The 247,469-nt window shown below is 38.1% G+C and overlaps 4 protein-coding genes, 1 long non-coding RNA gene and 1 pseudogene across 13 annotated transcripts; 3 read left to right on the forward strand and 3 right to left on the reverse strand.

Moving 5' to 3' along the window:
* Positions 1-31,092: 31,092 nt before the first annotated feature.
* TAF4B (TATA-box binding protein associated factor 4b) lies at positions 31,093-163,294 on the reverse strand. 7 transcript variants are annotated; one of them, XR_010407276.1, is made up of 17 exons: positions 162,481-163,292; positions 147,912-148,057; positions 146,395-146,502; positions 142,960-143,121; positions 142,739-142,861; positions 139,002-139,091; positions 135,397-136,011; positions 123,112-123,247; positions 121,917-122,022; positions 93,830-93,999; positions 89,348-89,478; positions 83,677-83,802; positions 78,124-78,180; positions 63,412-63,522; positions 35,402-35,567; positions 35,010-35,276; positions 34,803-34,921 (listed from the first exon to the last, which is right to left on the reverse strand). XR_010407276.1 is itself a non-coding variant. In XM_045886890.3 (15 exons), exons 1-15 carry the CDS (start codon positions 162,821-162,823, stop codon positions 34,754-34,756), a joined length of 2,592 nt encoding a protein of 863 aa, XP_045742846.1. In that variant the 5' UTR covers positions 162,824-163,291; the 3' UTR covers positions 31,093-34,753. The 7 variants fall into 7 exon arrangements, 4 of the variants coding, with proteins under 4 accessions (XP_045742846.1, XP_064433860.1, XP_064433862.1 ...); XR_010407275.1 differs by lacking the exon at positions 35,402-35,567 and having other exon boundaries at positions 34,785-34,921; positions 35,147-35,276; positions 162,481-163,293; XR_010407274.1 differs by lacking the exon at positions 35,402-35,567 and having other exon boundaries at positions 162,481-163,293.
* Positions 36,378-36,871, forward strand: LOC123852681 (small ribosomal subunit protein uS10-like). The gene has a single exon (XM_045886891.3). The coding sequence runs from the start codon at positions 36,492-36,494 to the stop codon at positions 36,849-36,851; it is 360 nt and encodes a 119-aa protein (XP_045742847.1). The 5' UTR covers positions 36,378-36,491; the 3' UTR covers positions 36,852-36,871.
* On the reverse strand, positions 128,528-132,289 carry LOC135362503 (sentrin-specific protease 1-like). Its single transcript, XM_064577788.1, has one exon. The coding sequence runs from the start codon at positions 132,211-132,213 to the stop codon at positions 130,234-130,236; it is 1,980 nt and encodes a 659-aa protein (XP_064433858.1). The 5' UTR covers positions 132,214-132,289; the 3' UTR covers positions 128,528-130,233.
* A 103-nt stretch (positions 163,295-163,397) lies between the features above and the next one.
* LOC123852684 (uncharacterized) lies at positions 163,398-203,241 on the forward strand. The gene is made up of 3 exons (XR_006792976.2): positions 163,398-163,535; positions 166,425-166,562; positions 202,959-203,241. It is a non-coding gene; the product is annotated as an uncharacterized LOC123852684 (long non-coding RNA).
* Positions 189,353-233,402, reverse strand: PSMA8 (proteasome 20S subunit alpha 8). Of its 3 annotated transcripts, none has more exons than XM_045886895.1 (7): positions 233,301-233,402; positions 220,154-220,166; positions 205,558-205,682; positions 201,674-201,796; positions 193,081-193,200; positions 192,896-192,958; positions 189,353-189,445 (listed from the first exon to the last, which is right to left on the reverse strand). In XM_045886895.1, the coding sequence occupies exons 1-7, from the start codon at positions 233,400-233,402 to the stop codon at positions 189,353-189,355; spliced, it is 639 nt and encodes a 212-aa protein (XP_045742851.1). The 3 variants fall into 3 exon arrangements, with proteins under 3 accessions (XP_045742851.1, XP_045742849.1, XP_045742848.1); XM_045886893.1 differs by having other exon boundaries at positions 220,040-220,166; XM_045886892.1 differs by having other exon boundaries at positions 205,558-205,718; positions 220,040-220,166.
* On the forward strand, positions 211,815-218,007 carry LOC123853203 (protein FAM178B-like; annotated as a pseudogene).
* Positions 233,403-247,469: the final 14,067 nt, after the last annotated feature.

Raw genomic sequence — 247,469 nt, forward strand, 5'->3', positions numbered from 1 at the left:
TTTCAAAACAGGGGCGAGAGAGCATTAAACCAAGGGCAGGTCCTGGGGAGGTGCGGGGGGAGTTGCTGTGTAACCTCCCAGGCCACACACCTGGGAACCTAGACCCTGGGTGTGGTTTGGGGGAGGAATCCCGCCCCAGGAGATTTCCAGTCTCTGCCAGGAAAGGCTTTATACTTGTATTGTCTTTGTATGATTGCTATTGTACTTTTCCTTCAAATACAGGATTTAAAAACGTATTCTTTTAATTTTTTATGGGATATGACAATGTATTTTTAAATACTATATACCATCAATATATAAATTATTCTAGTCATAGAAACTTATTTCAGAGACGATTTTTCCAGAATGTCTCTTCTCCAATGGTAAGGCCTTACTGTGGAAGCCCAAGTAAATTATTGAGCGTCCCCACCCCCCCCAACCCCTACCCCTAGGGCTGGCCTGCACCTAAGTCCCTGCAAGGGTCAGAAGCCACTGCTGCCTGATTACCTGTATGGACAACTGAGGCTTAACTGCTGGCCGCAGCAGAATTTTGAAACTCACCCTCTACGTATTTTACAGATAAGCCAGCCAAATTCATCCTGAAACTCCCTAAGAATTTCCCGCACTACATCCCTAGGAGAAGGCAGACTTGGAGAGAAAGAAAGGAAGTGCCTTTTAAAAGAGTAGCTGAAGCCCCTCCTCTTGGGAGCACTCACACCTCCCCTTCGCCCTTGAGCCCTGGGCCCGTCTAGCTGTGTGTGGCCCCACGGGATCTGCAGAATTCCATTAGGATTCAAGGTCAGACTCCACGGCCACGGGACAGCCAAGGCCATGACAGTCTCCCCTTCTCCACCCAGACAACCCTGCAGAGAGAAGGCTCTGCTCAATGCGCCACCAAGAGAAGTGAGCCCGGCTCCCTCCAGATGGGCAGCACGCGAGGCGGCAACCTGCAGCGTTTCGTAGATGCCATTTCTTTCTTTCTTTCTTTCTTTCTCTTTTTAAGATTGTATTTATTTATTTGAGAGAGAGAGAGAGTGAGAAACAGCATGAGAAGGGAGAGTGTCAGAGGGAGAAGCAGAGTACCCACCGCCACCCCCCCGCTGCCGAACTGGGAGCCCGATGCAGGACTCCATCCTGGATTCCAGGATCATGACCAGAGCCAAAGGCAGGCAGTCGCTTAACCAGCTGAGCCACCCAGGTGCCCTTAGATGCAACTTCTTAAGCTCTTATCTCTCTGGGGCTTAAATTCCTTCCTGGAATGTGAGGAAGTGTCCAGTAGACTCCAAACTTTATCCGGAAGCAAAAACATGCAGCGGGTGGGAGCCTGGGCTTCCCACCTAGCTTCACAGAGGGTCAGTTAGCCCCTCTACACCTAACGTCCCTCATCTATAAAATAATATAAAATATAATAATAATCTGTTGCCATGAATCACAGCAATGCCATAAGTATGAAATGGGAAGATGGACATGAAACAGTTTTGAACCCTGTGTCTGGCACACAATGAGAGTCTAATAAATGTTGTTTAAGGGTTATGATTTCTGCCCAGTTCCCTAAAGCAACTATTCTCAATCTGGAAGGTTCATAGCAGTCAAATGGTTAGAAATAGTCTGGGTGGAAGGCAGATTTTTCATAAAATTACCGTCTTTACGCAACCCCCCATCATCCCTGTGGGATGCCTGCCCCGTAGCACCCATTTTCCCTTGTGAGTCCACTGCCTTAGATTTTATCGGTGGTCTTCGACCTCTAGTAATGGCCGTGCACAGGACTCCTGGTAATTCTCCTGAGTTTAATCTACCGTCCCCCACGACTCCAAGCCGGCTGCACACCAGCAAATGGCTTTAGTTGCCCTAACAATGCAAGCTGCTCTCAGAAACCCTGCTTCGAGTTTTCACATCCCTAAACCGTACTTTATATGCTTAAACTAGCAACAGAATACCCATCAGCACATAAAAGTGGATGTCCCCCCTTTCTACTGGAGAGAGGAATGAATGGGGAAGAAAATTATTTAAAAGTATTTAACTTATTATTTAAGGACCTCGTGGTCCTGCGCAGGCTAGAAGGTGAGCCTCCGTTCCCCCCCTTCCACAGTGTGTTCTGACCAGCTGGCTAGTGAACCACTGCCAAAAAATAATGGAAACGGTGGAACTCTCTGGAGGTATGAGAGCTTCTGTAACACCTTAAGCTTCATTCTTACAGGGCATGACTTGGGCCCTGGGAACAACGTAAGACCTCTAACCCTGGCTCTGAGGGCCATTAGCTAAAAAACAGAGTCTTTTTTTTTTTTTTTTAAAGATTTTATTTATTTATTTTAGAGACAGAGCACAAGAGGGGGGAGCGGGAGAGGGAGAAGCAGACTCCCTGCTGAGCAGGGAGCCCGATGCGGGACTCGATCCCGGGACTCCAGGATCATGACCTGAGCCGAAGGCAGTTGCTTAACCAACTGAGCCACCCAGATGCCCCTAAAAAACAGAGTCTTAATTACTACTGTTGATGTTCACTGTGGCTCTCCAGAAGGGGAAAATAACATGCAGCATTTCCCAAACAGAATTCACCACAAAACGCTTTTATTTCAGGAGTTCTGAATGAGTAGTTCCCTCAAGCCACTGACCTAGGGGCATGAAGCAAAGGGAGAAGACACAGCATCCGGGCACAGGGAGAGGGCAAGCAAGTCAAGGCCATGCTCCTGCCATATTGAAGAAGCAAGATGCACAACCCAAAGTAGCCAAGCAAAGGGTGGCTTTCCATGGACTGAGGTGCTTTGCCCTTACTTTTTCCTCTCCCTCCTTTTGTTCCTCCACCGCAGCACGATCAGAAAAGCTCCCACGGGGGAGGCTCCGGGCCCTCACATGGCGCCAGATGCCTGACCCCAGCCCACAACCAGGACTGAGGCAGAAGTGAAGTTCTGCGTCTTGCTTTGGTGTTTTCTATGACTGTACTTCCCATCATCAAATGACATTTTCAAAGCAGTCATTTTCATTGTTTTAAAGGATGAAATTTATGGTTTGAAAGTAATGGCCACCAGCCTCATAAAATGAGCTTTACTATTACCACAGGCATTCTCACAATTGGCCAAATCCCCAAGACCCCTATGAAGAGTGAAGTGCCCTAGGCAGAAAAGGATTGAATTTACTCAACATCATAAAAATACACAATGACCTTTCTCATTTTCCAGCAACAGTCATGCTGAGCAGGGCTTCTTTGGACATGACCTTCTCTCACCTCACCATGTCTACTTCCCAGCATCCACATGCATTGGCCTCCACACTAACCCCACTTGGCCTTGTCTTCCATCCCTGGCCTCAACCTCTGATGTCAACCTGGACCTGCTCCAGCCCTGTCAAAGCCAGTGTCTTCTCTTGGATTCTGAAGAACCAGGTGAACCCAGAATTTGTTTACAGATATTAGGAATATGGACTCATTGACTAATATAGGCCGATTAAAAGCTTATATTCACCTTGACCTGTGAGATGTGTGAAAAATCTCTTTATAGACTGTGCTCTGCTTCATAGACTATGACCTTGGGAAAAGTACTTAACTGCTCTCAAACTGTTTATTTCTCTGTTAAAAATTTTTTTAAATATGGGGGTGCCTGAAAAAAAAAATAAATAAATATGGGGGTGCCTGGGTGGCTCAGTTGGTTGAGCGACTGCCTTCGGCTCAGGTCATGATCCTGGAGTCCCTGGATCGAGTCCCGCATTGGGCTCCCTGCTCAGCGGGGAGTCTGCTTCTCCCTCTGACCCTCTCCTCTCTCATGTGCTCTCTCTCATTCTCTCTCTCTCAAATAAATAAATAAAATCTTTAAAAAAAAAATTTTTTTTAATATGGAAATGTAACTTTATTCTATCATCTCACTCAATACTCACTAAAATCCTGTGCGAAGAGTGATATTACCCTCACAGGAATTGAGGAACTGACACTCCCCAGCCAGGAAATAGTGGACTTGGGATTCCAATTCTGAGTTTGTCTGATTCTAAAGCCTATCCTATTCTTTTTTGGGGTACCTGGCTGGCTCAGTCAGTGGAGTATGTGACTCTCGATCTCAGGGTTGTGAGTTCAAGCCCCATGTTGGCTATAGAGATTACTTAAAAATAAAATCTTAAAAAAAAAAAGCATACTACTTAACGCATACTACTCTTTTTCTATAGACCTCCATCATAACCTGGGGGGAATATTTATTTATTTATTTATTTATTTATTTATTTATTAAGATTTTATTTATTTATTTGAGAGAGAGAGAATGAGAGAGAGCGAGTACATGAGAGGGGGGAGGGTCAGAGGGAGAAGCAGACTCCCTGCCGAGCAGGGAGCCTGATATGGGACTCGATCCTGTGACTCCAGGATCATGACCTGAGCCGAAGGCAATCGCTTAACCAACTGAGCCACCCAGGCGCCCAAGGGGGGGAACTTTTAGAATACTAGGCAATGATGTGCACGATGGCTGAGAAAGGAAAGAGATTGACAGCAGAGGTATCAGTGAAGGCTGAACCAACTTCATAGGCGGTGAGAGACAGAGGAATAAGAAAGTGGGAGGGACCAAACTAAAGAGATTTTAGAGCCTACATGATCCAAGAGGTGATGGAAGAGGTGAGTGCAAAATAATTTAGGAAAGAGAGCCACTTTGAGCATAGGGACACTAAATGAAAATGTCTGGGAGGAATTCAGGGACGTGGGATTTTAGATTGAAAAGAGATGAAGAACAGAGAATCAAGATGTGACAAGCAGCCACATTAATAAACCTGAAGTCATCAAGGCAGTGGGCTTCCCCCATACAGAGAGGAAAGCTGTGACATGAGGACAGGCTTGGATGGAGGGGTGGGCAGGAAAGACGAGCAGTCAGAGGGCATGGGGAAGAGGCACCACAGGGTAACCCTGGGCAGAGAACACTGTCCCAGCAGGAGTGCTCAGATTCCTGTACAGAAAGCAGAGGAGAGGTCACGGTAATAGCAGGAAAGCTTTCATTTTTAAGAGTGTAATCTCAACAGAGTGGTGAGGGTGGAGGTCACACTACAGATGGCTAAAGAAAGACTCCGGGCAAAGAGAGAAGACAGAAGTCATAGACCATATGTTTAAGATATTTAGAAGGGAAAAGATAAAAAAGGGAACAGCAAGGACCAAGTAAAGATATTTTTCTTTCCCTTCAATGTCAAATACTCGAGTGTGTCTGACCAAAGAAGGGAAAGATCTAGTGAAGATGGAGACTGAGGATGGAAAAAGATCACTGAAAAAACGGATTTCTAGAGCAGGTAAGAAGTGATTCAGTTGTTAATTCAACAGCATTTACAGTGAGCCACTATATGCAAAAGAGCGTGCTCAGCACAGTAAGAAATAGGAGAATTAAACAAAAACCAGTGCCTTCTCCAAGTAGCTTTCACCTTTGTAGGAGAATCGAGTTATGCAAATAGTAACGTTGCACAGCACTGTAAGCCCTGTGTTCATGTGAACAATAAAGCGCTATTGGAGTTAGAGAGGAATTTGGGGGTTAAGGGGGAAGGAACATCTAAAAAAAAATCACAGGGCGCCTGGGTGGCTCAGTCGTTAAACGTCTGCCTTCGGCTCAGGTCATGATCCTGGAGTCCCAGGATCGAGCCCCGCATCAGGCTCCCTGCTCAGCGGGGAGTCTGCTTCTCCCTCTACCCTTCCCCCTTGCTTGTGATCTCTCTCTCTCTCTCTCTCAAATAAATAAATAAAATCTTTAAAAAATATATCACAGGAGAGAAAGTACTAAACTCAGCCAAGATTAGCAACCCTATGATTGGCAAAAATGCAGTGGAGAGTGTGGAAAAGTAGGAATTCCAGCTGCAAGGATAGAGGAGTTGGCCTTCAAAGGAAGGGACGGTTCTGCAAGTGGTACTTAGGGGAAGAATAAATAGGATAAAGAGGTATTGTACAGCAGAGAGAAGAGAGTATGAGAGAACTCCTACCTGATGGTCTCACTGTACTATGTAATACAGACAAGCAAAGGAGCCTCTGAAAGCAGAGGGTCACTGTTCAAGGTCAAGAGGAAAATGTGAATCTGAAAGAAATGGAGACAGAAACTGCAAAGCAGCCAGATGGGCTTGCTCTACTGATGTTAGAATCTTTCAAAATTTTGTGTAACAAAAATTAGCACTCTGGAAATAGGGATTGGAATAGTAACTGTTGGGAGGACTTTTCTATCTGGAAGCATGATAAAAAAAATACCCTGGCCTGTCCTCCTATGGGAGGGGGAAAAAATTAAAAATTGTATTTAATTCTGTTATAATTTATTATAATGCATATAATATTTTTTAAAAATTATATATACACATATACACACATATGTATATATATACATGCACACACGTACATAAAAAGCGTTGCTGAATTTTTTTTTCAAGTGTTTAAAACGTGTTTATTCCTGGGCTATTATATTTCAATGACTTGTTTAATTATAGTTACATGAGTACAATAATTGTATTGACAAGAGTTTCATTCAATACCAGGCAGAGAAAGTTCCACAACATTGTTTTTCAAAGATGTTTTAAATTATTCCTGGGCCTTTATTATTCCTATATAAATTTTATTTTTACTTATGTATGTATTTACTTAATTTCCATATAAATTTTAGAATCAGCTTGCCAAGTTTTACAAAAACAAACAAATCAAATGAGATCACTTGGTATTATACTGCATCTTTACATATATTAAGAGTATTATTAAGAGTTTTAAAATTGTTTACCCAATCTGTGAACACGGAATTATCTCTCTAATTAAAGTCTATTCAATATCTCTCATAGTTTTTCAAGTTTCTGTCCACCTGTCTTACATATATTTCTAAATGTTTACCCTACTGTATTGTTAGGTATGTCTGCATAGTTACTTCTTAGAAAGGACCGAGAAACACCTTTTGGCTAGTTATTATTTACACCTCTGTAGTTTTCCAACTCACTGGTTTCTATTTTTATCTTCATTAAACTATTTTTTCTGCTTTGCTTAGTCTTTTTCTCTTTTTTAAGATTTTATTTGAGAGAGAGGGAGCACAAGTGGGGGAAGCGGCAGGCAGAGGGAGAAGCAGACTCCCCACTGACCAGGGAGCCCCATGCGGGACTCATCCCAGGACCCTGAGATCATGACCTGAGCCGAAGGCAGACGCTTAACCAACTGAGCCACCCAGGCACCCTGCTTAGTCTTTTTTATTTATTTGTTTGTTTGTTTGTTTATTTATTATTTAAAAGATTTTATTTATTTATTTGACAGAGAAAGAGCACAAGTAGGCAGAGTGGCAGGCAGAGGGAGAGGGAGAATCAGGCTCTCTGCTGAGCAGGGAGCCTGATGTGGGGCTAGATCCCAGGACCCCAGGATCATGACCTGAGCCGAAGGCAGCCGCTTAACTGACTGAGCCACCCAGGCGCCCCTGCTTAGTCTTTTTTAAACTTTGTTTTTAAAATAAGTATGTCAGAATAGAAATTTCCCTGTAAGCAGTGCTCTACCTGAAGCCCGGAGGTTCTGATACCAAGCTTTCCATTGTTACAGTTTTCTGGATATACTGCAATTTCAGATCTCATGCCAACAGGTTCTTAACTCCCAGAAGGAGGTTTCAATTTCCCTATACTGTTTGCAATTTCTAGTTTTGTTGAACTTTGGTTTTTCTATTGTTTTGAAATTTAATGATGTTTCCTTTTTACCTAAAGTTCTTTCATATTTTGTGACTCTTCCACTGGCAATTAAAGGGCTTATTCTTTGCTTTTAGAGTCTGAAAAACGTTTATAATTATATCTTAGTTTCTTGTAAAATGTATTATTTCTATGTTCCACAGCCCCAGCTGTTTTCCAGTGGATCTGAGGATCTCCTGGTTAGAAATTCTTTCTCTAACAAGCATGGATCTTCTGCTTCTCCAACCTTAAGATCACTTCTGGTTTTGTATAGCAATACCCTGTAAATGGGAAATAATTTAAGACTTGGGCCCATGGAGACGAAGTGGCTGTAGATCTCCAGCATCACATCTCTGTACAGAGTCCGCTGAGTGGGGCCTATTTTCTGCCATTCTTCCTGGGTGAACTCCACAGTCACATCCTTGAATGACACGGATGCCTGAGATGTGTTCATTTTCTGCACCTCTTGGGAGATTGTAAGGCTCAGCTGGTCTTTGCGGCTCCTCCACTCGGGCTCCACCGCAGACCCGCTTCTCTCGCTTTCCAGCACATTAGCTGTCAACGTTAGGAACGCATTCCCCTCCCGCTGCGGGGAAGGGTTTTCCCAGGTTGAGCTGCCAGCAGGGTCGGGCTCACGGTCCCCGCACAGCCTGCCCAGCAAAGAACACCTGCTTCTGACCAGGCTCAGCCCCACCTGCCCACGCTGATCGCAGGGCCTGGCGCGCGTGCCAGGCTCGGGAAGTACCCCCAGCTGCTCCCAGGTATTACTCAGCACCCCTGCACAAACCCAGCCCTCCACGCTGGCTCCCCACACGTGTTGAGCCCCGCCACTCAGCGCTCTCACCCCACGTGTGCACCTCCTCCTGGGACAGAGATCAGAGAGGAAGAGAGCAAAGCATTGCTGAATTTGACCAGAAAAATGGCAAGAGATTGAAAACTAAGTGAAAGTAAAAAACCAGAGATAAGCAAAAAATCAGAGGAAAGTAAAAAATCAGAGAAAAGACAGTTTACACATTGATAACATTCAACAGTGAATTTGGATTTTATCTTCACAGCCTTGTTGGGTGAAGGAAACAGAGCCCAATCAAGGTGGGGAGTCTAACAGAAGAGTCCTCTACCTAAAGCTAGAACCCCAATGGGTTATACCTTCCATGTAAGAGTGAACTGAGAAATAGACCTGCCTACTCCCTCCTCCAAGGGGGGTGGGGGGTAGGGTGCAAAGAATTTGCCTCCTTGAGCCTTGTACTGAGGAGAAAGGAAAGTTCAAACTGTCTAGTTAAATGTCCAGAACTGAAGGTACCCCCAGATGCCTGGAAGAGGCAAATATAAATCTTCCCAAGAGAAACTCAACAACCAAGCCTCAAATAATTTCCACAGATATAAGCTCACAGTGAAGAAATCATAAACAAAATCACAAGGAAATGATGCACGAGTAAGTAAAAGCAGGAGCAAAAAAAACACAGAAGAATTAGACTCATAGAATTATCAGATACAAAATATAAAATAAATGCTTAATATATTTTAAAAGATAATATAAGGAATTTTAAATAGGAGTAAGAGAACATACATGACCATATTTTTTAGAAGAACCAAATAAAACTTCATGAAATTAAATGATAAGATGTGAAACTCAGTAGTTGAGTTTAATAGCAGATTAAAGATACAATTGAAGAGAGAATTAGTGAACTAGAAGATAGTTCTTTAAAAAAATTTTTTTTTTTCTTACTTACTTATTTGAGAGAGAGAAGGAGAATCTGAAGCAGACTCCATGCTGAGTGCAGAGCACGACTCGGGGCTTGATCCCATGACTGGGGGATCATGACCTGAGCCGAAACCAAGAGTCAGATGCTCAACCTATTGAGCCATCCAGGCCCCCTAGAAGATGGTTCTGAAGAAATTAGATATAATGTATCACAGAGAGTCGAAGAGATAGGAAATATGGAGGAATGTTTAAATGATATGAAAGAGAGCATGAGAAAGTTTAATATATTTCTAGTTGGCATTCCAGAAAGAGAAGAAAAAAAAAAATCGTATTTCAAGAGATGAAAAATTCCCAGAACTGATAGAAGACACCAATTCATAGATTCAGGAAGCCAAAATAATCCCAACCAGTATAAATAAAAAATAAAAGCATCAACATCATCATCATCATTGTTGTCATCATCACCCAGATACATCACAATGAAACTTTATATCCCCCCCAAAAAAGCTGGGGGGATGATCTTAAAAGCAGCAAAAGAAAAAAGACAAATTCCCTAAAGGAACAATATTTAGACTAGTTAGACTGGTAGCTGACAGCAACCCAGGAGACTGGAATGATATCTTTAACATCCTGAGAGAAAATAATCATCTACCTAATAATGTATATCCACTGAAAAATGTTTCCAGGTTGAGAGTAAACGGAGACATTTTCAGATAAAGAAAAACTAAGTGACTTTCCCTCAAAAGACTCACATGCACAGACACAATTCTAAAGATAATACTTTAGGTTGAAGGAAAGTGATTTCATATGGACGATCTAAGTTGCAACAAGGAATGGTGAGCAAAAAGAATGATAATTATGTGAGTAAATCTAAACAAATATTGATGGCAGGAGATAATAATAATGCCTTATAGGGTTAAAAATTAGAACCAAAATACAAGACACCAGTAGTCTATAATCTGAGATAAGAGGAGGTTCGTTGGTAGGAATTAAAGTGTCCCAAAGGTCATATGTTGTTCAAAAAGAGGGGGGAAAAATGCTGATTAACTTCAGACTTGATGAGTTAGAATTTCTAGAATAGTAATAAAAATGGGAAAGAAGTGCTTAATTTCCAAGCTAGTAAAGGACAAATGAGATAAGAAAATAGTGTTTATTCTAAAATAAGAAAGAAATGGGTGAACCTCTTTGGATATAATTCAAACAAACCAACAGTAAAAATGAATTTTTTGCATGTAAGACAATTAGGAAAATTTGAACGCTCACTGGATATTTAATGATATGAAACATTTACTATTTTTTTTTTAAGATTTTATTTATTTGACAGAGAGAGACACAGCGAGAGAGGGAACACAAGCAGGGGGAGTGGGAGAGGAAGAAGCAGGCTTCCCACCAAGCAGGGAGCCCAATGCGGGGCTCGATCCCAGGACCCTGGGATCATGACCTGAGCCAAAGGCAGACGTTTAACCGACTGAGCCACCCAGGCACCCCAACATTTACTATTTTTTAAAGATGTAATCATGGTAATGTGGATTTGTTTTGTAAAAGACCTCTTAAATATTATAGATACACATTGAAGAATTTGTGAGTGAAATTATATGATGGCCTCGTTTTGCATAAAAACAATCCAGTGTTGGGTTGTGGGAGGGTACAGAGGGCAGATAAATTTTTTTGATCTTTGGTGAAGCTGAGAGATGATTTCTTTACTCTTATATGTGTTTAAAATTTTCTGTGATGAAAAGTTAAAATAAGAAAATAAAAAAATAAAAGGCAAGAAAGGAAAGAAAAAGAAACAGAGAAGCTAAGACAAATGGAAAGCTTTGAATAAAATATATCAGTAATTACAACCAATATAAATTGAGAATGTTTCAGTTTAAAAAGTCCATCTAGGGGCACCTGGGTGGCTCAGTCAGTTAAGCATCTGCCTTCGGCTGAGGTCATGATCCCAGGGTCCCTAGTCTGGCTCCTGGCTCAGCGGGGAGTCAGCTACTCCCTCTCCTTCTGCCTCTCTCCCCTGCTGGTGCTCTCTTTCTCTCTGTCTCAAATGAATAAATAAAAAATCTTTAAAAAAATAAGTAAAAAATCCATCTATATGCTACTTATAGGTAACAAGTTTAAAACATAGGAACATAAAAGGTTGAAAGTAAAAAGAATTGAAAATGATATTCCAGGCAGATGCTAGTTAAAGAAGCTGATGTCCCTAAATTAAGAGCAGACAAAATAGACTGTAAGGCAAGAAGCACTACTAGAAATAAACACAACTATTATACAATAGTTAAAGTTTGAGTTCACTGGGAAAATATATTAGTTTTAACATGTGTAACAACAATAATAGCTTCTAAATATATAGAGCAAAAATATACACAATCACAAAGGTAAATAAATAAATATACTCTTATGGTGGGAGAATTTATCCTATCTGTCCCAGTAAATGAAATATCAAGAAGACCAAAATACAAAAAAGTATGAATATAGATTTAACAGCATAAGATTAATCTAATATATATTTACAGAAAACTGTACCCAACAACTATAGAACATAAATTGTTTTTAGCAACAACACACTGAGCCAAAAAAAGTCCCAACCGATTTTGAAGTATCAGTATCTGACAGATTATATTATCTGACTACATTACAGTTAAATAAGAAATCAATTAACAAAAGGATAATTTCCCAATGATTGGAAGTTTTAAAATATGCTAATAACCATAAGGGCCAAGAAGCTAACGCATATAACTTATAATAGAAATAATGAGCTTAGCATACAACACAAGGTAGAAAAGAACAGAATAAGCCCAAAGAAAGATAAAAGAAAGAGAAGATATTAATGAAATAGAGGACAAAAATAAAATAGAACCAACACAGCCAAAAGTTACTTCTTTGGCAAAATCAATAAAATTGATAAATTTCTGGCAAGATCAATTAAGAAAAAGAGAACACACAAATAACAATATCTGAAATGAAAAATGAGACATAATTACAGATGCTATTGACATTACAAAGATGTAAGGGCTTATTATAAGCAAACTTTTGCCAATAAATTTGAAAATTGAGATGAAATGTAGATAAATATAATTTTCCATTATTGTCTCAAGAAAAATAGAAAATTAAAATAGTCCTTACCATTAAATAAACTGAAACAATAGTTTAAAATCATTCTACCATGGAAATACAAGGCTCAGTGATTTTACCAGCAAGTTCTACCAACATTCAAGAAGTAAAACTAGACAGGGCGCCTGGGTGGCTCAGTCGTTAAGCGTCTGCCTTTGGCTCAGGTCATGATCCCAGGGTCCTGGGATCGAGCCCCCCATTGGGCTCCCTGCTCCTCGGGAAGCCTGTGTCTCCCTCTCCCACTCCCCCTGCTTGTGTTCCCTCTCTCGCTGTGTCTCTCTCTGTCAAGTAAATAAATAAAAAATCCTTAAAAAAAAAAAAAAGAAATAAAACTAGACTTAAATTATTTTAAAATGGAGAAAAGTAGGTAAGACACAGCAACTTCTTTTAATGAGGCTAGCATATCTTTGGTGTCAAAACCAGATAAGGACAGAAAGGAAAATTTCAATCTCACTTAGGAAATATAGATATAAAAATCATAAACTAGTAGCTAACAGATGGCAGATGAAAACTGATGGCACATTCTTTGCTACTCCTCCCACTGAGAGGTAGAGTCTAATTGCTTCCCCCTTGAATCTAGGTTGGCTCTAGAAAAGTGCTTCTTAGAATAGAATAGATTGTGGTGAAAGGGTCATTGCATGACTCCCTAGGGTAATGAGAAAAGCTTGTAGTTTCCTCCATAAACTCTGAGAGTACTCTACCAGACCTGAGCTGCTCAGAACTAAGACTACCCTGAGAATACTAGCTGGGGAGGCAACAAGAAGGCACTGCACTAGACAATCTTAGGAGAATCCAGTTTTTCAGCCATCTCTACCAAGGTGCCAGACATATGTATGAGGCTGTCTTGGATCCTCAAGACCAGCTCATCGGCCAGCTTAATTCCACCAAATGACCTCAAGGAGTCCCTATAGAGCAGGAAAAGCCCTGAGCTGAGTTCTGTCCAGATTTCTGATTTGCAGAATTATAGATAAATAAAATAGATGTTGTTTTAATCAAGTTGGGAGGTAGTTGGTTATACAATAAGAGATAGGGGGCATCTGGCTGACACAGTAGGTCGAGTGTCAGACTCTTGGCTTCGGCTCAGGTCATCTCAAGGTGGTGAGATCAAACCCCCCATCAGGCTTTGCGCTGAGTGTAGAGTCGGCTTGAGACTCTCCCTCCCTTTCCTTCTGCCCACCCCCCTCCCCTGCCAGGGGTGCCCAGGTGCTCTCTCTCCTCTTCTCTCTCAAATAAATAAATAAATAAATAATTTTAAAAAGAGAGATAACCAGAACACTAACAAACTTGAGCATTGTTTAAAATCATTATGACCTACTTGGTCATAAACATTAGAAAATCAATTCATGCAATTTACTCCATTAACAGATTAATGGAGAAAAGTTATGTTATCCTCTCAATTAAAGCAGAAAAAAGTAGCTGTTAAAATACCACATCCATTCATGATTTAAAAACAAAACAAAACAGGGGTGCCTGGGTGGCTCAGTGGTTGGTCTGACTTCAGCTCAGGTCATGGTCTCGGGATCCTGGGATTAAGCCCGAAGTCTGGCTCCCCACTCAGTGGGGAGTCTGCTTCTCCCTCTCCCTTGGCCCGCCCCCCTCCCCCGCTCATGCTCTCTCTGTCTCTCTCTCAAATAAATAAATAAGTAAATTCTTTTAAAAAGAAATAAATAGGGGCAACTGGGTAGCACAGTCAGTTAAGCATCTGACTCTTGGTTTCGGCTCAGGTCGCAATCTCAGGGTCATGAGATCAAGCCCCACATCAGCCTCCCAGGTCAGCACAGAGTCTGCTTAGGTTTCTCTCTCCCCCTTCCCCTCCCCACTGCTCACTCTCTCTCTCTAAAATCAATAAAATAAAATTTTAAAAAATGAGTAAATAAATAAAAAAAAACAACTCATAACAACCTAAGCATATAAAGGAATTTCTTCAGCCTACACACCATTCTAAAGACATCATCATTAATGGTGAAACATATATGTATTCCCTTTAATATCAGGTGTAAGGTGAATGCATCCACTTTCACTATTCCAATCCATTTTGGACTTGAGATTCAAGCCAACAGTGGAGGGAAAACAAAAAAAAAAGAAGAAAAAGTGCAAAGATTGCAAAGGAAAAAATAAAGCTGCTGCTATTTGCAGATGATACAACGGTTTTCAAAAAACCTATAGAAAGTAGTATTAGTATTGATGGGATTTTAGTAAGGTGCTGGATATAAAATAAAGCTCAGTCGCATTTTCATCTGTCCAAAACAAATGCTGGAAAATTTGTTTCAAAAATACAATTAAAAATATAATTTAAAGTAGTGTCAAAAATTTTTAATCAGTAAAGATACCAATTTTTCCCCAAATTCATCTACAGATTCCATTCAATTCCAGTAAAAATGCTGACAGAGTTTTTGTGGAACTTAACAAGCTGGTTCTAAAATTTATATGGAAGTGCAAAGGGACAAGAGCCGCTTAGTAGCCAAGACACTTTTTTTTTTTTTTACTTAACCGACTGAGCCACCCAGGCGCCCCACAATCACACAATTTCTAAAGGGAAAGATTTAAGAATTGAATTCTAAAAATTAACAACTTCTGTTCATCAAAACACACCATAGAGTGAAATAATAAGCCAAAAATGGGAGTATATATTTATAACATACATAATTGCTTAAAGATTGGTATCCAAAATATATAAAGAACACCTATAAATCCATTAAGAAAAATAGGCAAAATATTTGCAGATGTGTGGCACAATGGCTAATTTGCATATTAAAAGATACCCATCTTCATTAGCCAACAGGAGAATTCAAAATCAAAACCACAGTTAGCAATCACGTCCTGCCCACCAGACTGGCAAACATTAAAAACAGTATCAAGTGTTGGTAAGGAAACAAACAGTACTCTACTCCATACACTCCGGGGCAGATTGGAAACTGACCTAGCCACTTTAGAAAATTGAAGATGTACATACCCTGGAACTCAGTAGTTTCACTTCTAGAGAAAGTCTTGAATAGGGAGACATTTCTAGGATGTACATAGTAGAGCAGAGAAATCTGTAACAGTAGACACCTGAAAACCAGGTAAATGTCCGTCAGAATCAAGAGCTCCACACAACGGGACTCAATGCGTGAGAGAAACTCAATGAATCAGAGCTGTAGCCACAACAATGCTTGCTGCTCAGGAACCTGATGTTGGCAGAAAGAAGCGAGTTGTAGAAGAACATTATTCCATCACATAAAGTCCCGAAACATACAAACTGCGTCTTCTCGTTAGAAATACCGGTATAGTGAAAATATACAGAAAAGCAAGGAAATGGTGAACACACAACCTGGGATGATTAATCACGTCTGAGAGGAGAGAGGAGGTGGGACACGAAGGGCACACAGGGGACCCCAGAGGTAAGAGCAATGATCTTGTATTTAAAGTAGGTGCTGGGCACGTATGTGTTTCCTGAATTATTAGTTTTTTTAGTCTACTCAATTTCGTTAAAAACAGTCAGTAAGGGTCACCCAGGATGGGTGATGGTTGTGGCCAGAAGAGCCTCTACAGGACAGCAATTCCTGCTTAGCCCAAGCCTTGAGTCTGATGGGCCTTGGGAAGAATGTGTAGCAATAATCTTTGTTCACCCCCTCAGGAATAAGAAAATGTGTTTTTTTGTTTTTTCTTTGTAAAACAGGTTTTCCAGCTGAGCTAGAGGCAGGCTCTGACCCTGGTGGACTGAGGATTATGATTGTGTGAAGGTGTGTGTGCCAGGGGAGGGGTTGGAGAAGGATGAGGGGAGGTGAGAAAAGGGAACAGGGTATGGTGGGAGGGTTTAGGGCCCCAAAGACAAGGAAGGCACCAAGTGAGAGAGGTTAATGGGAACGCTCATCATAGCACCCAAAGAAAACGAGGATTAACACTGAAAACACCAATTCATACATATTGCGTCTACTCTCGGGGCTTGATGAAACCAGTTTGATTCTGGCCAATAGCCAAGGGGGAAAAAACCAGGGCCCGATTTCACAGTGCCCTTGAGGATGTGCCTTGTAAATGGGCACCTCGTAAGGAGTTATGTCAGCTCCTGCCAACTTCTTATCCTTGCACGGTTCTCGCATCAATTAAAAATGCCTCCGTCCTGTTTGGCCTGTCTTCCAGGGGACAGGGTGGAATCTGTTGGCCTCACCTAATACCGGTATTGCTCTGCCTTAGTTTTTCCTGAAGTAAAACTTGGCACTGACCTCCCAGCATGGCAGAAAGACAAGCCCATCCCTCCCAGGCCATTCATTCTTCGCCTCGGCTTGGGGCGGGAAGGTAGGTGATGCGTGAAGTGCCGCTGGGAAGGGGCCCCGTGGAGCTGGTCTGGCTTCTCCAGGCTCAGGGTTTGAATCAAAGGGCAGAGGCGGGGAGCCTCCGTGGCTCCAGTTGGGCTGTCTTCAGATCTCCAGCTGTTGGGTCTTTTTGGTTTTTATTACATTAGCCTTAAAAAAAAGTTTTTAATCAGCAAGAATCAGTGAAGCAGGCTTTATGGTGCAATAATTCTACATGTTTTGTTATAAATATCCCCAGGCAAAGTTAAGGTTATTTCATACCACTATCAAAGTAACACGCCCGCTTCGGTTGCAACAAGGAATCTGTGAGGGCTAGCAAGCAGGAAGCATACCATCTGCATTTTAAGAGGCTTTTGTTTTAATAAAATGGGCATATATTTACCCATAAAAGAGATTGACCAGCTTGGCAAATTCAGAACCCATGAGAAGTCAAGATACAGAGACAAGCCACATTATTTGCTGAATTAAAAAAAAAAAAAAAAATCACCCATCCACCCACTTCCCAATAACAGAACTCAGTTGTGGGTTTTGGCGATACTGATGTTTACAATAAACTCAGCGCTCAAAGGCTCCAGGTCCAGCACCAGAGGCCTCGGCTCTACAGAAGACGCCGAGGTCTGTTTTTTTATTAAGAGTTAAGATTTTTCCCCCTTCGACTCCCCTGAAAAAAAACATCAGATGAAAATTTGAAATTGTTAAAGCCAGGATGAAAAGACACTCCCCTGGTTCTGTTTCATAGATTGCATTCGGTCTTGTTTATTTCAACCCTGAAGAGGTTTGGCAATGGACACCAGTGAGCTTGCAGAGGGGCCACACAGAGACAGCGAACGAACCCCCGCATTCTGTTCTCTCCTGCGCAGATTTACCGACTGGCCTCAGACAGATTTCCAAACTCCATACTCCCTGCCAGGGAAGATTTCACAATTCTCTTCCATCAAACTTCCCTAAAGCTGCAAGTCTTTTTTTTTAAGTTTTTATTTTAACTTCAGTTAGTTAACATACAGTGTTATATTCGTTTTAGGGGGACACTAGACTGATTCAACACTTCCATACAATACCTGGTGCTCCTCACAAGTGCCCTCCTTCATCACCATCACCGATTTAATCCATTCCTCCACCCACCTCCTTTCTGGAAGCCATCAGTTTGTTCTCTATAGTTAAGAGTCTTTTTGGGGTGCCTGGGTGGCTCAGTGTGTTGGGCATCTGACTCTTGGTTTCAGCTCAGGTCATGATCTCAGGGTCATGAGATCGAGCCCCGTGTTGGGCTCTGTGCTCAGCATGCATGTTTGCTTGAGATTCTTTAAAGAAAAAAAAAAAAGAAAGAAAAGAAAAAGAGCCTGTTTCCCTCTCTTTTTTTCCTTTTCCTCGTTTGTTTTGTTTCTTAAATTCCACATATGAGTGAAATCATATGGTATCTGTCCTTCTCTGACTGACTTATTTCCTTTAGCATTAATATTCTTTAGCTTCATCCATGTCATTGTAAATGGTAAGATTTCATTCTTTTTTATGACTCAGTAATATTCCATTCCACACACACACACACACACACACACTCACCACTCTTCTTTATCCACTCATCGATCGATGGACACTTGGGCTGTTATCCATAATTTAGCTATTGTGGATAATGTTGCTGTAAACATCAGGTTGCATGTATCCCTTTGAATTAGTGTATTTGTATTATTTGAATAAATACCTAGTAGTACAATTGCTGGATTGTAGAGTAGTTTTATTTTTAACTTGTTGAGCAACCTCCATACAGTTTTCCAGAGTGGCTGCACCAGTCTGCATTCCCACCAACAGGGCGAGAGTTTTCCTCTCTCTCCACATCCTTGCCAACACCTGTTGTTTCTTGTGTTATTGATTTTAGCCATCTGACAGGTGTGAGGTGATAATCTCATTGTAGTTTTGATTTGCATTTCCCTGATGATAAGCATCTTTTCATGTGTCTGTTAGTCAACTATAGGTCTTCTTTGGAAAAATGTCTATTCATGTCTTCTGCCCATTTTTAAATTGGATTATTCATTTTTTGGGTGTTGAGTTTGATAAGTTCTTTATAGATTTTGGATACTAACTCTTTATTAGATACATCATTTGCAAATATCTTCTCCCGTTCCGAAGGTTGCCTTTTAGTTTTGTGGATTGTTTCCTTCACTGTGCAGAAGCTTTTTGATATAGTCCCCATAGTTTTTTTTGTTGTTATTTTTTAAAATATTTTATTTGTGTATTTGACAGAGAAAGACATAGCAAGAGTGGAACACAAGAGGGGGAGTGGGAGAGGGAGAGCAGACTCCCTGCCGAGCAGGGAGCCTCCTGATGCGGGGCTCGATCCCAGGACTCTGGGATCATGACCTGAGCCGAAGGCAGACGCTTAACGCCTGAGCCGCCCAGGCACCCCTTGTTATTAATTTTTTAAAGTAGGCTCCATACCCTGCCTGGGGCTTGAACTCAGGACCCTGAGATCAAGAGTTGTATGCTCTACTGACTGAGCCAGGAGGCGCCTCCCATAGTTTATTTTTGCTTTTGTTTCCCTTGCCTCAGGAGACATATCTAGAAAGAAATTGCTATGGCCAATATCAAAGAAGTTATTGCCTGTGTTCTCTAGGATTTTCATGGTTTCAGGTCTCACATTTAGATCTTTCATCCATCTTGAATTTATTTTTGTGCATGGTGTAAGAAAGTGGCCCATTTTCATTCTTTTGCATGTTGCTGTCCAATTTTCCCAACCCCATTTGTTGAAGAGACAGTCTGTTTCCTATTGGATATTCTTTACTCCTTCATCAAGAGTAATTGATCATATAGTTGTAGGTTCATTTCTGGGTTTTCTATTCTGTTCCATTGATCTATGTGTCTGTTTCTGTGCCAGTACCATACTGTTTTTTGGGGGTTTTGGGTTTTTTTTTTTTTACTGTTTTGAGAACTACAGCTTTGTAATATAACTTGAAGTCCAGAATTGTGATGCCTCCAGCTTTGCTTTTCAAGTTTGCTTTGGCTATTCGGGGTCTTTTGTGGTTCCATCCAAATTTTAGGATTGTTTGTTCTGGCTCTGTGAAAAATGCTGGTGGTATTTTGATAGGGATTGCATTAAATGCGAAGATTGCTTTGGGTAGTATAGACATTTAATAACATTTGTTCTTCTAATCCATGAGCATGGACTGTCCTTCCATTTCTTTGTGTCATCTTCAATTTCTTTCATCACTGTTTTATAATTTTCAGAATACGGGTCTTTCACTTCTTTGGTTAGGTTTATTCCTAGGTGTCTTACTGGTTTTGGCGCAATTATAAATGGATTAATTCGTGAATTTCTCTTTTCTACCACTTCATTATTGGTGTACAGAAATGCAACAGATTTCTGTACATTGATTTTATATCCTGTGACTTTACTGAATTTATCAGTTCTAGCAGTTATTTGGTGGAGTCTTATGACATAATACATCATCTGCAAATAGTGAAACTTTCACTTTTTCCTTGCTGACTTGGATGTCTTTATTTCTTTTTTGTTGTCTGATTGCTGAGGCTGGGACTTCCAGGACTATGTTGAATGAAAGTGATGAGAGTGCACATCCCTGTCTTGTTCCTGACTGTAGAGGAAAAGCTCTGTTTTTCCCCACTGAGGATGTTAGCTGTGGGTTTTTCATATATGACCTTTATTATGTTGAGGTGTGTTCCCTCTCAACCTACTTTGTTGAGGGTTTTTATTATGAATGGATATTATACTTTGTCAAATCAAAGCTGCAATTCTTGAAGCAAAGGTTGTCCTGGGTTGGAAGGAAATATCTAAGGGGTGTCAGATTTAGTAGGAAGGGTGTTTGTTCGCTTACCTTTTCGTTTGCTAAGCAACTCACCCGTCCCAGCCAGGGCCCTGGGCATTTGTATATTGAGTCATCCAAGGATCCCACAAGGCAGGCTTCCCTCCCCTGGCACAGATGACGCGCAGAAGCGGGAGAGGAGAGGAAGGTGTACAGGAGCATGGGCTGCTTGGTTACTGAGCGTTTGGGGGGCAGGGCTGCCTGCTGTGCCCTCCTCACTCCTTCCCACCATTGCCCTTTCTGCTCCCCTCCCTCAAGTTCCCTCCGCCATCGGGGTGAGTAGTGAGAAACATGGGCACCCATGAAATGCCCCATGAACCTGGCCTGGGGGCAGACTGTATGACAAGAGCTGTAGTATGGAGACTGCAGCTGCGGGTCCTCGATGTCAAAGCACTCGTCTGGATTTGGAGCTGGAAGTTTGGGCCCTGACTATAGATAGGGCCACAGTGACCCTCCTCTGTCCTTGGCCGTACCCTCTCCTTGAGGTCCTTCCCGGGGGTGCATCCCAGGGGCACTGTTGGCCTCCTGTCCCACACTGAGGTGCAGAACAAACGTCTTGATCGTCCTGAACCTCAGCCCCACATTTCTGGGCTGTGCAGTGACGCGGCCTCTGACAATGTGGTTTGTGAGCTGGGGGGTGGGGAGCCCCCACCCAAATCTCCTCAAGTAACATACCCTGGCCCTGTTGTAACCTGGGGCTTCCCTTTGAGCCTGGGAGGTGACAGCCACATGCCCGCCTAATCTCCCTCGCACCCATAAATCCAGGCACAACCCCTTGGGGCTCACCTATGGTGTTAGTGCTTGGAAGGGCTTTCTTCTCTTGAGCCCCTTTCCATGATGGAAAGGTAGGCTACTAGTCAGTAAACGAGTTCCCCCAGCCAAATGACTAGGAAGCCAGTTATTGGTTAAGAGGTCTTTAGCCAGTGCCCCCAGAGTGGAAGAGGTGGGGCTTCAGTTAGGGGTAGAAGGGTCTGGAAGTAAAACAGGTCTCTCTCTGATTGTGGGGCCCAAGGCTTCACTCCCAGGACAACAGGGTGGTGGGAAGGCAGTCACCAAGCTTCTCCCTTCAGCTTTCTGGCTGATGTGGAGAGACAACATCCAGTCCCGTGGAGGAGAAGTGATTGGGATTCCCACCGGAGCCCACGGTTGGAAGGAGAGGGGGCTATGGTGAGGCTCCTGGACCCATGCATGGGTGCCTAGGAAGCCAGGGGAGTCTTTCTATTATAGAACACATTTGAAAAGGTGTAGCCAGCGTCATGGTTTCCATGGCACAAGCAAACCTTCTGGCTCCAGCTCCTTCAAAGGGTTCTGCACTTGGAGGATCCACCTAAGTAAGCCCTCTGGGAAGAGCCCAGGACCGTCCCTGAGACTCGAGTCGGTCTGTGCCGCCACCAACAGTCGGGAGAACCACCACCAGGCCCTGCCCAGCCGGTCTGGCTCCTGCTGACTTCCAGAATTTCCATTCCAGAGGAGCTTAAAAAAGATGATAAAATCCCTAATTATGGCTTCTGTAGGCATTTCCTCCCCCAGGCTCAAGCTACCTGGAAGGCAGCTGAGAAGTTTTCCAGGTGCCAAGTGCCTGGGGAGGGGAACCCTGCTGGCACTGAGCTCCCCCCTCACCCCCAGTCCCACCGGGACCCACAAACACCCCCTCAACCTTCAGACTTCTAACCTAATGTGGGCTTTATCTGAAGCAAGGTTGCAATGAATGGAGTTCTTCTCTTGTTACCACAAGTCAAGTGGGCCCTCAGTGGACCAACCTCAACCTGGAGCTGTGTCCTTTGCCTTAACGGACCCCCATCAATCCCACCAAGGAGGAGGAGTCCCAGAAAGAAGTCTCAGGGTCCTGCAAAGCAGGGGCTCAGCAGGGGTCCCCTTCAAATGCTGGCTCAGGCAGCAGGGCAGTGACCCACCCACTGGCTGTTTTCTTATTGATGGTGCCTGGCAGGCAGCTAGGGCCACCGTGAGATGTCCTATCATTAGTCCTGCCACATGGGAAAGATCAAAGCCAACAAATGGAGGTGGGCTGGTGTGTGTGAACTGCAGGCAAAAGTGGAGACTGTGAAAGCTGAGGACCTCTAGCACCTAAATTCAGGGTCTTACCTCTCGTGTGCCTGTGTGTACCATCAGCATATTGTAATTAAAGGGCTTTGAGTTTGGATACAGGCCCTCTGCCACCACCAGTGGAATCTGACAAGGGAGTCTGGTGAACTCCTGGACCCTGTGAACTTGGCTTACGAAAGCGGTCATTCTGTCCTTTGCACTTGACATGCTCCAGCCTTGGTAAACGAAGTAGTCCCCAAATAAGACACATCACAATGCCTTTGCCTTCTGCTTGCACAACCTTCTTCCTTGAAGCAGAAAGGGTCCCAAGTCTCCATCTCCTCTAGAGCAGGCCCTCCTCAGTGTACCCCACAGGGCCTCGAATGTCCTCTGTCCCAGCACTCAGCCTGTCACAGTATTTGGAGTACAATGGACATGTGATAAAATAAAACAAAGTTCCATCCTTAAACTATCTGATATTTATTTTTTCAAAAAGAAAAACTGAAAGAAAAGGCAGAAAGTGAAAGAAAGAGAGGCTGATGCAAACAACTGAAACCCTCCCATAGCACTCAGTTCATCCTTCACCCCTGGTACACTGTGTTCCAGTCACCTGCTTCCGGTATGTCTCATCTGCTACGCAGGGAGCTCCTAGAGGCAGGGCCTATGTGTTCTTCATCCTGGAACACCCCTTTATGAGATGCACTGCTTGGTATACAGCAGGCACCAAATAGATGTCTGTTGGATGCATGGCGAACCAATGAACACAAGAAATCTAGAGACAAGAGCAGCACTGCTGCACGAGGGAAAATGGCAGAGTGAATCGAAGTGCAGCCAACTTACAAAGCAGAAACCTGTCTATTGCGAAAGAAGAGCCAAAGGTAAGTAACACCTGTCACTAGTGAACGGGTGTAAATGTTTTGTTGCCAGGGTGCCTAAGCAAATGCCCAGATGTCAGGCTGTCAGGCAACTCCCAACCCCAGGCTCACAGCTGCAGGGGACACTCGACTGGCCTTTTGACTGTCCCCCTGGGCTCCAGTTTCTGCTTTGCCATTGAACTTCTATGGGCATTATTTTTCTCATCTGAGTATTCATGTGTGTAATTCCACCACATCAAAACTCTGTAAAGTGGATATTCTATAGGTAAGTCTCGAATGAACAACAGCCCTTACAGAGCCTAAGAAAAATGTTTTAAAATATAGGATCGATTTATGAATCAAATGGGAAATTCATCGGGGTCAACTGCCAAGATTGTAATGGCACATTCTTTTTTAAAAGATTTTATTTAGGGGCGCCTGGGTGGCTCAGTTGGTTAAGCGACTGCCTTCGGCTCAGGTCATGATCCTGGAGTCCCGGGATCAAGTCCCGCATCGGGCTCCCTGCTCAGCGGGGGGTCTGCTTCTCCCTCTGACCCTCCCCCATCTCATGCTCTCTCTCTCTCATTCTCTCTATCAAATAAATAAATAAATAAAATCTTTAAAAAAAAATAAAAGATTTTATTTATTTATTTGACAGAGAGAGAAAGAGAGAAAGAGAGAGAGAGAGCACAAGCAGAGGGAGTAGTGCAGAGGGAGAGAAGCAGGCCCCCTGCAGAGCAGGGAGCCCAACGCGGGACTCAATCCCAGGACATCATGACCTGAGCCAAAGGCAGACGCTTAACCAACTGAGTCACCCAGGCGGCCCTGTAATGGTACATTTTTTTCAGGATCATAATATCGATGTAGTCGGCCTCAAGTGCTGTAGTTACTATTACTGCTGTCAGTGCTACTAATACAATTACTTTTATCGTCGTAGATTAAAAACTTGTGAGGGCCAAGGCATTCTGATATGAGTCAAAATGGAAATCTGAAATGTAAAAGATGTGGGAGAATTTTCTTAGAAATGGGACAGGCTTTACTACCCTCTCCTAAGAGAGGAAGGCCGGATAGAGAAAACTGCCAAGAGTGGGCCCCTCTCAGTGGAAGAATGGTGGTGTTTCTCTGGCGGACAATCCTTGTAACTTTTCTCCAACCCTCAATTCCACTGACCCCCCTTTAAATACAGTTAATATATGTAGCTAGCTAAGTCGCCCATTACTTTAACTTTAGACCCGGTTCTTAAGTGTATTTGGCTCAGAAACTGACACAGCATTGCCAGGTTGCATAAGAAAACACATTTTTATATTACCAGTGTCCCTAGAAAATTGTGCATAATTAAATGCATTCAAGTGTCATGGCTTCCAGGCAAATCACCTCATCTCTCTGGGCTCCCACATCTCATTCTGAAATCTGACTATATGGCTAAGGTTCAGTACAGCTTTAAAATTCCTAAGCCTGGATGTGATCTGACCCACAGGGGTATGCAGTTTTAAGCAAACCTAATATACAGAAAAGACTAGATTTACTAAAAAAATCAATGAGAGGGTTGGGAGCATCATGCTTCTTAAACGTATCATGCGCACGCAAATCCCCTGGGCATCTTGGTAAAGTGCAGATTCTGACTGAGCCGCTCTGGGGGAGGGGCCAAGGTTCTGCATCCAAGTCCCTGGTGATGCCCCGGCTGCTGCTGGTTCATGGACCACACCTTGAGTGGCAAGGGCGTAGCATACCTGCAGTGCTGAAGCCTCCCTCTAAACACCACTGCCGAGGGCACTTCCTTGCGTGAGATCTGTCTTGCTTTCTACCTGTGACACCGGCCACGCTGGCCACAGCCGTCTGCACTGGGGACTAGCAGCTGACATTACAGCAGCCAGGCTGGCCAGCACTTATGAGGTAGTTCAGCACAAAATCACGTCCAAGAAGGATGACTATCCAAGAGGAGGCACATTTAAAAGACCCAACCGCTTCCTCTCTCAGGTTTGAACGTGACGCAGAGAACTGTGCCCAGATGGAAAAATGTCCAAGGAAGGGTTCTAGAGGGCAGGGGGGTGGGAGGATGGGTTAGCCTGGTGATGGGTATTGAGGAGGGCACGTTCTGCATGGAGCACTGGGGGTTACGCACAAACAATGAATCATGGATCACTACATCTAAAACTAATGATGTAATGTATGGTGATTAACATAACAATAAAAATTAAAAAAAATAAAGGGAACAATTCAGTGACAATTTAGTGCTGTAAAAAAAAAGAAAAATGTCCAAGAAGGCACTATAAAGAGAGAAGAAAAGCAGTAGCAGAAACATTAGTAGGAGAAGCAGGGGCAGCGTGGCTGGGGCACTGCCCCGTCAGAAGCATTGGAATTGAGAGAAAGGGATTCTGACATCGAGCAGACAAGATGACAGGGCTGCTAGAGTTCGTGCTGAATGGTGAATCATTTTTTTGGTTCTCCTAGCAGTTTGGTTCAGGGGTGCTGTATATGGACTTTTCCTGTAAGTTTTGATTAAATTTCATGAATGCAGACACCTTGAACATTCCTCTGTACCTTGTGACCCTCGTGGTGATTCTTTTTTTTTTCAAAGATTTTTATTTATTTATTTGACAGAGAGAGAGAATACAAGCAGGGGGAGTGGCAGGCAGAGGGAGAAGCAGGCTCCCCACGGAGCAGAGAGCCCGATGCGGGACTCGATCCCAGGACTCTGGGATCATGACTTGAGCCGAAGGCAGAAGCTTAATTGACTGAGCCACCCAGGCGACTGATTCTTCCATTTAAAACCATCCTTTACTTCACCTAGGACTTTACTGTAGCACACACCCCTGAGGCATTGTAAATGTATCCCTTATGCCCACATTTCTCACACAGACTTGTTAAAGTACACCTCAGCTCATCCTAATAGAGCGAGATGACCAATTCTGCCAAAAACTAATGGCAGAAGAGGGGTGGGAAGGGTGTACTAGTTAGCCTGACTGCCATAACAAAGTACCACAAAATGGGGGGCTGACACAACAGAAATCTATTTTCTCATGATCCTGGAGCCCAGGAGTCCAAGATCAAGATGGCGACAGGGCTGGGTTCTTCTGAAGCCCCTCTCCTTAGCTTGTAGATGGCGCCTTCTTGCTGTGTCCTCACATGGTTCTTTCTGTACTTGTCTGGGTCCTACTCTCCTCCCCTGAAGACACCAGTCATATTGGACTAGGGCCACTCTAAAGACCTCTTTTTAATTTAACTATGTCTTTAAAGACCCTATATTCAAATACAGCCACATTCTGAAGTACTTGAGTGGGGGACACCCCCAAAATAGATTTCTGTTGTTTCAGCCTCCCATTTTGTGGATCTCCTAAACCATTATCATGCTCTTCTTTGAGATGGCTGCTGGGCTGGCTAAGCACAGGCTAGGTGGTGCATCCTCTGGAGTTGCTCATGGAAACGTCAGGAACTCTGCGATGGCACTATCAATTTGAAACAGTCACAGCTGGCCGTGGAGTGCGATCAGTGCCAGTTAATAGGCTGATGGTGGAGGCAACATGCTTCACAGTTTTATAGCTGGCCCTGTCCTGGTCAACACATTTGTGGACAACTGGAATGAATGCAGAAGGCATGCTTAGGAAACGCGTGGGTGACACAGGCTGAGAGGGATGATGATACAGTTATTAGCCTGAATGCAAATGTCCTCCATACATCACAGAATCAAAACTTAAATGACTGTGACTGGCTAGAACCAACAGGCCAAAACAAAAAGGAAGCACGGCAGAACATATGTGAGGTTTTCTCTTCAGGTTGATAAAGGCAATCAATCAGAGCAGTGCTTCTACAGCTTTAGGGAGCCCAGGAATCATCTGGGGATCTTGCTAAAATGCAGGTTCTGATTCAATAGGTCAGGAGTGGGCCTTGACATCCTGTGTTTCTAACTAATTCCTAGGTAAGGAGAAGCTGCTGGCCCACTGGCTCCTCTCGGAAGCATGAGCACGAAAAAGCCCTGGGGTGAGTCATTAGCCACAAGCTTCATATTTCCACAAACTGACTTTGCACCAACAGCACTATGGACTTCTGCCCTAAATACTAAATGCACTCGCCACCCTCCCGACCCTCCAAGCTCTATGGGCTGTGTTGTATTTAGCGTGGGAACCACATTTAGTGTGAAGAAATACAGTCAAGGGAACAATTAAAATACTGAGAAATCTAGATGACCATTGTGCGAATTGATGAACTGGGTCCCCTCAGTTGCAGAAGGGACATGAAATGTAGGAAAGGAAATGGAGTTACCCTCACATAGTTAAAGTGCTATGACATGGGACAGAGATTAGCTCTGAAGCATTAACAAACAAATAAAACAACCCCCCCTCCCACCCCGTGTGGGAATCAAGAGGGCAGGTTCTGGGGTTGGACAGACCTAGGTTCAAATCCCGACTCAACTACTTTCTCTGTGACTTCCGCTAAATCGTTGAGTCTCTTGCCACACCAGTGTCCTTATCTGTAAAATATAAATACTGCTAGCAGCAGCTATCTGCAGTGTTAATTCAGCTATATGAACTGCGGGAACAGATACATTGTTAGTTGTTTACACGTTAGATGTTTATTTCCCGCTTGTACGTAGGCCAAAATGCTGTTCTTGGTCAACAGGCAGTTTGGCTCCAAGCCACAATTCAGTGACCCAAGGCTCCTTGCATCTGGTGGCTCTGCCATCTTCAGGATTTATAGTCTTGAGCCAGATCGGAAATGTCGCACATCACTTCTCCCTACATGTCTTTGGTCAGACCTCAGACACATGGCCACATTTACCTAAAGGAGACTCATGGTCTAGCTGTGTGTGCAAGAAGAAATGAGTCCCTGCCATTCTCTCATGAGGCCGTGTGAAGGGGTTTACAAAGCGCAGGTGGAATGCTTAGCATGGCCCCATACCTGATCGCGCTCGAAAAATTGCTACTGTTATTATGTAACTTAACAGAACAAAAGTAGGTCCCAAATGCTAAATTACAGGAAGGCAGATTTCAAATTAAACCAAGGCAGAATTTGGAAATAACAGGACAATTCAAGTATGATTTCAAATTAAATCCAGGCAGAATATAGAAATAACAGGACAATTCAAGTATGGCTCGTATAAAATACTGAGGTCACCACCACGCGCACTACTTTAGTAGAGGACCTGTGTTTCAGGGATGCTGAAGGGAGTTCTTTTATTAGAAGGGATTAGATAACCTTTAGACAGCCTCAGAAGTATCTAGAACTTTGGGCTGCAAATAAATGGCTTGATTCTAAGTGGATTTATACTTAAATGTGGTAGACGAGACCACATAAACATCTTGTTCAACAGACAAGTTCATTCTGGTAACCAGTCTGTACCTTAGCAATTGATGTCACTCAGTAACCTTGAAACAGACTTAACTGGAGGGTGCAACATCTTATCGTCTTGCTTGATTTGGTATCTTTTTCCCCTAATCCCCATGCCTGCCTCTGCATCTTTCAAAAAGATGGATTAAAACTTAATCTTGGAAACCTGAGATTTCAGTCTTCCCTTGAGATAACCGAAGACACTGTGCCATGAAAACAAGTTTTGAGAATCTGCTCCATGACTGTTCCTATGCTAGTATTTTAGGCAAAGGCTGCTGTTCACCGACCTCTACGAACTGCATGCAACAGACTTTCCTGTGGGGTTCTCCCTAGAGTATATGCAGCCTTCTAAAGGCCCTTCCCCAAACCACTGCCAAACGTTTGCCTAGTGATTTAGTAAGTCCCTAAGAAAAAAGGCAGAGAATGGCTTTTTAAAGCTATAGTAGGGCAAGATATACATTGTCTTAAAATTAGTTAGGATCTTTTTAATATTCTATCTCATAAGAAATCTGATAAAAACCTAAGCTGCCTGTAGTGACCCAAGATTTAGAACTCGGTACCAGCTCCCAGTTCCAGAGGCGAATGCCCTGTCTGGGATCAGTCCATGAAGCTATTCTTGACGTTTCTCCAATTTCCAAGTCTCTCCTTAGTGATGCGTCTCTCCCCAGGAATTCTGAACTTTGCTCCTTCCTTTCCTTCCCCAATAATATAGGAGACAGATTCACTTGAATACACTACTCTAAACACTAGGACAGCATAGTCTTAACCACATCAAAGATAGATTTCTCAGAACAAAGCCACCAAAAGTCTTGCCTGAAGGGGAAGGAAAGGGGGGAGAAGGATAGACATCTTGACAGAACTCAAGATTCTAAGTCTTCACTGTAAAGAGTTAACAAAATCAGCCCTTTCCATTTTAACAACCATTAAGTTTTTCACTATTATTGAAGTCAAAGGCAGAAAATAGAAGTATCAGGAATATTTAATCACATACAGGATCCTCCTGCAGTGGGCTGAATAGTGTCATTCTCCCCCACCCCACCCCAAATTCATGTCCATTTGGAACCTTACAATGGACCCTATTTGGAAACAGAGTCTTTGCAGATGTTGGTTAAGGGCCAAGATGAGATCATACTGAATTGGGAGTAGGCCTTAAATCCAATGACTAGGTGTCTTTATAAGAAAAGGACACAGAAGACACAGAAGCCATGTGAGGATGGAAGCAGGGCATTCTGCTGCCACAGCCAAGGCACATCAAAAGCCACCAGTAGTTGGAACAAAGGCAGGAAAGTTCTCTCCTAGAGCCTGTGGAGGGAAACTGGCCCTTCCAACACCTTGATTTCAAACTTCTGGCCTCCAGAACTGTGAGAAAATGTTTGTGGAAATCTGTTATGTCAGCCATAAGAAACCTTTACAGCTCAATACAGATCAGTAATGATGCTTGAATTGTTCTTTGATTGGCATCTAGCCCAGCACCACCCACTTTGTAATAATGGCAGAAGCCCTGGAAATGACACAATGTACCATTTATTCAACTGTCTTGCTCTCCTCCGTGTTAGAGGTGACACTGTCTACTTCTATAGGAATTAACATTGCTGAGGAGTACCCAGTGAGGTATTCATCATATTGCCATCTGCAGGTTTCAAGGATCTTTGGAGACCACTCAGTACAATGACTTCATACTTCTATTCAGGGAAGTGAAGGCCTAAGATAGAAGATTTCATTAAGAAGCCAACCTTCCCCTCATCTTCAGACAAAAGCCTCCATTAAAATTACAAACAGAAGTTATCAGTCCGATAGCCTAAACCTCACCGGTAGTATTTCTATACTAGCTTTCAATGTGCTAATAAACAACTTACGTAGAATTATGGCAGTTCTCCTTCCTCGTTACCTTATCATGTAGAGGGCCACTGCAAGCAATGGTGAGATTAAAAGGTACTTCACTTCACCCCTAAGGACAATAAATTGAAATCATTTTAAACAAATCCAAATGCTCTATGAGGAAATGAGAAACATGGCCTTGATATTGCTTTGAAGGACAGATTTCGAAAGCAATGTTTTATTCTCCTAGTTGTGTTTTTCCAGTATCTCCATTTTCTTCCAGTATCTCCAATGGTATGTAGGAAAGGACACCAAGCTGAATCAATAGTATGACCTAAAACATCTACAGATTTAACATAGGGGAAAAAAAAAAAAAAAAGCACACTGTAGAAAAAAATAGGAAGGGGGAGCACTTGGGTAGCTCAGTCAGTCAGGCAGTTGGCTCTTGGTTTCAGCTCAGGTCATGATCTTGAGGTCCTGGGATCGAGCCCTGTGAGGTCTAGGGTTCCATGCTCAGTGGGGAGTCTGCTTAGGGATTCTCTCCCTCTGCCCCTCCTCCCGCTTGTGTGTGCTCTCTCTCTCTCTCTAGAATACATAATTTTTTTTTTAATAGGAAGAAATGCACCCAAAATATTACGAGTGTTTTCATTTTCCTTACAGTCTTTTATTTTCCAGATGAGGAAACGAAGGCACAGAAAAGTTAAATAATTTGCCCAAGGTCACAAAACTGGTAAGAGGCAAGACTGAGATAGGCAGCTAAGGCAATGTTGCCTCAATACCACCTACACTAAAACTTAGAAAGGTGTCAACCTGGCATTATTAAAGGAGAAAAGTTGCCATTAAAACTGCTCTCATGGTTTACTCACGAAGTCAAAAGTCTTAAAGTGAGTTCCTAGAGAGTATTTTCTTCCCACAAATATTCAATGTGCTAGGTCTACATAAACTCTGAACCTCTTACTGTTACAGGTCGGTTCCTCTCACCTACCAGTCAGTGTTCAAGTATATGGTGGCAAACCGTAGGCTGCACGGCACTTTCTCATTGTTTCCCAAAAGAAAAATATGGCAAAGAAATTCTACTGAGGACCAATTTTCAACTTGTGAAACAACTTCAGTAAAAAAGCAAATGCACCAATGCAATACAATTGAAATGCATATGAAAATACTCAGAAATGGTTAAAAAGTCAGAGAAAAAGATACTGATACCAGATGTAAATCATGCCCACGTGGAAAAAAAAGAAAATCCCTTCAGTTCAGGGAAGAGTATGAAAGTATCTGAAAAGATAACAGTGCCAACAACAATAAAATAAAAACTAGCTACCAGGTTATGTATAAACATATGACATATTATACTTTTATTTCATGCAGAATCACTGAGTCTTATTGAGGTCAGACTTTGAAAAACACAAGTTGGTTCCTTATACAACTAAGGATAGAGATAAAATCTAACTTAATCAGCCTGAGATCTTGGTTCCGTATTTTTCTAAATATGCCCTAACATTACTTGTATTCTTTGCCGCAACTATGACATAATTAGTATAAATGGCCTTAATTCTAAATAAAGTTTTGCCAAAATTCTAACGAAACAAAATTTACCTCAAATGCAGGTTTTAAGAAATATAGGCTTTAAAAGAATGTTAAAATGTTAAATGTTGCTCTTTTTTTAGGAGAAGGATCTTGGATCTTAAAGATACTCAAGAGGAAACAATTTAAAAGATCAGTCACATTAAAAGTAAATGGATGAAATATGGGTGAATTTTATATATAAAATATATATATTTTTGCTAAAAAAAAAAGGGTAAGAGAATTTCCAGTACTTTACTCTTACTGATCATCACGCAAGATAAATATTGAAGGCAGAGGGTCACCAACTTCAATACTTAAAGGGTTCAGACAAGGGAAGGTAAACTTACGCCATATCTAAAGTGAATAGGCACTGGGTAGTTCCAGTGGATTACCACACACAAGGATATACGTAATGATTCCAAATCTTCTGATTTTTCAGAAGAAGTGGAAATATAGATTTTTGTAAATTAAAACATGAGCAACACTGTATGAGTCACAGAGAATGCATTTATAGATCAAATCTACCCCAAGGCCACCATTTTGCAAATTGAGCGGAAGAATACTTTGGATACACTGTATTTGTTCTTTCCTGGGTAAGATATACTTCATGACACAAAGTTTAAAAATACATATTAAAAATAAATTTTGAAAAAGAATACTTGAATAAGAAAACCCTAGTGGGCCAAGAAAAGCTTTTGTAATGAATATGCTTAGCTTTCTTTGTGAGTCAAATAGCATGCAAATTCACGATTCCAAAGAAAGTGATATAGTAACTTGGATTTGAAGTTAGGTTCTGGAACCCAAACGCTAATACTCCAAAGTAAGTAACAATCAGAGCCAAGAAAGATCCATTGCCCGGGCCCAGCTGCGGGGGCTTACTACTAAAGATACTGGTTTTACAAGTCAGGGACTGAGCAAAGTTATTCTTATAATAAAATAATTATTTTAATGAAGTATTTGAAATAATTTTAAACATCTGATCAATAAGATTATACACAAATATGGGAATATGCTGCACTTTACAAAAAAATAAAGCTAAGCATTTAAATATACAAAAACAACTTTAGGTATAGATCTTTTCTGAAAGTATTCTTTTAACATATACATAATTTATAGCATTTTACATAATAACTTGCCTGAAACAAAAAGATGTGGCCAATTTAACATTTACTACCGTACAGAACATGGCCGTAACAGTCCCGATGGGAAGAACAGGATGAGGAGTAACATACTGGAGGTGTGTTTTTTCCCCTGAATTCTTTTCCTAAAAAGCAGCTTTCTTTTTTGTTTTGTTTTGTTTTTTTTAAAACCTTCCTGGAGGATTTACTGGTTCTTTCTGTATGCAATTCTAAATACAGCTATTACTTTTCACAGCTACATGCCACAAAGGTGGAATTAAAAAAAAAAAAAAAAAAAAGAGGGTTTGCTTTACAAAACATCGGCTTCCTCCTCAGATGAATATATATATATATATTTCACATATATATATAACATGCTTCTCATAATACATTTAGAGACAAGATCTCTGACAATGAGATGCTGACATTATCTTTTGAGTACTGAATCCAAAATGGAGTCCTACTGTTAAAAATTTCTAATCATCAATTAGGATTTTTTAAATGCAGTAAGATGCTTAAAACTTGCAGTAACGAAAAAAATTTTACAAAACCATCCTTAAGATTTAAAACAATACACAAAATAAAAAAAAATAACTTCTTCCTTTTGAAATACTGCAAATTTGAAAATGTTTGATACATTTTCCCTTTTGGCTGGACTGTGGTTTTGTCCTGTCAACAAAACCCTGTACCAGCCGTGCTGGAGTTCCAATCTCACCCCTGGAACGGAGGGTGCGCGTGCATGCAGCACACTTCCTGCTCTGGGATTCATTCCATTTTCACTCCCCCTTCTCAGGTGGAACGCAATGCCCCTTCCTTCCTTCCAGTAGTTCCCACCTTCTCCAGTTTTCAGTGAGGTATATCAGCAGGTCCCGTGTTACAGTTTCCCTGACAAGGATGTCCCCTCACTCGGTATCAGAAGCAACATACGGTGATGAACCACAGAACAGCAACCTTAGGCACAAACTATCCCCATCTGCCTCAGTTTTGACAACATCAGGATGCAGATGACCAAAGTCACCACAGACCCTACTCTGTGGCTCACCACCTGCAACTACAGAAGGTGACTGTCACAATTAGCTAGGCAACTTCTGATCCCAGCCCAGAAAACCTAACACCTTGAGACAGGTTCAGTAGAGGATGAAATACAGTTTGCTTGGTAAATAGTGACTCTTCCTTTCTTTCCCCTGCATCTTAATGCTGGCTGTATTAGGGAGATCACCTCACTTGTTAACAGTTTGGCAAATGAAGCAGGTGGTACCAAACAGGGCCTTAACCTGTTGTAATTCAATGCACAGGTAGGCAGAAGCCTACGTCTGTATGAACTGTATTTCATTAACCAATTTCCAGAAGACAAAGTTGAATTCTAGTCCTTAAGAACCCCATAAGATTTAATAAAAGTTTATAACTGTAAACAATGGCCTTCCCCATTGGTGATTATTTTCCAGAAACTGAAATTTCAGGAGAGTGCAACAATGCTCTTTATGTCTTCTTTGGCAGTAAACAGCAAGGATCTGGATGGAGAGTGCAGTGGTCACTTCAGAAGGGCAAGGTACAGAGCTCGAGAATACTTCATCTCTCTTTCCTGTTCCATACAGAATATCAAGTCCCTGAGACAGATTCTTGTGATTCTTGGACGAAGCAACTGTTTGGTGGCTGTCAGACCGGATGTCCCAGAAGCAAGAAGATTGTCTTTTAAGCCCTGAACAGAATAAACAGAGAAAACAGTTTGAAGTAAGCAATCTTTCATAAAGAGAAAAACTGTCTTCAGAATGGAAGAGCTCACTAACCTCTGGCCACTGAGTTGGTGCTGGAGAGAATATAATGATGCAGCAGGCTCAACCCTGTCCCCCAGCAGCCCCATCTCCTGGGGGAGGCCAACTGCCACCACACTAGTTCATGACCTCAATCATTCTCTCTCTCTCACCTGGACCATGGCGACAGCCTCTTAACTGATTTCTCCACTTCCAGGCTTGACTTCACTCCATTCTCTGCTGTGCATTGAAGGCCGGACTTTCCTCTTTAAAGTTCTCAGACAAAACTTTTGGGAGTGATGGCTGTGGACATTATTTCAATTATGGTGATGATTTCATAGGTCTTCGTAAAAACCTATCAGACTGTATACTTTACAGGTGTACAGTCTTTTGTATATCAATTATAAAAATAAAAGAAAAAGCCTTACATGGTTCATATCCCATCATTCTGTGGTTCAAAAATCTTCGATGGCTCACTGCTATCCACAGTAGCTACGTGAGCACTTGTTATATTGACGACAGCTATGTGATTCACCTCCCACACACGATCCCTTTTCTTTCATTTAACATTGCAGCAAGTTACATGGGTGCTGTCTGCATTTATCAAATGAGAAAACTGTGCTTTAGACAGGTTATGCAATCTGTTCAAAGTCACACAGCAAAACTGAACTGTGACTCAATTTCTAATTGGATCTGAAGTGAGTGCTCTTAGTCACTGCACTCTATTATCTACCAAATCAGGTACAAACTCATCACCTGGCTTCCCTACAGGCTCACTTCCCACTGTTCCTTTACAAAGCATCTTAACTCTGGCCAATAGATAAAGATCAGCAAAAGGCCATTCCAGACCAATCTACTCATCTTTTAAGACCCACTTCAAATGGGTCTACTTGCCGCCCCCACCAAAGGAATTCTCACTGTAGCAATTACCTCATATAGTATTACAGTAATTTGTATATGCTACCACCACTACCACATACCCACTAGACCATAAGCTTTTTGATATCAACCAATGTGGGCTCTAAATGCCATTCAAAAATGAATGAAACCCAATATGCCTATACTAAGACAGTTTTCTAAATATCAGTGTCTACATAATAGTATTAAAACAAAAAAGACTGGAAGGAGAAATGAAAAATACAGAATTTTCAAAGGATAATTTTTAAAGATTTTATTTATTTATTTGGCAGAGAGTGAGAGAGAGTGAGTGAGTGCGCGCACAAGCGGGGGGAAGAGCAGGCAGAGGGAGAGGGAGAAGCAGATTCCCCGCCGAGCAGGGAGCCCGATGCGGGGCTCAATCCCTGGACCCCGGGATCACGACCTGAGCCGAAGGCAGCCGTTTAACCGACTGAGCCACCCAGGCACCCCTTCTCATTCTTTTTTAAAACCATACTTTGGCTCTTTGAGGAAGACGCGGTTGCAGCTACAGCGGAGGTTTGGACGCCCCGCTCCTGCTCCTGACTCACCGCTGTTCGCTCTCACTGAGGAACAAGTCAGTCAGGAAGCCCCGCCGCAGCCATGGCTTTTCAAGACACCGGGAAGACACCCGTGGAACCGGAGGTGGCGATTCACCGAATCAGAATTACTCTCACCAGCCGCAAGGTAAAATCTTTGGAAAAGGTATGTGCTGACTTGATCAGAGGCGCAAAGGAAAAGAATCTCAAAGTGAAAGGGCCAGTTCGGATGCCTACCAAGACTCTGAGAATCACTACAAGAAAAACTCTTTGTGGTGACGGTTCTAAAACCTGGGATTGTTTTCAGATGAGGATCCACAAGCGACTCATTGATTTGCACAGTCCTTCTGAGATTGTTAAGCAGATTACTTCCATCAGTATTGAGCCAGGAGTTGAGGGTGAAATCACCATTGCAGATGCTTAAATCAACCTTTTTAATAAATTGATTATTAGTTGTTAAAAAATAAATAAATAAATAAAACCATACTTTGTTTCCGAAAACATCTTGAGAGGGTTGGTAACCCTCCTTCCACCCTCCAAAAGACTTATATAAGAAAAAAATTTACCTAACATAGGAAGCAAATCTTCTGGTTCTATAAATATCCTTTTATAACTATCAAATTTTAATTATGCCCTCTACATTTGTTTTGCTTTGTTTTGATGGAGAAAACAATCCTTTTTTTTTTTTTTTTTTAAGATTTAATTTATTTATTTGACAGAGAGAGACACAGCGAGAGAGGGAACACAAGCAGGGGGAGTGGGAGAGGGAGAAGCAGGCTTCCCGCTGAGCAGGGAGCCCAATGTGGGGCTCGATCCCAGGACCCTGGGATCATGACCTGAGCCAAAGGCAGAAGCTTAATGACTGAGCCACCCAGGCACCCCGAAAGTAATCCTTTTTAAGGTCTCCAATAACACTATGGTCAAAACAAGTCAACTTAATTCCATGCATGTTCTCAAAATGACTGAGGGGCACTTTATCTGATGGTCAAATAAAATTTCCTTGAAAGATGTTTTGCAGTTTTGGGGGAATATGATATCACAATCACACTTCTATGCTCATTATGGTAAACTTGGCTCAAAAGGGTCCATGGAACAAATTCTGGAACATTTTTAGAAAGGACAAAAACGTTACTCTCGGCTGCACAATTGCCTGGCTACTTCTCCGGGGAGCCCATCTATGGTATAGAGCCAGTCTCTCACCACTTCTGCAAGGTTCTTAGTAATGAATGCAGTTTGTACAAATACAAGTGTCAGCCTCTGTGACTTCAGCTAAGCACGTCAGTCATGCACTAGCACATTCCTCTTCCCTGTTAAAGTTACCACTCAGAGGTGGTATAATGTAGATATAATCTTAACTGCTGTAAATTATCACCATCACAATATTTTCGTAAGATTTTTGCAGAATGGGGATGCCTGGGTGGCTCAGTCGGTTAAGCATCTACCTTCAGGTCAGGTCATGATCCTGGGGTCCTGGGATCAAGCCCCACACTGGGGCCTTGCTCAGCAGGAAGCCTGCTTCTCCCTCTGCCTGCCGGTCCCCCTGCTTGTGAGTGGTCTCTCTCTTTTTCTCACAAATAAATAAAAATCTTTAATAAAAAAGATTTTTGCAGAATGGACCGGACAACTCAGCTTTGGAAAACTGGATAAAAAACAAACATTAGGAAGAGAGTTAATAAAACACATCATGGGCAGTGAGTGGAAATTTTGTTGTATATAGGAATTACCTGTTTAAAACTATAGTACATTTTTTTTATTTCTAAACTATAATACACTTAAATAGAGGCACTTCTCTTAGCCAAAAATTAGATATAATATGCTAAAGCTGAATCGATAGTTGTTTGTAACTATTTAAGTACTAAGAGTTTGCCTAAAATCAGTCATTTAGTGTTTTATACGAATTTTGAAATTAAATGGCTAGCTGGATACACTATGTCTTGGCAATTCCACTTCTATGTAAATACCCAGAACTATATCATACGTTCACCGAAAGACATGTATGAGAATGTTTAGCACTCTTATTCATAATGGCCCTAAACAAGAAACAATCCAAATGCCCATTTAGAATAGATAAGCTGTAGAATATTTATACAAATGGAATACTACACAGCAGTAACAAACTGAGTAACATGGATGAATATAACAAAAATGTTAAATGGAAGGATCCAGATGTAAAGGAATACATACAGTTTGATTCCACTTCTATAAAGTTCAGAGCTACAGAAGTCAGGACAACGATTCCCCGGGGGTGAGAGAAGTAGTGCCCAGAAGGAGATAGGAGAGGGTTATCTGGGGTTCTGGTGATGTTCTCTGTCTTGACTGGAGTATTATCTACATGAGTGTGCTTGTACTGTGAAAATTCAGGGAGCTTTGATTTGTGTGCTTTTCTGCATCAGTATTATACTTTAATAAAAAAACTAAAATGCTCCCAAAACCCCACAACAACCCTTGTCTAGGTAGGAAATTAAAAAGGGAGCAAAGAGGGAAAAAGAGGAAAGGAAGTAAGAAAAAAATGTTAAACAAAAAAATTAAAGAAACAGAATCATCTGGGTAAAGAACAAAGGGGTCACAGTTCATGTTTGTCATGTGACAAGCCTGAAGGATTCAGGAGAAAGAGCTGTATTACAGCTGCCAGCACAGGGTTGAAAAGGTCATTCCAACAGGATGTAGCAGAAGGCCTGAGGCAATGTTATAAATGAAACAAACCCCAAGGGACAGTCAGTAACCCAACAGAAATGTCTTTCATAATTCACAACTTTACAAAGGTGATAGCATCCTCTTCGCCCAAATAGTGACACACTTAAGAAAGTCAATCTTTCTTGAACATGGATACAAACATATAGCATTTTTATTCCTATGCTTATGTTTTGGGGATGCCTACAGTCTGACTTGTCAGTTTCACAATGACCTGGCCAGAATAATCAGCTACCTCTCAATTATCCATGGTTAAGAAAGTGGATAATGTATGGCTAACTTAAAGCCATAAAAACTCAAACCTGCCTTTTCACCATCAGCTTTAATTTTCTCCCACTTCACCAAGTCCCTTTTCCAAAGTTTTCTAGGGCTGGTTTCTGGTCACATTACACTATCAGTGCCAAGAACCACTAATGTGGTTAAGAGACCAAAATTTGTATAAAGGAAAAAAAAAAAAGACCCTGTGACAACATACTATTTATTTCTGAAATAGGATGTTTCCCCAATCATCTTTCTACATGAGGATATTCTTTAACTTGGATTCTTCACCTGGATGAAGCAGGTAAAATGGAAGAGAAAGGTCAAAGAAGATGAAAAAAATAATTCACTTACCAAGTGCACAACGAATGTTCTTAAAATCATGATCAGACCTAATGTTCACATACTCTGCTAGGTCGATTAAGTTAGCCTTCACTACTTTGTTCAACTGCATCACTAAACAAAGTTTCTTACTTTTATTTTGAGGAATTCCCCTCTAATAAGAAAAAATTGAACACCATAAGTTACCGATTTCAGAGAAATAACGTTTTAAGAATAACACTAATTAAAAATAACCAGTTATCCAAACTTTTATTCCCTCAAGTTAATGGAATGGGTGCTGCGAAGTAAAACCTTTAAAAGTCTATCTACTTCTTTTTCCACATTTCCTTAAATTCTATTACTGCTATACTAACTGAAAAGCAAAAATAACGTCTTTATGAGCCCAGGGGCTTCATGAATCCTGCTAAAGTTCTCAGTGACTTCGTATGGGCTTCTGTTTCTAAAAGCTGCCATCCATGGCAACTTAGCTTCATGCTAGCTCACATGCTGATATGGTTTAAAAGTTACGTGGGTTACTGGGCATCTACTATGGGCAAGGAACTGTGCTAGGCAGCGTAAGATATATAGGAGGGTTGAACATCAGTGAGCACCAGTTGTCTCCTCCATAAGCAACCACAGACAAATTACTTAAGTTCTCTGTGCCTCAGTTTCCTAATCTGCAAAATAGTAACAGTAATTATCTCATAGGGTTGTTTGAGGATTAAATGAGAACATTACCTGGCACACAATATACATTCTATAAGTGTTAGCCCTTCTTATAATAAATTAATTAGTCAGTTGGGAGGCTTGAAGGTTTATAGACAGGAAATAGTGTAATTCTACTTCCAGATCTTTTCTGACATCCCCTAGTTAAAACTAATTATAATAAACTTCCTGCCCATGTCCTATTCTGTTAAGTCCTAACTAACTTAATTTCTCCTGCCACATTTACTTTGTTCCTTCCAGTGAAATCTTTGAGTTTTAGTGGAGCTCTGAATGCCTAAAGCTAAAAAGTAGACTAATGGGCATTTCAGACATGTGGCAGGTGGACAAAGGATATATCCCAGGACAGGAAGTTTTTCTTCAGCTCCTCCAATCAAATACTGGAGGAGCTTGATGCTTTACAGACCCAACCAAGCTTATCAATACTGTTTCTAGAAGCTAACATCAACTTCTTGCATTCTATTCCCTGGATCAGAAGACTAACAGAACACAAACATGTCCCTGAATTTTAATAATTAACTAGAAAGAAAAATTGGGCAAAGATTCATTACATTTTCAGGCTCTGCACCTGATTTTATCCTAACCCCATGTACCATAGCAGCTCTTAATGTGAGGACTCAATTCTTAAACTTTAGGGAGGAAACAAGAAATAGACATGGGAACAGGGGGTACAATGAAGACTGGCTCCAGGAAAAAAAAAAAAAAAATCAAATATCTTCTAAGTCCTGGTAGCAAGGGTAAATAAAAGGATCCTGGATGCCTGGCCTTGTGTAAGAAGAACACTAAAAATCTATATTCGAAAGACCTGAGCTTCTAGGCCTTAAGGGCAGCACAGAGAAAAAAATACCGAGCTTCAGGATTGAGCGCCCTCTGCTGGTCAACAAGAAGAACTTTTGAAGCAACAGAGTTGCTTTTATCACTGTTCTATTCCCTTTGAGTTACTTCAGAATATTGACAACCCTACATGTTATCTTCTGCCCTAGAATTTTGTTACTTCTACATATCCATGTTTCAACAGTCTTTTATAGAATATGTTTAAACAGACTGATGTGACATGTAATCATGGGCTTTGAGTTCTATTTCTAGTTGTGTCATTAGGAGAGATATATAGATAGTCTGGTTCTTCTGTGCTAATGACAATCCCCCTCCTTTATCTCCAAAAGAATGCTTTCTTAAAATCCAGACCTCACTGTTTAATTTCCTAATGAAGTCTCCAACTTAATGTATCCAAAATTCCTCATGTTTCAAACCATTATTCCTCTTTTCTCCTCTTCTTTCTTATTTAAAGGAACAGTAATACCATTCACCTCCAATGCCCAAGCCCGAAAATTGGGTGTCATCCTCAACCCTTTCTTCCTCTATATTCCATCTGTCACTTATCAGTTCTACCTCTTACCGATTTCCAAATCATCTGCTTCTTTCTATATTTTTTCACTGTCATTATCTTTTGCCTAGGTTACCTCAACAACCTTCTTAAGCAACTTCCTTAGTTCCTGGTATTAATATTGCTCACACTGGAGTGGGAATGATCTTTCTAAAATAATAATCAGATAACACTGTTTTCCTGCTCAAAATGCTCCAATAGCTAAAAATCTATAGGACCCAGTCCAAGCATCCAAGCATGACATATGCAGTCACATGAGCATACCAAAGCCTCTCTCCAGTCTCATCTCTCATTTCTCTCTTCCTGTCCCAAACTACCAAGCATGCCAGAGTACTTTTTCCCTCTTTGCTCCAAGACAGGTAGTTCTCTCCTCCTGAACTCAATCTCTCTGTCCCATCCTTGTATCACATCACCTTACTAAAAGTTCTTTAAAACTCAGTACCTGTTTCCCCAGTGCTACAGATCCAAACTTACCCCAGGTCTGGACCAGGTGCAAGTCCTGTGTACTTCAGTAGTACTCTGAATTTCATTCTACTGTCACACGCATTCAGCACAATGTAGCTACCTCTTTAATTTTCTCACTAGCTAGAAGGGAAGGATTTTGGAGCTGTGAATATTTTATACAGCGTTTTAGCACTTAGCTGGTATCCATTCAACGTTGTAGTATGATTATGTGTCTAGTATCACCCAATAACATCGCTTATGTGAATTAACAATGAAAATGAGCCATATTATGGCTTTATAATCAAGATCCTGCTGTCATTCTTAGCTTTAAGCCAAATAAATCTGGGAGAAAATGTGAAGTCCTTTGATGGCTTGTTCCAGCCTTCTAACAACTATCTCACCCACTCATCCCCACCAAGCTGCTACCAGATGAACTTGCTCAAAAGGCTGTTTTTTGGTCACTCTTTCCAAAAAGAAAATGCTTCCACCAAATAATACAATACACAAGAACAGTAGATTACCAAATAAACAGTCAAACTCTGAAATGTAGTAACTTTCCTTTTAACACTAGTTATTTTCTTTAACCTTTAATTAAGACACTTACAAAGTCCTCTGAAAACTTAAACCATGTCCAAAGATAAATTTTACCTATTGCTTTACGAAAACTTCAAAGGACTGCCAGTTCACTTTTTTTTTCTTTCAGCTTTGATTTTATCCTTGGAAGACCTTAATGTTAAGAAAAGCTACTATAATATCAGTAAAGGTTATTGTGCCTCACAACTAAAGGTAAATTTACCAATATATTTCAGTACTAATAGTAGCTTTATTTAAAACTCTGGTAATTCTAGAGTTGGTAAGTTGCACAGGACTGATGGAAAATGATGTAACAAAGAAATATGAATTTATAGGAAAAATAAAAAAGCACTACAAGTGGTAGTAAATAAAAACTATTTTTATTTTCATAAATTCTTAAAAGATTATGACTGAGTAACGACAACGTACTAGAGTTAAAAACACGTAGAAGTAAAAAGGTGATAACAATAGCACAAAGGATGAGAGGGACTTGTGTAATGGAATTATACAGTTAAAAGGTTTTCACATCTTATGTGACATGGTATTAATTCAAGGTTGAGTGTGGTCAGTTAAGAATACCTACTATGCCTGTTAACAGATACATACAGCAACCATTAAAAAAATAAAAGAGGAATATAGTTAAAAGTTAACAGAGGATATAGAACATCACATTAAATACTACATAATTAACTCAAAAGATGACTGGAAAGGAGAAACAAAATAACAGAGGGGACAAACAGAAAACAAATGGCCAGATGATAGATCCAAATTCAATCACAGTGAAATTATATTAAATGTAAATGGACTAAACGCTCCAAATACATTTTCAGACTGGACACAAATCGCAAACTCAATTAATTATATGCTATTCATAAGAGACGAGCTTTAAATAAAGACACAGATAGGCTGGAAGTAAAAGGACAGAACAAGATAAACCATCCAAATACTAAGGATAATAGTATTTGGTGTGGCTATAACAATATTAAACAAAGTAAGACTTTAAGACAAGGAATATTACTAGAAATGAGAATAATTTCACAATGACAAAAGGGGGAAATTCATCTGAAAGACATGTGTTTATGCCTAATAATAGACCATCAAATAAAAGAAGCAAAGATTGATAAACAGAAACAGACAAATGTATAACATAGTTAAAAAAAGAAAACAACTTACAAACCCCTCTCAGTAACCCATGGAACAAGCAGCCAAAGAAAAATTGGTAAGGATATAGAAGACTTATAGACACTTCACTCAATACTAAAGAACACACATCCTTCTCAAGTGCACAGAGAATATTCCCTAAGATATACCATATGCTAAGACAGGTCTCAATTAATTTAAAAGGACTGAAATCACAGAATATGTTCTCTAACCATAATGAAAACACCAGGGCGCCTGGGTGGCTCAGTTGGTTAAGCGACTGCCTTCGGCTCAGGTCATGATCCTGGAGTCCCGGGATCGAGTCCCGCATCGGGCTCCCTGCTCAGCGAGGAGCCTGCTTCTCCCTCTGACCCTCTCCCCTCTCATGTACTCTCTCTCATTCTCGCTCTCTCAAATAAAAAAAAAAAAAAAGTCAAATATTTGAAATTAAACAACACACTTCTAAACGGTCTGTATTTCAAAGAAATACAGCAAAAAAGCAAATTAGGAAATATTTTTGAACTTAACAATAATAAGAACACAACATATCCAACATATCAGAGCTTTTCTGCTTTGGCCTCACTCCCACAAACTAACAGAAATTTATAACATTAAATGTTTGTATTAGAATAAAAAAGTATACCCAACCTTCACCTCAACTGAAAAGCTGGAAAAAGAAAATATTAAACTCAATGGAAGTAGAAGAAAGGAAATAAATAGGAGTGGAAATCAATGACATAGGAAATAAACATTTTTTAAAAAAGAAATAAAGCCAAATTAGTTTTTGGAAAAGATTAATAAAATGTATGAACCCTTATCTAGACTGATCAGGAAGAAAGAAAACACACAAATGATCAGTATCAGGAATGAAAGATAACATGACCACAGACATTAAAAGATAACAGTGAGATACAAAGAATAATTTTACGTGAATGTCTTCAACTACCTAGATGAATGCAAAAATTCTTTAAGAAACACAAGTTTCAAATACACACACAAAAAGAGAAACTCTAGTATTGAGTTTTCCTCACATTGAGAACTCCTGGCTTGGGTGGCTTCATTGGTAAATTCTATCAAACATTTAAGGAGGAAATAAGACCTATCTTAGACACTTAAACATTTAAAAACACTTTAAAAAAAAGGAGGAAGAAAGAACACTGGCATAACTCAAACCAAAACTAACAAGGACAATACAACAAACTAAAATTAGAGACCAATATCATTCATGAACACAGATGCAAAAATACTAAAACAAAATGAATGAAATCAAACAGAATCCAGCAGCATGTATAATCAATTTTATATTGTGACCAACTGGGATTTATCCCAGGATTAAAAAGCTGGCTAAAATTTAAAAACAAATACAAATTACCAAATTAAGAGAATAAAGGAGAAAACTCTCATGATAATCAGATAAATTCAGATAAGCTTTGGCCAAATTCCACACCCACCATCTCAGTCAACGAGGAAGAGAAGAATTTCCTCTATGAAAAACCTACAGCCAAAATCATATTTAAAGGTTAAATACCGAGTGCTTTTTCACTAAGATCAGAAACAGGCAAGGATGTCCACTCTCACCACTTCTATTCAACACAGTACTGGGGATGTTAGCTAGTGTTCTAAGGCAAGAAAAAACAAATGAAAAGCACAAAGACCAGAAAGAAAGAAGTACTCTATTTTGATTTGTAAACATGATTGTTTAGCAAATCTTTAGGAATTTGCACCAAAAACCACCAGAACAATTAAGTAAATTTAGCACGTTGGAGGATACAAGATTTGCTATATTAGCAACAAACTGGAAAGTATATAATTTTAAAAATACCATTTCAATTGCATCAAGAAAATAGTATCTATGTATAAACGTAATTAAAGACATGGAAGACTTCTAAATAGAAAGCTAAAACACTGCACAGAGAAATTAAAGATGACGGAAAGAAATGTAAGGATATACAAAACTCATATTGCTTCAATACTGTTAAGATGTCAGTTCTTGGGGCGACTGGGTGGCTCAGTTGGTTAAGCGACTGCCTTCGGCTCAGGTCATGATCCTGGAGTCCCAGGATCAAGTCCCGCATCAGGCTCCCTGCTCAGCAGGGAGTCTGCTTCTCCCTCTGACCATCCCCCCTCTCATGTGCTCTCTCTTTCATGCTCTCTCTCTCAAATAAATAAATAAAATCTTAAAAAAAAAAAAAGATGTCAGTTCTTTGCAAACTGATCTATGCATTCATGCTATTTTGGAAGAATGACAAGATGATTCTGAAATTCATATGAAAACGCAAAGGACCTAGAATTATCAAAAACACTCTTGAAAAAGGACAAAGTTGGAGGATTTCAACTATCGGATTTCAAAATTATTACAGTAAGCAAGAGACTATGGTATTGGCATAAGTACAGAAAAACAGATCAATGAATAAAGTATGAATATGTACTTCTACACACACAGTTAATTGATTTTAAATATAAGTCATGATAAACGGAGTAAGTCTTTTCAATAAATGGGATGGAGTAACGAGATATCTGTATATAAAAAAAATTAGCCTCAACCCCTAATTTCAGATCAGACATAAAAATTAAATTAGGAAGATCAAACACTTAAAAATATAAGAAGATCAAACACTTAAAATGTAAAATATAAGGCTTCTAAGAAAAAAAATCTTCAAAATTATGGGTACACAAAATTTTTTTAGAATATAGAAAGCAGTAACTATAAAAGAAAAAAATGATAAATTACACTTCAAAGTTAAAACCTTCTGTTCTACCAAAAGACACCATCATGAAAATAAAAGTACACTGCTAAAGGGAGTGTGAAATGGCACAACCACTTGAAAAACAGTTTAAAGTTCCTTATAAAATTAAACATACATCTATCTTATGATTCAACAGTTGCACTCCTAAGTATTTATCTAAGAGAAATGAAAACATATGTCCACAAAATGACTTTTACAGGGATGTTGATAGCAGCTTTATTTGTACTTGCCAAAAATTAGAAAGAGCCCAAGTGTCCAATGAATAAACGAATTATGGAGCATTTATAAAATGGAATACTACTCAGCACTAAAAAGGAATGTACTCCTAACATTGGTGCAATGTAAATAAATCTCAAAAACATATATGCAGAGTGAAATTTTAAAAACAAAAAAGTACAATGCCATTTGATTCCCAATTACACAAAATTCTAAAACAGGCCAAGACTAAGCTATGGTGACAGAAATTAGATCAGTAACTGTGGAGTAAAAGGTTGCATGGCAGTGGTAATGACTGAAAAAGCATGACAGATTTCTGGGGTCACAGAAATGTTTTGTATCTTGATTTGGGATGGTGGTTATAATTAAAACCAGCACATCTTATTGTTACAACTTGATCTTAAAACCAAGTGCAAAGTTCCTTTGAAGTTTTAAAAGTCATTCCCTCCTGGAGACCTCCTAGAGGAACATGGTTACTTTTCTATACTGTCTGGTGTACTTCAGTATAAAAGTTTAAGTGGCACTGTGATGTCAGAATTCTACACTCACAAATATTATGACAGGTACAGAGAATGCAGACAAAGAAATATTTATTCCAACATTATGTGGAAAGTTGTTTTTAAATAAAAAAGTTACCTAGAAGATATTGTAAGACTCTAGAATATATTCAACTCAAGAGATTACAAGTATTATTGAAGTGCTTGAAAAATTTAAGTGTCAGCATTTCTCAATGGGGGTGTTATTAGAATTCTGAGTAAGCTTGATTGGGTGGATCTGCCTCTCATATTGCATAATGTTGAGTATCACTGACACCGTGCCACCAAATGCTAGTAGCACATTCCCAACTCTTGAGTCACTCTGCCAGAACAATACTCCACAAATTTCCAAGCACTCCACAGGAGTAGGTACTGCCCCCCATTGAGAATCACTAGTCTACAAGCTAATGGCCAAAAGCATGTGTAAGCAGCATGAAAAATAATCCAGTTAATAGACTTAATCTACCATAACATTTTAATTCAAAAGCTGATAGTTTAACTAATGACTACCTTTACTTAATCTTCAAAAGAAAAAAGTCCATGCTTTTATGTGCTATATATAAGTCCAACTTGGGAGGATAAAGAACAACTGATTTTGTTGAAATCTCTAATTAGGGAAACCAAATACAACCACTGACAACACTGTCAATAGCAACAAACTGTAAGACAAGAAATAACATCAGAAACCAAACCACTAAATGGAGTGATAAATCCAGAAGATGATTTATCATGGTCAGAATCCTACAAATGGCCCATGAAATGCAACAACAGGCTTAGAAAAAAAAAAATCAGGATACTTCCATGGTGTTCTTTGTGGCAGAAAATTAGCAAACATTCTAAGCTAAGTCAGGCAGATATTACTAATTTGCTTTATGGTTTCAATATTCAAACTTGCCTTTCATGTTGCAATCAAAACACAACATAATCATTTAATGACAAGAAAGGTTTGTTAGGCTACTAGCATTTTACTGACATATGCAAATTCAAGAATGGACACTGAGAACAAGACTAAAGAATGGAAAAGGATATAAGGCCACCTACATGCCCGGTACTAAGAAGAAAAAGATGAATTAAATGGCACATGGTCCTATAACAAGAGACTGAATTACTGATTAAAAAACTTCTCCTGGGGACCTTGGGTGGCTCAGTCGGTTGGTTAAGTGTCTAACTCTTGATTTCAGCTCAGGTCATGATCTCAGGGTTGTGAGATCAAGGCCCTTGATGGGCTCTGTACTGGACGTGGAGCCTGCTTAAGATTCTCTCTCTCCTTCTCTCTCTGCCCCTCCTCTCCCCCCCCATGGAAGTACTACTCAAATTGATCTATAAATTCAATGTAATCTGTATCAAAATTCTAGCTACCTTTTTTTGCATTGACAAAACGATCCTAAAATACACATGTAAATATAAGGGACCCAGAATAGCCAAAACATCTTGAAAACAAAGAATCAAGTTGGAAAAATCACTTTCTGATTTCAGAACTTACCGCAAAGCTATAGTAATGAAGACACTATGTTATTTGTATAAGGATAGAAAAGACACATAGATCAACAGAATAGACAGTCCAGAAATAAACCCATACATCTACGATTAATTTATTTTCAACAAGGGTGTGAAGACTGTTCAATGGGAAAGGATAGTCTTTTCAAAAAATTGTGCCAGGACAACTGGGTATCTACATGCAAAAGAATAAATTTGAACCCATCTCACCCATATATAAAAATGAACTCAGAAAGGATCAAGGATGTAAATAAATACAAGAGCTAAAACTCTAACACTCTTAGATACAAATCCTGTAACACTGGGTTAGGCGATGCTTTCTTGGGTATGACACCTAAAGCAAAGAAAAAGATAGATCGACTGGACTTCATTTCTAGAAAGTAAACATACAAATGACCAATAGGGACATGAAAAGATGTCCAACATTATTAGTCATTAGAGAAATACAAAATAAAACCATAATGAGATACCACTTCACACCGACCAAAACCAAAAACAGACAATAACACTGTTGACCATTATGTGGAGAAACTGGAACCCTCTGGTGATGCAAGTAAAATGGTACAGCTGCTACACAAGGTGGTTTGACTGTTCCTCAAAATGTCAAACACAAAGTTACCATATGACCCAGCAATTCCACTCCTAGGAATGAATATACCCAAAAGAAATAAAACTTGAATATGAATGTTCATAACAGCATTATTTGTAATAGCCAAGTATATAAACAATCAATCAGCTGATGAATGGATAAACAAGATGTGGCATATCCATACAATTTATGGATAATGGAATATTATTCAGTCATAACTAGGAATGAACTACTGATACATGCTACAACATGGATGGACCTTGAAAACATCATGTGAAGTCAAAGAAGTTAGATGCAAAAGGCCACATATTATATAATTCCATTTATATGAATGCCCAGAATAGGCAAATCCATAAAGACAGAAAGCAGATCAGTGGTTGCTAGGGGCTGGGAGGGAGTGCCTGCTAATGGCTGTGGAGATTCTTTTTGGAGTGACGAAAATGTTCTGGGATTAAATAATGGAGATAGTTGCACAGCCATGGGAATATACTAAAAACTACTGAACTGTATACTTTAAAATGCTGAATTTTATGGTATGTTAATTATATCTGAAAGATTGGCACAGTCTGGTAAGTCAAACAAACAAGTTCAAATAAACATTTTGAAAGCAACTTATACTTACTGTTTTCAATACTCTATGGAATTCTTGGGGAAAATGCATAAACAGGAATTCAACAATATATTCTAAATGTTATCAGAACGTACTGTTGCAATATCTAAGGCAGATATATTGCTTTCCAAGTAAACCTGGGTTTTCACTGGTAACATTTATTGACAATCTGAACATCTACTTTGGGAAAATTTCACAGAGAAATTAACTGTCATTTAAACTATGGAAAGATATGCTTAGCAAAGGAATTACCAACCACTTTTCCCATAAACATTAGTTTGTTGTTAATTAGCACTCATCTATCACTTTGGAAAACCCTCTAAGGCCTGATATTTATTATAGGCAGCCCTACATCACACAGGCAATTCTTGCTTTTCATAGTCACTAAAGTTGGAACCAAGTAACTGCATACAAGGCTGAAACAAAGAGCTACCAATACATTAGGGAATAAGCATAACGGTATAACTGGTCATGTGAGAATACCACAATTTAAGAAATCTGAGGACAGTAATACTAGTCTAAATGACAGAAGCAGTATGCATATAGACACACTTTCAAAAACTGCTTCTTGGGAGCCTGACAACTTACAGGAATCATCTTAAGGTTTGATAAGTTAAAAAAATAATCTCTCTTAGCATAAGCCCATTATTATGCTAACTATAATTAAAGTGCTTAGAAGGGAAAAAAAAAACACTCATAAAGCCTCAAATATTACATATAAAACACCATGAACACACTATTTTTGCCCTGGGAGGAATGGTGACCAAAATACTTAATGGAGCAGAGGAATGTAACAATAAAAATACTTGAGGAAAAGACATGAGAATCTTAAAGATTCCCCAACAACTCTTCACAGAGTTATAATACTAATTTCCAGTTTATATTATACTAATTTCCAGTTTAACCACAAGTATCCATGGCCAACTGCTAAAAGGTCCACCATGCTAACACGGTTTATCATTGGTGTCCTGTCATGCTCAGTTATAAGGCAGAACAGGCCAGACCAGTGTATATCCAGCACAGCTGCCATAAAGAAAACTAACTTTTTTAGACTATAAATTCCAAGCAAGATGAGACCTAGTTCTATTCTTCTCACCACTGTACCTAGCACAGTTGGGTGACTGAATAAATGAGTAAGTGAATACAAATGCCATTTCTTCCAAATAGAGAATAGAAAGGAGATTAACCAAAAGCTAAGAGATAACAAATGGCATTACGCTTTGAAAATAACAGGGGCGCCTAGGTGGCTCAGTTGGTTAACTGGCTGCATTCGACTCAGGTTGTGATCCCAGAGTGCTGGGATCAAGCCCCATGTTAGGTTCCCTGCTCAGTGGGGAGTCGGCTTCACCCTCTCCCTCTGCCCATCCCTGCTCCTTCTCTCTCCTGCTCAGTCTCTCTCTCAAATAAATAAAATCTTAAAAAAAAAAAAGGTTTTAAAATAACAATATCCAGTATCGATTGAGATGCTAATAAATACACACTTTCATATACTGCTGGTAGAAATATAAACTAGTTCAATTTTGGTGGACAGCAATTAGCAATAAATATTTAAAAGGAACTTTAATAATAAATATCTCATTTGACCTTGCAACTCTACTTCGGGAAAAAACAAAACAAAATAAAACAAAACCCATGGGGGTTCAGTTGGTTAAGCATCTGCCTTAGGCTCAGGTCATCATCCCAGGGTCCTGGGATTGAGTCCTGCACCAGGCTGCTTCTCCCTCTCCCTCTTCCTGCCACTCCCCTGGCTTGTGCTCGCTCGCTCTCTCTGTCATAAATAAAATTTTAAAAACAAAACAAAACCCATGGTGAAAGATTTAATTATAAACAGGCTCATACAACATTACATTAGAAACTAAAATATGTCCAATGAGAGATGGATAAATCATAGTATGCCAATGAAATGTGTAGAAAAACATTTAAATGACATGGATAAGAGATACATATGACACCATTAAGTAAAAAAGTAGGTTGCCAATATTCCCATTCTGTGAATTTTGTAAAAATGTGATAGGATGTGGATAACTTTATTTCCTTCTCTATATTTTCTACAATAAACATATATCTTGATGAAAATAACAGTTTCAAATATAAAAATTGGTGATTTCTTTAAAAGTTCCTCTGTAAAGTGAACTTTTATCACCAATCTGAGAAATCAAAAGGTGTAAGTGATGGGGACAAGAAAGGGACCCAGGAGGAGTTCACAGAAAAGGATCCACTGGAAATAAAACAGAGAAAGCAGACAGAATAGATTCCAGACACTAAGTGAAAGAGGTAGGCTTTGGAGCTCCTGGTGAGGTCAACAGAGCAGAGAAAGGTTTGTGGAAGGGGGGACAGTCCTCATTTCAGGTCAAATGAGGTATATATTCCCTCTAAAATCCAAATGTGCCCCTTTCTTTGTGTGGGAGAAGTCAGCTAGATACAGCAGGTTTGTTGTTGTTTTACCTTGGAAAAGGCACCTCAACATAATCCAAACCACTGGACTCCTAGAAGGTTCACCAAGATAAAAGGCACCTGAATTTTTGTGGGAATTATCCTCACCCTCTGGCATGCATGTACCTTACCAAAATGTCAACAGGAATTGTTACATCCAGCTCACCAGATCAAACCAGCATGGTATCAATATAATGGATCAGCATAATGTCCTGTGGGAGAGGATTTCCAGGTCCTTGCAGACTACCTTACAACAGAAAGCTTGATATAGCCCTGAGTTAAGTTAGTGGAGGTATATTGCTGACCCCACCAGTTGAAAGCAAACTAATTCTGATGGTTTTTACTAATAAGTACATAGGGAAAAAAGCATATGCCAGATCAAGATCTGCATACTAAATGCTAGCAGTTGCACTGATTTGTTCCAGCAACGAAACCCCACCTGGAACAAATGCAACTGAAGCTACCACCTGATTAAGTTTATGATAATGCACCATCGTTCTCCAAGATCCATCTGTCTTCTTCAATGCCAAATAGTTGAGTTGAATAGGGATGTGATAGGAATGAACACTTCTGCAACTTTCAAATTCTTAAGGGTAGTTCTGTAATCCCTCTAGGTAAGAGCTGACTACTTTGGTAGGCAGATAAAACTCTAGTGGCTTCCACCTGACTTTCCCTCACTTCCACAGGTCCACAAACCAATGTGGGATCTCAGTTAGTTGTTGAATATGTCCACTCTAATTATGCATTCCAGGAATATGGAAATAACCACATTGGCCCCACTGTTATTTGGCTCTAAGCCAAAACTCCACTGACTGATGGAAAACAGTGGCATTTGGGTGTTCTAGAACTCATTACATTCTGAGTCAATATTCAGCAATCCCCAAAAAGTCTAAATATTTCTTATTACCCAAAGTCCATTACTCTAGTAAATGGCCACAGGTTTTTTGTGGGGAAGCCTAGAAGGAGATCAACAGCATAAATTCTGGTTGTATGGCAGGACCTGGCTTTCCCTTCATTTAAAGGTTGTTAGATCTGTGAACTGGCTTAAGTCCAGGGACAGGCTGAGGGGCCATAATCTCTTTACAGAGGTCATCCAAGTCACACTTCTGTTCCCCACGTCTAGAGCTCTTCTGTTTCTAGAAATCAATAAATAATTCACAAGGTTTTCCATCTATTTCAGTTGGATACTATGATCAATTACCCCATGCCAAAGATCTCTGCAACTCAGACTTCTCTGATTTCTGCTTTGGCTTCACTGACCATTACAGTAACCACTGACCATTACAGTAACCACACCCTCACCCTTTGTTTTTTTGCAATTAAGTGCCAGTATTTATCTCTGTCACCTGGGATTCCACTACTCTTGATGAATTCAAGGATCCTAATTTGATGGCAATAGTTATCCTTTCATTAATGGCTTAACAAAAACAGCCAACAGAGCTCTTCAAGGATGTTGTAGCTCTCCTCATGAATGTATTTCTCAGAGCCCTGAGAAAAGGAGTGTTCTCTAGGCCCACCCAGGGGACATGTATGGTCAAGTTTTTGTTTTTTAACAAAAAATCCACTCAGGGCACCTGGGTGGCTCAGGAGGTTAAGCTTTTGCCTTCAGCTCAGGTCATAATCCCAAGGTCCTGGGACTGAGCCCCACATTGGGCTCCCCGTTTAGCAGGGAGTCTGCTTCTCCCTCTCCCTTTGCTCCTTCTCACTGCTTGTACTTTCTCTCAAATGAATGAAATCTTTAAAAAAAAAAAAAAAAAAAATCCACTCTAGCATTCTAATCTCCTTTGGATAACTTCCTCTACAGTATATAAACTAGGATCTATCTTAACTTTACTTAGTTTAGGCCACCTTTCAGTGTAGTTTTCAATCAACCAACCAAGCAAACTGTTAGAGCCACTCATAGCTCTCTGACTTAATACCTTCAATCTGGAATCTTTGCTTAGTGAGCCCTAATAAATAAATTCAGCCTGATCCAATCTTATATTCCTTCTGCTCTATTCCATTCCCACACCATTCTCTAGGTAATTGCAGGTGAAATCATTCACACTTCCTCATGGGTAACACCTAGTAGGTAGGTACCTCACATTCTGGGGGCTGTTGGAATTTAAGTGAGGCTACAGAGGTATAAAAGCAATTAGAAGTGGTGAGAGTAGGTCCTGAAGAAGATCAGCAGTCCCTTAACAGGCAACAACCTCAAGGGAAGCCATTATAGATTCCTCAGGAGACTAACCTCCCTCAGACAGGGATAGGACTGGTAAAGGTGGGTGGGCAGAATTAAGGAGTCCAAGTACCCAGCTTCACTGGAATCTGCCCATATTCCCCACCCCATTTTTCAGTTTTTCATTCTTTCCCAATGTAGCCTTAACACAAGAGACCACAAAACTGGAAATTCAATTTGTATCATAACTCAGCCACCTGCAGGATTAGACTTTGGGTTTAGTTTTCAGAAATCTCTGCCTTTGGCTACAAGAGATAAGGGTTTCCTTTTAGAGCAATCACAGAGGCTTTCACTCCCTTATGTGGATTTTGAGCTCAGAATCTAAAGCCTTTTCCTTCTTTAAGTTCCCCAGTGTACTTTGAAGGGACCATTATTCTTATTTTCATGTTAAAATGTTCTGTGGCAGTAAATACTTGGTCTCCCAAAGCCTTATCTTCTATGGGCACTTGTTTACTAGTGTCTACAGCAGATAAAGTAACTGTTTTGCTACAGGGTGCCATGATCACTGGTGTCTCCTTTGCCACTTGAAACAGGGCCATTAATGCTTTTAAACCTAATTAGACCTGAGAACCCATTCTGGAAAACCTAGAACTAATTTAGGAACCCATCATTACATTACTGTTCCTCTACAACTACTTAGGATACAGATGTCTGTATCAGTTAGCATTTGAACAGGGAACACTAGGAATGATTCTGAATATGGCATTTATAACAGAGACTTGGCCCTAAGTAATTATGAACCTGGCCAGTTTATGTCCAGCTGTTGACTCTGGTGCTGGGCCTAGCCTAGGATTTGGAGAAGCCAACAGGGAGAATATGGGGGAAGCTGAGGGGCCCTTAGGCTCTCCCATGCCAAGAACGTTTGTGAGCTGCAGTAGCTCCCCGTGTCCCCACAAGGGCCTTCTGAGAATAAGAATATGGCTGCAGTTTCACTTCCACCTTGCAAAATCAAAACACCTCCTTGCTCACGGTAACTGGGAGTTATGCAAAAAAAGGAATTCTGGGAAATGTAGCTCTAGCTTAGCAAATGTGACAGAATACAAATCCACCATACCATCTTTGTCTTTTTTTTTTTTTAAATACTTGTTTGGATCTGTCCCAAGTTTTAACTTCTAACCCTTCTATTATTATTTCTGCTCTCATACTTTCCATTTCCAAGGGGTCTTTCATTTTTTCTAGTCATTGTTAAAAACAGCTTTCCCTTCTTGTTTCATGGTTGTAATACATTCTGGTGCTTTTTAAATTTTTTTCCAGTTTCCCACTGCTTCGTGCCTTTTCTTCCATATTCTCCTTTTAATCTTTTATGTAAGAGGTTTCCCTTACACATCTGGTTATCCTTGCCGATATGTTCATATTTAAAAGGCACTTAACTATTAATATTTAAGGCCTCTTCTCTTGGTTAGTTACTTTTTTCAGAAAGAATGCCTCTAGTCTGTAATCAATTTCTACTCAAATACTACTAAATACTCTTACTGCTGTTTTCTCCTCTCTTCTATAGTCTTGTGTATTTATGATGTTTTCACTCCTTTATTAACATTTAAGGGGAATTTCGGAAGAAGGAAAGATAAAACCATAATGTGCAATTCAACATATTTCACAGGAAGTCCCCGAACACAGCTTATAAAGAGTCAACCTTTAAATCTCTGGAAAATTTAAAAGATTTGACTACAATTTAGATTTATGTTTAAGTTATTTAAGAAAAAAAAAGTTATCTGTTAATCAATGTTATCTGTAAATAACATTAAAAAAAATATCTCAAAATATAAGGAGCTGCTTCTTTATCTAAAGTAATAACATACTCTAAATTCCAGTGAATCTATGTGATATTTATAGAAAATATTAGATGACAATAAAGTATGTTTAAATCTCTACTAAGTCAGCTACAATAAGTAACAATGTACACTTCAGAAAGTTATGGTTCCCCTATAGCCTGGCAAAAAGGAAAGGAGGTAAAGAATGGCACTACCTGTGCCCCTCAAGAACATAATGACTAAAACTGTTTCCTTTCACGTCAATAACCTTAATTTTGATTTCAATCAAATTTTCTAATTTATTGCTAAGCAAAGTTTCATGAAAGTCCTTTCTTCTCTTACCTCAAGAGTTAAAATCTTACAGGGTAGGACTCCAGCCTGCTTCTAGACAGAGCATATACTATCCACTTGATCATTTTTTTGTTCTGGTTAGCAAATTAACACTATTTTAAGCAACATATACCACACACATCAATACTATAAGCACCATGTAGCTGATTTGGTACTGTAACCACTTAATTTTAAAAGAATATCAGCATGGGGTAACTGGGTGATGGACATTAAGGAGGGCACGTGATGTAATGAGCACTGAGTGTCACAGAAGAATGATGAATCACTGACCTCTACCTCTGAAACTAGTAATACACTGTATGTTACGTGAATTTAAATAAAAATTTAAAAAAAAGAAATATTAGCATTTCAAGCCAAATGAATAATTATTCTCATTTATTTATGTTTGTAAAAAAGCACTGAAAGTAAAACTGCATGCTCACATTCCAAAATTTGTACTTTCATAGTTCCAAAATTGCTTTTTATGTATAATGGTGTGATTTTTTTAGATATGTTATGAAGTTAAAATAAAACCTAAACAAAAATTAAGAAATATCATTATGAATGTTAGATCATTAATAAGCTACATGAACTATCTGAAAATACTGTTAATAGGGAAAAAAGATCCTTTCCAATCCAAGGATCTAAAAGTAACACAGGAAATAAAGTTATTAATGTTTTGATATTCCCAAGAACCACAAACACATCACCTAAACAATATAAACAATACAAACAGGCAAACACTCTAAATCTTAAAGTAGGTCCTAATTTACTGTATACGTATCTGTACAGCCTGTTATTAATTTAAAAGCTAATTTCATATATATGCACATATACAGGAAATATATGCATATATATATACATATACTATACATCTATAAATAAATATATATAAAACATCAAACCACAGCAGTAAATTAAGGACAAATTCAACTACTCCCAAGTACTAAATTTTAACTATTTGCTTTTCTTTTTAAATGTCAACAGGTTTATGGTACAAATATTTGAACCAAAATGGTAATCGGTACTTGTTGCTTTTTGCTAGGGTAATACAAGGAGACAGCAGCTGATGCTATTCAACTTTTTCAAGACTTCTGAGAATATCAAATATAAATCTATCAGAGGCCAGTTTAATATATAAGTTGCACAAATAGATCTTTTTAAGGGTAAGAGGCATTTTTCCTTTATTTTACGTAACAGAAAAAATACTAAAGGACAAAAGTCTAAAACTAATTTCTCCAAATTTATTATTATTGTTGATTTATTATCAACAAAAATGGTAACCTGTAAGTGCAAAAGTACTAAGCTTAATTTTCTGAATTTTTAGTAGACAAAAAAACTGCATTTGAACTAATGAGTTATTCTTCAAAGAACCAGACTTTACTTCACTACCCTCTGGGATTATATGATTATTCTAACAAATTTAAATCCAACAGGTAAGATTTCAGGTTCCTATCTATAAAGAAAGAAGCAGACAAAAAGTAAAGCCTCAGTTTCCAAGGAATAGAATATTAAAAATATAAATGTTTCATACACCATTTTTGTGTTATTTGTGAGGGAGTACAACAAATGAATAAAGGGTTTTAAACAATCCTGATTGGGGTACCTGGGTGGCTCAGTTGTTAAGTGTCTGCCTTCAGCTCACATCATGAACCGAAGGTCCTGGGATTGAGCCCTGCATCCGACTGTCTGCTCAGCAGGGAGTCTGCTTCTCCCTCTCCCTCCGCCCCTCTCCCCACCCCTTGGGCGCTCTCTCGCGCTCTCTCTCTCGCCTGCGCTCTCTCTCAAATAAAAAAAATCTTCAAAAAAATAAAATAAAATAAACAATCCTGATTAATGCATTTAAGTTATTGGAAGGGCAAATATATCAGCAATAAACTTAAATATCAAAAGAACATATAACAGGGCTTTCTCCAGTTTCGCATTTTTAAAAGAAAATTGCCTTTAAAGTTAAAACACTACAAATAAAAATCAACAAAAAAGAAAGTAGTCTTTAGCTAATTTCAAAATAAGGATCATAATAAAACATCACCAGCTCATTAAAATGGATATTTTCAATTTAGGTTACCATTACTTGAAGTACTGGCTGTTATATAATACAGTAAAATGTGACAACTACCTAAGTCTGAAGTCCAAGAAATACAGGGGAAAATATACATACTCAAATTCTCAAAACTAAAGAAGCACCAAGCAAACAGACTATTCAATATATTTATATCTAAGTGAGGATGCATCTGTATTGAAATTTAAAAATTAATAAATTTTTATTTTAATGCCAATAGATAAATCATAAACTGATTTTATCTGTTTGAATACCGAAAGTACATTTCCCCCTGACCCTTAAACTATGACCTTTCTCAGATTCAAAAATACAATAAAAGAAAAAGACACTTAAAAATCTCTGATTATTGAGGCGCCTGGGTGGCTCAGTTGGTTAACTGTCTGACTCTTGGTTTTGGCTCAGGTCATGATCTCAGGGTCGTGAGATCAAGCCCCATGTTGGGCTCCTCAATTGGTGTGGAGTCTGCTTATCTCTCTCCCTCTGCTTTCTCTCTCTCTCTCTCTCAATAAATAAATAAGTAAAATCTGTTTTAAAAAAATGTTCTTTAAAAAAAATATATCTCCAATTATTACACACCAGGGAATGTTTGTTTCCAAAATTTAACTCAAATGAGAGAGAGAAGCAAAGTTTTGAAGAGATTAGTGGTCAGCATTTCAAATTCACTATGAATCATTAAGACTACTTATAAAATACTATTAAAACCTAAAATAACAATAGTGTTACTATGATGACACAATGACAATTTATTAAGTCCGTTCTTGAGGCTAGAAACTAGCTAAGCACTTCGCATAATCCAATCCTTAAGACATTACAGGTGGGTATTATACCCATTTTCCAAATGGGGACAATTGAGGTACTGTGTTAAAGAACTGGTCAAATATTATAAAACTTAAACAGAGTAAAGAACCAAACCCAGATTTGTCTGAGTCCAAAGCATATGAACTCACCCCAGGCACTGTAATATAGAATTTTTTGTATAATACTAGCATAATAGAAAAGGACAGGAACTTAGATATTCCCATAGCTCTTTCTCAAAGAAGTTATAATATTAAAAATAATAACTATGTGGATGGAAAAAATTATAAATAACTATTCTTGCAACAAAAAAAAGTATGCTAAGTCATATTTATAGGAATACGCTTCACAATGAAATAGCATGACCCAGTGTTAATAAAATATTCACACACATTTATATACAAAGAGACCAAAAGTTAAGGGCAGTGGGCTGTCCCGTGGTAGGGAAGTAAAAACATAAAAAGCTCTCTACTAAACTAGTTTTACCATATTTTTAAATATATTAAGATTTGGAACCTTGAGGACATTATGCTAAGTGAACTAAACCAGTAACAAAAAGACAAATACTGTATGATTCCACTTACATGAGGTATTGAAGTAGTGAAATTTACAGAATCAAAATGGAGTTATTAGGGGCTGTGGGAGGGGGAAGTAAGAAATTGCTAATGGGTATAAAGTTTCAGTTTTACAAAATGAAAAGAGCTCTGTAGATATGTTGTACAACAAAGTAAATATGCTTAAGACTACTGAACTGTATAATTTTCAAATGGCTAAGAATGGGGGAAAAAAAGATTTTATAGTAATACATACACAGCCATACACAGATACATATCAATAGAACAGTCCTGCACTAATACAGTAGCTTTTAGCTACATATAACTATTAAAATTTACATTAATTTTAAAAACTTAAAACTTTTATTTCCTCAATCAGTAGCCATAGTTTAATTGCTCAACAGCTGTATGTAGCCATTGAAGACACCACAGATAGAACATTTTCAACACAGAAAGTTCTATTAGATAGCACTGGATCAGAGTATAAACAAACAGACTCAAATACATATGGGAATTTGTATTCAATACAAAATTTGTGTGATAAAGGTAATATTTCAAATCAATGGGGAAGAAATATTGAGTAAATAGTGTTGGGATAATTTGTGAGCCTGGATGAGAACAAAGGAAGACTAAGGGAATTAAGCTAAAGCTGTATCTCAACTCCTATTCAAAAGAAATTCTGGATGAATCAAAGATTTATACTTAAAAGGTAAAATGATAAATGTATTAACACATAATTCTAATTAAGAAAAGCCTTCCCAAACAGAATGCAAGTCCAGAAGCCAGAAAGATTTTTTAGGAAAATAAAAACTTTTAGAAGAAAGAATATAGCCCAGACAAACTGGGGCGGGGGGGCGGGGGGCGGTGGGAGGGTGGGATTGTGGTGTGTTCCATTTTCTTAATCAATTGAAAAATATAACTCAGCGGAAAAAAGTAAATTGAAAGTGCCAATATACATAGAAAAGTCTGCTCAATTTTACCTGTAATTTAAATATTCTACTAAAAATTGCATTTTCTTTCTTTTTTTTTTTTTTTTAAAGAATTTATTTATGTCATAGAGAGAGACACAGTGAGAAAGGAAACACAAGCAGTGGGAGTGAGAGAGGGAGAAGCAGGCTTCCTGCAGGACCCTGGGATCATGACCTGAGCCGAAGGCAGGCGCTTAACGACTGAGCCACCCAGGCACCCCTAAAAATTCCATTTTCAACCATCTAAGGGCAAAGATAATCCCCAGTGTTAATCACAGTGTGGGAAAGTAGACACTAATGGATGTAAAAACTGATACAACTTATTCAGACGGTCATTTAAAAATATTTAACAAAAACCAAAAGCAACAAATAATATTTATGATAAAATGATGCTGAGTCTAGAACTGAATTTAAAACAACCTGAGAGGGGCATGTGGGTGGCTCAGTCAGTTAAGTGTCTGCCTTCGGCTCAGGTCATGATCCTGGAGGTCCCAGGATCAAGTCCCACATCAGGCTCCCTGCTCAGCAGGGTGTCTGCTTCTCTCTCTGCCCTTCACCCTGCTTGTGCTCTCTCTCGTTTGCTCTCTCAAATAAATAAATAAATAAATAAAATCTTAAAAAAAAAATAACCTGGGAGATAAAAAACTTAGCTGAGAAAAGTTGGTATAGATATAAATAAAGACTGGGAATAAATTTATAGTAGGTGTAACAGGGGGTGGGTATATGGGGATTTATTATACTATTCTATCATTGTATGTTTGAATTTTTCCAAAAAGTTATTCCTACTATGCACAGCCTTTAAACCAGGAATTCCATTTTTAGGAATTTAGCCTATAGTTACATTGTACAAACATAACAATGTCAGTACAAGAACGTTCTGTAAAAAAGCCTAAATTTCCACTAAAGGACAGGTTGATAAATTACATTTATCTAAACATAGTAATATCCTATATCTTTAAAACGTATGGAGGTCAATTATATGAGGGAGATTATGGAAAAAAGATTATGGAAAAAGATCCTGGAAAAAAGAAAAACATCAAGGGCAGAACAATAACTCTAGTTTGAACACATTTAAGTAAAAACAAAATCAAACATGTGGATTTGTGAACACCCATGATATACATGTCCATATTCATAACATTTCTAGGAAGCTATTTCAAAATCTTAATAATGGCTACGTCTGGTTGGGAAGGAGATGGGGGACTAGAAATCTGTGAGAAGGAAACATTTATTTTTCAAACATTTTTTTATACTGTGATTTTTTGGGGGGCATGTGAACACGTTGCATTCACTACATTTATAAGGAAAAACAACTAATTTTTTAAATCCTTCTACTGAGATGATTGTCATTCATTTAGGAACTGTCAGTGTTCAGGGTCAATGCCAGGGAGGAGCTTGTCTCAAGCACATTTAAATTTTACAGAGCAAAACAGATGAGCCGTGACTCTTATTGCTGACCCTATCTAGGGGCTCTTACCATACCTCTATCTCACTCCGATGATCAATCCGTTAATGTACCATTACAACAAATATTTGCTCTAAAGATGTAAGTTAGAGCTTTCCTTGGTGCTAGTCAAACAATTAACAATTTTTAATGAGTATATAAGTGCCTGGTTCTGGGGGGAAATACAAATGAATAGGATTATAGTCTTGCTCAAAAAGTTTAAAATCTTGGAAAAAATATGCATCCTATGCGGAACACAGACTAATTTGCCATGCAAACACACTATGTACTGAGACAAGAAGTCAATGAGGAAATGAATAGTGGTTCATGCAAGAAATAAAGAGGGCAGATTTATCTTAAGAGATGAGCTAGATTTAGATACACAGCAGGAAGAGGATTACATAAGACCACTGAAAAGAATGTACAGAAATAAAAAAATTGAGATAGTGAGACTCAGTAGGACTAGAAATGAGGGGTTGGAGGAAGTATAAAATAAATAATCAGTAGGAGTTAAGTTCAAGGTGATATATATCCTAAAAACCAGGAAAAATTAAGATTCTGTAAAACAGGCAAAGGAGAGTTTTAACAGGCATTTGGCAGCACCAGCATGCTAGGTAGGGTAAACTATCTACACGTCTTTGCTTCTTTTTGGCTTGCTTTCTTGACATGAAAAATAAAATAACAAACATTACTTCAATACCTCACTTCCAGACCCAGATTCTAGTGGTCTCTTCTTTCTTGGTCCAATAGCCGCAAGAGCTGTGAGGTTAGCATCTCTATGCTGTATCTGCGCAAGCTCCAACTGTTGTAACTAGAAGATGGAATAAAAAAAAAAAAATGCATATTTACATAGAGTCATGCTCAGAGGGAGTAAGAAATTGATCACTAAGCCTACTTCTGTGTTCTTCACCAAACAAGTTAAAGTAAGAAATAAATATAAATTCCCCTAATAGCCAAGAGCACATCATTTCCTGATGCCTTTACCCCAACAAACTCTTTAGTCCTCAATCTAAAAACAGAAGAGGCAGAATTTAGGTAAGGAAGAAGTATAGAATAGAAGAAAAACAAGAAAAGAAAGGCATCTAGAGCTTAATCTCTTCTTACTTTAATCACAGGTAAGAAATGCCTGACGAATAAATTGAACAGTAAACTGGACAGAAATTGGCCAAACTATAGTCAACCTTTTCAGATTAAAAGAAAACTACTCGAAAATAAAGAGTTATTGTGTGTCATAGGAAACAGTTCTGTGCTGTGTGATTTACAAACTGCCTCCTTAAAAATTAACTCATTTAACTCTCACAACACTGAAAAGTTTATATTAATTACTATAACAGGATATGAAAATTATACATGTACTCATCTTTTTTTTTTTTTAACTAAGGAAGACATGCTCTAAGAGCTTAGGAAAACTTCATAAAGGTCACATAAATGATAAGTGGTAGAAACAGAACTCAGAGCCAAGTGTTCTTGTTACAAACCCTCTCTATATGTCACATGGATTCACTCTATATTTATCTTCATGCCAAAAATTGAAAGTACTCAGCAAAGCAGGGATAGAGGGAACATACCTCAATATCATAAAGGCCATATACGAAAGACCCACAGCTAATATCATCCTCAATGGGGAAAAACTGAGAGCTTTTCCTCCAGAGTCAGGAACAAGACAGGGATGTCCACTCTGACCATTGTTATTTAATATCGTACTGGAAATCCTAGCCTCAGCATCAAAATCTTATTACTATGGAGGGAAAGAAAGAACGAACCTGGCACTGGTTGCTAGACAAATATTCAAACAAGATCAGGCTCCAAGATAGCCAACTGAAAGTAACCTGTTGAGGGACCACACACACACACACACACACACACAGAATATTCTTTTAAAAAGAGCACTGACCAAATTTTGAACATATTAATACAAGAGCAGGATGAAAACAGGAAATAGTTTGTGGTGAAATAGGCAGTCTCAAGGAGATAAAAAGTAAAGATCACTTCAGATTATTTTATAATATTAGAGGAAAGACCAAAAATAAGCCATAGGTAACTAAGTCTTTATTAAAGAAGAAAACACAACTTAAAAAAAGAAAAAAGAAAAAAGAACAATTCTTCATTTGCTTCACAAATTATCAGGCAGAAATTCCTTTTTTTTTTTAAAAGATTTTATTTATTTAGGGGCGCCTGGGTGACTCAGTCGTTAAGCGTCTGCCTTCGGCTCAGGTCATGGTCCCAGGGTCCTGGGATCGAGCCCCGCATCGGGCTCCCTGCTCGGCGGGAAGGCTGCTTCTCCCTCTCCCACTCCCGCTGCTTGTGTTCCCTCTCTCGCTGTATCTCTCTCTGTCAAATAAATAAAATCTTAAAAAAAAAGATTTTATTTATTTATTTGACACAGAGAGAGACAGCGTGAGAGGGAACACAAGCAGGGAGAGTGGGAGAGGGAGAAGCAGGCTTCCTGCCGAGCAAAGATCCAGATGTGGGACTCAATCCCAGAACCCTGGGATCACGACCTGAGCCAAAGGCAGACACTAAACCATCTGAGCAACCCAGGCGCCCCCAGAAACTCCGCTTTTAAATTGTGGATTCATTTTTATATAAACTGCTGGAAAACTGTTTTCAGGAGTTAGAAACTATCTTTTGTTGATGCTGGCCTTTTAAATAAAATATATAGTGTTAGAATCTGATGCTGTCACACTCTGGAACTTCTAGATGACAAAATACGATTTTAGTTAATCTACGCTGCAGCACAAATCAAACAACGAGCTATATTTTAAAATGCTTCCCTAGAGAAAAATGGCATCTGCAAGATAGTTACAACACATAAAAAGTTTTTAAATTGACCTCTGTCATCAAATTTCCATACCTTTGTAGTAAAACACTCTCTCCCATTCTGCAAATTACACTTCGGTTTTTTGAAATCTCACATACAATGTTTTAAAATTTTGCAAAACTATAACAAAAATTAAAACTTAACATAGTTTTGGTTTGCCCTATGTTACAACAAACTTACTTAAAAACAATGTATCTTTTCCAGCACAATACAGAAAAACCAGGCATTTTTAACCAGAACAGAAGAACATTCTGGGCATTAAGGCAGATTTGGCATACACAAGTGGGGAAAGATGATATGTAAGCCGAGTTCAGTGAAAACAGTCAGGCACTGCGTTAGAGGCTTGCGGGTAGAAACAGGATTGAAAGTGACATGATTATCTACACAGAAAACCTCAAGTCAGCTACAAAAAACAAAAACAAAAACAAAAACAAAAATCCTCCTAGGACTAATAAATGAATTTAGCAAGGTTGCAAGATGCAAGGTGAACGTACACAATAATCATTTCTAAATACCATTAAGGTACAATTGGAAATTTAGGTATAAACCTAAAGCCTATGGATATTTGCATGCAATAAATCACAAAATGCAAATGAAAGAAATAAAACACAGACAAGTGGAAAGACATGCTGTGTTCATGGACTGCAAGACTCAACATTGTGAACATTTCAATTCTCTCAAAATTTTTATAGATTTAACACAATTCCAGTACTTTTTTTTTTTTTTTTTTACAGATATGGATAAGTTGATTCTAAAATATATATGGAGGGGCACTTGTGTGGCTCAGTTGGTTAAGCAACTGTTTTTTCTTTGTTTGTTTGTTTGTTTTAAGATTTTATTTATTTAGGGATGCCCGGGTGGCTCAGTCGGTTAAGTGTCTGCCTTGGGCTCAGGTCATGATCCCAGGGTCCTGGGATCGAGTCCCGTGTTGGACTCCTTGCTCAGCAGTCTCTCTGCCTGCTGCTCCCCCTGCTTGTATTCTCTCTGACAAATAAATAATATCTTTAAAAAAAAAAAAGATTTTATTTATTTATTTGTCAGAGAGAGAGGGAAAGAGAAAGCACAACCTGGGCTCTTGGGATCAAGCCCTGCATCAGGCTCCCTGTTCCCTGCTCAGTGGGGAGCCTGCTTCTCCCTCTCCCTGTACCCCTCCACCCTGCTTGTGCTCTCTCTTACTCTCACTCTTTCTAATAAATAAATAAATAAATCTTAATGAGTGAATGAATGAATAAAGTAAAATTTATATGGAAAGGCAAAGGAACTAGAAAAGCTAAATCAATTTTGAAAAACAAAAAAAAGGGAACAAAATTTAAAGAATTTACACCATGTGATTTTAGGAAGTACTTATAGAGGGCTACAGTAATCAAAATAATGTGATACTGATAAAGGAACAGACACACAGAATAATAAGACAGAATAAAGAATCAAGAAACATATCCACATAAATATGGCTAATTGATTTTTGACCAGGGTGGAAAACAACTCAATTGAGAAAGCATAGTGTTTTCAACAAATGTTGGAGCAACTGGACATCACATGTGAAAAAATAAATCTTGACATTAAACCTCACACCTTATACAAGAATTAACTCAAAATGTAAACTATAAGCTTCTAGCAAAAAGTGTAAGAGAGAAAAAAAAAAGTGTAAGAGAAAATCTTTGTGACTTAGGGCCTAGCAAAGAGTTCTTAAGACATGGCACCCAAAGCAGGTCTATTAAAAAAACAAACAAACCATGACAGATTAGACTTCATATAAATTAGAAAAGTTTGCACTATAAAAGACACAGTTAAGAGAACAAAAACCCCACACTATTTAATTTCTCTGTCTCCAATCTCTATATGCCTTTTCTTTTTCTTGTTTTATTGTACTGGCAATATAACACTGAGTAATAGTGATGAAAGCAGACATCTTTGTCTTTTTTCCAATCTTTGAAAGAAAGCATTTGGTCATTTCGCCATTAGGAATAACATTAATAGCAGGGTTTTAATAGCTGCCCTTTATCAGATTGAGGAAGTCCCTTCTATTCCTTGATTCTTGAGAGTTATTAATACATGTTGAAATCTATCTAATGTATTTCTGCATCAATTGACATGATCTTTCTTAGACTGTTAATATGGTAAATGATATTCACTGATTTGTGAATTTTAATCCAGCTTTGCATTCCTGGGGTAAACTCCACTTGGTCATGATGTATTATTTTATATGTTACTAGATTTCATTTGCTAATATTTTTTGAACATGTTTACACTATGTTCACAAAGGAGACAGAAATGTAGTTTTCTTATTTTGTAATGTTTATCTGGTTTATTAGGGTAATGATGGTCTCATAAAATGAACTGGAAGAGTTTTTAACTCTTCCATGTTCTGAAAGAAATTGTGTAGATGTAGTGTTAATTCTTCTGTAAATGTTTGGGAGAATTTACTAAGTAAAAATCATCTGTGCCTGGAGATTTCTTTATTGAAAAGTTTTAACTATAAATTCAATTTATTTAATAATTATAGAACTACTGTGGTTAACTACTTCACTTGGCTAAATTTTGATAGCTTGTGCTTCTTAAGAACTTGGTATTTCACCTAAGTTGCATGGAGTTGTTCATCTGTATTCCCTTATCCTTTTGACATCTGCAGCATCTGTAGTGATTTTCCATCTCTTTTTTCCTGATATTGGTGATTTATATCTTCTTTTTTCTTTGTCAGTCTTACTAGAGATTTACCAATTCTGTTGATCAAAGAACCAGCTTTCGGTTCTACTGATTTTCTCTATTTTTTCTTCAGTTAGTGGAAGTCATTGATTTCTGCTTTTACCTTTATTTCTCTTCTTCTGCTTACTTGGTTGTATATTGCTCTTCTTTTACCAGTTTAAGGTAAAAGCTTAGATTATTGATTTGAGATCTTTCTTCTCTAATATAAGCATTTTTTCTATCCTTTTACTTTAACCTATCTACATCATTACATTTGAAGTGAGTTTCTTGTAAACAGATACAGATTAGTCATAGTTTTTAAATCTATCCTGACAATCTCTCTTTTAATTAGTATATTTAGACCATTTACACTTAATATAATGACTTAGCCATATACATATACATATACACACATATATATATATAGAAAATCCCTGACAATGTTGTAATTTTTGCTTTCAATATTTTAAAAAGCTCAAAAGCAGACTAGTCTATTATACCATTTCTGTTGTTCTTTCTTCATTCCTGATGTTTAAAGGTTCCCTTTGGTATCATTTCATTTCATTCTGAAGAACTTCAACTTCCTTAAACAATTCTTTCAGAGCAGGTCTGCTGGCAACAGATTCTATTCTTGTTCCTTCATCTGACAATGTCTTTATTTCACTTTTATTCCTACAGGGTATTTTCACAGGATATAACATTCTGGGTTGATTGACAGTTCTTTACTTACTGCACTTTAAAAATATGTTGCTACTTTCTTTTTGGTCTCCATGGTTTCTGATAAGAAATCTATAATCATTTGAATTGCTGGTCCCTTATTGGAAAAGTGTACATTTCTCTAGCTATTCAAGAATTTTTTCTATGTCTTTAGTTTTCTAAGACTAGATGTGACCAAACCTGAGTTTCTCTGTGATTATCCTGTTTGGGGAGTTTACTGAGCCTCCAGAATCTTTAGGTTTGTCTTTCTCTAAATTTGGGGGGTTGTTAGCCATTATTTTTTCAAACATATTTTTAGCATCTTACTCTTTCTCTTCTGAGACTTCAGTAACATTAATGCCAGACCGTTGGTCATTGTCCCACAGGTCTCTGAGGCTCTGTTTTTGATCCATTTTCCCCTCTGTTGTTTAGATTAGATAAATTCTATTTGTCCATCTTCAAGTTCACTGACTCTTTCCTCTTTCCTCTCTTTTCTGCTATCTAGCCCATCCAACAAGTGTTTTATTTTGATTACTGTCATCTTCAGTTCTAAAATTTCCATTTTAGAACTTTATTCCTGGGTCTTCAAGCCAAATAATTTTAAATGGTATCCTGAATATTTTAAGTATTATAAGACTCTGGGTCTTCTTTAAATCCTTTGGAGTATGATATTTTTGTTTTAGCATGCAAAACAGGCCAGCTAGATTTAGGCCACAAATTCCGACGTGTATTCTGTGGGCTTAAGCTCCAACATTAGTTCAGTTTTCAAAGCCTTTGTTGTGCTCTTTGGATCTGTCCCAAATATGTACTACTCAGTTGTCAGTCTGGGACCTAGCAGTGCTCTGCTAGTTCCATTCTTATAGTTTATGTATGCTCATCAGAATCATTCACATATGACAAATGTGTAGCTCAAGAGTGGGCCTAGAAGTTTAAAATAGTAATAGGATTGCTTTCCTGAGCTCTCCCTATTCCACAATGTTCCCAGTAATTTTTTATTCCCTAGGCTCCTCTTTTTGTCCTCTGGCCAGAAAGCTGGGGCTTTAGTTACTCTGCTTTGCCATACATTTCTGTGACTGTATCCATGTCTACAGTAAGCAGCAAGAATAGGAGTGGGGAGGTGAAAGAGGGATGGCAACCACACCGCTGATTTAGTGGTATTTTGGATTCTCATCTTCTTCCCCAATTTATCTACTACTTACTTTTCAAAACCTTCAAATAGCTTCTCTGTGCATTCTGTTCAGATTTTATACTGTATTCAGTGGGAGAGACAGTGTGGAGTGTTTTTACTCCATCAACTGGAACTTTAAAAGCTGGTTTAACCAGAATTCTGACAACAGGTTTCTGTTAAGTTATATTCCTCCTAGGCTTTGTTTCATAAAACTTAAGCCTGCTTGCTCACTTACATCAGTAACACACACTTTGGTCCAAAAAGATCTAACAGGCTTGGTAGGTTCTCTTTTAGAGTATCCTTACTCCTTCCTTGTGGCTAATGAAAAAGGCAGAAGCCTTCATTTCCCTTATCACAGTCTCTCTGATATCAAATAGAGGTTCCCTAAAATTCAAGTCAGTGCCCTAGAGAGCAATAGAGCAATAGTAGTTGAAGGTTATTTTATTCCTGATGTTTAGTACTTGTCTCTGTTCATTTTTAAGTATAACTATGGTAATATTCACTTTAATCAAGTCCAAAACACATTAACAGATTACCTTAAAGATCACACAAGCTCTCAGAGTAAAGTTCAATAGAGGTACTTCTTGATGCTAAGTACTATAATTGTGAAGGACAAAAGATAAGGAAAAATAAAAATTAATGAAAATAGAATCCAAAACCTTAGGCAGAATTAGAGGAGCTGAATGAAGAATGAATAAATCAAGTATTATATAGCCAAGTCCCTCCACAAATACAGTGAGACATACTAATAGGAAGGGCTAAATTATTTAGATAGTTGTGACACTGACACTATGGGAAATTCAAAAATGTGTTTCTTTTTTGTGCTTCAGGAAGCCAAGGAATTAAAAAAAAAATTCAGGAGCTGAAAGTACAAAAGACAACAGCAGAGCTGTCCTTTTTAACAAATGATCCAAAAATATGAAGTGCTGTCATCTTCAGTCTGATTTTACTATGAATTTTTGGAAAGTGATACTAAGGTATAATGCAAAGGGGGGAGTTGAGAGGTAAGTTAATGTCTCCCCCAAAGCTTATGTGTGCTATCCAAGAACACCTACATTAGTAGCAATGAAAATAGTTAATGCCGCCAAATAGGAATATTTGAAAGAATCTAAAAAAATAAGAGAACTAAAGCACACTACCTGGTTTTGAGTTCAGCAAAGAATTAAGAATAATGTCCTGTTTAGATTTCACAATTAATGTTAAGTGTACATAGAAATAACAATAAAACCCTATCACCAAACAATAGATTTTTTTTTAAAGATTTTATTTATTTATTTGAGAGAGAATGAGATAGAGAGAGCATGAGAGGGGGGAGGGGCAGAGGGAGAAGCAGACTCCCCGCTGAGCAGGGAGCCTGATGCGGGACTCGATTCCAGGACTCTGGGATCATGACCTGAGCCGAAGGCAGTTGCTTAACTAACTGAGCCACCCAGGCGCCCACAATAGATGTTTTTAAATAGCAAAAAATTAAATAGAATTTTAGATATGCTTTGTAAAGATTAACTGACCAAACTCTAAAATTCTCAACAATGCTAATAATCACTTCTAAATTACTGCAACTTACTGGGGAAAATAAGGTTAAATCCTAAAATATTATACTACAAAAGAAGCAAACAATACCATACTAAACAGTATTAACGGGTGAATCCTAGACTAAAGGAACCAATGAAGCAAGTTACAAAAAAATAACTACCCCCACCTCCCCTAAAATTCAGGGGCATCACAATAAAAACACAGGATCCCTTTCAACCCCTCAAAGAAAATTATTAGGCAGGCATTCCACCAAACCTAACAATACATGGTCTGATTATTTCTTTATTCTCCTAACCACTAACACTAGTTCTTATGATGTCAAGACACTGTCCAGAACACCTGAAATACTTGGAATCTGGAATGTAGAGTCCAATGCCTTGCTAGTCAGCCCTTTTAATCCATCCCTACCTTTCAGGAAAATAGCACATTCCACACAATCTCAATTAGACACTTTCTTCTTTAGACTTAAACATAATACTTGATTTATGTATTGTTGAATACAAATGTAATCTGTATTAGATTACAGAACTTCCTTCCCTCTCCATCTTCCCCTTACATTTTTTTCAACCTTCTTTCCAGTCTTCTTGAAAGAAAACACACACACACACACACACCCCTAACATATCCATGGGTCAATCTCAAGCTTACTTATTTAAGAGCTTGATGGCATCTATCTTAAATGTTTCTATAGCTAATGTTCTTAAGCTACTATTTTTCCTTTTATACCTGACCTTCCCCTAAATTATGATAGCTATGTAACATAAGTAGAGCATGTACTGTTACATTCATTTTAAATACAGTTGATCCTTGAACAACATGGATTTGAACTGTGTGGGTCCACTTATAGGTGACTTTTTTTGATATACTGTAGTACTGTAAGTGTATTTTTTCTTATGATTTTCTTAACATTTTCTTTTCTCTAGCTTACTTTAGTGTAAAAATATAGTATATTATATAGAGAATATACAACTATGTTTTAATCAACTATTTATGTTACCAGTAAGGTTTCCCATCAACAGAGGATTGTTAGTAGATACATTTGGGGAGAGTTAAAAGTTATATGTGGGACGCCTGCGTGGCTCAGTCGGTGAAGCGTCTGACTTTGCTCACATCATGATTTCAGGATTCTGGGATTGAACCCCATGTCGGGCTCCTGCTCAGAGTGGACTCTGCTTGTCCCTCTGCCCCTCCTCCCGCTCATGTGCATGCTCTCTCAAATAAATAAAATCTTAAAAAAAAAAAGTTATATGTGGATTTTTGACTGTACAGGGGGGATGTTACCCTAACTCATGAGTTGTTCAAGGATTGACTATAGAAGGAAATGGGAGTAAGTTCAAAAGAGTAACTTCCCCAAAGTGAGATGCAGACAGTGGCAGGTGAATCTAGAATTGAAGACTCCTGACTTCTAGTTCAATGCTATTTCATTTATAATATGTACCTCTTCTACCAAAAGGGTAGAATGTCTCTCAAGCCATACAAATCCCACACTTCAAAATTAATGCATACAGCCTTCTGTTGAAGCTTTAAACAAAATATTATCTTTCCTATGTAAGGCATACCAATCAAGAGATACAACCAATAAGTGTCTCTTGTGAAAAGTATCCATCAAAAAAACGAGTATAGGGACGCCTGGGTGGGTCAGTCGGTTGAGCATCTGCCTTCGGCTCAGGGGTCATGATCTCAGGGTCCTGGGATCGAGTCCCGCGTCCAGCTCCCTGCTCAGCAGGGGGGTCTGCTTCTCCCTCTCCCTTCCTCCCTGCTTGTGCTCTTTCTCTCTCTAATAGATAAATAAAAGTGATGGATTTTAAAAGTTCTCTTTCTTCCTTCCCCTCCTAGACCAATGGTTCTAACTATGACCTCCAGAGCAGCAGCAATAGCAAATCACCTGGAAATCTGTTAGAAATGCAAACTCTCGGGCCTCACCGAGACCTACTGTACCATAAACTCTAGGTATGGAGCCAGCAATCTGGGTTTTAACAAACCCTCCAGAGGATTCTCATGTACACCAGAGTTTGAGAACCATGGTCCTGGACTGTCAATGCTTTGAAATATTTGCATCTGTTTCTCTATGTACACAAGCTTTCCACAACTTGTCATTTTAAGAATGCCTTCTCCAGGGCGCCTGGGTGGCTCAGTCGTTAAGCGTCTGCCTTCGGCTCAGGTCATGATCCCAGGGTCCTGGGATCGAGTCCCACATCGGGCTCCCTGCTCGGCGGGAAGCCTGCTTCTCCCTCTCCCACTCCCCCTGCTTGTGTTCCTGCTCTCGCTATCTCTCTCTCTGTCAAATAAATAAATAAAATCTTAGAAAAAAAAAAAAAGAATGCCTTCTCCATACTAAATTAATTGGACTGCTAGAATATATTTTTAATGACAAGTTTCACTTAGTCCTGTCCAGTGTTCCAAGAGTTTTGGCTCATGCAGAACAAGCATAAAACTTTAGATACAAATTGCTATTAATTTAATAGCCTTAATTATCACATTTCACTGACTCCGTATCTATAAAAATTGCATTTAAAAAAAACTTCTGTCTTTCTCATAATGAAATAACATTTTCTGATCATTAACAAGCCTTATGATACAGTATTTTATTTCTTTTTATTTATTTATTTATTTTTTTAAAAGATTTTATTTATTTATTCATGAGAGACAGAGAGAGAGACAGAGGCAGAGGGAGAAGCAGGCTCCCCGTGGAACAGGGAGCCCAATGCGGGACTCGATCCCAGGACTCTGGGATCATGACCTGAGCCGAAGGCAGACGCTTAACTGTCTGAGCCACCCAGGCACCCTGTCCTATGTTTTCTATAAACAAAAATCCTAAATACTTGAGGGTACAAGTTTTCTAATTTGTCATGCATTTTAATCATTTAATACTTATTCTTTTGCCCAGTTTCTACAGGTTGCACTGTGGAGCTAATATGCCAGCAGGTACAGGTCTTGCATTTCTTTTTCTTTCTTCTTTTGTCTGATAACAAATGTAAGTGGGAATGCTAGCAACTGTTAAAAGGAAGTAAATGAATTCTTTGTCTCACTCTGCACAGATGTGCTGAATTCACACTTCCCAAAGGAGAAAGAAGATATTCAAAAGGAAATAAGGGTCACAGTATATATAACAAATGTTTAAGGAATCAGGATATATGAACTACAAGGTCAGGTGGCTTGCTCCTCAGAATACTGAATGATGTGGTAAGAAAGGAAAACATCGAAGGCTAGATGGTAATCTAGGACACACGGTACATATTTCGACAAGTCTACAGCTGCATTAAACATAGATGTGCCTACTTGTTTGAAGTTAGAATCTGGCAATTAGTAATCTATTTAAAACCTTTCACAAATAGATGGTAAAAATGGAAGTATGTCAGTACTTAACATTTTAGGAAAAGTATCTAGGAAAATTTTTAAAATCGGAATTTAAAAGCATCAATATTTAAAATATAAAGTTAACAACAGAGAGAGAGAGAGAGAACGCTTATAATATTGTTGTGGGTTGATTTTTTTTTCAGGCAAAAACAGAAAAAGGAGGGGGAGGAAACATCCCCAAAGTTGAAACTAAAATGTCTGAATTACAGAGATACCCATAGACATTTTAGCCAAACAACAATAAGGTTTTCGAACAGACAGATAACCTGTCAGGTCAATAAGAACCGTATGCAGCAGGAGCCACTTCAATGGACTGAGACTGGACTGGAGGCAAATCCCACAGGCAGCCTATTTTTCTAAGTGCCAAATAAGAATGACAAAATTGTAAGAAGTCTATAGGAAGGATGAAAAGAAATTATTAAACACCTTTATAAAAACCTACTTGATTTAACAGTTTGTCATTATACCCAGAATGCAAAGAAGAAATGAACAGACTCTAAAACAGTATTAGAGAAGAAAACGCACAGGAGAAACGATCAGGATCAAAACTCTAGTCCTTAACAGTTGGAACCACCCCAGATTATAAAATTATGAAGGGGATTCAAGTCATGATTTAATATTTATATGACAAACATCATTGTTAAAACATATCCCAGGATCAATAAAGCCTACGACTTCTCTAGACAGTTCCTCAGAGTTCTGCACTTATAAGGTACTGTCTTTAATATATTTCCTATGACCAGCTTGGTAGGTAGGTAGTCACCTGGAAAAAGAAAGCAAACCAATTTCAAATCAAGCAACTGAAAGGAATCCGTGCTGATTTTCACAAATGAGCAAAGAAAACTTCCCAGAGAGCCAAATACCAAAAAATCATAAACAAAAGCTTTAGAGTTTATACCAGTGTGATAACAATTGGCATATCCCAAATGATAACCTTACAAATTACCATACTAGAGAACAGTCAACTCTATATTAAGATAAGGTCAAGTGACTTTTGCAACCAGACAAAAGATCGCATCCCTGTGTGTTTGATTCTAAATTGGAGCCCCTTAGAATATTAAAGTTATTAAAAGCTCTAGGGGAGAGGAATGATACAAATGACAATATTGTATTTTTATCAAACATTTGCAACTAATACACAGTGGCTCTGTTCTTGGAATGAGGCCAGCGTATTTTTTTTTTTAACAGAAAGATTTAGGATAGTAAGCAACTAGAAAACTTTTAAAATATTTTAGAAAGAAATTATACAGTCCTTTAAATCTTGCTAGGAAAAAGAAATGGAGGTGCAAAAAGAGGGGGAAAACCAAGTTTGCTACCACCTGCTCTTATTAAAAGGTATTTTTTTTCATATTTACTTTTACAGTTTTCTTTGAAAAATACTGTCCATCTATTCATCCCTTAGAGAATAATTAAGCACAATATTAAAAGAAAAACCAACCAAACAAAACAATCCTATACAAACCTGAAGGAAAAATTAATCGATCCAGATGTTTATGAAGGTTTATGAAAGCGGAATAGATGGGATAAAATTTTTAAAGATAAAAGAGCAAGCTTTCTGATATTTTCCCAAAAGTGGATGGAATTATAAGATAAGCATCTAATCAGTTCTTAATTAAAACAAAGAGGAATGCCCGTGATTCAGAGCAACAATAGGTTGCCCATTCCCAAATAACCTATGAAGCCAGGCTTGCTTAAAGAGGGTAATTGGTAAGGTTCTCATGCTAATTTTTTGGATAATATCTTTAGATACATTTTCCACTGAAAAAGAAATGAGTATGAGAAGTGTTCTGTTGTTGAAATGAAATGTTTCTGGCTTCGATCCTTTCTAATGTTCTCCCTTTCCAGTTCTCCTCATCTCAATCCAGAAACCTCTCCATGCAGAGTTCATGCATTTTCCTTCTCTATTTTAGTGAAAACACACCACATTGATTGTAAGAATCTTACTAGATTTCCATTTGCTTTGCCTCAGTTCCTACATTAATCCAAACAATAAGGCCCTTTAAAACATTCATAAATAACCTGCTGCTGCTGGCACCTAGGAGCTGAGTGCTGCAATGTTAAGCAACAACAAATTTCATAGTTCAAGAGGCACAGTTAAGGAAAAAGGTTGCTCAGGAAATCACTCTTATTTAGCACAAAGATCCTTAAAAATTGCATGAAATCAGTCAAGTAACTATAGAAACCAATTTCTTCAGCTCCATATCACACGTCTCACACCTCAATTGTCTTTATTATCGTCTGCTGTCAGATCCTTAATCAGAAATGTGAACAGGCTTGATGATTTATTCAGCAGGGAAAAGGATCTGTAGGTCAAGTGAAAAATTTCACACACACACCCAAACACACACCACATCTTCAACCTTAGGTACTTTCATTTCCTTCTGTTCTCAGCAGCTCTGGGGGCAACTCCAGTGAGATCCAATATTAAGGCTCAATTAAAATAAGCTCCAATTAGTGGAGCTTTTTTCTCTGGGGCTAGAAAAGTCAGGAAATGGATATTGGGAAATGTAAAAAGTCAGCTACTGAGAGGAGGCTGCAGACATAAATGAACTTATTTGTTGATTTCTACAGTTGCTATGCAGAGGCCTCTGGGAGTAAAAGCTTAACCAGTCTAAGCTATAAACTAAAACCCCTGCAGCTAAACATGAACTGTGTGAAACAAGGGCTCCATTCCAGAACAGAAAACTGCTGGGCCCAGAAAATTAAAAGCCAGAGGCGTTTTCCATTTAAAACTAAATCCCAGTACCACCTCCCAGCCAAAGAATTATAAGCAGTATCAGATTTACAAAACGAACAATTACCCTGGAAAAATGTAGCCTATTGTACAGTCCCAGATGCTAAATCTCAGAAGTTTCTTTTTCTTTTTCTTCTTCTTTTTTTTTAATCCCACGTTATATTCCTCCAAGTACACTGCTGTAGTTTACAAAGAGCCATTTCTAGACAGGCCTAAGCCTTGAAAATAAATTTTAAAAAGAGAGCACATAACTCATTGACCTCATTTGAAGTACTGCCCTTGCCTTCAGCAGTTCCTGTCCTTCCCCAAGGCTTCTGCAAATGGTATGCAGCAGCAAAATAAACCCTGACCTAATTGCCAGGAGAGAGCTGCCAACCTTCCCTCCAACACAAAGACAAGCATGGTAACTTGAAAGTCCTACCTCTTTGGCTTTCTGCTTTAATCTCAGCTGTTCTGGATCTTCTTTATTGGAACGACTCTATCAAAAGAAAAGAAAATTTTAATAGAAATTACTAGCATCTAAACACCATAGTTGCCATTAAATATTTAATAAATGACAATTTTCTCTTGTGATTGAAAACCTTAGCTCCAGGGGAAAATGCCTCAATCCAGTCTGCTGCACTCCCTCCTTTACGCCCCCTCCCTCTCATCATCTGGGCTGGCTGCTGCAGTTCTAGCCCCGAGGAAGCTTATACTGAAAATGATGCTAACAATGTCAGTCAGGTCCAGTTGAGGCATGACGTTGTTCTTGTTAGAACACTAAAAACTAAAAAACGGATGGTACAGATGAAGGAAAAGAAAAGAAGGATAATTGCTGGCTCAAAGAAGGAAAGCAATCAGCATTGGCTAATCTTCAGATAAAGCCATTTTGGGAAAACATGTTATTTCAAGGACTGTTAAAATCAAGAACCTCATAGGGTGATGTATGAAATTGTTGAATCACTATATTGTATACCTGAAACTACTATAACACTGTATGTTAACTGGAATTAAAATAAAAACTTAAAAATAAATAAATTAAAATAAAATCAGGAGTCTGAACCAAATCAATCTCTTTAGAAGTACAATTCTCAAAAACTAAGTAGGAAATACATCCCAGTGTTTTCATTAGAGTATCTTGTCATCTTTGGGTCCTCCACAGCATTTAATTGAATGCTATGCACAAGTAAATGTCCAATAAATGAATGTTATTCAATACTGTTTTCCATACTGATTCAGTTCAACATTCAAAATTGAACAATCTAACAGGACTGCTATTAAGGAGAGAGCTATCTTCTATATGTAATGCTATGATGAAAGCGGTAAAGAACTTCATTTCTGACACTATGAACATCTGTCCACTGAAAAATATGCTCAGGAGTATTCTTTTTTTTTCATTCTAACAAAGTTATCTAAGTCCTTATAAATCTGAATATTTGTTCTATAAAATGCAACATCCGCTAACTAAGTATAGCTAGCAAAATAAAAGCTAAAAGTATTTTCTTATTTACTAAGTTTACTTGATACATTTTACTGATGTATCAGTACTTTTGTTAAAGGGAAGTACAAGAAAGAAACCGTTTAGATTTAAGAGTGCCTTGTAATTTTTTTTTTAAGATTTTATTTATTTATTTGAGAGAGAGAGAAAGCACAAGTGGGGGTCGGGGGGGCGGAGAGGGAGAGGGACAAGCAGACTCCCCACTGCACAGGGCTTGATCTCAGAACCCTGGGATCATGACCTGAGCCGAAGGAAGCTGCTTAACTGACTGAGCCACCCAGGCGCCCCAAGAGTGCCTTTTAATTTTAAACACATGAAGTGTTTAAATTAAATTTAAATAAGGCTACCAAAAGCTAGTAACTTTTTTCTTCTTTTTGTCCTCTGTCTACTAAAACAACTTAACCCAAACTAAGATAAACTCCTTTATTATTCCACCTATGATATGAGACAATAAGCATGTATATAGACGTATTTATCTTAAAAATGTGTGTGTATGTATGTATATACATATACATTGTGAGTGTATGATTTTTGCCCCAGTATGTAATGGGCACATTTGAATATCAAGTCTTTATCACTTAACCAATATTTATTGATTATTCATAGATAAATTCTACTCTGTGTTCCTCTATTCTGAGTCTGGAGATACAGAAATGAAATAGTAAGACAAAGTCTCTGCTTTCAAGTGACTTATATTTTAAGAAGAGAAAAATAGTAAAAAAAATTTTATAAAAATTAAATACAGTTATGATATGTAAAACATTTATGATGGGGAAAAATTTTAAAAAACAATTACTGATAGTTGCTAAGTGCTATAAAGAAAATTGGACAATGTGATAGAAGAAGGAGTGTGTGTGGTGGGGGGTACTTCTTTAGCAAGGACAGGAGAGAAGACACCTGAAAAGTGACATTTGAGTAGAGCTCTGAATGACAAGGAGGCAGCCACACAAAATTCTGGGGGAAGAATACTCCAAGCAAAAGGCAGAGTCATTGGGGCGCCTGGGTGGCTCAGATGGTTAAGCGTCTGCCTTCAGCTCAGGTCATGATCCCAGGGTCCTGGGATCGAGCCCCACATCGGGCTCCTGGCTCGGCCGGGAGTCTGCTTCTCCCTCTCCCTCGGCCTCTCCCACTGCTCATGCTCTCTCTCTCTCTGTATCTCTGTGTCTCAAATGAATAAATAAAATCTTAAAAAAAAAAAAAAGGCAGAGTCATTGCAAAAGCCTTAAAATGGGAACAAGCTTGGTAAAACTGAGGAAAGAAGGAAGACCCGTGTGGCTGGACCATGAGAAAAGTTGAAAGAGATAAGGTTGGAGACCATGTAGGCCAAGATACAGAGTTGAGGTTTAATTCTAGTCATAAAAAAAAGCCACAAAAGGGCTTGGAACACAGGAGTGAGATGCCACTGCTCTGACACTTTAGAAAGATCACTCTGGTTGCTCTGCAGTGAATGCAGCACTGTAGGGATGCGAGATCAGAGGCACAGGCTTACAGAACAACTCAGGAGACTGCTCTAAAATAACTGTGGTTTTAGAAAAAGATAAGGGAAACTTGGACTAATGTCATAGCAGATAAGATTAGGTTGAAATATATTTTGGAGGCAGAGCCAACTAGATTTATTGATGGACTGGATATAGGGTATGAAGTAAAGAGGAGAATCGAAGATGATTTCCTAGGATTCTAGCCTAAGCAATTGGAAAGATGAGAATACCAACTTTCTAAGATGGTAAAGACCAAAGCAGATGTTAAGACATGGGACCTCAACTTTCAGGTTGAGTCGCCTAATTAGCAGTCTATGATGCACAGTTGGCACCCTCAAAGGTCAGTATGTCTGGAGCAGAGCGAGTAAAGAAGGGAGGGATATGAGTGGTGGGTGGGTACTTTTTTAAATCTGGTAAGCAGTTTGGATTTTAAATGCAAGAGGAAGTCACTAAAGGCTTTCAAGTAACGGAGACATGCATGATTTGTTATGAAAACATTATTCTGACAACAGTATGAAAAACGGATTGTAGAAGGAAAAGGAGATCAGTTAGGGGACATTATAAAAGTCCAATCTGGGCCTGGAATAAATTGGAATAAATTGTGCCAGAAAGTAAGGATAAGGGCACCTGGGTGGCCCAGTCAGTTAAGTATCTGCCTTCTGCGCAGGTCATGATCCCAGAGTCCTGGGATCAAGCCCCACATCGGGCTCCCTGCTCAGCAGGGAGTCTGCTTCTCCTTCTCCCTCTCTCCCCAGCTTGTACTCTCTCAAATAAATAAATAAATAAGAAAGAAAAAAAGGATAAGCTCAGTGAATGATGGAAACATGAGTAACAGACAGATGTACCAGTTGGAAGGGTCTCCTACTCAGGAGGAATTTGAGCATCAAAATAAATAATGATAGTAATGGATTAATAACCTACTGAATCAAATAGAAATCCAAAGCCCATTTTGATACCAATGAATACATGAATAAATGAATAAAAGAGAAAGGAAAGCTCTTCCACATACAATGCTAATAAATGTAGAAGATGATGAGAATTAAAAAATTACCATTTTATATTTATGAGTAGTGTTCATCATAGAGGTGGCTGACTTAGGTAGATATCATCTATGGGCACTGAAGTTGATACATGGAGGTTTGGTGAGGAAGGGAATATTGGTATTATCTTGAAATACCTTCCTATGAAAAACTAACTGATTACAAAAGGGAAAATGGCAAATTTGAAATGGAGAGAACTGGAAGGCACCTACACAGCTGGGTGATCAAGGTTGCCTTTTGATAGGATCAGCTGAGAAGAATGTATTATTCCTGCCACAAATTCATTACCTAAGTCATGAGGAAATATCAGATGAACCCAGGAATTATCAGTCACCCTATAGATAGTAAGGCCTGTACTCTTAAAACCTGTCAAAGACATGAAAGAGAAAGTAAAAAATCTGACTAAAGGAATCTGAAAAGAGATGACAGTTGAATGAAACACACATTGTTGAATGGGACAATAGACCAAGAAGGAAAAAGAGACTGGGCTGAGACAGTTGGTGAAATCTGAATGGGGTCTGTGGATTACATGGCAGTGTTATATTATTCACACCCTGACTTGGTAGGGTTATACAGCAGAATGTCCTGTTTTGAAAGTAAGCTTCAGAGAAAGGCTAATTAGAGATGATAGTTGCACAACTGTAAATATTGTAAATATACAAAAAACCCTCTGAATTGAAAGAAACAAAGGAGAACAAAGGGATGAAAGAGAATAATAATAATGATGATAAGGGGGTGTGTGTGTGTGTAAATGCAGAAATGGAGAAAATGTTAAAAATGGGGGCATCTGAGAAAAGGAGATGAGGATTCTTTATATAGTTCTGACAACTTTCCTGTAAGTATGAAGTACTTCAAATTAAATTAATTTTTTTAAAAAGTGATTAGTATACAAAATACTCTAAAAGGGGAGGCTGCCAATAACACTACAAATTTTTTTTTTTTTTTAAAGATTTTATTCATTTATTTGAAAGAGAGAGAGACAGCGAGAGCAGGAACACAGCAGGGGGAGCGCGAGAGGGAGAAGCAGGGCTTCCTGCCGAGCAGGGAGCCCGACCCGAGGCTCGATTCCAGGACCCCGGGGTCATGACCTGAGCTGAAGGCAGACGCTCAACGACTGAGCCACCAGGCGCCCCAATAACACTACAAATTAAAACTAAGGTGTTTAAAACAAAAAAATCGGTCTAGTGCCCAACATTTATGACTACTCGCAAAGGACATATGCCTATGGAGAAATGTGAAGCAACAAAAGGCAAACCACAGTGCAACTAGCTTTCACCCCTTCTGACACTATAGTTCAGGAAAATGTTTCAGTAAAGAAGAAAGAAAATATATTTATATATAAGATAAATATCTTCTTACCTGTTCTTTTATTCTCTAACCCATTTCTGCCCATCCTATATTTTGTTCCATATAATCCTAATTAATCCTAATTTTACCCATAAATTTCCAAACTTTTCTCTAATTTAACTTGGCACATATCAAATTATATCCCTAAAAAGACGTTGAATATTTTTAAAAACATTTTTACTTGGGGCATGCCCAGTCAGTTAAGTGCCCAGACTCTTGATTTCAGCTCAGATCATGATCTCAGGGTCTTGGGATCAAGCCCCGCCTGGCGGTCTGCACTCAGCGGGGAGTCTGCTTGAGATTCTCTCTCCCTCTCTCTCTGCTCCCTCACCGCCCCCACCTCAAATAAATAAATCTTTAAACAAACAGTTTTTACTTGGGGGTGGTAGGTATGATCCTAGGCACATAGGAACTGAGAATGAGGAGACAAAAGATTGTATCTGATTAAAATAATTAACTGAAAGTCACTGTACCACACCATTCTGCTTATGAGAGATTTTATTAGTAATTTCATTTAAAGAAATCCTTCAGAGAAATCTGAAAGCCTAGCAAAAACAAGACAGTTGGCTAACAATAAAGCCAATTCTAACCTTGCCAGGTCATGTTCAATCATAAATCACGTAGGCTCTTACCTTGGCTACCCTAAGTAACATTTCTCTTTCTTCTAAATCCTTTCTCTGCTTCTCCAATTGATCTAGCTTTTCGAGAAATTTGAGCTGTGATCTGGTATCACTAGACAGGATGTAATTTTCACTTGCCTGGAAAAAAAGAAAAAAGAAAGTCTTACGATGGTCCTAGGCAAAACATTCTACATTAGGTCTTATAAATCAGCTAACGACAATACTAACATACATAGGGAGCTAAATTTTCAGGATGTAATATTTATATTTCTGATAATACAAACAACAAAAAAGAAACTTAGTCATCCTTAAAAGTTGAGAGGTAATTAAGCATTTAAATTTCAGAGCTTTCCTAGTAGGCCTCATTCAGAGGGGATAAAGAGAAGCCAAGCAAATCCTAAGAATAGGAAGTAGAAAGCAAAAGAGTATAACATGTACCTATAATCTAAATCTTTTTAGCTAAATTATTGTCCATCTCTGCAGACCTTAGTATAATTAATTAAATCTTAGGCTTGTGAAAGACAAAACAAAAAACCAATCACTTCACTAAAAAATACACCAAAGATGAAAGTTATCACCCTTGTTTCCACTGCTGGATTGGTCTAACCTTGGCAAGTGAGTACATTTTCAATCAAAATGCAACATGAGATAAAATGGCAAACATTTAAAATCCTAAAACTTGTTTTGAGGATTCCTTTAAGCTATGAACTTGGGCAGAAACTATAGTCAAAGAAATTAAGTATACAATTTATAAATGAGAGCTGTAACAGAGAAGTATAATTATGTCTTAATTTGCTCCATAAAATGATAAAATTTAGTTTCATTTACTCTGATATTCTAGAGTGTAAGACAGTGCTTTCCAATCTAAATATTTTGTAATTTTCTTCATCTGATATGATCACCTATCTCTCCTAATACACATAAGACGGTGGGGGGTGGGGGGTGGGGGGTGGTTTGCAGTGGTGGGCAATCTTCCCAATCAGCATTTAAGACATCCTGCCATCTATAGTCATCTCAGTAATTCAGACATTTAAGCTATGGGATGAAGATTGGGGGAGACTGTATAATAGGAAAACTGAATGTTTTTAAACATTTAGTCCAACAGTCAGGTCCTGGCTTAGAAATCATAGGTATAGCACCAATCCCATCTTTGTTTTATCCCATGCTTATGGTTGATTCAATTAACTGGGACCAAGAGATTTCATATGCCCAAGATTCCTTCTAAATTAAATTTTTATTGTTGGTATTTAACTAGATCAAAAGAGTATTACATAGTATAACGAACAAGGATGTATTAGTGCTACTTATTTTAATTCATGTTTAATACAAAACGAATTCTCAAATGCTTTTAAAGTTAAATAATACAAGATAGAATATGGAATACATTATAGGCCAACCATGAGGCATAAACATAATAACCAGTGGTTTCTTAAATACTTCATCTTTACCATGTTTGTGCTCAGATACTCTGGAGATAGTTTACTGACAGAATTTAATTTTAAAAGGACAACAAACACTAAATTAAAAAGGGGCACAGACTTTCTAAAATTTAACCCAATACCATCCCTGTGCTAAGATCCCTTCTCCTTCTCCCAACTTGTAGAATACAACTGCCTCTGGCTTAATGCATCCTTCCTTTATTCTTACAGATGCTAAACAAATGAGTGCCTCCCCTATTCCTACTAATTCCCCAACCTTATTTAAACAAGAGTAACCCCAATCTTAAAACATTGCTTCCTGTCTACCAAGCTGGCCTAACTGAAGTCTTTATGAACACTAAATAGGGTGGGTTTTTTGGTTTTTTTTTTAAGATTTTATTTATTTATTTGAGAGAGAGCAAGCTAGAGAGAGAGAGAGCAAACAAGCAGGGGAAGGGGCAGAGGGAGCAGCAGACGGCCCGCTGAACAGGGAGCCTGATGTGGGGCTTGATCCCAGGACCCTGGGATCATGACCTGAGCGAAGGTAGACGCTCAACCGACTAAGCCACCCAGGTGCCCCTAAATAGGGTGGTTTAACAATAAAAATATAAGGACTCAGACCAAATGATAACAGAGCAAATCAAGCAAATCCCACCTAAAGAAAGCACTACAGCCCCTTTCAACTAGAAAACACTGAAGGGCACCTGGGTGGCTCAGTCGGTTGAGCATCCAACTCTCGATTTCGGCTCAGGTCATGATCTCAGGGCCCTGGGATCAAGCCCCACAAAAGGCTCCTTGCTCAGTGGGGAGTCTGCTTGAGTCTGCTTCTCTCTCTCTCTTTATCCCTGCCCCCCAACAGCTTGCGCATGCGTACTCTCTCTCTCTCTCTCAAAAATAAATAAATTTAAAGAAAAGAAACACTGAAGCTTCTCCACAGTCACTGGTGTGCAGAAGACTATAATATACCTTCAGTGGGAAAACACCTGGCAAAAAGATCAAAAGCTTTGTATTGCATGTGTCACTTTCTACTTCTTTACTTAAATCTGTTTATGGACTATGATTAATTAGATAATTATATATAAACATGTGAAAGATTATCAAAAGCAGATGGATGTCAAATGCAAAGAGATGGTGGAATTTTGCTTTTAATAAAAATAAGCTCACTTTTTTGAAATTCGTGGGACAAAATTTCCCACACTGTACAGATAAAAAAAAGTCCTATCAGGGATGAACTGAAATATAAGGACAGGGCTAAATCTGTGACACAATGATTACTAAAATATCAAAGTCTACAAAATAAGTATAATTTTGAACTAGATCCAAATATAACTAAATGATTATTACTTCTGTTTAAAGAAGAATAATAATGTAACTACAAATTCAGACAGTGGCATTAACTGTATTAAGGAATGAGTGTGGGGAAAGGCAGGCTGGGGAAAATCAATCAGGATAGGCAGTGTATACAACAAAAGGTTAAGGAAGTGTTAGCTTTAAGCTAAGTTACTGAGGTTCCACGTGGGGTAGATATTATCCATTTTGCCTATGGCAACTAAATCCTTAGAACATATGCTATTGATATACAACAGAAGAACTCCATCTGAAAGCTGGAACACACAAGAGAGATTTGGAGGACACTCAGAACAGTAAACACTACTTGGAAAAATTCTATTCCACACTAAACTGTACAGTTACATTATATACAGAAACTGCCTATTGTAAATAAAAGTGCACTCATGTATCTCTGAAAATATATAATTGAGGTGGGAATAGGAGAGAATCCAGGTTTGAAAAATTTGCTAAGATGTTACAGTAAAAAGCCAAAAAGGAAGAAAATTTTCCCCACATCCCAATATTGAAGGAAAACTGATTATCAAGTCAAACTAGATTATTACAAATTTAGGATGTTAATTGTAATCCCCAAGATAACCACCAATAAAATATCTAAAAAAGTATACACAAAAGGAAATGAGAAGGGGATCAAAATAGTATATAACAACAACAAAAATCAATCCAAAAAGGCAGTAATAACGGAAACAAGGGACAAAAAAAAAAAGCTACAAAGCATACAGAAAATAGTGAAGTAGCACAAGTTCTTCCTTATCAGTAATCACTTTACATGTAAATGGAATAAACTACCCAATCAAAAGGTAGAGACTAAAAGAATGCATAAAGAACATGATAGACTACAAGCTGTCTATAAGAGATTGAGTTTGGATGAAAGGACATGCATGAATAGACTCGAAGTGAAAGGATGGAAAAAAAATTTCATGCAAGTAATAACCAAAAAAAGCAGAGATGGCTACACTAGTATCAGGTTAAATAAACTTTAAGTCAAAAATTGTTAAAAGAGATAAAGATAAACAAGGGGGCCTGGGTGGCTCAGTCAGTTGAGTGTCTGACCTTTGATTTCCGCTCAGGTCATTATCTCGGTTGTGGGATAGAGCCCTGTGGTGGGCTCTGCATTAAGTGGGGAGTCTGCTTGAGATTGTTTCTCTCCCTCTCCCCTTCCTCTGTCTTGCCCCACTCCACTGTCACCCTCTCTCTCTCTCTCTCAGACAAATAAATCTTTTAAAAAAAGAGATAAACAGGACATGATATATTGACAAAAGAGTCAATTCATCAAGAAGATATACATAACAGACAACAGAGCCCCCAAATGTATGAAGCGAACATTGACAGAACTAAAAAGAAAAATATGGTTCTACAGTAACAGTTGAAGTCTTCAATACCTCCCTTTCAATAAGAAGAATACCTAGACAGAAGATCAAGAAGGAAATAGAAGACTTAACTTTAAAACCCAAATAGATCCACCAGACTTTTATGAACATTCCACCCAACATAGGAGAATACATGTTCTGCTCAAGTGCACATCGAACGTTCTCTAAGAGTGATCATATATTAGGCCACAAAACAAGTCTACATAAATTTAAATTGATTGAATCACATAAAGAATCTCCTTTGCCCATATGGAATGAAGCTAGAAATCAACAATAAAAGAGAAACTGGAAATTTCACAAATATGTGGAAACTAAACATACTTTCAAATAACCAATGGGTCAAAGAAATCTCAAAGGAAATTAGAAACTACTTAGAAGTAAATGAAAACAAAAACACAATGTACCTAAACTTACAGAATGCAGCGAAAGCAGTGCTCAGAGGGAAATTTATAGCAGTAAATGTCTACATTAAAAAAGGAAGATCTCAAATCAGTAACCTGCTTTATACTTAAATGAACTAAAATAAAAAATGAAAGTGGGGTCATTACTGCTGAACTTACAGAAATAAAAAGGTTTGTAAGACAACACTATAAACAATTGTATGCTAACAAAATAGGACCTAGAAGAAATGGACTAATTCTGAAAACACACAAAAAGAAATAACTGATACTGCTTTTTTTTCCCCACAGCCTTTTCTCCTGATGATCACTTATTTTTAAGTCGGTCTTGCAAATTCTCACAAAAATTTATACAAGTGAGGACCTCAGCAATTATAAATAGTTCTTCCAAAGTTCTAAATAAAGCAGAAAGTACAGAAAATAGAATGATTCCTTCAGGGAACTTACCAGTGATGTGGTAGCTGCTATTTCTCTGAGATCCTTTTAACTTATGGCTAGGACATTGTGACACTGACCATTCTCACAAACTCAAAACCTCATAAGGTTACCCACATACCACGTTGCACAAAATCTAGCTATCAACACTTCTTGGTATGGAGGAAAAGGTTATCTTTTTTATTTTTCATCTCTCATCCCAATAAATTCGCTCTCCACCAAAACCATAATACAAATAAATCAAGTGCTTTCATCTTGATGATGGCAAGTAATTTGGTTCCTACCAGTAGAGACAAGACAGGCTATCGTTCCATTTAATTTGTTTAAAAAGCAGTGGCACCAGCATTCGCACTCAATACAATTATTTAACTTATTAAAAGGAACAACAGTGCTAACGGAGCACAGAGCACTGAAGATATATTCTCCTTGCCAATCAAAAGCTGTAGGAGATGTCTCAGGCAGAACAGATGCATATCCCAATCTACATTGACACAGAAGCTTCGGATACAATTTTAAACTCTATGTTAATTTTGTCATGTAAGCATATGTAAATCAGGCAAATTAGGAATTAAACTTTTGTCTACCAATATGAACTATGCCTCTCGACCATTTCCTTTAAACATATACTTAAAATATGAATCCATACCAAAATACTATCTTTAACATGACAAAGAGGAAAGAGAAGAATTTGTACTTCTTTAATGATTTTCTTTACCTTGTAAGTTGTCATTCGATGCTGAGCAATTGTAGTCAGTTTTTCTAGAAGGCCTCGTAATCGCTCCTGTGTTGCATGGGAGATCAAGTTCACAGCATCAGAGTTAAGTTCTGTAATGTCATGCTTTTTACCTGTAGAAGCAGAGAAAATCCATTACGTGTTTTAGTAGTGGCTGATAATTGAAATAATTAGCACAGCAGGTATTCTGTTCCCCCTGGAAGTCATACCCATTATGAATAAAGGTTTGGAGATTATGATTTTCCTGGTAAAGTCACAACTTCAAAGATCTTAGACATTACATTAATAAAACCTAGCCTGAAGCCTCAGAAAATATAGACATTGTTTCACTTAGCCCCTAGAATCATTCTCCTTGCAAGGTCATTTATAGGACAAAGTTAATAAGAACACAAATCAAGTCTAGTGTTCAGGGAGGAAAATGGTAACTGCAGAAATTAGTGCCATATTCTGTTAATTTTAGTAATTAAAAAAATAGAAAATTACATTTCGCTCTGTTTGACACCGTTAACAATTTATGACATTTATTTCAATGAATTCAGATTGTGGGTCTCTGTTACTGCCGTATCTACAAGACATACCTACACTTCTTTTGTCCATTACCAATCATGCTTCTTTTGCACTAACTCATGTTCTGATAAGTTGACCTGGTAATTAATTTACAAGCTGAAATGGGTTCAAAGCCTTATCATTTCATCCATCCATTTGAATACCTTCTCTTTCAATGTATCTCCTTCCATAAATAAACCAAACTTCTATTCTTCTTTTGGCTAACTAGGAAGAAAGATTCAGGAAAACAACTTGGACCACATACCCAAAGGCAGAAGCTCATTTATAAAAGACCTTATCAGTATTTACATAGTAATTCCTCAGCTCAGTGAAACCAACCTGTATCAAGAGAGACCTAAATCTAAAGATATAGCCAATTGTGTAGTCTAATTTAAATGAGCTTTTAATAGTGCTATTGTGTTTATTTTTAACATACATAACAGTTTGCTTTTGCACTCTCATCTAAAACATACTCTTATATACTCACCAAATTATGAATCAGTATAGCAAAAATAAGTTTTAATTAAAAGCCAACAAATCTTAAATACATTCTTTGACATTATTCCATAATAAATGCTAAACTTCAAAGTGTAAGCTATAGGATATGAGGGCTATCTGGCTGTGACATCTGTCACACCACTGATCACCAGGGCGGATTCAGTTGATCTGGCTGCCAAGGCGCAGCGCAGTCCCCTTCCTCTCTCACTGTTCCTTGTGCATCCCTCTCAAAGCTACGTGCTCCCTTGAAAAGAATGATCTTCCTAGATAGAGAAAGGCCATTCTTTGGTCAGGGGTATGCAAGTAGCTGCATTCCCCTACTAGAACCTCCAAAGAAGCTCCCAAGGTCCAAAATGCAGGCTATAGTAAACCAGACAGGAAGAAGATATAAAATTATTTAGCTTCTCCTAAGCTAAACCTTCAAAATATAATTCATTACTGTCTAGCAAAACTGAATTCATCATCAATTTTAGATTTAAGCAAGGAAAAAACACTACAAAGTCAAATCTTCTCTACTAAAATTGTTAGCATACATAAATAGTGAAGGCCTTCTATATAAGGACATAATTTCAAAACCATCCAATGATTAAAATTACAACTAAACATGGGGAAGAGATAGGGGATGACCTGTCAGTTCATGCTTAAAGGAAAGAAAATGCACATTTAAAAATATGTAGTGTTTTGGAGAGAAACTTTGAAAATAATTTCATATGTATTTATAAAATAGTTTATCCTATGTAGGGAAAAAAATCCATATTTTAAAAATATTAGAAATAAACAAGGGTAGGGATTTGCAAACAATTCCAGGGTTTCGTGATCAAATGTTCTAATATCTTCACTACACTGATAATAAAACATGGACAAAGTTACCAAGTTAAAATACTGTAAGAAAAATTCCCACCCTTTTTTCTTTAGATTCTTTCTTTCTTTCTTTCTTTGAGAGAGAGGGGAGAGGGAATGGCAGAGGGGGAAGGAGAGAGAGAATCTGAAGCAGACTTCTTGCTGAGCGTGGAGCCCAACACGGGGCCTGATCCCATGACCCTGAGATCATGAACTGAGCCTAAATCAGGAGTTGGGTGCTTAACCGACTGCATCACCAAGGCGCCCCCCCAAATTCCCACTTTTAAACAAAACACTCTAAGTTGACAAAACTGATGAAAAAAATCTGGTTGGTGCTTTTAAGCTTGTTACATGATTTTATAGAATGTCTATGTAATTTAGTTTAGGTAATTAGGAAAAAAGGAAGAACACTGGAATGTTAACTCTCCTAACAGTATTCAAGTAGAAAAATCCCCCCAAAATTCTTTGGGTTGATTTATAATTTCTGTGATTAAGGAATAGTCCTGGTTCTGAGCTGTTCTGTAAAGATGGAACTTTACTATACATGGAAAACATTCCTAGAAATATATAACTACACTCACTCTATAGTTTTATTGTTTTTAAAAAAGCTTAGGTATTTCAGAAGTTGTTTTGTAATTTTCCATGATATTAAATGACAAGTTTGTGCTTAATTATTAAGAACTGAAAATACCAAATAGTTACTCCCAGAATTCTCCTTGAAAGCAGAGGGTGGCAAACTAAATTCGATCTCTTTTTGTATAAAGTCTGATGGGAATACAGTCTTGCCTATTTGCTTATGTATTCTCTATGGCTGCTCTTGCAATGTAATAGAGTTGAGCAGTAGTGACACAAACCACATGACCACAAAGTGGCAAATATTTACTATCTGGCCCTTTGCAGAAAAAAACTGCCCATCCCTGTCCTAAATGATCAAATTGTTCTTTCAATGCTAAAAACTTTCCTATCATATACTCAAAGTATAAGTCAAGCTAGAAATAAAATTTGTCGGGTGGAGGGGGTGGGAACTGATAAAGCTAAGTATCTACTTCTCTACCAAAGGTCTAGATAATTACAGGGTTACATGGAGTCAATACCAGTAAGCTTCCCAAGCCATCACAGGAAAGTATCATGCTTGTTCCAAAATTAAGGAACTGGCTCCTGTACAGTACACAATACATACGCAAAAAGAGACTGTAAGAGAGAGTAAGAAAAAGAGGGAAGGAAAAAGAAAAAGGAGTGAGGAGGGAGGTGGGGGGAAAAGTCAAACAAAACACAAGCAAACATTTTACCATCAGCTCTTCTGAATTGCTATCCTTTTGAACCGCTTATAAATTCTAGTTTTTCATAATAAAAGAAAGATAACAGAGGGGCTCCTGGGTGGTTCAGTCAGTTGAGTGTCTGACAACTGATTTTGTCTCAGGTCATGATCTCGAGCCCCACTGCTGGACTCAGGGCAGAGTCTGCTTGAGATTCTCTCTCTCCCTCTGTCCCTCTCCCCACTCATGCACTTGCACTCTCTAATAAATCTTAAAAAAAAAAAAAAAAAAAGATACCCAAGTTATGTTAGAAATGAAAAAAATGGAATTTGTAGAGTATATAGTAGGAGCTCAAACATTTCTTTATTATTTTGTGAACTAGATTTAAACTATGTAATAGTAATGTACTTTGTAGTCCTTAAAAATACTATGGGCGTATATCAGAAATCAGAAACCTTCACATTTTTGTGTTAGGGCTTCAATATAAAATACAAAGATCCTTACTAAAGTATACTCAAAGGTCACTAGTATTAACCTCCCAAATTTGATATGGGCAATGAAGAAGGTACTCCAAGAAGTCCCAGGGTTAGGACACATGAAATGAGATAACTCACATGCAATAATCTCTCTCCAAACTGTCTTATTTTTCAGTCAGTGTGGGGAGAATGTAGTCTTTCATGTTTCTGCAAGTTTGGTATTAAACAACAAGAAAAAAGCTGTGTGGCTCCAGAACAAAACTGGAACATTCTCTTCCATTTCCTTCTACACACACTAGGCAGCCACCTAATAACTACTCAGTGGACCTAGGGAGAAACCTAGTATTTTAATTTAGTTCTTTTAGGGTAAAGACGAGTTTGAATTTCAGGGTTGAGAGAAGAAAAAAGGGACTTAGTCTCTATTTCTATGTTTCACAATACTTGGAATTTTCTAGATTTCATAAACATGAACTTGTAATGTATGCATGCATTTGTATACATATGTGCCTAGTCCAACCAAGAAAGGAACAGGACAGGAAAAAAAAACAGTACATCATATGTACAAATTCACGTAAAGTAAAAATATACACATATTTCTCCCACTAAGAAATAAAAGTAAAATATTAACTTCTATTATCTAAACCAGAAACCATAGGTTATGATTTAAGTTATATTAATAGTTTTTAAAATGAAATACTTCTTTCTATAACACCCATGAAATCCTGATTATTTCCAGAGCCTTATTTAAGCCTGAGTTCCAGGAAAACCAACCCACACTGTCTCTTTTGATAACACTTTCCCTGGAACAGACAGTCCTCTTAGGTCAATAATCTTAAGTCTGCACTTACCAATGTCTAATATTCTCTTTTGCAGAGCTCCAATGAAAAGAAATGGTTCATCTTTACATGACTGAACAAGTGTGCCAACCAATTCAGAGTTTGTTGCTAAGATGCAGGCATTTTCTTCACTGAGGTTGACCCCTGCCATGGAAGTCACATCATTGATGTCATCTTCATCTCTAAGAGGAAAAAAAGATAGCTTTTTGGTGGTGGTGGTGGTGGTTGGTGATGTGTATATGAATGATTTAAGAGAGCAAAGAATTATAGATCTCTCCTTATAACTGAAGACATTATTTTAACTCAATTCATCCAAGCAAGAGAACTGAAGAATGGCTATCTTTCCCTGGAAGCCTTTAAAAATTAATTGGTGTGTCTAACCACTAGTGTACATTTAATATCAGAGAGATGAATCAGAAGCAACTCTGTCTTCTAGTGCCCATCTTTCCATCTTTCAGCTTAGTAAATGGATACACCAACAGGGACTTGGGGGTTAAACTAAGTTAACCACAAATGCCCTACAATGAGAGACAAAGTAACAATAACAGACTTCTTTGTTTTTATCCAAGATGATTAAAAGCCCCTCAGATTTCCCCAGTGCACTCTACTGTTCCACTGAGGATCAGGAGAAATCTGCTGATCCTGAAGATCTATACCCACATAAAGACCCATAAGAAGAAGGTTTCTTGACTAGTTATTCTGAAACCAAATGGTTAAAGCTAGTTTTGATCTTCTGCTTCAGACTTTTGGTGTGTTCCATCTATACCAACTGAATTCATTAAACCACATCCTCGAGCAAATGGCTGTAAAGGGTCTACATATAAAATTACACACACACACACGTTAACATGACATATATATATATATATAAGAAACAAAACATGTTTGAGCTCCTTGCATTGCACCAGCAAAAATAAATAGTTGTTTTTATCTAACAGGATTGCTACATGGCTACAGTGCTAAGATTAGTATATATGTTTAAGGATCGAGAAGAAAAAGAGAAAAGAAATACAAAAATTCCCTCACAGCATCCTTATCACCACATGTAATAACAAACACATTACTGATCATAACTCACCTAACCAATGCATAACATAATTTACACAAACATGATTACATAAAAAAAGATGTTGCTTCTCTTTATTGCATGGGCCAAATGGTATATCATGTAGTCTCCCATCAATAGATTTAAATTATGGAACTCCCTGTGGTAATGCATTTGTGCACGAGAAAAGGAAATAAATTATAATTGTCAAGCACTCAAGAAATGAAGGCCTCTGGTGTTCCACTTTAAAAAGCAACACATTAGGGGTTAAGGGGAAAGAGCCCATCTTCAAACATAAGAGATTAAAAAAAAAAAACTACGTAAAAGAGCTAGACACAGCAGTTGAAAGTGAAGAGAGAACAATGGTCTTATAATCTGAACAGCGGATTTAAAAGCCTAACATTAAAAGGTGTGTCTTTACAAAGAGAAGAAAAATTTAAATTTAGTATCTCAAACCACTTAAATAAAACATGCAGTACAAAGAAAGTATACTGAAATGGTTGGACTCTACCTTATCAAATGTCACAGAGGTATTGTCAGAAGTATGGATGCTGAAAATGACTCTAAGAATCATTCTGCCACCTATGTAAATAAAGCATTTCCAGAAACATCTAAACATGTAAACATCTAAAGTGTAAGAATGGTAAAAACCATAAACCCAAAGATGGACCAAGACCCAAGTAAAAAAATAAAAGGTCTGAGTAAAAAATATTTTTTAAAAATCCATGTCTCATGGGAGCCTGGTGGGCTGAGTTGGTAGAGCATGTGACTCTCGATCTTGGGATCGTGAGTTGGAGCCCCATGTTGGGGGTAGAGATTACTTTAAAAAAACCAAACCAAAACAAAAACCGCACCGTGTGTCAAGAGAATGAAAAGACAAGCCACGGAGTAGGAGAAAATATTTGCAAAAGACATCAGATAAAGGATTGTTATCCAAAATATACAAAGAATTCTTAAAACTCAACAATAAGAAAACAAACAAACCAATTAAAGAACTGGCCAAAGTCCTAATAAAAAAGATGTACAGATGGCACATGAGGCATATGCTCCACATCCTTGTCATCAGAGAAATGCAAATTAAAATGAGATACCACTATACACCTAATAGAAAGGCCAAAATCCTAAACACTGACAACATCGAATGCTGATGAGGAGGATGTGGAGCAACAGGAACTCTCATTCACTGCTGGTAGCAATGCAAAATGGTACAGCCACTTTGGAAGACAATTTGGCAGTTTATTATAGAACTAAACATACTTTTACTGTACAACCCAGCAATCACATTCCCTGGTATTTACTCAAAGGAGTTGAAAATTTATGTCCACACAAAAACTTATACATGGATGTTTAGAGCAGCTCCAGAGATAATTGACAAAACTTGGAAACAGCCATAATGTCCTTCAGTAGCTAAGTATATATATAAACTGTGATACATCCAGATAACGGAGCATTATTAAGTGCTAAAAAGAAATGAGATGTCACACCATAAAAAGACACAGACAGGAACTTAAATGCAAATTATTAAGTGAAAAAAGCCAATCTGAAAAGGCTACATACTGTATGATTCCAACTACATGACATTCTGGAAAAGGCAAACTTTTGCCTTTTGGAGGCAGAGCACAGAGAATTTTTACGGCACTGAAACTACTCAGTATGATACTATAATGTTGGATACACATCATTATACATTTGGGTTGTTTTTTTTTTTTTAAGATTTATTGATTTATTTGAGAGAGAGAGAGGAAGCAGGGGGAGGGGCAGAGGGAGAGGGAGAGGGGAAGCAGGTTCCCTGCTGAGTTTCCCCGCTGAGTGTGGAGCCGAATGCAGGGATCAATCTCATGACCCTAAGATCATGACCTGAGCTGAAACCAAGAGTTGGACGCTTAACTGACTAAGCCACCGAGGTACCCCTCACTATACATTTGTTAAAACCCACAAAATGTACTACACCGATAGCAAACTGTAAACTATGGGCTTCGAGGCTTAATGGCTTGTCAGTGCAGGTTTGTCAACTGTAACAAATGGACCACTCTGGTAGGGGATGTTGATAATGAGGGAGGCTATGCATGTGAGGGATTAGGGGGAATTCTCTGTATCTTCCAATCAATTTTGCAGTGAACCTAACCCGCTTTATTTTTTTTTTTTTTTAAAGATTTTATTATTTATTTGAGAGAGAGAGAGAACATAAGTGGGGCCGGGGGCAGAGGGAGAAGCAGGCTCCCGGCTGAACAGGGAGCCCAATGAGGGGCTGGATCCCAGGACCCTAGGATCACAACCTGAGCTGAAAGCAGATGCTTAACCAACTGAGCCACCCAGGCGCTCCGAACCTAGCCTGCTTTAATAAACAAAACCTATCCAAAAAAAAAAAAAAAAAGTCAACTACACATCAGTGAAGAGCTAGTCACTACAAAACAGAAACCCAGTTACTTAACATCTTAAGGATTTCAATTTTTTTTTTTTTAAGATTTTATTTATTTGCGCGAGAGAGAATGAGAGACAGAGAGCATGAGAGGGAGGAGGGTCAGAGGGAGAAGCAGACCCCCCGCTGAGCAGTGAGCCCGATGCGGGACTCGATCCCAGGACTCCGGGATCATGACCTGAGCCGAAGGCAGTTGCTTAACCAACTGAGCCACCCAGGCGCCCCAGGATTTCAATTTTTCCTTTAAAAAATGAGTAACTTAGGGATGCCCCTTGGGGAAAAAAAAGATACATACACACCCGAGCATAACATATCTCTGGAAATATACATGAGGAATTCTCCTCTGGAGAGGGAAATAGGGAAGTGGAGATAAGAAAGACTTATTTTATAACCACAATATACTCTTTTCTACCTCTTGAATGTTGTACTATATACATGGATTACCAATCAAAATGATTAGTGATATTTATTTTTTAATTTTTTAAAATGTTTTATTTATTTATTCATGAGAGTCAGAGAGAGAGAGGCAGAGGGAGAAGCAGGCTCCCCGCCTAGCAGGGAGCCCGACGCGGGACTCGATCCCAGGACCCTAGGATCATGACCTGAGCCCAAGGCAGACGCTTAACCATCTGAGCCGCCAGGCGCCCGGTTAGTGATATTTAAAAATAGTAAACAAATATTTAGGAAAAGAAAACTGAAAATAGAAAATATGATGAAGTTTAGACATAAAACCCCAATATTCCCTTAAAAAGAAAATCAGAATTATTTAACACAAAACATGGCCTTTATACACATGCACACAACACTGAATGTTTACAATCTCAGATGTGTATCAGGTACACAGGCACCATAAACTGCAAACTGCTTCCACAGGAGGGTTCCTGCATAACCCCTGTTAAGATCTCACACACAGGCTGGAAAGACCAGTACCAAGCATACTTAGTACCAGTACTTAGCATAGTACTAGAATTGAACAGAATTCATCAATGAGGAGACAGTCCCAGGGTTTTAAGAATCTTCTTGCAGCCCTTCTCTGAAATAAGCAAGGAACTAACTGCCCAATAAAACTGTTCTTGCCTGGCTTCCCTCCTCCTATTTGGCCCTAAGCTGAACACAGCTCCCTCTAGTACATCTGCCAGTTGCTATGGTTACAGAGGGCAGCAGGAATAGAGGAAGACCCCCACTGAGGGAAGAGGAAAAGGTGCCATAATAAACAGCACCCAAGCCATTTAAAACTTCCTCTAAGTAAGGAGGCAGACTGAAGGGAAAAAAAGTCAACACAGTGTAGTAGCAGCATTACCAATAAGGCTAAGATAGGTCAGGAGACAGTATCAAAGGCATTGATGTTGAAGCATAGTTGTGAGAAGAAAATGAGAGTCCCCGAACTACATCTTCAAGTCTTCTGGTCTAATGCAGTGTCTTTTCATGAGGGTACTGTGCAAAATAATCGGTTTTGTTTTGTTTTAAAAAATATACAAAAAGGAAATTTATTTTTATTATTTTTAAAGATTTTATTTATTTGAGAGAGAGAGCACATAAGCAGGGAGAGCAGGAGAGGAAGAAGGAGGCTCACTACTAAGCAGGGAGCCCAATGCAGGACTTGATCTCAGTACCCTGGGATCATGACCTGAGCTGAAGGCAGACGGCAGACGCTTAATCAACTGAGTTACCCAGGTGCCCACAAAAAGGAAATTTAATAGTGCCTTGGTAGAAGCTTTCCAATTCAAGATTCTGTGAGATGTAATAAGTTACTGTGTAAAAATTAAAGAAGAATTACCCAATTATCATTAATGTCTTACATTCTGGCTTCTAAAATCAATCTAATTCCTTAGCTTTTGATAAAGCTGTCCACTGCTTGTGCCTGACTTCTTAAATCTCTTTCACTGTCTTAAGATCTGAACAGCCCCAGACTGATGATTCTTCTAAAGTAGAGGGAATCATATTATTTTCCTGTTCAAAAACCTGTCATGTTCCCAAAAACTTAACTTGATATTCAAGGTTTTCTAGGTAATGACCTTAACTTAGCACTCTTCCCTCCCATTACTCACTATCACATAGTTCCTACTGATTCTGGCCTTGGTTCAGGCCATTCCCCACTTCCGGTTCTCATCTTCAAACTCCTACTTTTATTGTCTTTCAGTTGTCAAAGCTTTAGCTATATCCCAGTCCTATTTCAAATGCCTAGTTTAGAAATGCTGGTTTAATTTGTTTTTATACTTTTGTTTTTATGTTTTTTTTACTTTGTTTTTATATTTTTAAAGCATTTGTCCAATTGCTACAACTTTTCAACTTCTGAGAGCACGTTGTGTCTTCCATTTTAAACATCAGTGTGTTTCTCTTAAAAACCAAATAGACTTATTTTATTGATTATATTCAACAAATATATTAAATATAATAAAGATTATATTATCTTTATTGCCTATTATTCCTAGCAGAAATGATAACAGTTGAGGAATTTCCCTCTGTTCAGAACATGTGCTATTCATTTGTTACAATGTACTGAGAAGTAGAACAGTGGGTAAAACAGTGAGTCAAACTGCCTGTAGTGCAACCCTGACTGCTTGTTATAATCTATGTGAAGTAAAGCAAATTAATCTTTCCAGACCTGCATTGTTAGTAAAATGGAGGCAATAGCAGTCCTTACATATTAGACTGAAGATTAAAGGAAGTAATTCATCCCACGGAAAAAGGAATTAGTCTAATATAGAAAGAGTTCCTACAAATAACTAAGGAAAAAAACCCATGATCCAATGGAAAAATGGAGAAAGCACATGAATTTTCACAAAGAAAAAATTTAAAATGACTCAAATATAAGATGTTCTAACTCTACTCATAAGAGAAATATAAGATATAATTTTTCACCTGTTAGACTGGCAAAAACTAAGTTCACCAGAACATGTGAAAATATGCTACCATGAGCTTGCTGCTCAGTGTAATTTGTAAATTTAACCTCCATGGAGAATCATTTGATATTCTGACAATTTAAAATAAATAAGCTCAGGGTACTTGTGTGGCTCAGTTGGTTAAGTGTCTGCCTTTGGCTCAGGTCATGAGGTCATGATCCCAGGGTCCTGGGATGGAGCTCCACATCAGCTTCCCTGCTCAGTGGGGAGAGTCTGCTTCTCCCTATCCCTCTGTGCTTACACACTCTCTCTCTCAAGTAAATAAAATCTTAAAAATAAATAAATAAAAGCAAGACTTCTTTATAAATAAATAAATAAATAAATAAGCTCTTCTTTCTAGAAATTATGTGAAATGATAGCCACTGTGGCTTTGCTTTCCTAGTACAAAACACTGGAAATATCCTAAATATCCACCATTATATAACTTTGTTAAAAATCTCCAATCACAATTATACACTGATATAGAACAATCTCCAAGATTTATTACTACTAAGTTGTAAAAAACAAAATGTAAAACATTATGTATTGCATACTACCATCTGTGTTGAGAAGATTACATCTAGAAAGACACACAAGAAATTGCTAACAGTGGTTGGCTCCAGAATGGAAACGTGGGTAGCAGAGAGAAAAAGAAGCAAGGGAGAACCTTATTTTTCCACTGTATATCTTTTCTTCCTTTCAAATATTGTACAAAATGTATATATTATCTCACTGAATAAATAAATAGTTTAGAAAGCATAAACAAAAAATTTTATTTTAAGAAGATTAAGGGCTTCCTGGGGCACCTGGGTGGCTCAGTCGTTAAGCGTTTGCCTTCGGCTCAGGTCATGATCCCAGGGTCCTGGGATCGAGCCCCGCGTCAGGCTCCCTGCTCGGCGGGGAGCCAGCTTCTCTCTCCCCCACACCCCCTGCTTGTGTTCCCTCTCTCGCTGTGTCTCTCTGTCAAATAAATAAATAAAAATCTTTAATAAAAAAAAAGATTCTCTCTCTCCCTCTGCCTCTGCCCCTCCCTCTGCTCTCTCTCTCTCTCTCAAAATAAATAAAATCTTAAAAAAAAAAAAAAAGATTAAGGGCTTCCCTTAGATTACTAATCCCTGGTAAAATAACTTTGCCTTCAATACTCTTCTGGTAAACCCTTAGGTATAACCTCTCTACCACAGCCGGCACATAAACTCATGCAACACCCTGTTTATTCCTCCTTCCATGCCTTTGTGAAGTTATTTTTCTCATGGGAAAGTCTCTTTTTCTTTCCTCTTTTGACTCAATGTAGCATAACATACTGCAGGATTTCCCAAACTTTAGTGATTTTAAGAACCATCTGGGACGCAAACAATGAATCATGGAACACTACATCAAAAACTAATGATGTAATGTATGGTGATTAACATAACATAATAAAAAAAAAAAGTATAAAAAAATTTATCTTGCAGACCTGAAAAAATATATATATATATATAAATTAGATCTTGTAAGTTTTACCTGACTTTGGTCATTATTATATTTCTAATTTACAGAATGAGGGTTAGTATAAAGTAAGTGTTCAATAAATATTTGTTGGATAAATAAACATTGTTCTATTGCCTAAAAAAAAAAAGAACCACCTGGGAGTATATTTAAAATACATGTCTCACAATCAAATACACACCTGCACAGTACCCACGATTTGCACTCAGTGGCTCTAGGCTAGAGACCACAAACCTGGAATTTTTTTTTTTTTTAATTTTATTATGTTATGTTAGTCACCATACAATACATCATTGGTTTTTGATGTGGTGATCCACGATCCATTGTTTTCATATAACACCCAGTGCTCCATGCAGTACGTGCCCTCCTTAATACCCATCACCGGGCTAACCAATCTCCCCTCCCCCCTCCCCTCTAAAACCCTGTTTGTTTCTCAGAGTCCATAGTCTCTCATGGTTCATCTCTCCCTCCAATTCCCCCCCCCACTTTTCCCTTCCTTCTCCTAATGTCCTCCATGTTATTCCTTATGTTCCACAAATAAGTGAAACCATATGATAATTGACTTTCTCTGCTTGACTTATTTCACTTAGCATAATCTCCTCCAGTCCCATCCTGGAATTTTTTTTAAACAAACATACTTAGGTGATTGTGAGGCATATACTCTGTGGACCACACTTGGAAAAATACTGAGTTATAAAAATTAAGAGCACCAAATCTATAGTTAGAGATGAAGGTTTTAGCCCCTGCTCTGACAATTATTAAAAGGATGACCTTGAACAACTTACTCATCAATTCCCTTATATATGGAGGTAAAAACTATACTTGTTACATGATTTTGAATGACAACTGTATTAGAAACCAGAACTATATTAGAAATAAAAAATGAGTATTTAGGGTCACCTGGTTGGCTCAGTGTGTGACTCTTGATCTTGGGGTCGTGAGTTCAAACCCCATGTTGGGTGTAGAGATTACTTAAAAATAAAATCATTTTAATACAGTGGAATATTACTCAGCCATCAAATGAAATCTTACCACTGGCAATGATGTGGATGGAACTAGAGGGTATTATGCTAAGCGAAATAAGTCAATCAGAGAAAAACAATTATATGATTTCACTTGAATTTAAGAAACAAAACAGAGGATCATAGGGGAAGGGAGGGAAAATAAAATAAGATGAAATCAGGGGCGCCTGGGTGGCTCAGTTGGTTAAGCGACTGCCTTCGGCTCAGGTCATGATCCTGGAGTCCCGGGATCGAGTCCCGCGTCGGGCTCCCTGCTTGGCGGGGAGTCTGCTTCTCCCTCTGACCCTCCCCCCTCTCATGTGCTCTCTCGTTCTCTCTCTCAAATAAATAAATAAAATCTTTAAAAAAATAAAATAAAATAAAATAAAATAAGATGAAATTAGGGAGACAAACCATAAGAGACTCTTAACTACAGGAAACAAACTGAGGGTTGCTAGAGGGGAGGTGGGTGGGGGGATAGGGTAACTGGGTGATGGGCATTAAGGAGGGCAGGTCATGTAATGAGCCCTGGGTGTTATATACAACTGATGAATCACTGAACTCTACCTCTGAAACTAAGAATACACTACATGTCAATTAATTGAATTTAAATAAAATTTAAAAATAAAATCTCTTTAAAAATGAGTATTCATTAAAAATTAATAAAACCATTACATATTAACATAAATAACATTTTAATGAAAACCAATACCAAAATTAAAAAATAATTACTCAAAAGGGTGGCATTGTTTTCTATTTTTCTAATCTCTTTAAAATCCATTGATCCTCTTCACTTTGAATGGATCTTTTACTGATGCATGATTTTGTAACATTAACTGAGTTACACAGATCTTCCAAATTTAAGCTCATTACGTATAATCCAAAATCACATGTCAATATCTGCACCAATCTAATCAGAAAATCTAAATATTGGGAAGATGTTAAGTTCATGGCAGTGGATACAAGTTTTCCAAATTTTTAATTTTTGCTTGAAAAGCTCAAACCTTATCACTGGCAAAAAATGCTGTCAAGTTGTTTTCCCTGAAGTGATAGGCTCACTTTTTTCATTTTTACAAAACTGTCTGTCAAATTCCCAAATCTAAACAATCAGTTTGTTTTTCAGTTATTCTTTGTTCTTCCAAGTAAAAATGGTTCTCCATGAAAAAAGTGGTTAGTTTAGTTCACAATTGAAACATAAGCAGGGTGCTGGGGTGGCTCAGTCGGTTAAAAGTCCAACTCTTGATTTAGACCCATCAGGTGATGATGGGGGGTGCTGGTGGATTGAGCCTCCCCACCCTCTGCGCCAGGGAGTCTGCTTCTCTCCCTCTTCCTCTGCCATCCCCCATGTGCGCGCACACGCACGCTTGCTCTCTCTCTCTCAAAATAAATAAATAAAATCTTAAAAAAAAAAAAAAAGAAAGAAATATAGGCACAAGCACTTCTCCTTGAAACAACCATGAGACTCTGGCATGCAGCAGAATAGCTTTCTGCAAACTTCCCACTTTGTCACACAGAATATTAAAAAGGTGTATACTTAAGGGTAGAGACTTAAAAAAAATGTTTGCTTCCTCATTAAAAACATTAAAAAAAACACCAACAACCCTGGCTTCTTTTCTTTTCATTTACTGGGAGTGTCTGAGGGTAAAAAATAAATGGCTACTAGCACAGTTTGGTGCCCCTGCCTTGATTAATGCTAAGGTGCCAGCAGTTTTCCACTGTGGCTTTTGAACCAGCAATCAAATATACTGAAAAAGGCAAATAACAACATTATCATCATCATCATTATTAAAATTGTTTTAATCTCACAGACCCCCTGAAAAAGTCTCAGTTTCAAAACTATTTTCTGTAGATCGTATTTTGGGACCTGCTAGCCTGTATTTATAGTCCCAAGCCTACAATGCACATCAGAAATACTATGAGGATTTTTAAAAATACAGATTTCTGCCAAGGTTCAGTCTCCAGAGATTTCATTCTGGATAAGTCCCCAAATCAACAATTTCAGTAAGTTCCCTGAGTAGTTTTCAAATTGTTGATCTACACTATATTAGCAATTATTTACTTATAAATTGTTTTGAAAGTATCTACCACCCTCTTCCTATATTTATATATTTTCAATTGAATTATTAATATTGTTAAGAAATTTTTATTATAAATGATACTCTACTATTATCAGTCTCTTGGCTTTGATCCTTCTTGAAGATGCCCATGACATATATATGAGATATGCCCTATCGCCTGCCCATGTAACATCAACCTCTACCTCTAATATCTCTTTTCTTTCCAACTCATTCTGCATCTAAGTACAAATATAATTTTTCCTAAACAGCATTTTACTATGACAAAATCTGGCTATAAATTCGGAACGACTTCACAATCTCATCTCCCAAGTTCATGTATATAACTTCCCTGTGAAGAATGTTTAAGAACTTAATTTCTATCAAATTTCTAGTATAAGGCAACTCCTCCCAGAGGACTGTTTTGTTGAATTTTTACCCTAGATTCAGAGCTAATCCAGGCATAGCTTACACTGATGGTTCTTCTTCTCTGTCTCCTTTATCTTTCCAAGATGAGAGGGGGTTTTTTTGTTTGTTTGTTTGTTTTGTCACTAGAGGCTGTTTTCTAAGTCCCTGCTCTGGAAAGATTAACCATATATATTATGTCATATATTATATAACATATATATATACATATATATACTTTTTTAAAGATTGTATTTATTTATTTGACACAGAGAGAGCACAAGCAGGGGGATCAACAGGCAGAGAGAGAGGGAGAAGCAGTCTCCCTGCTGAGCAGGGAGCCCGACATGGGGCTCAATCCCAGGACCCCGGGATGATGACCTGAGCCGAAGGCAGACCCTTAATGAATGAGCCACCCAGGCGCCCCATAACAGTATATATTATTGATACACTTGGACATATAGGGAAAAGCAGACTCTTTAATAAGTACATGATGAAACAATTACATATGAAGCAAGGTGAACACATGTTTAATCAACACTAGAGAATCTGATTCCTACAATATAAAATAAAGGACACTAAAGTTAATGAAGTAATACTGTCTATGACAATAGCGTGTAACCTTGTCTTATATTATTTTCTAAGTGTGTTTTATTTTTTTATTTCGTTTTAAAGATTTTATTTAGAGAGAGAGCACGCACAAGTGCACGTGAGCAGGGGGAGGGGCAGAGGGAGAAGCAGACTCCCCGCTGAGCAGGGAGCCTGATGGAGGGCTCCATCCCAGGACCCTGGGATCATGACCTGACCCAAAGATAGATGCTTAACCAACTGAGCCAACCAGGAGCCCCTAACAGTGTATTTTAAAGAAAAAATTTAAAAATATCACACTAAACCCTAGCTGTTAAAATACTGTCACTAATGAAGTAACATATATGCATTATCCATCTATATTTTATTTTTCTCTAAAATACAAGAACTCTTTAAAAAAAAAAAACCTTAATCTTTAAGCATTATCATAGCTTAAAAAAATCAACAATTCCATATTATCATTAAGTAGCCAGTCAGTTTAAGTGAGGTTAACTATACAAACATGCAAAGGTACTGTAATAAATTTGTCACTTCTGATTCTGAAATATGAAGAATAAAACATGAATCTCTGGCACCCTCTGGTGTTTAAGTACTATATAGCTTCCCTTATTCATCCCAGGTGTATTGACAAGCCAAATAGAAAATATAATTCTCTTAGTTGAAAAAGCCATGAACAAAAAAAATTTTTTAGTTAAACAAGTAGTTTTGAAAAAATAGGCAAATAACACTCTATGTTATTAAACCTCATCCAGTTAAGTCAAGACAAGATCTAATGGCATACACTATTACCTCCTCTTACTTAACAAAAGAGTCAACATCAAGGGTCTATTTTAAGGTTCATTTTAACAACAACTGAAGTGACATTGATATTAAGTATCCAAAAAAACCCAAACTTAAGCTAAAAAAGCCATCACTTCAAAAAAGATATGCATAAACCACATATGACCAAAATTACTATAAAGCATACAAAATGAAAATTGTATCTTAGTGCAGAAATAAAAGATATCCTTAAAAATAGCTATGATTATAGACACTTCTGTTCTCTTTTTTAAAATTCATTATTTCAGCAAATATTTGAATGCTTATTATGAACCAGGCCTTGTTCTAAACACTAGGTATACCATGGTAAAAAAGTTACTGTAAACTCTCAGAGATTTTTAAAGGAGTGGGGAAAAACAAGGAATGGTAAACAAAAAAACAGGATACTTTTAGATGAGTGCCTCAAGGCAGCAGGTATGACTGAAGAAGCTACTTTACACTGGCTGCCTAAGCAGACACTCTAATTAGGGAGATTACTTTTAAACTAAAATAAGAAGGACCAAGACAAATAAAAACTGGAGGACAGAGAGTCCAGGGAATATCACATCTAAAAACTGTACAGTGAGAACATGAGCATGTGTCTGAAAAACAAAAAGAAAGTGAACAAGGAGGCTGGGTCCCTTACACCATGGAATGTTATACCTGCAATGATTCAGTTTTCCTGAATGTGAGAGAATCTTGTCTTGCAAATGCCACTGTTTTGGGGGAGCTTTTTTTGGGAGGGGGTTAGTATATCTATTATCTATAATCTTACTGAATTCTAACAAATGTAACTATGGCTCAAGATGGTTCACATCATAAAAAAGTCAATTCTTCCCCAAATTAACCTAATCACATAACCTCAAGACAAAATTTTCATAGAACTGCTCTGCTCATTCTAAAATTCATGTTTAGTAGAAAAATAACAAAGGTAAAGTGGAGATACCTTTGATAAAAAAGGAATAAAGAGAGAGGATTTGCTCTGTCAGATACAAAAATAAATAATCATAATTGAAAGTGCAAAAATATTAACACAGAAATAAAAACAGCACTAAAATTCTAGAAATGTATCTTTGTATAAACAATAATTTACTATAAGATAAAGGTGACATCTCAAATCAGAAAAAGTAAGGATAATGAATTCTTCATAACTACTGTTGAGACCAGCATTTCCAACTGGGAAAAAGCTAATTTCTGCTACAGACATTTACAAAAATAAAGAATGTTGAAGATGTAAAGGTGTATGTACATATGTAGGTGTGTGTTTATATATATCTTGGAAGAAAACATGGAAGCACATCATTATGGACTCAGGATGAAGAAGAATTTTTTAGAATACAATGATATTCAAAAGCCATAAAGCATGAGAGTGATAAATCTAATACTGTGATTTAAAGTCTTCTAAAACAAAAAGACTCTAAAAACAAAGTTACAGTTAAAAGATTGGGAGAAAGATATTTATAACATACACAACAAAGAATTACTCTCCTATATATGTCTAGAAAGCAATAAGCATTCAACAGATAAATGAGCAAAAGTAATATGTTAGAAATTTCCCAGAGAAAATACTAACGGTGACATTTTTGCTTCAGGCAGTAAGTGGACTAGATTTACTGAGGAGAGATTACACGACATGCTAACTAGACCAGCATTAAGACATTTTCATTCCAGTGTTGGGTGCACAGAAGTTGTCAAAAAATTGTCAGCAAAAATAAGCAATAACCACACTCTAAAGGTAGAGCTGCCTTAGTGGCAAATGCCTGTGGCTGGCACTAGTTCCTGGACCTCTGTTAATGTGGAGAAATTGTATCTGAGACTGCTGGGTTAAATCGGATTCCCTAGAATAGATACTAAAGTGGTCCCAAATCAACAATCATCCCTGGTTACCATGAGAAAGTCACAAATCCACTGTGGAGTAAAGCCAACTCAATTTAAGTCCTTAGGTTTAATCTGATCTACCCATCCAATGAGGTTTTAAATTCAGAAATTATGTTTTTTTTATTATTTTTACTTTTTTAATTCTTTTGAGAGAGCACATGTGCACAAGGTTGGGGGCAGGGGCAGAAGGAGAGGGAAAGAAAGAATCCCAAGCGGCTCCACACCCAGCATGGAGCCCAACTCAGGGCTTGATCTCAAGACCCTGAGATCAAAATCAAGAGTCAGATGCTCAACTGACGGAGTCACCCAGGCATCCCTACATTTTTCACTTCTAAATGTCCTTTTCCAAATCATTGTATTCATTTTTTAACAGAAAACTGTTCTCCACTCATTTTTGTGATTCTACATTTTATTTCTAACCATGTTATAATAATTTTTAACATTGAATATTTGATCATCCAATGTTTGAAGTCACTGGGGTTTCAAATGTGCTGCTGTTTCATTGTACTTTAACTCTCAGGGTGACTTTTCCTTATATGTTTTACTTTTGAAAGTGAATACATACATGGGTACCAGAAAACCATGGAATGGTATTTTTAAAGTGCTGAAAGAAAAAAAAAAAAGTCAACCCAAAATGCTACCACTCCTGACATCACTGTCTATATAAATAATCTAAAAACTACCAGAAATTAAGAGCCTAACAAGCCAATTAGCAAAGGATTAAAGAAAAAAGCAATGTGCATTTCTATACAGTAGTAACAGAAAAGGCAATCACCAAAAATATTTATAATAGCAATAAAAAGGTACCTAGGAATAAATCCAACAGATAGATACAACAAATTATGTACAACCTTATAGATAAAATTATATCACTTTATTGAAAGATGTTAAAAAAAGGTATGCATAAATGAAGATATAAATCATATTTATGGATAGAAAGCTCAAAATTATAAAGAAATCAGCTTAAAGACAATGGACTCAATGTCATGCCAATTCAAATTCCAGCAGACATTTTTGGTGGAATCTAAACTAATACTTAAATTTGTATGGAACAGCAAAATCCCAGAAATAGCCAAGAACAGTGGAAGGGTGGGGTATGAAAGTGAAATACAATGAAGAAATAAAGTATACTGGTAAAGGAGATGCTTTAATAAGACTTAAAATTTATTCTGAAGCTATAGTAAATTGAGAATCATGCTACTGGAAATAAACAAATTAACCAGTAAGATAAAACAGGGATGTAAAGATAAACTAAAAATGATAGCCTAGAAACGACCCCAAATATGACATAGGAGATGCTACAGATCACTGAGGAAAGACAAAGTCATCATTAAATCTGCTGAAACAAATGATTATGCATATGGGAAACAGTGAATTAGGATCCCTATCCTACATCATAACAAAAAACAAAACCAAAATTAAACCGTGTTGACCAAGATTTAAATAAAAAAAGTGAAATTTCAAAACTTTTAGAACACTATAAAGGAGACTATCTTTATGATACCAAGGAGGATAAGACAGCATAAGCAATTCATATAAGAAATTGCTAAATTCAACTACTTGTTTTTAAATACAACTACTTTAAAATGAAGAACTTCTGTTCATCAAAATATACCATTAAGTGTACTAAAAACACTAACTCCAATAAATATTGGCAATATCGAAAAGTATAAAGAATTACACTAGGACTTCTGCTTAGTTGTAGACTATCACTTAGACAATTGTTCTGTCTACTAACAAAGCCAGAACATTTTTAAATTTTTTTTATTTTTTTTTTAAGATTTTATTTATTTATTTGACAGAGAGAGAGAGAAAGCACAAGTAGGCAGAGTGGCAGGCAGAGGGAGAAGCAGGCTCCCTGCTGAGCAGGGAGCTTGACACGGGGCTCAATCCCAGGACCCTGGGATCATGACCTGAGCCGAAGGCAGACACTTAACAACTGAGCCACCCAGGTGCCCCCAGAACATTGTTTTAAAGTTTGTTTGAGGGCAGACAAGGGTCCAGGAAACCAGGTCTTGAGGAGCCACAGTCCCAAGAAAAGAGAACCTCACCACTGGAAACCCAATTTTTTCCATGTTGTTCTTCCATGTTCATCAAATTCTTGATGTAGAAGAAGACACTAAGAAGCCATGGAGAGGGGATGCCTGGGTGGCTCAGTCGGTTAAGTGTCTGTCTTTGGCTCTGGTTATGATCCCAGGGTACTGGGATCGAGTCCCACGTCAGGCTCCTTGCTCAGCAGGGAGCCTGCTTCTCCTTCTGCCTGCAGCTCCCCCTGCTTGTGTGCTCACTCTCTCTCTGGCAAATAAATAAAGAGAATCTTAAAAAAAGAAAAAAGAAAAAAGAAAAAAAAAAAAAAAAAAAAGCAGCAGCAGCCATGGAGAGGGCAGCTACTAAGAAACAGAAAAGCCAAGAGAGCATTAGGCAATCTCATGATGATGAGAGACAGAAAGTTAGAGTTCAAGGTTTCTGAGGCTGCCAATATTCAGGGTGTAAGCCATGACCCTATAAAAGAACTGAGGCACAAAGAAGCAGACTTGCATTATGTGATGATTTTTCATTCAAAGCACTGAACACTGAAGCTCTGCAAAAGAAAAGTCAAAGAAGCCAAGCAAAAAGCTTATGAAGAGCACTCTTGAGAAGGATTCTGGGAGATGGCAGAAGAGCATCAGGAATCTGTCTGGTGTAACTATTTTGGAACTTTTGAATCTTTTGAAGGCTTACAACTTTCAGGGGAAGGCTTGTAAGATAAATTGGGTTTGGGGTCAATTTCAGCTGTTAGTTTGGCAAGGGCTACCCATCCCCCAGACTCCAGCCCTGGGGCAAACAGCCATGCACATGTATTAGAGAAGTCTGCACACAGCTTGTGGCAGCTGGGGGGGGGGGGGGGCTGGGGGGGGAGGAACTGTCCTCCAAATATCAGGAATATATGCTCAGGATCACTGATTGTTGCTTCTGATCTCAGAAGTGCAGACTATGAGGTGGGTGGGCACTGTTGCTAATACTCCTTCCTCTGTTGCAGGGCCCTCACCCTCTAGCCAAAGTGACTTCTAAGGCATATAAAGGGTGAGTCCCATTTTCCCCCATCCCCTCATTTTCCTCTTTTAGAAGCCAGATATGAAAGATCAGGACATTCAAAGGCAACTCCATATATTTAAGGGAAAAGAGAAAGTCACCAGACATGCCCAGGGAAAGTCAAAAGCTAAAAACAATCTAAGATCTAAAGTTTATGCCTCAGGTTTATCCTACAACAAAAACAACACACACAAAAAAACAAAAGACAGCAAGCCCTAGGAAATGGGAATAATCTGATTTTCAGAGATGCCGCATTATTAGATTCAAATGTCCAATTTTCAACAGAAAATCATGAGACATACAAAGAAACATGAAAGTATGACCAATTAAAAGGAAAAAAATAAAACACAGAAACTATCCCTGTAAAAAAAGACCCAGGGATGGATGTACTAGACAAAGACTTTAAAACAACTGTTTTAAAGATGTTCAAAAAACAAAAGGAAGATATGAGGAGAGTCAAGAAAATGATGTATGAACAAAATGGAAATAACAATAAAGAGAAACCTAAGGGGCACCTGGGTGGCTCAGTTGGTTAAGCACTGACATCAGCTCAGGTCATGATCTCAGGGTCCTGGGATGGAGCCCCATGTTGGGCTCCCTGCTCAGCAGGGAGTCTGCTTCTACCTTTCCCTCTGCCCCTCCGCCACTCATGCGTGCTCTCTCTCTCTCTCTCAAATAAATAAAATCTTTAAAAAAGAAAGAAAGAAAAGGGAAAAACTCAAAAGAAACCAAAAAGAAATTAAGAAGCTGAAAAGTACAATAACTAAAATGAAAAATTCACAGAAAAATTCAAAGGCAGATTAGGGAAGACAAACAAACAATCTGTAAACTTGAAGACAGAGAAAATGGAAATTTACTGAGAATGAGGAGCAGACAGAAAAAAGATTGATGAAAAGTGAATAAAACCTACAAGGACCTGTGGGAAACCATCAGATGGTCAAACACATATATTACGGGGTCTCAGAACGTGAAGAAAGGGGCAGAGAATATTTAAAGAAATAATGGCTAAATACATCCCAAATTTGAGGAATAACATCAACATAAACATCCAAGAAGCTAAAAAAAACTCTAAGCAAGGTCATCTCAAAGAACCCACATTGAGACACATTATAATCAAACTTTCAAAAGACAAAGACAGAGAATCTTGAAAGCAGTAAGAGAAAAACAACTTATCACACAGATGACAGTGTCTCCCTCACTATGGTATTGGGAAAAGCGAATGTTATAGAACTTATCTTATTAGCACAGTACCTGGTACACTGTAAGTTTGAATAAATATTACTGAAATGATAATAACTGCTAAGTTATTACCTTTTAAATAAGCCTTTAAACTGATAGGTCAAAAGAATATCTAAGACTGAAGATATCTTGATTTCTGAAGAATGAGACACTCAGTCATTGACACTCCTAATAGACAAGATGGAGTATGATCAGAATGATAACACAATTATATAAGAAACACAATGACAAGTACAAAGCAGACAATAAACAGTGGTTAAATGGATTAGCAACATGTTGAGAAAAAAATCATTGAAGTGTTGGTTAATCCATTAGTATCACCTTAAAAGGCAGGCTAGAGTGTCAAGCTTTGTCTTTCACTCTTTTTTTTGTTTGTTTTTTAAAGATTTATTTATTTATTTCAAAGAGGGAGAGAAAGTGTGTGCACACAGTGGGGGAGGGCAGACAGAGAGGGAGAGGGAGAGAATCTCAAGCAGACTCCCTGCCGAGCATAGAGCCTAACTCGGGGCTCAATCATGACCTCAAGAGTTGGTCACTTAGGGGTGCCTGGGTGGCTCAGTCATTAGGCGTCTGCCTTTGGCTCAGGTCAGGATCTGGGATCGAGCCCCGCATCGGGCTCCTTGCTCCGCGGGAAATCTGCTTCTCCCTCTCCCGCTCCCCCTGCTTGTGTTCCCTCTCTCGCTGTGTCTCTCTCTGTCAAATAAATAAAATCTTAAAAAAAAAAAAAAAAAAAAAAAGAGTTGGTCACTTAACTGACTGAGCCACCCAGGCACCCTATCTTTCACTCTTGAATAGATATTAATGTCATCCATGCAAACAAAACCTGCAATAAACTAACTAAATCTAACATACATATACAGAATATGCTATCTGAACAAAAGCATATATATTCTTCGAGTGCACGTGGGACATTTTCCAGGATAGACCATATGTTAGGCCACAAATGAAATCTAAGTAGATTTAAAAAGCTAACAGCTTCTCTGGTAACAACAGGATGAACTTAGAATCCACAATAGAAAATAAAACTGCCAAATTAAACAAATTTATGGAAATTAAATATACTCTTCAATAATCAATGGATCAAAGAAGAAATCCAAAGGGAAATTAGGAAAGACTTAGACAATGAAAATGAAAACACAACATACCAAACTTTATAGGAAGCAGCAAAGAAGTGCCAAGGAAATTTATAGCTATAAAAAACAAGAGGGGTGCCTGGATGGCTTAGTCAGTTAAGCACCTGCCTTTGGCTCAGGTCCTGGAAGTGAGCCCTGCCAAACAGGGAGCCTGTTTCTCCCTCTCCCTGTGCCTCCCCTCCCCCTGGCTCATGCGTACACGCACACTCTCTCTCAAAAAAAAAAAAAAACCCAAGAAAGTTATCAACAAACTAATTTTACAACTTCAGGAACTAAGAAACCCAAGGCAGCATAAGGAAGGAAAAATAAAAATTAGAGCAGAAATAAACAAAATAGAATAGGAAAACAATAAGGAAAATTAATCAACCCCAAAGTTGGTATTTGAAAAGATAGAAAAATGAACAAACCTTCAGCTAGACTAATAATAAAAAGAGAAGACTCAAATTAACTAAAATCTGAAATGAAAGTAGAGACATCACTACTGATTCTGCAGAAATAAAAAGAATTATTAGAGAGTACTAAGAAAACTGTAGGCAAAAAAACAAAAAAAACCCAGAATAACCTAGATAAAATGGACAAATTCCTAGAAACACAAAACCTACCAAGTCTTATCACAAAGAAAATCTAAATAGATCAACAACTACTAAGGAGACCTAATCAGTAATCAAAATATCTCCCAATAAACAAAAGCTCTGGCTTCACTGCGAATTATACCAAACATTTAAAGGAGAACTAATATCAAATCCTCTAAAACTTTTCCAAAAAACTGAAGAGGAGAAGATACTTCCTAACCCATTCTATGAGGCCAGCATTACCATGATACCAAAGCCAGACAAAAATAACATAAGGAAACTACAGATTGCTGTGCCTGTCTGACTCGGTCAGTACAGCATGTGACTCTTATCTTGGGGTTGTGAGTTCAAGCTCCACACTGGGTGTAGAACTTACTTTAAAAAAAAAAAAAAAAAGAGGGGCCGCTGGGTGACACAGTCGATTAAGTGTCTAACTCTTGGTTTCAGCTCAGGTCATGATCTCAGGGTCATGAGATCAAGCCCCGTGTTGGGCTCTGTGCTCAGCACAGACTCTCCTTAAAACTGTCTCTTCCTCTCCCTCTTCCCCTCACCTGCCCACACTCTGTCTTTCTCTCTCTCTCTCTCTCAAATACATATTTTTTTAAATTAAAAAAATTTAAAAGAAAACTATAGACCAATATCCCTTATGAACAATGATGCAAAATTCCTCAACAAAGTACTACCAAACTGAATTGGACAGCATATTAAAGGATCATACACTAAGGCTAAGTGTGGTTTATTCCTGGAGTACAAAGATGGTTCAATATACAAAATTGATCAATTTAATACAGATTAACAAAAAGGAGGGGAAAAAGCCACTGATCATCTCGAGTGATGCTGAGAAATAATTTTACAAAATCCAACACCTTTTCATGATAAAAACATTTAAAAAACCAGAAATGGAAGGAAAGTACCTCAACATAATAAAACAATATATGAAAAACCCACAGTGAAAACCATATTCAATGATGAAAGACTGAAAACTTTTCCTCTAAGATCAAGAACAAGATAAAGATGTTAACTTTGGCCTCTTCTGTGCAGCATGGTACTGGACATTCTAGCCAGAGCAATTATGCAAGAAAAAGAAATGAATCCAAATTGGAAAGGAAGAAGTAAAATTATCTCTATTCACAGATGATACGATCTCATGTGTTAGAAAACCCTAAAGATTCCACAAAAAGAATTAATAAATGCACTGAACAAAGCAACAGGATACAAAGTCAATACAAAAAAACCAGCTACATTTCTATATATTAACAATGGACAATTTGTGAAGGAAATAAGAAATTACATTTACAATAGCATCAACAAGAATAAAATACTTAGTAATAAATTTAACCAAGAAGCCAAAAGACTTGCACAATGAAAACTACAAAATGTTGTTGAAAGAAATTAAAGAAGACATAAATGAATAGAAACACAGCCCATATTCATGGATTGGAAGGCTTAATATTACTAAGATGTCAATGTTACCCAGAGCAATCTACAGATATAATGCAATCTCTATCAAAATCCCAGTGACATTTTTTGCAGAAATAGAAAAACCCAACTTAAAATTCATCGCCTGGGTGGCTCAGTCGTTAAGCATATGCCTTTGGCTCAGGTCATGATCCCAGGGTCCTGGGATCGAGCCCCACATCAGGCTCCCTGCTCCATGGGAAGCCTGCTTCTCCCTCTCCCACTCCCCCGTCCCTCTCTCTTGCTGTATCTCTCTCTGTCAAATAAATAAAAATCTTTTTAAAAAGATTTTAAAAAAAGATAAAAAATAAAAAATAAAATTCATATGGAATCTCAAGGGACCCTGAATAGCCAAACAATCTTGAAAAGGAACAGATGGAAGACCCACTTCCTGATATCAAAATTTACTACAATGCTACAGTAATCAAGATAGTGTGGTACTAACATAAAGCCAGACATATAACCCAAATGAAATAGAACAGAGAAGACATAAATAGACCCTTACATATATGGTCAAATGATTTTTGACAAGGGTGCCAAGACCTTTCAGTGGGGAAAGGGTAGTATTTTTAGCAATAGTATAGTGCTGAAGAAACTAGATATCCACATTAAGATGGATGATGTTGGACCTTTACCTAATTCCATATACAAAAATTTAACTGAGGGGCACCTGGGTGGCTCAGTCGGTTAAGCGTCTGCCTTCGGCTCAGGTCATGATCCCAGGATCCTGGGATCAAGCCCCGCTTCCCACTCAGTGGGGAGCCTGCTTCTCCCTCTCCCACTCCCCCTGCTTGTGTTCCCTCTCTCGCTATCTCTCTCTGTCAAATAAATAAAATCTTAAAAAAAATTTTTTTTAACTGAAAAAGGATCAATAACCAGAAAGGATAAAAAATATAGGACCTAAAACTATAAAACTCTTAGAAGAAAACAGGACAAACACTTTACAACATTGGATTTGGCAATAATTTTTGGATATGATACCAAAGGCACAAGCAACAAAAGAATATTAAACAAACTGGATTTCACAAAAATTTTTAAATTTTATGCTTCAAAAGAAATTAACATCAAAGTAAAAAGGCAATCCACAGAAGAAAATATCTGCAAATCATACATCCAATAAGGGAGAAATATACAGAATATAAAACTCAATAACAAAAAAATTTGATTATAAAATAGGCAAAGTACTTGAATAGAAAATATCCAAAGACGATATACAAATGGCCAATAAGCACATGAAAAGATGTTCAACATCACTAATCATTAGGGAAATAAATGCAAATCAAAACCACAAAGAAGTATCACTTTATATCTATTATGAAGACTATTATCAAAGAAAACAAAACCAGAAAATAACAAGTGTTGGCAAGAATGCGGAGAAATCTGAACTCCTGTGGCCTGTTGATGGGAATGTAAAATGGTACAACTGCTGTGGAAAACAGCATGGCAGATCCTCAAAAAACTAAAAATAGATACCATATGATCCCGTAACTCGATTTCTGGATATATAACCAAAAGAATTGAAAACAGACTTGAAGATATTTGTATGCCCATGTTCACAGCGGCATTATTCACAACAGTTAAAATGTGGAAGACACTTAAGTGTCCATTGACAGATGAGTGGATATACAACAGAATACAACTCAGTCTTAAAAAGGAAGGAAATTCTGACTTATGCTACAACATGGATGAACCCCTGAGGACATTATTCTAAGTGGAATAAGCCAGCCGCAAAAAGACAAATACTCTGCAATTCCACTTACATGAGACTGTTGTAGTCAAAACTGCAAAGACAGAAAAGTAGAATGCTGGTTGCCAAGGGCTGGCGGGTGGGGAGGGAAGGAAAAATGAGGACTAATTGATTAAAAGGTATAGAGTTTCATTTTATAAGATGAAAAGAGTTCTGGAGATAGATGGTAGTGATGGTTGCATAACAACATGAATGTACTTAATGCCAATTAAAAATGGTTAAGATGGTAAGTTTTTTTATTTTTATTTTTTTAAAGATTTTATTTATTTGACAGAGAGAGACACAGCGAGAGAGGGAACACAAGCAGGGGGAGTGGGAGAGGGAGAAGCAGGCTTCCCGCGGAGCAGAGAGCCTGATGTGGGGCTCGATCCCAGGACCCTGGGATCATAACCTGAGCCGAAGGCAGACGCTTAACGACTGAGCCACCCAGGCGCCCCAAGATGGTAAATTTTATGTGATGCGTATTTTCCAAAAATTTTTTTTAAATGGGGGAAAAAGAATTAAGACAGTTTACAACAACAACAAAAGCCTGGTGAGTTTTAAGCACTCTTAAAGTACTGAGGAAATAAAAATTTTCAGAATCCAGCAAAGAAAAGCACCCTAACTCTTAGTTGAAACTCCCGAGGGACTACATGTTGGGGCCAGGAGAACCAAAGGGATATGCTAACCTTGGAAAGATTACAACCTAGCTTTGAACCAGCTCAATTACTGACTATATTGAGGCAACTTGCTCCTCTACTGCCAACCAGAAAATTGGGTAAATTCTCTTTCTGGAGGTAACTAATCCAAAACTCTTTTTAAACATATCTGACATTGACTCAAAAAAAATTACTAAGTAGACACCAAGAAATAGGATGAAAAAGTCAGATAAAAGAAAGAGACTTATAGTCAACATGGATATTAGGAATATTAGGCATGGACTTTAAAATAAAGATGATGATTAATTATCAAGAACACAGGAGATAAGATACTTCCACCAGCTCAGTCGGTCAATATCCACTCTTGAGACTCTGGATTTTGGCTCACATCATTGTGAGATCGAGCCTGCCTTGTCTTGGCTCTGTGCTGGCTGTGGAGCCTGTTAAAGATTCTCTCTCTCCCCCTCTGCACCCCCTCCAGAAAAAAGATACTTCCACCAGATAACAATAATGTATTAAAAAAAGAAGTGGAGGTTATGATTTCTGGTAATGGCAGAGTAACTTGATTAATAATTACAAAATCAACATACAATTTTTAAAAAGGCAACCACTTAAAAAAGACAAATCTGGGGCACCTGGGTAGCTCAGTCAGTTAAGCATCTGCTTTCTGCTCAAGTCATGATCCCAAGGTCCTGGGATCGAGCCCTGCATTGGGCTCCCTGCTCAGCGGGGATCCTGCTTCTTCCTCTCTCTCTGCCCCTCCCCCTGCACACTCTCTCTAAAATAAATAAGTATTTTTTAAAATAATAAAAAAAGAAAAAAGAAAAATCTAGGGGCACCTGGGTGGCTCAGTCGGTTAAGCATCTGACTCTTGGTTTTGGCTCAGATCGTGATCTTGGGGTCCTGGGATCAAATCCCATGTTGGGCTCCCCACTCAGTGGAGAGCCTGCTTGAGAGTCTTTCCCTCTGCCCCTCCCTTCAAGCTTGCTCTCCCTCCCTCTCTTTCTTTAAAATAAATAAATAAATCTTTAAAAAAATAAAAAAGACAAATCTAAACCACAATGACAGGAAACTGGTCAGTGGCTGGCTGGACTGTAACAAGGGGACTGGCTAGGAAGGAGCACCAGGAAGCTTTTGGGGTGTTGAAAATAGTCTATGTATCTTGATTGACACAGACTAAACACACTGCATTGGAAGACAATGATGACTGCCTAGATGTCCATCTTCTAACATTTCCTCCCAAAACAATGCAGAACAAGGAAAACCACAACCTCAGCATAACTCAAAGAGAAAGAATACCCAAACTTCAAAATAAGTATAAATGAAATAAAGGGCAACCAGTTCCCCACCCACCCACTCCTTGCCCCACCCACCCAATGTGCCCCCACCTCATCTGACTCAAGACCTGTGGTAAAAGCAGACTAAGAAAAACTGCTGTAAAGAGGTCAGAGAACTGGTGGCAGTGGCAGGCATAAGGATGAAATATTCTATTAGCAGGAAGACTAAGCACATCCCAAATCAGAAAGTACTAAAAAGATGTCCTACTAGATCATAGTACGAGCTCTATTCAATTGAACCTCATGGACTTAAATGTGTAAGCTGGGGATGAGGACCAAAATGGGGAAGGGAAAAATTTATACAGTGCTGCAGACAAGAGAATCAAAGAGGTTTTTCATAGGCCAATAGATACAACCAAAACCCTATTAAGAAGCATTGAAGAAAGGTGTAAAAACAACCAAGGGAATGAAAAGGAGATAAATTAAAAAAGATCAGAGGCAAAGTAATGGAAAGTAAGGAAAGTAAAAAGAATAAAATCCAAACTATTGCATTCCCTGAAGAGTAAAACATAAAACAATGGACTAGAACTAATATTTCAAACTATAATCCAAGAAAACTTCACAGATATTTCAAGAGATCAGAATCTACATATTAAAAGGGCCAACTGGTAACCTAGGAAAGTGAAGTAAGAATGGTCCATGTCTCATAGTACACCCTAATATAAAGATATTAGATTTTAAAGATAAAGAAATAAATTCTCAAGGCAGACAAAAAGATCAAATAAATAAAAAAACAACAAATATCAAGGCAATAGTAGGGAAGCATTTTTAAAAATGCAAAAAAATGCAATACGAAATGTTAATTTCATATCCAGCCAGCGGTCCTTTAAATATGGAGGACATTGAAATCCATTTTTAACATAGAAGAATTTAGGATACTCTATACCAAATGAGCCTTTCTTGAGTAGATGAACTTCATCCAACCAAGAGATAACTAAGAAAAATTCAGAGAAAGGACTGAAGATGATCATTTTAATATAAAAGTAGACCTACAACTAAAATGCAGGTGGAGATGAGAAAGACTAATGCACAAATGTTTTTATATTGTGACAAAGAAATAATGCAACTAGAACTGGGAGAAGGTTGAGGAAGAAGAAAGTAGAATACCCACACATTAATATTTATATAGGTAATGGCAGAAATTAAAGAATATCAATACAAGAAGGACAAACCTAAAACTGTAATACTTCTACAACAAAGCATAGGAGATAATCTTTGTAAGCTAGAGTTGCACAAACATTTCTTGGATAAAACATGAAAAGCATAATTTACAAGGAAAAACAATGAACTGAACTTCAGCAAAATTAAATGTTTGCTCTGTGAAAGACACTGGTGAGAGAATGACAGAACACACTACATAGAAATTATTCTCAAATCACTACCATGGCAAAAGACTTGGATCCTGGATACATAAAAAATGCTAAAAACTCAACCATAAGAAAACAAATAACTCAATAAGAAAAACTGGGCAAAGGATTTGAACACACACTTCATCAAAGAAGGTATATGGATAGCAAATAAATACAAGAACAGATGCTCAACATCTTTAGTCATTAGGGAGATGAAAATTAAAACCACAAAAATAACCACAATATACTTTTTAGAATGGTAAAAATCAAAAGAACTGACAATACAAAGAGCTGACAAAGTTGAAGAGCAAATGAACTCTTATCATTGCTGGTAGAAATGCAGAATGGTACAGTTCCTTTGGTAAACAGTTTGTTAGTTTCTTAAATAGTTAAACACACACTTTCCTAGTGATCCAGCAATCATATTCTGGAAACAAAAACCTATGTTCACATAAAAATCTGTATGTAAATGTTTATGGCAGCTTTACATATTATCGTCAAAAACCAGAAACAACCCAACGTCCATCAACAGGAAAAAGGATAAAGAGATTTACATTTATATAAAGAATACTTCCCACCAATACAAAAGAACAATCATCTAATGTTCAAAATGATATGGATGAATCTCAAAAACATGCAGAGTGAAAAAAGATGCAAAAAGGTTAATGTGATTTTTCGTTTATGTGAAGTTCAAGAATAGACAAAAATGATCTATGGTGATGGACATAAGAATAGCAGCTGCTGGAGGCAGGGGTCAGAGGTAATTGATTTGAAAAGAGCATGAAGGTGAAGGGTATGTTCAGTATCTTGATTATACAGGGATATATGTTTATCAAAATTCATTGACTATACAGTTAAGGTTTGTGCACTTGTTTATAAATTATACTCAATAAAGTATTGTCAGCTTTTCAAAAAGGCATCAATATCTTCATTTTATAAGTATTATTCTGTCATCTTTTCCTTTAACCAGACCAAATTTTAACTATTTATTTTCTTTACCTGAAGGATGTTGTTCCATTCTCTTTTACTTTATTTTTCTGAATAGGAGATGCTTGGATTGACAGAATCTTATTTCCTGGCAGGGTAATTTGCTTTAGAATGGAAGCTATACAAACAAAAGAAGAAAGAAAAATGAATTAAAAAAAAAAATCATGCCATATTAGGAAAAATGCAGAATAATAGCTTTTAGTATACAAAGAAAATTTCAAGCTGTCCTAGAACTATATTTAAATTCAAAAACGACAGGGGCGCCTGGGTGGCTCAGTGGGTTAAGCGGCTGCCTTCCGCTCAGGTCATGATCCCAGGGTCCTGGGATTGAGCCCCACATCGGGCTCCCTGCTCAGCGGGAAGTCTGCTTCTCCCTTTTCCTCTGCCTCTCCCCCTGCTTGTGAACTCTTTCTCTCTTTCTCTGTCAAATAAATAAATAAAATCTTAAAAAAAAAAAATTCAAAAACGACAATGAATTTATTCCCTGTACAAGCAATCATCTTATAAAATCAAGACCTCTCCATTTCTTTTTTTTTTTTAAGGTTTTATTTATTTATTTGACAGAGAGAGAGAGAGACAGTGAGAGAGAGAACACAAGCAGGGGGAGTGGGAGAGGGAGAAGCAGGCTTCCCATAGAGCAGGGAGCCTGATATGGGGCTTGATCCCAGGACCCTGGGATCATGAGCTGAGCCGAAGGCAGACACTTAACGACTGAGCCACCCAGGTGCCCCTCCATTTCTTTTTATATAGTCTTCAAACAGTCTACAGAATTACCAGCATTATAAAAACACGCAGAAAAAGTGACAGGTGATAAATGTTAATAATATATCATATTTGTAGATTTAAAAAAATACACGAAATCTCTTCTACGTGTAAGAATGATTTCCAAACTTAGAAATAGTACATTTTAAAAAGAAATAAAGTTATAGCAATTTTTATGTTAAAAAGTGCTTTATATAAATACGTTATTCTAATTACAAAAATACCATGAACAGCTGCTTCTTTTATTCTAAAGCAACACATATCATCCCTAAAAAGTAGCTATGTATGTACAAAGAATGTACTAAATAGTTATTTTTCAGTCCTCCCCCCAGGTCCTATTTAAAAGACTATCTTCTCTTAATATAACAATAAAAAAAGAGAATAATACAAAACCCCATCATGTTCCAAAGCCAGTGTGATGGGGCAGGGATGGATCGGGGTCTACCTGGAGCAAACTGACTGGTAGGTATTACAGTGCTCATTGGCATCTTCTTCTGTCCAGATTTCTGAATGGTCAATGCTGAGGAATGGGAAAGTGTGGTCACTTGTTTTGCAACACCTCCTGAAGGCTGCTGGACTACCTGAAACAATGAGAACTATTAATACACTCATTCAACTAAACCTGCTTTAGAAAAGAACAAGCTTTCAATTATAACAGTAGAACAAATGACGGTGCTCACCTAACTGTAAATACACCTTTACATTAGCGTAACAGAAAGTCTACTTAAAATTTATATTTGTATGTCGCAAAATTATCTTGTTCAATAGTGAAAAACATGACTATTATACAATATATTTTATTTTTAGAGTGGAATTCAAATTTGCATTATATACTGCCCGACTTAAATCTCCATTTGGATCCTATTTTCATTTTTTAACTTATGGAAAATTTCAAACATATACAAAAGTAGAGGGAAGAATAAAATGAAACCACCTATTCCACTATTATCCAGCTTCAACAATGAGTAATTCTTTACCAATCCTGTTTTATCCATATCCCTACCCACTCATTTTCTCACCACCCTCAATTTTTTTTTTTTTAAATCCCAGGTATATCTTTTTATCCCTAAATATTTCAAAATATGTCTCTAAAAGATAAAGACTTTTAATGGGCTGCTTTTTACAAGTCTTTGGAAAACAACAATGCTAGGGCATTCTCCAAGAGAATAGTTCAAGAAATCCAGAGGGCAAGGGTTGGGGATAAAGGAAGAGAAATTAAATTAATAGTAGGGCCTTATTTTTAGCTACAAAGAAGAAAAGTCAAAATAGCAGAGCTTCATTTTTTCACTTCAAAAAAGAAAAAGTCACCATGTATATTTGAGTCCGCTATTAATAGTGAACTACTTAAAAGTCCTTAAACTCGGATACAGCTAATATAAACAAGTCAGGAGAAAGACTTCTGAACAGAATTTTGGGGATAGTATTCTATTCTCTCATTTTTTGTAAATAAAATATAAAATTTAGTGTGTATTACTAAACAAAAGTAACTCACAAGAAACTCAGAATGTCCCAGTAAAGAAGCCCATGGGAACTAATGGCCATACAGAAGAAATACAAGTTGGAATAATCCAACTGCCATCATTCTATAAAAAGAAACTCTTGAAAGAGAGAAAGAACTCTTGAAAACAATGATGTATTTTAATAAGTTGAGATTATAAACTGAGTTGTATTGTAAAGTACGAGGAATCAGATTTATATTCTACAAAGTAATATTTTGATGGATGAACAGATAAAAGAAGATATGGTATACATACAACAGAATAGTACTCAGCTACAAAAAGAATGAAATCTTGCCATTTGCAACCACTGGATATTATATGCTAAGTGAAACAAGTCACAAACTTCCAGTTATAAAATCAGAGAGATGAATATAATATACAGTATAGGGAATACAGTTAATAATATTTTAATAACTTTGAGGATAGATAATAGCTAGGTTTAGTGTGGTAATCACTTCCTAATGTATTTAGATGTTGAACATTACTATGCTGTATACTGAAACTAATATTGTATATCAACTGTACTTCAAAAAATTTTTTTATAAGTGTATGTACAGAGAAAGGTCTGTAAGTTAAAAAAACAATCTGTAAACAGTGATTATTTCCTAGGATTCTACTGCAGGGTAATTTTGCTTTCTACTTTGTGTATTTATTATATACTTTATAGATATGTACATTATTTGCTTTTTTATTATTAACATAAGCTACATTTATAATTAGAAAAATAATAAAGTTAAACTTTCAAATAACTGAAGATGAGAATATTAGAAAAAAAATTTTACAAAATAATATACATTTAGAGTCACATTTATTCATTCAGACTGAAACTCAACAGAAACAGTCCTCTAACAATTCTGTCTTATCTTCCTATTCATATTTTCTTCCTTAATATCCTTAAGTATTCTTTTCCAGTATTTTAATTGTGAAAAACAGTAATAAAATATTAGAGAGGTGTTTATGAGTTAGTCTTCATACCATTTTGATAGGTAATCATATAACAGCCCAAAGGCCTACCCCTGAGGTAGACACAGGCTCTACATAGCCTAGCTGTGTGCACCCTCAGCTATAGAGTAGGCCCCGGGACGCCTGGGTAGTTCAGTTGGTTAAGTGTCTGCCTTTGGCTCAGGTCATGATCCCAGAGTCCTGGGATCTTCAAGTCCCCCATCGGGAGCCTGCTTCTCCCTTTGCCTGCCACTCCCCCTACTTGTGCTCTCTCTCGCTTTCTCTCTCTCTCCCCACCCCCTGACAAATAAATAAATAAATAAAATCTTAAAAAAAAAAAAAAAAAGAGTGGGCCCCATGGGACCTCGGCACCAGTCTGCAGCCCTGGCAAGAACAAGCTGGGGAAAGCAAGCCTCAGTACCCACCTGTAGGATCCTGGGTGTACCTTGCCCTGCCTCCAGCCCAACTGGGGTCAAGATCATACATGTGGAGGAAGACAAATACGCCAGTTAAAAATATATAGGGGTGCCTGGCTGGCTCAGTGGTGGAGCAAGCAACTCTTGATCTTGGGGTTGTGAGCTCGAGCCCCACCTTGGTGTAGTGATCACTTAAACTTTGAAAAAAATACATATATATAACCATAACTTCATAAATTATATTTATATATATTATGACTATAAATAAAATATATAAATGTATATGATATGTGATATTTTTATATATCACAAAGTTCTGAGCTGGGATTTAACAATCCTGGATCCCCATCGTTCCCCATCTTAATGACTATAACACTTGGGGCAGCATATGTGGTGCATACTCCTACACACTTGCTGAACAAAATAAAATACAATGAGTGAGAAAGTATAAGTGCATTCATTACTGTTCTTTCAAAGAAAGTCTACCACTTAAAACCACAGTATTAGGCATCTTATGGAGACTGAAATTATCATAGAGAGATGGAAATTCACCCAAAGAGGTATTTACTCCTACTTGGCAAGGAAAAGAAAAACTTAAGTCCTTTATTTAATTTCCCTCCAAAAAGCCACTACACAGGAAAATCAATAAATAGTACATACCTTAGCCTTTTCTCTTGACATGTCAAATTCTGGTATTTTATTTGGATGTTAACATAAAATAATGTTCTAGTAGTTTACAGAAATACAGATCTAGTGTAACACAATATTACTTAGGTTTTTTTTACATTATGATTTTTCCATTATGCTCTGGGATATCAGACAAGGAACTATTCTTAAATTTCGTAAGGAAAGGACACAAAGAAACACAAGTATGAATTAAACAAGTAGATGAGAACATCCCTTACACTTTTTAAAAAAAAGATTTTATTTATTTGAGAGAGAGAGAAAGCACGTGTGAGCAGGGGGACAGGGAGAGGGAAAGAATCTCAAGCAGACTCCTCGCTAAGCACGGAGCAGGACGGAGTTTGATCTCACGACCCTGAGATTATGACCTGAGCCGAAATCAAGAGTCCAGCACTTAACCAACTGAGCAACCCAGGCATCCCCATCTCTTACACTTTGCCTTCTCTGTATTTCAACCCTCACCTACTCGCCTGTTCATAAATACACAGCAATCAAATTCTTATCTCTAAATAACTCAAGTAGTACATACACACATAGTAATTGGAATCAAGGGTATTATCTCCTCTAATTTCTATTTCTATATAATATTCAGTATGTGATTACTGGCATGCACTCGGTAGGCTGAGTTCTAGAAAACAGAGGACCCCAACTAAACAAAAGCTGCAGCTTTACAGTCAGGAAATACATGTTAGTTGCCAACTATTTCTCAGTAACAGCCAGTATGTGGTTCTTGTACCACTATTTCCTTATCTTCTGGGACAAGGGCATACATCACTAAATGCCATCACTTCTATACACACTCATCCAGCCTCAGAATCTTAACACAGAACTCCAGTAAAATCCTACAAAGAAGACGGAAACTTATATGCCATACCCAATCTAAATTAAAACTCAACGTTGGTAAACTTCAGAATATGCTGTTTCTTGCATTTAAAGGGCCTTCTAAACACTTTTAAAAATGTGCTCAAATGAATTTTTAATTGTACTACCAGCTTTTATAAGGAATCCATAAATGCTGCTTCAAACTGAGAACCTCTAAGTTTCTGTTAAAAAATTTATGATCTCTGGGCTGTAGATAATCTTTAAATTAAATTTAGCTTTTGCTCAACTATGAATAAAACATTTTTTTTACAAATATCCTAAGAAAAACTTTTAAGCATCAAAACTGAAAGCTTCTACTTGCTATCTACCCATCATCTGTAGACTATGATACAATTCATCCACTTATTAACTTTTAAAGAAAGGTAAAAACATTAAGCTTAACATTTAGTTGGAGTGTGTAACATCATATAACACCTACTATGCCAGAATTGTTCAATAACCAATAACACTAACCATTTATAAGAACTAGATTGTCAGATGAAATCACAGGAACTACTGAATAGGTCCACAGTTCAACAATGAAAGCATCTGAGGACCAAAATATACAAAGCAATGAATTACTGGCACAAAATGAAAAACTTGTATCTAAAGAAACTATGAACAATTCCAATTATTTCATTTGATGAGAACTCTAGCAGATCCCCAGAGGATAACATACAATAATCAATGACATAGAAAAGATAATATATAGTAACAAATCTAAATTAAAAAAATAAATGGGGAAGGGCCTCTTTGATCTGGAATAAAAACATTATTTCATAAAATAATAATTCTATAAAATCTAAACCCTGCACTGGGAGATTAAGAGGATCCTTATAAATTGAAAAGTGTGATATTTAAAACATCTAGAAGGCAAGAAACCTATATAATTCTCCAGAAAAGCTAGTACATGCTAGAAACATATAAAACATTAAGAAGAGGTTTTAAAATTCATGATCAATCATTAAAGGAAATTTAAAAAAAATTTTTTTTTAGAGAGTGTGAAGGTGCGAGCAAGCAGGGTGGGAGGGGGGAGGGGCAAACTGAGAGGGAGAGAAAGAATCTCAAGCAGGCTCCACACCCAGCACAGAGCCTGACCCAAGGGGTGGGGGTGGAGGGAATCAATCTCACCACCCTGAGATCATGACCTGAGCCAAAATCAAGATGGTCGCTTAACCAACTGAGCCACCCAGGCACCCCAGAAATAAACAAATTTTAAACCTAATATTGAATAATCTATACTTGTATTCTTCAGCTCATTTTTGGAGACTACATCCTGAGTTGCACAAACCACAGATTTGAACCAGTATGGCAATTCTCATATTTTAAATTATGATTTGCCATATCTCTTATAAGCTGCATTGAATACTTTCTTATGTTTCTAGCACCCTGAGTATTTTCCCCCTCACTTATCTGGGATTAAATTGAACTATGGTTTATGATGGCCTCATGGATGATATTCTTTTTTTTTTTTTTTTTTTTCATAAATAGAAAGCTATTTATTTCCTATAGAAAAACACAAGAAAGAAAAAGAGAGAAAGAAAGAAAGAAAGAAAGAAAGAAAGAACGAACGAACAAACGAACGGTGGTCTTCCCCAAAAAGGCAGGCAGTTATGAAAAAGGTAGGACATCTGGTTGCTGGAGTGGAAACAGTAACATTCAGTTAACAATGGAATATTTAAAAAAAATAGTTTTCTTTTCAAATTGTAACCTGTGGTAAAACATAGAAAAATGTACTAAACAAGCTTGGTATAAAACAGAGTAAAATTTTCAAATAAGCCCAGAGAGAAAGCACAATGTTGGAAAGGATGGGGTACAAGGGAAGAAGAGAAAATATTTCATACAAAACTACCTATTACAATACAGAAAAAAGTATAAAACGTTCCTATTTTGGAACTTAAGTACAAAATGACACTGGCATTGGATCGTTCCACTATCTAGCCTGAGGAGCGCTCAGAGGGCGGGGGAGATGCTAGAAAGAACAAAAGGAATAGCAGTTTTTTTAGTCTCAAGTTGATCAGTCCAAATTCCACCCGTTTTCCAGTTGAAAATCTTTGCCTCCCTCTGTAACCTTGACCCCTAAGCCAAAGTTCATCCAGGCCTCAAAATATTGTTAGGAAGTCCACAAACACCCTCCACATAGGGGCTGGGATCTGTGCGTGCTAGAGCTAAAGCTGCAAAAAGGAAATAAATCTACAGGCTAAAGTGGTGAACACATTCAGCCTTTTAAAAAAACACATATCCCTGTGAAATATATATATATTTATATATATATATTAAATTCTCTGTGGTTAGAAACCTATTTAGACTAACTAGCCACAGACCAAACTAGACCTGCATTCATCCCATGCTGGAATTTTACGCTAAAGACTGAGGTCCTTCTTCTTGGTCAGAAGTCGGCGGCAGTAAAAGTGGTGCCTTTGTTGCTCCACTAAACTGCTCCCTGGGTGGGTCTTCTCTGTATCCTGTGTTGTGAGCACATGCGAACCCCTGCTTTAAGGAAAGGCCTGCCTGGGACTTTGGGGTCCCCCCCCCGGGCTCATGTGTTCTGCCTCAGGCTGGGAGGAAGCTACAGATGACAAAACAGCCTTGTACAGAAGCAGATGGATCTCACAAGAGGCATATAAATAGGGAAGTCCTGGAGAAGGGACGTAAGCGTGTGACCCCAAGTCCAGTTTCCAGTCACTTTCCTGACAACACATCGTGAAAATCCTGCGTGTATGTGTGCGTGTATATGCTGGTGGTTTTCATCCCTACCTTTTTGCCCATGCCCTTTCCTACCTCTTAGTAAGGCCTAACAACAAGAGTTTATATGAAACCAAGAGTCTGTCCAAGCTTCTCTCGGCCCCCGAATTAGGGACTGAGTGAGGCTGGAGCCCTTTGAAAACAAGATGGCAGAACTGAAGAAGTGAAAAGCAGTCTCTCTCTTCAGCTTAGGGATGTCCCTCACCCCTTTCACAGCACCAAAGTTTCTTTGCAAAAATAGTATCTGAGATACAAAAGGAAAGGCAGATGTGCTTGTGAATGCATCTCGCCAGGGCCTGGTCCAGGATCAAGGGCTTTACAAGAACAGAGGGGTGGGAGCAGCTGTTTCCAAGGTCTCTGGCTGTAGACAACAAAGAGCTGGTCCCCCACAAGGTCAGTGTCGGCTAACTGAGACAGTCTTCACAAAAGCTTTCGGTGGAGAATCTCCCAGACCATCCGCTTCCGGAAGTATGGCATGTGTTGCTGTGTGAAGTTGATTGGTCTGTCTTTGGTAATGCAGTCAGCATATTTGCAAGCAAACATGCCACAGTCACTTCCATTCATCTGCTGTGGAATTTCCTGGCTTTTCTTGCTGAAGAGCTGCCAGCCATTGGTGTCAAACTCTTTCCTTTTCTTATCAATGCTTTCTTGCTTCAGGTATTGCAGGAGGATCCTGCAGGCTTCATTGTTTATCCCACCCATAGAGTCGTAATAGGTAATATTCTTCTTTCGAAAGTCCACAACAGCAAGACACCAGTGCACTCCCAGGTGAATGGGCACCAAAAGAATGTCAACAGAAAATACATCCACTTTCTTTGTCCAACGTTTCACTGCCTGATAACCAGCCGTTTTTAACTTAGTGAAAAAAAAGGTATTAAATGCATGCACACTTGGCAATCCCTTCTCTTTACTTCGCTCCATCAACATATTCATGTAGAAATTGATTATCTCATCATTGAGCCAGTTCAGATGGTTTAGAGTTTGAATATCTTTGCGTGTAATGGTCAAGCGGAATGCTTCACTCAGAACTTCATCCTGGTTACCATTACGAAATACATTCTTTATTTCTTTCTCCATTTCCTCTGTGATTTCAGGAAATTCATCTTCACTATCAGTTAATTTATGACCTTTCTTTTCTGTTTCTTGGGTGATCGTGACAGGGATCTCCTTTTCAAGTGGCACACGAAGATGCAGTTCTACTGAATCATGTACTGAGTGTTCCTGTTCCTGTAATCTCTGGTTTTGAAGCTGTAATGCCAGTGCTTTCTGCTCTTCAATATGGCGCAATCTCTCCCGTGCTCGAGAATCATAAACACTAGTTAATTCTTTGATCCACAGCTCTGCCTGGAAAAAAGTAGGACTGGGAGTTGGAGTCTGGGAATCTTTCACTTTGAGTAAAATCACAGAGTCTGATCCTTCTGATTGTGCATTTGAAGCTGGTAAGTTATCTGGCTGATGTAGAAGAGAGTGGTGATGTTGGGGTTGATGGAGAGGATCAGAATCTTTGGATCCAAATGCCACAACATCTGGGGCATAAGACGATAAGGAATACACACTGTGGGACAGTTGTTCCTGGGTAGTTAAAATGCTAGCAGATCCAGATGATGAAGTATCAGAGCCAATGATCTGAGCGGCACAAGAGTTTCCATTTTTAAACAGTGGGTCTTTCAAAGTACTCTTACTGGAACTAAGACATCGAGATAGGTGTAAAGGAAAATGTGTGGTGGGTTTGGCTACAGAAAACTGTTTCCCTGTGACCATCTGTAGCAGCTGTCTGTAAATCTCTCTTTCTTCTTCTTGGACTGTCTCTTCTGCTGTACTAACATGTCGCCTCTGAGTTTTCTTGGGGCTCAAAAGGTTTCGACGACATGAACCACTCCAAGACGGACTTGGAACAGGCTTAATAGGAAAAGATTTTTCATATGCAGACACATGGCAGTGATGGTTTGACTTTCCCGTAAAAGTGTTTGATAATCCACTTGAGGTCTTTCGGGTTTCGAGGTAAAGACTTCGGCTGTTTCTTGATTTTTGTAAAGTTGAACCTGATGCTGGAGTGGAATTTCTCCACTGGCCATTTGCACTCTGGCCAAAGGTTCTTAAATCTCCTGAGCCAAGAAAACTGTCTGAGGAAGGGTTGTGTCTTTTTAGGGGACGAGATCTCATCTTGCTGACAAAGAATCCTGAATAATAATTTGGATTATAAGCTGCACTTCTTGTAGAACATGTATAAGATCGGTCCAAATTTCCTTCCCTGGAAGGTAAAATCTGATGGTCAGAAAATGAAAGCTGGTCCTCTGGAAAGCCTGTTTGTGCCAGGAGATGGGTTTTGAATATGGAGTTGTGGTTCACTAAAGTTACTTCTCCAGCATCCATCCTCATCCTATCAGCAATATCATCCATGTCAGGTCCTTTCACATCACTGACTTTAGCAAAGATACAAAGTCCGAACCGGAACCGGCTGCTATGCGAAGGGGTTTCCGCTCATGGATGATATTCTTAAATTACTTGAGTAATACTAAACTTTAGTAATATTAATTTCCTAAATTAGCTGATTTGAAAGAATGTCCTAGTTCAAGCCTCTCTGTGGCATTACCACAGAGAATGGCTTGTTTTGTGCCCCCAGGTAAAAATGTGTTATAAAACAGATTACAATGCATCTTCAGTGTCTAGATGCTCTGGTGTTTGACATTTTAAATAGGAAGGTATAAATACTGACATCAAATCTGCTGAGTAAAATTAAAACAAAGGGCAAACAAGAAAGCAGAATTCAGAAGAAAAATTAAATTATTCCACATTTTTGTAAGAATGAAAGTAGGAGGTCAAAAAATCCCTAAAATTTACCATTAGATTTTCTTTCTTTTCTTTTCTTTTTTTTAAGTAATCTCTACACCCAACGTGGGGCTCAAACTCACAATCCTGAGATCAAAAGTCCCATCCTCCCTGGACTCAGCCAGCCAGATTCCCCCCATTGGAAAATCTGTTACATTTTTTCTTGATTGAAATTGTTTCTCATGTATAACAAGTCAAACATACAAAATATAAATGCTGTCAAGATATCATTACCAGTCTTACTGTTTCAGGACACTCTAGATACCTAGAAGTTCTTGCTATGAGTACATCCTAATGGGAAAGACCCTGGGTTTTAGTCTGAGATCCAAGACTTGCTGAGTGCCAGTGGATGGGTCACTTAATGTTTCCAGATTCTAAAGTTTTCTCCCTGCCTTTTCTTCATCATAAAATTATTTTAAAACCCACAGTAATACCTGACATGCTTTTAAAACTCTACATAGGTGTAAAGTGTTATTTCACTTCAGGAACTAATATGGTACAGATGTTCAATAAAGATTAGCACTGATTCAAGAATCACTTATGACCATAAAAAGGATTTCAATTCTGTTCAGTGCTACCAAAAAAGAGGCCTTTCCTTGAGGTGATTACTCTGTTTCAGTGGTTCCCAAAGCTGGCTGCTCAGACTGATGTTTAAGAATCACTGCTTCTAAAAAGGTTTCATCTCTGAGATTAAATTCAAACAACCCAAGAGAAATTCTGCAAGGCAGGCACATTTCTTTATTTGAAAATCAAACTCAGGGTAGGAAGGGATGAAAAATGATTAGCACCCAGGAAATGACATTACTTCCTACCTACCCAAGAGTTTGACCACTGTCCAAGCTTATCTTCCCCCTTTCTTTCTTTTTTTTTTTTTTAAGATTTTATTTATTTATTCATGAGAGACACAGCAGGGAGCCTAATGCAGAACTCGATCCCAGGACCCCAGGATCATGACCTGAGCTGAAGGCAGATGCTTAACCATCTGAGCCACCCAGGTGCCCTGATCTTCCCCCTTTCATCTTATGCCCATAGCTGACCTTTGCCTCAAAGACAATCATCCACAGATATTAACCTCTTCTCCTGATCAGACAACAAAGGCTGGGAAGCTTACTTAGATTTTATTATTCTCAGAAGCAGAATAAACTAAAACAATGAGATTTAACACACAGCCTTTAACATAAAGATTTATAAAAGAAAACAAGGGCAATTACCCAAAATTAAAAGAACAGCTAACTGTTATGGTATAAGGTAAGCGAGTTTACTAAGAAATTTAATTTTTAATTAATTCACCATGTAGTATTTCCTACAGGTTAGTAATAATCTGAGTCTGTCTTGATTAAACTGGAATGTTCTAAACACTATGAAAATGAAGGGAAACCTCACTAAAATGAGTCAGGAGGCCAGAAGGGGAACCTCTCATACCCTATAACTAGTCATCAACTGCAGACCCCAACAGAAAGGGAGGTGCCTTGCATTCCCAACAGGAAGAAGCCTATCCTTTACTACACCTGTAGGAGGAAGAAAGATTTTTCACCTTGCCCAGCAACAGCCCAGCCAATGAGAGACTGTCACAACTCAAGCCAATGAGAAGGCACTACACTTCAGTTTACTCCAGTGGACTTTTGTAAAAGCCTTTTCCAACTTCTCCCTTTCCTCCGTACAAGGCCATTCTTCTTTGTTCTCTAGATCTGCCTATGGTTTTGCCATATCTTGCTTGTCCTGAATTCTAATTCTTTGCTATTCCCAAATAAACCCATTTTTGCTGGTGAAATAATAGACAGTTTTATTTCTAAGGTTAACAACACAAAATGATAAACAGCTAAGATTTCTTTCACCTAAGAACCTCCCAACCTACCAAGTTTAGGAAAAACCACAACTTCATACTCATCTACTCCCCTCACTGTTTCCCTCTCCCCTTTGCACATTTTTCTTGAGAAATGTTACCATAACATTACTTCTGTAATGACCTTGCCCAAAAGATTCAGTCTGAATCTAATCTTGAGAAAACAATTAGATAAAACAAAGGACATTCTGCAAAACAACTAGCCTGGGTACTTAAAACTATTACAACAGAATGAGCAACTACAAAAGGCTGAGGAGTTGTTCTAGATTAAAGGAGCCTAAAGAGAAATGACAGGTAAATGCAATACGCAGTTCTTAATCAGAAACAACATCAAAAAAAGGGACATTATTGGGGCGCCTGGGTGGCTCAGTCCTTAAGCGTCTACCTTCGGCTCAGGTCATGATCTCAGGTTCCTGGGATAGAGCCCTGCATCGGGCTCTCTGCTCAGCGGAAAGCCTGCTTCTCCCTCACCCACTTCCCCTGCTTGTGTTCCCTCTCTCGCTGTGTCTCTCTCTGTCAAATAAATAAAATCTTAAAAAAAAAAAGGGGGGGGGACATTATTAGGTATAAAAGACACTGTTGGGACAACTGGGGGAAAAAAATCATACCAATATTAAATTTCCAAGTGTGATGATAAGTACGTGGCCATTATGTTAAAAAAAAAAAATCCTTTTCCTTAAGAGATACACAGTACTTAGGGGTACAATGTCACAACTTCTGCAATTAACTCTCAAGTGGTTCAGGAAAAAGTTCTGTGTGTGTGCTTATGTGTGTGAATAGAGAGAGGGAGAGACTAAGCAAGTGTGCTAAGTCAAGGATACTCAGGGGCTCATTTGACTAGTCTTGCCAGTTTCCTGAATGTTTGAAATTTTCAAAAAAAGAAACTGAGGAAGAAATGAAATGTTACTCACTAGCTGTTTGACTTGAACTGCCTGGGGAATCCCAGCTGGTTGTGAAAGGATGGGGCCTGGCTGTGCAAGTTTGATCTGGACTGGAGCAATGACGGCCTTGTCGGATGTGGTCCCAGCAGAAGTAACAACAGGCTTCACAGATGGAAGACAGAGAGCTGCTGCGGAAGCTTCTCCGAAAGTTACTGAGGGAAGGGCCAGCGTGACTGCTGCCCCAGAGACAACTGGCTTTTCAGGTTGAAGCGAGACTGCTGTAACTGTATTCTGTATAGATGTCACAAGTGGTTTTGGAGTCTGAAGCAAAACACTTCCAGCGGTTGTTCCTCCTGGCACAGCACATGGACCCACAGAATGAAGTGTCACAACTCCAGTTTTTGCTCCCCCTGGACCAGCGAGTGGATTCAGAGTCGGCACTGACACAGTACTGGGTGTTGTTGCTCCGGAAACAATGACGGGTTTTTCAGACTGCATTGAGCAAACTGCTGTTGTCACCACAGGAGAAGTTGTGGCTGTTGTGGTACAGGTGGCAATGACTATGTCACTAGAGGTCTGCTGAACACACTGCTGAATAAAGCTCTGGGAGCTGGGCATGAGTTGTCGTAAGGCATTCACACTTTTCTAGGAACGGGAGAAAAAAGAACCTGATAACTAAATAAATTAGCTGCTAGTAAAATAGAATTACTTTGTATTTCGTAGCTTTACAACATAAGATAAATCAGAAGTATACCAGGTATTTCAGTTGAGTAAATCTGGGATCACCTGGTAGTCATATCCTGCCGATATCCAGGATACAACCAATTTAAAGCACAAAAGTGCTTTATTTTTCAATACAAAATTATTATCTCTCAGTATTAAATTTATTTTATATCCCTCAAGATCCATTTGGTAAAATAAAACACTGTGTCATAATTGTTTGTGTTTACTTATACCCCATAATAGATCAGTAATAATTATTCTATCAGTAAATTTCTTTATATGACAATAGAATCTAAAAAAAAAAAAGTTTTTGTTAATTAACTTTCAAACTTCAGATAAAAACAGTCTTTAAATCAAAATAAAACTAATACACGGGATGCCTGGGTGGCTCAGTTAAGTGTCTGCCGTCAGTTCGGGTCGTGATCCCGGGGTCCTGGGATCGAGTCCCACATCAGGCTCCTTGCTCAGCGGGGAGCCTGCTTCTCCCTCTGCCTGCCGCTCCCCCTGCTTGTGCTCTCTCTCTCTGACAAATAAATAAAATCTTTTAAAAAACAAAATAAAACTAATACAAACAAGGTCAATTTCCTTAATTGAGCTAGAATATTTTCTGACTAGATTGTAAGTTGGTGTTTCTCCTGTATCTTTCTGAAAGAGTAATGGCAGTTCAAACTAAAAAGTAGAACATTCTGCCTTTTCATCCCTGGGAGCTAAAAAGTAGAACATTCTGCCTTTTCATCCCTGGGAGTTTTGTTTGTTTTTGTTTTTGAGTAAGGAAAAAAAAATGAAAAAGGAGGTAGATAGATTATCTTTTGGTGAATTCAAGGGCCGTTTGGAAGTTTTCCTTGTTTTGACACTTAAATAAAGGCAGTCTGACTGCATTTTAGAAGCAAATGAGAATCACTGTTCTTCCTTTCCTTTCAATTACATCTTTTACTTTTTTTTTTTATTAAAAAGGATTGAGAAGTTCTTCTCTGAAGGTTTTCAAATATGTATATAAATGGTAACAAAGGAAAGTAAGAAGCAAAGTCTCATAATCTTTTTCTAAACTCAAAAAATGGTGGGAAACAAGCTGCTTTGGAAATATATGAACAAATGAAGTGATCTGATTAAATTTAAGCTAGAAATCTAATATGAAGGGGTCCTGAGAAAAACACAATTGGAACAAATGTTAAAATAATCAGACTCAAAGAGATTATTATAAAACTGTATATTAAATCTCTTGATCAGCTGGCCAGAGATTAAATGCTGAATCCCTCATCTCTACGCAACATTCAGTGCTCAAGAGCTCTCAAAAATGACGGGAAAAAGTCTCAAGAAACAAATCACAAGGCTTAATAGGTCCTTAGAAAACACATACAAACCACAAAAATTTCATGGTGTAGTATTTGGTAACTTTAAAGTAGTGTTACCCAGCAAGCAGAGTCAGATAAGATAAATTCTGGACCTGTAAGTTTGATAAAAAATTAGTCGATATAAACAGTTTATCTCTAAAATGGAAAATACTATAATATCTAGCACCTAGTATCCTCGAAAGACTGATATGAAAAATAAGTGCAAACAATGCAAAGTAAAAGTAAAGTATCTAGCAAAGCGTAGGATGAGTAAGAACATATGTGGTTTCCTCCCTTCTCCCCCAGTGTCTCCAGTGAGTATGAAATATAGATAAATTCAAGAATTGTCAGGGTCATGTAGACAACCTATAGCTCAAAGAACTTTTGCACTGAAAGGGACCCAAGGAAGAACTGCCTCTAATTTCTCAATCAAGAGGATCATCCAAAAACAGGGCACTAGTCATTTGATATTAGCTATTATGCTGAAGCTTCAACCTCCCTTTGCCCAGTCCAAGTCTTCTCTAGCTAAAACATTCTCAGTTTCTTTAGCCACATTTTGTATCACATGATTGGCACCCTCCTAATCAATGTGCTCACCCTCCGAGTGACAGTTTCCATTATTTTAATATCCTTCTGAAAATGTGGTGCTCCGCTTCCCTTCCCACTCTTTTTTTATGAGGCAACCAAAAGGAGTCTTCCACTGTGATGCCTCTTTCATCTCCTCTAGACAATTAAACCAAATAGTTCTTTTTAAATTTTTTAAAGATGTATTTATTTATTTGGGAGAGAGAGAGAGAGATTCAGAGAGTGAGCATGAGCAGGAGGGGCAGAGGGAGAATCTTGAGCACACTCCACACTGAGCCCAACACAGGGCTCAATCTCACAACCCTGAGATCACGACCTGAGCCGAAACCAAGAGTCGGACATTCAACCAACTGCCCCACCCAGGCACCGCTAAACCAAATATTTCTAAAGGCCACTCCTCATTCCATTATTTCAAAATTTATGGGATGACTCTGTGGTTAACTATAATTCCAGTTCTTTAATGACTTTTTAAATTTCAACTTGATTCCTCTTTAGCTTCTGAGTATCCAAAAAAATTTTTTATAGTCTCTTGTTATCAAATATACTATTCTATGTCAAAATTCTACTTTATTCAACAAATCTTAGAAAAGAGTATGCTTACTAACAGTATAAATCAATTTTTAAAAATAACAGCTTTCCCACCAACTTTGGCACTATTTGATTTATTATTTCTAGGAGAATATGAGTCATTAGGACAAAGAAGAGGCCCTATTTTAAAGGAAAAGTCAAGCCTTTTAAGATGCAAGCTTTACCAATATAATCATTAAGTTATGTTCATGAATGAGATGTTACTTTTATTTTCCCAAAGTGTTCCAATACAAAGAATATGGACTATGAACATTCTTAACAGATTACAACATTTGAGTGCTTTCTCCTACATTGTTAGTATCTTCACATAGCTATCTTATTGAAATATTCAGGATTCCAATTATTTTTAAAAATTATTTTAAGGTAATCTAACTCAAATAATTTCTTCAAAGTAACACATAACTTTACCTTAAGAAAAGGAACTAGGTGAGGCTGAGGTGAAGACTTGAGTTCAACATACAGTTGTCTAGTAAATTCTTCAGCTTCAATTTTTCCATCCTGAGAACGGCAGAAAGAAAAATACTTTTAGGTTTACGAATACTTTAAAAGAGGAAAGGCGTGTAACTCATGATTGATGTAAGGAGGTAAAAGACCTACCTGTACTGTGAAAACTATAATTGAAGAGGACACAAATAAATGGAAGCATATACTGTGTTCATGCACTGGAAGAATTAATACTGTTCAAGTGTCTATACTACCCAAAGCAATCTACAGTTTCAGTGCAATCCTCACCGGGCGCCTGGGTGGCTCAGTCGTTGAGCGTCTGCCTTCGGCTCAGGTCATGATCCCAGGGTCCTGGGATCGAGTCCCACATCGGGCTCCCTGCTCGGCAGGAAGCCTGATTCTCGCTCTCCCACTCCCCCTGCTTGTGTTCCTGCTCTCACTATCTCTCTCTCTGTCAAATAAATAAATAAAATCTTAAAAAAACAACAACAACAACAAAAAAAAAAACACCACCAACAGCATTTTTCACAGAATTAGAACAAATAATCCTAAAATTTGTGTGGAACCACAAAAGACCCTGAACAGCCAAAGCAATCTTGACAAAGAACAAAGATAGAGGTATCACAATCCCAGATTTCAAATTCTATTACAAAGCTATAGTAATCAAAACAGTATAGTACTGACACAAAAAAAGACACAGAGATCAATGGAACAGGATAGAGAGCTAAGAAATAAACCCACAATTATATGGTCAATTAATCTATGACAAAGAAGGCAAGAATATACCATGGGGAAAAGATAGTCTCTTCAATAAATGGTGTTGGGAAAACTGGACAGCTATATGCAAAAGAATGAAACTGGACCACTTTCTTAAATAACATACCCAAAAATAAACTCAAAATGGATTAAAGACCTAAATGTGAGACTCAAAACTATAAAGGTCCCAGAAGAAAATATAGGTGGTAACCCCTGGATATTAGCCTTAGCAATATTTTTCTGGATATGCCTTCTTAGGCAAAGGAAATAAAAGCAAAGATAAATTACTGAGGCTATATCAAACTGAAAAGCTTTTGCAGAGTAAGGGAAACCATCAACAAAACAAAAAGGCAACATACTGAATAGGGAGAAGATACTCGCAAATGTCATATCTGATAAGGGGTTAAGATCCAAAATATACAAAGAATTCATAGAATTCAATGGCCAAAAATAATCTGATTAAAAATAGACTGAGGGGGCACCTGGGTGGCTCAGTCATTAAGTGTCTGCCTTCAGCTCAGGTCATGATCCCAGGGTTCTGGGATCGAGCTCCGCATCGGGCTCCCTGCTCCGTGGGAAGCCTGCTTCTCCAACTCCACTCCCCCTGCTTGTGTTCCCTCTCTCGCTGTGTCTCTGTCAAATAAATAAAATCTTAAAAAAAAAAAAAAAAAAAAATAGACTGAGGACCTGAATAGACATTTTTCCAAAGAAGACTTAGGATGGCCAACAGACACATGAAAAGATGCTCAACATCACTAATCATCAGGGAAATGAAAATAAAAACCACAATGATATATTACCTCACACCAGTCAAAATGGCTAATATCAAAAGGACAAGAAATTACAAGTGTTGGCAAGGATGTAGGGGAAAGGAAACCCTTGTGGACTGTTGGTAGGAATAGAAATTGGTGTATTCACTGTGGAAAACAGTATGAAAGTTTCTCAAAAATTTTTAAATTGAACATACAATCCAGTAATTCCACTTCTGAGTATTTACCCAAAGAAAACAAAAACACTAATTTGTAAAGATATTTGCACTCCTATGTTTACTGCAGCACTGTTTACAATAGCCAAGACATGAAAGCACCGTAAGCATCCACTAATAGAGGACTAAAGAAGATGTGGTATATGCATACAATGGAATATTACTCAGCCATAAAATAGAATGAGATCTTGCCATTCACAACATGGATGGACTTAGAGGGTTTTATGCTAACTGAAATAAATCAGAGAAAGACAAATACTGTAAGATTTATATATATATATGGAATTTATTTTTTTTTAAAGATTTCAGTCTTTTTTTTTTTTTTTTAAAGATTTTATCTATCTATCTGACAGAGAGAGACACCGCGAGAGAGGAAACACAAGCAGGGGGAGTGGGAGAGGGAGAAGCAGGTTTCCCGCAGAGCAGGGAGCCAGATGCGGGGCTCAATCCCAGGACCCTGGGACCATGACCTGAGCCGAAGGCAGACGCTTAATGACTGAGCCACCCAGGCACCCCTATATATGGAATTAAAAAAAAATACAAACAAACAGAAACAGATACAACACAGAGAACAAACTGGGGTGGGGGGGGAGGATGGGCAAAATAGGTGAGTGGTTAAAGAAGGGCAAACTTCCAGGTATAAAATAAGAAAATCAAAGGGATAAAAAGTACAGTGTAGGAAATACAGCCAATAATATTGTAGTAACTTTTTATAGTGACAGATGGTAACTATACTAATGCTGTATTTTGTAATGTTTATAATTGCCAAATCACTATGTTCTATACCTGAAAGTAATACAATATCTATGTTAACTATACTTCAATCAAAAATTAAAAATTTAAGTTAATTGAAATTTTTAAGAATGCTTGAAAGTTAAAAACTTGCTTATAGGATTTATAATTTTAAATATCTAAAATAGTTTTCCCAAGTGGGAAACTAGCCATTTCAAATGTGCTCTATTTCTAACAACTATAGGTAGCATAAAAAACAGTAGTAAAGAAAATATTTTAATATTTATAAATTATACTTGTTTTCCTGTGCAATATTTGAAATATACACATTTTCTGCTGGGAAAAAGTGACCATTTTTATACAAAAAATACACAAAATGCTCATTATATGGTCAGAGAAATCTGTATATTTTAGTAGCTCAAAAAATCCAAAATTGTATTTGTCTATTATACCCTCAGCATATTTCTTAAGCATATAATATGCAATATTTGTTAATTTCCACCTTCATCTGCTTTAATATATCTAAGCAATTCACCTGAAAGAGGATATAAAACCTGAATGATGTATAATTTAATAGCTAAAAAACACAGCATCTTGGAACTTGGGAACTCCAAGATCATCACATTTATTACTCTTCTCATCTTACAGAAAAGAAAACTAAAACTTAAAATTAACTTACTTCCACAGGTTACAAAGTATGCTGTTTGAACTTACAAGAACTGAATTTCATTATTTGTTGATAGCCTGGCTTTCTGGCATTCGCAATTCTAGTAACAATTTTTTATTTGACCAAAGAGTCAACTTTCTCTCCAAGGCCTTTTATTTTTTTTAAGATTTATTTATTTGTTTTAGAGCGAGAAAGAGTGCATGCAGGGGTGGAGGGGCAGAGGGAGAGAGACTCCTCAAGCAGACTACCTGCTAAGCATGGAGCCTGACACGGGGCTTGATTCCAAAGACCTGAGATCATGACCTGAGCCAAAATCAAAAGAGTCGGACACTCAACCAATTGAGCCACTCAGGCACCCCTCCCCAAGGCCCTTTTTAAGCTAAGGCATACAGAAAGTAATATAATGGATTTACTTGTTTCAGATTTATTATCATTACAAATTAAAAAACAAAAGCTTATCAAAAAATCCATCTAAAATAAACCTCATTTAAAGATAAGTCCCATTTAAAACACGTTCTACAAATTCTTAGCAGAATTTAAGCTTTCATAATACTAACTTACCAAAAGTTGTTCCACCAGTTTCTTCACATTCTGCCCCATTTCTGGAGACTGTGATCCACTACATGCTAGTTTTATTAACATTGCAAGGAAGTTCTTACATTTCTTCACATTTTCTAGCATTGCCTAAAGAGAGAAATATAAACACAAATGTTAGCTGGAAAACAGAATTCAAGAAAATTTCTAAAGAGCTGTATTCATGTAAGATGGAAGCGGGAGCTTACCGGAGAAAGACTTGTCTGAACAGCTGCTGAGTTCTCTGTGTTGAGACTGGGCTCATTTGAGGGGGCAGCTGATGCTCCCGAACTTGAAGGCTTCAGGGTAGTTACGGAATTCAACGGCTTTACAGGAGTAACTGTGACAACATTGGCTGGCACAGCTACAGACTGAAATTAGAAGTAGTGCACATTTAGATATGTATTACTATGAACTGTATCACAGCAGGTGCCTCGTTTCACACTTATCAGACTACACATGGATCTTGACATCTTTGCTTTCATGTTATGTTCTACTAGTCTAAGGCATCAGAACACTGTTGTAAGAGCTCTGGACTTCAGTAGATCTGGGTTTCATTCTCATCTACCTACTTACTTTATTATTTTTTTTTTTTATGTTCAATGAGCCAACGTATCTACCTACCTACTTTTCACTGACACTTACTGAGTGTTGACTTCAAGCAAGTTACTTAACCTTGCTAATACTTTGATTCTCGTCTGTAAAAAAACAAGGACAGAAATGGTACCTCCCTACTCTCCTAGGTTTGTTTGTGAAAAACAGTACCAAGTGCATGGTCCTCAAAACACATTATTAATACTTCTCTAAAAAGAATTTGAAATAGTAAGTTTTTATATGAAAATATAGAATATCCTATTCCGTAATTTTCTGCTTTTTCTTAAGTATAAAGCAGAGAGATCTACTGATCATCTTATACTCAGATAAGCTGCTTTTATCTAGACTCTTAGAGTAAGCATAATGAATATTACAAACTGTGATAGCTTATTTTCACACTGAAAAGAATTTTGGTTATGTCTTCCACCTTCTATTGAAATGAGGTGTGATTATAGCACCACCCGCAGGATAAAAAGTTTAATACAAGAAATCACAAGTCAGGCAATAATTTATACAACTCAGATAAAGCAAAAATCTTATTTTAAAACAAACACAAAGTTACAGAACATGAGTCAAGTTTGAGGGTGATGGGAGAGACAACAGTATTTACAACTGACTCAGAAAACTGAACACTGCACCATCATTTTAATTTAAATATTTTTATTCCAGAGGTATACAACACAAAAAGGTCAGGTTGCAATCACCTTCAAGAAAATTTCCTTTGGTAACAGTCAAAATAAGTGAATTCAAATGTACACCAAAATTTCCCACTTTAGAAAGACTGGAGCATATATTAGACGAAGCATGCTTTAAGGGTAAAAATGGGGAAAAAATTTAAAACACTGATTAATGGTGAAGAGACTAGAATGATGAAATGTTAAGCAAAAAAGATAAAAATAACTGCACCTAATTTAGTGAAATATTATTAAAGTAGATCTCAAGGCAACAATGAAAATGAGTCACCTTCCTATTCCTAGCCTTCGTTCTGCTCTCCAAGGACAACTACTGTGCAGTTTCTCTGAATCCTTTTGGAGACTGTCTAATAAACTTTTTCAGCTTAATCTACAGTAATTAAATACTCTTTCTTCAGTGAGTCTATATTTATACTCTGCCATTAACTCCTTATGCTATTATTTAAAGAAAGCATAATCTATAACTTTAGCTAGTGATTATGATTACCCTTCTGGACTAATGGGAAGGGTTCCTCTCCCTTATGAAGCAAAATAAGAGCCAATGAAATGCGAGCTCAGGAAAAGCATCCTATTTTTTGTGAACATTTACGGCATTTCTACTTTCCTTGTTAGTATTTTATAGCCTCTAGTACAAAATCTGTCCTTCACAACTCTAATATAGCTACTAGCTGTACCTTACCAGATACCTGCACCTTCCAGGCCAATTCTTCCTCCTAAGAGGCACAAGGAGGTACACAATCCCAGTCTTACTCTACCTACATAATCCCATTGCAGTAATGGGTGGACCATCTTAAACTCAATCATAACTCCTGATATTGAAGCCCAGCCCATTCTATTTCCATGCTTTGCAAGACCACACTGGCACTGATTATGAATGTCTGGGGGGCATGACCTAGAAGCTGGCAGCCTAGTAAAGTATCAGAACAGCCTGCAGAGGGCACAGGTGAAGTGCAAACTCAGGCAATACTCAATGAAGATGGAATTCCATCCTCCAAGATTCAGTGTAAGCTGTACCAAGAAACTCTATGGTACTATGTCTCCAATAGGACAAATACATGAAAACCAAGAGGTAGAGGAGCAGAGGGATGAATGGAACCACTTATCATCACTCCCAAAGACGCAATGGGGGACCCTGTGCTTCCCATTTCTACCCACAGGGGACACACTTTCACCAGAGAACACAGCAAGAGTTCCCATAAGCTAGACACCATGGCTGCCTCCTGGGTACTTCAGGTTCCTAGTGTCTAAGGAACAGCAGTAAAGAATCATTATCATGGCAGGGATAATTGACCTGACATCTGGAATAGGTAGGGTTGCTATTACACAATAGAGACTGAGGAAGAATATGTGTGGTGAATCCAGGTGATCCACTTAAGCGCCTACTGGTGTTTCTTTGCCCAGTTGTTATGACACCATGTCTCAAGAGAGCATGGTGAGTAGGACCTCAGATCACTCAGGGATGAAGGTCTGGTCACACCACCAGTTAAGTTACCAAGACCAGCAGAGTTATTAATTGAGAATGGAGAGAATCTAGAATGAAGAGGAGAGTCAAGGAGGGAGATGATGAGTATCAGCAACAGTGATGAAGACTGTAGTTCATCCTAGTAACCTCCTCTTCTTTGTTTCCCCAAGGAAGAAACCCATTGGAATTCCAAAAGATCTGGTCTTTAACATATTTAAGGAAGTAGATCCCAGTGACACCAGGAGTAAACTGTGATATACCATTACAAGGAAATCTGTTTTGTGCCAGCTGTGGGGAATGCCATTATATAGCCCACAGATGTCAGTTCTTTCAGGATTTGTCTCAACTACAAAGAATTACCCTGCCCAACAGCACAACTTCCTTGTGGAGTTGACATCCAGTGACTTATCCCAGAGGGGGAATTAAGGCCCAGCTGACCAATGCTGGCACACAGTAGAACAACTCTGACAGGCCATATTTCCTCCAATGTTCTCCATCCAGTTGGCAGAGGCTTTACTGGGCCTGCATCTAGTTCAAAGTCTTATTCTCCTTCCCTTCCACAGATATCGATAATTAATAAATACCTCCTATGCCAAAATTCTGTCCTGACAACTGCTTCTAGACCCTCTGACACATGGCTATTAGATGCATTTGTGTTAATTTATTACATGCAAGTAAAACTGATATTCCAAGATCATACACAATGTTTATCTTGTGTTTTCCACAGCTCCAACTGTTCCCACTTTGATAAGTGTCACCAAATATCACTGAATTGCTTTCTTCAAGGTCACATGGTCATTGTGGCAACTTATACATCTGGCAGAAAATAGCTAAATGAGAAAGAAAGGTGAGAGAAAAACCAGTGCATGCATGGACAGAAGTCAGTCACAACTTACTTGTACTGAGGAAGGCTTTGGAACAGTGGTTACAACAGTAGTTCCTATTTGTGCCAATTTTTTAACAGGTGCCACTGCCACTTTCTTAATTAACTGTGAACTAGAATTCTGGGGGGGAGGGGGGAGGGAGGAGAGATAATAGAGTCATCAGCATTAGTAATTTTAAATCAGTCAGTACTACTGTAAACATTAAACATTAAAACACTTCACCATAGCAAACTTCTTTGTTATAACTGGTTTTAAAACCTTAGAGATTTTAAGCACGTTTTCCACTATGAACCTAACTGGTCAACTGGCCAACTGACACCCACTTCGTGTTCCTAAGGAGGCAACTGATTTAACAAATAAATATTACAGTATTTTAGCATTAAAATCTTGAACTTTACTCTTTGGCTCATAGAGAAAATAAATGGATTCTTATTTAACATCTAATCATAAACAAAAATCTGCTAACCTATCTTCTCAACTCACAGCAGTTAGATAAAGCAAATTGGAAAGGAAAGGAGAAGCTGTCATTGAAAGATACAGTAACAGAGAAAATGGTCGAGAACCTAGAACCAAATACTAGGAAAGCACAAAATGGGGGCTGGTGGGGGAGCGGACAGAACTGGCAGCAAATATTACCACAGAATACTATGCAATCCTTCATTAGGATGAGCCTGACTCATCAAGAAAATGTTATACCATTCAGCATTTTTTATTTTACCAGAGAAAGACGCCATTAAGAAAATTTTTTTATTGTATTTTTTATTGTATTTTTTCTTTCTCTTGTTGTAAAAAAAAATTTTTTTTTAACCTCTGGCACACAAGATAAATTTTAGTTAGTTACCTGGAAAAATTATCATGTATGTAAAATTAACCATTTTCTAACAACACCAACTAATGAAATATTACAGATTTCTGAATTTCTTAAAAGTCAGTCCTGTAAGGTATGTATAAAAATGAACACCATAAACTGTAGTGTTAATATTTTATACCACAAATTAAAACTGAAACAGAATGATTATTTTCTTTCCATTTAGAGATACAAATAGCCCTTTGAACATTCCCTTGAGGACTATAAAATCTTTGAGTATGAAGAAAAATCATTAGTATTTTATTTTATTTTATTTTTTTAAAGATTTTATTTATTTATTTGAGAGAGAGAATGAGAGAGAGCACGAGAGGGAGGAGGGTCAGAGGGAGAAGCAGACTCCCCGCCGAGCAGGGAGCCCGATGCGGGACTCGATCCCGGGACTCCAGGATCATGACCTGAGCCGAAGGCAGTCGCTTAACCAACTGAGCCACCCAGGCGCCCCATTAGTATTTTAGCAAATACCAAATGACAAAACCAAACACCTTAATTAACATGTTCAAGGAAAGTGGCTTAATTCAAAAAGTTGAGCAGAATCATCTATTATTCTTATTGACAAATACACACACATTTATAGGAAGAAAATAGCTGGAAAATTAAGGAGGATTAAAAAAACTAATAATAAAAAAATTAAAAAATAAAAAAAAAAACTAAGGTATATTACCGGCATTGTACAGATTTTGACTGTATGAGTATTCGTTGGTACAGCTGGCCTTGAAGTTATGTTAGTAGTGGTCTCTGCTCTTGTCACAGCTTGCTGAGGAGATACCAACATCAACTGGCCACTGTTACTTTTGATCAGAACTGTTCCTAGAGTTAGAAGAAAGCAAAATATGACTTCTAAGCTAATAAATGAAACAATCATCATGTATTTTGTGTTCTGACCATTTCTTTCAACACTGTAAAATGCTCTGAATAGGTGATTAATACATACTGAATTCCATGTATACTAATTATTATGCTACTTAAAAGGAGCCAAAACACTTTTCCTTCATGACATCAAACTATAGAACTACAGTAAGATGGTAATGGTAATGGAACCAGATTACACAACGTAACCGATGGAATAAATTGGAGAATTCCAAAATAGACCCATGCAGATATGTTATATCAAATTCTCCTAGGAGGCACTGCAGATTAGTGAGGAAAAGAGCAACTATTCGATAAATAAGGCTGTGTCAATTAGTTATCTATATGGAAAAGATTAAAAGTTTCACACACCACAGAAAACCCCAAGGGCATTAAGAGTACAAAGGTAAAAAGTAAAACCTTTTAAACTCTTAGAGAATGTAGAAAATTATCTTTCTAAACTTGGAATAGGGAAGAATTTCTTAAAATAAGTCTGATGCATTAAAGTATATTAAAAAAATTTTTTTTTGTTTAGCAAAAGACACCATCAGGTAAAAACCAAACGACAAAATGGGAGAAAATTTTAGTTCACATATGTTCAAAGGACAAATATCCAAAATGCACAAAAGAAACACAAATGGCAATGATGAGGAAAAGTAAATTAAGACCACAGTGAGATATCACTTTATATATATATACACCTAGACAGACAAAAATTAAGAAATCCAATGACAATATTAAGTGTTAGAGAGATGTGCTGCAACAGGAACTTTAACATCTTGATGATGGTAATATAATTTGGTACAAGAGCTTTGTTCAACTTTACATGATTGTGCCAAACTGATTCCCATTTGCACACTCTTTAACCCAGTATTTCTAATCTAAAGAAATTCTTGTCCATGTCAGTAGGAGGCACAAACAAGAATATTCATAGCTGAAGTTCCATTTCCAGAAAGGGAGCATGAAGAGCTCAACAAACCTGCTCCCCAGCAAAGCAAGCAAAACTGGTGAAAATTATTTTTAAAAACAACTATTTAAAGTCTTTGGAGGGCGCCTGGGTGGCTCAGTTGGTTAAGCGACTGCCTTCGGCTCAGGTCATGATCCTGGAGTCCCTGGATCAAGTCCCACATCGGGCTCCCTGCTCGGCAGGGAGTCTGCTTCTCCCTCTGACCCTCCCCCCTCTCATGTACTCGCTCTCTCTCTCAAATAAATAAATAAAATCTTTTTAAAAAATAAATAAATAAATAAGTCAAGTCTTTGGAAATTGCATGAAGGCATACAGAAAATGACTTCACCATTATTAATGAGGATTTACTAAAATTCAGTAAGCACAGCAAGAAACAGTGGCATCTCAATCATGACTCACTCCCTTTCCCTTCTCAGATCAGGCACTGTGGCCAACAAAGGCCCTCTCTCTCTCCCTCCCAAGCTCCCAGTTGAGGGCTATGGTATCTCTCTGGGAGGAGCAAGCCACCAGCATTTCTGATCTCCCCCACAATGAGCTGCATACAGCAGAGGATAAATTTGAGACAAGTGCATCCAGAGGTTTCTAGGCTTCTTTTACTCATCTCTACTCATAAAGGGAAGGCTCTTCTTCAGGGATGGCACACTAAAAGTATCTGGACCCCACTCTCCCTCACCCCAGTTCTTTTGTAGGATGGAGGTTCCATGCTGGAAGAAGTAAGTAGATAAGACCAGATGGTGGTAGCCCAGTACCCCACTCCTAAAGCAGGGATACTGCCCACAAAGAAGCATTCCACAGTCCTGATCCCCACTCCAAATATCTCTATAGGGAAGCTGACTTTATTTCTTTTTTTTTTTTTTTTTTAAGATCTTATTTATTTATTTGACAGAGAGAGAGACAGCGAGAGCAGGAACACAAGCAGGGGGAATGGGAGAGGGAGAAGCAGGCTTCTTGCCGAGCAGGGAGCCCGATGTGGGACTCGATCCCAGGACCCTGGGATCATGACCTGAGCCGAAGGCAAACGCTTAACGACTGAGCCACCCAGGCGCCCGCTGACTTTATTTCAACACAGTGTGGGGAAGCTCAAAGGTAACAGCACTCTCAAATACAACAAAAACAATTAAAAGAAGGATGGTAGCTTCATGACAGATACAAGCTAGGCCATAGGCCTAGCTCTAGTTTATCAGAGAAAACCAGAAATAAAAACAACTAAGAAGGGCCCTCTTGATGTCAGAACAAACCTCAAATATTAAAAGTAGCCTAAATTTAATTGGATCAGACTATGGAACAAGTTGGGCCCTATAGCATTGTTGAAAACAATAGGGTAAATGGCTGGCAAAGGTAGAGCCTGATACCTGGGTATGATACCAAGAGACACACAGCTTAACAGAGAAATCAGAGAAAGAGAAAGTCAAGGAGAGCCCTGTCATCTCAGGGTGGCTGAGCTTATGCCCATGGTTGTGCCCTCTGAGGAGCAACATCAAAGGCTTCCCACTGTGGGGAAAAATAGACTTCACTAGAATAAACCAGTCAGACATTAAAAAAAAAAAAAAGCAAACAATAATACACTCAAGGGAACAGGGGGCAGAATCCAGAGTTGCTGCAATATATTAAATTTTTTAAAGACTTTATTTATTTATTCATCTACTTGAAGGGGGGCAGAAGGAGAGAGAGAAGCAGACTCCCTGTTGAGCAGGGAGTCCAATGCAGGGCTCGACCCCAGGACCCTGAGATCGTGACCTGAGCCAAAGGCAGATGCTTAACCAACTGAGCCACCTAGGCACCCCCACATATTAGTTTTGAATAACAAGTTACACAACATGCAAAGAAAAAGAAAAGTATGACACACAGGAAAAAAGGCAGGCAAGAAAAACCACCTATGAGAAGGACTGGCTGTCAGATCTAATTAACAAAAACTTCAAAGTAAACATTATAAATATGTTCAAAAGACTAAAGGAGACCATGCTTAAACAAGCGAAGGAAGGTATGATGATATCATCAAATAGAGATGATTGCTAGAAAGATAGATATTATTAAAGGAAAAAAACCCAACTTCGGTAGTTAAAAAAAATACAGTAACAAAAAAATCCACTAGAGGGGCTCAACAGTGAAACTGAACGAGTAGAAGATCAGTGAACTTGAAGACAGATGAATGGAGATTATTAAATCCAAAGAATGGAGAGAAAAAATAATGAAGAAAAATGAACACAGCCTCAGAGAAATGTGTACCACTGAAAGGCACAGCAACATAGGCATAATGTGAGTACCAGAGAGGGAGGACAAGAGAAACAGAAAGAGAGATAAAGAAACAGAAAAATATTCAAAGAAATAATGGCTGACAACTCCCCAAATTTGAGGAAGAATAATCTAGATGTCCAAATAGTTCAACAAACTCTAATACATTCAAAGAGATCCACACCAAGACACTTCAAAATAAAAGTGTTCGACTATTAAAAGAAAATCTTGAGAACAGCAAGAGAAAAATGACTCCTTATTTACAAGAGATCCTCAATAGGATTAACAGCTGACCTCTCATCAAAAACAATGGAGGCCAGAAGGCAGTGAAATGACATATTCCACTTGCCGAAAGCAAAAAAAAAAAAAAAAATCAACCAACAATCAGATATTCATTAAAAATATCTTTCAAAATTGAAGGCAACATAAAGACATTCCCAGATAGGGGTGCCTGGCTCAGTCGGTTAAGCGTCTGCCTTTGGCTCGGGTCAGGATCCCAGAACCCTGGGACTGAGCCCCATTTTGGGCTCTCTGCTCATTGGGGAGACTACTTCTCCCTCTCCCCCTCCCCTCTTTTTCTCTCTGTCAAATAAATAAATAAAAGCTTAAAAAAAAAAAAAAAGACACTCCCAGAATAAAACTGAGTGGACTGGTTGACTAGCAGACACACCATACAAGAAATACTAAATAAAGTTGTCCAGGCTCAAAACAACTGATCCCAGGAGTAATTCAAATTCACATGAGGGCGCCTGGGTGGCTCAGTTGGTTAAGCAACTGCCTTCGGCTCAGGTCGTGATCCTGGAGTCCCGGGATCGAGTCCCACGTCGGGCTCCCTGCTCAGCGGGGGGTCTGCTTCTCCCTCTGACCCTCTTCCCTCTCGTGCTCTCTGTCTCTCATTCTCTCTCTCTCAAATAAATAAAATCTTTAAAAAAAAAAAAAAAAGAATTCTTTATAAAAAAAATTCACATGAAAATGAAAAAGGGCACTGGGAAAGGTGATTACATAATTTGACAATATAAGTAAATGCCTATTAATTCTGCTTTCTTCTCTTAATTTTTGTAAAGAAATTGTGTAGAAAAATATGTATATAATTATGTTTTTGGACCCATAACATAAAAATGTAATATATTTGTGAATAACAGCAGAAAGGAAGTGGATGGGGGGCGCCTCGGTGGCTCAGCTGTTAAGCGTCTGCCTTCTGCCCAGGTCATGATCCCAGGGTCCTGGGATCGAGCCCCGCATCGGGCTCCCTGCTCAGCCAGGAGCCTGCTTCTCCCTCTCCCACTCCCCCTGCTTGTGTTCCCTCTCTAGCTGTCTCTCTCTCTGTGTCAAATAAATCTTTAAAAAAAAAAAGAAAAGAAGTGGATGGGACTAAAGTTGTATCACACTAAGGAAATGACTTTGGTTGAAAACAAATGAAGAAAACCAGAAACGGTAACTAAGAGAGTAATAAAACAAATGCTACAAATATGTCCTGTGCTCCTTTCTTCTGTCAGTTTCTTTAAAAAACAAAAAGTTACATAAGGTAATAATTATAACAAGGTATTTGTTGGGTTTCTAACATATCTAGATGTAATATGTAGAGCAATAATAGTACAAAATAAAAAAGGGGGAGGAAAATGAGCTAAATAGAAACGTTTCTATATCTCACCCAACTAAATTATTATAAATGTGAAATAAATTCTTACTAGAATTTATTAGATATATATACAACATATACTAGATATATTTTGTAACCTCTAGAACCACTAAATATATATATTGAAAAATTATAAAGAAAACAAAGTGTCACACTAGAAAATATTCACTTAATGCAAAAGAAAGCAGGAAAAAAGGAATACAGGAACAAAAATGAGAGGATATATAGAAACAAAAATAAATGGCAGACCTAAACCTAACTATAGAAATAACATTCCATGTTAACAGATTAAATAATCCAATCAAAAGGCAAAGTGTCAAACCAGACCAAAAAAAGATAAGGTCCAACTATATGCTGTCTACAGGAGACACACTTCAGACTCAAATATAAAACAAAGTTGAAAGTAAATGGCATATCATACAACAGCAACCATAAGAAAGCGCGAGTGGCCATACTTATATCAGACAAAATAGTCTAAAAGTGTTACTAGAGATAAAGAGGTGGCATATTATAATTGATAAAACACCCAGTGGATCAGAAATATTGACAATTATAAACGTTTTTGCAACAACAAACAGCCCAAAATACGTGAAGCAAAAGCTGACATAAAGGAAGGGAAAAACAGAAATGCAACGATAATAGTTGAAAGACTTAAATACCCCATTTTCAACAAAGGATAGACAACTATATAGAAGATCAACAAGGAAATCAAATACTTCAACAATACTATAAACCAAACAAATCTAAAACACACCTATAGAATATTCTACCCAATAACAGCATTCTCCTTAAGTGCACATGGAACATTCTCAGTATAGACCACATGCTAGGACATAGAACAAGCCCCAGTAAATTTTAAAAGACTGAACTCATACAATGTATAGTCTCTAACTACACTGGAATGAAATTTGAAATCAACAACAAAAAGAAATTAGGGGAACTCAGAAATATTTAGAAATTAATTACTCCTAAGTAGTCATTTGTCAATGAAGAAATCACAAGGGAAATTGGAAAATACCTTGAAATGAGTGAAAATGAAGACATAATAAACCAAAATTTATGGCATGCAGATAAAGCAGTGCTTAGAGGGACATTTATAGTCACAAATGGCAGTATTTAAAAAGGAGGTGCCTGGGTGGCTCAGTAAGTTAAGCATCCCAACTCTTGATTTTGGCTCAGGTCATGATCTCAGGGTCACGAGATCCATCGAGTCCTGTGTTGGGCTCTGTGCTGGGTGTGGAGCCTGCTTAAGATCCTCTCTCTCCCTCTCCCTCTGCCCCTCCCCCCACCCCCATTCCTCCCTCTCTCTCTTAAAAAGGAAGATTCAAGGGGCAACTGGGTGGCTCAGTCAGTCTTACTCTTGATCTTAGCTCAGGTCTTGATCTCAAGGTCGTGAGTATAAGCTCCACTGGGTGTGGAGCCTACTTAAAAAAAAAAGGAAGATTCAAATCAATAACTTAAACTTCTGTCTTAAGATACTGGGGGAAAAAAGCAAAATAAAAACTAAAGCAAGCAGATGAAAGAAATTAATAAAGATTAGAGCAGAGGTAAATAGAGAGTATAAAAACAACTGAGAAAAAGAAAAACAAAAATGGGTTCTGGGAAAAGACCAACAAAATTTAAAAACCTTTACCAGACTGACTAAGAAAAAATAAGAGAAGGCTCAAACTACTAAAACCAGGAATGAAAGAAGGGACATAACTACTACTTTATAGAAAGAAGGATAATAAGGGAATAATACTATGAATAATTGTAAACCAATAAATTAGATGACTTACATGAAATGGACAAATTCTTAAAAACAAAAAACTACTGTAAATGACTCAAGAAAATAGGCTCAAGAACCTAGGGGCGCCTGGGTGGCTCAGCTGGTTAAGCATCTGCCTCGGCTCAGGTCATTATCCCAGAGTTCTGGGATGGAGCCCTACATCGGGCTCCCTGCTGAGCAGGGAGCCTGCTTCTCCGTCTCCCTCTGCCTCTCCCTGCCACTTGTGCTCTCTCTCTCTCTCTCTCAAATAAATAAAATTTTGGAAAGAAAAGAAAAGAAAGGAAAGTAAAAGAAGAGAAAAAAGAGGCAACCTGAAGAGGGCTCTAACAAATGAATTTAATTACTAGTCAAATAAAAGTATCCACAAGATAAGCCCAGGTCCACATGGCTTCACTGGTGAATTCTACCAAATATCCAAGGAAAAATTAATACTAATCATTCACAAACTCTTCCAAAAAATAGAAGGAAACATGTATCAACCCATTCTGTAAGGTCAGTGTTACCCTGATACAAAAACCACATAAAGACATCACAAAAAAACTAGAGACCAATACGCCTTATAAATATAGATGCAGAAAGTCCCAACAAAGTACTAGCAAAGTGAATACAGCAGCACAAAAAAAGTGTTATACTCCATCAAGTAATATTTATCTCAGTGTGAAAGGCTGGTCTAACATACAAACATTACTGTAAAAAAGCATATCAATACAGGACAAAAACCCCAGGATCATCTCAACAGAAGCAGAAAAAGCATGACAAAATCTAACACCCCTTTTTTCATGATGAAAACACTCAAAATAGGAATAAAAGCAAACTTCCTCAACCTGGTAAAAGAGATCTACAAAAAACTCACACCTAACATCACATTTAATGGTGAAAGACTAAATGCTTTCCCCTTAAGATGAGGAATAAGACAAAGATCCCTGTGATGAGGAATGAGACAAGAATGCCTGCAATCACTACTTCTATTCAACACTGTACTGAGTTCTAACCAGGATAATTAAGCAAGAAAATGAAATAAAAGGCATCCAAAGAAAGCAGTAAAACCATCTATTCACAGGTAATACGATCTTCTATGTAGAAATCCTAACAAATCCACAAAAAAAAAAACTATTAAAACTAGTAAGTTCAGTTTGGTGGCAGGATACAGAATCAATGTATAAAAATCAGCTGTATTTTTATACATTTGCAATGAATGACTAAATGGAACAAAGAAAACAATGCCACTGGCAATAGCACCAAAAATAATAATATACTGATAAACAAAATAAGTACAACACCAATACTCTGGAAACTACAAAATGCTTTTGAAAGAAATTAAAGATCTAAATAAATGGAAAGACACCCTATATTTGTGGATTGAGAGACTTAATACCTACTTTCCAAGATCATTAACAGGATTAAATGAGGTAATACTTTCAAGCAGGCTTTTGAATTTTATTTTATTTTTTTTTATTTTTTATTTTTTAAAGATTTTATTTATTTATTTGACAGAGAGATAGGGAGAGAGGGAACACAAGCAGGGGGAGTGGAAGAGGGAGAAGCAGGCCTCCCGCGGAGCAGGGAGCCCGATGCGGGGCTCGATCCCAGGACCCTGGGATCATGACCTGATCCGAAGGCAGACCCTTAACGACTGAGCCACCCAGGCGCCCCAGGCTTTTGAATTTTAAAGTTATCAATAGTAATAACTGTTATTAATACCAAAAGGTTCACAATCCAAACTTTTCTTCAACTAAATACTCAAAACTTCAGTAGGAAGTAATACTAGAATAGTTGAAGACAATACTGAGAATAAAATAACAAGAGCTCATCTAAAGTCAATGCTCTTCTAACTGAAGTGTTTATCTATCCCAAAGGCCCAGTTCTAATGAGCAACAACCTAGTGAAAAGGACTTATAAACGTATAAAGGAAACTGAACAGTAGTCTCTTTTCTGAAAACCAGCTACCAAGTCTCTTTGAATCAAATCCTGATAAATTTGACTCATTTTCCAATCATAAAAGGATAACCAGTTTGCCTACTTATCCTACAGACATGTTGAAAGAAAGTAAACATACATTAGGTTACAGAGCACCTTTCCTCTAAAAATATTGTTAAAGTGTAAAGTGGTCCTGTGCTCATTCTCTATCTGGTACATAATTTAACATACTACTCTACTCATCTGACCAGTGAACTGCTATGTCCTAAGATGACTTTCCTATTTTGTCTTGGCTACAAGTTGATCTGGATGGTGGCTGTGATTGCCCAACTTCCTAGCACTGGTAAATACTGACCCTGAAAGGATAGCAGACCACACAAATCTAAGAGCCAGAAAAACTTCAGAATTCACCTATTATAACTTAGTATCTATACATAATTGCCTGACTGGTGACCTTCTAGTCTCTACTGAAATAAATCTAGGGTTTTTTTGTTTTTTTTTTAAAGATGAAATTTAATAAAGTTAATAGAAGTTCTGTTTTTTTTTTTTTTAAGATTTTATTTATTTGACAGAGAGAGACACAGCGAGAGAGGGAACACAAGCAGAGGGAGGGGAGAGGGAGAAGCAGGCTTCCCGCCGAGCAGGGAGCCGGATGCGGGGCTCGATCCCAGGACCCCGGGATCATGACCTGAGCCGAAGGCAGACGCTTAACGACTGAGCCACCCAGGCGCCCCTAAATTTCATCTTTTAAAAGTAGGATCATATGTTTTCAGGTGGTTTTACCTTTTTAACTTGCCATATTTGTTTTTACACATGTCTTAGTTTACACAAATAATATTGTTGTAGAAAAATTAAGCCCAGAATAACCCAAGGAAATTCTCAAAATCTCTTTAATTTCCAGGAGACATACTGTGTCTATTTACCACCGCATCCATGGTAATGAGCATAAAACCTAGTATACAGTTAGCACTGAAATGTGTGAGTAGGTTAAAAAATACAGAACTTTAAAATACTTTTATTTCCTTGATCCAGAAATTCCAAAATTCTTGGAATTTGTTATCTGTCCCAAGAAAATAAGACACACATCACAATCTAAATATAAAAACATTCTGTTTACTTTTATTTATAAGTAATCTTTTTAAACAAAAAGGCATAAGCAACCTAAATGAATAAAGATTAAATAATGGGTTATGCACCCATTAAAATTAAACTTTTGAGGTTAGAACATACAAAATTGTCACTATATAATAATAAGTGAAAAAGAAGGATATAGAAATTAAATAATAGAATCCCAATCATGTAAAAAAGAAAAAAAGAAAATAAAGGAAGCACCCACAAATTTTCTTCCCCAAAGAAACTAAACTTTGGGGGGAGTGAAATGTTCTCCATATCTTGGAGTGGTGGCTATATCTTTGTCAAATTTTTCAAAACTTATTGTAAATGGTTTCCTTTTTAAAATAAATATACATGTAAAGAACTGTAACTCCATAAAGTTTATATAAAAAAGGAAACTAAAAGATATACTCAAAACATTTGGGGTGATTTTTCTGTACTTTCCAAATTTTGAATAACAGACATAAAAAAGTGGGGGCACACAGACATTGAGGTTATTTCAAAATCCATCCTTTGAAATTATAATAAAATCTTTTAAAAAATATAGTGAATTTGGTGGATGCCAATATACATTAGATAAATAGCAACCAGAGTACCTATAGCCCAATGCTATACAGGTACCTTAAATATTTAGGGCATGCCTGTTACGCAACTCTGTATTCCACACAAATGTTGTTCTTTAGAGTTCTGTGACATGTAGACCTATATTCTTAGTTAACCCATATGATACTTCTATGAAGAAGGTATGATCCCATTTTAGACATAAGAAAACTGACCCTGAGGATGAGGTTAATAAACTTGCCCCAAATCACAGACTTATTAAGTGGTAGAGCTGGGATTCAAATCCAGGTCTGTTGATTCCAAGGCCAATGTTCTGCCCTTTATTGCTACACTTCACTGCTTTCCACAAGAGGCTAACCCACCAAGCCCCTTGTTATCTATAAATCTGATTAGCACACCTAGTCCTTACTCTGAACTAAACTTGCCCTGAACTAATAAACCTTCCCAGCTACTCTATATTATATACTTACTTTACTTCACAAACTAACAAGAGCCCTCTTAGGCATAGTTATTCAGTAAGTAACAAATCTATATAACATTATCATCCACCCACATTTCTCTACATTTGAAGTCTATCTCTCTCCACTCAATTATAGGACTCATCTACTCTTACTGTTAATGAAAGTCAAGTCTGGAAAATTACTTATTAGATTTCATAGGTAGATTTTTATTTTATTTTTAATTTTTTTTTAAGATGGTATTTATTTATTTGACAGAGAGAGAGCACAAGCAGGGGGAGCAGCAGGCAGAGGGACAGGGAGAAGCAGGCTCCCCACTGAGCAGAGAGGACCCTGGGATCATGACCCCAGCTAAAGGCAGACACTTAACTGACTGAGCCACCCAGGCACCCCCATAGCTAGCTTTTTAAAATTAAGTATTAACATTGTTGATTATGCATTTTAATGATCTTTTGCGGATAAAATTTGGTAATCCTATGAAAAGATTACCTTTTGAAACAACAGTTCCACTTCTAGCAATTTATCCTATAAAAAACACATTTATAAAACGGCACAAAAATACACAAAGATGTTTATTATAGCATCATTTGTAATAAAAGAAAGTAGTGCAAACAATATCAATATCTACGAATAGCAAAGTGGTCAAAACATGATGGTACATTGATACAGTGGATTAGTTAGCAATTTAAAAAATGAGGAATGGGCGCCTGGGTGGCTCAGTTGGTTAAGCGACTGCCTTCGGCTCAGGTCATGATCCTGGAGTCCTAGGATCGAGCCCCACATCGGGCTCCCCCTTCTCTGTGGGGAGCCTGCTTCTCTCTCTGCCTCTGCCTGCCACTCCCCCTGCTTGTGCTCATTCTCTCTCTCTCTGTCAAATAAATAAATAAAATCTTTAAAAAAAATAAAAAATAAAAAATGAAGAAGATTTATAGTTACTAACATGAAAAGGATAACACTGTTAATAGCAATACTCTGGTGAAGGGGGTATATTACATTTCAGTAATGCTTTTTTTCTTTTACATGAGCACATGCTGCTTTTGTAAGCAGAATGAGCAAAGAAATTAAAAATAAAATGCACTGGTATGTGTAATGGTCCTTGGAATCCCTTAGGGGCTACAGCCCTATTTTCCTCTTCTCTCTCCACATATACTAATGTGTGCATTCAAATACTCTGGTGCCCTCTCTGAGCAAGGAACTTACTAGGTTCTGGGTAATAAAGTCAGTGACAGAGTCCCTACCCTCATGCAATGCCCTTTTGATAAAGCCGGGGTGGAAACAAGAACCGCTAGCTTATCCAGGAACTGGTTCAGAAATTTGAGAAAAGGTCCAAATCCTATGCCATGCCTGAGCATGAAAGAGTTGATGAAGAAAGACCTGAACCATTTTACAATTAACTTTCACAGACTTCTGTACAGTATGACCATCAAGCAGAAGTTACCAGTTTTTGACATAGCAGAAGCAACCAAATCCTTGATCATTATTCTCAAACAAGTGATAGAAGAGACAAAGAATACCAAAAACAGAAAGAAGTGCAGTCTGGCCCCAAATCCCACATGTTCATAAAAGAGAAGACCGAGAAGATCAAAGAGATTACCAAAAACATTCAACAGAGTAATTTTCAGAGCTTTGCTATAGCTTCTTTCATTTCCTCACAATTCTGCCCCTTTTTATTTCCAGCCCCTGCTCCCTAGAAAAACCTGTGGTGCATATTTATACTTTTAAAAACCACTTCTTTTCATTGAGGAAATTCTGAAGTAAACAGAAATCCAATAATTATTATCTTGGCAAAAGAAAAGGTGACTTCTATGTGATTTAAACATCCCTGCGTAATCAATTACTAATCCTCAGGATATAAAAGAAATGGTACAAGACTTACAATTTTTTTTAAAGTTACTTTAATCAGTGTTTCCATTTTATTCCTCAACTACTGGTTATCTTATTGTGCACCAATGAGAGCACAAAGGTTAGTATGGTCTTCTGCCACCTATCAGTTGAAATATTCCCAAAAGCCGTTCTTCAAAGGACCTCCCCACCTCCTCTGTAACTAACAATTCCTAAAGGCAATTTATCTCCTCTCCTGTAAGTTTCTCCACAGTCAATAACCTAAAATGTTTTAGTGTGGTGCACACCTACCCTGTGGTCCTGGTTTGCAGCTGTATAGCTCTGTTAAGTTTCAGTTTTGGTTTCTTTGTATAGGCTCTAAAATTCTATGTCACCGTTTAGCCCTGATGCTCACTGAGGCAAATCCTACACACACAATAAGTGGTAAGCACAGTATTGGGTAAGGAGTAAACAGACCTGGATTCAAATTCCCTGACACCTGTGAGGTGTCTGGCATTGGGCAAGTTATTTAACCTTAGAGACCTTTCCTTATTTCCTTATTCTCTACCTTATGACCCACAAAAGAATATAAATAATATAAAGGCACAGTATGCCTTCGATTTGTGATGAGTTCCCACTTACCAAGTTTTTACTCTTGATAGTTTCTGTATTTTAATACTTTTTTGATTGTTTCTAAACAATCTTCACTGACTAGACAGGAATTTAGTTTTTAACAAATTAGGAGGTGATTTCATTCAAAAACATTCATAACTACTTTGTAAGGATATGCAGGATGACAATTTAGAACTGGCAGAAAATGTATCCAGTGGCATACACAGCACAGCGCTAAGTTTATGTATCTCCTGTACCATACAAAACTGAAAGAGAACTTCAGCAGAAGTAGAGAACATTATCTTTCCACAATGTTCATGATTAAACAGAACATTAGCTACAAAACAGCCTCTGTCATTTTGCCAGGGGATACTAAAATCTTGAATCCAGTGCTTCACTTCTTTACCACTTTTGCAGGTCTGAGTTCCAATTACTGCTAAGCAAAATAAATAGAAGACGATATAATTAAGAGTAGAATTCACTCCAAAGAATGTGATATGTGCTTTTTTCCCCAATGAAATTCCAAGACTTTCAGTTGAGGAAAGAAAGAAGGTAGAACATTCAAATTTACAATATGCTGAATGATCAAAAAGCAAAATCTTTGCATAAATCATGAAACACAGCCCAAACATGTAAACCCTCGGATAAAAAGTAGTCACAGACTTATTAACTGTAGCATCACACGCTGCTGCAAATATAACAATCCCATGCCTCTGATCTGTCAACTCAGGCACTGCTCCCTATAAGAGGTATTCTTCTACTGAAAATTACAATCATCACACATCTAAAGATGGTGCAGGAAGCAGCATTATTCATTTCTGGTACTAGAAAAGCAGTGAACTTATTTTAGCTTGCTTATATTTAAAATTCTCTTTCGGCCTTAACACACAAGAACTTATTAAATAAACTTTTTAAAAAAAATATAGTTATCTAAACGTGTGGATATATAAATTGGTCTCTTCTCCACATAAAAATAAAAACTTTAGCTATATTCTACTTTCTCCCTCCTAGGAGCCAGTGCCTCAAAGGCCCTCTAAATATACCGCTCCAGCGTTTACTGTGTCACTTTGGTGTAGAAATTCTTTCCTTAAATATGGAAAGAACTATGCAGTAATGATTCAAAGAGGCTATATTAATTGTAAAGCCAAATCACTGCCCTGCAAAGTCGATTACGACAGGTTCTCTTAGCTGAGTTTTTTAGAGCTACCAGCAAGAAGGCACAATCCGGAGCTGCGACGTTTCCCGTGTCGCCGCTGGCTGGACCGATGGGTAAGCTGGAAAAGGTGATCGACATACCTGGAGGAAGCTGCAAATTAGCAGGCAACTGGATTGTTGTGGTGTTGGGGGCTTTCACAGCGACTATCTGAGGAGCAGGCAGCGGGGGGCCGCTGCTGAGTTTAGGAAGAGCACTGACAGGAGCCACTTTGGTCACCAGGGTCCCCACGGGGGACCGCAGGGGCTGGGACACCGTGGACTCCACGCAGACACTGACAGGAGCCTTAGTCACGGCGCCCAAGGCCACCGGGGTGCTCTCCACACGGACAGGCACAGTCCCAGCGGGGGCCATCGTCACGGTCCCGGAGGCGCTCACACCGGCGGGGGGGGCGGCGCCGGCCGGTTCCGTGAGGCCCGCGGGCATCCCCAGGTGGATCAGCGGCAGCTGCGACGCTGCCGTTCCGGGAGCAGAGGCGAGGGGAGGCTTGACAAGCGGCAGCCGACTCCAGAGCAGTTCCGGCTCCACAGCATCGCTAGGGAGAGGCGCAGGGGCCGCGACACAGAAGTCAGGGACGGGCGCCGGCTGCACACTGAGACCCGCGCGTCCCGGACCTCCCTCTGGTCCGTGCGGCCCCGGCTGCAGCGACACCGGCTCGGCCGCTCGCCGCTTCCTTAGCGGCGCTCACACGTGCGCCGGCTCAGCCGCGGAGCCCGGCTGCGGGGTTTCCGGAAGGGCGTCACTTCGGCTCCCACCACCCAGCAAAACTCTGCGCCCTGGTTCCCCCGCCAGAAGTTTCAAAACTACAAACCCGAGCGCCCCAAAGCCCCCTACACACACTCAGCGTGGCCCCGCCGCACGGCCACGCCAGCCATGTTTATATAGCCACGCGGAGACCTCGCGCACGCGCACAGGCCGCCGCCGCCGCCCCGGGCTTCCCCCGGAATCCGGCCCTGTCATTGGCCACAGACTGGAATCGCGCTCGTGACGTCACTAGGGACGGCTCCAGAGGGCGTTAGAATCTTCCCCAGCATCAGGAAGAAGGAGGGTCAAGTTGCCAAAAACCTACCACGTGGGAGGGGCAGACCGCACTTGGAGAACTGCGACATTCGGGTTCCTCTCCTTGGTATCCCCAGTGGTATGTTCCTTTAAAATCCAGGAGTGTAATTTCCACACGCTTTTACTTTGAGGAAAAAATGGGGACTGGCTTCAGAGAATGGTAACTCAGTAAGACTTAATCACGCGTCCTCTTGTTTTTCTGCGAGCTTTGCCCTAAAGCGTCGCAAAATGAGCATTACAATTGACATTGTGAAAAAAAATGTCCATTTCTTTCTTTTAAATGTTTCAGAATGGCGTATAATTTTATAGCCTGTAAAATATGCCTATTTTCCTATGACTTTAGAGTTGAACTGCCCCAAGGGAAAATCGTTTTCTTCCATTGGGCGGCTATAGATACCTCTTGTCACCTCTAAACGTAAATTGTTTACATTTTGTATCTCCTTGAAAACTGGGACAGTGTCTTTTGATTCCTACATTCTCAGATTCTAGCAATTAGATTTTAACTGCAATCCTAAATATTTGAAAAAGTGAGAAGTGTTTGTTAAAGGAATCAATTAAGTCCAATATACGGGAAAACTTGCTCCTTAGAGATCTAGTTAGAGAAGATGCCTTGATTTCAGGCTTTTGTCGGAAGATTATGTTTGTAGGAACCGACACTATAACTGAAGGAGATTTTGCAAGTGGGCAGGCAAGGTGATCTTTACAGCTGCTAGTTTTCTCCCTTCCTGTAAACTCCAATGGACAGGATCTACAGCCCTCACACTTCACTACATTTGCTGTCTCTCCCATGTCAACCAGTCCAAATCAAGAAACCATCTTATGATTCAAATCATTTACAACCTTCCCCATTCATGAAGACTAAATGATCACGTGGTCTCTAGAAAACAGTGGAGTTGGGGAGAGGGTAAATTTATGAAGGGCCCCTTGTGTGCTGGTCACTAAGAGGTATTTTGTTTTAACAGCCGTTTCATTGTATTGACTTAAAAACTGCAGTTAGAAGAGTAATTTTCCAAGGAACTGGGATCCAAAAGTCTGTATGAAACCAAAGTACATCTCTTTCCATTATCTCCACAAATGTGTAATTCATCATATATCCCATATGCCCCTGGCAAAATGCCTTGCATATAAAAGTGTTTAATAAATATTTGCTAGATGAATTAAATAGATCGATGCAACATTTTCAGTGAAGCAATAAGGTCTAGTGGTTTCGAATCTCAGATCTACTTTTTCCTAGCTGGGCAAATTGTTTAGCCTTGTTTTTTTCTCCATAGAATGTAATTCAATAAATACTCGTAGATGGAAGGCTCAGAGTTTGCTCTGAGGACTCTCCCTTTCTAAACTTTCATTAGACCCCACCCCCAACTCACATACTTTGTTTAGACATGTAAATAACCTCAATCAAGTTACAAAGAGGGTTGGCTGAGGAAGTACAGCTTTCTCTTTAAAGTGACCTTGGACATTTTGTTCTAATTGTTTATGTTTGCTCTATTATTTGTCTCATTGCTGGGAACTTTAATTTTCTAGTTGCAAAGAATATACTTTTTACCCAGCACAAGTAACTACTGTCCTGAATTTGGAGATTAGTGATAATTCTGTTTGCTACATTTCCTTTCTACAGAAACTTATACTAAAACAGGATATGTAGGGAAGCAAAATGCATTTTATCTCTCTATGTGAGAAAAGACAAAAATGCAGGGGAAGATTATACCTTGATTTTTATTATGTGTATCTGTTGAAATATTTGTAAAATTAAGGATGTTGAAAAATACTTATTAATTTACCTTCTGTCTTTGTTCAGGCTGCTGTAACAAAATACCACAGACTGAGTGGTTTTTTAAAAATTGAATTGTAATTTACATACAATATTATATTAGTTTCAGGTATATAACAGCAATTCAATATTTTTACACATTATGAAATGATCACCTTGAGAGGACTAGCTACTGTCACTATAAAGTTATTATAATATTAATGACTATTCCCTATACTCTAGATTACATCCCCATGACTTATGATTTATTTATTTTGTAACTTGATGTTTATACCTCTTAATCTCCTTCTCCTAGTGGTGATTAGGTGATGGGTGGCTTACAAACAGCAGAAACTTATTGCTCACAGTTTGGAAACTGGAAATCTGAGATTGGGGTGTTGGAATGGTCAGGTGAGGGCTTTCTTCCAGATCATAGACTTCTCCACATGTCCTCAAATGACAGAAGGAATAAAGAATCTCTCTGGATCCTCTTTCATAAGGTACAGATCCCGTTCATGAGGGTCCCACCCTCATGATTTAAGTACCTCCCAAAGGCCCCACCTACTAATACCATCACATTTGGGAGTTGGGATTTCAACATATGAATTTTTGGAAGACACAAACATTCAGACCAGATAGGACCTTCTAAATGAGGGACATTAATTCATTAAGTCATTAATTGTCCAAATACTCTGCTCATCAACTCAGGTAATGGAATAAAACTGTGAACAAACACAGAATTTATATTTCCAAATTTTAGTATTTTACACACATACATGAACACACTTTAATTTGGGCAAAACCAAAGGCTAAGGGTACAATTACCGGGTGGACAATGCAAATTACTCTTACTGTCCTTTTGATTTTCCATATGTCTACAGTCTCCTCAGAAAATGAATAGAAGTTTACTACTCCGTAGAATTTAAACAGGAAGGCTTCTTTATCTGTGAAATGAAATCAGCTGAAAACTCTGAGAAAACCTAACTATTTGGCTAAGATGGTTATGGCCTCAGCTTCAAATTGAGTCAGAAACCAATGGCCTCAAGCTCTATACCTTGAACCTGGTCCAGTATCTGTGCTTTTACATCAAAAGATTTAAATACTTTTCTGCTGTAGAACACGTTCCTACAACACCATTCTGTCATTCCTGTCCTCTTAAAGGAATGCAGCTTAAAGTATTAAGAAGTTTGACTTCATTAATGACTTCCATTTTTTTAGGCCTTCACTAAAGGTTTAATGAAGTCTGAGACACTTTTAATGCTCCTACAAAAAGTGGATACGTCGGAAAGATCCTATCGTAAGAGATGCATCACACTATGGAATATGAATCAGCTACTCAGATTTATACTTGCAGAGGTACGTTAATGGAAAAATGATTATGGTATATTGTTAAATGTAAAAAGGAGGTTATATAATAGTATAGAAAGAATGATTCCATTTTTTTGTAAACTAAAAGGAAAAAATTTAACCAAAAAGCAGGTAGATATATGCTCAGAAGAAAATCTAGATTATACCCCAAACTGTTAGCAGAGGACATCTGTTTGGAGACATTCTAAGTGATCATTTCCTGTTTATATTTGTGTCTTTTCTAATATATTTACATAATCAAAAATTAACACAAGGTTTTTCTTAAAATATATAATCTTAACAACAACTGAAATCTTTCAAGTACAGCTAAGTAGTCCCTGGTCTCCTCCCCATAGCACTCAGGAAACCATTGAACGTTATGAAGCTGGGAAACTATATTAACCTCCTTAAGCTATACCAGGCAGAAGCTTACGACAAACACTGCCCGAACCTAGCAAGATGGGTGTTTTCTAAAAGTGTGAATACTGCCTTCCTTTCATTTCATATTAAGTGTAGAAAAAGCAATGACTTAGTCAAGAAGCCATAATCTCAGAAATAATCTTTTATTTTCTAGAAGATTCTGCAATCACAGAACTTTTTACTTGTATTGTTGATTTTAGCACTCATTTTCTTGAATTATATCTTCTTAGATGATCTTCCTCCCCACTCCCTTCAGTCATTCATTCATATAACCAGTGTTCTCCCCCAGTGTTCATTGTACGCTTCCTGTGTGCTTGGCAGTAGAGAATATATAAGTGAAAAAAAGAAAAGACAGAAATCCCTGTCCCTGTGAAGCATACATTCCAGTGGAAACAGACAAATGAAAAAAAAAGTAAATTATAAAAATGTAAATAAAAAATTAAAAGGTAAATTATATGGTAGATTAGATGGTGATGCATGTCCTGCAAAAGGAAGTCAAACAAGAGCATAGAAAGTACTGTTGGTGATGGAAGAAGAAAGAAAGGGAAGGCAGCAAAATCACACTGGGCCTTGTGTAGGCCTGAGAAGGATTTTGCTTTTTACCCTGAGATGGAAAGGCATGGGGAGATATTGAGCAGCAAAGTAACATTATCTGACTTATATTTTCAAAACTTCACTCTGACTGCTCTATGAATAGTCCAAGAGGGCTAACTGGATAGGATAATTATAGGATAATATACCAGGATAATAATATAAAGATAATTGTAGAGAGACTACTTAAGGAAGCTACTGGAAAACCCAGGTGAGAGATGATGGTGGCTTAGACTAAGGTGGTATTGGGGTAAGTGGTAAAAAGTGGCCAAATTCTGGGAATATTTTGATGGTAGACCCAACAGGTTTTCCTGATGGAGTGAGTGTGAAGTATGAGAGAGGAGGTAAGGATGATTTAAAGGTTTCTGGCCAAGGCAAACTGGAAGCATAAGGGGCTGTTGATTGAAATAGGGATGACTACAGTGGTAATTGGGAAATCAGGTGCCCAATCTGGGATATCTTTATTTTATTTTATTTTATTTTATTTTGAGAGGGAGAGAAGGAGAGGGAGAGGGAGAGAAGGGGGGAGGGAGGGGGAGGGGCAGAGAGTATTATGTAGGGTTCAATCTTACAACCCTTAGATGATGACCTGAGCTGAATCAAGAGTTGGACGGTTAACCGACTGAGCCACCCAGGCGCCCCTGGGATATTTTAATTTGAAATGCGTATTATATATCCAAAGAAGGTTTGGGGTAGGCAACTGGGTATACAAACCCAGAGTTCGAGGAAGAGGTCCAAGCTGAATAAAAATATATTCACTGGCATATAGATGGTATTTTTAACATCCCTGGACTCATATGACCAAGGAGGAAGAAAGTATAAAGAAGAAGAGAAGAGGCCAGAGTCCTGGGTACTCTAATGCTAAAGGTCGGGTTGATGAAGAGGACCCAGCAACAAGAGATGGAGAATGAATTTCAATTTCCACTGATAAGAGGAAAATTAGGAGAGTAAGGAGTCCTGAAAGCCAAGAAATGGCCAAGTTTCAGATGAAGAGAGGGATCAACTGTGTCAAATGCCACTGATAGGTCAAGTAAAATGAGGACTGGTGATTGCCCAGTAAATACAGCAACACAATGTGAGGTCATTGGTAGCCTTGATAAGAGACGAGTCTCTGTGGAATGTGGAGATAAAAGCCTGATTGGAGTATTTTCAAGAAAGAATGGAAAGAAAGGATTCGAAGACTATGTGAAGTTTTGTCGCAAAGTGGGGCAGGAAAATGGGGCAGTAGCTGGAGGGCATGAGGTCAAGGTAGAGGTTTTCTTTATGATAACATCATACTTATATGTTGATGGCAATGATCCAGTAGGGAGGGAAATTACTGATAGAGTAAAGAGGGGAGACTTGCTGAAGCTATGTCCTTGAAGGTAAAAAGGGATGGAATCTAGTGCACAAGTGGAGAACTTTAGCTTTTATAAGAGCAATAGACCATTCATCTATGGCAACAGAAGCCAACACAGAGTTCTTGGCCACAGACACTTGTAGGTAGATATTTGTGATGGTGGGAACTTGTGGAAATTCTCTTCTAATCTTTCTCCCTTCCTCCAACCCAATCCATGTCCCTTATAGTTTCTAGAACAATCTTCCTAAAATGCAAATCTACTTAGGTAGCTCCCACTTACAACTTTTTCACTCACAGGCTAAAATCTCAAACAGCTAGCATGGCATACAAGGTTCATTATGACCTGGCACCTGCTGGACTGCCCAAGCGATCTCTGCTATGTTCCTGTGGGCACCTTCCACTGGCACCATAGATAACTACAGAAATTCTGTAAATGTCCCAAAGTCTCTGTCAGCGTCATGCCTATTCATACATTGCTTTACCTCCCTTCGAAGACTTTCCCCATTTGAAACTCATGTTATACCTTACCAATTCTTATTTGGCCTTCAAAAGTCTATAATCTACACTGGATGAATTTATCGCCTCTCCTTCTTCTCCCATGATATTTATTATATTATGGTCATTTCAGTTGTTTTTCTTGCCTATCCTATCTCATTAAATTGTGAATTTTCTTCATAGTTGAGGTCATGTTCACCTCAGAACCAGAAGAGAGAACCTAATACGTAAGTAGATACTTGACAAAGAGAGTACTTTTCTGACTCCTATCCTACTCCCAACCTCTAGACTGGCACCTAGGGACAGGATTTTGTCTCGTCTTTGGATCCCTGGTACACATTGTATTATATGTAATACAATTCTCCATACAGTAATAGGAAGTTCGTATTTCAGCTTTCTGTTCTCAGTCTGTACTTTCTTTGGGTGATAACATTCACTTCCATGACTTAATTTCCATCTGTATGTTTATGACTTTTGGATCTATCTATCTTTGGCTCAGATTTCTCTTCTGGCCTCCAGTCTTTTTTTTTTTTTTTTTTTTTAAGATTTTATTTATTTATTTGAGAGAGAGAATGAGATAGAGAGAGCATGAGAGGGGGGAGGGTCAGAGGGAGAAGCAGACTTCCTGCTGAGCAGGGAGCCCGATGTGGGACTCGATCCCAGGACTCCAGGATCATGACCTGAGCCAAAGGCAGTCGCTTAACCAACTGAGCCACCCAGGCACCCCTGGCCTCCAGTCTTAATATAGACAGCCATCTACTATCTCCACCTGGATGTTTCACAGGCTCAAACTAAGTTTATAATCCTACCTTCAAGCCTGCTTTTTCTCCTATAATCCCTATCTCAGTGAGACAATCAATGTCCTTCCAGTTGCCTAGGATGTAAAATTAGGAATTGACCTTGACTTTTCCCTCTCTTTCACCTGTTTCAGTGAGTCATAAGATCCTGGCAATCCTGGCATCATATCTATTAATATAATACCTCTGGAATTCATCGACTCCTCTCATTCCACTGTCACTCTTAGTTCAAGCCCATGTATGTTCACTTAAACTATGCTAACTGGGCTCTCTGTATAACTCCAGACTGCTCCTCCTTTGTTCTATTCTCTGGTCTGCAATCAGAGAGATTTTTGTTCAAAATGTTCCTTTAAGCATTAACATTATAATTATTATCATCATTCTTTGGTTTAGGATTATTTTTCTTTCTTACTGAAAGGAACCTAAAAAAGAAAATAATTTCTATTTTTAACTATTTATAATTCCATCATTTCAGCTGAATTCTCATTTTTGTATATTACTTTCTAATCCTTGTCCATTATGCTTGCTATTATGTGAAGTATACATATGGTTTTCCCTATAATTTAGAATCAACTATACCTAAATAATTTTCCATGCCTAAACTAAACATTTAAATCAGGTCATGTGCATAATTTCATACTTCTAAAGTGTCTTTATAATTATCATTTTATGCATAATATTTATTAAACAAGAACACATAATTGCATGTATAATTTTGAATATGATGAAAGCTACAAAAGAAAAGAAGAAGGTACTTTGAAAGAAGATAATGGACAGGGTCTAATTTAGCTACGGAGTTAGGGAAGTGTTCCAGGAATTAAAAGAATGCCCGCGAGACTGACAGAGAGCGAGCCAGAGGAAGAGTTTCCTGAATGAGATTGGAGAGTCAGAGTGGTCATATGATGTGCAAATGAAAGAAATGGAAATATTTTAAGCTGAGGAGTAAAATGAATTTATTCACATTTTAAACTTTTTATTTAGAAATAATTTCAAACTTAGAGAAGAGTTACAAGAAATGGCATTTATAATTCCCATATCCCCTTCATCCAGATTTATAAATTTTAACATTTTGATTTCTTTTATCAATTGCTCTTTCTCTGTGTGTGTACGCATTTATATACACACACACTCATCCTCATTACTCACAGATTCCGTGTTTGCAAATTTACCTACTTCATAAAACTTACATAAGTGGTGCTCTACAAATCAGTACTTAACAGTACTTTCGAGGCCTTTTACAGGCACATGCAGAGCAGCGAAAAATCTGAGTTGCCAAATACGCATGTTCCCAGATGAGGTCAAACAAGGTGGTGCTCTGCCTTCTTGTTTCAGCTCTCCTACTGTAACCAGTTGTCCTTTTTGCTGTCTACTTAGTGCCATGTTTTTCTTATTTTTGTGTGTTCTGTTGGTGATGCCACTGCTTAAAATAGCCCCCAGGCATAGTGCTGAAGTGCTGCCTTGTGTTCCTAAGCACAGAAAGGCATAATATGCCTTACAGAGGAAAATATATATGTTAGACAAGTGTAGTTCCAGCATGAGTTATGTGCTAGTGTTGTAAGTTCAATGTTACCGAATAAACAACATATTTTAAATAAGGTGTCTTTAAACAAAAACACACATAAAACAAGGTTATGTATTGATGGGTAGAAGAAAATGTTATGACCAAAGGTTTACAGGAACCTAACCCAGTACTTCCCCTAGGAGTCATGGTTGAATATTAGCTAATTTAGTGTTTTGTAACTTAATAGAACATAACTACCATAAATCATGAGAATCGATTCTATATATGCTTTTTTCTCTGAACTACCTAAAAGTAAGTTGCAGCCCTGCCCCCTTCTTTCAAATACTTCATTGTGTATTTCCTAAAAACAAGGACATGCGCGTACATTACCAAAGTACAATGAACAACATTAGAAAATTTAACATTGATACAATTATTTAGTTAACAGATCTTAAGTCAACAGGTCTTTTTCACTTTTGCCAACTGTCTCAGTAATGTCCTTGATAACATTTTTTTTCTAGTCCAGGATCCAATCCAGAATCATTCATTGCATATAGTTTTATCTCTTTAGTCTCCTTTAATCTAGAACAGTTCCTCTCCCTTTCTTTGTTTTTCATGATACTGCCAATTTTGAAAAGAATGGGCCATTTGTTTTTTAGAATGTCCTCAGCTTGGGCTTGTCTCTTGTTTCCTCCTGATCATATTCAGGTTAACATTTTGGTAGAAATAGTGCATGAGTGAGGCTATTCTTTATATCACAGTAGGAGACACATGTAAGTTTGTAAGTTTTATTATTTACCTTAAATTTGACTGCTTGTTTATGTTGGTATAATTGGGGTTTCTCACTGTAAAGTTACTGTTTTTGTCTTTGTGATTAATAAGTTTGTGGAACATACTTTGAGACTATGTAAATATCTTGTTCTTCATCAAACTTTGACCTTGGCTGAATCAATTATTACTATAATGGATGCACAGTGGTGATGTTTTAAAACTCATTTTCATTTCTTTTACTACATTATCAGAAGTAGCTTCCCATTTCACTTATGTAGGTATCAGTATGAATTTATGCATTCTTTTTTGGTCAGTGGGCTATGACCAGTTATTACCATGATTATTTTGATTCTTAGATTATCCCAGATTTGGACAGTAGGATCTCCTTTAAATTATCTCCTATATCCTTTTCATAAATCCCCATGAATTTCTGAGTAACTTATGTTCTTAAAAAATCTTTCTAGTTATTATGCAGAGAATGGACTTAGGGAGGCCACAAGAAGAAATAAACTAATTAGATGGCTCTTGCAGTAGGCCACGTGAGAGACAAGGGTGGCTTGAAATGGGGTAATGATAGTGGATATAGAAATAGGGTGTTAGCAGTGCACAGATTTGAAGGTAAAAATCTATGGATTTTTTGTGGTAAATTGAACAAAGTAGCCAAGGAACTGAGAAATATTATGTTGCATTTTTTTTTAAGTAGGCTCCATGTGGGGCTTGAACTCTTGACCCTAAGATCAAGACCTGAGCTGAGATCAAGAGTCAGACACTTAACCAACTGAGCCACCCAGGCGCCCCAGACTAAGAAGTGTTAAGAAGGACTCTTCACATTTCTAGCTTGAGAAACTGGTTGGATGGTGATCTCATTCACAGTGATGGGGAAGACTGGAGATGGAGCAGCCCTGATGGAAAAAATTGAGAGTTCAAGATCAAGAAAGATCAAATGGAACTTGAAAGTGACACACAAGCTAGCTGTTAAATTACCTTTCTGCCTGCTCTTCCTGGCACAGTATAGGTTGTACTTGAAGTAATGGGACTGGATGTTATCACCAAGGGAGAGGAGGTACAGTAAAGAGAGAAGAACCTACTTCAAACCTCAGCAGTCAGTGGGAGCATAGAGAACGAAGCCAATAAAGGGAAGGAGAGAAGAGGAAAGACTGGAGAGTTAGAGAAAACAACCCAAAAGAGTTAAGTCAAGAAAAGGTGTTTCACTAGATGAAATGCTGAGAGGTAGTGAGACTTCAGTCTGTTTCTTTTGGAGTGATGCTTTATGAAGGCAGGGATCTTTTACTGTTATTCACTGCTATGGCCCTGTAGCCTGGAACAGTGGCCGGCCCATAAGAGGTATTTCATAAATGTTTGTTGACTGAATGAATTTGTAGATCATGTATTTTCGTGGTACTATTGCCCTGATTAGAGATAATCTCCAGAAAAATACTGAATAATTACAATGATATGCTTCCTAGTCTTCTTCTTCTTTTTTTGTTTTTAAAGATTTTATTTATTTATTTGACAGAGAGAGAGACAGTGAGAGAGGGAACACAAACAGGGGGAGTGGGAGAGGGAGAAGCAGGCTCTCCGCTGAGCAGGGAGCCCGATGCGGGGCTCAATCCCAGGACCCTGGGATCATGACCTGAGCTGAAGGCAGACGCTTAACGACCGAGCCACCCAGGCGCCCCATCATTTCATTTTATTTTTTAAGATTTTTTATTTGAGAGAGAGAGAGTGATCACACGAGTTGGGGGTAGGGGCAGAGGGAAAGAGAGAGAATCTCTAGCAGACTCCTCCCTGAGCTTAGAGCCCAACAGAGTGGAGTCAGATGTGGGGCTCGATCTCATGACCCTGAGATCATGACTTGAGCTGAAACCAAGAGTTGGACACTCAACTAACTGAACCACCCAGGAGCCTCTGCATTTCATTTTAATTACATTGTTAGCTGATAAGGTGTGATCTCCTCCTCTTTCTTTGTATTTTTAAAGGACCTTCTGTATGAGAAAAAAAAGGGATTTCAAGTTTTGTTTTGTTTATTTTTATTTAACATCAATTAATTAACATAATTTATTTTTAGTTTCAGAGGTAGAGGTCAGTGATTCATCAGTCTTCTTTTTTTTTTTTAAGATTTTATTATTATTTATTTATTTGACAGAGAGAGTGAAAGAGCACAAGCAGGGGGAGCAGCAGAGGGAGAGGGAGAAGCAGACTCCCTGCTGAGCAGGGAGCCTGATGCGGGACTCGATCCCAGGACCCTGGGATTATGACCTGAGCTGAAGGCAGATGCTTAACCATCTGAGCCACCCAGGCGTCCCTCATCAGTCTTATATAACACCCAGTGCTCATTACATCATATGCCCTCCTTAATGTCCATCACCCAGTGACTCCATCCCCCCACCTCCTCCCCTCCAGCAACCCTCAGTTTGTTTCCTGTGATTAAGAGTCTCTTGGGGTGCTTAGGTAGCTCAGTCTGTTAAGCGTCTGCCTTCGGCTCAGGTCATTATCTCAGGACCCTGGGATCAAGCCCTGAGTTAGGCTCTCTGCTCAGCAGAGAGTCTGCTTGTCCCTCTCCCTCCGCCCCCACACACCCTATTTGTGTTCTCTCTCTCTCTCTCTCTCTCAAATAAATAAAGAAAATCTTTGAAAAAAAAAGTGGCTTATGGTTTGTCTCCCTCCCTGATTTTGTTTATTTTTCAAGTTTTTTTTTAAGATTTTATTTATTTATTTGTCAGAGAGAGAGAGTGCATGCACAAGCAGGGGGGGAGGGGCAGAGGGAGAGGGAGAAGCAGGCTCCCTGCTGAGCAAGGAGCCCAATGCAACGCAGGGACTCCATCCCAGGACCCTGGGATCATGACCTGAGCCGAAGGCAAACACTTAGCCGACTGAGCCACCCAGGTGTCCCAAGATTTTATTTATTTATTTGTCAGAGAGAGAGAGTGCACAAGCAGGGGGAGCGTCAGGCAGAGGGAGAAGCAGGCTTCTCACTGAGCAAGGAACCCGATGTGGGACTCGATCCCAGGACCCTGGGATCACTACGGGAGCCCAAGGCAGATATTTAACCGACTAAACCACTCAGCCATCCCTATTTTTCAAGTTTTTAAGACTTAAAAATTGTCGACCATACTGTCTCCTATAGCTTTATACATTTTAGATCTGGATTTAAATTCAGATTTGCAATTTGCATTAGTATATCAAAAGCTATGAGAAGACTTGCAATAAAGCATCAGTTTTCAAACTGATCTTGGAAACTTTGACACTATCAAAACTTTTTGAGGACCCCCCAAATCTTTTGCTTATCTGGATTATATCTATCAATGTTTACCATATTAGAAATTAAAAGTGAGAAAATTAAATTACTGATATATGAGTCCATTTAAAAAAGACTTATTATATGTTATGTTAGCCAGGGTCTAGTCAAGGGACAGAGATCACACCAGTTATTTGAAGAGGGCAAATTTAATAGAAAGAATCATTAGCTAGTAGAAGGTAAGTAACTGCTACAGTGTGTAGAAGAGGACTCTAAGACATCCAAGAGTAGCAGGTGCAAAAACAGCCTTTACTCCCTCCAGCTAGAGGGAGAGTTAACATTGAAAGAACCAGAAGAGGGACTTCCCTTTGGCTGAGATTCAGGCCTCCTTAAAGAGAGCATGGAGCACACAGCCTAACAGTGAAGCAGAAACTTGCAACAGGAAATGGGCCATTCATTGCTGGTCTATGAAGCCACTGACTGTGGGGTAAGCCTGGCCTGAGGGTGTGACTGGAGTTCATCTGCACTGAGTAATAGTAATAATGGAGTACCAGAATCTGTAAGCCAAGCGTCTACCTGCCATACGGCTCAGCAGTATCACTTCAGTGCCCTCTATTGACGAAGTGTAGCATGTCACCAGCTGGCAAAGGAGAAATGTTTTCAAAGTCAGTTCTATTATCACAAAAGAGGGCAAAGAAAGGTGGATTTGTGGCTGAGAGATAAGGGACTAGCACATGTATTAGTATAAATATTTTAAATAAAAAAACAACTATTTTTTTTTAAAACCGTGAATGTATAACATTGTTTTATATTTTTACAAATATCTTTAATGTCTGGCTTAATAGAAAACAGCTGGATTTTATATCTACTTTGCATTCAGTTTGCTCCAATATGTTATTTTGGTTCATGTCTATGAAGAAAATCTGGCCTCATACAGATAGGGAGTTGGAAAAGGGAAGAGTATTTTAATAGTCTTTTCAGATTGTTGGGGACATTCTTCTTTGATGCTGCATCAAACTTAACAAATAGCAGTTTTTAAAGTTCAGTTGCAATGTGGAAGTCAAAATCATATCAGTTAACTTCTCATACTTTCTTATAGTCAATTCCATTGATTGCATTGGACCTCTTCGAATGGATCTTTTACCTGTGTACCATGTTGCTATATTGTGCATGTCTTTGGAGAATATTGGTTCTTTGAGTTACTCAGATCTTCCAAATGTTGACATATTTCATTATACAATATCAAAAAGTCTTGTTTCTCAATAACACCACCAGCTCATCAGCTTTATGTATTGGGAAGCTGTCAATCTCTTAGTAGTGTATACAGGTCTTCCAAAATTCTAATTTTTGCTTGAAAGTTGAACTTTGTCATTGGCAATAAATGCTGTCAATTGTTTGTCTTGAAGTGACAGGTTTACTATTTTCATTTTTGAGAGAATGGTTGCTAAATACCCAAGTCTGAAAAAAAAAATAGTTTGCCAGTATGTTTCAGACAAAACACAGTTTGTTTGTAAAACATAGTTTCTTCCTTGAAAGAAATGACAGTCCATGAAAAAAAGTGATTAGTTCAGCTGGCAATTCAAACAGTTGAACGAGTGCTTTTTCTCAAGTCAATTATCTTACTTTGGTAAATAGCAGAAGTACTTTATGTGTAATTCTTACTTTATTACACAGAATATTTAAAAAACATGCAATTTTTACTGCTTCATCAAGAACATTCTTTTTTAAAAAATATTTATTTATTTGAGAGAGAGCACAAGCCAGAGGGAGAGACAGAGGGAGAAGCAGACTCCCTGCTGATCAGGGAGCCCGACACGGGGCTCAATCCCAGGACCCTGGGCTCATGACCTGAGCTGAAGGCAGACGCTTAACCCACTGAGCCACCCAGGCGCCCCTCATCAAGAACATTCTTAAGGGAAACTCCCTTGAAAAAAACAAAAGCAAAATGTAAGTGTATGGCAGTAAAGAATACAATGACTAGGTATAGTTTGGTTTCACTGCCCTGATTTGTAAATGCTTCAGCAGGTTTACCCACCACTACTTTTGAACCATCAGCAGAAATGTCCACACTGTGAAAAAAGCAAGCATTTTCTACTTCAATCAGGTTAAAATCTTTTTAGAGACTTTATTTAGTGATCATTAAATTGAGGCCCCAAACTGTAAAGTTACAGTTCTTAAGCCAGAGATGCTCACACTCTAGTAGAAGATACAAGTATGAAACGATTACTGAACAGTATGAGACAGGTTGCAATAAAAAGCTATGGAAACAGAGAGGTAGGTCTCTAATCAAACCTTAGGAAGGGCTTCTTCGAGAGGACTACCTGTGGTAAGTCATAAGAAACTTCCAGTGTCAGCTCAATCAATGAAAAGGAGAAGGACAAAAGTCTTTTCAGTGAGCAGAAGCCTGTGTGTGCTACCCAAGCCAGTCTTGATGCTTATGGTGGTCACTGGTCTGAACAGTTACTCTTTGCAGTGTTGAAATTGGGAACCTTGGAAAAGGAAGGGAAGTTAACTATGGAAGTTAAAGCTACAAGAGATCATAATTGAAGCGAATGCTAGAGAGGCCATAATGCGCATGTATAAGCTAGAAGTTATGAGGGAAAAGGAACCATGAGTTAACATAAGCAATGAGTTAAAGAAATAAAATGAGGCTGAGAGACAAAAGAGGGAGAAGAACATAACAGTTGTGCAGAAAGGAACTGATCCACTTACTGCTTCAACATTAGAGTTAAGACCCAAAAGTTCTTGATGTGGACATTTCTAAGGCTGCCATTCCTAGGAGGCAAAGTGATGCTATTGTTCTGAGTTTGGTACTCCCCCATGAAAGCCCTAATTTCCTTGTATCCTTCTGGAGTGAATCTTTGTTTCTTTTAACCAAAATATCTCAACTAAAATGGGCATAGACAAATCATGACACAATTGGCAAAATCCAAGTATCATGTTTGAATAAAGTGCCCTTGAATTATCCCTGAATTTCAGTGCAGCCAGGCCAGCCTGAAATGAATGATACTCACATGTTATATGCATTTCAAAGACAGAATTGTAATTTACAAACAAATACATCATTTGGAGAGCTTTTCAAAATCTCTTTCCTGTTGTTTTATCCATTATCAATAAATATAACATTATGCTAGAATAAGATAATTTTAAAAATATATCATCTTAGCCAGTAGTTTCATTTATTTTTTAAGTAAGAAGCATGGAAACAACTAGTAGTTGACTTGGGATTTTTTAAAAGACTTATTAATTTACTTTAGAGAGAGCGTGCACATGTGTGTTCGTGGGGGGAGAGAGGCAATAGTAGAGGGAGAGAGAAACCCAAACAGACTCTGCTGCTAAGCTCAGAGCCTGATGCAGGGCTCAGTTCCATGGCCCTGGGATCACAACCCAAGCCAAAACCAAGAGTTGGTTGCTCAACTGACTGAGCCATCCAGGAACCCCATTTGACTTGGGATTTTAAAGTTTTAATTTAAATGAATGGCTCTATACTATTTATTAAGTATTTATTAAGTACATATGATATGGTCAGCACTGTTATAGGCCCTGGCCATTTACCAATAATAAAACAGATGTGGAACTTACAATTGTAATGGGGAGGGGCAGTCAGTAAACATATACAAAACATATTTAATGTGTTGGGTTTTGGGGGATGGGTGTTCTATTTTATATGTGGTGGTGAGAAAATGCCTCTCTGAAAAAGGTGACATTTGTACAAGTGGAAGGACGTACAGAAGCAGGTCATGCCCATATAGGGTGGGGGTAAAGTGATCCAGGCAGAGGACCCAGTTAGTGCCAAGGCCCTGAGTCAGGAGCCTGCTCAGGGTATGTGAGGAACAGCAGAGAGGCCAGTATGGCTACAGCTGAATGAGGGAGGACAGCAATGGCCCAAATGGCAAGAGATGAAGCAGAGAGGTGTGTGTGGGGTGAGGAGGGAGATCGCATAGGCTACATGTAGATTTTTCCTAAATATTAAGCTAATGGGACCTAATGAGTTCCTAGGTGATGCCAGTGCATCCTAGGCATCGCCTGGGAGTGTGACAGAAAAGACTCTTGGGCTCCACCCCAGACCTATTGAATCAGAGCCTGTGTGTGTGCATAACATATGTGCAACACACAAACATATACAACACACATGTAACACACATGTGGGTATATAACAACACATGTATATACATATAACATACATATAAATGTTAAAGTATGAGAAACACTTGTTCAGTTTATGTGAGTTAACTGTCTTCCTTAACAAGAAATAAGAAACCACAATTAGCGCTTTTTCTTTAATTTCCAGATAAGCTTGAATTTTTTTATTTCTGCAAAAAACATCATTGGGATTTTAATAGAGATTGCATTGAATCTGTAGCTAGCTTTGGGTAGTATTGACATCTTAGCAATATTAAGTCTTCCAATCTATGAACACAGGTGACTTTCCATTTGTGTCTTCTTTAATTTTTTTCAGCAATATTTGGTAGTTCTCAGTGTGTAAACCTTTTGCCTTGTTGGTTAAATTTATTCCTAAGAATTTTATTCTTTTTGATGCTATTGTACATGGAATTTCTTAATTTTCTTTCTGGATTGTTTACTTTTAGTATATAAAACTCAACGAAATTTGTTTGTTGATTTTTTTATCCTACAACTTTTTTTGGTACTCTAAAGATTCCATAAGAAAAAACCAAAACTGTTAGAATAAACAAATATGTGCAAGCAGGGATAATTTTACTTCTTTCTTTCCAATTTGGATGCCTTTTATACCTTTTTTTTTTTCCTTCTTGCCTAATTGCTTTGGCTAAGACTCCAATAAGCAATACTGTGTTAAGTATAAGTTGTGAAAGTGGCATCCTTGTCTTTTTCCTGATCTTAGGGGAAAGCTTTCAGACTTTTACCACTGAGTATGATGTTAGCTTTGGGTTCTTCAAAAATGCCCTTCATCATGTTGAGGAAGTTCCCTTCTATTTCTAGTGTACTGAGTGTTGGCTTTTTTTGTTGTTGTTTGTTTGTTTTGTTTTTAATCACAATTGATCCCCCAAACTCTTTCCCTATTTGGTAGTTTAATGCAGATGGACACACAGAAATCTTGGGAATGTTTGAAAATGGCATTTTGGGGCACTTGGCTAGCTTAGTTGGAAGAACATGTGACTGTTGATCTCAGGGTCATGAATTTGAGCCCCATGTTGGATTTAGAGATTACATAAACAAACAAACAAATCTTAAAAAGAAAATGGCATGTTGAAGGTGGCAAAGCCGGAAAATGGGAAGACTCTTGATTCCTAGATTTTTGCTTGGAGGATTGCTATCAGCAATGGGATTTTTTTTTTTTAAGATTTTATTTTTATTTTTAAGTAATCTCTACACCCAACATGGGGCTCAGACTTACAACCTTGAGATCAAGGGTCCCAAGCTCTACAGGCTGAGCCAGCCAGGCACCCCAAGCAATGAGATTTATCATTAAGAAATAAACTTCTACTGTGTGGATTCATCCATTATAGCAGCCAGCATTGCCCTAACACATAAGCAAAAGGGTAATTTCCCAAATATATAGAAAGCTGTTACTAAAAGAATGAGGAAAAAAAACCCCAAAATCCATTGGAAAAATTAGGCAGCAGATATGAACAATCAATGGAAGGAAAATTCAAAGGCCTTTAAATGAACATGAAGATGTTCAACATTGGGGCACCTGGGTGGCTTAGTCGTTAGGCATCTGCCTTTGGCTCGGGTCATGATCCCAGAGTCCTGGGATCGATCCCTGCATCGGGCTCCCTGCTCAGCAGGAAGCCTGCTTCTCCCTCTCCCACACACCCTGCTTGTGTTACCTCTCTCGCTATCTCTCTGTCAAACAAACAAACAAACAAATAAATAAAATCTTAAAAAAAAAGATGTTTGACATCATCCAAAATAAGAAAAATGCAAATAGACTATTGGGATTTTTTTTAAAGTAAAAATGCAGAAAGTATTGCAATTTCATCTACTTATTGGCAAAAAATGTTTGAAGCACTATTGTATCAGTTTAGGTTCAATTAAAGAAGCAAAACGACTATGATACAGAATTGGCAATTTTCTATATAAATTAGACCCCATGCAATTGTGGGAGTTGATAGAGAAGTCTATGCAAGGCTGTTGCCTCTGTGTTGGGCCTGAAAGCTCTCTGATCCGCTCAGCCTGGTAGTCAGGAAGGAAAGTTAGATGTGAAGAAGGGAGGGTGAGAATAAACTGTAACCCATGAAGGCAAATAGTACCCTCATTTATCTTTTACCACCTGCACCCTTGTGATGTTGTGACCTGCAGGAAAAGCTGGTGACCTTTGCCATGAAGCTGCATGCATGCCTTGCCCAGTTAGTTCCCAAAAAGTCTGAAGGAAAGAACCAGCAGGATCTGGAGGAACTCGAGTAGCTATGGTCCTGGATGCCTTCCCACACTAACAAAGTGGGCCAGTAAACCAGCATTCTTTGTGAGAGGCTACAATGCTTGGTGCTCTACATTGAGTGGCTTCCCTTCTGCCTTTCAAATTTTGTATAAATTTCTCTTGTGGCCAACTCAAGCTGGGAACCAGAAAGGAAAGAGAATTCTGGGAAACAGTTTCGGGTTAGCTGAGTTGACGCCATGCAAAGCCAGCACAACTACAATGGGAAGGTGTAGAAAAGGAGATTCTCACTCACTATTAGAAGAAAGATAAAATTGTAAAATTGTGTAGAATATGTTTGACCCTGCAGTTCCAATTCTAGTGATTTATCCTGTAAATATACTTCCACATATGTGAAATGACAAACAGAAGTTTATTCATTGTAGCATCTGCAATAGCAACACTATGAACAGTTCAACACTATGAACATGTTCATCAATAGAAGACTGGTTGGTTAATAATCTATTGTGACATCTATACATTGGAAAGAATGATCCTCACATGAGAAGATCCTCAAATATAAAGTGAAAAAAGCAAGATGTAGAACAATATATAGTATGGTACCATTTGCATTAAGAGATAGATTTGTTTGTATATGTATAATACATCAATAGAAGTATACTGAAAACATCAGTGGAAACATACTGATAATATGGTTGCCTCCAAGAAGACCTTAGTCACTGGGGGACAAAAATGAGATGGAATATTTGATGATACAATTAAAAAAATTATGTACTGTGTGAATGTATTATTTCTTCAGAGTAATAATTTAAAAGATCCTTTCAAGGAAATTATTACATGCATTTATTTCTTCATGTTGTTTCCGATATATGCCTTTTGAAATCAAGATTTTAAGAAAATTCTAGTCACTGTTGTCTCTATGATACATAAAACACAATGCACCTTTATAACCCTCTATTAAAAACGCAGTGAAAAACCTTGTAACTTTTAATCAGATGGGGCATTTTTCTAACCCCTCAATAACTACTGACAATTTATGTGGAGTTATGATAAAGTAATTGCTGGTACCAGTTCGTTTACCTTGTTCTCCTAACAGAAGTTGGGCTCCCACCAGAAGTACCATACTCCTTCACTGTCCTGAGTTTTGCAACAACCATTCCCTTGCTTTTCTTCAGTTTTACCTCAAATGTTATATCTTTTAAACACTATATTTCGCTTTGTAGGTCTTGAGGCTTTCTCTCTCTCTTTTTTTTTAAGATTTTATTTGTTTATTTATTTGACAGAGAGAGACACAGCGAGAGAGGGAACACAAGCAGGGGGAGTGGGAGAGGGAGAAGCAGGCTCCCCGTGGAGCAGGGAGCCCGATGCGGGACTCGATCCCAGGACCCTGGGATCATGACCTGAGCCAAAGGCAGACGCTTAATGACTGAGCCACCCAGGCGCCCCAGAGGCTTTCTAGAAACATTATGTTGTGTATCTTTTCTCACAATTGGCTTTCGTTTTTGCTCAGTGTGATGTTTTTAGGTCTACCCATATTGATGCATGTAGCTATAGTGACTTTTCCCCTGCTGTATGGTATGCTACCGTATGAATACAGCATAATTTATTCATTCATTTGTTGATGAACATTAGGTTACTTCATATATATATGTATATATATGTTGCTATCACAAACAACATATGATTATTTTTATGCACATATGCTAGAATTTCTGTAGGCTGTATGCCTTGGAGTGGCATTGCTGGCTAAAGGGCACATGCCTTTTTGACATTACTAGATCTTACTAACTTGCTGCCCAGAGTATCTGGCCTAGTCTACAGTCCTGATAGCAGTAGATAAGAGTTCTTGTGGCTCCAGGTGCTCACCAGCATTTTATACAGTTATTTTTTTATACATTTTTAATTTTTGCCAGTCTGATGGCTGTAAAATAGTGTCTCACCATAGTTATTATTTTTTAAGATTTTATTTATTTATTTGAGAGAGAGAATGAGATAGAGCATGAGAGGGGGGAGGGTCAGAGGGAGAAGCAGACTCCCTGCGGAGCAGGGAGCCTGATGCGGGACTCGATCCCAGGACTCCAGGATCATGACCTGAGCCGAAGGCAGTTGCTTAACCAACTGAGCCACCCAGGCGCCCACCATAGTTATTTTTTTAAAAAACTTAGGGATGCCTGGGGGGGCTCAGTCAGTTAAGTGGCTGACTCTTGATTTGGGCTCAGGTCATGATCTCAGGGTGGTGGGATCAAGCCTCATGTCTGGCTCCATGCTCAGTGTGGACTCTGCTTCAGATTCTCTCTCTCCCTCTGCCCCTCCCCCTGCTCTCTTTCTCTCTCTCTCTCTCTGTCTCTCCAAATAAACTCTTAAAATTTTTTTTTATAGAGAGAGAGGGTGTGTGTGTGCATGAGAGGGGGTGTGGGAGGGGCAGAGGAAGAGGGAGAGAATCTTAAGCAGGCTCCACCCATTTTTCTGATGTATTTTCATTCCTTTGAATCAAAAGTTCTTTATAAATTCCAGACACATAGCTTTTATCAGTTGTATGTATTACAAATGTCTTCTCTCATTTTTGGCCTATCTTTTCCTTAAGTGGTAGCACTTTTTGTATTTTGTTTAAAAAATCTATGTTTTTGTTTTTGCTTTTTGTTTTTTTTAGATATTTTATTTATTTATTTGACAGAGACACAGCGAGAGAGGGAACACAAGCAGGGGGAGTGAGAGAGGGAGAAGCAGGCCTCCCGCCGAGCAGGGAGCCCGATGCGGGGCTCGATCCCAGAACACTGGGATCGTGACCCGAGTCGAAGGCAGACGCTCAATGACTGAGCCACCCTGGCGCCCCTAGAAAATCTATGTTTATACCACCAAGGTCTTAGAGATATTTTCCTGTATTGTCTTCTAAAAATTTTATCTTTTATGTTTAGGTCTTTAATTAGTCTGGAATTGATTTTATTTTATTTATTATTTATTTTTAAAGATTTTATTTATTTGATAGAGAGAGACACATCGAGAGAGGGAACACAAGCAGGGGGGAGTGGGAGGGGGAGAAGCAGGCTTCCCGCTGAGCAGAGAGCTGGATATGGGCTCGATCCTAGGACCCTGGGACCATGACCTGAGCCAAAGGCAGCCACTTAACCGACTGAGCCACCCAGGCGCCCCAGTCTGGAATTGATTTTAATAGAATGAAGTAGAGGTCCAATTTTCTTTTCAAATGGATAACCAGTTGTCCTGTCACCATTTACTGAAGAACATATCCCTTGCACACTGATATGCAATACTGCCATAAACCAAGTACCCCAGTAAGGGTGGGTGTGTTTCTAGGCGCTCTGTTGCCTGATTCTTAGTTTGCTTTTATTCCTTATGCCAGTACACACAGGGCAGCACAAGCATCTATCAAAATGCCTTCTCTGATTTTCAGATCCCTTTCTGATTTTGGCCTCTAGGGATTTCCCTTGTGAGCTCAGCTATGCATTTAAAAGGATGTTTGTTAGATTTCATCCAGCATTTCTATGCCTGTAGTGGGAGATTTTTCAGACTGCCTAGTTAACCATAACCCAATGATGTAAAGTGAAGTTGCTTAGCTGATTCCTAAAATCAAATGTTTGTGATTATCTCATCTTGAGGATATGAGGCAGAAAAAACACAAAGTGCTTGCATGTCAGGGAACTTTCTCTCAATAAAAGAAGTAAAAATGACATTTTATTTATTTATTTTTTATTTTTTTAAAGATTTTATTTATTTATTTGACAGAGACAGAGATAGCGAGAGCAGGAACACAAGCAGCGGGAGTGGGAGAGCGAGAAGCAGGCTTCCTGCCGAGCAGGGAGCCTGATGTGGGACTCGATCCCAGAACCCTGGGATCATGACCTGAGCCGAAGGCAGACGCTTAATGACTGAGCCACCCAGGCGCCCTAAAAATGACATTTTAAATAGCAAACATGTTGGAGTATGTTTTGGTTAAAACCTCACATTAAACAAAAAATTGCATTGTGCAGATCAGTGAAACCTGGTCAAAATAATACTTAGATTTCCAAAGTAATATAAAGCAATTGAGCCAAAACAATCAAGACCCTCATGCCTGTTACAGGAAGAATAAAACCAATGAGATACATACAAGTCCTGTCATGAAACAGCTTCGTGGGGGAGGGATGTGGGAAAATGTGTCCATTTTGATGGACAGCTGTGATGGCAAAGCACTGTAAGCATCAGCACTAAGGACATTGATTATATGTGTCTCATGAGAGTTGTTAAGAGAATTAAATGAGTTAGTGTTTGTAAAGAACTGAAAAGTGTCTCGTATATACTATTATGTGAGCACTTGTTAAATAAAAACAAGGGGTGGAATTACAACCATACTATTTGGATGATGTGTCCCTATCACCCCCAGTTAGGAAGCATGGTATCCACAGAGCTGAGCAGTGGTACAGAGAAGTCATTAACATTTTATCTATTTATAGCCGAATTCATCCAGAGGTATAGACTGTCCTGTCCTCAGATCGGAGGTAGAAATTGGGAGACAATGAGAGAGATCACCACCTTCTTTTGCTTTTAACACACAAAATAGATCTCATTTCCTTTTTAAAAGATCTGTTGGTATGTGCTACATTTACTAGGGAAGATTTAAATAAATTACTCCGGAATCATCAGCAACATGCTTCATATTAAATTCACAGATTAGGGACGCCTGAGTGGCTCAGTTGGTTAAGCGTCTGCCTTTGGCTCAGGTCATGATCCCAGGGTCCTGGGATGGAGTCCTGCGTCGGGCTCCCTGCTCAGTGGGGAGCCTGCTTCTCCCTCTGCCTGCCGCTCCCACTGCTTGTGCTCTCTTTCTGACAAAGAAATAAAATCTTAAAAAAAATAAATTCACAGATTATAATGGAAATACACTTCTCATTATTCATATAACTTGTCAGAATGGGCTCAATTATTTGGCACTATGACCTCTTCAATACAAGGACCACATCTTGTTCATTTCTGGTACCCGGCACAAAGGGAATGTTCAATTGGGCGTGAGTGGTTTGGGGAATGTAACTTCAAATTACTATACCTTCTAAAAGGCTTCCCAGGGCCGTACTAACACATTCCTCTCTTCCTGAAGTCCTCCCATTTTTATTTCACCAGGGTTAGAATCCTTTCAGGGGCTCTGCCTGCAATACATTCATTGACTATGTGATGTCTTCCCATCACTGTAATGTTCAGCCAGGGACAAAGAAATGAGTAAATTGGCTTCTACACTAAGTGAGAAATTAGATGATTCCTCTCCCCACTCCCAATGTCTGATATTTGCAACAAAGTCTGCAAATTAACACAGTTTAGCAGGCATGTACTGAGTCTTAACCATGGAAAAAAAGATGAAAGAGCGGTAAATCCCAGCCCTCCCTTCCTGAAGAACTTCTAGTTTAGTAGGGAAAATAGACACAGAGCTGCACAGCATTAATCCTAATTGTAATTATAATTATTTTGGTTTAATTACCTGCCTTTTCACTGCATGGTAATGAGGACAAATCGGAGTCTACTCTTTACCACTATATCCCTCGCATATAACAGTGTCTGCCACTTAAAACACTCAGTATTTGTCAAGTATTTATTGTGAAATATTGTATCAAGAGCATCAAGGATTCACAGTGGGCTCACTGCAGGACAGTAGGGTAATGTGAACACCCTGACCTTTATGTTGTATGTTGGGTATGTGTGTGTGTTGAAAGAGATTCCTTCAGGGGGAGCTGATGATTGATTATCAAAGTTGTGGGGTTCTTTTTCCAAAGTGATAAAATTTTATTTAACAGGCCTTCTGCTTGGGATACACCTTTGCTTCTGGAAAGTTAAGAGGGGCCAGGAGGTGACAGGGAACAAGGTATCTTTGATTCTAAGTTTTAAAGAGGAAGGGTATAGTATGACTCGAAGTCAAGAATCATAGTACACCAAAACAAAACAAAGAGGAGCATATAGGGAGCCACAAAATTCCATCGTTCCAATGAAACTAGAAAGGCAGTCAGGGCATAAGTCAGAGTGGCCTATAGATTGTCCATCTGCCCTAGAAAATGCTCTGCAGTCTTTCTGTCTGAGGAAGTGAAATGCACCAGCAGCAGGACACAGGAATTTGGTACAAGACGAATACCAGCGAGGTGGCCTTGTTAAGGTCTTTGTATCTCTTAAAATTCTGACTCTGCTTTTTACTTTCCCCTTGCCTCAGAGCGCTACAACCACCAATGGCTTAGATCTTCTTATGATAGCTATTTGTCCAAACTGATTCTTTTCTTTACTGTCTACCCTGAGCTTTTCATTTCTCTGCAAAAACTCAAACTCTCTCCTTCTTGTTTTCAAAAAGAACATTAAAAAAAGAGAAAAAAAACCCAAGGCTCTAAAATAGTAAGATATATAGGCTTTTGTTTTTATGCCTATTCGTATCCTTTGTCTTCAAAAATATAACCTCATTACAGGCATTAAGCACATTCTTTTTGTGGGCCCTTTCTGTGGAAGGGATCACTTTTTATATTTCTTTTATTACTCCCAATAAGCCTACTTCAATGCTAAGCACATAGTAAACCAAGGGAACAGCCAAGGGAACATGTGACAAACCTAACACACTGGACACTCTTAAGATAAAATAAAAATTGAAACTAAGAATTTTATGTATTCATTTCTCTTGTTTTCCTATATATAGTACCCTATTTGGATGCCCTTATAAGCTCTTACCATACTTTATTTTAACTGCCTATTTAGATTAGGTCTTTAATATTTGTTCCATGAAAAAATAATATGCTGCAACTTAAAAAATTACAAAAGTAAAATAAATATGATAAATGTTTAAAAATGAAGAAGGCTCTGATAAAATTTTGGCAATTCATCAATACAAGGATGTTTTTATCATTCATCTTAGAAGTACAACTCAAGATTCAGTTTATTTTGTAATAGCTATCTCTTTATCTGACAGTCAATACTCAAACATCAACAAATTATTAAATTTTATTTAAAATTTTTTTTTACAAATTATTTTCTTAAATTTACACAGATGAAGAAAAGTAACACATCAGACAAGTTATTAAGTATAGTCTCAGGCTTATGTGGAATTATGATTGCTTTCAACAATTACTGAAATTTCTTTTCAAAGAAAATCTTCATACTAAGATATGTTTGTCCATGTAGCAGACTGAAGACAGCCACAAATGTGGCATTCTCAAAACAGCACATAACTACTAAATGTAATGCCGCAAACCAACTTACTCCTTTAAAACTTCACTAAGTAATTCTAAGGAGTACAACAAAACATTATGGGCTCCTAATGTTCTTCCTAAGAATTAGGTAGTCTTCTTGGATTTTTTCTTCTCTGCTTCTTCCTTTTCCTTTTCTATTTCAGTTACTTGTAATTCAATTTCTTTGGCACTAAACATCTGAAAAGAAAATATTTTAAAAAGCAAATCTCAATTATACCAGTAATTTCTGAATATTTCCAATATGAAGGAACCACTTATATTTTATACATTTATATTTTCTCTTTAAACTTTAAAGTTAAGACTGGGTGGCTCAGTCGTTAAGCGACTGCCTTCGGCTCGGGTCGTGGTCCCAGGGTCCTGGGATCGAGCCCCGCATCGGGCTCCCTGCTCCTCTGGAAGCCTGCTTCTCCCTCTCCCACTCCCCCTGCTTGTGTTCCCTCTCTCGCTGGGTCTCTCTGTCAAATAAATAAAATAAATAAAATATCTTTAAAAAAAACCTTTAATTTTATATCTTCAAATATATAATGAAATATATATAAGCAAAATACTTGTAACAAATATGGACAAAATCTGAACTCTATTATATTTCCACTATCACTGTGCTAAAAAAGTAGGGCAAAGTGTTATATTGCATTACATACCCTCTATCTGCATATAACTCTGAAAATATTTTAATGCAGGCTTATTCTATTCATGAGCAAGTAACTCATTACTGAACCCCCTCCTCCACCCCACTGTGTGATTCTCTGATAGGATTTGCCTATTTTATCAGCCATTAGAATAGCCAAAGAGGTAGGGAAACGACGACTTAACACTGCTTTGTTTACAACTCCCTCACTAAGTGTAAAGCAAAAATAGCTTTTCTTTTATATCAATCAATTTTATTATATTTAAAATTAAAGATGGGAGCAACTTGCTCAAGGTCATACAATTAAACATATCAATCTGCTGGAGCTGAGGTCTATCCAACTCTAAACTTAAACCCAGGTCTATCCGATTCCAGAGGCCATGCCCTATTTGCCACACAGCATATCCTGAAACAGCGTGTGGGAGGGCAGTCTAACTTTGCTGCCAGGGCATGTACCATCCTAGCATGCGTCACATGACTGCGTGGGTCCATCCACGTGGGTATATATGTATGTGCTGGGGTTGGAGAGGTGACCCTGGCTTTGGTGGTTCTGTGCCCTTGTGGTGGTGGCATGTCTGCCCTGAGACCCTTGACAGCAGGGGTGACAACACGGCCCAGGGGTCATCTCCACACACTGTGCTCAGCACCATGGTTACTCTGAGGGGCCTGTGCAGGGGCGCAACCTATACCTCTCTCCCCATTTCTCTTATTCCTCATATGCCCATCTATTGGTTGGCTAATAAAAGGTGGGAATGTGGTGTCAAAACAGTGCAACAACACAACTCAAAAAACAAAAACCCCACTGCTCCCTCCAACACTGATTTTAACACTATTTCCTCTTGAAATAGTTCCTTCAAAACAAATGTGTATGTAAAATAATCCTTTTTAGTATACTTTTCATATAGTTTCCCATGCTTTAAGTGCTTTTTACACTCTCAGCTAGAGAGCTGGTGAACTGCACTCTGTACAGTTCTACCTGAGGAACAATAGTGAGCCACATCTCAGATGTTCTTTAGCCAGTGAATCCTCCATCACAGTACTCTGGATGATTTATTTTGTGGTTCAGCAGTCTGAACCCATAATGACGAACAACGGGTACACAAAGAAAAATGCCAGTCTTGCCACAAAGAAATACGGAAAGGTTATCACACTACATATTACAATTTAAGTCTTACAGAGGCTCAAGACACCTTTTTTTTTAAAGGTTTTTATTTATTTATTTGAGACATAGCGAGAGAGAGAGAGAGAGAGAGACCGAGCACAGAGGGAGAGTGAGAAGGACAAGCAGACTCCCCGCTGCGCAGAGAGCCCGATGCGGGCTTGATCCGAGGACCCTGAGATCATGACCTGGGCTGAAGGCAGACGCTCAACCGACTGAGCCACCCAGGCGCCCCTCAAGGCACTTTTAAGTGAGAAGTAGAGAAAATAGATAAAAACCAGTAAGCAAACAAGGGGTGGAGGTTTTTTTGATGTAATGAAGGATAATACCATGTTAGAAGCCCGGAGGCCCAATAATTATACACATGATAGCTGAACAACACTGGCTGGAAGCATATCTTGATCTCAGAAGTAGAAAGATAGGGAGATGAAATGCTCTCTACAGGAATACCTTGTTTTAATTGTGCTTTGCAAATACTGCATTTTTAATAAATTGCTGGGGATTTTCATTGTTGTTTTTGTTTTTTTTTAAGTAAACTCTATGCCCAACATGGGTCTTGAGCTCACCACCCCGAGATCAAGAGTTGCATGCTCTCCCTACTCAGCCAGCCAGGCGCCCCTGTGCTTTTTACAAATTGAAGGTCTGTGGCAACCCTACGTCGAGCAAGTATATTGACACCATTTTTCCAACGACATTTGCTTACTTTGTATCTGTGTCACAGTTTGGTAATGCTTGGAATACTTCAAATTTTTTCATTATATTTGTTATGGTGGTCTGTGATCAGTAATTATGACTCACTGACCACTCAAATGCTGGCTAACATTTTTTAGCACTGTATTTTTATTTATTTATTTATTTAAAAAATTTTATTTATTTGACAGAGAAAGACACAGTGAGAGAGGGAACACAAGCAGGGGGAGTGGGAGAGGGAGAAGCAGAGTTCCCGTGGAGCAGGGAGCCCGATGCGGGGCTCGATCCCAGGACTCTGGGATAATGACCTGAGCCAAAGGCAGACGCTTAATGAGTGAGCCACCCAGGTATCCCAGCACTGTATTTTTTTTTTAATTTTTAATTTTTTAATTTTTTAAAAGATTTTATTTATTTATTTGACAGAGAGAGACACACAGCGAGAGAGGGAACACAAGCAGGGGGAGTGGGAGAGGAGAAGCAGGCTTCCTGCGGAGCAGGGAACCACCCCCCACATCGGAGGGGGGGTAGATCAGGACCCTGGGATCATGACCCGAGCTGAAGGCAGAAGCTTAAGGAGTGACTGAGCCACCCAGGCGCCCCCCCAGCACTGTATTTTTAAATTAAGATATGTACATTGTTTTTTTTAGACATAATTCACACTTAAGAGACTACAGTATAGTGTAAACATAAATTTTATATGCATTGGGAAACCTAAAAATTCATTTGACTTGCTTTATTGCAATATTGCCTTAATAGCGGTGGTTGGAACTGAATCCTCAATATCTCCAAGGTATGCTTGTATGCGGGGCTCGGGAATAAATCTCCATAAATAATATATTATACTAATCCTATATATGACTGATTCAGTAGGGGTTCCTACTTAGAAGAATATATACTAAATGGGGTATGCCTACAAATAAATCACAGCTCCTCTAAGTCTTCACAAAGGACCAGGGAGAGGTAACTGCTTGCAATAAGCACATAGAAATTAGTGAACGTTAGCCTACAGAAACAACAGATGTCATCATAATGTCAGTGGATGCGATGGGTGTTTCAGGCTTTTAATGAAGATTCACAGGTGTCAACATTTTGACAAGATTCAACTGTTGTCAAATTATAGATGTTTTTTCCTCTTTGGTTAATGACTTACTTTCAAAGGCTGGTTTCTTCTTATTATAGCAAGTTCAATGTTTTTTCCACCAGACTGGACAACCTAATGTAGAACAAGCACAATATTAAAATTATTTCAGCAAATTTTATTTTTAGTAAGGAAATAGATAAGAACAAATCCTCTCTCCCCATGTTCTTCTGAATATGCTTTATTAGATCACTTACTTCTAGCAAAGCTCTTATTGCTAATTTGATAGCCTCACTGTCGTTTGCTATAGCATCTTCCGTGTAATTCTTCTCTAGAAATTCTCGGACAGTTTTAGCACTTCGGCCTATTGCATTTGCCTTGAAAAATAAAAGACAATTATTAATATCATTGCAATATGAATGAATTTATGGTTAGTGAAGTTTAGAGTTTACTGAGCTATTTCTTAGTATAATTACTAAATAAAAATTGTAGTTTTGAAAACTTAGCAGACATTTCAGCAGCTCATTTTGTTACTATGCGAATGACCCGTAATGGTGGCGTGACTTATCTTCAAAAATACCAAAGCCTCATCCTGGTCAATGCCTTCTACTACTTTAATGGCTCCCAAGTCCTTGATAACCAAGGAAGACTGAAAGGGTTGAAATTCAAAAGAAGTAGAGAGGTAAGGAGGTAGGACTTTGCAATATAGTACCAAAGGAAGAAAGAAAAAAGGATAAAAAGGACATCAACCTGAAGAAGAAAGCTGTTTGCATGAATAGGACTGTGTGCATCATTTTCTTAGAACTTAGAAGAAAGTGGTCACCTAATTATTGATTCATTATCTTTGATTCTATAAGCGAGAAAAGATTCTTCTATTCCCCATTTTTCTTTGTTCTTTAGAAATTTTCATCAGATGAAGGAAAGAGGCAAATGACTGCCCTGGCTGCATAACCGCGGGTGGTATATGGCATGTTCTTTTAATTCAGTCTAAATATCCAGGCAAGTATTACTGAAGATAATGAGGATGATAACAGTAATTCTTATGTAACAGAGCACTTATGTTCCAGGCACTATGATACGCATTTTACATGGATTATTTCCTTTAGCCATCACAAAAATAATTGAATAGTTACTATTACAAACCCCAATTCATGAATGAAGAAATGGGGGCTTGGAAAGGTTAAAACAAGCTTTGTCAACCTCAGCACTATTAACATTTTGAGCTGAACAATTTTTGTGCTGGGTAGGGGGCATGTCCTGTGCATTGTAGGATGTTTAGCAGCCTCCATCCACTAGACGCTAGTAGCATCCCCCGCCCCAGTTGTGATAACCAAACATGTCTCTAGATAGTGCCAAATGTCTCCTAGGGGGTACAAAATCACCCCTATTTGTGAACCAGTGTCTTAAATAATCTTGCCCAAGATCACAGAGGGGATTAGTAGAAGAGCTGAGCTTTGAAACCAAGTAGTCTGAATTGACTCCGAACTCTGAACTCTATACACTATGCTGCCGCATGCCCCTTGGCTGTGATGACCTTAGAGAGAGCAAGGAACCAGGAGAAAGGCCCATCCTCTCACTCAAGGATCCCGGCACTGAATGAGGGAATGTCTCAGTTCTAACTGGTTATGGTTCATATTATGATTATAGGAAAGAGATCGCAAAAGAGATGTTAGGAAGTGAGCAGGGAGGCATACCTTTTGTATTGCATGACAGTATATTGTTCTGGTTAGCAGAAGATTATTTTTACTTCACAGAACTTTTCTATTCCTTTATATTTCAGAGGATTAAAAAAACAGCTGTGAAACTTTAAATTTTGTGGCTTTGAAATTTCACTAAGATCAAAAGTAAAGACTTCAAACTGGTATGACTTTGAAGTATTATTTGCTACTAGTTTTTGGGGGGTAACTAGTTGTTGCCCAGAGAGGAAGAATATAAGGTAGGGGTTTATCCAAAAATCTCACCGAGCCCATAGAAGGTTACCTTATAAATTCCTGGTGATTTTCCTGTCCAATTCTTCTAATTGGTGATGTAAAAATTCTTTAATTCTTACCTACTTGGCTGGTTTCCTAAAATCTTCTTGCTAAGCTTATATCCCCCATCCTTCCTCCAAATCCATCACACACCCCAGCCCACTTGAACAGACTCTTTAAGTTTTGTGATGTTTGTTTCCTGCCTGTCTATAATGATTAATGATAATTTTCTATGGCAAAGATGATTAGCAGCCAACGCCAATATCCATTCTTCCTTTGTGATAGAACTCTAGGCAATGTGACTGCTGAGAAGTGTCATTTCCTAGCCTTGGTTACCAATAGGAATATACAGGTGGAAATAAATGGGTAGAACTTGTAGAAACCTTTGCTGCCTGGAAAGCAGACAGGTTGGCTGGAGATCTAGCAGCCACTTTGAGAGCATGGGCAAAGACTAAGATAATAAAAGAGACAAATAACAGCAACTCTCTACCTTCAAACTTCTCATTATATGAGAAAAATAAATTATTATGTGTTAAGAATCATCAGATCTCTGTTGTTAGAAGCCAAAAACAATACCTCACAGATAAATTTTTATATATCTTAAAGATATACAGAACAAAAATGGATGGGGCACCTGGTGGCTCAATCTGTTAAGTGTCTGCCTTTGGCTCAGGTCATGATCTCAGGGTCCTGGGATAGCACAGGACTCCCTGCTGCTACTCCCTCTCCCTCTGCCCCTCCACCCGGCTCGTGCTCTCTCTCTCTCTCAAATAAATAAATAAAATCTTTTTAAAAAAAAGATTAAAAATTGATAAACAAGATCATTTTGGCAGGAATACTTTATTTACTATTAGAATTTCTTAGCTGATGAGTAATATAATAGTAATATCCTTTGTGTAGTCTTCTACAGAAAGTATGAAAGCCTCATGATTCTTGATCTTTCCTATCTCTTTTAAATCCACTCCAATCAGGCTCTCATCACTATGAGATATTCTTATCAAGGTCAGCCATGACCTGCCCATTGCCATATATAATCATTTCACTTTTTACCTGACCCATGAGTGGCTCTGGCTCAGCTGATCAACTCTTCTTGGGATACCATTTTCACTTGCGATCCAGGATACCCCTCTCTGGGTTTTCCTTCTTCATAGACTATGCTGGATCCTTCCCCACCTTCCACTGGTCCAATACTCCTGATCTATATCAGGTCTTGCCTGGATTATTATTGGACAGCCTCTCAACTTGTTTGCCTGCTTCTATTCTACCATACAATCTATTCTCACTACAGCAGCCACACAGATCCTTTAAAAATATGAATCAGATCATGTTATTCTAACATGCCAGAACTGCAAATGGCTTTCTACATCACTCTCCTTATTTTTATTATTATTTTTTAAGATTTTATTTATTTATTTGAGAGAGCACAAGTGAGGGTGGGCATGGGAGGGGGAGGCAGAGAGAGAAGCAGACTCCCCACTGACCAGGGAGCCTGATGTGGGGCTCAGTCTCAGGACCCTGGGATCATGACCTGAGCCAAAGGCAGACAGATACTTAACTGACTGAGCCACCCAGGCACCCCTACATCACTCTCTTTAATATCCAAGTCCTATCCATGGCCTTCAGACTCTACAAGATCTAGCCCCCTCCTACCTCTGTTACTCATCCCTCACATCTCTGTTGTTAGGAGCCAAAAACAATATCTCACAGATAAATCTTTGTATATCTTAAAGATATACAGAACAAAAACTAATGGGGTACCGAGGTGGCTCAATCAGTTAAGCGTCTGCCTTTGGCTCAGGTCTTTCTGGATTCATCACAGTGCAGTCATATGCTCCGCACAGAGCTTGGTATCTCATAGATATGGAACATACTGCCACCTTGGAATTTTGCCTTGATTGGTTCCTCTGTTCAGAATACCACAGAAATAACTACCTGGCCTGCTCCTTCACTTTCTTCAGGCCTCTGTTCAAATATCACCTTTTCAAAGGTGCTTTCCCTGACTACCTTACCTACCAATCACACTCTATCCTCCCAACCTTATTCTCGCCCCGCCCCCTCCCCTGGACTTATATTACATGTACACCATCTGTATACTTTTTTGTTACCTCTAGATCCCCAAACCTAGAATAATATTTGATATGTAATTCAAATATACATAGACTGAATATTTGTTAAATTATGGATTGTTAATATATTTTACTTTGTAACTTTTGATGGTAATTATCTTTGGGAATCCTACACTATAATATCCCTAAGTACAGTGATATTAACTCACATGCTTACTGCTCGGATACTCAATTCTTTCTTCATTTCTGGCCCCTTAGGATTTTGTATCTTTTTTGTGAGTTCAGCTATGCATTAAAAACATGTTAATGATCATTCTACCTTTCTACATGGTTATAGCAGGAGAATTTTTGATTAGTTCAATTTAATATAATGTGCGAAACCCTAGAACATGTTACTCCACATAAAAAAAATAATTTCTGCAATATAAAAATATATTAAGAAGAAAAAAATATTTCAAATAGGGTGTCCCCTCACCACTGGTCTGGATATTGCCAGAACTACCGGGCTAACTGATTTTTTTTTTAAAGATTTTATTTATTTATTTGAGATAGAGAGCGAGAGAGAGAGAGAAAGAGAGAAAACGATGGGGGGGAGGGGCAGAGGGAGAGGAAGAAGCAAGACCCTGGGATCGTGACCTGAGCCGAAGGCAGATGCTTAACTGACTAAGCCACTGAGGCATCCCTGGGCTAACTGATTTCTTGAGACTCTTCTGTTATGGAAGGGGCATCTGTATGCCCTTACTGGAAGAGAAACTGACGCTGGATATGAGTTTCCCTTCCCTGTACCAAATGCCCCACCTTCTGTGAACTTGCTGAATGCTTTCTTCACCATGATGGTATCTTACAAAACATTAGTGGTGACCAAGGAGGAACTGAGAGAATACACTTATGCCCATGGGATTCACTGGTCTTATCATGTTCTCTGATCCTAAAGAAGCCAGCCTGATAAAAACGGAATAGCCAACTGAAGACTCAGCTATAGCACTAGCATCTTAGGGAGCCAAGATCCTGTACGTGCCCTGGCGTGGGAGCCAGTAACTAATTTCTTTCATAGCCACAAACCTAGGAATCAAGGGATAGCTGTCTCATTAAACCCCTAATGGGCCACTAATAAAATTTTTGCTTCTTGGATTGTATTAGTTTAAAGGTCCTAATTCCCAAGTTGGCAGAGTAATGGGGAAGGGAGAAGAGGCAGTGTTCTACTAGGGGATATAACAATTTCACTGAACTAGAAGCTGAGACTGCCAGTTGGCAATTTTGGACACCTCATGCCTTTGAACCAACAGGCAAATAATGGGTTACTGTGAGGATGGTATGATTTATCCCGATTATCAAGGGAAATAAAGTTACTATTATACAATGGGACCAGGGAGGAGATGTCTAGAACTCTCATAATATTCTCATGTAAAGTGAAAAAAGCTAATGGAAGGCTCTATAATCCATTAAGGCAGGGTCATTAATGGACCATAATCTTAAAAAAAAAAAAAAAAGTTTGTGTTAAGTGCCAGATAACCCCAACAAACCAAAGTGCTGGTATCAGCGATTTCTGTTCTCATTTCTGCTACAGGTCATGTGGCCAGTTTATATTTTGAATTTTCTATTTCTCCTGCCCATTTCACATGTCCTTTATCTGCACTATGTAAAACTACATCCTAGCACTGCAAAGTGTTGTCACAACATGGTACCAGAGCTGTGTCCTCAATAGCCTATTGTATCACTTTATCAGGCTACTGGTATAGTAGGTCAGAATAAAAAACAAAACATAGAAATGAAAGAAAAACCAAAGACCTTATCTCATGGCTAAAGTGCTATATATAGTCTCCCCAAAACAGAAATTAAACCAGAAGATTTTATTCTATTTTTCAAGACTAGATATCAGAATTTATGTAACACACATAGAGAACCACTTGGCCTAAGCATGATGTAATGGAAGGAACACTGTACTAATAAAGCAGAAGACCCTGAGTTCTAATGACAGTTTTGTTATTAACTAGTGGTGTGAACTTAAAAAAAAAAATCACTTAACTCCTGAGTCTCACTTACCAAATGTGTAAAATAAAAAAGTTTTCAAATGTCTTTTGTTATATATATTTTTTAAAGCTGCATTTGATTTCAACCAAAATCTTACAAGAAAGTACAATATGTGAAATCAGTTAAATGATGATATATGGCCTTCAGACACCACTGCAATGCATAGTTTCAGACCTAGATGATAAACAAATTCCCAACAATGTCAAAATTCCCTAATTTTGGGGTGGCTGGGGGACTCAGTCGGGTAAGTGTCTGCCTTCAGCTCAGGTCATGATCTCAGAACCCTAGGTTTGAGCCCCATGTTGGGCTCCCTGTTCAGCGAGGAGTCTGCTTCTCCCTCTCTGTCTGTGGCTCCCCCTGCTTATGCTCTCTCTCTCGCAAATAAATAATAAATAAAAATTAAAAAAATAAAAAAAAATTCCATAATTTTCCTAACTAGTTGACTTTACAATAAAATAAAAATGCTTCTCTGTATGACCCTAGAGAGCGACCAAATTAAAATGGAAAATTATGTAAACTTGGAAATTGCTATGTTATGATACTGAAATGAAGTATAATGATGTAATGATTAATACAAACAGAAGCTGGCACACTTTATTTTATTTTATTTTTTTTTAAAGATTTTATTTATTTATTTGACAGAGAGAGACACAGCGAGAGAGGGAACAGAAGCACCAGGAGTGGGAAAGGGAGAAGCAGGCTTCCCGCTGAGCAGGGAGCCCGATGCGGGGTCCGATCCCAGGACCCTGGGATCATGACCTGAGCCGAAGGCAGATGCTCAACGACTGAGCCACCCAGGCGCCCCGAAGATGGCACACTTTAAAATATTTAGAGAAAGACTGAGGGTAGTAACTTGTTTTGTGTGAGGTATAGATTTGGGAGGCATAAGAGATCTATGACATGTAAAAGATATCTTAAATTGGCACAAAAAAGTCTGGTACTTGCAGTAGGTAAATTCATAGTTTCTGATTACCAATTAGTTTGTCTAGTTAGCTTAAAAGAAGATGTACAGCTAACAGAGTATCCAGGTCTTGATGGCAAGAATATAATCCACTGTTTTACCAGCCTGGTTAATTGGTTTATAAAACAGTATGAGTGTGGTCAGCTCAAATCAATTCCTTTAGTTAAAATAGGCATAAAGACCAAGGTGATATTTCCCATTAATTTATTTGGCTTTTAATAACAGTAAAATAAACACTTCATGAAATTATTTAAACCCTAGGTATTTAAACTTTTTTTTAAGATTTTATTTATACATTTGAGAGAGAGAGAGAGAGAAAACGAGTGAGGGGGAGGGGCAGAGGGAGAAGAAGAAGCAGGCTCTCCACTGAGCAGGGAACTCGATGCAGGGCTCTATCCCAGGACTCTGGGATCATGACCTGAGCCAAAGGCAGAGGCTTAAGAGATTGAGCCGCCCAGGCACCCCTTTACACTTCTAATAAAGTAAAAATTATTTAGATTCTATAATGTACTTCTATTTTTATATATTAAAATATACAAAAATTTGTTTCTGGAAATTGCTACTAGTTTCCCTAGACCCTAGACTTTTGTATTAGATTTGAATGTACCATTAAACAAAGTATTGGGGTAATGAAAGAAGAATAACAACTTACCCAGAAAACAAACTATATTTCAGGAATTATGTAGAGACAATTGTAATGTACTGCCATATAAATAGAGAGTCATAGTTTGGGGTACTCCAACTCTCTTAGAATAGAGAATGCGTTATTTCACTATGGGGTTTAAATGCTCATTTAATTCTATATTAAAAGCAAAGACTAGGGCGCCTGGGTGGCTCAGTTGGTTAAGCGACTGCCTTTGGCTCAGGTCATGATTCTGGAGTCCCGGGATGGAGTCCCGCATCGGGCTCCCTGCTCAGCAGAGAGCCTGATTCTCCCTCTCCCTCTGCCTGCCACTCTGCCTACTTGTGCTCTTTCTCTGTCAAATAAATAAATAAAATCTTTTAAATAATAAACAAACAAACAAACAAACAAACAAATAAATAAATTAAAAAAAAAGACTAAGCAGGGTGCCTGGGTGGCTCAGTTGGTTAAGCGACTGCCTTCGGCTCAGGTCATGATTCTGGAGTCCCGGGATGGAGTCCCGCATCGGGCTCCCTGCTCAGCAGGGGGTCTGCTTCTCCCTCTGCCCTCTTCCCTCTCGTGCTCTCTGTCTCTCATTCTCTCTCTCAAATAAATAAATAAAATCTTAAAAAAATAAATAAATAAAATAAAAGCAAAGACTATTTCTACTCAAAGCAAGTATCTGTATGATGCAGTACTTATTTGGAAGAATGAATGATGAATAGGAATTGGATATATCTCTTATTTGGCCACTTATATATACTTAGGTTTGTCACAACTTTTCAAAGTAAGGAAAAGACCCTTTGATTAATAAACCCAAGTGTTGGGGTGCCTGGGTGGCTCAGTCGGTTAAGCATCTGCCTTCAGCTCAGGCCATGAACCCAGCGTCCTGGAATTGAGTCCCGCATCGGGCTCTCTGCTCCTCAGGGAGCCTGCCTCTCCCTCTGTCTGCTGCTCCCCCTGCTTGTGTTCTCTCTCTCTCTGTCTAATAAATAAATAAAATCTTAAAAAAAACAAAGTGTTTTTCTATCCATCAAAAGTCATCATAGTTACTGACTAGCTAAATGGTTACATAAAGGTTGTACCACCATCAATACTTTAATGCAACATAATTTTTGTCATGTCCCTGAAAGTGATAAAACATTTACTGTGAATACATGTATTCAACTTCTAAAATATATTAACAAATTCAAGACTTACCTTCCAAGCGTGGTAAGTACCAGAGGGATCAGTCTGATATAATCTTGGGATACCATCGTCATCAAAACCTACAATTAAGGCAGAAATGCCAAAAGGCCTTCGTCCATTGCTTTGTGTATATTTCTGAAAAATAAAATGTTTTTATAACTACTTTCTGTATGAGGCCATACAAAGAATAGTACTATTATTTATCAACTAAGAAATTTTAATAGGAGGGGCGCCTGGGTGGCTCAGTTAGTTGAGTGTTTGCTTTCGGCTCAGGTCATGATCTCGGGGTCCTGGGATCGAGCCCCCCATGTAGGGCTCCCTGCTCAGTGAGGAGTCTGCTTCTTCCTCTCCCTCTGCCCCCTGCCCGCCTGTGCTCTCTCTCCCTCAAATAAATAATCTTAAAAAAATTTTTTTTTTAAGATTTTATTTATTTATTTGAAGAGAGAGACACAGCGAGAGAGGGAACACAAGCAGGGGGAGTGGCAGAGGGAGAAGCAGGCTTCCCGCCGAGCAGGGAGCCCGATGCGGGGCTCGATCCCAGGACCCTGGGATCACGACCTGAGCTGAAGGCAGACGCTTAACGACTGAGCCACCCAGGCGGCCCAATCTTAAAAAATTTTTTAATAGCAAAGCATTCCTGCTAAAATGTTATTAAGATCCTCTTCCTGACTTTTTCTGAACTTCAATCCATGATAAAATTTTAATGAAATTAATGTATAGTGTTTAAAATAAAACAGGGCGCCTGGGTGGCTCAGTTGGTTAAGCGTCTGCCTTCGGCTCAGGGAGTCTGCTTCTCCCGCTGGCCCTCCCCCCTCTCATGCTCTCTCTATCTCATTCTCTCTCAAATAAATGAATAAAATCTTTAAAAATAAAATAAAATAAAATAGTAAGTTTGCTTATATATGGTCTTAACTGTTTTCTTGTTGCTTTATATATCTTTTGGTAACATAATTGGATTATAATCTTGTTACTATAGCAGAGAACTGTATATGTACACTATTTTGGTTCCTCCCTAGTAAAGCTGATTGTAGTGAGCTGTACTTTGGAAGCAAGTTCTTGAGGTTTACTTTGAGAGACACTACAATTGTTACTCTTATAATCAATATTCTTCCTTGATACTATTATTATCAAGTACATTCTGTTCACTGTATACTGAGTTATCTCCACATAAAACCCAACTAAGACACTTCTTTCAATCACCAAACAAGGAAACCTTTGTCTCTCTGGAAGAAAAAGCATGTTTTTTCTTCCCAGACAGCAGGGCACTGGAAACCAATTGTATTTCTTTTTACTTTAGTGCCAAGAACTTCCCGGATTGTGCTCCAACAAGTGGAATTCACACTAATTCTGAGACTGGTGCTCCTAGAAGTTGTGCAGAGGGCAGCCCTGACAGAAAGCTCAAGCTCATGCCTCTTTTTTCATTTTTATATTTTATTATTATGTATTTTTATTAGCCACCTCCAATTTTGAATGCAAATAGTTGGGCTACAAATGTAAACAAACTCTTAAAGAATGTGGATCACTACATCAAAAAACTAATGATGTATTGGTGACTAACATAACATAACAAAATTAAATTAAATTAAAAAAAAAACAGGGTTTATGTCTTCATTCTTCTGTATTTCCTAATATTCCTAGTTCACACAGAGGTATGAAGTAGATGCTTTTTAAACATACCTCAGAGGAGAGACCCTTTTATTTGTTTAATCAACCATGTTTTTTTTTCTTTAATGAAAAAGTACAGACACAGGGTTAAAATAATTTAAAAGTACAAAAGGTGTACATTTTAAAGGATCTCTTTTGTTGCAGAGCCCCAGACCCCTTCCTAGTAGCAACCACACTGTTACCGGTTTACAATATTAAATGTTCTATGCGGAGCCTTTATACTTCTAGAAGACAAACTAAAAACTACAATTGGGAACCTTGTATACCCAATGTTCTACACCTTGCTTTTTTGGTGGATACAGTGTGGAGCTCAGCAGGAAGCTTGAACTCAGGACCTTGAGATCAAGACCTGAGCTGAGATCAAGAGCTGGATGCTTAGCCGACTAAACCATGCAGGCACCCCAGTGGATACCCTTTTAACTACTAAGAAAATCAAAGCAAATAAAAAAGTAAAGTAGAATAATATAAAAATGTTGAACTTACTTGCAACATAAATTAAATGGAAAACAAAACAAAACAACACCAAGGTATCTTTTTGTAAGTATGTAATTTAAAACTTTAATATCTAGAATATATAGTTTATTAAAAAAAATCTCTACATGGACAAATGGCAAAATCCATGCCAGAAGGTGTTCTAAATACTTTAAATGTATTAAGTCATTTAATCCATAATGCAACTCAACAAAGTAGGTATTATTGAAATGTTTATTCTATAAATAAGAAAATTAAGACAAAACAGGCTAAATAGTATGCTCACGGCACTAACTAGGATGTAACAAAGCCAGGATTCAAAACGCCCAAATTCTGGCTCCTGAAGGCACATTCTTAATCACCAGAGTGCCTGTCAAAGGGAAAGATAGTTTACACTAGAAGAAATGAAAATAGTAAACCAACATGTGGGGGAAAAATCAGCCTCACTACTAATTATAAAATACAAATTAAAACAACTATTATAGTATTATGTTATACTTATTTGCGAAATAAAAGAAAAATGAAAACCCAAGGCTGATGATCCTTCAGGGATACATTTATGCATTGCTGGCTGCACAATAAAAATTGGTTCAATCTTTTTAGCAAGTAATTTAGCTACATATAACAAGAGTCTTAAAACCAATTACAATCTCTAATCTAGTAATCTCATACTGAAAATTAATTTAACAATATAATTCAAAAAAGAAAAATAAAGGCTGTGACAGACAGAGTAATGTTATTAAAGTACTAAACCGAGAAAGACAATGAGAAAGGGAAAGAAACTGGAAACAATCTAAATAATTACCAGTAAGCAACTGGAAACAGTATTATATGGTTAGTAAGAATGGTAAGTATGCATAAGGATTATGCTGACATACATAAAGGACACATAAAATGATAGAGAACAAATACTTATATACATAGTGACTATACTTAATGTCAAACATCTATATATGTATGAATTCAGAAATCATATCCAGAGGTGCCCGGGTGGCTCAGTAGGTGGAACATCAGACTCTTGATTTCAGCTCAGGTCATGATCTCCGGGTTATGAGATTGAGCCCTGTGTTGGGCTGTGCTGAGCGTGGAGCCTAGTTAAGATTCTCTCTCTCCCTCTCCTTCTGTCCCTCCCCATTGCACTCTCTGTCTCCCTCTAAAATAATCAATCAATCAATCTTAAAAAACAAAACATGTCATATCCAAACCTGATCAGTTGTGTTTAGGTTTGTAGGTGAAAGAACCATGGGTATTTCTTTAGTAAACGTGTAAAAAAAAAAGTTTTCATTACTGTATCTCTAGAGGTATAGAAATCCTCTTAAAATATGAGATTTACTGCTTTTGAAATTTTAAAGATTTTATTTATTTATTTTGAGAGAGAGAGAGAGAACATGAGAGGGGAGAGGGTCAGAAGGAGAAGCAGACTCCCCACTGAGCAGGGAGCCCGATGTGGGACTCGATCCTAGGACTCCAGGATCATGACCTGAGCTGAAGGCAGTTGCTTAACCAACTGAGCCACCCAGACACCCGTGCCTTTGAAATATTAATATAATTCCTAGAACTGATAGTAATTGAGATTTCTAATGCTCAAATCAATGTAGTCCACTGGAGTAAGAGTGTATGAAGTAAGCGTGAGAAGGAATAAGGAGTTTAGTAGACTTAACAGATTAAATGACTGGAGTTATTGTAGTATTCCCATGGTAGGAACCATAATGATGGCAAAAGAAGAAAACCTTCCAAAATCTGTTGGAATAGTGTCTTACCTGCTTTAAGGTTGCTATGAAGCGAGTTATATATTCTACAGTGACTGGGTCCTCAACTGTGAGCTTATAACTCTGGCACTCCACACGGGATCTGTTTATTACTACTCTAGCATCAGCAGTCAGTCCTATAAAAGTAGGCAATACATTACAAAAAAGAATGACTCTTTTCTTGTCCAAAGGGTTTTTTTTTTTAGCTACCATGAAATCTTTCTTATAATGTCCATTTGTTTTTTTCAATATCTGTCCACTATAAATAATTTATAAAACAGAATATCACTTGTCCAACATTTAATACTTAATCTGATGCATTCTTATTTACTTTTTAAAGAAATGGTTTTAGGGGCGCCTGGGTGGCTCCGTTGGTTAAGTGACTGCCTTCAGCTCAGGTCATGATCCTGGAGTCCCAGGATCGAGTCCCACATCAGGCTCCCTGCTCAGTGGGGAGTCTGCTTCTCCCTCTGACCAACCCCCTCCCTGTGCTCACTCTCTCTCAAATAAATAAATAAAATCTTAAAAAAAGAAAGAAATGGTTTTAAAGAGTAATAGTTAAACACTAAGTTAAGTAAACTATTTTCCCAAAGATCAAAATGGTTTAACTCACAGTGGTTGATCTGGTTATGAGATTTTATTAAACATTTTCTAAAAATCTCTGTAGTCATATTTTTTAAAACTATTTTTGGGGAAGATATCAAAGGCAGACTGATCAAAGGCTGATCGTTTATCCTGGTTCCAAAATCAATATTATTTATATTATGAATATTATTATTCATTACCTAAATCATTAAGCTGTATTTCTCCTTATGAAGACAGTATTACCTCATTATCAAACACATATCCATTGAATTCAAACTGCATTCAATGTAACTGTGACATGTAATTTCTCTCAGCTTTTTGTCCAAGATTAAGGGTTTGAAAATCAAGAATGTTAAAACAGAAAAAGAAAAGTCTTCCTTTTGCCATACCAAAACATCATGTAATTAATTTTCAACATTTCCATAAGGAAATAGAATGATTCTATAAAAACAACTGACCCAAAACTTAATACAACAGTTGCAAACATTTCTATTAAAGACTTCTCTGGCATTCGACCTTTACATGGCCATTTTGTTTCTTTCCCCGCTCTCTTAATAGCACATTGCCAGGAAAATGCATTCACAAAATCTCTGTAACAGTCATTTCTCACATAACCATCAGTCTTTTCACAAACTCATCTTCCACTTCCACACCATTTCAAATTGTGTTTCTACAAATGGAAGAATTGTCATTCCCTGAAGATAATGGTAGTCAACAATGAAAAACCTGTCACAATATGCCCCTAAGAATCACCCTAACATTCATGGGTCGGGGGCAAATTTTAATCAGATAGTTAAAGAGGGAGAAACTGATTCTATTCTCTCTGCAAAATATGAGAAGCACCTGACTGGCTCAGTTGGTAGAGCATGTGACTCTTGATCTTGGGGTTGTGAGTTTGAGCCCCATGTTGGGGGTAGAGTCTACTTTAAAAAATAGTTTAAAAAAGTTATTTAAAAAATGTTACATGAGAGAAAGAAATGGAAAGAGATTAACTTTACCTATCCTATGGATTAAAAGCTATACTCAATTAGAAAATGTGATCAGAAAGGAGATTTCTAAGTTATATCCCCTTTACAATGTAAATATGATCCCAAACTACAGAAACATGAAAGTATATTTAAAAAGTAGTGACATAACTGATTCAAGAAAAAAAGTCATAAATTTGCCAAACCATATAAGTAATACATTTGTGTGATTGTGTTTGTTTTTAACATAAGAAATAGCAATTACACTAATCAAACTAAATAGCTAGGAAAAAAAGAACAAGTTCAATTTACAGATAGCATTGAAAATTGCAATTTCACATTCCATAGGTTACCATTTAGTTTTGTTGTTTCCTTTGCTGGCAGAAGCTTTTTATTTTGTTTTTTTAAAGATTTTATTTATTTGTCAAAGAGGGAGAGAGAGGGCGCCTGGGTGGCTCAGTTGGTTAAGCGACTGCCTTCGGCTCAGGTCATGATCCTGGAGTCCCTGGATTGAGTCCTGCATCGGGCTCCCTGCTCGGCAGGGAGTCTGCTTCTCCCTCTGACCCTCCCCCGTCTCATGTACTCGCTCTCTCTCATTCTCTCTCTCTCAAATAAATAAATAAAATCTTAAAAAAAAAAAAAGAGGGAGAGAGAGAGCACATAAGCAGGGGGAGCTGCAGATAGAGGGAGAAGAAGGCTCCCCGCTGAGCAAGGAGCCTGATGTGAAACTCGATCTCAGGACCCTGGGATCATGACCTGAGCCAAAGGCAGATGCTTAACTGACTGAGCCATCCAGGTGTCCCTAGAAGCTTTTTATTTTGATGAAGTCCGAACAGTTTAGGTTTGCTTTTGTTTCCCTTGGCTAAGGAGACATATCTAGAAAGAAGTTACTACAGCCGATGTCAAAGAAGTTACTGCCTGTGTTCTCCTCTAGGATTTTTATGGTTTCAGATCTCACATTTAGGTCTTTAATCCATTTTGAATTTATTTTTGTGTATGGTGTAAGAAAGTGGTCTAATTTCATTCTTCTGCACGTTGCTGCCCAGTTTTCCCAATACCATTTGTTGAAGAAACTGATGTCTTTTTTTTTTTGAAGGCAGTCTTTTCCCCATTGGTTATTCTTCCCTACTTTGCCAAAGATTAATTGACCATATAGTTGTGGGCTCATTTCTGGGTTTTCTATTTCATTCGACTGATCTGTATGTCCGTTTTTGTGCTGGTACCATACTGTTTTGATCACTACAGCTTTGTAATATAACTTGAAGTCCAGAATTGTGATGCCTGCTTTTCTTCTTCAAGGTTTCTTTGGTTATACAGGGTGTTTTGTGGTTCATACAAATTTTAGGATTCTTTGTTCTAGCTCTGTAAAAAATGCTGTTGGTATTTTGATAGGAATTGCACTAAATGTATGGATTGCTTTGGGTAGTATAGACATTTTAAATATATTTATTCTTCCTACAGAATGGAAGATATTTGCAAATGACCTATCTGATAAAGGTTAGTATCCAAAATAAAGAACTTATAAAACTCAACACCCCAAAAATGAATAATGCAACTAAAAAATGGGCAGAAGACATGAATAGACATTTTTCCAAAGAAGACATACAGATGGCCAACACACACATGAATAGATGCTCAACATCACTCATCATCAAGGAAATACAAATAAAAACTACAATGAGCTATCATCTTACACCTGTCAGAATGGCTAAAATCAACAACATAAGAAAGAGTAGGTGTTGGCGAGGATGTGGAGAAAGGGGAACCCTTTTGCACTGTTGGTGGGAATGCAAACTGGTACAGCCACTCTGGAAAACGGTATGGAGGTTCCTCAAAAAGTTAAAAATACAACTACCCTATGATCCAGGAATCGCACTACTAGGTATTTACCCAAAGAATACTAATTCAAAGGGATACATGCACCTTGATGTTTATAGCAGTATTATCTATAATAGCCAAATTATGGAAATAGCCCAAGTTCCATCAACTGATGAATGGATAAAGAAGATGTGGTATATATATATATATACACAATAGAATATTACTCAGCCGTAAAAAGAATGAAATCTTGCCATGTGTAATGACATGGATGGAGCTAGAGAATATTATGCTAAGTAAAATAATTTAAGTCAGTCAGAGAAGACAAGTGTCATATGATTTCAATCATATGTGGAACTTAAGAACAAAACAAACAAGCAAAGGGAAAAAAAGAGGGGCAATCCAAGAAACAGACTTTTAACTACAGGGAACAAACTGATGGTTAGCAGAGAGGTCGGGGGATGGGTGAAATAGGGATGGGGATTAAGAAGTGCACTTGTGATTAGCACTGGGTGTTGTTAGAAAGTCATTGTTAGTCAACAATGAAGTCAACAATGAAAAACCTGTCACAATATTGTATACCCGAAACTAATAATACACTGTATGTTAACTAACTGGAATTTAAATAAAAACTTTAAAAAAATTGCAATTTCACTTTGTTTATAAATAAGCAATCTATAGAAGAAATAAGTTCTCCATCTAGTGCTTTTATTTTTTAAAAGATTTTATTTATTTATTTGAGAGAGAGAGAGCGAAAGAGAGAGAGAGCACAAGCAGGGGGGAGGGGCAGTGGGAGAGGGAGAAGCAGACTTCCTGCTGAGCAGGGAGCCTGCCTAGGGGCTTGATCCCAGGACCCTCAGATCAAGACCTGAGCCAAAGGCAGATGCCTAACTGACTGAGCCACCCAGGTGCCCCTCTAGTGCTTTTGAATTCATACCACAACATTATCTTGAAAATCTTGAAAATACTTACACAATGTAAAATTTCTACTTTAAACTGGAATTCTACACGGCACATGAAAGAATTATTTTTTTCAAATTCTTTGATTTTTTTTCCTAAGGGCTGTTTTCTAAACATTAGAAGTACAATATAGCAACAACATTGACAAAAGAATGTGATTTTTTTCAAGATGAAACTATGTATTTTTTTCTGATATGTACTCATTGTAAAATATTCCAACAGAGGGAATAAAAGCTACCATATAATTCCAAAAGTTATAAACAAAACAATATTATACATATTATTCAGTAACCTACTATTTTTATTTTTTTAATTTTAATTTTTATTTATTTATTTTTTAAAGATTTTATTCATTTATTCATGAGAGACAGAGAGAGAGAGAGAGGCAGAGGGAGAAGCAGGCTCCAGGAGCCCGATGCGGGACTCGATCCCAGGACGCCGGGATCATGACCTGAGCCGAAGGCAGACGCTTAACCATCTGAGCCACCCAGGCGCCCCCTACTATTTTTAATATATATTGTGAATACTTTGCTGTGTCAATACGTATAGATTCTATGACCTTTTTTTTAAATCTAAATTTAATTAGTTAACATACAGTGTAGTATTGGTTTCAGATGTATAATTTAGTGATTCATCACTTACATATAACACCCAGTGCTTATCCCAACAAGTGCCCTCCTTAATGCTCATCACCCATTTAGTCCATCCCCCCACCCCTTCCCCTCCAGCAACCCTGTTTGTTCTCTTAACTATAGAGTCTCTTACGGTTTGCCTCCCTCTGTGTTTTTATCTTTATTTTTCCTTTCCTTCCCCTATGTTCATCTGTTTTGTTTCTTAAATTCCACATGAGTGAAATCATATATTTGTCTTTCTCTGACTGACTTATTTCACTTAGCATAATACACTCTGGTTCCATCCACATTGTTGCAAATGGAAAGACTTGTTTTTGATGGCTGAGTAAAATTTATATATACATATATAATCACTCTCCTTTATCCATTCATCAGTCAATGGACAATTTGGGCTCTTTCCATAATGTGGCTATTGTTGACAGCGCTGCTATAAACACTGGAGTGTGTTTGCCCCTTGGAATCAGCATTTTTGTATCCTTTGGATAAATAACTAGTAGTGCAACTGCAATTTTGAGAAACCTCCATACTGTTTTCCAGAGTGGCTATACCAGTTTGCATTCCAACCAACAGTGCAAAAGGGTTCCCCTTTTCTCTGCATCCTCGCCAACATCTGTTGTTTTCTCAGTTAATTTTAACCATTTTGACAGGTGTGAGGTGGTATCTTATTGTGGTTTTGATTTGTATTTCCCTAATGATGAGTGATGTTGAGCATTTTTTCATGTATCTGCTGGCCATCTGTATGTCTTCTTTGGAGAAATATCTGTTTAGTCTTCTGCCCATTTCTTAACTGGATTATTTATTGTTTGAATGTTGATTTTGATGAGTTTTTTATAGATTCTGGATACTAGCCCTTTATCTGATAGGTCATTTACAATATCTTCTCCCATGCCATCAGTTGCCTTTTAGTTTTGTTGATTGTTTCCTTCACAGTGCAGAAGCTTTTTATCTCGACAATGTCCCAATAGTTCATTTTTGCTTTTGTTTCCCTTGCCTCCAGTGATATGTCTAGTGAGAAGGTGCTGAGGCTGAGGTCAAAGAGGTTGCTACCTGTTTTCTCCTCTAGGATTTTGATGGTTTCCTGTCTTACATTTAGGTTTTTTATCCACTTTGAATTTATTTTTGTGTATGGTATAAGAAAGTGGTCCACTTTCATTCTTCTGCATGTCGCTGTCCAGTTTTCCCAACACCATTTGTTGAAAAGACTTTTTTCCATCAAATATTCTTTCCTGTTTTGTTGAAGATTAGTTGACTATATAGTTGTGGGCTATGCCTCCTTTTTTAACTGCTACTAAATAATAAGAATGATAACATGGTGGTAGTAGTAATTGTAGTGGTAATATTAATAATATATGCCAGACATTGTTATAAATGCTTCTTATCTATTAACTCATTTAATTCTTGTAACAAATCAATAAGGTACACACTATCATTAGCCTCATGTTAAAGAAGACTAAACTGAGGCAAAGAGCAGTTAAGTACCTTGCCCATAGTCACAGGTGTAGTTGGCAAGGGAGTCTGGCTTAGAACCCAGTTGGTATGGTTCTAGAGCCTATACTTTTAAGCAGCTGCTTGGATATGCCATGGTTGATTATGCTAGTTCCCCAATATTAGACATTTAGGCATTTTCCAATTACAAAAATAAATTAACATGTGGGGAAGTGTATTAGTAAATGCTTATTTTGCTCTGCTAAAAGGTCATATTCATATTTTAAAATTATTTTTAAAGTCATAAAAGTATGGGTGCCTGGGTGGCTCAGTTGGTTAAGCAACTGCCTTCGGCTCAGGTCATGGTCCCGGGGTCCTGGGATCGAGTCCCGCATCGGGCTCCCTGCTCTGCGGGGAGCCTGCTTCTCCCTCTCCCACTCCCCCTGCTTGTGTTCCCTCTCTCGCTGTGTCTCTCTCTGTCAAATAAATAAATAAAATCTTCAAAAAAAAATAAAAAAATAAAGTCATAAAAGTATGCATACTAGAAGTTAAAGCATTTCATATCATTTATACTAAGATGATTTCTTTAAAAATTTTTTATTGTAGTAAAATGTACATAACATAAAATTTATCATTTTAACCATTTCTAGGTTTAAAAACAGTTCAGTGGAGTTAAGAACATTTACACTGTTGGAAAAATCATCACCATCCATCTCTAGGACTTTATTTTTCCGAACTGAACTATGAGCCCATGAAATAACCTTCCATTCCCCCTCCACCACAGCCTCTGGCAAACACCATTCTACTTCCTGTGTCTGTGAATTTGACTCGTCCAGGTATTCTCATATAAGTGGAACCATATAGTAATTATCCCATTATGACTGCTTATTTCACTTACCATAATGTCCTCAAGATTCATCCATGTTGTAGTATGCGTCAGATTTTCCTTCCTTTTTTAGGGCTGAATTATGTTCCATTGTATGTATACAACACATTATGTTTACCCATACATGGGCTTTTCCATCTTTTACCTATTGTGATTAATACTGTTATAAATATGGGTATACAAATATCTCTTTGAGTCCCTGCTTTCAGTTCTTTTGGATATATACCCAGAAGTGGAATGGTTGAATCACATGGTAATTCTATGTTTAATTTTTTAAGAAATCACTATATTGTTTTCAATAGTGACTATACCATTTTACATTCTCACCCACAGTGCACAAAGTTTGGAATTCTCCACAGTCTTGTTAATCCTTATTTTGTTTTCTTGATAACAGCCATCCTAATGGATGTGAAGTGGTAATTTATTGTGGTTTTGACTTGCATTTCTCTAATGATTAGTGACATTGAGTATTTTTTCATGCATTTATCAGCCATTTGTATATCTTCTCTGGAGAAATATCTATTTAAATTCTTTGCTCATTTTTGAATTGGGGTGTCTGCTTCTTTGCTGTTGTGTTCTAAGCATTCTTTATATATTCTGGTAATTAATCCCTTATCAGATATAGTTTTGCAAATATTTTTCTCCTATTCCACAGACTCAGCTGAAGCCAAGAGTTGGGACACTTAACTGACTGAGCTGCATAAGGAGCTAAATGGGAAGCGTTGGGTATATGATGTTGCTAAAATTCTTATGAGTGGAACTTAACCTAAAAAGGTATTTTGAGATTTTAAATAAATGGGGCATTTACATTTATTTGTGTCTTCTTCAGTTTCTTTCAGCAACGTTTTATAGTTTTCAGTGTACAAGTCTTTTGCCTCCTTGGTTAAGTTTATTCCTAAGTATTTTATTCTTTTTGATGCTACTATAAATAGAATTATTTCCCTTAATTTCCTTTTCAGATTGTTCACTGTCAGTGTATAGAAACACAACTGATTTTTTTTGTGTTGACACTATTTCCTCCAACTTTGTTCAATTTAATTATTACCTCTAACAGTTTTGTGTGTGTGTGTGTGTAATCTTTAGGGTTTTCTATATGCAAGATCATGTCATCTGTAAACAGATTTTATTTTATTTCTTCCTTTCCAATTTGGATGCCTTTTTTTTTTCTTGCCTAATTGCTCAGGCTAGGACTTTCACTATTATGTTAAATAGAAGTGACAAAAGTAGGCATCCTTGACTTCTTGATCTTAGAGGAAAAGCTTTCAGTCTTTTGTAACTATGATGTTCTCTGTGAGTTTTTCATAAATGGCCTTTATTATGTGGAGATCTTTTCCTTCTATTCCTAGTTTGTTGAGTGTTTTCATCATCAAAGGGTATTGAATGTTGTTAAATTCTTCTTCTGAATCAATTGATATGATCGTGAAGTTTTGTCTGTCACTTTGTTAGTATGGTATATTATATTGATTTTCATGTGTTGAATTATCTTTGCACTCCAGAAATAAATCCTAGTTGGTCATGGTATATAATTCCTTTAATATGCTGAATTTGGTTTGCTAGTACTTTGGTGAGGATTTTTACATCAATATTTATAAGGGATATTGGTCTATAGTTTTCTTGTTGTGTCTTTGGTTTTGGTATCATGGTAATGCTGGTCTCATAGAATGAGTTTGGAAGCATTCCTTCTTCAATTCATTGAAGAGTTTGAGAGTTGGTGTTAATTCTTCTTTAAAAGTTTGGTAGAATTCACCAGAGAAAGCATCTAGTCATGGAGTTTTTTTATTGGGAGGTTTTTGATCACTGATTCACTCTTTACTTATTATACATCTGTTGAGATTTTCCATTTCTTCTTGAGTAACAGGTAATTTGTATGTTTCAAGAAATGTGTCAGTTTCTTCTCATTTGTTGGTTTATGACTGTTCACAGTACTCTGATAATCCTTTTTATTTCTTTAAAATCATTAGTAATGTCTCCTTTTTCATTTCTGCTTTTAGTTGAGTCTTCTTTTGTTCTTAGGCAACCTAATGTTTTGTCAATATTGATAATCTTTTCAAAGAATAAAACTATTGGTTTTATTGATTTTTGTTTCTTGTTCTCCTATTTTTTATATCTCTAATCTTTATTACTTCCTTCCTTGTGCTGGCCTTAGGTTTAGTTTGCTCTTCTTTTCTAGTTCTTAAGGTATAACGTTAGGCTATTGAATTGACATTTTCCTTCTTCTTTTTTTTAAATTAAGCAGTTACGACCACAAATTTTCCTCTTAGCACTGCATTTGCTACATTCCATAAGTTTCATATGATGTGTTTTCATTTTCATTTGTCTCAAGATATTTTCTAATTTCTCTTCCGATGCCTTTTTTTTTTAAGATTTTATTTATTTATTTGACACAGAGAGAGAGAGAGAGAGAGCACAAACAGTGGCAGCAGCAGAGGGAGAGGGAGAGGGAGAAGCAGGTTCCCTGCTGAGCAGGGAACCCAATGTGGGGCTTGATCCCAGGACTAACTGACTGAGCCATCCAGGTGCCTCTCTTCTGATGTCTTTTTTGACCCATGGGTTTTTTAGGAGTACAGTTGACCCTTAAACAACACAAGGGTTGGGGTGCCAATCCCTTCCCCCCACTGAAATCTGCATATAACTTTTGACTCCTCAAAAACTTAACTACTGATAGCCTACTGTTGCCTGAAAGCCTTATTGATAACATAGTCAATTAACATTTATTCTGTATATGTATTATATACTGTATTATTACAATGAGGTAAGCTAGAGAAAAGAAAATGTTATTAAGAAAGTCATAAGGAAAATAAATTTACAGTACTATATGTAAAAAATCCACATATAACTGGACCTGTGTAGTCCAACCTGTGTGTTCAAGGGTCAGCTGTATTAATTCCTACACATCTATGGATTTTTTTCAGTTTTCCTTCTGCTGTTGATTTCTAGTTTTATTCCATTTTGATTGGAAATGATACTCTGTCTGATTTCAATCTTTTAAAAATTTTTTAGAACTTGTTTTTTGGCAAGATGATTACTTTTAAAGACAGATAAAGGCTATTTTTTGTTCAATAAGGCTTTTAAGCATCAATAAAAAATCCTGGTTTGAAAAAACATCATTAGAAAATGGGTGTGTGTGGCTGTCTACATGTGCCCAGGTGCTGGATGGCTTTTGCCCATCTAGGTGCAACCTGCTGGTACAACGGTAGGGGCGTGGGGGAGGCCCCGGAAGATAAAAGTCCAGTGGTTTGCTGATGGCCAGTCCCCAGAAGACTCCACTAGCCCTTCCTCAGACAGAAGGGGTCAAAGCAGCTGCTGTGGTGCCCATCCTGTTGTACAGCCCGAAGGGCAGTTGCTTCAACCATCCTCTGCACCAGGGGCTCCTCCACCCCACCTGGCACCACTGCAGTCCTACCTCAGCTCCAACTCACAACTCGTCAAAGAAGCCCAAGGTGCATGCAGCCAGGGACATGTTCCCCACTGACTGGAGCCCACTGCCTGTAGAGTTCCTGAACCTGAGGGTACTGTAGGCTGGCAAGGGGGCCACAGCTCAGAGGTGGGTGGGTGCAATGGGGCCTTAAGGCCTGAGGACATGGGCCCACCTGAGGAGTTACAGCAGGAGCCGCAGGACTCGGACCCCCAGGGGAGCCTGGACTCACTGGAGGAGCTGTTCTGGAACATGGCAGGCCCAAGTCAGAAGGCTGCAGCTCCAGGGGTGGACACCCATAGCTTGCTCCAGTTCGCCTCTGAAGCCTCAGAGAGCTACACCAACAGCTTAGATTACTTACTGCAGAAGCGGGAACAGGCCCTGGAGCAGGAGCTGGAGGAGCTGCTTCTGCATGACTTTTCCGACCTCAGCCCCTTGGATCTGGATGAAGATGAAGTGCCTCTCATACCTGAGCACAGGATGCTGGTGGAGAGGTTATCTGTGTCACCAGTACATCCCAGTGAGGCTGTGTTTCTACCCGGGTGTCACCTCCTACATTGTATCCTGGATTGTTCACACCTGAAGCCACACCTGGAGGGGCTGTTCTTCAGATGCCCCTGGCCCAGCAGCTGTCCTTCCTGCACAGTGGCCTCGTGAGCAACCTCTACCTACGCACCCCTGCTCCAGTGGCTCTTCCAGCTGCTGACATGGCCTCCAGAAATTTCTTCAGGAGCCTTTGGCTTCCTATGGGATCTCAGCATGGATGGGCTCTTCCATCAGTCTGATGGAGATAAGCACTGGTGGTGACCCTCACTGCAAGAGGTCATGGAAGCATTTTATAGCCTGGGAGCCCATAGTCCTGCTCTGGGACTGCAGGGGCCCTGTCAGCACAGTGGGAAAGTGTTTAAATAAATGACACTAGGCTGAGTTGGAGTGAGCAGCAGAACACACTCCTGGAGACTGCCTTAGACATTAGCCTGAGCTATATCTATAAGTTCCTGACACTGTGTACCCTCGCACAGCCAGGGGCCTACACCGATGGGGACCTCTCGGGCCTAACTGAGCTGCTGTGCTGAGCTGGCCTGGAAGGGCAGCTCTGCCTGCCACGCAAGACCAATCTCCAGCAGTTTCTGCTCCTGCTCCTCAAGAACATCCAGGAGTGGCCAGGGAAACTCCAGCAGCTGTGCTGTACCCTGAGCAAGGTGTCGGATCACCATTACCACTCATGCAGTTCTTCCTGGACGTGACCTTCTGGAGCAGACAGCTTCGAAGCCAGCCCAGCCTTGTGGTCTTTGCGCAGATGCTGGACCAGCAAGAGACATTCCGTCTCTGGCATGAGAAGGCCCAGCTGTCTTTGCTTAGCCAGGTCCTGAGCCTCATGAGACCATCATCCCTCTGGTAATACATGGGCTCTGAGACCTTGCCACCTTGCCAGGAGCAACAGCAAAGGCCAGTGCCAAACCAGATCACAAGGTCTGCTACCTGTGCCACAGCTGTCTGACACTGCCTGGGTGGGGGTCAGCTGCCAGGACATTCTTCCAGACCAATGGTGAGAGCTGCAGCTTGCTGTGCATGCAGTTGGGCCTCCATATTAGCACCAATATCCAGGAGAGCTTCCAGGCCATGTACTGGACCAGACTCAAAGACCTGGTTGCCCAGACCTACATCTGCTGGCAGCAGGTCTATATGAGCCTTACTGGACAAAAAGTAGCCTTTATCTGTCTTAAAAAAGTAATCATCTTGCCGCTGCCAGCCCCAGGCCCTGTAGAAGACTAGAAAGACTAAAGGAGGCCGTGGAAAGACTAAAGTTGCAAGGCAGGGCTGGCCCCAGGCTCTTGGCTCTGGTGAGAAGCGAAAAGGGCTCAGGGAACAGGAAGGAGCAAAGACAGAGGCCAGAGGAGGACAAGTGTGATGAAGCAAGAGCCTGCCTTGACACTGCCCCTGACCTGCACCAGGCAACGGATGGGGCCTCTCCCTGCCTGGCCCACCCCTCAGCTCTCCTTCTCTCCCAGCTGTCTCCTCTGCCGTAAGGCCTTTGTCTCCATACCCCCTGGTTTCCCTGGGCCACCTACGCGCCCCACGCTCCTTCCTCTCTCTGTCACTAATGTGAGCTTTCTTTGTGCACACTAAAGTCTTATTTCAGGAAAAAAAGAAAAGAAAAAATAAAAAGAAAATGGGTGCATGTGCATGCACACATGACAAGAAACATGCCTTGTTTGCTATAACACAGAGGCAAGGGGCGCCTGGGTGGCTCAGTCGTTAAGCATCTGCCTTCGGCTCAGGTCATGATCCCAGGGTCCTGGGATCAAGCCCCACATCGGGCTCCCTGCTCAGCGGGAAGCCTGCTTCTCCCTCTCCCACTCTCCCTGCTTGTGTTCCCTCTCTTGCTGTGTCTCTCTGTGTCAAATAAATAAATAAAATCTTAAAAAAAAAAAATACAGAGGCAAATAAGCACATGAAAATCTGTTCCACATCACTAGCCATGAGTCAAATGCAAATTAAACCCACAATGAGATAGCACTACACACTTATAAAAATGTCTAAAATTAAAAATAGTAACAACACCAAAGGCTGCTGAGGATGCAGAGAAAATGAATCATTTATACACTGCTAGTAGGAATGCAAAATAGTTCAGGCACTCTGGAAAACAATTTGCCAGCTTTTTATAAAACTAAGCATGCATTACCATATGACCCAGCAACTGTACTCTTGAGCATTTATCACAAAAAAAGGGAAAACCTATGTTCACACAAAAACCTGTACACAAATGTTCACACCAGCTTTATTTGTACTGGGCAAAAACTAGAAATAATCCAAATGTCCTTCAACCAGTGAGTTGTTAACAAAAGTGTGGTACATCCCTATCATGGAACACTATTCAGCAATAAAAAGCAAGTAATTATTGATATATGCAACAACTTGGATGAATGGCAAGGGAATTATGTTGAACAAGAAAAGCTAAGATGAAAAGGTTATATATCACAGGATTCTATTCACATAACATTCTCAAAATGACAAAATTATAGAGATGGAGAAGAGAATGGATGAGTGGCTACCAGAGGTTAGAGATGAGGAAGAATAGCATGAGGTAGTCTTTGGTTGATGGAAGAGTTGTGTATCTTGATTGTGGTGATGGTTACATGAACTTACACATGTGATAAGTCTAATAAAACTACACACACACACACACATGCAAATGAATGCATACAAAACTGTTTAAATCTGAATAAACTCTGTGGCTTGTAACAACGTCAATATACTGGTTTTTGAAGATGTTACCACTGGGGGAAACTCGGTAAAGGAGACTTCCCTGTGTTTTGTTTTGTTTTGAAAGATTATTTATTTTAGAGAGAGAGAGCGCACAAGCAGAAGGGGTAGGGAGAAGGAGAGAGAATCTCAAGCAGACTCCACGCTAAGGACCGGGACCGGAGCTGAAACCAAGAGTCGGATGCTCAACCCACTGTGCCACCCAGGGGCACCCCCCTCCATTTTTTTTTTAATGACTTCCTGAATATCTATAATTATTTAAAAATAAAAGTTTAAAAAGAAAACACAGCTACCTGAAGTTATAATTAGGGTACTATAATATGTATCTTTTAATATTTCTGTTTTATCAAAACTAATTATCAGAAATCCATGTTTATAGAGATGTGATCTTCCGGAAAAGACAGGGTATACTGTTTGTGTTAAGAAATGGAGCATATTTCCATGTGTCGCATAAATGTAGCAGGATGATTGTAGGAGGGGCCAACTGTGTTACCCTACTACACTATGATACTCTGTATTATTACTGTAGTTCCATAAGTACCTGCAAAAGCCATGCAAACATGGTCATCAAGGGCACAAATTTTCCTCACAGTTCTTTCATCTTGAAGCTTGGCAACAGATTTTTTTTCTACTCCAAGCACAACTATATCAGTACCTCGGATTCCAACCTGTCAAATGATTGAAAAAAAACCATAATTAATGTCAGTTTTAACATTAAAATGAAGTTATTCTAACACATGACTTAGAGGAAAAGGCGTTTCCTTAACTATTCAATAAAGCTGAGAAAAGTCGACTTCCAAGAAAACAGCTGCATAGGTACGGGATTACTAGAAGTCCCATTCTCCAAACCCAAAGCAAAGAAGACAAATACGTAGAAATTGGAAGAATATACCACCAATGCTGAAACTACAAGAGTGTCCTAAACTCAAGCAATACACCTGAAGAAGTGCTAACTAGATAAGGAACAATTTTAATCAAAATGAAAGAAAATGTTGGGAATCTATATGGATTCCTTATAGAATGGGCAATACTAGTGGTGGTAGCAGAAATAGTATAGAAAATTAAGTAGATAAAATTCTGAAAGCTCTCCCATGTATCTCACAATCTGGAGGGATAGTGCTTGGGGGCTATAAGCAGCCAAGAGAAAGACCAAATGCCTTCACTCCAGTTCACTGATCAATAAAACCTCCATTCAAACATGAATACAACAAGAAGAATCACTATTGTTCTTCCCTCTATCCCTTCCCTTGGGAGTGAAGTGGGAAAATGTCTAAAGAATAATGTATAAGATAGTAGTTCTCAAACTGGGACTTCCGTGGAAACATGTCTATATTCTCAGGGGTTCAAGAGTAATAGATGAGAAGTTTAATTCTGTATTACACTGGTGATCTAAATATTTTGATACAGGTATTTGTGTTTATGATTGCCTTGTAGCCAAGTGTGATATTAGTACTACTTATGCAAATAGGTGGGCTCTGAATTAGTATCACTGAAGTAGAAATACACAACAGTTTAAATACAGAACTAGACCTGAGATTACATGTTTTTTTTTTTTTTTAAGATTTTATTTATTTGTTTGACACAGAGACACAGCGAGAGAGGGAACACAAGCAGGGGGAGTGGGAGAGGGAGAAGCAGGCTTTCCACAGAGCAGGGAGCCTGATGAGGGGCTCAATCCCAGGACCTTGGGATCATGACGTCACCGAGCCGAAGGCAGACGCTTAATGACTGAGCCACCCAGGTGCCCCACATCTTTCAATTAAATAAAACTTAAGACAATTTATCAAGGCTTTTGCTCTTACTGTTCCCTCACTTCATTCCAGTCTGTCAATTTATCTGACAGGCCTTTACCTAATCATCCTATCTAAAATCAACAACCCTCCCTCGACATTCCCACCTTCATCTAAGAGACTCACGTTGAAATTTATATCCTACAGGAATTATGCCTTCTTATCAAGCCAAGGGACATTATAACAATATAACATATATTATGACTCAAGAAAATCTCAATATTTTCCCCAAATTGTAATAAATGAAATTAAATTAATCGATCACCACATATAATAAGTTTTATAATTCTCACCTAAACAGTTTTGACTTAATAAAGAAATTAAAACTTCCAACACAGACTATCTAGAAAATGTTTATTTATGTATTTATTAAATATTTTTTATTTATTTGAGAGAGAGAGAGAGAAAGAGAGCACAAGCAGGGAGGAGGAACAGAGGAAGAGGGAGAAGCAGACTCTCCGCTGAGCAGGGAGCCTGATGCGGGGCTCGATCCCAGGACCCTGAGATTATGACCTGAGCCGAAGGCAGACCCTACACCAATTGAGCTACCCAGGCACCCCTAGAAAATGTTTATAATGAAAATCCTAATATCAAAGTCTTTTGTATGTGGGTAAAATTATTCTCACAAGAAAATTCATAATCACATTTTATAAAATCAAATAAAAAATAATTATGAATTCATTCAAGAAGTTCAAGAAGGAATAAAAGTATTTAAGCTAAGCTTACAAGGTGAATAAGGAAAAAGCAGAAATTAATGATTAGGGAGAAAAAAATAAAATTGATAAGTAATACCAAGAGATAGTTTTTTAAATAATAATGAAGAGATGTCTCAGTTAATCTAGCCAAGAGGGGCAAAGTATAAAAATTATATACAATTGTGAAAAACCAAGAATTTAAAAATTATAACCCTAAGTTAACCAATGTGAAAAGGATGACAAACTAGAAAAATTTAAAACTGCCCATGCGGACTCAAGAAAATATAGAAAACACAGTCTCTCAAACAAACATGGGATAATTTCAAAAACAAGTGTCATGCCTAGAAGGTTCATGGATGAATTTTTCCTGATTATCTGTTATGGGTAATTCCTATGCTATTTAAATTATTCCATGAATGGGACACCTGGGTGGCTCAGTCAGTTAAACCTCTGCCTTCAGCTCAGGTCATAATCCCAGGACCCTGGAATTGAGTCCCACATCAGGCTCCTTACTCAGTGAGGAGCCTGCTTTTCCCTCGGCCTGGTGCTTCCCCTGCTTGTGTGCTTGCTCTCTCTCTGACAAATAAAAAAATAAATCTTAAAAAAATCTTAAAAAAAAAAAAAATTATTCCATGGTACAGATCAAAATGGAAATGTTCCTAACTCTGTTTTGGAAAGCTATGTAACAATGTTAAAATCTGGCAAATAAAACATTTTCTAAATAAAGAAAAGTACTAACGATTTTCACTTAGGAAAGCTCATGTCAAAAAAAAAGAAAAGAAAAGCTGATGTCAAAAAATTCTTTTTCTTTTTTGGCTGATGTCAAAAGTTCTAAACAAGATATTTACAAATAGAATCTATGAATACAGAAAAACAGTAATATTCCATAAACAATTATGGTTCATTCCAGGAATTTTAGGAATGTCAATAAAAGTAAATCTTTTAATATAAATGTTACAGGGGATAGTGAAGATCTGTTATTTTTGCCCTTCTGATAACAACAGCACTTCAATTTTTCTTGGAGAAATACTGAGTCTTTAGCTGGGGCTGTAATGCACCCCAGCCTCATCAAACAGTAAATCCTTGAAGTTTTACTGAGGGGCGCCTCGGTGGTGCTCAGTCGTTAAGTGTCTGCCTTGGGCTCCGGTCATAATCCCAGGGTCCTGGGATCGAGCCCCGCATTGAGCCCCACATCGGGCTCCCTGCTCCGCAGGAAGCCTGCTTCTCCCTCTCCCTCTCCCCCTGCTTGTGTTCCCTCTCTCACCATGTCTCTCTCTGTCAAATAAATAAATAAAATCTTAAAAAAAAAAAAGAAGAAATTTTACTGCAAATGTTTGGAAGACAGGATAATTCTTTACCTATTGATAGGAGCCTGGAGCCCAGGACTATCTAGGAGCCACTTCTTAGGGAGGTCATGTCTGAGAGTGAAAGTAATACGTAGAGGAAGCAAGAGATGGAGAGGAAGACAGAAAAGAGAAAAGGAGGGAAAGAGAGACAGAGACATACCAATTCTGGGGATATCATTAAGACCCTAGTAGTGGGCTCAGATGGTTAAGACCCTAGTAGCCATATAATTGAGACTAAAAGGAAGGTTTACCCCTGCTCCCTTTGGGTACTTGATTCAATACAGTTGACCCTTTAACAATGCAGGGGTTAAGGGTGCCAACCCTATCCCTTTGTACAGTTGAAAATTCGTGTATAACTTTTGACTCCCCAAAACTTAACTACTAATAGCCTATTGTTGACTGGCAGCCTTACCGGTATCAACAGTTGATTAACACATATTTTGTACATCATATACTATATTCTTACAATAAAGAAAGCTAGAGAAAAGAAAATACTAAGAAAATCATAAGGAAGAGATATACATTTATAATACTATATTGTAAAAAATTCGAGTATAAGTGAACCCATGAAGTTCAAACTCATCCTCAGTTTTTGTTTAAATCAGTTTGAGTTGCTTGCAACTGAAATAGTTGTAACTAAAACAAATAGTATAAAGTCAATGACAAAAGCTACAACAGCATTTGATAAAATTCAACATCCACACCTACTTTAAAAACACTAGAAAAGCAGGAAGACTATTTGTGAAAACTATTTCATAACTTGTTAAAAGTATCACAAACTTGTGGTATCTCTCCCGATCAGATGGGGGTTCCCCAATGTGGGGTGACGACTGAATAGAAGCCGGTGGCGCAGGTGGTGAAAGAATTCACCTGAAGCGGAACAAAGGAGATAGAATTTTACTGAATACACGACAAGGGAGAAGCAGCAGGACAGCAAAGAAGAGGCTGTCTGCCAGAAGGCAGTGGGTGGGGGCTGGATTTAAAGGGGGAAGGGAGGGGGCACCTGGGGGGCTCAGTCTGTTATGCGTCCAACTCTTGATCTCAGTTCGGGTCTTATCTCAGGGTTCAAGCCCCACGTTGGGCTCCACACTGGCCCTGGAGCCTACTTAAAAAGTAAGTAAAATAAATAAAATAAGGGTTCCTGGGGTGGCTCAGTCGATTAAGCATACAACTCTTGATTTCAGCTCAGCTCATGATCTCAGGATGGTGGGTTTGAGCCCTGCATCAAGCTTCACAGTCAGCACAGAGTCTGCTGGAGAGTCTCTCCCTCTGCCCCTCCTCCCTGCTTGAGCTCTCTTTCTCTCTCTCTCTCTCAAATACATACATAAATAAAATATTTTAATAAATAAAATAAATAGGAACAAAAAAATAAAATAAAGGGGGAAGGTGAGGAGGTATGGGGACATATGGAATTTTCCTTTTTTTGGTAACTGTGCCTGGTTTTAAGTAGCCCATTGGTTAGTTATGGCCTATGGATATTTAGAGATGGGTTGCCTGATGGGCCTATCTGTATTCAGCCAGGGGGTTGGAAGTCACTATGGACCCTTTTGCCTTGGTTAAGTTTCCATTGCTCAAGTCTGTTGGTTGGACTCTACAAAACTGGCAGCCAGAATCATCTGAGAAAATGAGTTACCATCCATTCCACTTGTTAAGCCAAAAACCCAGTTGTTATCCTTTATAGCTCCTCCTCTCACACCATCCATTTCCAACCAATTACCTTGCTTTTGTCCATTTTACCTACACAAATTATCCAACTTCCCATCAACACTCTAATACAAGCAACCATCATTTCTTGCCTGGACTATACAGGACTGCATAGCCTACTAGGTTTTCCACTTTCTACCTTTGCTCCCCACCTCTCCATCCTCCCACCCCCATCCTGTACTGCCACCTAGTCTGTACAAGGTTGCCAGGGTGAGCATTTAAAAACATCAGTAGGGTCAGATTACTCTTCATTTGAATATCCTTCCACAGCACTCCTCTGCACTTAGAAAATCTTTTTAAACTCTTTAGTCTTGCTTATAAAGTTGGGAAAGATCTAGCTCATGCCTATTTCTCCAATAGTATGTCATTGTTATTCACCAAACTCCAGCCACATTACCTTATTTCAAGACTTTTTCAAGCACAATTCTGTTTCCCTCCTCTGAACTTTCACATGTAATATTCCCTCTGCCTGGAATGCTTCTCTTCCTATTTCAAGTCTCAATTTCAATTTCACCTCAAGGAGTCCTTCTCTATTATTCTTTAAACAACAACCCATTCTGTCCTTTCAGTCAGCACATTTATAATTATTTATTTATTCATTATACTTGTCTCTCCAAATAGTATCTCTGAGGGCAAGGAAACAATCAGAGGAATCTAGAAAGTGGGACGCTCCACTGAACAATTAACCCAGTCTCTTCAAGAAGTCAAAGCCATGAAAAAAGAGGAGATGCTGTTCAAGAATAAAACAGATACCTAAGGGCTAAGCACAGTACACAGACTTTAGATTCAGACTCAACACAATTACAAAAAGACATTTTGTAAGCAATGAGGAAAATCAGAATGTAGACTATTACAAAATATTAAGGAGTTTTTGTCAATTTCGTTAGGAATGGTAATGGTCTTAAGAGACAACTTTATTTAAATGATGAAATATCTTGTTATCAGGGATTTATTTTATTTTATTTTTATTTTTTTAAAGATTTTATTTATTTATTTGAGACAGAGAATGAGAGACAGGGAGCATGAGAGGGAGGAGGGTCAGAGGGAGAAGCAGACTCCCTGCTGAGCAGGGAACCCGATGCGGGACTCGATCCCAGGACTCCGGGATTATGACCTGAGCCGAAGGCAGTCGCTTAACCAACTGAGCCACCCAGGCGCCCCAGGGATTTATTTTAAAATAATAATAGATTTAAATGTAAAATGCAAAATTATAAACTTTTAGGGAAAAATTTTGGGATCTGGGCAAAGGGTTTTTAGACTTGGCACCCAAAAATATGAACCATAAGAGGAAAAATTGTTAAATTGGGTCTCATCAAAATTATAAATTTTTGCTCTATGAAAGTCCATGAGAAAAGAATGAAAAGACGAGCTACAGAGACAGAGGAAATATTTGGAAACCCCATATCTGAGGAAGGACTGGAATCTAGAATATATAAAGAACTGTCAGAACTCAATAGTAGAAAAACCAATCCAGTTAGAAAATGGATAAAAGACATGAAAGACATTTCACTGAAGAAGACATACAGATGGCAAATGAGCACATGAAAATCTGCTTGACATCATTAGCCATTTAATGGCTAATTTAAAACCACAATGAGGTATCACTATATACTTATCAGAATGAACAAAATGAAAAATAGTAACACCAAATGCTGGCAAGGATGTATGGAAGCTGGATCACTCACTGCTAGTGGGGATATAAAATGATATAGCTACTCTGGGAAATAATTTAGCAGTTTCTTATAAAACCAAACCTGCAATTACCATATGATCCAGTAATTGCACAGCTGGAGATTTATATCAGAGAAAAAACACTTATGTTTACACAAAAAACTGCTACAAATGTTCATAACATATCTATAAATAATAGCTCCAAACTGTAAACAACCCAAATGTTTTTCAAAAGAGAATAAATACTGTGGTACATCCATACTGTGGGATACTACTCAGCAATAAAACGCTGATACATTCAACAACTTAGATGAACCTCAAGGGAAAAAAAAGCAAATCCCAAAGGTTTCGTACTGTATGATACCATTTATATAATACTTTGAAATGAAAACATTTTAGAAATGGAGGACAGATGACTGCTTTGAGAGATGAGGGCTATGGATAGGAGGGTGTGTGGGCAGGGGAAGGAGGTGGGTGTGGTAATAAAAGAGCAGCATAAGGAATCCTTGTGGAGTTGGGACTGTTCAATATCTTCACTGTGGATACACGAAAGTACACAGGCAATAAAATCTGACAGAACTTAATATCCACATGAATTAGTACAAGGGTTACTGGAGAAATCCAAATAAAATAGGTGGGCTTATATCAATGTCAATAACCTGGTTGTAATATTGTGCTATACTTTTGCAAATGCTACCATTGGCAGAAAATGGGAAAAGTACACAAGGAATCCCTATGTATGGTTTCTTTTTTTTTTTTTAAGTTTATATATTTAAGTAATCTCTACACCCAATATGAAGCTTGAACTCATGACCCTGAGATCAAGAGCTGCGTACTCTACCAACTGAACCAGCCAGGTGCCCTCAAATCTCCATGTATTATTTCTTACAACTGCATGTGAATCTACAATTATCTCAATAAAAAATTCAATTAAAATAATTCTATTGGAAAGAGGGAAAAGTTGGGGAAAGATAAAACAGATTCGTAGAATGTTGGTAATTGTTGGAGCTGGGTAATGGGTATACAGAGGTTCATTATGGTATTCCCTTTATATCTTTGTGTGTTCAAAATATTCCATAATAAAAAGTTAAAAATAAACATAAAAACAAACAAACCTTGAATTTCTCTACCTGCTTTTTCTCACCAACAATTTAAACACATGCTAAAGTCTCCCTTATCTTAAACAAAGTCTTAAACACCACTTCACTTCAATCCCACCCCTCTTTCAAACTCTTCAAAGCCAAATATTGTCATCATCCTTCAGCTGATGGCAACATGGTTTCCACCCCCACTCCTCCCAGAGTTTAGTCAAGGTAGACTACACACAGGTCATTAAGGTCCCTCATGGTTGTAGGTTATCCTCTACATAGTCCATTAGTCTATAGTCTACATTTCATCTTTTCAAGAGAAGAGTACTCAACAATACTCATTTACTCTACCTTCAACATATATTTTAAGCAGGGGAGAGAAATGATGCACTTCAAAATTACTATCTCCAGTCTATATCAATCCCCTGAGTTCCAAACATGTATATTTATATATACTCATGCCTCACAGTCTCTGTAGGTCAGGAATCTGGACACAGTTTATCCTCTAGCTTAGGGTCTCTCACAAGGGCCTGCAATCAAATTGCCTTCCAGGGCTGCACTCACCTCAAGGCTCATGAGGGAGGATCCATTTCCAAGCTCACTCACATGGTTGTTAAGATTCAATTCCTCACACACTGTTGGGACTAAGGATCTCAGTTCCTTGCTACATTGGACCCTCCATAGAGCAACTAAAAATGGCAGCTATGTTCCACAAGAATAAGCAAGTGAGAATGAAACAGGATGAGCAAGACATAAGTCACCATCTCTTTGTAACTTAACCTCTGAAGTGACATCCCATCACTTTTGCCTATCCAAATTCCTAGAAACAAGTCACTAGATTCAGCCCACACCCAAGGGGAGAGGATTACACAAGTGTATGAGCACCAGAAAGTGGGGATCACTGTAGGTCATTTTAGAGGCTACCTATAAGGCTTCCATAAGCATCTCAACCTCAACAAGTCCAAACCTCAATCCTTCAGTCAAACTTAGAGCTTCATATTCAACTATACCATTAAAGTTTCTCTGGAATCTGCCTTATTCTCCTTTCTGCCCCAACCCTTGTAAAAACTATTATTTTTCATGTGGATTGCTTCATAGACTCCTATGTGGTTTCCCTGCTTCCAGTCTTGATATTATCCAATCCACTGACCACATTGGAGTCTGAGAAATCTTTGAAAAATAAATACATGAAAAAAAGAAAAAAGAAAATCTGAATGTGGCATTCCTTTACTTAAACACTTGTACGAGTAAGGACCATTTCTCACTAAGCAAACTGAGACAGCACAGAACTGGAATTGAAACAGAAAGATCTAGGGACTGTAATATTTACTCTGCATATTGGCCTTTCACTCTCTTAATACAGAGAAGCTGTATTTACAGAAAAAAGGAAAAAAAAGATGGCCACTGGCAATCTTGGACACACATCCCAACAGTTGTCCCAGAGGAAAAAAGCTACCACTATCTCTAGTTTAAAAAATCCTAAGGATGGATTTGAGTCACATGCTTATCACTGTGTTCAGGAGGATAGAAACTAAGAATGATTCTACCTGGGTCATGTAAGTACCTCTGTGGTTGGACAAATGCAGTCTGTTACTAGAAGGACTGATCAGTGATAATCTAGAGAATGACAACAGGCACATTAAAACCCTTCAAGGCCTCTTATTTCCTTAAAGACATTCTATGATCCAGCCCCCTTTCTAGCTTTATCTCTTCCTGGTTTTACATTGCTTCAGCAATCTGGAATGCCTTCCAATTCATAGAATATAGTTGTCTTTTGCTAACTGGTCTTCACATGCTATTTCCTTTGTCTAAAATACTCTTCCTTCTTCCCACTTTTCAACATATCATTCATCTTTTAGGGGTCTACTTAAATATTACTTCCTCAGGAGAACCTTCCTAACACCTAAAGTTCCCATACTGCCCCCTCTTCTCTCCCCATTATAATACTCATTTAGGCCTTGTTAGGACTATTAATCATCTAATGTGCCTGCTAGATAGTAAGCTCTCTGAGGACAGGAAGTGAGTCTATCTGATTCATTCTGAAACCCTAGAACCCAGCACCATGTTTGGCATACATAAGTGTTCAACAAAAATGTCTTGAAATAATAAATGAAAGCACTAGAAGAATCACAGACAAAAGTGAAGGGAAAAGTGAAAATGAAGGAATAGTAAATAATAATAGCTATCTTTTATTAAATACCTGCTGTGAACCAGATACTGTGCAAGATGTTTAACATGTATTATTACCTCATTTAACTCTCTCATCAACCCTATGAAGCAGGTGCTATTTTGGTACCTATTTTACTATTAAAGAAACTATAGCTTAGAGAAGTTAGTTGCTTTGCATGATATATACCTGACTTCCATATTCATGATATAATGGCTAATTATATACAAATATTTATTTAAGAAATTGCATGATACAATGCAAAGAGCAGAGGCTCTGGAACTAGAAAAAATTAAGTGTGAACATGGGCTCCATCACTTTCTAGCTGGTTACCTTCAGCAAGCTATCAAAGTTTCTGAATCAGTTTCCACATATATAAAAAGGGGATTAAATACTATACTTAACATTACATAACATACATAAAATACTTGGTACAAAAGAAATATTACTTAAAGGCTTACTTTTTACCTTGCCCCTCCACTGTAATATATCATGTGGTAGAAATACAAGAGGAATTATGCTACCTAGATTCTTTTTTTTTAAAAAGATTTTATTTATTTATTTGTCAGAGAGGAGAGAAGCAGCACAAGCAGGGGGAGCTGCAGGCAGAGGGAGAAGCAGCTCCCCGCTGAGCAAGGAGCCTAACGTGATACTCAGTCCCAGGACCCTGGGATCACGACCTGAGCCGAAGGCAGACACTTAATGGACTGAGCCACCCAGGCGTCCCTATGCTACCTAGGTTCTTGAAGATCTTACTATCCAGTTGGTGTGAGAAGACTATTAAATATACTTGAAATTAAAGTGAAAATGAGGCCAAATAGTAGACACTCTATAATGCTATGTGGTACAGATTGTTAAGTTCAGAAAAAGAGTAAGAGTCAGTATGGCTGGAGCAGATCAGAGAAGGCTTCATCAAGAAGAAATGTGCAGAGATTCTCAGAGGATACATAAGAGGGAGTGTGGCATAAATAAAGGTGTTTTCCTCCTCTACCCACAAACATATATGAGTAAAACCATGAAGCTGCCCCTTTAATTAAAGAGGGTGGATAAGGATTATGGAAGACAGTGATGGCCAGAATGTGAAGCTAAGATTTGTAAAAGCAGGAAACATGGAGCTAGTAACAGTTTGGGGTCAGGGAAAGGACAGAATGAGGAATGGTAATAAATCTTACATTTTTCATGGGAATACTGTAAAGGAGTCATTGTTTTTTTTTTTTTCTAAGAAGAAAGGTATTACCGCTCCAAAATGTTATTCAAACATATTTTTCATTTATAGAAAAGGGAACTAAAGCAAAAAGAAAACAGGCCTCTTGCCTCACTTCATGCTATAAGATAATCACCAAAGAAGGAAGTAGAACCCAAGCCTCTAATTGTGATCCCTATAACTTCTTGTATTACTAAATAATATTGCATCCACATACTGGTCAAAACTGGTCAACCTTGGCTTATTTGCAACTCATCATAACAGATGTTGTTTACAGACAGAATATTTTGAGACATATTTTAATAAGCAAGTGCCATTATAAACTTCACCCCACGTAAAAGGTCATAGCACCCTCAAGGAAACACAATGAACAACTCCATACAAAGATGCAAATTATAATTTCAGAATCCTGAGACAAAAACTGTCTCATCCTTCCAATGTATCTTTAAAAATGCCCATTATAGGTATTTTTATATCCTTACCCTTTTACAGCTGATTACAAAGGAACTATCAATCAGTTCTATAGCATTCTTAAAACATTTTAAATGAGCCAATGTGGCTTCTTATTACACCCCAGTCTTCTCCCATTACTTTCTTTATTTTAGGCTCTAAAACTTGGGCATTATTTTCTAACCATATGCTTCATGCCTTACTGGGGGTTATATAACTTTTTGTTTTTATCAAAATGGTACCCTTTTGGTTTAAGCTACATCAGGTTTTTCTTAAATTTACAATTCTAAAAAAATTACTTATAAAACAGAAGCAAAACTAGAGGGCCCAATTAAATAGAGGAATACAAGATTCTTTCTAGTGTTATTTTTTTTTTACCACTTTACATTTGATAGATTTACAATAAAAGTGAATTATTTCCTTCCATAACTAAGTTGGTATGGACAGTGAGGAAAAATAGAGACACTGCTGGACTTAGAAATGTGTATTCTCATACCTGGTGTCTCAATTTCCAAAATGCACAACAAACATGCTCATGAAATTCGAGAGATTTAAAAGAAATTGTAACCTTCAGGTACGCCTGGGTGGCTTGGCTAAGTCAGTTAAGTGTCTGCCGTCCGCTCAGGTCATGATCCAAGGATCCTGGGATTGAGCCTAGCATCAGGCTCCCTGCTCAGCAGGGAGTGTGCTTCTCCCTCTCCCTCTGCCCCTCCTCCCTGCTCGTGAGCGCTCTCTCTCTCTCTCTCTCTCCTGAGCGCTCTCTCAAATAAATAAAATCTTCAAATAAATAAATAAATAAATAGTATCATTCTGAATTCGTACGTTAGGACTTAGAGGATTTGGAGTAATAGATTCTTGCTCACCATGGCAATTTTGTCCTTTTTAAGTTTTATAAATCACTATGAGATTAATGTAATTAAAACTTGTCAGGAGTATTACTGCTACCCTGAGTACTTAAGTTTTTCAGAAATGTGGATACTTAAATATAAAGTAGGGTATAATCTCTCAAAAAATTTCAGCACTATTTGAACAACAAACAAAAAAGTGGCAAAAGAATGGAGATTCTCGGGGCTCAGAGCCTCTAAAAGGCTGCCAAATATTCCGGTGAAAATTTTAGGACAATTACTTTTAACAGGTGGAAGTGTGTGATAACTGGCTTAGCGTTTTTGACCATTTCTTCGCCAACAGATTCCATTTTACATTGATTTGTCCCTATTTCAGGGAACAGGCATGGCCTATTTTTAATGTAATTATTATTAAACGACAGTACCCACAAGAAGGAACTGTTACTTTTCCATGCATCTGTCGATTCCTGAGGAAGCAGATCATGTGCATCCAGGAAGGCTGTTACTGGCTGGAGGAAGTATTTTCTTCCTCTGTTAGACACAGCATTAATACCTCTTCTAAAATCAAAGCTTCAACTCACACCCCAGTTTTGTGTCTGTACCTATCGTTCTTCAAACGCAGCTGCCCACCTATGAAATCTACTTTTATCCCGTCACTTCCAGCCCAAATTTCAGAAAAGGCATCTCTCTCGATAAAAAAGACGAAGCACTTCTCACAAGTGGGAGACTCCTTTTCTGACCCGCTACGCCAGGGCCTTGGGCTGGGGCAGCGGGGTGAGGAAGACATGGCGGGGGGCGGGGGGCGGGGAGGGGGGACAGTGGTGGAGAAACTGATGGCTCACCGCCGTGGATCCTTTCTTCACTGCTTCCTGAGCATATTCCACTTGGAAAAGGTGTCCATCTGGGGAGAAGACAGTGATTGCCCGGTCATACCGAGATGCCATGGCACAGGCCTACGCCAGTTCCTGCGGTGCCAACGACGCTACCGCCGGAAAAACGCGCGGAAGTGTCTCAGCTGCTGACACGTGCCACCCGGAAGTGCTTGCCTAGAGCCGTGAGATGCGTCCCGGAAGTGCTCGCACCTGCACCGCGAGTTGCCCTCTGGCAGTCCTGGAGCCCACTGCCAGGATGCCGCCCAAAAGTCCTTGTTCCGCCTGCCTGCGTACGGCTGTGCCTGTGAGATGGCAGAGTTCCTCTGCTACCATTAGTGCTTGGTGCACACTTCCCGGTTTTTCCACTACGGGTGTTGTCCTAGGGGTGGTGTCAAATCTATCCGGGTGTAAAAAGACAGCTAAGAGTAGGGCTTCACGAAGAGAAAATCGAAGATATTTTGGTTTTCTCAAACCTGTCAGAGCACCAGTGGTAAGTTAAATTCCAACCTCTTCATTTAGCTCCAAATTGCAGATTTCATTTCGCCCTCTCACTTATCTTACGTCGTTTTAAGTCAAGGAAAGCCGTAATTTTCAAAATAGTGTTTTTTCATTTTCTGCCTTGTGAATGGCAGAAAATTTTTATTTTCTGCTAATGACAGGAATTAAGATGGTACTATTTTCATCAAATAAATTTTTTAAAAGCCCAGCTTAACAGTGTGGCTTTGGGTAGGTATATTTCACTTCCCTAAAAGTGACCTATAAAAAGAGGATAATAAGCCCGACCTCACAAGTTTGTTGTAAAAAGCAAATGAAATCACGTATCACTGTATGAAGGCATTACTTATCACAGATAAGTACTTGAAAAATGTTAACTTTTGTTATTAATCATTGAGCTAACTAAAAAGTTAAGATTATTCTGTAAGAGAGAAATTAGGAAGAGTAAAAATGTAGCATGAGTCCACTTATATGTTTTTTAAATGTATGTACAAACATATTTCTAAATCTATAGAGAAAAGAGTGAGAGGGCATACATCAAGTTGACAAGAGTGGTTTTCTTTGCAGGAGTCCAGGGATTGGAAACAGAATGAGGAGACATGGTAAGGAGAAAGAAGTTATTGTTCTAAACTTTACATCTGTATTTTAAAATTTTTACAGTAAGCATAGTTTACCTTTATACTTAATAAAAACAGTATAATATAATTGTTTAATGCCTAGAGACTTCTGCAAAGGCAGTCTTGATAGTTTGACCCAGATCTCCTATTGAGAACAACTAGAAATACTGGACAAATTATTTTCTTAAAATATATATTCTGACTTCAAATAGCTAACAAGGAATGAGGAGTTGTGGTGCCAAGATTCAGAAGAGAAGGAACACTCTCAGGGGTAAACCTAGCATTTTTCCCTTGAGATATTTGCCTATACGTAATGCCTAGGTGAATAGTGAAGCAGATTTTTGATAGACAAAAACTGGATTTCAAAGCCTGTCAAAGTATAGGGGTTATGGTAAAGATGACCTAGGCTTTTGTTTGGGACCCAAAGAACCACACCCCAGAAATAAGAGTAAACCAAAAGCAGATGTCTTCTTACAAAGACTAACACCAAGTTTTGCATCATCTCAGTTGAGGATTGGACTAAAGCCGTTGATGAAGAGAACAAAGGAAAGAGAAATGTAGCTAAAATTAAATCTCCTTACAACTTGCAGCCCACTGGAATACCTGAGATGTGCAGAGCGTGACATTCCTCAAGGAACTCATGGCTGCCTTAATATTGTTGTTTTATTAGAGACTAAAAGCCACCTTATCTTAACAATAGCTAGCCCTCCAAGGTCCTGGAGACCTGGCTTTCAACATGCACAAATTCCTTAGAGACTTATGTTACCCATAATCCCCACTAACTAAAAGTATATAATCAGTCACTCCTCACAATCCCAGTGCAGCTCTTTCTGCCCATGGGTCCTGTCCCCATGCTATAATAAAAACACCCTTTTCCACCAAAAATGCCTCAAGAATTCTTTCTTGACCATTCACTTGGCGGCTCCACATTAGTAGCATTTCTCAAACTGTGGTCCACAGATCTTTGGAATTATTCAAAAACCTTTCAAGGGATTCGCAACGTCAAAACTATAATGATAATACTAAAATGGTTTTTGTCCTTCCGTTGTATGAATATTTACATTTGCAGTGCAAAAGAAATAGGTAAAACTGCTGGAGCCTTAGTATGAATCAAGGCAGTAGCATCAATCTGTACTAGTATACACTGTATTCTTTACCACTAAGCACTCATTAAAAAAAAAGCCAATTTCATTTAAGAATGTTATTGAATAAGCAATAAATTATTAAATTTATCAGGTCTTCCTCGGGAGTACTTGTATGTTTAATATCCAGAATGGAAAGTACACATCAGGTACTTCTGCTGCCTTCAAAGTAAGGTGGTTAGCTTGAGAAAAAGCACTTTTGTAAATCTTTGAGTTGCTAGCTGAACCAACCCCGTTTCTCATGGAATATCATTTATACCTGAAAGAGTGACTGACATTGTGGTTATTCAGAGTTAGATATTTGGGCAGACATTTCTGAAAATGAATAAAATTAGCCTGTCACTTCAAGAAAAACAACAGACAATATGTGTTTCCAAAGATAAAATTCAAGGTTTTGGGGCGCCTGGATGGCTCAGTCAGTTAAGCACCTGCCTCAGGTCATGGGATCCTGGGATTGAGCCCTGTGTTGGGCTCCCTGCTTAGCAGGGAGCCTGCTTCTCCCTCTCCCTCTGCCCTCCCTCCCACTTGTGCTCTCTCTCTCTCCCTCTTTCAAATAAATAAATAAATAATCTTTAAATAAAATTCAAGCTTTTGAAGCAAAAATTAGAATTTTGAAAAACTTGTATCCGTCACCATGAACTTGACAATTTCTCCGTAATAACTGACTTTATTGATGAGACTGGTGGTCATATTAAAATGTGATTTTTTATATAGTACTACATTTGGAAAATATGCATAACTCAGCCAGGATTTTTCTAGTGACCAAAGCATAAATCATGCACAATCATGCATAAATAAAAAAGACATTCAAATTCCTAAACAGACTAGCCGATTTAATGTAAAAGAGTACTAAAAGTTCATTGGTGTGATTTTAGATGACAAATTTCAACTAAGAAACTACCACCTTTTGAATGTTTGTCTAGTAACAAAGAATATCCAATGATTGAAATCACTGTAATTGATCTGGAGTGATCTGAAAAGGCTATACAAATACTTTATTTTCCAATATATATCTTTGTGAGGTTGTTTTCCCCCTATATTTCAATCTAAATAACATATGGCAACAGTTTGAATGTAGAAGCAGATCTAAGAATCCAGCTGTATTCTATTAAGCTGGATATTAAAAAAGATTTATAATTTCATTCTTTTTTTAAAAATATTTTATTTATTTATTCGACAGATAGATGGAGAGAGAGCACACGTAGGCAGAGTGGCAGGCAGAGGGAGAGGGAGAAGCAGGCTCCCTGCTGAGCAGGGAGCTGGATGTGGGGCTCAATCCCAGGACCCCAGGATCATGACCTGAGCCGAAGGCAGACGCTTAACCAACTGAGCCACCCAGGAACCCCATATAATTTCATTCTTCTCACTAATGTTTTTAAATTTTGGAAAATATAGGTTTTTCATTTATTGAAAAGGTTTATTTATTTTAGAGAGAGAGAGCAAGCAAGCGAGAGAGCACTCACGTGTGTGAGCGAGGGGAAGGGACATAGGGAAAGAGAGAGAGAATTTCAAGCAAACTCTCCACTGAGTGCAGAGCCTGATGCAGGCTCAATGCCACAACCCTGAGATCATGACCTGAGCCTAAAGCAAGAGTCCGATGCTTAACTGACTGAGTCACCTAGGCACCCCAGAAAATGCAGGTGTTTTAATAGAAATATATGAAAAGTGTAAATATGTAATGGGTTTAACTTTTTAATGAATTAATAAATAAAATGTTTTAATTTTAATATGGTAAATATAGACATAACCCACATGAACAAAAGCTCTTCAGGGTCCTCAATAATTTTTAAGTGGGTATTCCTAAGGTCAAAAAGTTGGGAACCACTAGAATAAAGCATTGCTAGTACCCCTAGAAGATTAGTTGCCTGCCAGAAGCAAAGTAAATCCTCTGTAGAGGAAGATAACATTATGCAGAACCTCAAATTGTTGCAGTTTTTTTGTTTTTTAAATATTTTATTTATTTATTTATTTGAGAGAGAGAGAGAGCACAAGCAGGTGGAGGGGAGAGGGAAAGGGAGAAACAGACTCACTTCTGAGCAGGGTGCCTGATGCAGGACTTGATCCCAGGATCCTGGGATCATGACCTGACCTGAAGGCAGATGCTTAACTGACTGAGCTACCTAGGTGCCCCTGTTGCAGTTTGTAATATGCAGTATCCTGTGCTCTATTAAAAGTAACCTTGCACACACAAAAAAGTGGTGTGACTAAAGAACAAGAAAAACAACAGGCAATAGAAAGACATATAAGATCCAGCTAATGAAGTTATCAAATATAGATTTTTAAAACAAATATGATAATTATATGCAGAGGATTAAAAACAAGATCAAGACTTTTAGCCAGGGACTAGAACTATTGATGAAGCATGTGCTGGAAAATATAGAAATGCATACTACATTAACTGAGATTAAGGACTTAAAATTGGACTTAATATCAGTAATTGGACTTAAAATCAGACCTAGTTGACTTAAAATTGGACTTAAGTCAATAATTGGACTTAAATCAGACCTAGTTGAAGAGAGAATTAGGGAATTAGAAGATAATTAAAAATATATATATATAAAATTTCCACATCAAAGCAGAGAGAGATAAGAGGATAAAGAACACTGAAAAAGAATCTAAAACACAGTGGGTATGTTAAAAAAACCAAATGTAGGTATAGTTAGAGTACCAGACAATAGGAGGTAAAAAATAGGGCAGAAACAACATATAAAGATACTTTGTTTAGAAATTTTCAAGCTGACAAAAGAATCAAGCAACAGATTTAAGAAAAACTATTAACAGCAAGAAGGATAAATAAAAGAAATTCACACTTAGAAAAGTCATAATAGGGGCGCCTGGGTGGCTCAGTTGGTTAAACGGCTGCCTTCAGCTCCGGTCAGGATCCCAGAGTCCTGGGATCGAGCCCTGCATTGGGCTCCCTGCTCAGCGGGGAGCCTGCTTCTCCCTCTCCTGCTCCCCCTGCTCACTCTCTCTCTCTCTGTCAAAAAAAAAAAAAAAAAGTCACAATAAATCCAATGTAAATCAAAGACATTGAGAAAAATCTTAAAGCTATCTAAAGAAAAAAATAGGTAAATTACCAAAAAGAAGATTATACGGCTATCAGCTGACTTCTATAGTAACATGGAATTCTACCTTCAACATGCTAAAATACATGCAAAGCTAGTATGATTATTTCTAGTGAAAATAACCTTTAAAATTGAAGGCAAAATTAAGGTATTTTTCACACAAAACCATAAAGGATTAGTTACCAGCAAACACCCACTGAAGGAAATACTAAAGAATGTTCTTCAGACAGAAGAAAATTATCACAGATGAAATTTGGAGATGGAGAAAGAAATAAAGAGCATCAAGGATAAACATACGCATAAGCTCAAATATTAACTGAACAAAACAATTGCTATGGGCTTATAAATACATATAATAAAATATTGAGAGAATAACATAATTTGGGTAGGAAGACAAATGAAGTTAAAGTGTTCTACACTTTATTGCTTCAGAAAGTAGTAAAATTTCAAAAAAAGTAAATTTCTAATTTATATTAGACTAACTGATCCAAAATGCATATTGTAATAGCTGAGGAGAGCACTAAGAGAACCATATAAAAATATATAACCACGTATATTGTAATACTTTATTATAATGAAATAATAATAAATAACAAAAAGAACACCAAAAAAAAAAAAAGAAAAAGGAACATATAACAGGATGGAAAATAGAAAGCAAATCGTATTTTAGTAGGTTTCAAGTTAACTACATTAATACTTATGTTCTCTATAATGAAATAAGTATTTCAATTATAAGATAAATCCGGCTGGATAAAAAGAAATGTACTATATGCTGCTTACATGAGATAAACATTAAACTAAAGGGTAAAGAAAATTTGAAAGTAAAAGGATGAAAAAGATGTCATGCAAACACTAAGCAGAAAGAGCTAATACATAGTATAACAAAGTATAGTTCAGCTCAAGATACATAGCAAGAGATATTGATGGATATTTTGTAATGATAAAAGGTCTAATTTACTAGGAATACTTAATTCTAAAATTTGTACCTAATGCCAACCACATATTCAAGATAAGGTAAAATTGTTAGTATTAAAGAAGAAATAGAGAAACCCACAATTATAGTCAGAGATTTTTTTTAAAGATGTTATTTATTTATTTGACAGAGAGAGAGAGACAGCGAGAGAGGGAACACGAGCAGGGGGAGTGGGAGAGGGAGAAGCAGGCCTCCCGCTGAGCAGGGAGCCCCCGATGTAGGGCTCCATCCCAGGACCCTGGGATCATGACCGGAGCCAAAGGCAGACACCTAGCGACTGAGCCACCCATGCACCCCTATAGTCAGAGATTTTAACATAATTTTCTTGGTGATTGATAAAATAAAGCAGATAAAAAAATTGAAAACAATATAAAATATTCAAGGAACACAATCTTTGTTTAATATATATACACACACATATAAACACTATGCCTAGCAACTGTAGACTACACATACATTTTGAGCAAACACTGAACACTTATAAAAATTGACTATATGGTGGGCTGACAAGCCAGTTTTACAAATTTCAAAGGGGTAAAAGCATAGAAAATATATCCTCTGGCCCCACAGAATTAAGCTAGAAATCAGTAACAACAACATAATTAGAAAACACCCATGTATTTGAAAATTGAGAAATTTATTTCTAAACAACATGGGTCAAAGAAGAATCTACAATGGAAATTAGAAAATGTTTTCAATGGAACCATATTAATATTATTATTAATATGAAATATAAAAATATTAAAATGTGACAAATTTATAATAAACATTATACATAAATATATAATATATAAAGATATAAATTTGAATATATTAAAAATATAAATATAATAAATATAACAAATCCAACATGTGATGCAGCCAAAGCAGTATCTAAGGGGGAAATTATAACATTAATGTATACATTAGAGAAGGAGAAAGACTAAGAATCATTACCTAAGCATCAAAGTTAAGATGTTACATTAAAAAACAGCTTATTAAACCCATGGAAAGTAGAAGGAAGGAAATACAAAGATAAGAATAGAAATCAATGAAATACAAAATATATAATAGGGAATGTAAAGAAAGCTGAAAACCATTGAAAAGGCTAAAAATTGATAAATGGTTGGCAGAAGTAATCAAGAAAAAAGAAGTCAAAATATGAGGAATGAAAAGAGGACCTTATTAAAGATTGTAATGACATTAAAAAGTTATGAGTAACTTTATGCCAGTAAGTTGGAAAATTTAGACTAAAAGGGCAAATTTTTTGAAAACATAATAAAAATAATGCAAGAAAAAAGAGAAATGTCTTGATGGTCCCAAATCTGTTAAGAAATTAAATCCATAAATAAAACATTGCCACAATGAAGACCCTTGGCCCAGGGGTATCACTGGTGAATCCTATGGAACATTTAAGAAGGAAATAACACCCATCTTACATAAAGTCATCACAGAAATAGAAGAGAGACTGCTTCCATACTTGTACTATGAAAGAGCATAACCTTTTTTTTTTTTTTTTTTAAATAAGCTGAATGCCCAACATGGGGCTCAAACTCATGACCTGGAGATTAAAAGTCGCATGCTCTGCTGACAGCCAGCCAGACGCCCCATGAAGCAGCATAATCTTAAGAGCAAAACCTAAGGATGCTATAAGAAAGGAAAATTACAGGCCATTTTCACTCATGAACATGTACTTAAAAATCCTACGTAAAATGTTAATAAATAGACACTAGCAATATACAAAAAAATATACATTACATGTATATCACAACTGACTTGAGTTATTCTAGGAAGCAATCAATGTAATTTACCACATTAACAGAATAAAACAGGAGTTATCAAACTATTGCCCAGGAACCAAATCTGGTCTGCTGCTGTGCCTATTTTTGTAAATAAAGTTTTACTAGGAAACAACTATGCCCATCCTTTTATGTTATTGCTTTCTTGTTAAAGTGACAGAGTTGTGTAATTGCAGGGGAGCCTAGATGGCCTGCAAAACCTGAAATACCATCTGGTCCTTTATAGAAAGTTTGCTGACTCATGAAATAGAGGGGAAAAAAATCCTATCTCAATAAATGCAGAAAAGCATTTAATAAAATCCACTGTCTCATAGAATTTTATTGACTCATAATCTAAGGATTGAAAGGAATTTCCTTAATCGGCTAAGAGGCTCTACAAGAAACCTCATACTTGATGGTTAAATATTAGAACTTTTTTTCATTTGAGATCAGCAGCATACCTGAGAGTACCTGCTTTCTTCATTTCTATTTAACTTTGTACTGGAGGGTTTTTTTAAGTGGTATATGGCAAGAAAAAAAAAAAAACTTCACTGGAAAGGAAGAAATGAAAATCATATTATTTTTAGATGACCTAATTGTATACATAATAAAGAGTTCAAAATAAAATATAGATAAATCGCTAGTATTAGTAAGTGAATTTAGGGAGGTCGACAGACATAATTGATATAAAATCAATTGTATTTTTATAAACCAAAAACAGATAATTAGGAAATAAAATATAAAAGATATCATGTATGTAGTATAGGAAATACATATAGACCTCTACACAGAAAAACCTAAAATATTATTGGAAGAACCTAAAGAAAATCTAGGTAAGGGGAGGTATATATCATATTTATGAGTTGGCAAACTCAAATTGATCTAGATATTCACTGCAATATCTACAAGAATGCCAACACTTTTTTCCTTAAGAAGTACTTTAATTAATATTTAAATTTTGTATAGTAGGACGAATTTTTATCAATGTATACACCTATGTATTTATGACAATAAAAATATAGAATATTTTCATCGTCCCAAAACATTCCTTTGTGCTCCTTTGTAGTCATCATATCCCCCATCCTCATCCCTAGTCAACTGTTGATCTACTTTGTCACTATAAATTGATTTTGCCTTATTTAGATTTTATATAGATGGAACCAACAGTACTCTTTTGTGTGACTTTTTTTATGCAACCTAATGTTTTTGAGATTCGTCCATTTTGTTGCATATATTAATAGTTCAGTCCTTTTTATTCTTGAGTAGTATTCTATTATATAAATGTATCATAATTTATCCATTCACCTGTGTGGAATATTTGGGTTGTTTCTAACTTAACACTATTTTTTAAAGATTTTATTTATTTGCTTAGAGTGAGGGAGAGAGAGTGTGAGCGGCAGGGGGCTGGGGGGGTGGTGTGCGGGAGGGAATCTCAGGCAGACTCCATGCTGAGTGCCTGACTTGGGGCTGAATCCCACAACCCTGAAATCATGACCCAAGCCGAAATCAAGAGTTGGATGCACAAGCAACTGCGCTACCCAGGCATCCCTACCTTAACACTGTATTTATTAAAAGCGCTATGAATACTCATGTACGAGTCTTTGTGTGAGCAATACATTTTCATTTCTTTTGGGTAAGGAATAAATACTCAAGGGTGCAATTGCTGGATCATATGATGAGTGCATGTTTAACTTTATAATAATCACTAGTTGTTTTTCAGAGTGGTTGTATCATTGGTATTCCCACTAGCAATATATGAATGTTCCTAGTTGTTCCACATACTTTCCAAAATGTGATGATGTCACTCTTTTTAATTCTGGCCGTTTTAATGGGTATGTAGTGGTTTCTCAATGTGGCTTTAATTTGCATTTCCATGATGATTAATGATGGAGAGCAACTTTTTGTGTGTTTATTGGCCACTTGTATGTCATCATTCTAAAATGTCTCCCAGTCTTTTGTCCATTTTGTTAATAGGGTTGTTTGTCTTATTGAGTAGTAAGGGTTCTTCATATATTTTAGAGACAAATTCTTTGTTTTAATGTTTCATAAATTCATATCTTTTCTCTCAGATTATGGCTTCTCTTCTCATTTTCTAATTATATCTTTGAAGAGCAGAGTTTTTAATTTTAATGAAAATTTATCAAATTTTTCTTTTATGCTTCTTGCCTTTTGTGTCATATCTAAGAAATATATGCTTCACTCAGGGTCATGAAGATTATTTGTTTTTTTGCAGAAGTTTTATAGTTTTGCTTTTAAAATTTAGGTCTACAATCTATTTCAAGTTAACTGTTGTGTATATGTGAGGAAAAGGTCAAAGATAATTTTTAAAAACATGGATATCTAGCTGTTCCAGAACAATTCTTTCTCCACTGAAGTATCTTGGCATCTGTATTAGTTTCCTAGGGCTGCCGTAATTACCACAAATGTGGTGGCTCAAAATAACAGAAATTCTCTCACAATTCTGGGGGCCAGAAGGCTAAAATCATGATGTCTGCAGGACTGTACCATAATATTATGCTATTATTTTTCTTTTAAAGTAAATATATAATAAATATGATTGCTAGGTTACTTTAAGAACAGTAGTTCATAACATACTGAAGACCTTACCAGTATTTTAGTGCACATTGCCCAAAATTCAACCATAAATGTTAGATGGGAAAAAACATTGTATTAGTTTCCTATTGCTGTTTTAACAAATTATGACTAATTTAATGGCTTAAAACAACAAATTTATTATCTTCGAGTTTTAGAGGTCAGATGTCTAAAGTGAACCCCTCTGGGCTATAATTAAAGTTTTAGCCAGCTGTGTTCCTTCTGAAGGCTCTAGGGGAGAATCTGCTTGCTTTTTCCAGCTTCCACAGGCTGCCCACATTCTTTGGCTCATGACCCCCTTCCATCTTCAAAGCCAGCTATGGCCAGTCAAGTCTTTCTCAAGATGCCATCTCACTGATTTTTTAACTCTTTAATTTCACTGTTCCCTATTTAAGGATATTTGTAAATTACACTGGGCTCACTCAGATAAGCCAGGAAAATTTCTGTATTTTAAGGTCAGCTAGTTAACCACCTTAATTCTGTCTGACACCTTGATTCCATTTTGTTACATAACCTATCATATTTATAGGTTCTGAGGATTGGGAGGTGGTCATCTCTGTGAGGATGAAATTATTCTGCCCATCACACCCATTCATAAGAAAGTTAACAATTCATAGGGAAAGCAGTATAGTTGACCCTTGAACAATGCAGGGGGTAGGGGTGCTGACCCCGCATGCAGTTGAAAATCCATGTATAACTTTTAACTTCCCCAAAGCTTAACTAATAGCCTACTTTTGACCAGAAGTGTCTTACTGATAACATAAACAGTTGATTAACACATATTTTACGTTATATGTATTATATAGTGTATTCTGTAGGCTAGAGAAGAAAATGTTAAGAAAATCATAAGAGAAAATACATTTATAGTACTGTATTGTGTCAAAAAAGTCTGCATATAAGTAGACTTGTGCAGTTCAAAGCCATATTGTTCAAGAGTTATTATAATCCTGTCTATAATTGTGAAGTCGTTCAATAACAGTTACTCTTTTACTACAGATACAGTAACCACACATCATGTATTAGATCAGAGAACATGCTAAATAGGAAAAAATCCCATTTGATCTCTGTTTAGCCTGAAAAAAAAACCATTTTTTTAAAAGATTTTATTTATTTATTGGACGGAGAGAGAGAGAGTACAAGCAGGGGGAGCAGCAGAGGGAGAGGGAGAAGCAGGCTCCCCCCTGAGCAGGGAGCCTGATGCGGGGCTCCTGAAGCTCGATCCCAGGACCCTGGGATCATGACCTGAGCCCAAGGCAGACTCTTAACTTACTGAGCTACCCAGGTGCCCCTAGCCCAAAAATTTCTTAAGGGTAGACTGCATATCCCTTACTTGTCTTGCAGTATATATTTTTCTCTTTATTAGATTATTAAGTTCAAATTTTATCCTTCTTTGGTCATTTACACTATGCTATGTGTTTTTACATATTTTACCCATTAAAATTGGGACAAACTTTTTAAAGAGTCCAATGTAAGATAATCACTTAGACAGTGGCTGTGCATAATAAATGCTAAATAAATAAACACTATTATTTCTAATAGCCTTTTAGATAGGGTGGCTATTTTTTAGGAAAGTGAATGAAATACAAAAATGACCTGTCCAGTATCATGCCATAAGGTGGAACTAGGAACTGCAAACATGTGCATTTGTCACAGTAAGGTTAAGATTGAATATAGCTTCACACAGAAACTTTTTTTAAAAAAGCAATACTTTCTTATAACATTATACCCCCAAATATATTTGATTAAGCTCCTCCTTAATTCATTCAATGTTTGATACTGTAAGAAGAGATGGAAATGCCCCAGATAGGCTTTGTTATAGTCTACTTTGAATGAAATCTTCTGCAGTATTGAAAATAAAGTCTTTTGGGGAGAATTGGGAAAGGTGATTTGTTTTTGCCTAGAATAATGATGCTGTTCTCTTTATAGTCTTGAAATCTGTGGAAGCCACAGCTCAAAATGACTCATCAAATGCCATGGAGGCAGTGAGCAGAAATATTTTGAAAGATACTACCTGAGGGGTTTTGCTCTGAGCCCAATTATGAGCAGACAGGCTTGGTCTATGCCTCCCTATGTATTCTTGGAATTTATGGCAGAACCGAGGCTTCAAATATCAGCAAATTTGATAGAATGGATATTCAATTAATTATAAAACAATACATATTAAAGAAATGCTTATATGAAAGTAATCTCAATTATCTATACATGTATGATGTATTTTTTGTGGATTAAGATAATTTTTAATGCCACGATTATAGTTTTACTAAATATTGAGGATATGCCTAGAGCACTCACTTTATTAGTTTGGTGAAATACATTTAAGGAATACAAACAAATTCATGTAATAAAAATTAAAAAACTAGAACATTTGAAAAATCAAACATGGAGAATTTTCTTACTTTTGTTAAATGTGTCTACATTCATTCATCAGCGTGAATAATCAAGAATGAATTGTTCATGCAGACTATTTTACTTATTCTAAACCACTGTATATGTTCTATTAGGATTATTCTAAAAAACCTTTCACCTCATTGTTATATGACCTCAATTCCTTCTTCAGATGTCTCAGTCCAAGACCAATGTAAATAATGGGACTGATTTTCTGTTGGGGAAATGGTTGTCTGGGTAGCTCATTTTTAAAAAAAAAAATTTATTATTTTTAATTTTATTATGTTAATCACCATACATTACATCATTAGTTTTTTTTTTTTTTAAAGATTTTATTTATTTATTTGACAGATAGAGATACAGCAAGATAGGGAACATAAGCAGGGGGAGTGGGAGAGGGAGAAGCAGGCCTCCCGCCGAGCAGGGAACCCGATGTGGGGCTCAATCCCAGGACCCTGAGATCATGACCGGAGCCGAAGGCAGACGCTTAACGACTGAGCCACCCAGGCGCCCCTCATCATTAGTTTTTGGTGTAGTGTTCTGTGATTCATTGTTTGCATATAACACCCAGTGCTCCATTCAGTATGTATCCTCTTTAATACCCATCACCAGGCTAACCCATCCCCTCACCCCCCTCCCCTCTAGAACCCTCAGTTTGTTTCTCAGAGTCCATAGTCTCTCATGGTTCGTCTCCCCCACCGATTTCCCCCCCTTCATGGTAGCTCTTTTTTAAGTTCCTACAGTCGTTTCTGAGATTTGGGTCAACTTCCCATCTTCATTCCCTGTTTTCTCCTTAACTAAATGCTGGGTACTCTTTATTCTCCTTTTTCTCCCAAATCTGCTACCACTCAGTCTATACTTTGGGATTCCTCTCTCCCCAAAACTAATGGTCAAATGAGACAGGAAGGAAGCCTGAGAGTAACTTGGGGTTCCTTTCAAGTTTCTTTTCTTATGGAGATCATTTGATTTCTGGCTGGATCTTTACTCCAATACCCATGTGATGGACACAGAAAATAATGGTATTTTTATGGCACACATGCCATCACAGAAAAGGCTGTGGTTATTCATGCCTAGTACCCTAGGCCCCGACTTGCTACTCTGAAGGAATAAACA

The sequence above is a fragment of the Mirounga angustirostris genome, unplaced genomic scaffold (assembly GCF_029215605.1).
Source record: "Mirounga angustirostris isolate CCGP_5_RB_7025 unplaced genomic scaffold, mMirAng1.0.hap1 SCAF_14, whole genome shotgun sequence".
NCBI lineage: Eukaryota > Metazoa > Chordata > Mammalia > Carnivora > Phocidae > Mirounga > Mirounga angustirostris.

Coding starts and splice junctions, on each gene's coding strand:
- LOC123852681 (XM_045886891.3), top strand. CDS start 36,492: ATGGCTTTTCAAGACACCGGGAAGACACCCGTGGAACCGGAGGTGGCG.
- LOC135362503 (XM_064577788.1), bottom strand. CDS start 132,213: ATGGATGATATTGCTGATAGGATGAGGATGGATGCTGGAGAAGTAACT.
- TAF4B (XM_045886890.3), bottom strand. CDS start 162,823: ATGCCCGCGGGCCTCACGGAACCGGCCGGCGCCGCCCCCCCCGCCGGT. Junction 136,012..139,001: donor ACCTAGTTCCTTTTCTTAAG/GTAAAGTTATGT, acceptor TCCCGTTCCTAG/AAAAGTGTGAATGCCTTACG. Junction 83,803..89,347: donor ATCGAATGACAACTTACAAG/GTAAAGAAAATC, acceptor CTTTTTTTCCAG/GCAAGTGAAAATTACATCCT.
- PSMA8 (XM_045886892.1), bottom strand. CDS start 233,402: ATGGCATCTCGGTATGACCGGGCAATCACTGTCTTCTCCCCAGATGGA. Junction 201,797..205,557: donor TCATAGCAACCTTAAAGCAG/GTAAGACACTAT, acceptor TTTATTTTTCAG/AAATATACACAAAGCAATGG. Junction 189,446..192,895: donor GAAGAAACCAGCCTTTGAAA/GTAAGTCATTAA, acceptor TTTTCTTTTCAG/ATGTTTAGTGCCAAAGAAAT.